The sequence below is a fragment of the Saccopteryx leptura genome, chromosome 2 (genome assembly GCF_036850995.1).
Source record: "Saccopteryx leptura isolate mSacLep1 chromosome 2, mSacLep1_pri_phased_curated, whole genome shotgun sequence".
Classification (NCBI taxonomy): domain Eukaryota; kingdom Metazoa; phylum Chordata; class Mammalia; order Chiroptera; family Emballonuridae; genus Saccopteryx; species Saccopteryx leptura.
Genome location: NC_089504.1, coordinates 358647311 through 358933731, shown reverse-complemented (window position 1 = coordinate 358933731; position 286421 = coordinate 358647311). Strand labels below are relative to the sequence as shown.

At 46.6% G+C, this 286421-nt stretch overlaps 4 protein-coding genes, 1 non-coding gene and 3 pseudogenes across 15 annotated transcripts; 6 read left to right on the top strand and 2 right to left on the bottom strand.

The window, feature by feature from the left end:
• The first annotated feature begins 70214 nt into the window (after positions 1-70214).
• Positions 70215-190111, top strand: MYH10 (myosin heavy chain 10). Of its 5 annotated transcripts, none has more exons than XM_066364851.1 (42): positions 70215-70361; positions 78906-79281; positions 94556-94712; positions 102543-102570; positions 106087-106189; positions 106805-106834; positions 110684-110776; positions 119669-119732; positions 121828-121926; positions 124630-124773; positions 125011-125106; positions 128241-128359; positions 130115-130267; positions 131451-131624; positions 138847-139020; positions 139259-139373; positions 151960-152153; positions 152249-152370; positions 153845-153914; positions 154001-154161; positions 154629-154737; positions 154823-154954; positions 155474-155680; positions 158585-158722; positions 159241-159364; positions 160280-160451; positions 161946-162158; positions 163512-163656; positions 164798-165004; positions 169852-169956; positions 171326-171478; positions 172200-172448; positions 172736-172948; positions 174489-174701; positions 175687-175848; positions 179714-179842; positions 182770-182858; positions 183617-183740; positions 183850-184058; positions 186108-186216; positions 187505-187677; positions 188515-190111. In XM_066364851.1, the coding sequence occupies exons 2-42, from the start codon at positions 78937-78939 to the stop codon at positions 188657-188659; spliced, it is 5961 nt and encodes a 1986-aa protein (XP_066220948.1). In that variant the 5' UTR covers positions 70215-70361; positions 78906-78936; the 3' UTR covers positions 188660-190111. The 5 variants fall into 5 exon arrangements, with proteins under 5 accessions (XP_066220948.1, XP_066220944.1, XP_066220945.1 ...); XM_066364847.1 differs by lacking the exon at positions 70215-70361 and adding an exon at positions 70432-70837; XM_066364849.1 differs by lacking the exon at positions 70215-70361 and adding an exon at positions 70936-71103.
• Positions 73238-73335, top strand: LOC136396343 (small nucleolar RNA U3; annotated as a pseudogene).
• LOC136396150 (small nucleolar RNA SNORA48) lies at positions 77305-77448 on the bottom strand (annotated as a pseudogene).
• On the top strand, positions 123432-123535 carry LOC136396195 (small nucleolar RNA U13). The gene has a single exon (XR_010749594.1). It is a non-coding gene; the product is annotated as a small nucleolar RNA U13 (small nucleolar RNA).
• A 4899-nt stretch (positions 190112-195010) lies between the features above and the next one.
• Positions 195011-225096, bottom strand: NDEL1 (nudE neurodevelopment protein 1 like 1). 2 transcript variants are annotated; one of them, XM_066364855.1, is made up of 10 exons: positions 224936-225096; positions 216228-216325; positions 214431-214584; positions 213215-213363; positions 211394-211530; positions 207622-207789; positions 206551-206642; positions 203953-204104; positions 199399-199433; positions 195011-196088 (listed from the first exon to the last, which is right to left on the bottom strand). In XM_066364855.1, exons 2-10 carry the CDS (start codon positions 216311-216313, stop codon positions 196081-196083), a joined length of 981 nt encoding a protein of 326 aa, XP_066220952.1. In that variant the 5' UTR covers positions 216314-216325; positions 224936-225096; the 3' UTR covers positions 195011-196080. The 2 variants fall into 2 exon arrangements, with proteins under 2 accessions (XP_066220952.1, XP_066220951.1); XM_066364854.1 differs by lacking the exon at positions 199399-199433 and having other exon boundaries at positions 224936-225095.
• Positions 220750-224395, top strand: LOC136392385 (bifunctional methylenetetrahydrofolate dehydrogenase/cyclohydrolase, mitochondrial pseudogene; annotated as a pseudogene).
• A 25881-nt stretch (positions 225097-250977) lies between the features above and the next one.
• Positions 250978-259422, top strand: RNF222 (ring finger protein 222). Of its 5 annotated transcripts, none has more exons than XM_066364844.1 (4): positions 250985-251095; positions 252012-252174; positions 256074-256243; positions 256881-259422. In XM_066364844.1, exons 3-4 carry the CDS (start codon positions 256240-256242, stop codon positions 257540-257542), a joined length of 666 nt encoding a protein of 221 aa, XP_066220941.1. In that variant the 5' UTR covers positions 250985-251095; positions 252012-252174; positions 256074-256239; the 3' UTR covers positions 257543-259422. The 5 variants fall into 5 exon arrangements, with proteins under 5 accessions (XP_066220938.1, XP_066220941.1, XP_066220940.1 ...); XM_066364843.1 differs by lacking the exon at positions 252012-252174 and adding an exon at positions 251425-251558; XM_066364845.1 differs by lacking the exon at positions 252012-252174 and adding an exon at positions 251425-251558 and having other exon boundaries at positions 256039-256243.
• Positions 259423-264324: 4902 nt separating this feature from the next.
• Positions 264325-269765, top strand: RPL26 (ribosomal protein L26). Of its 2 annotated transcripts, none has more exons than XM_066364840.1 (4): positions 264325-264413; positions 265222-265394; positions 266357-266497; positions 269598-269765. In XM_066364840.1, exons 2-4 carry the CDS (start codon positions 265227-265229, stop codon positions 269724-269726), a joined length of 438 nt encoding a protein of 145 aa, XP_066220937.1. In that variant the 5' UTR covers positions 264325-264413; positions 265222-265226; the 3' UTR covers positions 269727-269765. The 2 variants fall into 2 exon arrangements, with proteins under 2 accessions (XP_066220937.1, XP_066220936.1); XM_066364839.1 differs by lacking the exon at positions 264325-264413 and adding an exon at positions 264506-264530.
• Positions 269766-286421: the final 16656 nt, after the last annotated feature.

Genomic DNA, 286421 nt, shown 5'->3' with positions numbered 1-286421 from the left:
TGAGGGTCAGAAACTCCATTGCGCGTTTCTAAATCCTCAGTGGCAAAAGTCAGGTCGGAGATGGACAGAGGAAGCAGCATTCACTGAACGTACATTTTGTGTCCATCATCCCGGGGAAAGCTCCGTGGGGCTCCGCTGTCCCTATCTTTCCTAACAGGCTACTTGCCCAAGGGCACAGGGACAGATGACAGGGTGGGGATTCGCCTTGGGTTCGCGTGCCCTGAACCTGGGCTCCCTCAGCCAGGCTGCTGTCCCCTGCAGAAGAGGCTGAGAAGTGGGCCTGAACAAGGCTCCCTGTTTGCCCCCTAACCCTGTTATCCCAGAGGGCTTGGGGGTCCCTGTTACCTCCAGGCAGCGCTGCAGCCCCGCCTTCTGGGCGTGCAGCCCCGCCTTCTGGGATCCTTTGTATGCGCCACCATTCAGCAATGGTTCTCAGGTCAGCTCTCGGACCAGCAGCAGCATCATTTGGAAATGTATTAGAAACTCAAATTCTCAGGCGCCACCCCAGACCTGGGAATCAGAAAGTCTGGGTGGGCCGCACCCATCGGGGCTGTAACAAGCCCTCCGGGTCAGACAGACGCATGCTCACGTTTGAGACCCACCACTTTATAGGGAAGCAGACCCTTTCCAGGACCTGGCTCCTTTCCTCTCCACCATGTGCAGTAATAACCTGTATCAGTTGGCTGGCTTGAGCTTGGGATCATCAACATGCTCCCATGGTTGCTAGCTTGAGCCCAAAGGTTGCTGGCTTGAGTCCAAGGTCGCTGGCTTGAGCCCAAGGTCGCTGGCTTGAGCAAGGAGTCACTGGTATGGCTTGAGCTCCTCCCCCTTTGTCAAGGCACATATGAGAAACAATCAGTGAACAGCTAACATGACTCAACTATGAGTTGATGCTTCTCATCTCTCTCCTTTCCCTCCCTTCTTTCTCTCTCTCTCTCTTAAAAAAAAAGGTGTTGTGAAGAGTCACGCTTATAATTCCTGTGGTAACACACAAGCTTATCTTAAGGCACATATGTTTACAAACGTATAACGCATTCTGATATTACTGCATTTTTCAGGTTTAAAAAAGGAGCCCAGACCTGGGACAGAAAAAATTCTGCGGATCAAGGCAGATTTCTTGATTACAAGCAAAGGCACACATCCACAAACTCATTCCCCAGCCCACAGAAGAGAGCAGAGCAACCCCAGAAGGTCCAGGGCTGTTTATAAGCCTGGGAGAGAGAGCTTCCCGTCGGGAGTGGGGGCGGACAGCAGTCACAGACAGACCCTCACTCTCCCCAGTCCCTCAGCATGTCCACCCTGCGTCCTGAGCCCACAGAAAGAGAAGCCCAAGGCTGCCCAGACGAGAGACGTAGGCTCCAGACACATGAGATCACGTTCCAATAACAGAATAGATTAAGAGCGGATTGGACTTTTCCCAGCGAGAAAAGACACCCGCTCATTAAAGCAGAAATAACTGATTGGTTCCAGAAACGAATGGTTCTTATCAGCGAAGGCAGGAAGCAGGACCCTGAGTGTTTTATGGGTAGAAGGGGGCAAGACCTTCAGGAACTCACTCCCGATGCTAGAACACTCTATCCCCCCACAGACCTGTTAGCTCTTCCTGATAGAAAGAAGGAAAGGAAAAGAGAGGAAGACAGCCCCGAGGTGTGAAAAAGCTCAGCCTGCAAGCAGCCAGATGACAGACATTTTCGTGTCTGGCACACCCGCCATGTCAGAGACACAGCCCCCGAACAGCAGCTGATGTCCCAAAGCGGCTGGTGAGAACGGGATTGGAACAAAATGTTGAAAGCTTTTCAGAGTGACCTCTGTCACTCTGCAGTAGCTAAGTGGCCCATGCTTCTGAGAAAGGATCAGACTCCTTTCTCTCTCATGACTTGACCCTCATAGCCTCCTTCCCAGACTGCAGGCTGGGGTCCCACATCGTATAGACAAGGTTTTCAGCCAGCTGGAGGGACTCTGGAATCTTCCTCTTCTCATTTCAAGCCATCTCAGGGTTGCTCATTCATGCACGTGAGCAAGCTGCCTCTCCGTGGGACTTTCAATGCAGAAATATCTGGGAGAAGCGCGTGCGTGCGTGCGTGCGCGCGCGTAGCACGTGCTCAGCACCAGCGCCCCCTGGCCCCGCCCCAAGCAGCTTCTCTGCCCCTGGGAGGGGAGAACCCACTGAGAGTTGACGTTCTACAAAGGAGACTACTAACCAGAGTTCAGAGCTGAACGTCATCTGCACTGGGAGGGACACGGATGAAGTGCTATGGGGTCAGGGGAGGGAGAGTAACCGCCCTCTGGCTGAAGGTAATCAGAGGTCTCAATGACGGAGAGGACAGTTGACATTCAACTGTGTTTCCTGGGTACCTACCACATGCCAGGCACTGTTGGGGAAGGGGACTAAGGATGGGTAAGAAAAAAGACTTAAAGTGATTTCCGGTTATAAGGATCTAATATTTACTGAGGGCTTATATTATAACATGCTGGCACTGTTCTAAGCGCTTTACATAGATTGACGTGTTTAATCCTCCCAGCCCTTCTGCGAGGCGGGAGACCACGGAGCTGCCCATGCTGTAGATGAGGAGACCTTGTCGTTTATCTACTGCTGCATAGAAATCCACCTCACCGTGAGCGGTTTAAAACATCAGTGACTTCCTTTGGTTACAGTCGGTGGGCCGACTTCAGGTCGAGCTCAGCAGGGACAGCTCCTCTCTGTTCCACAGGGTCAGCTGGGCTTTTGGCCGGAGCTTAAGGATCAAGATGGCCTTGCACATGACTGGGTCCTTGGGGCTGGTTACCCGCTGGGCACTTGGGCTCTCCTTTCTGTGACCTTTCTCTCTCCTCTTCGGCAGGAGAACTGGGACTTCTCTACACAGCAGCTGGCTTCCCAGAGAGCAAACACGGAAGCTACAAGTGACAGCATCAAGTGCACCACATTCAACTGGTCGATGAATGTCATCTGGCCAGCCCTGACGTTGACACGGGAGGGGGGCAAAGTCACATGGCAAAGGAGACGCGCAGAATGAAAGCAACTGCCGCCCTGGCCAGTTGGCTCAGCGGTAGAGCATCGGCCTGGCGTGCAAGGGGTCCCGGGTTCGATTCCCGGCCAGGGCACATAGGAGAAGCGCCCATTTGCTTCTCCACCCCCCCCCCCTCCTCTCTGTCTCTCTCATCCCCTCCTGCAGCCAAGGCTCCATTGGAGCAAAGATGGCCCGGGCGCTGGGGATGGCTCCTTGGCCTCTGCCCCAGGCGCTAGAGTGGCTCTGGTCGCGTCAGAGCGATGCCCCGGAGGGGCAGAGCATTGCCCCCTGGTGGGCAGAGCGTCGCCCCTGGTGGGCGTGCCGAGTGGATCCCGGTCGGGCGCATGCGGGAGTCTGTCTCTCCCCGTTTCCAGCTTCAGAAAAAAAAAAAAAGAAAGAAAGCAACTGCCGTGGCCATCTTTGGAAGCAGTCTCAGTCGGACGTGGGGTTTGAATCATTTGCTCAAAGTCATACAGTTAATAATTAGGCTTTGGGCAGGGGGTCAGCAGGGTAAAGGTCAGACATGCAGAAAGGTGGAGAAGGGCATTTCAGATAAAACGACACCTGTGAGTGAGGGCCCAGAGACACGGCTCCTGGAGGGTAATCGTTCACTTTGCTGCAGAAGTAGGTCTACGAGAATGAGGCAATCCAGGGTAGGCAGGGGCCACTTCTAGTCACAGGTGGATGACCTGGAACACCGAGCTAAACGATTTGGACTTGATTCCGCAGGCGATGGGAAGCCACGGGAAGGTTTGGAGCAGGAGAGTGACTTGATCGGGTTGGTTAAGGGACCCTGCTTGCCCTGGCTGAGTGGAGGCAGCCCAGCAAACGAGGAGACTCCTTCAGACTGCTGAAGACCCGGCCTAGACAGCAGATGCGGGAACAGCGGGGTGGGTCTGAATGCAAGAACCACTTCAAGGGTGGATCTGACACAACTTGGTATTTGCCAGACGGGGAGATGAGGGTTCCGAGAGGTACCCGCTCCGGATCTCTTAGCAAAGCAGATGCCAGAGGCCGAGGGCACGAGGTCAGTGGGCAAGAGAATAGGTGGAGGGTGGAGCCCACAAGCCCAGGCCCTGGGAACCGTCATTCTTCAAGTACAAGGGGAGCACTAATGGGGGGAGACGGAAGAGTCGGCTCCGATGGCTGTTCTGGGGGCACGCTGGCATCAGCTTGGCATGGGGCTCGTGTCCATTCAATCCCGTGACTTGTCAGGGAGAGATGCTTGAGCTCTGGGGGAGCCCTGCACTCTGGAGGCTTGAATGTTGCACCCTCCACATGCATCCTGAGTTGCTCTGAGGATCTTTCGGAGTAATAATCTTTTTGAAGCAGCAGGGGAGAGAAAAGAGGGGATGTGATATGCAGTTCTTTCAAAGCTCTTAGTTTGAAAAGACACTGAGTTGTTTGGGTTTGTTTGGGTTTTTGTTTTTAAATAAGAGCCTGGTTGAGCTCATTCTTAGCATCTCTGGCTGAAAGGGCCTCCCCTCTGAGCCCTGGTACTAGCTGCCCTGTGGGATTTGTATCTTCCATTCTTCTGACACACTTCATGCAGGGAGGGCTCCTTCTGGCTCCCACAAAAAAATTGGACTCTAAATTTAGAACTGGCCTCAAAACTTCTGATCTTTGAGCTCAACTTGTCTGGCTTGGCCCAGCCTGCAACAAACAGCCACCGCTTATCGCCGTGAACGTTGTTCCTATTTGGTTCTTCAGTTGTCTTAGAAACATGAATCGGTATGATTGATTACAGGCAAAAAAATGTAAGCCACAGTCCACCAGTCTCCCCAGCCCTTCGCTTGCAGATAATGTTCTCTCGGAGCAGAATATGTTTCCCCTCCTTTTCTAAGAGCTGGACCCCTTGGGCCCATTCCAAATTCCTCTGGTCTCCCTTCCATCTGTTGCAAGTTCCTTCCCTGCTGTCTCATCCCTGGAATCACCAGGAAGGGGAAGAAGCTGTGCTTGGTGTCTGCCTCGGCCCAGCTGCTGGCCATCTGGACTCAGGCCTGTTAACCCCTGACCTGCGGCCATGATCCTTCCCCTCGCCTCCTTCCACATGACCTCTGTCACGGGAAGGAGCAGGGAGCCAAGGGGCCTGCCAGTCCCCACCGGGTGGTTCTTGACATACCAAGGAGACATCAGCTCCCTCAGAGCCCAGCATCAACCACCCCATGTGCAGCCAACAGCCGGTTCTGAGTCAGGGGCCCCGCCCCTCCCCTCACTTCTGCATGTCTCTGGATAAGTCACCTGACTTTCTATTGAATAGCTGGGCCTGTTTTCCCATCTGTAAAATGAATTGTGGATTGGCTCAGTGGTAGAGCGTCGGCCTAGCGTGCGGAGGACCCGGGTTCGATTCCTGGCCAGGGCACACAGGAGAAGCGCCCATTTGCTTCTCCACCCCTCCGCTGCGCTTTCCTCTCTGTCTCTCTCTTCCCCTCCCACAGCCAAGGCTCCATTGGAGCAAAGATGGCCCGGGCGCTGGGGATGGCTCTGTGGCCTCTGCCTCAGGCGCTAGAGTGGCTCTGGTCGCAACATGGCGACGCCCAGGATGGGCAGAGCATCGCCCCCTGGTGGGCGCGCCGGGTGGATCCCGGTCGGGCGCATGCGGGAGTCTGTCTGACTGTCTCTCCCTGTTTCCAGCTTCAGAAAAATGAAAGAAAAAAAAAAATGAATTGTGGAATGAGCGAACACCTAACCTTAGGGTCCACCCCACTTAAAACATTCCAGGCCTCTATGACCATGCCTCATTTTTGCTAGAGAAGGGGTCCTCTCAGCAATAAAGAGAGGAGCATCACACAAGCTATGCACAACAGCCCTGAAGAACGGCAGTCATGGGGCGCCTTAGAGAGCTCCGGCGCCCCTCGGTGAAGTCCAGAGACACAACCCCCAAACTCAAATCAGAACGACCTCACAGAAGGCCAAGGCCACCTGGATCTCATCTGCGATCTTTTTAAAGGTCCACGGTACTCTAAGAAGCTAAAATCTTAGAGCAGTGTTTTCAGAATTGCTTTCTATAGAACCTCACGATCCCATGTGTGCCTGGGCTTTGCTAACCTGTTGTCCAGTAAGTTGAGGAAAGCTGGGATTCTTTTTTGTTGTTGTTGTTTCTTTTTTCTTTATTATTTAGCGAGGGACAGACAGGAAGGGAGAGAGATGAGAAGCATCAACTCATCGTTGTGGCACTCTAGTTGTTCATTGATTGCTTTCTCCTACGTGCCTTGACCAGGGGGCTACGGCCAAGCCAGCGACCTTGGGCTCCAAGCCAGGGACCTTCGGGCTCAAGCCAGCAACCATGGGGTCATGTCTATGATCCCACGCTCCAGCCAGCAGCACCCTGCACTCAAGCCAGAGAACAAAGTTGGGTTCCTTTACTGCACGATTTCTCAGAGCCTTTAACAGCCTAATTTGTCTTGAACTTGGAACCATTACTGCAGACACTCTGCTTGCTCTTCACCACCGCCTTTGTTTTTGCCATTTTGCTATTTCCATTTTACAAATGAAAAAGTGAGTCTCAGAGAGGTGAAGGGACTTGCCCCGAGTCCTGCAGTTTGGAAGTCACGCGGCTGTGATTGGAATCTAGAGCCCATATTCCGAAGGCTCTGTTTTCATCCCCCGTTGGAAATGGCCTGAGAGGCCGCCTCTGTGCCAGCTGCAGCACCTCTGGGGAGGAAGGAAATCTGCAGCGGCGTGGCTGGTCCTGCGGCTGCTTCCCTTCGGGCTCCCACTCTAGTCCTGGGCCTTCTGTATCCTTACAGCAACTCCCTTTTTCTAGAAAGCCTTTCATTCATTTAACAAGTATTTATGGAGCATCTGCTATGTGCCAAGCCCGGTCCTGAGCACTGCATAGAGCATGACAGAGACCATCCTTGTCCTCAGAATGTATTCCTTCATCCAAAGAAGCCGAGTAGCCCAACCTCTTTGGCAGAGCAGGTGCCTTCAATTTGGGCTGATTTATTGAATAGCAACAAACAGACACAACAGACACGGGCATCAGAGCAAAGTGGACTTCCCAAGAGAGGAAGGAGCTGTTGGACAGGGTGTGTCACCCAGAAGGCCTTAGGGACTTTGGGAGGGGTGTCCAGATATGTCTCTGGGGCAACTCGATGCAGAGGATCGGAGGGCAACTCCGTGACTTGAGGATATGGTGATGTGCCCATGGTTGTGGCTGGCACTATACATGTGTGAAGAAGGAGAAATAGAGCAACAAAGTGACACCTCCTTAGGAAGTATGCCCATTCTGGTTTTTCATTGATTTTGTTCTTGAGGTTTTTATGTTTGTTTGTTTACTCTTTTTTGTAGAAATTTGAAAGCATATAAAAACGAATAGAAAAGTACAGTGAACCTCCATGGCCCATTATTCTCACTTCTACTGACTCTTCCTCCTCCAAACACCTCTAACTTGTCCATGCCTCCCATTGGGCAATTACTTATGGACTTTCTCATGAAATTTCAATTTCAGCTACTCTTAAAACCAGCACTATTCCCAGGCTTTTCTGTTATGTGAAAATAAATTCCTTTCTACCCTTCAATTTGAAGTGAATTTGATAATGGGGGGGGGGATATAGAGACATAAAGAATCTCTCTAATAAAGAGAATATAGAGTTAAGTCCTGCCCAACATTATCTGCCTGTCACTCTGAGCCCAAGTCTCCCTTCAAGGGCATCCACACTGTTATTTTTGGCGGCATAACCCAAAATTTAGTAACTATGGTAACCAGCCTCCAAGATGGCCCTTGTAGGTCTCCACCTCCTGCTTTCCATGCCCAGTGAAGTCTCCTACTTGTCTTACTCTGTGAGACAAACAGAACATGCTGGAGGTGATGATGTGTGGCTTTCAGGCTAGGTCAGAAGAGACTTTACACTTTGTCCCTTGCATTCTGCTGTCCAGGGGAGCCCTGGAGGGTACCTCGCTTGCTCTGGGGAGCCATGGAGGCCTCCCGGTGGAAGCAATGACTAAACTGAGTCCTTAAATCTGCTCTTCCCTCTGAATGCTCAGTAGACCCAGGTCTCTGAAGGCACGGTCACTGATGACACTCCACCTCTTTTGGGACAGGTTCTCAGGCTTCCAAGATGTCAAGGGACACATCTGGTCAATAAAGGCACTCTGCTGGGGAGAAAGCCCAAGAAGACCCTGGACTCTATTTCTCTGCTGGACCACACCAGAGAGTATTCTCAGGGACCTCCTGCAGCCAGTGCCCCAGCCTCTGTGCTGAGCTCAGAGGAGTGGACCTAAAGGGGCCACAATTCCCACAGGCGAGGAGGAAGGTGTCAGGGGCGTTGACCCCTCCCCCCAGCAAAGACACAGCACACCCTGAGCTGAACTGTCAGTGGGGGGAGGCTGGGCCCCGTCCCACCCCACTTCTGCTGACTAATTGTCTTCATTCCTGTCGTTCCTTCCCCAAAAAGGGAGCCCAGAACACGCTAGAATGTCCCTCCGTTTCCGACAACGCCTCCTGGCTCCCCCTCCCACTCACTTTCCACTCCCACAGCCCATCCCTTCCCGGCAGGGTGCCTTCCCCAGTCTACCTTCTCTCCCTGGTGCTCATCCATACTTCATCGTTCCTCCTTTCTTTTACTAAATGTCCTCGCTTATGTGGTGTGACAACGGGTGGACGTGAATAGGCATCTCTGCCCACATTCCTGTGTGTGTGTGTGTGTGTGTGTGTGTGTGTGTGTGTGTGTGTGTGTCTGGGTACATCACAGGGTACTGGGGTGTGTCCCAGACCTGGCACACCCTCTGGGGTCGTGGGCTCGGGCGTGACAGAGACTGGGGACATAGGCAGAGGTGCAGACCCTTCAGCACCTCCTGGAAAAGGCACGGCTGCTCTGGCCCCTGCCCCACGTCTCTGCACACCGCCACGGAAATAACCCACTCTCTCCTCAGCCTGGACTTTCTGTTCCTAACCTCCAACCATTATTAGGCAAACTCCTGCTGGTCCTTTAAACTTGGCTCCAGTGCCGCCTCCTCCCAGAAGCCACCTGGAGCCCCTGTGTCTGGGCTGGACACCCCCTCCAGCAATGGCCACGGCCCTTTCCCTCCCCCAGGCAGGGCCAGCCGCACAAGGACCACGATCTTGCCCACGCCAGTCACCTTCCCCCGGCTTCCAGCACAGTGCCTGTCCCAGAGTGGGGACTCTCTGAAGGGGGTCAGTGCAGCCATGGGGTCTGGCAGCTGGGCGCAGGGCAGAGGAGAAGAAAGACAAAATTGGAGAGGGGCTAACCCTAATCATATATCTCCCCCACCGTAGCTAAGCAACCTAAACTGCATCTTTCTCCTAGGAGGTTAAGGTCCCGGGGAATGGCAGGTATGTTGGGGAACGTGGGTTCACGTTATCCTTGGAAACGCAGCGGCCTGTGCCGCTACCCCGCTATCCACATATGTACTGACACTCCACCAGGCTGCTTTCTGGAAAGAATATGTTGTCATTCTCATCAGCTTTCTGGTTGAAAGCCACATTCAAACACACTCGCAGCTCTGACCCTCGCTGATCATTTCCCCACCCCAAACAAACCTTAATCAGTCCGGACTCAGAGCTCCCGGGGAGACTTTGAAGGGGGGAGGCCCCGCCCCTGCTCCCCCAGCCAATCGCTAAGCACCTTTGGTTTCGGAGCAAAGGTGGGGGAGGGGCGGGAGGAAGAGAGTAGGACTTGGAGGGGTTTCGACCCAGGTTGGCTGCATGCTCTGGGGGCTGATGCAACTGGAGAATTTGGCTTCTTTTGATCACATATATCATTTTGCCATATATGGTCACTGAGAGCTACTGGCAGCGAGGCTCCGGCCCAGATGGTGAGCTCCCGAAGTGCAGCGAACTACATACCAGCCCAGAACAAACAGACCATCGCTCACTGGGCTTGGACAGGTGGGTGGGCCAAGAGAGGGTTATATATAGTTCTGGTCACATTCCTTCACTAATGCATGTTGGCCCCCAGATGCACAAACAATCTCCCTATCTGGCTCCTTTTACTGAATTTGCTAATTGTTGTTCTTCTATAACCAAGGGAATGAGAACAATTCCAGGAGGAATGTGGGGGAAGAGATCTGCTGGCTGTCATTGCCCTGCCTTGGTTCCCCACCCCCACTCCCACCCCCACCCCTTCCCTAGTTGCCCCTGAAGTCTTCCCGATGCTGGCCGCCTCCAAGGACCTCCTCTCTGACTCTCCTCTGTCCTCCCCTTGCCCAGGTCCCCTTCTTCCCTGCACACCTCCAGCCCAAGCGCAGCTGGCCAGGTGCCGATGACCGCTGAAGTCGGCCAGGATTCAGAGAGGTGCGGAGGCACAGTAGATAAGGCCCCCAGCTCCCAGAACCTGTCTTTGCAAATGTTGGAGCCTGCCCCTCCCCACCTGGCCTCAGCAAACTAAAGGCGCTTCCCCAGGCTGCCCAGGGGCCTGAAGGCTGCAAACCTAGCAGCGCAGGAGACCGATGCAGAGATTCCAAGAGACTTGAATACATATTGATGACCCCCCAAAGCCACTGTCGGAACCTCACTTTCTACCCCAGCCTGAGGCAGTCAAGGTTTCCAAGACTTATCACCTGCCAAATCAAGTAGCCCTGAACGTGGATGACTCCAGAGCATCAGGCTATGCCTGGCTGTGTCACTGGTAGTCAAAAATGTAGTATATCTATGCACTGGAATATTACTCAGCCACGAGAAAGGGATGACAGGGGTAGACCTTGAGTTCATTGTGTTAACGTGAAAGAAGTCAGACAGAGAAAGACAAGTATTGTATGATATCACTTATATGTGGAATCTAAGTAAAACAAACATATATATATATAAAAACCAGAATAAAATGGTGGTTACCAGTAGATGGGAGTGGGGATAAGATCGATGTCATTTAAGGGGTAGTAGTAAATAAGCCATAGAGATCTAATGCACAGGAAAATGAATAGAGACAATATTGAACTACAATGATATAATGTGATGGAGGTGTAAGTATCACTATAATAGCAATATTACAATGTATAACTGTATCAAGTTAACACATACACCTTGTATTTACACAATGTTATAATGTCAAATATATTTTATAAATAAAATAATGAAGGACTGTGGTGTGATCAAGAAAAGAAAAGCGGGTCTCCTAGGTTTACACCTCCAGTTCAGTTCTTCTCCTGAACCCCAGATCCACAGGTCAAAGGGGGCACTGTTTAAGCCTGGGTGGTGGTGCCAGCCTAAAGCAAAGACAGATGGGGCAGTGTTAGACCGACTCTTGAGTGGTGGGCACAAGCTTGGGCATGTTCACAGGGGCAGGTGAACGTGTGACGTCCAAGGCAGGGAAGGCGGCCAGCCTCTCACCAAGGTAGTCTAGAAGCTGTCCTTAGAGAAAGGACAACGGACAACATGTGTCTTTGGTTGTCCCCGTCTTCTAATCTGCCCCAAATAACAGGGACTGGTTCATCCAGCGTGGTACTCTCTGTACCTGTGGCTGAACCTTGAGCACCTTCTGCTTAATGACAGACTCCGGGGAAGCTCAACCCTGCTACACGTGCAAAACAGGAATGGCTTTCCAGACTGCTGGTGTCCGTGCCCGGTACATTCTGATGTGATGATCTGAGATAAGTCTCAGGCATGTGATGCGATGTGTATCTCTTCCCCCATGCTCCCCAGGTGACCTGACGTGTGCACAGCTGCAGATCAGGTGAGGTCTTTCTGGGGAATCTGACCCACCGGCTCCTGATTCCTCAGCCTGGGGGCAACCTCGCCCCCCCCCCCCCAACTAAAGCCACTGAGGAGGAGGCTGCGAGCTCTAGCTGGCTGGTAGGGATAAGCCCGGACCTGGGAGCAGAATCTTGGCTCCTACCTGGCTCTGCCTTGACTTACCAAAGCCCCCTACTTAAAGCTCCCAATTGCTTCAAATCCCAGTATCTTCAAACACAAAATCAGAAGTTAAAGAAGGTTCATGAAGATCACTGAGATTGTTTCTGTAGCAAGATTAGGTACCCCCTCTTCTTGCTGCTGCTCTGTCTGCTGCAGCGATGGCGGGGTTGCTGGAGGGGGCAAGGTAGGCCAGGTGTGAGGGTCAAAGAGGGAAGCCAGTCTCTCACACTCTGATGACGAGAGCCCTTGCTCCAGCACGAACATGGGCTTCACTCCGTCAGAGAGGAGGTGAACCCTCAGCAGCCAAATGCCCCTCTGGCTTTAGTTACCCACTTCCTCTGAGGGGAAGAAGCTGGTAAGGGAACCACAGGAAAAGCTTGTAGACAGCTTCTCGACCCTGTCAAGTACACCCCAGAGGAGACGAGACCACCAAGGGAGGTGCGGACCAGGCTGGGGTGGAGCTGGGCTCTTCAGTTCCTTACAGGGAGCGTCAGTCTCTTTCCTTTCTTTTTTTCTTTCTTTCGTTTTTCCTTTCTTTCTTTTAAGATTTTATTTATTGATTTTAGAGAGAGGATACACAGACAGACAGACAGAGAGGAGGACCAGGAAGCTCAAACTCATAGTTGGTTCCAGTAAGTGTCTTGACCAGGAAAGCCCAGGGTTTTCTATTCCTCTCCTTCTCCTTCTCCTTCTCCTTCTCCTTCTCCTTCTCCTTCTTCCTCTTCCTCTTCTTCCTCCTCTTCTTCTTCTTCTTCTTCTTCTTCTTCTTCTTCTTCTTCTTCTTTTTCTTCTTCTTTTTCTTCTTCTAAGACTTTATTAATTTTAGAGAGGAGAGAGAGAGAGAGAGAGAGAGAGAAGGGGGAGGAGCAGGAAGCATCAACTCCCATATGTGCCTTGGCAGGGCAAGCACAGGGTTTTGAACTGGCGACCTCAGTGTTTCAAGTTGATGCTTTATCCACTGCGCCACCACAGGCCAGGCAATCTTCTTTTTTTTTTCAGTGAGAGGAGGGGAGGCAGAGTCAGACTCCCTCATACACCCCAACTGGGATCCACCAGGCAAGCCCACTAGGGGGTGATGCTCTGCCCACTGGGGCCCTTGTTTCGTTGCAACTGGAGTCATTCTTTAGCGCTGGAGGCCATGGAGTCATCCTCAGCACCTGGGGCCAACTCGCTCTAATTGAGCTATGGGTGCAGGATGGGGGGGTGGATAAGTGAGAGGAGGAGGAGTGGAGCTTCTTCTGTGTGCCCTGATCGGGAATTGAACTAGGAATTCCACACGCCAGGCTGAGGCTCTACCATTGAGCCAACCGACCAGGGCCAAGCCTGGGGTTTTCAAGCCTGCAATCTCAGCATTCCAGGTTGATGCTCCATCCACTGTGCCTCCACAGGCCAGACGTTCTTTAAAATATGTCTTCCTTATTGAAATTTTCAAACATGCAAAAGCAGAGAAAATAATACAAAGAACCCCTTGCACCTATCACCCAGTCCCAATGCCTAACAACACTCTGCCATTCCTGCTTCATTTTTTTCTGCCCACGTTCCCCCCCCACCAGAAATATTGAAAAGCAAATTTCAGGTATATTATTTCCCCTTTAAACAAGTTAGTATTTATCTCTAATGCTAAGGACTAAAGATAAAGGTAAAGACTTTCTTTTTCTTTTTTTCTTTTTTTTTATTTTTATTTTTATTTTTCTGAAGTTGGAAACGGGGAGGCAGTGAGACAGACTCCCGCATGCGCCCGACCGGGATCTGCCCGGCATGCCCACCAGGGGGCGATGCTCTGCCCATGGGGCATTGCTCTGTTGCAACCAGAGCCATTCTAGCACCTGAGGCAGAGGCCATGGAGCCATCCTCAGCGCCTGGGCCAACTTTGCTCCAGTGGAGCCTTGGCTGCGGGAGGTGAAGAGAGAGACAGAGAGGAAGGAGAGGGGGAAGGGTGGAGAAGCAGATGGGCACTTCTCCTGTGTGCCCTGGCCGGGAATTGAACCCGGGACTCCTGCACGCCAGGCCGACGCTCCACCACTGAGCCAACCAGCCAGGGCCAGGACTTTCTTTTTCTGACACAACCATCACACCAATATCATAAAAGGATTTAAAATAAGGCTCCCTAAAATGTGCTACTTTGGTATATGAGTAATTTTGAGCTGAAGGCAATTAGATCCTGAGGGCTCAGAGAAACTTTGCCTCCCACTTAAAGAATTTAAATTAGGGACCTTGCCCATAAAAAGAGTTATCACCAGAAATAACTCTTATGACCTATCCTATAGGGCAGGGCAAACATCTAATTACTGAACATCTGCTCTTCTTATCATCCTGCAAATGACCTTCCTATCCTTCCTCCTAATGTGCCTAACTTCATCCTAAACTCAAAATGTCATACACACCTCAGTTTAACTCTCAGTCTCTGAGCCTCCTGTGTACGTGGGATTCCCAAACATACCTATGTAATTAAATTTGGTTATTTTTCTCTTGTTGATCTATCTCATATTGATTTGGGTATTAGGCCACCTGGAAAAACCGAGTTGGGTAAAGGAAAGTCCCTTCCTCTTCCCTAATTGCATCCAACAAAATTGATAATCACCCTTAATATAAAATAATCTGTATTCAGCTTTCTCTAATTGCCTCAAAATGCCTATTTTTAGTTTGTTTAAATCAGGACCCTAATAGTCTACACATTGCATCTGTTTGACATGCTTTGAGTCTTTTCATGTACATTTTCTACTCTCCTGCTGTTTGTCATGACTTTTTTTTTTTTTTTTTGGCAAGAGAGGGAGAAACAAGAAGGGAAAGTAATGGGAAGCATCAACTCGTAGTTGTATCACTAGTTTTCACTGCTTGTTTTTCATATGTGCCTTGACCAGGGGGCTCAAGCTGAGCCAATGACCCCTTGCTCAAGCCAGCAACCTTGGGCTTGAGCCAGTAACCATGAGATCATGTTAATGATCCCACGCTCAAGCTGATAAGCCTGCGCTCAAGCTGACAAACTCGGGTCTTTGAACCTGGGACCTCAATATCCCAGGTCAATGCTCTTTCCACTTCTCCACCACTGGTCAGGCTCATGACATTTATTTGTTGAAGAAATTGGGTCATTTGTCCTAAGAATTCATGACATTGGCTGACTGTATCTTTATTGGATGGTTTAACTGTTCCTCAAGGATGACACTATACGTTAAATATTAAGACCTGGGTGTTCTCAACCCAGTCTGCACATCAATATCACCGGGGGAAGTTTTTAAACATGTCAGACTCCCTGCCCTGACTGGGTATCTCAGTTGGTTAAAGCATCATCCCAATACATCAAAGTTGAGGGTTCAACCCCGGTCAGGATACATACAAAAATCAGCCAATGAGTGCATAGATAAGTACAACAAATAGATGTTTCTCTTTCTTTCTCGTTCTCTAAAATCAGTAAATATTTATAAATAAAACATTTTTAAAAAAAAAGAACCCTTGGTGATTCCGATTCAACAAATCTAGAGTAGAATCCAGGAGTCTATTTTTTAAAGCTGCCCAAATGGTTCTGATGTGTGTCTTTCAGTTGAGAACCACTCACCCTGCTGGTTGGCGTTTTTTCAAAAAGGCTGCTTATTATCCAGAAGGAAGAGGACAGAGACAGAGGAGAAGAAAGGGGGAAGAGAAATCGACAAATACAGAGCACCAAGCATGATTTAGAGGGCATGGCACTGCTGAGAGAGAAATAGAAGAGGTTTAATTTACTAGTTTAAAAGCTTAGACCCAGGATTGACCAATGTCACCCCAGTAAGTTTAATTTCTTAAAAAAAGGGGCTGTGACCAGGGAACCAAATCTCTAACTATAAAAATGCAACGAACATCAAGTCCAAGACCTAGTCCATATTTTTACTCTCTGTCCCCCCACGAAGCAAACATAGTTGGGCAATAACAGGTTAGGGTGGGAATGAAGGAAGGAAGTGATGGGAAAGAAGGAAGTGGTAGAAATCAGACCCTGCACCGGAATGGGAGCCTGTCTTCCTCCAGGCCCCTGTGGGCACCCATCTTTTTCTGTATTCTAGAAACCCAACCTTGAAGCTGACTTTCACTTAGTACTACAGCTCATTTTCATCCCTTGTGGGTCTACTGTGAATAAGAAAAATCCTGAAATAAAATTTAATGTCAATAAGTTAAAATGTTTTGCATGAAATGCAGTGCATGGAATCAATGCCTTCTTTGGCACATAACAGAACCATAGTCCACTAAAATATTTAAAATAGCTTTTTTTCTGTCCTCTTAAATAAAAGTTTAACAAATATTTAAAAAATAAGAGTCTAGCAAAAATTTTAAGAATATCAATTTGAGCCTGACCAGGCAGTACACAGTGGATAGAGCATTGAACTGGGATGTGGAAGACCCAGGTACGAGACCTCGAGGTCTCCAGCTTGAGTGTGGGCTCATCTGATGTGAGCAAAAAGCTCACCAGCTTGGACCCAAGGTCACTGACTTGAGCAAGGGTTACTCGGTCTCCTGAAGGCCCAAGGTCAAGGCACATGTGAGAAAGCAATCAATGAACAACTAAGATGTCGCAACGAAAAACTAATGATTGATGTTTCTCATCTCTCTCCATTCCTGTCTGTCTGTCTCTATCTATCCCTCTCTCTGACTCTCGCTTTGTCTCTGTAAAAAAAAAACAACAAAAAATGAATATCAATTTGAGCCCTGGCAGGTTGGCTCAGTGGATAGAGTGTTGGCCTGGTGTATGGATGTCCTGGGTTCGATTCCCGATCGGGCACACAAAAGAAGCAACCATCACTTCTCTCTCCCTCCCCCACCCCCTTTCTCTCCCCATTCTCTTCCTCTTCCCCTCTATAGCCAGTGGCCCAGGCACTGAGGATAGCTTGGTTGGTCTGAGCACATCAGCTTCAGGCACTAAAAATAGCTCAGTTGATTCAAGCATTGGCCCTAGACAGGAGTTGCTGAGTGGATCCCAGTTGGAGCGCATGAAGGAGTCTGTCTCACTATCTCCTCTCCTCTCATTTTTTTTTTTTTAAAAAAAGACTATCAATTTGAAAGGGTACTACTCTTTATGATTAAGCATAATCAATTTCTCCTTACTCACAGAGATGAGTCAATAAATATTAAAGATTCAAATTGAATAAAGCATAAAAGAATAAGTTCGATTCATTAAAATATAACATATTTGGCCTGGCCTGTGGTGGCGCAGTGGATAGAGCATCAACCTGGAATGCTGAGGTCTCCGGTTGGAAACCCTGGGCTTGCCCGGTCAAAGCACATACCACAACTGATCAATGAACATAGTTGTTCATTGATCAACTATGAGTTGATACTTCTTGGTCCTCCAGCCTCTCTTTCTCCTCTCTCTGTAAAATGAATAAATAGCATCTTTAAAAATATATTTCATGCAAACTAGAATGATACCATAAAGTTAAGTCAAAATCAACACGTTAGGAGAAATCACAGCCACATATTTAACACTTTTTTTCAAAGTAAATAAATATCTTCTACAAATAAATAAGAAAAATACAGGTAACTAGGTAGGCAATGGGACAAAGAATAAAAAGAAGTAATACACAAATAAGGACCTCCACATGGCCAGAAAACAAAATATGGTCAGACTGCAACAGTCAGCAAAAAACTGCAGATTAGAAAAGCAGTAAGAGACATTTTTCTTCATAAATTGGATCAAAAGTTGTTTGTTAGTGGTGGATTTTGGCAAGAGTGTGAAGAAGTGCATTCCCTTGTATTGCTTGTGAAGTGTAAATTGGTCGGACTGGAGGTCAGTTTGACTGCATCTATTGAAATTTCAAATTGCCTGCACCTTTTGACTGACAGCTCTCCTTCTAGGCCCCTAAATCTGAAGAAACGATAGCGTGTGCATCCGAAGAGCCATTTACAGAGATGATGTTTCATGCATCCATGTACTTAGTGAATATTTATCGAGTGGTTGCTGAGTACCAGCTGCAGTGTTAGGCACAGTAGGAGCAGGGCAGCAAAGATTTCTCTTCGAGGAAGTTGAAGTTCTAGTGCTGGCAGACAGAGAAATAAACAAATGAACAGTCTAACAAACAAAGATCAAAATAGGATAAAGCCAGACGGTAATACGTGCTATAAAAAATATTTAATACAGCATAATAATGAAGAAAATTTGTAACCCACTTAAATGTCCCTCAACTGGGAAATAGTTTTAAATAAATATAGCCATACTATGGACTATTATGTAGCATTTAAAAAGGATGAGCTAGTTCTGTATGTACTGACATGGTGAGTTCTCCAAGACATAAATTAGCTAAGTAAAACCAAATCAAAGCAAAAATACACAAAATCTTGCAATTCAGTATGAAGAATTTAATCCCATTCATGTAAAAAAGAAAAGTAGCAAATTATATATATGCACATGTATGTATGGGAATGAAAAGGTCTAGAAGAATACACAGGAAATGGACAATACGGTCTTTTCTAGGCAGGGGGTTAGAATTTGAAGAGAGAGGCAAGTGGAATATTTGCTTTTTCTGTATGGTTTGAATTTTTTACAATAAGAATGTTTTTATAAATGCCTCACAGGTGAAAAGGGATAAAATAACAGTTATAAGATATAGGAAAAGATGGAATGCTTCACAATTCAATTTACAAAACTAGCATAGATCTGATATCAAAACCTGACCAGGCGGTGGCGCAGTGGATACAGCATCAGACTGGGATGCGGAGGACCCAGGTTCGAGACCCCGAGGTCACCAGCTTGAGTGAAGGCTCATCTGGTTTGAGCAAAGCTCACCAGTTTGGACCCAAGGTCGCTAGCTTGAGCAAGGGGTTACTCGGTCTGCTGAAGGCCCACGGTCAAGGCACATATGAGAAAGCAATCAATGAACAACTAAGGTGTTGCAACGAAAAACTAATGATTGATGTTTCTCATCTCTCTCCATTCCTGTCTGTCTGTCCCTATCTATTCCTCTCTCTGACTCTCTCTCTCTCTGTCTCTGTAAAAAAAAAAAAGAAAACTTGATGTTAGCCCAGGTAAAGAAGATCAGAGGTGAATAATGTTGCTTAGGCATATGAATGGAAAATTCCAGTGCAGAACATTAGCAAATGGAATCCCGCAGTATATAAAAAACCATGACTAAGCAGGGCTTATTCCAGAATCACAAGGATGAATGAATATCAGGAAGTCAATTACTACAATTTATCAGGACAATCAGTACTGCCCTGGGCCTGCACAACAGGGCCCCTCACCCTGGCCCCCTTCCAGGCCCGCTTTCTCCCAGAGGGTAAAGAATTCCTTTGGACCAAGATGACTTCTCTTGTGTTCCTCCTCCATATGGGACCACATTTTTTTGCTACCAGGACTCCAGAATTGCCTTCCCAGATGGCCTCAGCCCATTTCCAAGAGCTACGTTGGCCTCTTCCCTGGTTCCATCCCCTCCAGGGTCAACCTTACCACCAGAGGCCTGAACGATGGCAAAGGCAGAGCTGTTTGCGGGGGACAGCAAGGTAGGAGGGTGAAGCCCGGATCTGGGGCCTGGGGTGCCCACAGCTGGGTATATGAGACGTCTCCTTGTGCGAGACGGGAGAAAGATGGCGGGGATGCTGGGGTGGGGATGGGAACATGGAACGACGCCATGTTCCAAGGAGCGTGAGAATTGCAAACTTGGCCTCCCAGGCTGTTATGAAGGTAAATGTCAAGGTAAGAAACAAGAACATATTTTACTTAACACTTTGACATTTTGGGTTGCGATTCCTAAATATTTAGAAATATAACAGGCCAGGCCTCCATTTGTACTTTTGGCCCCAGCCCCACAATTGTTAAGAGCAGCCCAACAATAATAGAACACAGGAGGGGGAAAAAAGCGTGATACTAAAAATAATAAAGGCATTGGAAAGACGAATTGAGAGGAAGAAAAGACAGTGAGAGAGAAGATGGAAATGGAACCATAAAATTCAATTCACTTTGTCCTTAACATATGCTTGTCAACACCTTCCCTCTGCTAGGTGGGGTGAGGGACATCAGCATGAGGAGGGGTAGAGAGGAGACCCATGAGTTTTGAAACTTTGAAGGGGTGAAAGTGGGGTCTGTAATTTAAAGGTTGGGAATAAATTTCTATCACTATGCATAGTAGGAGTTTTCAACTTATCTTTAAGGACAACTGTGTCTTATCCTGTCTGTTTTGGAAAAAGACTAAGCTTGACTCTTTATTGAACAAACACACACACACACACACACACACACACATTTTAGTGAGAGAAAGAGAGAGACAGGAAGAGAGAGAGATGAGAATCATCAACTCATAGTTGTGGCACTTTAATTTTTTTTTAATTTATTCATTTTAGATAGGAGAGAGAGTGAGAGAGAGAGACAGAGAGAGAGAAGGGGGGAGGATCAGGAAGCATCAACTCCCATATGTGCCTTGACCAGACAAGTGCAGGGTTTCGAACCGGCGACCTCAAGTGTTCCAGGTCGATGCTTTATCCACTGCGCCACCACAGGTCAGGCAGTTGAGGCACTTTAATTGTTCATTGATTGCTTCTCATATGTGCCTTGACAGGGGGCTCCAGACAAGCCAGTGACTCCTTTCTCAAGCCAGTGACCCTGGGCTCAAGCCAGCCACCTTGGGCTTCAAACCAATGATCTTTGGGCTCAAGCCAGCAACCATGGGATCATGTTGATGATCCTACACTCAAGCCAGTGACCCGTGCTCAAGCTGGTGAGCCTGCACTCAAGATGGATGAGACCGCACTCAAGCTAGCCACCTCAGGGTTCAAACCTGGGACCTCAGCATCCCAAGTAGGTCCACTGTGCCACCACCAGTCAGGCTTTATTGAACAAATATAAGGCAGCTTCCGATCTCTGCTTCTTAAACAAACTGTGAAGCCAACATAACCTGAATGCATTTGTTAATTGTGGTTTTCTAAGTGTGTGTTGAATCAGAGTATATAAGAATGTGCCACTATTCTGACTTTTTTTATGGGGAGGTGGTTTGCATTTTTTTTAAGGGAGACTGATTTCTGGAGATGAGAATCCAAGAAACAAAACACAAGAGAAGGCACTCTGGGATTTATAAATGGTCTTCTATATTTAACCTTGCCCTGCCTCGCAAAATGATCTTATCTTTAAGTGGCTTTATTAAGGCATAATTAACATATCATAAAATTCACCTCTTGTAAAGGTACAGTTACAAAAGTTTAAGCATTGGCCTGGCATGCTAGTGTCCCAGTTTAATTCGGGTCAGGGCACATAGAAGAAGCAACCTTCTGCTTCTCCCCTCATCCCTCCTACCCTTCTCTCCCTCTTTTCCTCTCACAGCCAGTGGCTTGATTGGTCAAGCATCAGCTTCAGGAGCTAAAAATAGCTTGGTATCCAATCATCAGCCCCAGATGGGGTTGCCAGCTGGATCCCTGCTGGGGCACATGCGAGAGTCTGCCTCACTATCTCCCCTCCTCTCACCTAAAAAAAAAAATTTTTTAAATAAAAGTTTGAGCAATTTATACAGTTGTGCAACCATCACCAGAATCCAGTTTTAGAATATTCCCATCACCTCCAAGATTTCCCTGTGCCTATTTGCAGTCAATCTTTGCTCCCACCCCAACCCCCAGGTAACCACTGATTTGCTTTCTGTCTCTAATTTTGTCTTCTCTAGAAATTTCTTACAAATATAATCGTATAATATGCAGTCTTTTGTAGTCCAGCTTCTTTCACTTAGCACAATATCTTTGAGGTTGATCCATGCTGTAGAATGTATCAGTACTTGACACTGATACCTATTCAAACTGCTACTGTGTAGTATACATTGCATGGATATACCACATTTGTTTATCCATTCATCAGTTGATGGACCCTTTAGTTGTTTCCAGTTTTTGGCCCTTGTGAAAAAATGTTCCTTTGGGCATTTGCAACAAGTTTTTAAATGGACATATGTTTTATGTTAAGTGTATATACCTGAGTGGAATTGCTGAGTCACGTGACAAGTTTAGGTTAAAATTTTTAAAAAGTTGCCTGACCAGGCAGTGGCACAGTGGATAGACCGTTGGCCTGGGATGCCAAGGACTCAGGTTCAAGACCCCGAGGTCACCAGCTTGAGCGCAGGCTCATCTGGTTTGAGCAAAAGCTCACCAGCTTGGACCTAAGGTCGCTGGCTCGAGCAAGAGGTTACTCGGTCTGCTGAAGGCCCACAGTCAAGGCACATATGAGAAAGCAATCAATGAACAAGTAAGGTGTCGCAATGCACAACAAAAACTAATGATTGATGCTTCTCATCTCTCTGTTCCTGTCTGTCTATCCCTCTTTTTGACTCTCTCTTTATCTCTGTAAAAAAAAAAAAAAAAAATTTAAGTTGCATCATTTAAATTCCCACCAGCACTGACAGAGGGATCCAGCCTCTTCATCCTTGACTCCATTTGAGGTTGTCAGTTTTTTTTACTATTGCCATTCTAGTGGGTTTTTTATTTTTATGCAAATTTGTTTTTTCTCATACCTGGTGGTGTTGAGCATCCTTTCATGTGGTTATTTGCCATACAAATAACTTCTTCAGGAAGTGTCTATTTAAATCTTTTGCTCACTTTAGAATTTCTCTTGTATTAAGAATGACCTATTAGCCTGACCAGGCAGTTGCACAGTGGATAGAACATTGGACTGGGATACAGAGGACCCAGGTTCAAAATCCCAAGGTCACCAGCTTGAGCACAGGCTCATCTGGTTTGAGCAAGGTTCACCAGCTTGAGCTTAAGGTCACTGACTTGAGCAAGGGGTCACTCGGTCTGCTGAACCCCCCGGTCAAGGCACATATGAGAAAACAATCAATGAGAAACTAAGGTGCCGCAATGAAGAATTGAGGCTTCTCATCTCTCTCCCTTCTGGTCTATCTATCCCTATCTGTCCCTCTCTCTGTCTTTGTCTCTGTCTCTGTCTCAAAAAATAAAAAGAAGAAGAAGAAGAACGACCTGTTACAAACATACACTGGGTCAGCTCACCTGCTTTGTTGAAGACCTTTGAATGATGCCACATTTACTGCCACCTCCTCTTCTCTAGGTGAACCCCATGTTAGTTAGCCTTCCCTGGCTCAGGTGTCCCTTCTTCAGACTAAGTCAGGAACCTCTGGTATAAGATACTTCCTCACAGCACCCTGGACATTTACTTCACGACATTTGCTACCATGTAATTAAACATTTAAACATACAATTTGAATCTTTGTCTCCCACACCCTTCAACAAGTTCCATGAAAGGAGAACAGACATGGATGTCATCTCGTTGTCCCCAAGCACCCTCAGCATTTAGCCGGGCACAAAGAGGGTATCCCGAACACATCTGTTGAATAAATAATTGAACGAAAGAAGCCATGCCTCCCTAAGGAGTGAGTCCCAGAGGGGCCAGATTCATTCCGAGCCAGGAGATGACAGCAGCGTGAACAGACAGAGTCGGCCAGAGGGTGGTCGGAGCCAGAGGCTGATCAGAGCCACAAGGAGGAGCCGTGCACTAAAAATAACATGATGTCTTTGGGAGGAACTTTTGGCACGGGAAGTGCTTCCCCTGGGTTGGTGGCCTTGGGTAGATGAGCTCTTTGATCAGGAAAACCTTTTATTTCTGCAGAGCCTCTGATGAGAATACGAGTCCCCGACCGGAATAAGGTCAGCTGTGAGCCAGGTGCTCCACACCCCCAGACTGGAAAGCCCCAAGAGCTAGGAGAGGAGGGGCCGAGCACTGAGAGCTGTGTCTTGCACCTCGGTGCAGTCTCAGGAGCCTTGAGATTGTGATTCAGAGACCTTGTATTAAAGAGTGCCTCTTAAATTGTGACACAGGCTTATTCTTACATATACATTAGAAAGAAAACCTCTAAAGAATACATTAGGATATATGGTTATTTATTATTGGAGATGGGGGGTCAGGAATCAGAGGCAAAATTTTTCTTAGATAACATAAAACAACTGATTTTAAAAACAACTGCAAAGTTACATGAAAGCTGCAACTGATTACCTTTTTTTCTGAACTGCTTGAGAGTAAGTTGCTGACATGATGTCACCCCTGAGGACTTCAGTGTGGATTTCTTACAACAGAGACCTTCCTGGGCATAACCACAATTGTAAACATAGAAACAGTCACATCGATATCGTTCCATCATTCAAGTTTCACCAAACGTCCCAATAACATCCTTTATGAAAACAAAGAGGGCCCGTTTACGATCACTTGTCGCCTTTCGTTGTCATGTGGTTAGACTCCTCCAGCCTGGACTCGTTCCTGAGGCCTTCCTCGGCCTCACGAGCATCTTACTGAACGTCCTTCACTTTGGATTTGCCGGGTGTTTCCTCATGATTAGCTCAGGTTCTGAACCTTGGGCCGGAATATCACAGACATGATACATGACCTCACTGGGTTCTGTCCAGGAGCACATGATTTTGATTTGTCCCATTGCTGTCGACATTAATATTAATCACCTGGGCCCTGGCCGGTTGGCTCAGTGGTAGAGCGTCGGCCTGGCGTGCAGAGGTCCCGGGTTCGATTCCCAGCCAGGGCACACAGGAGAGGCACCCATCTGCTTCTCCACCCCTCCCCCTCTCCTTCCTCTCTGTCTCTCTCTTCCCCTCCCGCAGCCAAAGCTCCATTGGAGCAGGGATGGCCCGGGCGCTGGGGATGGCTCCTTGGCCTCTGCCCCAGGCACTAGAGTGGCTCTGGTCGCAGCATAGCGACGCCCCAGAGGGGCAGAGCATCGCCCCCTGGTGGGCGTGCCGGGTGGATCCCGGTCAGGCACATGCGGAAGTCTGTCTGACTGTCTCTCCCCGTTTCCAGCTTCAGAAAAATACAAAAAAAAAAAAAAATACATATATATATATATATATTAATCACCTGGTAACAAATGCCAGGATTCTCCCTTTAAAGTTACATTTTTCCTCCTTTGTAATGAATGAGAGTATTTTGTGGCGAGCTATTCTGAGACTATGCAAATGTCCTGTGCCTGCTCAAAGTTTCAATTTATTCATTTTTTTTTAATTTACAAACACACAGGTTCATATTTTATTACTATTTAGCTTCTTAGACTTTACCTCTTTTGGAACCCTGTGAATGGATTAACTATCTTAAACACCTAATTTATTTAAAGAAAGGTCTAAAGTCTAAAACCTCCAGAGGTCATAAGCCTTCGCTGAATTCATCCTCATCCTTCGGCCAGGTTTAGGGCCTGTACCACCCGAGGTGCCTGGGTATGTGTGTATGGTGAGGGTTAGGGGATTATCGACCGCAGGGGAACTCAGGACTGAGGGTGGAGAGGGGCAGTCCCCCACCTGGAAACGGTGGCTGCTACCAAAAACAAAGAGAATGACGCTGGCCATCAAAGATAAGAGTGGATACAAACACCACAAAGCACAGGAAAAGGGTGAGGACCGGAGGGCAAGGGGCGTCCAGCCTTGGGAAATAAGGGACACACTGGAATGGAAATAGCGCTAACAAGTAAAGAAACCAACCCGGGGCCAGAAAGGGCTCCTGGGTGGTGAGGCCCTGCGCCCTGACCTTTCACCTTGAACGCCAAGCCACTGTCCATGAAGTTGGGTGCCAACGGGAGATAGTTGGTACAATCTATCAGAGGGGGCCAGTTGGAGGCAGAGAATTGGCTCATAGGGAGGCCTGACAACATCTCCACAAGAATTAGATGCGTCTTGAGAGAAGACTCTGGATGAAAGAACAACCCGGGAATCTTCTAGTCCGCTTCCCAGAGGCGGCCCTCAGCCCAGCACTTGGCCTTTGGCTCCGAGGCTGGTGTGGAGAAAGTCGTAGGCAGTGGCTGAACTTTTGTACATTCCACTTTTTTAAACACAGGAAGTGTCTGCTACATTACATGACTTATGCCTAATGCCACTCATTCTGCGCCTTTTCCCCAGGCTTTCCTCTCTCCACCTCTCCGTCACGGAGTCCGTTTATCATTCCTGCGCGCAGGGGATATTTTAGGAAACTGTTTGGACGTTGGCAGCTGTCCCTGACCTGACCAGAGCGCACCTCCGCAGACAGACACATTCTGCGGATTTCTAACAAAGCGAGTATGTTGGTTTTGGCCCGGGTGTAGCCCCAACTTATCAGACTATATTGCTTGGTTGACTAGGAGAAAATATCTAGGGAAAACACATTTTATTATTTTAATTGTTATTCTAGGTGCTCTCAAAAACTAAGGCTGTGACCTGCAATATATTTCGGTGGAAGAACTCACATCTGGTTCCGATTAGCTCTGGAGTCTGTTGGCTGGCTTAGCACGGGAACCTTTTCTGGAAGTCAGTGCTGCGTCTCAGGGATTCTGTTTTCACCCAGAGAGGCACAGTGGAGACCTTGTTCTAGCACAAAGGCATGAACTGTTAGTGTGACCCCTCGCCAATATGGCAGTGCTAACCAAAGACTTCCGAGCACCAGATCGTGTCCTGGAGGACTGACAGGCAAGTCCGAGGACAAGGGCAGAATGGATGGAGAGAGTTCCGGAACAGACCCGGCTTCGGGCCGCACCATGTTGACCTCCATTCACAAGGAGGACTCGATAGGAGCTTGGGCAAAGACAATGGTGCCTCCCGCCCTCATTCTGGAGAAGATGACAGAATCACATATAAACACCAGGCTGTGTTCACTTTCATTGTGAGTAAGATAATAAAATCTGTAACAGACATCCTGGAATAGTTCACTTTTTTCCTCTAAAAATGGTAAGAGCTATAATAAACACACTGGCACATGTTTCTTTATGGGCAAGATGTTAGGATTAATGGTCAAACTGGATGAGATAAAAGCAACACAGCTAATACTTGCACTGGGCCATAGACTCCAAAGATTCCACAAAGCAATGTCCAGGAAAAGATGCCCTTGACCTGAACTTTGTTTGTTGGTTTGTTTGCTTGTTTGTTTGTTAAAGTGTGTGTGTGTGTGTGTGTGTGTGTGAGAGAGAGAGAGAGAGAGAGAGAGAGAGAGAGAGAGAGAGAGAAAAGAAGAGAAATGAGAAGCATCAACTCATAGTTGCATTATCTTGGTTGTTCACTGATCACTTCTCATACATGCCTTGCCTGGGGTCTCAAGCTGAACCAGTGACCTCTTGCTCAAGCCAGGGACCTTGGGCTTCAAGCCAGAGACCTTTGGACTCAATCCAGTGGCCATAAGATCATGTCAATGATCCCACAGTCAAGCTGGTGAACCCACACTGAAGCCAGTGAGCCTACACTCAAGCTAGTGAACCCACGCTCAAGCCGGTGACCTCAGGGTTTCAAACATGGGTCCTCAGTGTACCAGGTCGGCGCTCTATCCACTGCGCCACCACTGGTCAGGCATAACTTGAACTCTTATGACTTAAAAATCTGCTGACAGAAGTAGCTTCTGGCTAACAGGCATATCATAACCCCTCACATACCCTTCTCTGGAGGTAGAAGAAACAAGCTAGCTTCAGCCTCCATTTCCTCCTTCTCAACTCACATTCTCCCTACAGACAATGGGAGCCATGTGGAAAAATGGCATCCTGTCCTGCTTTGGGGACATGAGTGGGTCTCACTGAGGGTGCCTTTCCTCCCTCTCCACGTGCACAGCCCTTTCTCCAGAGCCTCAATTGCACTTTACATACGTTTGCTTAGCTGATCTACCTTACCTCTCGAAGGAGACACAGAGATCAATCTTTACTTGATAGGTAAAGGCTAGCTTCTTTCCCAACTGCATATATACATCTATGTATATAGATTTTAGCCTTCAAAAAACCTTCGACGAATTGCCCCACATAAGGCTCCATGAGTCATGGGACAAATGACTGGTCACTTTTTGTCACAAGTTGGGAGCTACCTTAGGTGCAGAGATAAATGGGTGCTTCTCTGGATGGAAGTGTATGAATAATAATTTTTAGAATAGCCAACAATTACTGAGAACTTCCTATGTGCAAGGCATTGCCTAAGCATGTCCCAAGTATAAACGCACCAAAGCCCTCTGAGGGAGGCACCGTGTCAATATCGATTTTACAGATGCAAAGAGGTCAAGTGGCTTGGCTGAGGTAACTCAGCTAGTCCTAGAACAATTGTAGCTGTCATTAGAATGATTCGTTTAGATTTTTATAATAAAATCTCATTGTAACGTTTGTAAACAACACAACACATTTACAGGTATTGATAATTCCATGAGAGTGGATTGTGGAAAGAGCCTGTTAGGCTGCTGTTCCGAGACTTGGCTCTGTTGGCCCTTAGTGTCCTGAACAAGTCTAACCCTGCGTCATCCCCCAACAATGTCCCCTCCTTTCTAAACCGCTGCTACCAGCCTTATTCAGGCCTTTACTCTGTCTGCCTTGAACTCTTTTAATGGCCCCTTAACGAGTGTCCTGCCTTTCTTTCTGTTGTTTCACCACTCCAACTCAGTTATTGCATCACTGCCAGATTAAATGAACACAGAACAGCTCTGTCCGGGCCCTGGCCAGCCCAGAGCCCACTGACATCCATGGTCAAGGCCTTTCGTGGCCTGCCTCAGCCAATGTTTCCAGCATTGCCTGCATTACGCTCTTTGACTCATTACATTTTTATTGAGTGATGACCTCTATCCAAGGACTATGGCAGGTTATGGAAATTCAAATTTGAAAGATCATAGTCCTCATCCTTAAATTGTTTTTCACAATGAGAAGAGAGATTTGTAAACAAGTGCAAGATCCTAAGTTAACTGTTTCAACATGGATTCCACAAAAGACCGCAGGAGAGAAAGCACCTACATCAGCCCAGGAGCATCAGAAAGGGCTTCAAGAGGACCTGGCTGGTTGGATCGGTGGTAGAGCATCAACCAGGCATGTGGAAGTCCTGAGTTCAATTCCTAGTCAGGGCACACAAGAGAAACAATCATCTGCTTCTCTTCTCTTCCCCTCCCCCTCTCCCTTCTCTCTCTCTCCCTCTTCCCCTCCTGCAACCATGGCTCGATTGATTCAAGCATGTTGGCCCCAGGCACTGAGGATGGCTCCCTGGAACCTCCACCTCAGGTGCTAAAAATAGCTCAGTTGCAAGCATCAGCCCCAGATGGGCAGAGTATTGGCTCCAGACAGGGGTTGCTGGTTGGATCCCGGTCAGGGCGCATGCAGGAGTCTATCTCACTATCTCCCCTCCTCTCACTTAAAAAAGAAATAAAGGGCTTCGGGAGAGAGAAAGCTTTGAGCTGAGAGAAAGAGCCAGTGGACCAAGAGAGTGAGTTTCTAGAGGAGGACGCAGGGCACTGTGACACTGGAAAGGCAAGTGGCTGAGTCTGGGGAAGCCTAGTGGCTGATGGGAAATGGAGGAAGTTGAGACAACAGGGACCTCATAAAGGCCCTTCATAAGTTGAGCTGTTGTGAGGGTATAAATCCAGACTGTGAAATGAATTTAAAGTTTGTCTGTAAAAATAAGTATGATTAATTGCCAAGAAGTTTTTAAAAAGAATGATGAGGAAAGAAACAATACTGCTCTACTAAATATTCAAATGTGTTATAAGATCATAATGGTTAGAATTGTGCAGTCCTGGTGAAAATTAGAAAGATAGACAAGGAATAGAATAGAAAGAACAGATGCATGTCGAAGTATGTAACGCTAGACTTACAAGTACACATGTGGCATCTCGAATCAGGATAAATCAGTAGATTATTCAAAAGATATTGTTGGAACAACTACATAAACTATTTTGAAAAAAAAATGTCAGATTCCCTATCCTTCCCCATCATTCACAAAATGAATTTTAGATCAGTGTTATCCAATAGAGTTTTCTGTGATGATGGAAATGTTCTATACCTGTGCCCTGCAATATGGTAGTCACTGGCCACATGTGGTCAATGGGGTCGGTGCACCGAACAACTGAAGTTTTTATTTTAATTGATTGAAATTTTAATAGCCATCTGTGGCTGGTGGCTACCATGTTGAACTGCACAGTTCTGGTAGGGAATACGAACGTACTAGAATAAAATGGAAGTAAAAATATAACCTTGGAGTAAAGAAGATCTTCTCTGGTGTTTTATCAAAAGGAGAAATCATAAAAGAAAAGAGGGTTTTGACTCAGATACAGAGAGCAGACCGACAGCTGTCGGAGGGAGCGGAGTTGGGGGGTTGGGTGAAAAAGATGAAGGGATTAAGGGAAAATAACCAAAAAACGCAGAGACACGGACACCAGTAAGATGATTACGAGAGGGAAAGAGGGGTGAGAGAGGTAGCGGAGGGTAAATGGGGATAAATGGTGATGGAAGGAGACTTGACTCGGGGTGGTGAACACGCAGTGCCGTGTACAGGTGAGGTGTTACAGAATTGTACACCTGAAACCTGTGTAATTTTATTAACCACTGCCACCCCAATGCATTCAATAAAAACAAAAAGATGGTTTTGACTACGTAAAAATGTTTAAGTTTAGAATACATATAATACAATAAAATAAATTAAAATACAAAGTCAGACAAAATTTACCTCATAGATGACAGATGAAGGATTTATATTTTTGATATATGATTATAAATTTTAAACTATAAATCAATTGTAAATTAAAATTGTAATTTAATAAAAAAAAAATGAAGAAGACTTAGAAAAATAAGTAAAGGCCATAAAATAGAAAATCACAAAAGAAGAGATACAGATAGCCAACAAATAGAATAAGGTTCACCTTCACCAATAATCACAGATTGACCAATCAGAATGAGTTAACTTATCCAACTGACCATGTCTTTAAAAGACATTGCTGTAGACATTGTTGAGGAGGGGGTTAGGGAAGCAGGCACTTTCTTACCTTGTAAGTGCAGGTGTAAATTAGTGCAACCTTTCCAGAAGACAATTTAGCAATATAGATCAAATTGCACATTCTTCTACCCCCTGTGTTTTCTGTGAAAACCCACACATGAAGACACTCCCAGGCCTGACCTGTGGTGGCGCAGTGGATAAAGCATCGACCTGGAATGCTGAGGTTGCCGGTTCAAAACCCTGGGCTTGTCCAGTCAAGGCACATATGGCAGTTGAAGCTTTCTGCTCCTCCCCCCTTCTCTCTCTCTCTCTCTCTCTCTCTCTCTCAATCTCTGTCTCTCTCCTCTAAAATGAGTAAATAAATAAATAAATAAATAAATAAAAGACACCCCCAGATGGCCATTACTACCATGAGTGTGTGTCTGTGTATGTGTGTGCGTAATAAATTTGTATTTAATTGAGTCAGATATTCCTGGATAGCCAGTATTTAGACTCTATGATGGCCTCCATCCCGGTCCCACCTGGTTGGACTTGGTGGCATTCCCTGTGGCAAAGGGGAGCCATGGGAAGGTGAAACGGTGTCCTGTGATCTCAGGAAATAATAGGCACTGCCACCCACTGAGCATGTATGTGAGCCCCACGCCCTGGACACACAGCGTGTGATCTCATTTCCACCGCAGCCCCGTGAAGAAGATGCTATTATCCCACTTTATAGGTACAGACAGAGCCCCGACAGGCTTAGTGTTACCCTCACTCATCAAAAAGCCAGGATGTGAAGCCGGTCTGTGACTCTGAGCCATGCGCCTGTTGCTGGCTAGGAAGGACTCCAGGGCCCCCTGCAGCATTGAGGGTCCCTGGGAGAGGACCTGTGGCCGGTAAGACCCTGCAAAGGGAGAAACTTCAACGCCGGGCCCTGGGGCTCAGGAGCCGCAGCCTCAGCAGTGAAGGCAGGCAGACAGCTCCCTGCGCCACACGCGCCGCTGATCTGCCAGTCTCTCAGCCACCCCCGCCTGGGGCCAGCAGGGAAGAAATCTGGTGTGTGCGTGGGTGGGGAGGAGCTGGGTCTCACTCCTTAGAAAAGACGAGCTTGTCCAGGCTGAGATGGGGTAGGGCTCGCAGCAAAGGAATCTGGGGAATTGAGTGTCCTCAGACTTTTCCATCTGCTCTTTGACAAGGCTCTGCCCGGTGACGCCGGAATGCTGTGTGCGCGCCCAGCCTCGTCTCCGCGGGTCATCCATCTCCCTCGTTGGGCCGGAGACCCCGGTTCCGCAGCCAGTAGGTGGGGGCGAGCCCCTGGCAGAGGGCAGACTCGGAGGCTGCCCGCTCCTTCTCGCAGCATAGTTAGAGCCTGAGATAGATTCGTGCTCGGAAGGAAATGGGGCGGGCCAGCCAAGCCAAACGCCATTTGGTCCCCGTCAAGGCTCGCAAAACAATGTGGGTCAACAACACTGCCGTTCAAGTTCAGTGTGTAGCAGGGACATGGCAACTGGGACATTTGTCCGGGTGGCTGGACCTGCCCGAAGAACAGGAGCAGGGCAGGGGTCCGGGGGAACCTGGAGAAGGATGGTCCCCACCGGGCAGGGAGGGTTAGAGCAGGGTAGGGTTTGCTGGGATGAATAGAGGGGAGAAACAGACCACTGTTTTACAACTAACAGACCCACATCTTTCCCGGAGGAAAGGAGTGTTTGAGTTTGTATCTGTCTTCAAGGCGGTTAGAAAAAGTAGCAAGGTGAATTTCAACCGTCACTTCAGCTCCGTTGAGCCTCAGCCTTGGTGTCGTGGTTTGGGGAACTAAACCAGAGGGTGTTCTGTAAGGGTCCCTTCTAGTGTAAGGTCAAGGCTACTCAAACTTCCTCCAAAATGAGATGATCTAGGACACTTGTTTAAAACATTTCTAAGCTCTGCCCCAGACCTACTCAGTCAGAACCTCTGGGGGGAGGGACCGGAGAACCTGTCGTCTATTTTCACTTGACTGTTTTATAGATGAGGATACTGAAGCACAGTTTATTTACTTAGTTATTTTTATGGTTTTGCTACTATATAATTGACATGCCACACTGTATGTTTAAGTTGCACAAGGTAATGACTTGACTTACCTATATGCTGCAGAATGATTGCCACAGTAAGTTCAGTAAATGTCCATCATCTTACAAAATCTTTCTTTCCCTTGTGGCGAGAACTTTTAGGACCAGCTCTCCTAACAACTTTAAAATAGACTATATAGTCTTGCGAACTATAGGCATCCTGCTGTGCGTTACATCCCCTGGACTTTACTGATCTTATAACTGGAAGTTTGTACTTTCGACTCGCCTCACCCATTTCCCCCACCCCCACCCCCTGTCTCTGGCAACTACCAATCTGTTCTCTGTTTCCGTGAGTCCCTTCCTGTTAGATTCCACATATAAGTGAGATCATCCAGTATTTGTCTTTCTCTGCCTGACTTATTTGACTAGAATCTGTGTTTTAACCAGCATCCCAGATGATCCTCACATCAGGAAATCTCAGAAACTGCGGTAGGGGATGGCGCATCTCTAAACTCCCCCGGCCCTACTTTGGAGAAAGGAAAAGAAAATGAAGAGGCTGGGGGCATGGCCTGTAAGAACTCAGACAGCAGGAACCAGAGCCTGCATTCCCTGAGCCCTGTCACCTCTGGTGCCCTGGCTTGCTGTTCAGCAGCCCTGGGACTCTGAGGGTCTTCACTGAGCTTGCTCACGCATCTAGGCTCCCAGAAGGGGCAGCAGGAGATAACACAGGGGTTGAGGGACACATTCTAAACCAGGGTTCAGGGCACGGGGATTCCGTCTGTCTCTGCACTGATCACGGCTGAGTAGCTTTGGGTGGTGTGGAGCCAACGCTTCGCTTCTCTGGGCTCCGGCTTCTTCGTCAGTAAACTAGAACAATTAATAAAGCTCACTGATTATTCAATAGTCCATACATATAACTGAGGTCCCACTTGCAGGGACTGTCTTTGAGGCTTGCGGGCAGCATCCAGTCAAGTATTGATAGAGTACTTTGAGCAGGATGAAGCCCTTTATCCGCATTTCCAGAAGTGTACACCACAGACATGGGCTATTAATAGTGTCCCATGAAAATAAAAAGGGTCTGTATTCAGTTGAGGAAATGCTTGATTTAATCGAATTAAACAGTCTTTGATTTAGGACTTCTCTGAGCCTGTTCCTGAATGTGGACTGTGACTGACCAGGGCTGAAGCTGTGTGTGAGGGGTTTGTACTCAGACCTCCTGAGCCTGGTCTGCTTCTGAATGTGGACTGTGACTGACCAGGGCTGAGCTGTACTCAGAGGGGTTTGTACTCAGACCTCCTGAGCCTGTTCCTGAATGTGGACTGTGACTGACCAGGGCTGAAGCTGTGTGTGAGGGGTGGAGGGGTTTGTACTCAGACCTCCTGAGCCTGGTCCTGAATGTGGACTGTGACTGACCAGGGCTGAGCTGTACTCAGAGGGGTTTGTACTCAGACCTCCTGAGCCTGTTCCTGAATGTGGACTGTGACTGACCAGGGCTGAAGCTGTACTCAGAGGGGTTTGTACTCAGACCTCCTGAGCCTGGTCCTGAATGTGGACTGTGACTGACCAGGGCTGAGCTGTACTCAGAGGGGTTTGTACTCAGACCTCCTGAGCCTGTTACTGAATGTGGACTGTGACTGACCAGGGCTGAGCTGTACTCAGAGGGGTTTGTACTCAGACCTCCTGAGCCTGGTCTGCTTCTGAATGTGGACTGTGACTGACCAGGGCTGAGCTGTACTCAGAGGGGTTTGTACTCAGACCTCCTGAGCCTGGTCTGCTTCTGAATGTGGACTGTGACTGACCAGGGCTGAGCTGTACTCAGAGGGGTTTGTACTCAGACCTCCTGAGCCTGGTCTGCTTGGTGACATTGCTAATTAGTGGAGCATCTCGTGTGTGTGTGTGAGTGTGAGTGTGTGTGTGTGAGAGAGAGAGAGAGAGAGAGAGAGAGAGAGAGAGATTTGGGCAAAAGGAGGTTTACAGTTGTCCGTTTGGAGAATAATACAATAATTACTAAATAATCATATAAGAATAAACTATGTTTTGTGTATTCACAACTGTAAACCTCCTTTTGCCCCACCCGTATAACGAACACAGAATTTACCACTTAATCACGTTAATACATTCACATTGTTACTTAACAATCCCTACCCTCCATCATCAGAAATTTCTTTGTCTCCCTAAACTGAAACCTTACCCATTAAATGATAACTCCCCATTTCTCCCTCCCTCAGTCCTTAGCAACCACCTCCTACTTCCTGTCTCTATAAATATGACCATTCCAGGTACCTCATGTAAGTGGAATCATATAAGCTCTTGGCCTTTTGTCACTGGCTTAGTTCACTTAACATAAGGTCCTAGGGTTCATCCATGTTATAGCCTGTGTCGGAATTTTACCTCCTTTTAAGGCCGAATAGTAAACATTCCATTGGGTGTAGAGATCCCATTTTGTTCATCCGTTCATCCATCCATGGACACTGGCATTGTTCCACCTTTGGGCAATGGTGAATAATGCCAGGAACATGGGCATACAGACGTCTGTCTGAGTCCCTGCTGTCAATTAGTGTAGGTATATACCCGGAAGTGGGCTTGCTGGAGCATCTCTTGGGCTAGTGTTCTGGGAACACAGTTCAGAAACACTGTTCTTAGTAGCTCTGAGGGAGCACAAGACGTGGGAAAATTCCTGAGTTTCCCAGCGATCTTCTTGCCTTAATCGGCGCAGTGAGAAAACATCCTGGGTTAGGAGTTAGAACTAACATTTCTATCTGATGAGGATCTCTGTGGACCTTCATGTCCGCAGCAGTTCATTAAGTATGACAACTAGAGGACCCGATATGATCCCCTCCCCCATGATGGGACATCAGGATGAAGAGTGAAAAGTGAGGGTTGGGGCAGGGGGGTGGGGCATACTGGCATGCAACTAGGGACCATGTAATGTCTCTGTCCTTCAATCTCAACATTCACAATTGTTTAACCTATTTTCTTGTGTAGAGGAAAACAAGTTCGCTCTTTCCTCACCTTCACGTTTCAGGATCCAAACACTTCCTGGCTAGTTCTCTCTATCTCAGAGTTGACCTTCAGGTCCCCAGAGCTGCTGTCAACTTCCTCTGCTCTTTTGGTCTCTCCCACCTTAATCAGCCAAGAGCTAGAGGAGAAGTGAGGGCTGCTTGTGTTTCCTCTTCCATTTTCCTGGTGAAAAACAGGCTTTCCTTCTCCTCCGCCCTCAGAAGCAGCAAAGAAAGAGAAGTCACATAACTTTGTCCCCAGGTCACACAGATCACTCTCAGGAGCTACCCTTTCTCAAAAGAGAAGTAATTTTCCACTTTCCTCTTCAAAAGCAGGCACTTTCTCTCCCATCAGGAATCTCTGGTGGCTACTTGAATTTTAAATATAATAACCAGGTTTATACATTTAAGCAAGCTTTGCCTGGTTCCCTTAGCAACAGCTCTAACTTTTATAGCTTGCAGGGAGCTCGCTCTAAGGAACTTGGAGATTTCATGATAATGACATCGCAGTAATCCAGAAGGGGAAAAAAAAATCTTAACCTTTCCGAATGATGGAAATCTCAAATTAAGCCACAAAGCAAAACAAAACCCTTTGAGCCTCTGGAATAACCCTCACAGGGTCCCACACTGAAAACAGGAGCTTTATTTTTGAGAAAGTCTTTAGATCCAGAAATTCCACTGACTCTTCTTTAACACATCCTTCTCAACTGTGAGTGAAAAAACACGGAGGGGCTGTTACAGACAGACAAGTTAGCAGCCATGTTAAACCATCTGGTAGCCTGAGAACACAGGAGACAGAGAACTAAAAATATTGAAAAGCAGATGTAGCTATGACATTTTTGATGGATTCCAACCAAAATGGCTAAACTAAAGCTTCAGTTATATGGAAAACTCATTGGCTTTGGAAGAATTTGGTGTCAGCAGAGCTACATAATTGATACATCACTGTGTTTTGACTAAATAAAGCTGGCTCTGGCCGGTTTGGCTCAGTGGTAGAGCATCAGTCCTGAGTGTAGTTGTCCCAGGTTCGATTCCTGGTCAGGGCACACAGGAGAAGTTCCTATCTGCTTCTCCACTCCTCCCCTTCTCCCCCCTCTCTCTCTCTTCCCCTTCTGCAGCCATGGCTCAGTTGGAGCAAGTTGATTACAGGCGCTAAGGATGGCTCCATGGCCTCCACCTCAGGCTCTAAGAAGAGCTCGGTTGCTGAGCAACAGAGCAATGCCCCAGATGGGCACAGCATCACCCCCTAGAGCAGGGGTCCCCAAACTTTTTACACAGAGAGCCAGTTCACTGTCCCTCAGACCATTGGAGGGCCGCCACATACAGTGCTCCTCTCACTGACCACCAATGAAAAAGGTGCCCCTTCCGGAAGTGTGGTGGGGGGGGGGGGGGTCGGATAAATGGCCTCGGGGCCGCATGCGGCCCGCGGGCCGTAGTTTGGGGACGCCTGCAGAGGGTTTGCCAGATGGATCCCAGTCAGGGTGCATGCAGGAATCTGTCTCTGCCTCCCCTCCTCTCATTAAATTAAAAAAAAAAAAAGAATAAATAAAGCTAGTGAGGCATTCAAAGATTTAAAATCTATCAATTGGATAAATCACTAGTGGTATGTACAATGGAGGAGAATGAGGGAGGTCTTGGCTGAGACTGAACCCCTAGATTTTTGGAAGTTTGATGGTTCTGAGTAAGAAACATGACCTTCTTAAATGCAGAGGCAGTTCTTTCAATTAGGTAGAAGTGGGGATGTTAGCCACTTCTATCAGGACAGCTTAAAGTTTGATTTAGGGAAAATCCTTTAATAGGCCTTTGGTTTGTAAAGGTAAACATGCTGCCCTGTTACAAAAACGCGGTGGTTCACTTCTCTGTATGATAATGTAAACTAGTGTCTTTCTTGTGGGCAGGGCTACATCTTGTTCCTTTCTAAAATTATGGTTTCGCCTGACCAGTGATGGCGCAGTGGATAGAGCGACAACCTGGAATGCTGGCGTCCCAGGTTCGAAACCCCAAGGTCTCTGGCTTGCGAGAGGGCTCTCCAGCTTGAGTGTGGACTCATCAGGTGGAGCCCCCCCCCCCCCGCCCTAAAGGCACATACGGGAAGCAATCAATGAACAACTAAAGTGAAGCAACACTAAGTTAATGCTTCTCACTCTTGCTACTCCCCTCTTCTCTTTTTCTCTCCCCCTCTTCCTGTCTGTTTGTCTGTTTGTCTCTCTCTTTCTCAAAAGTCAATTTTAAAAATTCTAAAAAAAAAAAAACTGAAATGATAGTTTCTTCTGGGCAGATATATGATATGGTCTTGGCCAAGAGAGAGCAGTCACCTGAAGGTTCAGGAGAGATGCCGGCACTGTATCTTCACTGGGGGCTGACCGAGATCCCCCAGAGACAGCCTGACTGGAGCGGCCTGGGGCGGCCTGGCCCCCACCGACATCCCCGCGGGCCGGCTGATTCTAGAACAACTGTGCAGCCTAGACTTTGGGAAATGTGTGAGAATATTATCCTGAGGCCTTTGGGGGCTACGACCACATTATTCTGGGTCTGAGTGGGGTTGCCTGAAAGGAATGTTCCCAAGATCAGTCATCCTGGGGCCCCGAAACAGGGACTGGGAAGGAGCTTCCGGCTCTTCGAGGGGAAGAGCTGCTTCTCGTTCTCAGAGTCCTGAGGAGAAGGGAGGGGTTCTCGGGGAGACTTCCACATGGGAAAGCAAGCTGGATTCCACAGTGGGGGCCGCGCCAAGCAAGGGCCACAGAAAGACACTACAAAGGGTAGGGCTGCCAGATAAAACGCTGGCGCCCAATTAAATTTGAATCTCAGATAAACAGCACATAATATTTTAACGTAAGTGTATCTCAAATAATGTTTTGTTTCTACTATTGCACAGAACATGCTTACATCTCAAAAATTATTTGTTGTTCTTCTGAAATTCTAATTTAACTAGGCTTCCTTTATTTTTATTTGCTAAATCTGGCAACCCTAAGAAGGGAGCCCCTGGGAAGCCTTCTGTTACCTCCGAGTGTTTGGTATTAAATACGAAATAAGGCTGGCTCGGCCTCGCGGTCTGTGTCATGCTTGGGGCGAAGCCATCTTGCTGGGAGGGGTAGCCGTGGCCAGAGGAGTCAGATGCTGCACTGAGGAGGGGTCCCTGGGGAGAAGAGAGGCACGGAGTGGTCTGGAATCCCAGGGCTGAGTGGGGTAGAAGTGGAGGTCAGGGCAGATTTTTAGCTCTTGTGAACATTTCTCCTGAAGTCCTAGAAATCTTGCATAAGGAGATTCTGGGCAAGAAGACTGGGGCCCTGGGTTGATGTGCTCTGGAAGTTAAAGGGCAGCGTGACCTCATAAGCTGACGAAGCCTGAGATACTTGGGTTACAAGTCCAACTTGAGGCATCAGGGTTAAGGACTGGGATGTTGTGATTCATAATAGAATGTATATTCGGTCTTCAACTCCATTTCTGGCTTAGAGCTCCTAAAACACTTGGAATATCCCAGGTGAGGAGAGCCATCAAGATGTGTTTTTCTTTTATGTCAATGAGGTAAATCTTGACCTTATTATCATGGGGCCGGTGGCCAAGAGAATCAATCTTGCTATTAGAGAATTGGAACTTGCCGCCCCCCTTACCTGACTTCCAGAAAGGGGAGAGAGGCTGGAGGCTGAATCAATCACCAGTGGCCAATGGTTTAATTAATTACGACTAAGTAATGAAGCCTCCACAAAAACCCAAAAGCAGGAGTGCAGAGAGCTTCCCGGTTGGTGGACACCTGGACATTTGGGGACAGGGGCGAGCTCTCAGGGGACAGCGAAGCTCTGCGTCCTTTCCCTATATCACACTCTATCCATCTCTTTCATCTGGCTATTCCTGAGTGACATCCTTTTATAATAAGCTAGTAATCTAGGAAATAAAATGTTTCTGAGCTCTGTGGGCTGCTCTAGCAAACTAATCAAACCCGGGCTCGGGTTACTGGACCTCCGAACGGTAGCTGCCTCCGAACGGTAGCTGCTCAAGCAGAAGCATGGAAGTGACCGGGCTTGTGACTGGTGTTTGGGGGAGAGGCGGGAGTCTTGTGGGACTGAGCCCTTAACCTGTGGAACCTGAAGCTACTGAGACCTCTGAGTACAGAGTGGCAGAATTGAGCTGAATTGTAGGCCACTCAGCTGGTTTCAGGGTGTGCTTGGTGGTGTGGGGAGCTTCTTGTTCCTCCCCATCCCGCGTACACACTCGTGTTGGATTTGGGTGCAGAACCCTTAGAGGGACATTTCTACACAGGAGCGTCTTTTAACTTCCAAGTTAGGATCTAGATTATTAGCATGCAACTTTTCCTGTTGTCTCTGTTTCCCCTGAGAACATAGTATATGAGATACCGACGTATTCTAAAGAAAGACTCCAGACTATCTACGCAGACAGAACTCAGTGAAGCGATCCAAAGAACCCATGTGGGGACTCTCGTGGCATCAGCCCCTGGAGACAGGGCAGAGGCAGCTGAAGCATCCACGTGGAGACTGAAAAGGGAAGATACACCCCAAGTCATCCGGATGGGGTGCGAAGGACTGGAGGGGGTGCCTGCCGTTCCCTGCCTTGGGGCAAGGGCAACAGACCTTCAGGTGCTCAGAGATCCTGGCCTGTGTCCCCTGGGGCGTTCCTGTCCTGGAGCCTGCCACGCCCGAAAACCAGAGGTGGGCCAGTTGGGGCCGCGGACTGAGCACAGGCTGCACTTGCATTGTGAGACAAGACGCGGCCGAGTGGACTTTCCCACGGGTCCTGTGCACCCATGGAAGGCGGCCAGGCTTCGGTTCTCTTGAAAAGTGACTCCATGATGAACCAGTCAAGAATTAGGTCGAAGGAAAGAAGCCTCATAAAGAAAGAATGCATACCATGTGACATCATTTACATAAAATTCTGGAGAATGCACAGTTACCTAGAGTTGCCTGGGGGTGGGGGAAGAACAGGGGGGAGAGGAATCTCATAAGAGCCAGAAGGAAACTTTTGGGAATGATGGAATGTTTATTATCTTGATTCTGGTTCATTGGGCCCCTTGAAAAGTCAAAACTTGTCAAGTAGTACACTTTAAATATGAACAGCATATAGCGTGCCAACTATTCTCAATATATTATAGCTGCTTCACCAAAAAAGGACTTCACGTAAGAGGGCCTTGTGCTGGGAGCCAGGTTACCACGGAAGAAAGAGGCTAGAGGCAGAAGCTAGTGAGGAGAAGGGTTCTGGCCCAGGTGGTTAGCCAGGTGGTACATTACCGGGGCCAGAAAGTGGCATTGTGCAGTGTACCCATTAAGAAACTCTAGGAATTCTGCCCTTTCATGTCCATAAAAGAGGCCCTTGTCACAAAGAGCCAGCATTGACCACCTGCCACAGCCAGAGGACACTAAAGCCAAGTAGGACTTCTCCTGCTTCTTATCCTTCTAGCCACCGGGCGGTATGGTGAGGGAGGGGGGCGTGGAAGAGGAAAATCAGGAGGAAGCTACTGTGACCCTCAATTGCAGATTTCCAAACCAGGGGCAGGAGAGGAGCTTTCAAATGGTTGAGGAATTGGAATTCTGAGAGCAAATTTGATTTCTGTTTTTAAATCTCTAATGATAAAACTGTGTTAATTCCTGAAAGACTGTGGTATGGCAAAAATTAAGTTGTTAACGGCTTTGCATACCAGTGAGGCCGGCTTACTCAACACCCAGTGACGTTTTAGTACATAGAGTCTATCTACCTCGTGTATTCTACCTACTGAGGATCAAATAATCTGCTGATTATTCTCAATTGCCATTTCCATGGGAAATGAAGAAAAACAGAGCAGACGTGGGAATCTTGCCAGACAAAGGAGTTTGGAAACGAAAAAACATAGACATTTTTGAAGGCAGTATAGGCTGCATTTGCATCCTGATTGTGTGACCTCCGTCAAGTGGCACAATCTCTGTGTGCCTTTATTGCCTCATTTGTGAAATGGGGAGGATGATAATAGTCAGCTTAAGCTAAGCTAAGCTGCAATAACAAACAGCTCCAGAAACTTAGTGGCTAACAACAACACAGGTTTGTTTCTTGTGCATATCACGTGTTCATTACAGGTTGGCTTTGGCTCTTCCCCCTGGAACCAAACCAAAGGAGCAGCCCGTATCTGGAACATCACTGGTGTTAGAGAAGCAGGAAAAGAACAGTTGACTGTAGGGCTCTGGCCGGTTGGCTCAGTGGCAGAGTGTTGGCCCAGTGTGTGGATGTCCCAGGTTCAATTCTCAGTCAGGGCACACAGAAGTGACCATCTGCTTCTCCCCCACTCCTACCCTGTTGGGCAGATAAAATATATTATGCTCACTTTGTTAAAGATAGCGCTACCCACGTGGAAGCCTGTCACCCAGGTGATGATATTAGTTGCCCTTCTTACTTGGGATGGGCGTGATTGTATTAATGTGTGTTGGGGGAGGGCTTTCACGCCAAAAGGTTTTAAAAGGAAGAGAGATCACGTTGTTCCGGGAGAAGAGTGATTACGTTCTAGGAGAAGTCCAGGTTAGGGGAGAGCAGAGTAAGGCCACATGGAGGAGGCCAGGAGAAGCAGCCAAGATGGCGGAGTGTTGAAGGATAAGCCAGTTTGTGCAGAGAGAAGGAGATGGGGAACAGAAGTGAATAAGGCTAGTGAGCTAGAAACCTTTGATTCTAGGAAACTCGGATAAGTCAGTAGCTTTGTGAGCACTGAATGAGTGGGTTTTGGAGCCCAGTGTGTGTTTTTACTTGCTTGCTGGGTACAAGCTAGGATTAAAGGTAATGGTCCACCAGTTTTTGGCTCCATTGTTTCATTACCATCTGTCTGAATCAAATGAGAACCTGCACGGGCCAGGTGGCTGTGATGGTGGCCATGGCTACTGGCTTTACACCCCCCGCCACCACCCCTCCTGCTCCTGCAGCCATGGCTCCATGGTTCAGGCAAGTTGGCCCCAGTTGTTGAGGATGGCTCCTGTGGCCTCCAGCTTCAGGCACTAAAACATAGCTTCGTTGGTGAGCAATGACCCAGATGGGCAGAACATTGCCCTTAGGGAGCTTGTGGGGCACATGCAGGAGTCCTCTCTGCCTCCCCTCCTCTCTCTTAATAAAAAAAAGAAAGAAAGAAGAAAGAAAGGAAGGAAGGAAGGAAGGAAGGAAGGAAGGAAGGAAGGAAGGAAGAAAGAAAGAAAGAAAGAAAGAAAGAAAGAAAGAAAGAAAGAAAGAAAGAAAGAAAGAAAGAAAGAAGTGGTTGACTGTAGATCCATATAGGGGCTCTTAAGGTTTGTTCTTTAAAATGACATGTGTCACTTCTGTGTCAATTTCCTTGGCTAAGCTTAATGTAAACATTGTGGGGCAGAAATAATTCTCCCATAAGGAGGGGCAGAGAATATTTGGGACAATAATACAGTCTATTGCCCTATCTAACTATGTAAAGTGCTTAAAACGGGTCTTGATAAGGCCGTGTAAGTGCTATATAAGGACTGGTTTTAATACTTCCTTTTCCTCTTGAATTTTTGGCAGTTTTCCTAAGGAGGCCAGTTATTCTCAGACCCTGATTTGGAAACAGTCTGGGTTTCCCAAATGCCCAAAATGCAGCAAGAGCTATTAAAACACCTGAGAGGAACCCTAACTAAGGGGTTGCTGGACCCTGGGCCCCAGAGCCTGATTTGAGGTCTAACTGACACACTCTAACGAAGAGGAATAAACAGAGCTGTGCTTTTCTGTGCCGTCCTCTGAAAGCCTCTCCCTGAGAGACAGGCGTCGAGGTGCTGGGCAAAGGTTTCTCAGCTATTTCAGGGTGACTAGTGCTGCAGCGTTATTCTCGTCTTCTCAAAGCAGACTGCAATTGCCCCCATCCTGTCAAATGCATAGACCACAGAGCGAGGGGGCCGGGGCTCGGGGCCAGCCACACTGCTTACTTTTAGTGCTGGGATCCGCATTATCTGGGCCCAGACACTGGCCGGCAACTTTCCGCAAAGCGCCACGGGGGCCCAGACTGACTCGTCCCGTGGGGGAGGGCACAGACGGATCTTCCCAGCGCGTGTTTGGTTGGGGGTCCTCGACTGGCAGTCTGAGCCTGGGGCTGGAGGCCATCACGGAATCGCAGGGAGGGGAGACTTCTCAATGTCAAGGCTTGAAGCCAGTGCAGCCACTGCCCCCGGGCCATGCTTGGTCTCCGGGACTCTCTGGGCCCTCACAGCATTTCAAAGCCCTCCCATCTAGAGGAGGCAAGAGACCCAGACTGTTGCAAGTGGGGAACTGTGGAGGCTGAGCTGAGGAAGAGGGGTAGACAAACCACTGTCACCTTTCGGTTCCTATCAAGACAGCTTTAATCTTATTCTCTGTCTTCTAAGGGCTTAAAAGCCCTTCCAGCAAGTGCTGTACGCCTACTCATTGTATCGCTTTTCTCCTCAGCAGTTTAATTCAAAATGACAAACACAGATTATTTTCTGACTAGTAAGACAGGTCCTGACCCCGGGATCTAGACCTATACAGACAATGTTTGACTCCTAGTCCTGTTGTTCACGAGTCTAAGTTCAACAGTGTCTACACTGCAGGGCCAAACGTGATGAGCCCACGACAAGGTCAGGAGCACTAGACATTCCTGCCATCAGCGGGTGACGAGGGTTTCTTGCAGGAAGTAGGACTTGAGCTGTACATTTGAAGGAATGACATTCCCCCAAATGATGTATTCAAGCTCTAACCCCCAATACCCATTTGAAAATTGGGTCTTTGCAGATGTGGTCAAGTTAAGATCTGGGGTCATGCTGAATTAGGGTGGTCCCCATCCAGGGACTGGTGTCTTTATAAAAGAGAAATCTGAACACAGACACAGATGCAAGGAGAATGCCGTGTGACAACAGAGGCAGGGATTGGAGTGATGTGTCCACAAACCAGCGAATGCCAGAGACTACCAGCAGCCAAAGAGAGGCAAGAAAGGATCCTCTGCTAGAGCCTCCAGAGAAACATGGCGCTGCGGACACCTTGATTTCAGGTGTACAGCCTCCAGAACCTTGAGAGAATAAACTTCTGTCAGCTAAAGCAGCCTGGCTTGTGGCCATTTACTATGACAACTCTAGGAACCCAATAGAGACGGGTAGGACTTGGAGACAGAAGAAAGGACTATGTGTCCGCGGAGCTACTATGAGTGAGTGCAATAACTTTTGAAAGCACATGGTGTCCTCGGGGAATAACCAGTATTTTGGTGTGGCGGAGCAAAGGAGATGGGAGGAAAGGGGCCAAGTATAGTGGGCGATGATGGAAACGTAGGCTGGGGCCTCCAGTGCCAGGCTAAGAAGTTTGGCCTTCGTCTTTTTTTTTTACAGAGACAGAGAGATGGATAGTCAGGGACAGACAGACAGGAACGGAGAGATGAGAAGCATCAATCATTAGTTTTTCGTTGCGCATTGAGAAACGAAATTAGTTGTTCATTGATTGCTTTCTCATATGTGCCTTGACTGTGGACCTTCAGCAGACCAAGTAACCCTTGCTCGAGCCAGCAACCTTGGGTCCAAGCTCGTGAGCTTTTTTTTTTTTTTGCTCAAACCAGATGAGCCCGCACTCAAGCTGGCGACCTCGGGGTCTTGAACCTGGGTCCTCGGCATCCCAGTCCAACGCTCTATCCACTGCGCCACCGCCTGGTCAGGCTTGACCTTCATCTTTTATGGGATGGAAAGTCATTAGTGTTTTTGATTGGCATCTGAATTGTGCTTGAGATAAATCACTTTCATTAATCAGGGGTGTGAAATTGCCTTCCTTGGGTTTCTTCTCATCCTTCTCACTGGTTTGAGGGTTTGGGCCCCAATGATGTTAGATGATGCTGGACTTTGTGCCACAGGATGGGCAACTCAAAGGTAAGGACAGGGTTTCATTTGTCTTTGTATCCTAAGCATGTAGACTAGGTACCATGTTGTATTATTAAAGGACTTCAGCTAAAAGAAATAATTTTGCTTAAGCAACCAGGGAATTCATTGGCTCACAAAACGAGGGGGTGGGGGATGAGAGAGTGTCTTAGTTTCCTAAGGCTGCTGTGATATTGTGATTTATAATAAGAAATATATATTTAGTCTTTGTCCTAGTTCCTGGCGCACAGAGCTCCTAAAACCCTTGGAATTTCCTGAGTGATGGGAGCCAGAAAAGGTGTCTTGTTACATTAATGAGGTGACTTTTGGAAAGCCCCCTAGGTTACTTAGGATGGGGCGTGGTTGCCAGGGGGACCAACCACTTCCAAGGAGGGGAGAGGGGCTAGAGATTGATTTCAAACATGAATTATTGATGACTCCATCAGTCATGCCTATGGAATGAAACCCCCATAAAAACCCGAAAAGACAGGGTTCGGAGAGCTTCGGACCGGTTAACAGGCAGAGGTTCTGGGAGAACGGCGTGCCCGAGAGGGCGTGGGAGCTCCGTGCCCTTTCCCCACACCTTGCCCCACGCAACTCTTCCATCTCTCTGTTCCTGAGTTAAATCTTTTTATAGTAAACTGACAATCTGGTAAGTAGAATGTTTCTCTGGGTTTTGTAAGCCACTCCAGCAAATTAAACCCCAGAAGGGGCCTGACCGGGTGGTGGCGCAGTAGAGAGAGCATCGGACTGGGATGCGGAGGACCCAGGTTCAAGACCCCAAGGTCGCCAGCTTGAGCGCGGGCTCATCTGGTTTGAGCAAAGCTCACCAGCTTGAACCCAAGGTTGCTGGCTCAAGCAAGGGGTTACTCGGTCTGCTGAAGGCCCGTGGTAAAGGCACATATGAGAAAGCAATCAATGAACAACTAAGGTGCCACAACAAAAAACTGATGATTGATGCTTCTCATCTCTCTCCATTCCTGTCTATCTCTCTCTCTGACTCTCTCTCTGTCTCTATAAAAAAAAAAAAAGAAAGAAAGAAAGAAAGAAAACAACCCAGGAGGGTGTCATGTCGTTGGAACCTCCACTCTGCAGCAGGTCCTGGATTCGTGATTGGCCCTGATGTGGCAGGAGGGACAGTCTTGTAGGACGGGGCCCATAACCTGTGGAACCTGAAGCTAGCTCCAGGTAAAGAGTGTTGAAATCAAGTTGAGTTGTAAGATATCAGCTGGTGTCAAAGAACTGCTTAGTGTGCGAAAACCTCACACATCTGGTATCAGAAGTGTGAGTTTAATAGGAGATCGAGAGTAAAGGAGAGACAGAAGTAGAGTAGGTTTCCTTCGCAGCTGTCCTAACAAATTGGGTGGCATAAAACAACAGAGACTTATTCTCTCACAGTTCTGGAAGCTGGAAGTCTGAAGTCAAGGTGTCAGCAAGGTTGCTTCCTTCTGGAAGGTCTCCTCTCTTTTCCTCTCCGTCTCCTTCACCCTCACCCTCTCTTCTCCCCCACCCCCACTCTAGAAGAGATTCTGTTTGATGCTTTCCTCAGCTTCTGGTGTTACAAGAAATCCTTGGCTTGTAGGCACATCCCTCCAATTGTTTCTATGTCTCTTGTCTCTTGTCTTTTTCTGTAAGGACTGGTGTCTGTTTGTTTGTTTATTTATTTATTTTACAGAGCCAGAGAGAGAGCCAGAGAGAGGGATAGACAGAGACAGACAGATAGGAATGGAGAGATGAGAAGCATGCGTGTTGCAACACCTTAGTTGTTCATTGATTGCTTTCTCATATGTGCCTTGACTGCAGGTCTTCAGCAAACCGAGTAACCCCTTGCTCGAGCCAGCGACCTTGGGTCCAAGTTGGTGAGCTTTTTTTTTTTTTGCTCAAACCAGATGAGCTCGCGCTCAAGCTGGCGACCTCGGGGGTCTCGAACCTGGGTCCTCTGCATCCCAGTCTGATGCTCTATCCACTGCGCCACTGCCTGGTCAGGCAAGGACTGGTGTCTTTTTAGAAGGACACCCATATAACTCCATCTTCACTTAATGACATCTGCAAAGACCTTGTGTCTAAATAAAATCACATTCACAGGTACCAGGGGTTGGGGCTTCAAGATATCTTTTGGAGGACACAATTCCACCTACAACAGAAGGAGATCTGGCTTCAGGTATGGCTGGCCTCAGGAGCTCAAGCAATATTGTCAGGTGTCTGTCTTTACTCTTCAGATAGGCCCTTTGCCCGGTGGCTGCTAGAAGCTGAGGGATGTACGTGCATGGGGATGGTCCATGAGGATGGGGCAGGGGACTGGCAGCGCAAAGCCCTGTGTTTCATGCTTAGGGAAACTAAGAGGGATAGTGGGCCAGGAAATGTGAGAGCAAGATGTGATTGGTGAAGAAGAGCAAATCAGAGGCAAGTTGAAAACAGTTTGGGTAAGGGACAGTGACAGGGGCAGACAGTGCCAGGGGAGTGGAGCCATCATGGTCCCTGGACACCTCACCCTGTTACCTGGTTGAGACAGTTCTTTTTAAAGGGTCCAGTACAGAACAGGCAGGTGTGTCCTCCAGCACCAGTCTTCAGGAAGAGCAGTTGTTTTATGCAGAGCTTGGTGTCTTGTTCCAGGATGGGTAGGATGGAATCTGTTGTTTTCCTATCCAAGTTCCACTCCGCATTCCTTTGGGAACAGTGCCATCATTTTCCTTCAGGCTAATTCCTGCTACCGCCACCTCCAGCTCCAGCCCCTGGGGTCTCCTGAAAACCCAGAGCTGGGCAATCAATACAAGCTAGCCCCTTGGCCACAGAGAAAGGCCTTCTGTCTGTCTAGTGACGCCTACTTCCTACACTCCTTTTGAAACTACTGGGAAAGAAAAATGCTCTCTACCACAGGGGTTGCTAAACTGGTAGGACATTCAGTGTGAAGCAGCGACGGACCATCTGTGCCACCACCTGGGGAAGCTTGTCTCTGAAAGAAAACAAGGCAGATGAAAACAGAGCTGAGGAATGGAGAGAGAGAACCTGAGGCCAGGAAGCATGGTGCAAGCAAACGTGTCTGGCAGGGCCATATTGAGGAAACCAAATGGTACTTTATAAAGATGCGCAAGTGTAATGTTATTACTGCTGACCTCTGACAACAAAGGCGTGAGACTGGGCCCCCTTCATTCATTTATCCACCTGTTGGTCCAATAAATACTTGGTAATGAGTTTAAAATACTAAGATGTGAACTCTGCCTTCAAGGACCCCTTGGTCTACGAGGAATGGTAAAGACATCTTCCCAAATCATAATGTTAGAAAAGTAGGAAAGGGTAAAAAAAAATTTTTTTGAAAGGTCCAAATAAAACGCTTTGGAAATTCAGAAGAGAGAAATTATTTCCAGGAGTTGGCTTGACATTCCCGGAAATGTTTGGAAGGCAAGTGGGATGCGGACCTACCTAGATGAAGTAGAGGGCCTTCCTTCCAAGAGGAGGAGCTACGTGATCAAAATCACGGCGCGTCAAGGCGATAGGCCAAACGTTGAATTTGGCTGGAACGTAAGAAATGTGAGGGAAGAAGAGGGGAGCTTGGAAAGTTGAATTCAGACACAGACCTTGGAAGGCGAATGGGGATTATACTCTAGTCTGTTGACAGTTACTTTAAAAAATAAAATAAAAACCAGGAGCCCCACATAGTTTCTTCATGAAAACAAACTGGACAGCGTAGAGCACGGTTGGAATGTCAGGAAACTAAATGTACCAATCAGTTTTCCAGGTAAGAAGTTATAAGGTCCTGTTTGAGCCCAAAGGTCGCCAGCTTGAGCCCAAAGGTCACTGGCTTGAGCAAGGGGTCACTATGCTATAACCCCCCCAGTCAAGGCACCTATGAAAAAGCAATCAGTGAGCAACTAAGGTGTCACAACTATGAGTTGATGCTTTTCATCATGTTTTGTCTTTGTCTACCCCTGTCTGTCCCCCCCACCTCTCTCTCTTGCAAAAAGAAGAAGAAGAAGAAGAAGAAGAAGAAGAAGAAGAAGAAGAAGAAGAAGAACAAAAGGAGGAGGAGGAGGAGGAGGAAGAGAAGGGGAAGGAGGAGGAGGAGGGGGAAGAGGAGGGGGAGGAGGAGGAGGAAGAAGAAATTAAAAGCTCCTGAGTATGGTAATGTTCTGGCATTAACAAACAACCCCCCAAAACTTAATGACAACAGTTTTATCACATCTTACCACTGTGTAGCTCAGGAATTTGGGCTCAGCTACAATCGTGTAGATCAGCCCAGAGCTCAGCTGAATGGTTCTTCTGTCCCACATGACACCCAGCTGGAGTTGCTCAGTGGCACTCAGCTGGCAGGCTGAGGTAGTCAGGAGGGTCCAAGATAGCTCCACTCTTATGTCTGGCTCCTTGGCAGAAACGGCCGGAAGGCTAGTCTCAGGGCTTATCCTGCAGCCCATGTCCCTAAGAGTGAGAGTTTCAAGAGACAAGGAGTAGAAACAGCCAAGCTCTTAAATCCTCAGCCTGCAGACATCATTTCTACTGTATTCTATTGGTCAAAGAGGTAGAGTCCACCCCCATTCAAGAGTCAGGGACATACACACTGCATCACTGTGGGAGCACTATCAAAAAATCATGGTCATCTCTCTTCCACCATAGGTGATAACAGTGAGAATGAGAGGCTGACAGGTCAACGATAAAACATAGAGGGGAAAAGTCACAGGTAAGACAACTGTTACTTGACAACTGTTTAGATTCAGTCATTCATAAAATATTTATTGAGCATCTACTATGTGTCAGGCAATGTGACAGACACTGTAAACCAACAGATAAAGATCTCTGTCCCCATGGAGTGCCCGTGCTGGTGGATGGGAGAGGGGAAGACGCATGAAGGTCAGCAGCGTGCATCCCGCGCCATGGCGGTGCCGTTTTCAGAGTAGGGAGCCCAGGGGGCCAATGTGAACTCGGGTTTGATAACATAACCAAGAAACTAAGTGCTCAGTTTTCCTTCAGCTGTTATCATAACCACAGTTAACAGCCCCCTAATGATGAGCTGTTGAAGAAATCTAGGATTTCACTTTCAACCGGAGGCAGTGCCTGCAACGTTACAAAGAGAAAGGCGGGAACTTTCACATCCTCACAGACTTCCTGCCTTCCTTAAGCAGGAAAAGCCCGTGGAATCACACAAAAACCCACCGGTCACTGCCAATTATACTCCACTTACGAGGAAGGCTCTGGTGTTGGAATTCACACGCTGACACTGAGCTCACTTCCTACATGAGTTTTTTCTGGAGAACCTCACCATTGACCCCTATTTAAAAAAAAAAACAAAAAACAAAAAAAACAGGCATTCTGGCTTTAAGAAACTACTTTGGTGCCTTTGGAAACTCTGATTGGTTTTGTTTCAAAGTCAGCTCAAATGCACACAATACATTATTAAGTTTTAAAAAATAGCAAATTGAAGAGTAGCATGTAGAACATTTGTGGGGGAAAACTGTTTATAGATGCACAGCAGAAGGTATAGAAGGGTATTGTATCAGCCCTGGCTGGTTGGCTCAGCGGCAGAACGTTGGCCCAGTGTGTGGAAGTCCCAGGTTTGATTCCTGGTCAGGGCACACAGGAGAAGTGACCATCTACTTCTCCACCCTTCTCCCATCTCTCTCTCTCTCTCTCTCTCTCTCTCTCTCTCTCTCTTCCACTCCTACAGCCATAGCTTGAATGGTTCCAGCAAAATTGGCCCTGGATGCTGAGGATGGCTCTGTGGCCTCAGCCTCAGGCACTACAATAGCTCAGTTGCCAAGCAATGGAGCTGCAGCCCAGCAAGGTGGATCCTGGTTGGAGCTCATGCAGGAGTCTGTCTCTGCCTCCCCACCTCTTACTTAATTAAAAAGGGGGTGTATTGTATCAATCAGGATGGGTACGTTTATGTCCCAGTGGTAAACAGCTCATAAATCTCAGTGTGCACCACAATAAGAGTTTATTAGTCATATACACTAGCAGATAATCAGCTGGTTGTGGCTCTGTTGTCTTCACTCCAGGATCCAATTTTCTGAAACATCATAACAGAGAAAAGGAAGAGTTTCCTCAGAACTGGCTATTTCCTCAGAACTGGCTCTAATCACTTCTGCTTGTAGTTTTTTGGTCAAACAAGTCACGTGGCTAAGCCGGAGAGCGAGCAGCATCATGACAATGTCTGAGCAGGAATGTAAAATATCCCCACAGAATCTACTGAACCTTCTGCAGTAATTACTATGGGTGGGGTGGGGTGGGGGCGGGTAGAGGAGATTCTACCTCTCACTTTCTGCACTTCTGTATTATTTTAATGTTTTTCAAAAGGCATGCACTATTTTTATAACTACAAATACCTTTTAGATATTATTTATTTTTAACTTTTTAGTATGGAAAATTCAAACGTAAGCGAAAGAGAGGATATTTTGATAACCCCCACACACAACCTGTCACCCAGCTTCCAACAATTCTTAACTCATAGAGAATTTTGTTTCAACAATAACTCTATCTATCCCTCCCAGATTATTTTGAGTAAGTACCAACATCATATTATTTTGTCTTAAATACATCAGTATGCATCTCCAGATAGGAATTCTTTTGAAAAATAACCAAAATAAAACTATCACAAAAAAATCCCAATAATTTCTTAATATTATCAAATGTGCAGTGTTCAAATTTTCAAATTATTATATATATACACACATCTATATTTATATAGATTTTCTTGAGAGAGAGTGAGAGAGAAGGTAAAGAAAGAGAAAGAGAGAAGCCTCAACTTGTCCCACTTAGTTGTGCATTGATTGTTTCTTGTATATGCCTTGAACTGCAGTTGGACTAGTGAGCTCAGGCTTATCCTGGTGATCTTGGGACCTTGTCAGCCACCCCATGATCAAAGAGGCAACACTGAGCTGAAGCTGGGACCTCGGGTTTCGAACCAGCGACCTTGGTGGTCCATGTCAACACTCTATCCACTGCACCACCACTGGTCAGACAAGGTATATATATTTTACCAGTTTGTTTGAATAAAGTTCCAGATAAGGTTCATACATTATGTTTGCTGATAAGTATTTTGTCCCTTGATCTTGATCTATACAGGTCTCTTATCTCTCTTTTCCCCTTTCTTTGAAATGTCCTTGCAATCTATTGTTAAGAAAGCAGGTTATCTGTCCTATAAAACTTCTCACAGTATGAATTTTTCAGGTTGCTTTCTTATAGTGAAGTTTAATGTGTTCTCTGTCTTGTTTTTCTGGTCAGTTGATAGTGAGGTATAAGGGCTCAATCAGATTTAGGTTTGACTTTTTTTTTTTTTTTGACAAGAATAGCTCAGAGGTTGGATATGTATAAGGTCTACCGGAAAGTTCTGTCTGTTTTTGGAATAAAACAAAATACAAAATTTTCTTACCATCTATAAACTTTATTAAATAATATAATTGTCATTATTATTAATGATTTCTTGCCAGCATGAGGGCAATTTGTATATCCCATTTTTGAAAAATGTTTTACCTTTTGATGCAAAAAATTGAACCAGTGCTTGTTTGATATCTTCTTCATTTTTGAATTTTTTGCTTTTCAAAAAATTTTGTAAGGACAAAAACAAGTGATAGTCGGAGGATGCTAAATCTGGGGAATATGGTGGATGCGGCAGACATGCTTCTGTAGCATTTCTTCCTTGTTGAAACTCGTAAAAATTACAGTGGTGTAAATAAACTTTATCAGTAGTCATGGGTACACTATCGCTTCACACATAAGACTAACGTGAATCAACTTTGTTTTAGTTAATTTGCTACGTCAGTATGTATACATTAAGTGATAAAAATAGAGAGGCACACATGTGCTTACTTGTCGAAACTTGTTGTGATAGAAACGGACAGAACTTTCCGGTAGACCTTATACTTCCACCAGGAGACACATGTCAGGTTAGTTTACTTTTTGTGATGCTAGCATCTATGAATCAGTATTGCCTAACTCAGTATTTTCAGGGGTTGTGAAATGATGACATCTCAATTCTACCATTCTTTTGTCATTTGGTAACTGCAATCCTACTATAAAGAGAAAATTTTTCCTTTATCAATTATTTGGCTATTATAATGTACAGTTTGTATAGAAAAAGCAAAATAGATGCTTGATTTATTTTATTACCTCTATTTACTTGTTTTCAAAATCATGAGATTGTTCTCTTGCCCACTTCAAAGTTAACTAATAAATTCACATTTTCATTTTAATCATTATGATCTCATGCTTTAAAATATATTTAACATGTTTCAATTCATTGTCATTCTTTTTTTGTTTGTTTGTTATTTTGTATTTTTCCAAAGCTGGAAACGGGAAGGCAGTCAGACAGACTCCCACATGCGCCTGACTGGGATCCACCCGGCATGCCCACCAGGGGGCGATGCTCTGCTCATCTGGGGCGTTGCTCTGCTGCAACCAGAGCCATTCTAGTGCCTGAGGCAGAGGCCACGGAGCCAACCTCAGCGCCCGGGCCATCTTTGCTCCAATGGAGCCTTGGCTGCGGGAGGGGAAGAGAGAGGCAGAGAGGAAGGAGAGGGGAAGGGGTGGAGAAGCAGATGGGCGCCTCTCCTGTGTGCCCTGACCAGGAATTGAACCTGGGACTCCTGCACCCCAGGCCGACGCTCTACCACTGAGCCAGGGCCTCATTGCCATTCTTATCGTTATGATAGTCACGTTGTGCCTCCCATCTTTGGCCAGAAGGAGCCTCTTCAGGTTAGTTACCGAGTTCTTTTGTCACAACTTAGCAGTTCTTGATATACAGGCCGTAAAGTCATGGTGCACTTTTGACCGGTCACAGGAAAGCAACAAAAGACAACAGAAATGTGAAATCTGCACCAAATAAAAGGAAAACCCTCCCAGTTTCTGTAGGATGATGTGGCAGCATGTGCGCATGCGCAGATGATGACGTAACTCCGTGTATACAGCGGAGCAGCCCACGGCTATGCCAGTCGAGATGTGAACGGTACAGAGGAAAGTTCAGTGTGTTCTGTGGCTCTCTAAATTCGAATCCGTGATCAAAGTGCAACGTGAATATCGGCACGTTTATAACGAAGCGCCACCACATAAGAATAACATTACTCGGTGGGATAAGCAGTTGAAGGAAACCAGCAGTTTGGTGGAGAAACCCCGTTCTGGTAGGCCATCAGTCAGTGACGAGTCTGTAGAGGCTATACGGGATAGCTACCTAAGGAGCCCTAAAAAATCTGTGTGTGAGCCCACATCGAACTGCACTGAATAGGTATGAAACTGGGAGAGTTTTCCTTTTATTTGGTGCAGATTTCACATTTCTATCGCCTTTTGTTGCTTTCCTGTGACCGGTCAAATGTGCACCATGACTTTATGGACACACTGTAGTGTTTCCCTTGCTTTCTGTTTTGACAAGATATTCTAAGTTCATCTTGTATATTTCCTGCCTCAGACCTGGACTCAGCAGTTTCTCCAGAGAACCCTGGTTTCATTAGTGGGAAATGGTTATTTGTAGACAATAATTTTTTCTTTTGTCTTTTTCCTATCCCAACAGTTCTTTTTGCTCTTAGGGTGTCTCCCACTAGACATATACACTCTACTTCCCATGCTTTACAGACACGGAGAACAGTTTTTCTCTGTACGGTTATGCCTCAAATTGGATAAAGAGTTAAGCTCATTTTTTAAATTTACTTTAGACTTTTAGTGATGACTCTTAAAAAAACTTCAATTTTGGCCCTGGCTGGTTGGCTCAGCGGTAGAGCGTCGGCCTAGCGTGCGGAGGACCCGGGTTCGATTCCCAGCCAGGGCACACAGGAGAAGCGCCCATCTGCTTCTCCACCCCTCCGCCACGCTTTCCTCTCTGTCTCTCTCTTCCCCTCCCGCAGCCAAGGCTCCATTGGAGCAAAGATGGCCCGGGCGCTGGGGATGGCTCTGTGGCCTCTGCCTCAGGCGCTAGACTGGCTCTGGTCGCAACATAGCGACGCCCAGGATGGGCAGAGCATCGCCCCCTGGTGGGCAGAGCGTTGCCCCATGGTGGGCGTGCCGGGTGGATCCCAGTTGGGCGCATGCGGGAGTCTGTCTGACTGTCTCTCCCTGTTTCCAGCTTCAGAAAAATGAAAAAAAAAAAAACTTCGATTTTGTATGGCTTATAAAACATTATCGTGGTTCCAAAGTCACATCTGAACAACAAGATATATTCCAAGAAGTCCATTCTCTATCCTTGTCTCTCTACCCTATTCCTTCTTACTCTCTCTCTCTCTCTCTCTCTCTCTCGCTCTCTCTTAATTTTTATTTATTTATTTTAGTGAGAGAGGAAAGGTGAGAGAAAGAGAGACAGGAACACAGATCTGTTCCTGTATGCGCCCTGACTGGGGATCAAACCAACAACCTCTGCACTTCGGGATGACGCTCTAACCAACTGAGCTATCTGAGAAGAGCCCTTCTTATTCTCTTACAGATACTTTTAAAAATAATGTATGGCTTACCTTTTGTGGAATAAAAGAAAGATACATCCTTTCTTATTGTTCCATACGTCCTTTTCTTCACCTTGCTCTTTTCACTGGAGCTGACATGAAAGCAGAACTTCCCTTTGAACTTGGCAAAGGGTCACCCTGGGTCCCCGCTCTGGACCCTGCACGTTAGAGACCTCACATCTCACAAACACAACAGTGCACTTACTAAAGTGTAAATATGGGCGCCTTGGACACCAAGTCGCCAGCACGAAGCACTGGCACAGCGGGATGCAAGGCCCCAAACTCCCTCTCTCATAAATAACACCATTCAGGGAAATATTTCTCGTCTCTCATCGTATAGCCTTGAACGTCAAATGCCATGAAGGTGTGGATTGTGCTGCTGCCAACACTGGAGATGGACACAGCTTCGAGGTAGGGGAGGATTCGAGCCAGGAAAGTGCCCAGGTTAGAGCTAAGACAAACTGCTGTGTCACATCCTTCCTCCCAGCACAAATGCGATAGATTCCTGCATGAGAGCTGTAGTCTCCAGCAACACCGCGTGTGCCAGGAGTGTCTCCACCGCCTTGCCAGGAGTGTGCTGGAAAACTTTTGGGTTTGGGTCAATCAGATTGGTTAGAAACAGTATCTGTGTAGGTTTAATTTTTGCTGTTCTTACTATGAGCAAGTTTGAGCATTTTTTCATATGACTAAGGACCATTTTCGTTCACCTTTTCTGTGAATTATCTATTCATATCTTTAGCCCATTTTTCTGTGGGGCTGCTGGTTATTTTCTTCTCCATTTTTAGAAGCTCCTCACATACGAGGGACATGAACCTTTTGTCTGTGAATACCTGCAATCCTTCTCTCTACTAGACTCTGGATTAGATTTGCTGAGTTCTATAAGGCATCATCCATGCCCTAAAGAAGCTGAATACTTAAATAACGACAAGAGATATATGTAACTTTTATGAAACAACAAGGAAATATGTCAAAGGGATTCAGAGAAAGGGAATGATCAGGTTCTGGTGCCCAAAAGGCCTTAGTTGGGTAGAAGTTGGATCTTCAGGAGCAAACTGGAAGCACAGAAGAGAAAATTAGAAGGTGAGAATCCATCTCCCAGTGGGAAGAGTCTTGAAAACCAGGTCCGGGAGGGTGGCAGTCTTGGGTAAGCGGTAGGAGAGAGAATGACACGGGCTAAGATAGCAAATGAGAAAATACGGGACATTGTCCCAGAGGCCAGAGTTTATCACGCCAGAAAGTCAAAAATGTCCCCTCAACCACAAGATGGAGTGAGCTCCGCACCCTCCACACACTGCAACACCGAGAGAGAGAGAGAGAGAGAGAGAGAGAGAGAGAGAGAGAGAGATTGAGCGCAACAAGGTGGAGGGGCTGTCTGAGAGACTGAGCATTATCTAAAAGGACTATTAAGTAATGAGACAACAGTTTCAATTGGATTAGCCACTTAGTTCATTCCACTCCCATCACATGTGAGCGGAGGGGCCAGGGGACTCAGAAAAGAGGCCTGATTGGCTACAGACGCAATGACACATTGACATTTTCTCTGCACATCTCCGTTGCAGTTGAGCTAACATTTTTGACCCTGCTGTATTATAATCCCTGTCTCACAGGGCTGTGGGAAGGATGGCATGAGATAGCCCATAGAAGACGCTCAGCGCATAATACTACACCAGGGTGAACGATTATTACCAGGTGATCACAAAACAGTTGCTGATGGAGTGAGTAAATAATGGGATCAGAGGATGAATGGCTGACCAATTGGCAGTAGTCTTTGGTGGCAACAATAAATGCCGCGAGGGTCAGACAAGCCAGTGCCCTGTGCTATCCCACGGAAAGCCATGTGCATCTCCTGCCTGAACCCACACTTTCCCTGGCAGGAACCGGTGCTGGTCTGGCACACAGATTGCTTGGCTGTGTTTCTTTGACAATTATAGCTGAGAAATTCAGCTTATTTTGGGTGAAATCCCTGGAAGTCCAAGTTCAGATCTCAGTCTGGGCGATGCAACCACATTTTCCAATGAGTAACTCCCTCCAATATAACTCCTGGCAAACGACCCTATCAGTCGCTGAGAGAAGGTGCCGTCATGCGTGGCAAATAGTAAGACCTCTGTGTGGGGCTTGACTCATCTGTCAGAAAAGGAGTATTTTGAAACCTTGACCTCATTTGCAAACATGTGTCCGCACATACCTCTTGTCAGATGCAAATTTTCCATTCCCAGTATAGCTCTTCCAAATTCTCCCCGAAATGAAAGATGCGGCCACGAGGAAAGAGAAACTTTTAATAGTTCTTGACTCCAGGTATGTTCCGGGGAATCTCATCTGTCCTTAGGCCAACTTCTTATTGACTCGGGAGCAAGGACTACAAATGGAGACAGAGGAGAAAAGTACCAGAGTGATCACAGCTATCGTTACTGAGGATTTACTGGTGTGCCATGCACGGCGCTGACCACTTTATGTACAGTGGCTCCTAAACCCACATGGTGACCCTGAGCATGTAGGAAGGAAATTGGAGACCCAGAGAGGTTCGGTGACTAGTCCTAAGTCAAGTCACTACTGAGCTGGAATTTGAACTCGGGCCGCCTAGCTCCAAAGACTACCTGCTTATATAGCACAAGCCAAGAGTCTCTGACCATCCAGTCGGGGGCCTGGAAAAAGTTTTAGGCATTTTCACAGGCTTTCAAGCATTGTGGGGGAGAGAAGGTAACTGGAGGCTTCTGAGATTTGTATATAAACACTTTGGGGAAGAGTGAGCATCCTTCTACTTAAATCTTCCTCTGGCTTCTAGATCGAGCACCCCATCATCTTGGTGCCCTATGCCTGCCCTCCACACTCGGTCCGAGCTGAGCACAAGCCCCGTTTCCACGAGTCCTGTCTCATCCCTCCCCAACCCTTCACCTGAACATGCTGGCATCTTCGGAATTCTAGTGACTCCTCCTGAGACGATCTGTGCTATCTTTCTCTACAAACAGTAGGGGCTCTGCCCGCAGTAGGAGCACCACAGAGTTGCCGTGGCTGACGATGATGGCGCACAGCAAACCTTGGGTGGAGAGTGGGCAGGTGATTTAGGGCTGAGTTCGAGCTCTGCACTGATTGGCTGTGTGCTCGCAGGCAAGTGTCCGACTTGGAACCTCGCCTAGTGGCTCCCCAGCCTCTCTGTCTGTCTGTGGGGGGTCTGGATTCTGTGATTCCCCCAATGCCCATATGAAGGGCAGGCACGGAGTCTAGACTCTGTCGAGACAGCTGAGTTCCTGGGCGGGCCTCCGTGTCTCCCTTCTGCAAGCCGAGCTGGGTGTGCCTGGGTATGGGAAGTAGGGTCACTATCAGTGGGCTCACAGTCATCAATGTTTTCAATAGGAGAACATTAGGAGATTTTTTTTTTTTTAGCACATCTAAGGACAGAGCAAGAATTACCATTTTCTAATGTGTTCCCCAAAATACTGTACAGCTAACCAGAAAACTTGAGTTTCTCAGGTTGAGGGGCGTACAGAGGGGTTTCCTGCCGCAGCCCGGCCAGCGGTCCCTTTGGTGGCTCTCAACCACCTGTGGCCAGACTCCTTCCAAGAAAAGAGTTAGGCAACTTGACTGGAATATTCATGCTCATATACAAATTACATTCTGGGGAGAATCACCGTCTCACTCTCAGGGGACATGTGCATCGTATGGAGACACTGTATTGCCATGGTCCATGCCAGAAGAGGCCTCTGGATAGTGGGAAGTTTGGGACAGATAGATGGGCGGCACCGTGGCATTCTCATAGGGAAGGGTTTCCAAGAAAGTAGAGCCTTCCAATGGCCCCTGAGCCCCATGATGGAAGAGGTCACATGCTTTGCCAAGACAACAGACCCATTCTCATATGAAATACTGTGGGGAGCCCAGCCAGCATTCCAGAGTGAGGTCTGGCAGGTCTAATGTTTGCTGCACTGTTGGGTCAAGAGGAGTGAGGGCTGGAGAATATCAAGGACTTATCCCAGTCTAATAAAAAAAAATAAAATCCAAGTGGTGTTCCAGCCTTTGCCGCAGATGCCTCACAATTACCCGAAGATTTTCGGCAACTGCACGAATCTGAAAACCACCGTTCGATTCTGTTCTTTGGCCAGGCCACAGTTTAAGTTCCCAGTAGAAAAGAAGAAACAAATCAGAAAGCTAACATAAGCCAGAACAGCGATTAGAACGCATGTGGTTGATTTATTATATGATTATTAAACAGGAATCCACAACCATCGTCTAATCAGTCAAGCTTGACTCTGCATCAAATGTTTTCCAGGAACCTATAGAGCGGACAACATCATCTGCAGGTGCCGTGAGGGATACAAGTTAAGCAAGGCATGGTTTTTCCTTTTTAAGATCCTCGTAAGTCTAGAAGAAAAACATGTCTTGTTTACAAACCATGTGAGCACCAGAAAGATATGATTGGTGTTAAATGTTGGAAACTGCAAGCTGACAGGGTCCTTGCGGTTTAGATTTTTGGGGACAGAGGTGTGGGAGACTGGCAGTAAGCTGACAGTCTGCCCAACGCCCCACCTCACCTTGCTTGGTTAAGTTTTAAGGGCTAAGTTCTTCCCCACGCCTCCATGTTAGCTGTGATGCTGGAGTGTTTTACTCGTCCTGTCCCCCATGTCCCTCGGAGAAACTGGAGGCAATTTTCTCTTTATCCTTTGTTTTGTGAAGTTAAGATGTTATGCAGAGTGGAGGGTTTTCTGCACTTGGGAGAATTCTTGGGTTGCCTGGGAAATGTGACTTTGTACCACAGATCTCTTTGATTTGCTAATGACTTCGCTCTGCCCTATAAATAAGGTGGTTTGGGGGTGGAGACTCGCTCTTGCAGGCTGTGGGCGTTGCAGAGACCTTCTGCTCCCATCCTTTTTCTCTCTGAGTTTATTTCTTCATTCTGCTCCGTTCTCATTCAGGACCTGGACAATTACCAGCCGTGCTGGTCTGTGGCAGTTATAAAAAAGGGACCCCAGCCCTGGCCGGTTGGCTCAGTGGTAGAGCGTCGACCTGGCGTGCAGGAGTCCCGGGTTCGATTCCCGACCAGGGCACACAGGAGAGGCGCCCATCTGCTTCTCCACCCCTCCCCCTCTCCTTCCTCTCTGTCTCTCTCTTCCCCTCCCACAGCCAAGGCTCCATTGGAGCAAAGTTGGCCCGGGCGCTGAGGATGGCTCTGTGGCCTCTGCCTCAGGTGCTAGAGTGGCTCTGGATGCAACAAAGCAACGCCCCAGAGGAGCAGAACATTGCTCCCTGGTGAGCGTGCCAGGTGGATCCCGGTCGGGCGCATGCGGGAGTCTGTCTGACTGCCTCCCCATTTCCAACTTCAGAAAAATACAAAAAAAAAGGGACCCGGGCAGGAAGATAACCTGGGTCCATAAGCCTCCGCCACAAAATCAACTGTGCCGTGTGTGTTCCTATGGGGAGGGGAGAGACCATCCGTAATCCACAGCTTCTGCGAGATTCTCAAAGTGGTCAGAGATTTTTCTTGCCAAAACTGTGTTTGAATTTAAACCCCCTGTTTAAGAACTTACAGGAAGAAAAGAATTCCATTTGGTTGGGCTGGAGGTGAGATGGGGGGTGGTGTAGGGATGAGGCCTTTTGGAGGAAGAGGCACACAAGCTAAGTCTCTAAGAGTGGGTCGAGTTTCAGGAAGTGGAGACCTCGGGAAGCACCTGGCAGGTGGATTAGGGATCACAAACTGAACCAATATTTCCTATTGATTAGATATTTGTTAGGTGCCTGCCTTAGGGCTGAATGATCCTTTATATTTTCATTCAGAGGGGAAAGTATGCACAGGCAGGAAACAAAGCCATTTTACGTATAGCAGGAATTTACAGAAATTTTGGCTACAGTGTTCAGAGAAGCTTCAGGGAGGTGACCTTGGAGCTCAGTCCTGACAGGTGGCGAGGACTTGGCCAAGTGAATTTGTGAAGAAAGGACCTTCTAACCAGAAATAGCACGGACTAAGGGAGGAAGGTGGCCAGAAAGACACAGGCAGAGGGAGAAGACAGAGGAGAGAGGACTGTGAGAAACGGGTGTGTGGAAGAGGCAGGAAACAGGAATTTGAGCAGGTGGGTTGAGAACAGATGATGCAGGACTGTGAGAATCAAGATGAGGAATTTCTTATTTTCTCTTTGATCTCATTTTCTTTTTCCTAGAATCCAGCGCTCCCACCAGAGATCATTCTCAACAAAAACAATTTTTAAATTTTCTGTCATACAGAATTTCAAATATGCAAAAGTGGAGAGAATAGTGATGCCATGGAACGACTGTTCCTGTCCTCCCAGATTTATGCTGAGCCTCTGGGGGGGTGATGATGTGATGAGGGTGGAGACCGCGTGAATGGGATTGGTGTCTTTATAAAGGAGACCCCAAAGAGCTTCCTTCCTCCTCAGGTGATGATGCAATTTGCCTTTGCAAACATTGTTTTATTTAATTCTTAAAACAATCCCATTCGGTGTGGGCTATGATCTTCACCATTTTATAGATGAAAAAACTTGGTCAAGGTCACAACGCTGTAAGCGGTAGAGCCAATTTAACTGATTGCCAAGTCCAGACATTTACTGACCGTATCATTCTACCTACTGCAGAGGGCTCTGTAGGTAGACAGGGTGCATTGTGAATATTGGGCTTTCCCCTCTGCCCTTCACGTTTCTCTTGCTTAGATATAGAAAGAAATTCTCCTAAGTTCACAGAGGTATCTCTGTGTCTTTCAGAGTGGACCTTTCTACGAAGAGTTATTTTGTGCAATTTCACCTGTATATAACTTCCAGTTGGAGATGTTTTTCTATCTTATACTTCTCTTTACTTTTATAAGAACTTTGATGGCCGTAGGTGATTTCTCCTACTGGTTAGGTGTTTTTCACTTATCATTTAAAACCTTGAACCAGGAACAACACTCTTATTAATATATAGCTATAGAAAATAATAGAAAAGCACTATAAATTTTCTGTGAAAGACTATGTAGAAGTCCTTTTTTTTTTAATTCATTGAGAGGAGGGGAGGCATAGACAGATGGGGATCCACCCAGCAAGCCTCCTAGGGGACGATGCTCTGCCCATCTGGGGCATTGCTCCATTGCCCAGCAACTGAGCTCTACTTAGTGCCTGAGGCGTAGAGGCCATGTAGCCATCCTCAGCACCCAAGGGCCTACTTGCTCCAATGGAGGTATGGCTATGGGAGGGAAGAGAGAGGGAGAGGGAGAGAGAGAGAGAGAGAGAGAGAGAGAGAGAGAGAAGCAAGAGGAGAAGCAGATGGACATTTCTCCTGTGTGCCCTGACTGGGAATCAAACCCAGAACATCCATATGCCAGGCCAGTGCTCTACCACGAAGCCAACCAGCCAGGACCTATAAGTCCTTTTTAAAAGGTGATGATAAAAATTTAAAAAAGAACCCAAGAACTCAGTGAAGAAACTCATTCACACCAGTTGTCAGCCTTCCTGGAAAACTGCCCCACCCACACGTCAGCAGGGCTTCTGTGTGCTCCTTTAGACTGTTCAAGTGATATATGTTTTAACAATGTCACCATCATCTCACATAAGCAGCGTGTCCCTTAACGTGTTCATGTGTCCTTACAGTTACTGCTACCGAGAATGAGGAAGAACCATCGATTTCGGAAAAATGGATATTTGCTTATATTTATTCTTATATATATATACATATATATAAAGAAAAGGTAATGAGACCGATGATTAATATAAATTAATAAATTAATAAAAAAAATAAAGAGTAACACATACTTACTGTTAACTTGTGTTATTGTTATTCCTGTTTTGAACACAATTCAATTAAGGCTCAGAGAGGTTAAGGACTTGCTCAATGTCATGCAGGATGTTTTAAACTAGAAGAGCCTTTGATAAAAAATGTCTTTCAAGAATAAAGTAATTTGGATTTTCAAAACAGTGAGATGCCTGGCCTGTGGTGGCGCAGTGGACAGAGCACCCATCCGGAACGCTGAGGTCACTCACTGGTTCGAAACCCTGAAATTGCCGGGTCAAGGCACATACAAGGAACAACTACGAATTGATGCTTCTGGTCCCCCACCCCCCACATTTCTCTCTCTCTCTCTTTCCTCCCTCTAAAATCAATAAATAAAATCTTTAAAAAAGAAAAAACACCAAACCAATGAGATGCCTACACACTTTTTTGCCTGATGAGTTATATTTATTTTCAGCAAATCTAGAGCAATTTCTTGATTTTTCTCTCCATCTGGTAAGTAGGACTAATGGGAAGAAAAGCAAACCAGCCACGATTCCTTCTAGACCGAGTGGCAACAGTGCTGTGCCCTGTGACAACAGTCATGCTTGATCTGAAACTCGGGCCCTCTACGACAAAACATGGCTCTCCGCGCCGCCACCAGCCTTAATCTACCAGGGCCCTGCAGACATTCTGAGACAGACAATCTGTTTTCACTTCCAACCCCTGACCAGACTTCAGACTTCTCTGACTGTTTGCCGCCAGTAACCTGTTCCTCTCCATCGGCCACCGCGAGGATGACACCCCGGACTCTCGGATCCACTTTCCTGTCGCTTGTGATTCGCCAACATTACCACCAGCGCTCGTTACCCACTTTGCTAACCTTTTCCTCCCTTTGTGTAACCCTTCTCCCTCTTCTGTTACCGCTTCCTCTCCTCTTCTCTTTTCACTTGCTTTCTAAATATTTGCTGATGGAAATTATACCAGGAGCTTTGGAATCCTCAGATGAATCATAGGGTTTGGTGTTCGTTTAGGAACCTCCAGGGTCATATCCCACCTTCGTGTCCACAGCATGGAATCCGTACTTGAACCGAACGCTATGACTTCCCTCTATTTCCTGGTAACCCTTTTTCCTTGCCTTTGCCCCTGACTTGGTCCCTGGCAGCCCACCAGCCTCTCTCATCAGCTGGGTTGTAATCGTGCTCACTTTTCAGGCTCAGCTAAAACGATACCTGGAAATCTGGAAGGAAATCTCCATTCCAGCCACCCATCCATCCACCTTTCCATCTGACAAACATTTAGTGAGCAGCTGCTCCGTATCAGGCACTGAGATAGTTCCTCTGGATACCAGGTGAGCACACCGGCCTTGCCTGGAAGGAGCTTCCAGTCTAGAGCTGTGCTGTCCTACATGGTGGCCACCGGCTACACAGACTTGTTGAGCACTTAAAATGGGGCCAGTCTCAATGCGATGGGCCATCGGTCTAATAATACACACTTTTGCTCTTTAACACTTAGCATAAGAAAAAGAATGTGGAACATCCCAATCGTGATTTTTAAGTGGTGACATGTTGAAATGTAATATTCTTTTTATATTGAGTTAACATGTTTCTAAAATGAATTTGAATTCTTTTTCTTTACTTTTTACAGGTAGCTCCTAGAAGACTATACTTTCAGGGATCATTTCTATAGTTTGTTAAAGGTAGCTCCTGGGAAGTTGAAACTGACATAACGTGGCTTGCTTTGGTAGGTCACCTTCTCCTTCTATTGGATAGCAATCGTCTGAAAGGAGGTAAGAAAAGAGTGAAAAAATAAAGTGGAGTCACTTCAGTCAAACTGCTGAGTTACTAAAATCAAGGAGCCTGAGGCATGGGCAAATGAGTCCACTCCTGTATTAACAAGCCTTGGAACTTAAGCTTTTGAACTCTCCAGTCATGCCTGAAGATGTACACACACACACACACACACACACACAAATCCTAGGGATAACCCTCCGGTTACCCCCTGAAGGACTTAGTGAAAAATGTCTGTGTATCCAGACCACCTGACGTCCATTATCCTGAACATCAGAGATCTGGAAGATTATCACCTTAGACAAATCCAGAAGTTAAAAACGCCCGCCGGATTCTTCTCAAGAACGAACTTTTTTACTATAAGAACTCTTAACTTTTCTTCCTCTTCAGAACACTCTGGGTATTGCCCAGTTGTGTTTTTGGTTTGAAAATCAAGAGCCCTGAATAAATCTTTATCATTCAATTCTGGTCAAAGCCTCCTGATTTGTTTGCGCTCAGCTGACTAGGATACAGAGATGGATTTGAAAATGTGCAAGGAATTTTTTATAGCTGCTTTTATAGAAGTATGTACAGGACACAGTGAGGACTTGTTTTTAATTCAGAAGGCCGTGAGAAGAAGGAGGAAGGGGATCGATTTGTAATGTGTCAAGCACTGTGCCAGGCATTATAAACGCCCTTCTGCGCTCTGCGAGGCACTTCCCTATCTTCATGCATTGGCTTGGTATCTTATTTTATTTATTGATTTTTAGAGAGGGGAAAGAGAGAGAGAGAGAGAGAAGGGGGAGGAGCAGGAAGCATCAACTCCCATATGTGCCTTGACCAGGCAAGCCCAAGGTTTCAAACCGGCAACCTCAGTGTTCCAGGTCGACACTTTATCCCACTGCGCCACCACAGGTCAGGCTTGGCTCGGTATCTTAAATCCTCCCTCAATCTTTGCAACAGCACTCACCACAATCTGACCGTGCCTTTCCATGACTGTGCTATCCCCTTCTCAGACGACGTCACCATCATCTCTCACCTGAACTGCTTGCTACAGCAGCCTGACATATCTCTCCTGACCCCACTTCAATCCACTCTCTACCTTGTGATTCTTCTAAAACACAAACCTCATCATGTTACTCTTCAAATTGAAACTCTTCCATAGTTCCTCATTGCCCTCTGGATAGAATCTAGATTCTGCCTCGGGGCTTATACACAGAGTCCGTCCTCCCTCTGTCCGCAGCCCCGATCTCCATGCTTGCTCTCTGATCTGGCTACTCCGAACTCCTTTCTGAGCTCTGAAAGGCCCTCACTCTCCCCTCCATGTGCCGCTTTTCCTGAAAGATGTTTTTCCTCCTGTTTGACTGGTTACTGTCTTACTCTTCACATTATATTTTCAACATAACTTTTTCTAGGAAGACTTTCCAGGACTTCCCTCCACTCCTGCCACATTTAGGGCTGTGTCCCTCTTATATGTCCCTGGACCTTACTGTACTTCCCATAATGTAGTACTTACCATACCATATTGCATTCTCTTAACCTTTTTGGATCAGAGGTCTCTATGAGAATCTGCTAAAAGCTGTAGATCTTCCAGAGAAAAAGAACACACGATAAATTCTACATACAATTTCAGATGTTTTATAGAACCCATAGAAGCCTTTAGGATTCCATAGACTCCACATTTAAACCCCCTGCTTTGTTATAATTATCTGCCTATTTGCTTATATTTCCCTTTATTCTATCTGCATTTTGAGGGTAGGGACCATGCCTCTGTCGATATAGGTATTTACTCAGCACTTGGCATGACCCCTAGACATAAAGCACTCAGTAAGCATTTGCCACGGGTATGACTTGCTCTCAGACATTAGGACGCAAAGACTATGTTGGTCAAATAAGTTTGTAAATGTGATATATATGTTTGCTCGCTTGTGACTTATATTGGGTGTGGGGGACAGGCTATAGGCAGGCCAGGTCGTTGTAGCCTAAGGTTTGGTTTTGGGACTGAGCTTTTCCCCACACCCTTGACTGATTGTATGATCTGGGTGGTGCACTCTCATGAGGAATCCAATTATGCCTCAGATAAGTGACTTTGTATCGGAGACTTCCTTGTTTGTATATTGGATTAAGGGATTTTGGTTTTCTACACTATAAAGTGGGACAGACCAGGAGCTTGGACACACAGTTCCTGCTATCACAATTGCAGGGGCTTCCCTGATCCCTTGCCCTTCATGGGAAGAGCTGGTTTTCTGCTTTTCCCTTGTCTTCTTTTGTGGTTTGCCTGTCTTGGTGAGACACCAATAAATAGGATGGCCCCCCGTCGTCTGACTTCGCCATTTCTTTATCGTCTGCCCAAATCCAATGGGAACCTGCATGTGAATGGCCACGATGGCGGCTCCTGGCCTTACAGACTATCACACCTTAAAATTTCTAAATCAAATTAAATCTGATTTAGCCTTATCCTACATGGTTGGTAAGAGGTCTTAAATTCAGAAATTTCTTCTCATGGTTTTTTTTCCCTAGAACTCCAGAGCTTAAGGGGCCCAAGAAAATTCTGGAAGGTCCCATCTTTTTCAACTCATTGGAGACTGTTTTTATTATTACTCCTTCTATATTAAGATGCCACAAATGAGCACAATTAGTCACATAGGTCAGGTGCGCTGTGAGCTGGTTATCATAGTCTGTGTCCCGAGATCCTACCACATCCAGGAATCAAGTTGAAAGGAGGGGCCCTGTCTGAACTTCTTTCTCAAGGACACTCCAAACCTCCTACTCTTTCACCACTATCAGGGGAACAGCCCTTCAACTCAGAAATACCACCTTCTTATCTCTTTGGAATAATCTGACATGAAATCTTTCAGCAGGCATGATAGGGACTGAAAAAAACAACAAATGCCTAAAAAGACTAGGCAAGGAATGTTAATGAATAAAGCAATCAGCTTTAAGAGACAACAGGGAGCAGTGGTGACTGAGGCATGCTGGAGAACACATGCTTCATTTCAAAAGGAGCAGCTTTTAGCGGTATCACACTATGGTACTGATGTGCATTTCCCTACTGGCTAATGATTATGGATGGATCTTGATTTTTAAATATTGCAATTCATTCAAATTTTAAAAAAATGCTGCATATCGGCCCTGTACAGATGGAACAAAACTGTTGAGAACAAAACAGGTTCACGGGCAGGACCTGCCCTAACAGAATGCGTTTGGACTTCTGACCTAACTCTGAAAAGCAACGGTCTGTGAATTTTTCCTTGTGAGGGTCAGAGCAGCCTAGAATGTCAGCAAAAAATTATTATGAAGATAGGGAAAATTTTTCTCACTCTTCTGTAACAATCTTGTAGACCAGACAAAAAAGACAATTCTCAATCTATAGATTCATAAGGCAAATTGTCCCCCAGTAAATCATCCTATTTTTTTTAAAATGAGTCCTTTACATATATATATTTGTATCCTCCTTGTTAGAGATGAGGTTAAGAAATTTTTCAATGGTCAAAGATTTAATAAGTGGCAGAGATGGATTAAAGCCAGGTCTGTCTGGTTTTAAATCTTGTTTTTCCTCATCAGAATGACAACAGATTCTGGGAAGTAGCTACACGAGGTGAGGCTGGAGTTAGAAGAGCCAGGTGGGACCGATGATAGGGGTGGAGGGAGACATCGGATGTAGGAGCAAGAGAGAGGAAGGAATCAAGGAAGTTTCAAGACTGGTTCCAAGACAAAGGAAGTTGGGAAGAAAAAGTTTTGGGGTGGTGGGATGAAGTGGAAGCAAGAAGAAACTAGGTTTGGGGCTTACTGCTCTTGTAGGTTCCCTCCCGTCTAGGTAGAGATGTCGAGTAGACAGTTGAATGTAGCGGCCCAAGCACTGGAGACGTGCCAGGGCTAGTGAGACATTTGGGGACATTCTCTTGCTTACTGATTTCTCATCAAGACTAATATCTTTGTGATGTTTATTCTGATGAGTTTCCTGCTCTCCTCTTCTGATGGTCCACTGAGTTTGTTTCAAAAATTATTAGAAACCACAGACTTGGTGGTTAATAGGACTATTTGTAGGTGGATGCTCTAAGTATGGAACACTACGTTCAGAAATGATGTTGGTGATTTACCAAGCTGAGAGACAGGCCTTAGAGATGGAGTCTTTGATCTTCTCTAAGAAATGTTTTAAAATTCAGAACAGGAACACCATGCTCATATTTGGTACAGCCCACTTCTATTCCATGTGCAGGCTGCATTAAGAGGGTAGACCTCTTTTTAGAACCGAGTAGCAAGACACCTGGACAAGGGGCAGCTTACCCAGCAGGCAGTTGGGGGGTAGGGGACCAAATTCACTAGGACAAAGGACAATACAGGACTTGACGTAGACTTCCCCAGGAAGGACTCTGCACCTGGCTGCCTTGGAACCTTCTATGAATTCCACCAACCCTTCCTTATTATTTCCTGCCTTGTTTTGTTTTGGGGTTGTTTTTTTTTTTTTTTTGCTTTATTCTTTTTAATTTTTTTTTAGCAAACTGGAAGTTTTCTAGGCTTAACCATTTACATATCACACATATCCAACATGAAGTAACTATATCTTGCTGTAAATGTTTATGAAAGAATTTTGATAATTTTAGTAATAGCTTTTGTAAAAATAAATCGCCCACTTTATTCTTCCGACTTAAATTTTATTATATTTATATACAATTATTTGAGTTGTGTTGCAGTTGACTAGGTTCTGCAGACATTCCATTAAATAGTTATTAACTTTGATTTTTTTTCAGTTTCCTTATTTTGGAGCCTTCCCCCCCCCCCCCCCCCCCCCAGGTCTCAAATGTTTCTAAGGCTTTTTGAAAAGCTATCGTCTTTAAGGGGATATGACAGCTCAGCAGAACCTTCTTATAGCCCCTCTCACGCAGGGTACTCTATTTGATCAATGAACGAATGAATGAACGAACGAATGAGGGAGGTGAATGGAGTCTTCTTCCTAAGTGTTCTCTTCAAGGCCGGTTGGTTTCATATTCTTCTGGAATCCAAGCCTAGCCTGGGAGGCTGGGTAGGAAGGCCCCTCCCCTCGCGAACACTGGAACCGCCGCAGCGGAGGAAGCTGTCCCGCGTCCGGCGCTCAGCAGATCTGGGAAGGGTGTACCCGGGATCCCAGGCTGGCGACAGTGGCCGGAGCGCGGAACGCAGTGGGACCCACCTCAGAGCCGGTGCGCCAGGGCAGAGCGGCACCCGGAGCCCTGCCTCCCCTCCCCCACTGCAGGTGAGCCGCGGTCCCCACCCCCCGCAGCCCCGGGGTGACGTAAGGCCTCTGGACCGCGCTCCCGCCCGGCCCCTGCCGGCAGCGCTAGAGGCTCGCGATTCCACGGTGGAAGCCCGTCCCGCTGCGGGACACGCGGACTGCGGCAAGCAGAGCCGGCGGCAAGGCGCTTAGGGTGGGCCGCCGCGGGGGCCCGACGCCAAGGCGAGGCGCGTCCAGGCGGAGCTGCGTGCCCCGGCCGCGGCACACCTGCCCCTCTGTCTACACTGCGGCGGCCCCAGCAGAGTCAGCACCCGCTGCCCCGCGGATCGCCTGGCGCCCAGCCAGCCTCAGCTGTCCATCTCTGCCCGAGCCAGCCAATCGCCCGCGACCGCTCCGGCCGCACCTCCCGGAATCTATGACGGGCTTGCAGAGCAGCCTATGATATTGGGATCTCGGCGGTCAGGGCTGGGAGCGGGAGCCAATGAGCATCATTTCAGGTGGGTGGAGGGAGCGGACTTGGGAAGGTAGCTTCGTTCGGGTTGCTAACGTCTTCCCTTGGAGATGGGCGCGCAAACGGGCCAGTGGGTCTGGGGGCGGCGGTGACGGGCGTAGAGCTGGCCCAATGAGGGAGGGGGTGGGTGGGGCAGCCCCAAGCAGCAGTGCTAAGCGAGCCCGGCGGAGGCAGCGGTGGGTTTGGGACTGAGGCGCCGTATCTGCGGTCGCGGCTCGGAACGTGCGCCGACGCCACCATCTTCGGCTGAAGGTGAGAGGTGCGCCTGTCCCGGTCCGAGTGCGGCGGCCGAGCGCCGAGGGACGGTTAGTGGAGGAGGGAAGGATCCCGGGCCGGTGGACCCGTTGGCTCTGGAGGGCAGGAACGAAGCCGAAACTGGAGCAGGGACGAAGCTAAACGGGCTCTGGGCAGAGGATTTGTGCTGCGGGGGCCCTGGACTCATCCGGGGAAGGTCCTGGGGAGTGGGGCACGGGCCCCGTGGGTGGGGAGACCCCTGGGAGGGCGGGTACTGCGGTCCTGGAGACCGAGACCGCTGCGGGGATCAGGGCCTGGGTGTGCGAGAGGACGGCCCCTGGGGGGCTGGGGATGGAGATCCGGGGCGAGAGTGTGGAAGGCTGGTACTCGGTGTGTGGGGTCCGAGCGCCCCAGAGTTGGGGGGCCTGGTGCCCTGGTGCGGGTCCCGCGGGGTCCCGCCAGTCTGTGTCTGCCTCCCAGGAGGGGAGGGGGTCCTGGACCGGCTGGAAAGCGCGACTCTGATTGGGGGTGGGGAGACGCTGGACAGGAAGGCGTCCGGTGGGGTCCTGGGGCTTAGGCCGGGTCGGGCCCCCCGTGTCCGGTAAGGGGCTCACCGAGGGGTCGGAAGGCAGGCGTCGCGCCCGGGCCCCGTGGCCTGGAGGGACCAGAGGGAAGGGGCTCCGCAGTGCCGGGAAGGCGCGCGCGGGTGAGGGTCCAAACAGCCGGCCGGCGGCGTGAGGGCAGGTCGGGCTGCGCGGGTTCCCGGGAGGGGCGTCCCGGAACGCGCCCCGTGGCCCGCAGCGACCGGCGTGGGCGCCCGGCGAGGCCCCGCGGGGTCGGGGGCGAGGCGGGAAATGTGGCGGGGGCGCGCTGCGGCAGGGCGGCCGGGGGGAGGGTCCGCGCTCGCTTCGGGATCCCTTTATTGTGTGAGTGATCTGGGAATGGCTCGCCGCAGTCTTCCTGGCCTTCTGCAGCTGGGGTCACACCCGGATCCCAGAAAAGCAAACTGCAACGGGGTCGGAGGGAAGTTGAAGCCGCGGAGTCCTGGCGTGTGCGGGGCTTTGTGGGCCTGCGGTGGGCGGATGCGGCCCGGGGACCCGGGAGGCCCCCAGCCTGGCCTGCCGGGGAGCCAGGGCCTTGGGCAGGAGCTTGGCGACTCGGTGGGTCTGAGCTCAGCCGGGGAGGTTTGAGTAACGTGGCCTCTGCCTATGACCGTTATCTGTTTCTTAGGGCCTCTGCAGCTCCCTTCAAGATCTCTGCGGTCGGTGGAAGGGGGTGGGGTGGGGTGGGGTAGGGGAAAGCGGGCGGGGTAGATCCAGACTGCAAATGAAACAAAGACTGCTGTTTTCGCTGAATAATATAATACTAAATATAATACTTTGCTTTTGCTGAGATTTTTGTTTTTTAACATGGAAACTGAGGATTCTTTGAGTCAGGCTTAATTATTCCTGATAGTATCTCACTCTGGAAAACTTTAATCTATTTATTGTTTTATTTCCTTCAGCGATCTGTTCTTGTTAATTATTCTTTTAGTCCCGTGCTTTCTGGTGTTTACGTCTGCCCTGTCTGTCTCAGATTCTGGAAAAGTGGCCATTTTATGCATCTCCATACTTCAGCATCTTAAATTCCGTTTTCCCCCCTTCTTATCTGGAGAAAGCATATGGTGTAATTGTGCGATACAGCACGAGCTTTTGCAGCAAAGGGATGTGACCCGAAAGCCTGGCTCTTTATTTGGGCTCCTTGGGGAGATCATTGCCGTGAAGACAAGCTGGATGGGAGGTGAGATGGAGGAAATTTTGAAGGGCACGTTGTAGGGTGAAAGACTATGAGGCTGCGGTTTATGGACTTTCTCATGTATGAATTAAAATTCCCCGTGCTGGGTTCCCATTTCAGAAATATGGAATACAAGTATTCACTGAGAGGTGGTGCAGGCCATGAGTAGCCGTACTGCCCTTTCTCATTTGGTTCGTGTTTGTGTTCATTTGATTAAGCAGAATATTAATAAATGCACAGACTTGCTCGTCTCTAGTGCAGGTGACCTCAGCGGTAGCAGTACACAAATTGGGACAACTCTGGTTTAGTGTGTCTTATTAGGGATGCTGTATCATGGAAAATTTATCCATCATTTTTGTTTGGCTTTTTATGCAAGATAAAGACTATACTTTCAGGGATCATTTTTATAGTTTGTTACTTTTATGCAAGATATTCATAAAATTGAGTTGTTTCCCTATATCCATACCTAGCAGTGGGTGCTGGGAGGCAGTTGAGAAATTTTCTGGGTGGCATTTCATGGGAAGTCAAATAATGGTCTAGCAGGAGGGAGCCCAGGAGCGTGTGCCCCTAAAAACTAGTGAAAGGGCAGGGCATGAGGCCTTGACTCTGTAGGGGCTGATTCATACACAGATAAATGACTTAACTATCATTAGGCAGTTATTTCAAATGATACCAAGATACTTTGGGTTATCTTTATGTCTCCAGCAAAGAGGTTCCTATTTATTCTCTGCCCCCACCCCCGAAGTATAGGTTGTTTTTTCTAGAAAATAGAAAGCATTTCCCCAAGGATGCAGGTATGTTCATTGGCTGAGCCTGTACTCCTGAAGCCATAGTCAGTAGGGTTTTTATTTAGTAGAGAGGCAGGATGCAGTGTGCATCGCGCCCTTCAGAATTTCCTCCCTCTCACCGTCCATTGTCATTGAATGAACTCAGGAGCTGAACCCAGAGTTGAATCCCAGCCCTGCCACTTGCTAGCTCTGTGACCTTGCGCTGGCTTTTGGCTTTCACTGTTACCTCGGGTTCCTCATCTGTAGAATGAAGATATAAATAGTTCCCACCTCATGGGGCTGTTGTGAGGATTAAGAGTTGATCTATGTAAACTGCTTAGAATAGTGTCTAGCCATCATTAGTGATATATAACAACACTTATTTGCTATTTTAAAAATTGTGGTGTTATCCTTTCCACAAGGCAGAGAGAGCATTTGGGAGTGGTTCACTGTTAAATACCAGTATTATCAAGATTGGGTCCCAAATGTACAAAGGAATGGGAAAAAAAAATACAATGTATTTGGCAATCACAAGTGAAGAGTTAAAATGAACAAAAAAATCTGATTGGCCTCATCAACACTATCAGTTAAACAATTTGAACGCCCACTACCTGCTCAGCACTCTGGGATAATGCAAGGCAGGGAAGTAAAAATGCCGGAAGAGCAGCACATAATGTTAAGAGAAGGATAAGGATTAAATTGCCAGATTGACCTGAAAAGAACTTCTGAAAGGGCGTCATTTGGGTCAGGATTGGAAGGAATGGTAGGGTTTTGGTTGTGGAGGAGAGCTTACTATGAGGGTAGAGACCACTCGTAATATTTGATCAGTGGGTATAGGTCCATCCCTCCTTGGACCAGGGACTAGGCTGAGTGCTAACCAGATAGCAAGGTACAGGAAAGCATCCTCACAGTGTTTAATTAGTTGTATAAAACTCTGGGAGAGTGAAGACCTTTTGAATATTTATTCCTTTTTTTTAAGTGTGTATATGTAATTTCCATTCGCAAAACTGGGAACATTTTGTAATTACGCTTTTGAGATCTGTTGGATTCATAAGCATTTCCCCACCAAAAACGTACTAATAAAATTTAAAACATACTGCCTGGCCGGATAGTTCAGTTGGTTAGACTAGAGCATCATCCCGAAGCGCAGAGGTTGACAGTTTGATACCTGGTCAGGGCACATACAGGAACAGATCTATGTTTTTCTCTCTCTCCCTCTCTTCCCCTTTCTCTCCCTAAAATCAATAAATAAAATTTTTTTAATTGTAAGGAAATTTTTAAATGTACTGATTTGATAAAATAATTTTAAAATACATAACTTATTTTTTTTTTTTTTCCCTGAAGCTGGAAACAGGGAGAGACAGTCAGACAGACTCCCACGTGCACCCGACCGGGATCCACCCGGCACGCCCACCATGGGGCGACGCTCTGCCCACCAGTGGGCGATGCTCTGCCCATCCTGGGCGTCGCCATGTTGCGACCAGAGCCACTCTAGAGCCTGGGGCAGAGGCCACAGAGCCATCCCCAGCGCCCGGGCCATCTTTGCTCCAATGGAGCCTTGGCTGCGGGAGGGGAAGAGAGAGACAGAGAGGAAAGCGCGGCGGGAGGGGGTGGAGAAGCAAATGGGTGCTTCTCCTGTGTGCCCTGGCCAGGAATCGAACCCGGGTCCTCCGCACGCTAGGCCGACGCTCTACCACTGAGCCAACCAGCCAGGGCCACTTATTTTTTTTTAAAAGGCCTTCTCTAGAAATGACCTATGTTATTCTAATTTATAGTCACCTACTAAATTTAAGCACACCCAACGTAAAATTAAAGAAATGTGTGTGTGCCTCCTGGCAGCAGGACAATCTCCTGTCGTGTGGGATCTACAGCTAATAACAGGTTACTCTTATTATATTAGCTATTATATTTTGTTATAGTTGGATATTTCCACTTCTGATAGACTGTCCTTTGGGCAATGTGTGTGTCTGATTGTCTCCGAATTCAGCTAGTTTAAGTCCTACTTCAAAGCCATGCATCCTCCTTAGTATTTAGTGTATAAGTTCAAAAGACAGAAAACTTGTTAATAATATTATAGAGTAGTCCCTAGAAGTAATGGGGGTTTGAAACAATTTTTTAGACTGTATATGTGTCCATGAATATTTTCTGTAAGAAGGCAAATGCAAGTTTAGTTTTTAAAAAAACATATTAGCAATTTTATTTGTAGAACTCATGTTACATGTTTTGTGATTTTTGTTTTATCCAAATCTGTTATCCTTAAAACATTGGCATAGTCTTTAAATCTTGGTGTGAATTAGTCTAGAACATTGATTTTTAACCTCTCTTTCGACCTCAAATACCAGTTAGTAACAGTGGCTCACCACGGCAGCCAGAGAACTAGGGAGCAGTGGTTCTCAAAGTGTGGTCCCAGGATCTGCAGCATTGGCCTCATCTGGGAATTTGTTAGAAATGCCAATTACTGGGCTCCACTCAGCTTTAGCTAAATCAGAAACTCCGGGGATGGGGCCCCTGCAGCCCGTATTTTTTGTTTTTTAAGTGAGCAGAGAGGAGATAGACATACTCCCGCGTGCACCCGACTGAGGCCAATGCTCAGACCAACCCAGCTATCTTTAGTACCCAGGGCTGATTGAACCAGTTGAGCCAATGGCTGTTAGAGGGGAACAGAGAGGAGGGGGAGAAGGAGGGGCAGAGAAGCAGATGGTCACTTCTCATGTGTGCCGTGACTGGGGCTCGAACCTGGGACTTTCACACATTGGTCTGACGCTCTATCCACTAAGCCAGTGGTTGGTAAACTCATTAGTCAACAGAGCCAAATATCAACAGTACAATGATTGAAATTTCTTTTGAGAGCCAAATTTTTTAAACTTAAACTATACAGGTAGATACGTTCCTTATCAAGGTTGCGCTGTACGTGGTATTTTGTGGAAGAGCCACACTCAAGGAGCCAAAGAGCCGCATGTGGCTTGCAAGCTGCAGTTTGCCGACCACTGCACTAAGCCAACTGACCAGGGCCCACAGTCTGTATTTTAATTAACCCATAGGTAGGTGCTGCTAAAGCCCATGCTAAAGTTTGTGTTCTAGAACAAGGACGTTTGTAATGCATTACATTGTAACAGTTTCTGAAGAATCTTAGCTATTTGCCTCCAGTACATAAATTCTTACTAGCAGTGAAACGGGTTCTATGGGCTACCCCACTATCAGTGATTAATTCTTTGTGACACAGATAGACCCCTTTAAAAATCTAAAGAAAGTTGGCCCTGGCTGGTTAGCTCAGTGGTAGAGTGTCAGCCTGGCGTGCGGGAGTCCCGGGTTTGATTCCCGGGCCAGGGCACGCAAGAGAAGCGCCCATCTGCTTCTCCACCCCTCCCCCTCTCCTTCTCTGTCTCTCTCTTCCCCTCCCGCAGCCAAGGCTCCATTGGAGCAAAGTTGGCCCAGGCGCTGAGGATGGCTCTGTGACCTCTGCCTCAGGCACTAGAATGGCTCTGATTGCAGCAGAGCAACACCCATCTGGGGCAGAGCATCACCCCCTGGTGGGCATGCCAGGTGGATCCTGGTCGGGTGCATGCGGGAGTCTGACTGCCCCCCACCCCCCCACCCCCGTTTCCAACTTCAGGGGGAAAAAAAAATCTAAAGAAAGTTGTTAGTGTTCCCCTTTTAATTTTTTATTTATTTATTTATTTTATGTGCCTTAGGCATGAAACAGCTCTGGCCACCAATACAGGCATCAAGCTAGGATGAACTAGGGCTGAACATCTGCTTTGCCCCTGACTGATATAAGAACAGCACCACCAATCAGGTGCCTCCTTGCCCATTGCCAGGGGCTCTAGTGCTCCCCTTTTAGAAGTACACACATGTATAAAGTAAGTGTACACCATTTTTATACCACTTCAGCTTGAAATTTATCTATGGGCTCAAGGTTAACTACCTCTTCACAACTTTGGACTACTTTATGGTTAACCCTGCAGCCTTCTATCTTGCCTACAAAGACTCCCCATCATTTTGGGGGGACAGGAGACATTGGGAGGATTTGATAGAGCAAGAGTAGGTACTCAGTTGGCTTCTTGCATTGATTTGGATGAAGTCATGAATGGAATCCATGCTTATGAAATTTGTAATAACTTGGAATTTGGAGTAATAACAGAAGTGTTTAATGGTGTTATTGGATTCCAATAAGATGTTGTCAAACAGGAATGGTGAGTCACAACAGAAAGGTGAATGATGAATGTAACATCTTGTCATTTGATCCCAAAGCCAATCGCACAAGTATAAGAGGGGAGGCAGCCCAGCAGGCGTCTGGAGCTTTGGCTGACGGCTCGTTATGAGCCAACAGTGACCGAGGGCCACTGCACCAGTCAGGTCTTGAGATATATTAATTGTAAAAGTCACTGAAATAGCTTTGCCTAGTGTGGCACTATGGTTGTTAACGGTTGTTTTTTCTTCTGTACCAGTAAGACTATATCCGGAATATCACGTTTGGTTCTGGGTCTCACACAAGGGGCATCAGCACATAGAGTCTGTTTAGAGGCAAGAGCTCCGGGCAGTGGAATGAGTCTTGGTGAATGATGGAATGTCAAAGGGAAGACAGAGGGAGTAGGAGCAGCTGCCGGAATGGGAGTCGGGACCTGAGCAGATACCATTACATTCTTGAAAGACTGTCTGTCACGTGAAGCCCAGTTACGCTTGTCCTCTGGCATTATTTGATCACATTAAGACCACATTGGCCATAGATAAGCTACAGGGGGATTGGCTTGGGGTATTTGTCAGGGTGAACTTTGAGTCTGTTGTCTGAGGGTAGAATGGGATGTTCGTTTCAGATCTGATGCTTTGTGCTTCTGTTTTGTGGCTTTCTCCTGGTAGTCAAACTCAGGCTGGCACCGCTCCACAGGCCTTTGGTGATGAATTTTTGTTTTCACTTTCTTCATTCTCCTTTCCCTTCTTAACTCTTATTTAATTTGTAGTGAGGCTGAAAGAGGAGATGGAGAAGGGAAAAAGTCAAATTGGAACTTCGCTTTTTCCTCTGCTTGTTTTTCAGCCCTCATTAACTGAGGACATGTCTTGAGTGGTCTTCAGGCAACCAGCGTCATAATTTGTGATCACCCCTGAAATTTACCTTGGAAACTTGGTTCATAGGGCTGTAAAGAGGAATACCTCAGCTCATTAACTCAAAGTTGATGCTTTCTGTTTACCAAAGGTTTTGTTTTAAGTTCCTTAGAAGAGTAAAATTTGTAAATCATTTTATATTTGTAGGTATCTAACTTTCTCACCCTCCTCTTTTCCTAGGGGCAGTTGCTCTTGGATCCTTCTGTTTACAATGGCGCAGAGAAGTGGACTTGAAGATCCGGAGAGGTATCTCTTTGTGGACAGGGCTGTCATCTACAACCCTGCCACCCAGGCTGATTGGACGGCTAAAAAGCTCGTGTGGATTCCATCAGAACGCCATGGCTTTGAGGCAGCTAGCATCAAAGAAGAGCGGGGAGATGAAGTTATGGTGGAGTTGGCAGAGAACGGAAAGAAAGCCATGGTCAACAAAGACGACATTCAGAAGATGAACCCACCTAAGTTTTCCAAGGTGGAGGATATGGCAGAATTGACGTGCTTGAACGAAGCTTCCGTTTTACATAATCTGAAGGACCGCTACTATTCAGGACTTATCTATGTAAGTATTCCCTCTAAATAATCCTGTAAAGTGTGATGACTGGGAGTTAATTTAAATGATACGCACTGTCATAAGCAAATAAGAATGTGGACTACCTACCCTCGCTGTTTAACATTATTACTTCTATTCAAGATAGCCTCTTGCCTACCCCAAATCTGGCTTTGCTTTCAATTTTAACACATAATTTAAAATACTCCGGTCTGAAATTAAATACTCCGAATGGTATGGTAAGACTTGCGGTTGTGCTCCGGAGTATCATGGGATGAGGGACAGCGTATGGCAGAAAGACCGGAAGTGTAATGTGGGCCCAAGAGCTGCATGAACAGTAGGGCAGAGAGAGCAGACTGTAGGAAATGCAGTGTGTCCGGAAGTGCAGAGTGCAGGGGCTGCGAGCCTAGAGATTTCAGTGACGCTCTCTGGGTGCAGGGGAGTGGGAAAGATGAGACTGAGGTCTTTAAGAAGGAACAAGTTCAGGGTGAGATTGAGGCTGAGGTCCTGTGGTCAACAGGTGACACATGCGTGTGTTGTAGTCACTGACAGTGTCGCCAACCGTATAAAAGTTATTAAAAATAATAAGGGATAACACAAGCCAGATACCAAAAAAAATCTAGAATAACAAAACAGGTTTGAGGAGATGGTAGATGCAGTTGGCAAAGATTTAGAGAAGGCGGTATAGCTGGAGCTTAGATTTAGAATGAAGAGAGACATTGACTTTGTAGTGGTCTGAATTTGGAAAAGAATTTTATGAAGCTCATGCATGATTCAAAACGTCAAGTCAGAACTAGCTTTATCATAAGATTAGTTTATTTAGTGACCGTTTACCAAGCGCCTGCTACTGGGACAGTGGCGGACAGGTCGGGTCCCTGCCTTCATAGTGTACCCTGTGAGGAAATGAACGGGGTCGAGTAAGTAGGGGAACGACTTTTCTCAGCAGGTCAGAGAAGGGCTCTTGAAGAAGGTAGCATCTGAGCTGGAATCTGACTGATAGGACAGAGCCGGCCGTGGGAAAATCTGAGAAATGAATAGTTCATTCATGACCTTTGCCAGAGAAGTTTCATTCAAGCCCCATGGTCTTGTTTGTTTGTTAGTTTGTTTGTTTGGTTTTCCTGCTGTGAGGTGGGATGTAAACTAAGAGAGTCAGAGGCACCAGGTTGGGGAGGTGGCTGGGGGAGAAGGGGAAAGGTTTGGAAAGGAAGAAAAGCTAAAGATCAGAAAACGATGGGAGAGTCGGTTGAGCATCCAGCTGGCTGAACAACAGAGTGGGTGGAGTGGCCCCGTTTCTGTCTGGCTGTGTGGTTTTGCTAGATTTGTAGGCTCACTGCAGGTCCGTGCGGGCAGGGAACCCGTCCACTGTTGGGTCTCCACTGCCAGCCTGGGACCTTTCCCTTCTGTCCCCTGTCAAACAAGTTGGAGGGGTCTAGAGCGAGGGGGGTGGGAAGGAAGGCGTGAGAAAACTGGGAAATTAAGAGATGGCGGTCAGCCTGACCAGGCGCTAGCGCAGTGGATAGAGCGTCGGACTGGGATGCAGAGGACCCAGGTTCGAGACCCCCGAGGTCGCCTGCATGCTGGCTCATCTGGTTTGAGCAAAGCTCACCAGCTTGAACCCAAGGTCGCTGGCTCCAGCAAGGGGTTACTTGGTCTGCTGAAGGCCCGCAGTCAAAGCACATATGAGAAAGCAATCAATGAACAACTAAGGTGTGGCAACGCGCAATGAAAAACTAATGATTGATGCTTCTCATCTCTCTCCGTTCCTGTCTGTCTATCCCTGCCTATCCCTCTCTCTGACTCACTCTCTGTCTCTGTAAAATTAATTAATTAATTAATTAATTAAAAATTTAAAAAATTAAAAAAAAAGAGAGAGAGATGGCGGTCAGGTCGTAATGTTGACGGCAAAGATTTGAGCTGCCAGGCAGTTTTGGATGCCGCCGGTGCGGTGTGACTTGGGAGAAGCTGGGAGATGTGATGACACAGCCCAGCAGTGGAGGAGACCTGGACGGTGGGGACGCTCAGGCGCTCTCTCTGCCCGAGTCTTCGCTTTGTCCCCACTCTGTTGTCTCCACTCTGGCCCCTGGAGGTTCCTGCAACCGGAAGAGAGAAGGCAAACAGGAAGTGGAGACTGTGGATTAAAGAGGGGTGAAAGAGAATTCATTTTACTTGTAGCCATTCTTCGTGAAACTTTTTCCGCTTAGCAAGTGTCGTTTGTTGAGTTTGTGTTTTTCCAAGTTCACTCACGTACAACCCCAGTGAATTTCTGAGTTTCCTTTCAAAGCACGGCTCCCTTTGGTCGTTGGTTGGTTCCCTGAGGAAAAGCATGTAGTTATTTAAGTTGCAAACAAAATTTGTTACTTTTTAAATAGAATGCCATTTTAATTTTATATAATAACTGATTGATAAACTATGGTTACTTACACTGCAGTATTTAGCACTCATTTTCTTGAAAATAAAGTGAGCCTGTCACATCAAAGAAAACAACTGACGGTCCGTGATAGAATTTGAGATTTCACATGAAAATTAAAATTTGGAGAAACTTGTATCTGCCACCATGAACTTGATATCAATAATGAAAAACCTTTCTAATGTGCTAGATGAATGTGATTATGACATACAGTGCATTGTCACCATTTGGAAGGCTTGCAAAAATCACTAAACCAATGTATTCCAAGTGATGTGTATAGATGTTACAGAATCATACACGGGTAAAAGGTTTCATCCAACATGCAAGATTAGACAGTTTGTTTTGAACATAGTGTGAAAAATTCATTGATAAGGTTTCAGAAGCTACATTGCCTCTGGTCTTTAAGAAATGATTACTTACTGAGTTTTGGTGTACTATCAGAGAATATCCACAATTACTTGAAAAGACTGTTAAACTGCTTCCCTCTTTCTAGCTATATATCTGTGTAAGTCTGATTTTCTTCAGATGGTTCAACCAAAACAAAATATCATAACAGTGTGAATGTAGAAACATGAAAATTGTGCTGTTTTCCAGATAGTAAAAATTTGCAAAAAATATATAACAGTGCTACTCTTCTTACTTTTGTTTTAGAAATGCTACTTATGTTAACTTGTATTTGTTATTATTTAAAATAATACATATACATTTTTTTTAATTAATTTATTTATTTTTTACAGAGTCAGAGAGAGGGATAGACAGGGACAGAGAGATGAGAAGCATCAATCATTAGTTTTTCGTTGCGCATTGTGACACCTTAGTTGTTCATTGATTGCCTTCTCATATGTGCCTTGACCACAGGCCTTCAGCAGACTGAGTAACCCCTTGCTCAAGTCAGCAACCTTGGCTCCAAGCTGGTGAGCTTTCTGCTCAAACCAGATGAGCCCGCACTCAAGCTGGCGACCTCGTAGTCCCAAACCTGGGTCCTTGGCATCCCAGTCTGACGCTCTATCCACTGCTCCACCGCCTGGTCAGGCCATATACATTTTTAAAGCTCAGTTATATAAAACAAGAGGTCTTTGGAGTCTTTTTCTAAGAGTGCAAAAGGCCCTTAAAATAAACAAGCTTGAGTATTTTGTTCATTTTTGTTTGAACATAATATTACATTATAAGATTTTTAACTCATTTTTTTATTCAAATGTTTTTGTACACTGTTTTTTCCCGTTTGGAAACTGGAACGTTATGAATGTTGATTGCTTTGTTGAACAGCATTGGACGTACCTTGTGCGTGTAAGCATGCCTTTCTGTAAGGTGTAGAGCTAGGGCTGGAATTCCTGGATGAGAAAATTTGCATATTTTTAACTCATCTTAAGCTTTTTTAGATAATATTGATTTAGTCAGAGTCTAGCAGGAAACAGAAGGCTCTCAAACTAGGTATTTTGAGAGCTTACTAAGAGGACGATTTACAAACGTGGGTTTAGAAAACAAATGCTAGTTGTCCAGTGTCCAGCACTAGTAAGGGCTGAGAGGCCTTGATGTGATTTGGTCTTTAAAGGAGCCATGAGAGGACCGCTGTGTGGAAGGACTTCCTGATAGCAGTGTGGCCTCTACAGAGGGCTGCCCACAGCCGGGACAGCTGGCAGGGAGGACCCTAGGGAGTAACTACCCTGACGTTGTCTCCTCCCATCCCCAGCCTTCTGCACATGGCCTCCATTGGTTGAGCTCAGTTTGAAGCCAGAAGAGAAGGGGATTTGATGACATATTTTTTAAGTCAGCCTCAGTTTCATTTGGAATTGAATTTTGTGTAGAGCATAAGATTAATTTCTTTCCTAAGTTGCTCTCCAGTTTGACCCTGTGCTGTTTACTGCAACAGTCCTATTTCCACTGCCCTGAAATGCCACTGTTACTATGCACCAAGTGTTCGTAGATCTGTTGACTCCGTAGGGTGTCTTATGGGCTGTGTGCCTGTCTTTGGGCCAGTAGACCTCTTACTGATTATAGCTTTGAGCGTGTGTACACACACACACACACACACACACACACACACACACACCCCTCTCAAAAACCTTATTGGAAATTTCATTGGGATTTTGTTGATTCTATAGATCAGTTTGGGGGAGAAATAAGATCTTTACAATATTTGGTCTTGTAGTTTATGGGTATATCCATTTATTCTTAATTTTTCTCAATGTGTTTTATGGTTTCCTTTGTAGAGACCAGGAACATCTTTTGTTGAATTTATTTTGGGGTGTTTGATTTTTGGATGCTATTTTAAAAATTGTGTTCTAAATACTGCTTTTTAATTGTTACCATTATGTACAAATACAGTTTCTATGTTTTGTACAATTTTTGTATATTGACTTTGTATTCACTGACTTTACTAAGTTTAGTTATTGATTATAATAGATCAACTGGATAATTCTTTTGGATTTTCTATGAATATAGTCAGTTTCTGCAAATAATGAGTTTCATTTTCAATTCTTACATGTTTCTTTTGTTGATAAAAATAAGTCCAAACGTATAGATGAAATTTTTTGAGAGTTTGATCCAAGAAACAGGACAGACCTAGAAGCAGAATCTTAGAGGATTGAGAAAGTGCTCTGGAAAAATGGCACTTTGCAGTTCCTTTTTTATACATTTAGAGTCAAAAGAGAATGTTACATGAAATCTATTAGCGGTAGATTAAGGAGGCGGGAGAAAGCAAAGGGGTTTGTCTGTAAGATTGGATAAAAAGCAAAATGGAGAGGCCCTGGCCAGTTGGTGGCTGGTTGGCTCAGTGGTAGAGCATCAGCCCAGCGTGTGGAAGTCCCGGGTTCTGTTCCTGGCCAGGGCACACAGGAGAAGCGCCCATCTGCTTCTCCATCCTTCCCCCTCTCCTTCCTCTCTGTCTCTCTCTTCCCTTCTCACAGCCAAGGCCCCTTTGGAGCAAAGTTGACCCGAATGCTGAGGATGGCTCCATGGCCTCCACCTCAAGCGCTAGAATGGCTCTGATTGCAACTGAGCAACATCCCAGATGGGCAGAACGTCGCCCTCTGGTGGGCATGCCGGGTGGATCCCGGTCGGGCGCATGCGGGAGTCTGTCTCTGCCTCCCCACTTCTCACTTCAGAAAAATAATAATTAAAAAAAAGGCAAAATGGAGAGATACATACTTGTACATTGGTGGATAGAGGATAGTTAACATTAACTTTTACAGTTAATAGAGATGGGATAGGGCAACAGAAGATGAGTTTTGAAGTTGTCCTGCAAAGGTAGGTAGTTATGGCTTCGGGAGGTCTGGAAAAGCTGCTGACAGTCCAAGAGCATGTTATCTTAGAGGCACAGAAGCAGTGGATGGGGCTCCTTTATGGCAAGTACTGAGCTTGTATTAAGGAATCGATATGGCCACATGACTGTGCCCATGACCTGCCCAGCTGGGAAATTTACGATCAGATTATCCTGTGTGATTCCATGGTCACTGAGCTTGTCAGCCTTGCTCCAAAGCCTCTTTTTCACTCACACTTGAACTTGCTGTATTGCCCCACCAGGACCTTCAGTAAAATGTATCTTGAATAGAAGTAGAACAGTCAGTTACCGCATGGTATTTTGATCAGTGATGGACTGTGTACATATATATATGACAGTGGTCTCATAAGATTGTAATGGAACTGAGAAAGTCCTATCACCTAGTGAGGTGGTAATGTCATAGCACAATGTATTTATTGCACGGATACTTACCATGGCGTTACCATTACCTGTGGTATTCAGTACAGGCTGCACAGGTTTGTGGCCTAGGAGCTTATAAGGGAACAGAATTTGTCTCCCCAAATATGTCTGGCTTAAGGATTATTTTAGGCTAGTTAATTTGAAGAAACAGCAGACATGGGAGAAGCTCTGAAAACCAAACAGAAGTTACTCTTTGTAAAAGGTAACTTAAATTTATAAGGGAAATCTCGCTTTGTAAGGGCGCCTCCCTCCTGCACCTGGAAGAGGGGAATGGCCTTATTTCTAGAAACTCTTATCAATGCGGAAAATTTCTGTCTGCATAACGGCCTTACGCTGTTTACTGCACTTTTCCTGGTAAACTCCCATAACTGACCCTCCCCTACCCCCAACATCTTTTGTCTTCAGTGGGAAGGTGATCTTCAAGATAGTGGCTTCAGCTATTTTGACAACTTACTTAGTTTTCCTGAGTCTCTCCTATGTATGCCGGAGGTATACTTATTATTACATTACACGTTTATATGTTTTTCTCCTGTTGATCTTTTTTTAATTTTTTTTTTTTTCAGTTCGCTTTTACTTTTTTTTTTTTTTTTTTTTTTTAATTTTTCTGAAGCTGGAAACAGGGAGAGACAGTCAGACAGACTCCCGCATGCGCCCGACCGGGATCCATCCGGCACGCCCACCAGGGGGCGATGCTCTGCCCACCAGGGGGCGATGCTCTGCCCATCCTGGGCGTTGCCGTGTTGCGACCAGAGCCACTCTAGCGCCTGAGGCAGAGGCCACAGAGCCATCCCCAGCACCCGGGCCATCTTTGCTCCAATGGAGCCTTGGCTGCGGGAGGGGAAGAGAGAGACAGAGAGGAAAGCGTGGCGGAGGGGTGGAGAAGCAAATGGGCGCTTCTCCTGTGTGCCCTGGCCGGAATCGAACCCGGGTCCTCCGCACGCTAGGCCGACGCTCTACCGCTGAGCCAACCGGCCAGGGCCTGTTGATCTTTTTTCACAGGGAGTCTCAGCCAGGCACCCAGTAAAAGGGAAGTTATTTTTCCTCCTGTACAGAGCAGTGGGCTATACCATCAAGCCTGGGTGTGTAGTAGGTGTGCTCTACCCTCTAGGTTTGTGTAATTACACTCTGTGATGTTTGCACAAGGATGCGATCGCCTGACAACACATTTCTCAGCTGTGTCCTTCTTGTTATGTGACCATGACTGTTCTGTTAACCTAAAAATAAAAGGTCAAAGTCAGAGACAATAAGCATTTATTTTGAGATGAAAAAAGAATAGCTATTTGGAAAGCACTGGTTCAAGCAGAAGGCCAAAAACAGTATTCCCGTTAGGAGACAAAGGCAAGGGGCGTTTATGAGAAAGGGAAGGGGACAGTTGCATCAGTAGACATTTGTATAGGGGCAGATAAGCTAACAGAGTGCCTCTAATTCTGAACAATGGTTTCTAATTTTCAGTCTTGTAGTCATTAGTCTAGTAGTCATAATACCCGATTTCTTGTTATCTTTGCAAACAGTTGAGATACAGAGCTGGTTTAGGTCCTGTCTAAAAGTCATTTTGCCCTGCTTGACCAGGTGGCACAGTAGATAGAGTATCAGCCTGGGATGCTGAAAACCCAGGTTCGAAGCCCTGACGTCTCTGTATTGAGGCTTGGATCATAGACATGACCCCAAGGTTGCTGGCTTGAAGCCAGAGGTCGCTGGCTTGAAGCCCAAGGTCATTGGCTTGAGCCCAAAGTCACTGGGTTGAGCAAGGGGTCACTGGCTCAGCTAGAGCCCCTGGGTCCAGGCACATATGAGAAAGCAATCAATGAACAACTAAGGTGCCCCAACTATGAATTAATGTTTCTCATCTCTGTCCCTGTCTGTCTCTCTCTTTCTCTCTTTCTGTCTCTCTTGCTAAAAAAAAAAAAAAAATATAAATAAGTCATTTTGCTCTGTTTTAACATTTAGAAGGTTTGAGGCATAAGATCTGCAAGGCAGCCCCTCTGGGGTGCAGCTCCGACCCCCACTTTGCAGTGGCTCTGTTTCTATTACTTTTTACAATACTGTCTAGGGATTTAACTTGTTCTCGCTCTAATTTTTGAGATGGATATTTACATCACTGAATTTTTTTCAGCTAATCGTTTCCTAACGTGTGTTTTAAAGGCTATACATTTCATTTTAAGTAATAAGCTTCAGCGGTATTCTACAAATTTTAATATGTTGTGTTTTAATTGCCATTCACTTCGGAGTAATGAGGATATCTTCATTGCTTCCACAGGTTATTTAGAAGCAAATTGCTTCATTTCCAAACATATGGGGGTTTGGGGGTTTATTTTGTTATTTCTAATGTAATCCCCCCTTGGTCAGAGAACATACCCTGAATGATTTTAGTCCTTTGAAGTTTGTTAGACTTGCTTTATGGTCAGTTTGGATAAGAGGCCGTTGCCCACTGGAAAACCACATCCACTACTGTTACGAATGCAGCGTCTCCAGTGCAGCCCTGTTCAATCTTACATGTTCTTACAGGTCTTTCTATTTATCTGCTTGTTCCATCAGTTACCGTGAAAATATTTCTCTTTTTAGTTCTGTCGACTTTTGTCTTAGGATGTTGCTGTCAGCGTCCCACCTGCGAGCCCAAGGTGTGTGCCTCCCTGCTGAGTGGCCCACCTTCCTGATGTTCTCCTAGCCTTGCCTTCTGTTGAGAGCTCTGCTCGGCCTCTTGCTGGGATTTGTGACTATTGTCCGCCTAAAAAAGGAAGAACAACACTTAGGTATCATCAAAGATTCAGTCATTTTTCAGAGTTTTCTTCTATCTCATAAACGTGGATTGCAGTCGATCCATTCCATTCAGGATTCAGACAGGGACAGTGTATTGTAATTGGTGGTTGTGTCTCTTCTAATCTCTGTTTCTCTTCTTTTTTTTTTTTTTTATTTGAAGGCACAGTCAGTTGTGCTGTAGCATTTCCCATATTAGGGGTTCTGTTGATGGCACCCCTGAGGTGCTTCCTGTAAGGTGGTCATTAGTGGCAGAGGCTCGAGCAGGCTCAGACCCGGGAGGCACAGGTGCCAGGCGGCCTTTCACTGTCATCCAGATGGTGACAGCCTAGCGCCATGACTCCTTCTGCGCTTATTGGCTGGTGAATTCTTTTTAACTCAATCTCCCCCCTTCCACACGCGCATTAAGTTTTCGAGGTTTTGTTTGAGTTTTTTTGGGGGGAGGGTTGGTTATACTTACAGAGTTTTAGCCTCCTCCCCCCACAAAGCAACAGTAATAATTATTATTTTAGTTATCGTTTCTCTTCTCTCCATATTCATCTGTCCCAAGTATTTTTTATTGGTTTTACCTATATACCTCTTTTTATTATTTTATATTTGTTCTGTTTTTCTTTAAGAAGGATGCTCTCTCACTTGACCAGGTGGTGGCACAGTGGATAGAGCATCAACCTAGGACGCAGATAACCTAGGTTTGAAACCCCAAGGTTGCCAGCTTGAGCAAGGGCTCATCCGGCTCAAGGCACGTATGAGAAGCAATCAGTAAACAGCTAAAGTGCTGCAACTATGAGTTGATGCTTCTCATCTCTCTCCCTTCCTGTCTCTTTCTCTCTCTCTCTCAAAAAAGAAGAAGAAGAAGAAGAAGAAGGGTGCTCTCTCAAAATGTGTCCATTCTGTCATTTGATTTCCTGATATCCGTTCGGCCCTTTTTCCTCCATTGTGGATTTCAGATTATTCCTTACAGTCTTTCCTTCCCTTAGTTACTTCTTTTTTCCTTATGCATTGCTGCTCTAATATGTAGAATCCATATTATATTAAATTCTGTTGGTAGCTATAAATCTATTTCCTAAAGTTTTCTTTTAGCTTATTTTTATATATAATTCCCACAGGTAATTTCTTTTTTAAAATTTGTAAGTTTCTTGTACAAATTTTTTTTTTTTAAGCACAAGAGACAGACAGGAAGGGAAAGAGATGAGAAGCATCAGCTCATAATTGCATCACTTTAGCTGTTCAGTGATTGCTTCTCTGAACAATAAGTGCCTTGACCCAGGGGTTCCAGCTGAGCCAGTGACCCCTTACTCAAGCCAGTGACCATGGGATCATGTCTACGATTCATCATTCAAACTGGCGACCTTGGTGTTTCGAACCTGGGACCTATGTATCCCAAGTCGACGCTCTATCCACTACACCACCACCAGTCAGGCTGCACAAATATTTTTGTATTTCTCTTATGTATATAATGTTACTCAGTGTCTTAAAGGCTACGCAGTGTATCTCTCCAGCCTTTGCATTCCTTCAGATTTTTCTCATGGCTTTAGCCATTCAGTATTCCAGCTGCTCACTAGGCATTCTACTAGCCTCACCTATTATAACAAAACCCCATTTAACATCCTGCAATCCCAAAATGTTAAAAGGGATTCATTGTTTTCCCCACAAAGCAAGTTATTTTTCTTGTCCAACAGTAGCTTTTCCAGTCTCTACTGCTTGCAAACCTTAGAGACTTGAACTCGTATCTTCAGTGGCTTTCCTCTGCTCAGAGTACTGAGGCTGCTCAGTCCCGTCCCGCTCTCTCCAGGACTCACGCCTTCTCCGTCCTGCGTTGCCGTTCCCCGCCGTTCCCCGCCTTTCCCCACGTCCAGGCTGGCCCTGTGCCGGGGCTGCCTGCTGTCTCCATTTCCTGCTTCTCACCTCTTGCCCCCCACTCTATTTCCACATGGCTGCCAGATTTCTACTCTTTCAGAAATGCTTCTTTCTTTCCACCACCCTTCTTCTGAACCTCTAACACCTAATCGCCTCTGGAGGACAACGTCGAAGGTGCTCAGTGTGACCCTGTGGGCTAATACCTCACAGTCCACAGTACAGACCATTCAGCTGACGGGACTTCTCACTCTGCCTTGGATACACCCTGCCTCCGAGCTTCATGCTCTTACTGGTTTAATAGGGACTCCTTTATCCCTCCTTTTGACCTAATAGTCTTTAAAAAGAACCTCAAAAGCCATCTAGGTCTGAAGTTTTGTACCTAGTCTTACAAAATTTCTGACAAGATGACCATGACTTTCAGTGCCTGGGGCTTGTGAGTTCTGCTTCAGTAGAGTTTCATACTATTTGTAATTTCTTTTTTCTTTTTTCTGTGACAGAGACAGAGAGACAGACAGACAGAGAGAGGGACAGACAGGCAGGAAGACAGAGAGAGATGAGAAGCATCAGTTCTTCGTTGCAGCTCCTTAGTTGTTCATTGATTTCTTTCTCATATGTGCCTTGACTGGGGCTACAGCAGAGCGAGTGACCCCTTGCTCAAGCCAGCTACCTTGGGGTCATGTCTATGATCCCGCACTCAAGCTGGTGAGCATGTGCTCAAGCCGGATGAGCCTGCGCTCAAGCTGGCAACCTTGAGTTTTCAAACTTGGGTCCTCTGCGTCCCAGTCTGACGCTCTATCCACTGTGCCACCGCCTGGTCAGGCTGTTTGTAATTTCTATAAATCTTTCTCTCTCTCTTTTTGTACTACTCTCTTTTTGGTGCCATATATTGAGTCTCATGTATTATTTGTATGTTTATTGTCTTCATGTCTAGAGTGTATGTTTCTTCAAGGTGCTTAATACCTTGTGAATGTATTTAAATACTTCAATGGAGTTTAATTTGAACTTTAAAGTCTTAAATTATTTTCACCAACTGTGGTCCTACCATGTGCCTTGGGGAAGGACCAACAGGATACAGTATCAGTTTAGTTACCAGTTATGCAGGAGCCCAACATTTGAGCTAATTGTTTTAGATAAAAGTTACCTCTTTAAGCACTGAAATTTAATATTTCCACTTAGACATTTATTATTGCCCCTCTTTGACAAGCACAAGATACCGATGATTATTTAACCTTGTTTTTTGATGACTTATTTATATTCGTGAGAGTTTACTCATTTTTGTAATCCTAGTCCTCAGAGTACCCAACATGTGGTAGACATATGTTGGAATTATTTCTGATAAAAAGTGTCATTGTTATGATTTGTTACCGTGTCATACATATAGGATGTATGTTTCTGGGAGCTTTCTTTCTTTTCTTTTTTTGGCACTAGTCTGTAATTGGGTCTCTGTAATTATTTGTCTCTTGTAAAAGTACAGAATCTGTAACTTCATGATAGACTGTAATCTAATTTTTGAATGAAAAAGTGAGGTGATATATATAAAAATTCATTAAGATATATAGTTATGATTCTTTGACTTTAATGTATATAAATAAAACTCAATAATAAATTAAAATATTCAGATTGCCTCTCCTCAGCTTTCTCACCCTTAATACAATCTTTGTTTTTATCTCTGAATGCTCTTTTGTCATATGGATAGCAGAGAGAGGGTAGATTAGTTAGATGAGAGACTTGATTGGGGAGGAAGAGCCAAGTCGGTGGTGTGAGAAGCCCAAGAGTTAGCCAGGGTTGTCTGAGCTGGTGCTTTGCTCAGAAAGCCAGCAGCCTGAAGACCTATGTGGTCAGCATGGGAGGGGCCAGTCATTACTCTGGCCCAGGCAGATGGGGACCATCTGGTCAGCGCAGATCTAAGGCAGACAGCCCAAATCAGTGACCTCAGGGCAGGGGCCCTTTGCCTCTGTCCTTTCCATAGCTCTGTCTAGGTAAGGAAGAGCAGCTCACGTTAGAGCCTGCAATTGAGCGTTACGGAAGGACGGAGAACGGCTGCAGAGATGGTTTGGAGCACTTAACAACCTTTATTGGCAGCCTTTCATTCTCTTGTTTTAGCATTAGTAACTGCAGTATTCAAAATAAGTGGTCTCTAGAGTGCCTTCTGGTGGCAACTGCCAAGGGTTTCAGCTCTCGCAAGCACAGCTGTTGGTTAGAAGCCCCCTTAGTGCTCCCTGGGGAGCCAGGCTGTGGGCTGAAATGTCAGCCCTCAGCCTTGTTTAGTGTCCACTTGCCCTTAGGTCTGGCACGTCCCCTTGCCTTAAATAAAAGGTCTGCATTATAATATGACGGAGTGTCCTTTCCAAATACCATCAGTTCCTCCGAGGACTGGAGCAGTCCTAGCTGCTCCTGTTTTTCTGGAATCCCCGGGGTCAGTTTTGTAGATTGCTCTCAGAAATCATTCCATGTGAGTTTAAAACCCCACAAGTCAGAAGTGTTCATAGCATCAGTTCCGAATGCTGGTTACTGCACTGATCAGGAAAAGTTTGTATCTTCTAGTCTAGTGGCTCTTAAAAATGATTGAGGACCCCAAAGAGCTGTTGTTTATGTAAGCTATGTTTATGGGTATTTACAGTATTAGAAATTAAAGCAAAATTTTAAAATATTTATCAATTCATTTAAAAATAATAAACCATTTATTTAAATGAATTCACTTAAACATATAAGGTAAATTATTTGTTATGAAAAAGACTGTTTTCCAAAAAAGAAAAATTAGAAGAGTGAAAAGTTCACATTTTTATATCTCTTTAATAATTACTTTTTCAGATAACTGTGGATATTCTTCTTTGATAGTATACCCAAACTTAAATGGTGTTTTCTTAAGGATTAGTTGCAATATGGAATCTGAAACTACATTAATGAACTTTTCATACCTTCTACTCTTGGGAAAGAATGACTGAAGAGACAAATAACTTTTTTTTTTTTTATGTGTTGATATAGTTTAATGTATTTTTTTTTCCATCACAGTCAATAATTTTAATGCAGTGACATTGATAAATCAGGGTACATATGTTCAGAGAAAACATCTCCAGATTATTTTGACATTTGATTATGTTGCATACCCCTCACCCAAAATCAAATTGTCTTGTCACCTTCTATCTGGTTTTCTTTGTGCCCCTCCCCTCCCCCATCCCCCCTCTCTCCCTCCTCGCCCCCTTCCCACCCCTCCACCTCCACCCCCCGTTACCATCACATTCTTGTCCATGTCTCTGAGTCTCATTTTTATATACTATCTACGTATGGATTCATATAGTTCTTAGATTTTTTCTGATTTACTTATTTCACTCTGTATAATGTTATCAAGGTCCATCCATGTTATTGTAAATGATCCGATGTCATCATTTCTTATGGCTGAGTAGTATTCCATAGTATATATGTACCAAAGCTTTTTAATCCACTTGTCCACTGATGGACACTTGGGCTGTATTTAGATCTTCACTATTGTGAACAATGCTGCCATAAACATGGGGGTGCATTTCTCCTTTTGGAATAGTTCTATGGTGTTCTTAGGGTATATTCCTAAAAGTGGGATAGCTGGGTCAAAAGGCAGTTCAATTTTTAATTTTTTGAGGAATCTCCATACTGTTTTCCACAGTGGCTGCACCAGTCTGCATTCCCACCAGCAGAGCAGGAGGGTTCCCTTTTCTCCACATCCTCGCCCAGCACTTAATCTGTGTTGTTGACAAATAACGTTTGACCTTTATAGTAATCCTGTGAAGTCATGAAGCATATATTATTATTTTATAGCAGATGTTGTTATTTTATAAGTATGTATTATTATTTTCTCTTTTTAAAATTTTTTTATTTATTGATTTCAGTGAGAGAGAGAGAGAGACAGGAACTTCGATCTGCTCCTGTATGTGCCCTGACTGGGGATCTAACAGGCAATCTCTGGGCTTTGGGATGATGCTCTAACCTAGTGGTAGTCAACCTGGTAGTCAACCCTACTGCCCACTAGTGGGCGTTCCAGCTTTCATGGTAGGCGGTAGTGGAGCAACCAAAATATAAATAAAAAGATAGATTTAACTATAGTAAGTTGTTTTATGAAGATTTATTCTGCCAAACTTAGTGAAAATCTGACATAAAGTACTTGGTAAGTAATTATTATTATATACTTTAACTTGCTATAACTCTGCTTTATAAATTTTATAAAGTAAAGTTACTTCCCTACTTTATTAATCACCATTACTGTGGAACTGGTGGGCAGTTAGAAAATTTTACTACTAACAGATACAAAAGTGGGCGGTAGGTATAAAGGTTGACTACCTCTGCTCTAACCAATCAAGCTATCCAGCCAGGGAATGATTTTTATTTTACAGATGAAGGGATTGAATCTCGGAGAGAGCCACTTAGGAATCTCTGTGACAGAATTGCTTGTGGTTTGGAATTGTCTATCGTGAGAGCTAGATTAATATTGGGAATAGATTAATTATCCAAAGAATAAAGTCCCTCTGTTCAAATTACTGTGTGATTTGTCTGATATATGCATTTTTAAAAAACACTGTATTTTATTTTTATTCTAGACTTATTCTGGACTCTTCTGTGTAGTCATAAATCCTTACAAGAATCTTCCGATTTACTCTGAGAATATCATTGAGATGTACAGAGGGAAGAAACGTCACGAGATGCCTCCACACATCTATGCTATCTCTGAATCTGCTTATAGATGCATGCTTCAAGGTAACTGGAAACATTAGAATACTCACTACTTACAATTTTTTAAATGGATTAGGTATTTTATTAGATGCTACAATCTTTTCAAAAAGTATTAGAAATTTAAGACTTTTTTTGTAATTAAAAATTAAATTAATAAATGTTTATTGTAAAAAACTTACTAATTCTTGCCTGACCAGTGGTGGCGCAGTGGATAAAGTATCCACCTGGGAAGCTGGGGTCACTGGCTCATAGTGCAGGCTCATCAACATGGGATCACTGGCTTCAGCAGGGGAATTGTCCACACAGTCTCAAAGCTTGCCAGCTTGAGCCCAAAGGTCGCTTGCATGAGAAGCCCAAGGTCACTGGCTTGAGCAAGGGGACAAGGCATGCACTGGAAGCTCAGTGTACAACTAAAGTGAAAGCAACTCTGAGTTGGTGCTTCTATTCCTCTCTTTTTTCCTGTCTTTCTCTCTACCTTTCTTTCTTTCTCTTTCTAAAAAAAGATATGAATTCTTAAGATTAGAATGGGAAAAATAGCTGTCGTGTTTTTTTTTATAGGAGGATGGCATGTTTGTTGCTTCATAAATACTCCATGTCACTCTTTATGTTAAAAAGCATCTAGTTTTTATATGGATTTGATCTCCACAAGCCAGTATAATCAGAACTCTGTTATGTTACGGGTTTTGTTGGTTTGTTTTTTATTTTGTTTTTTAATTTTTCCGCTGATTTGAGGGATGGGGGAAGGGAGAAAGTAAGAAGCATCAACTCATTGTTCTACTTATTTTGTGCACCCACTGATTGCTTTTTGTATGTGCCTGACTTGGGATCAAACCCATGACCTCAGTGTACTGGGATGACTCTGTCCACTGAGCCACTCGGCCAGGGCCTGCATTAGGTTTAAAACCAACAGGAATAGCCAACATGAAGAATAGTAGAAAAAGTGAATGCTTCGTTGGGGAAAGGAAGATTATAAAATATTTCTGATTTAATGCATGTAAAAGAGACAACAAAATTAAAAAATATTTGTTGAAGTGGTTGATTTTGATTGTTTTCTTTTGGATTCAGAATGAAATATTAATTTGAAAACTCATTTATTTGAATCATAGCTTTAGACACGATGGTTTATGGAGGGACATGTTTTTTAAAACCCAAAATGTAGCAGTTTTAATACATTTAACACTGCTCGAAAATACTACATTATATATGGGACTTCCTAGTGCTATGTGAAGTCGCCTATAATAACTCCTCTATCTCTTTTTATTTTTTAAAATATAACTTCTGTAAGGTATATTAAAATCTATGCACTTCTTATAAAGTAGTGCCATGATCATAAGAAAACAGGATATACTGTATCCACCTATCATCAAATTTTATAAGTCATGACAAGGTTGTCTTGGTGACTAGGTCTGAAGGGTGGTGTGAGGGAGTTAATAAAGTACAATACCGTTTCCTCCTTCAAGCTGTATTTGGATACTTTTATATACCAGGTCCTCTGAGGCAAATAGAAAGTACTTCAAGACTAGAATAGTGTCATAGATTGGTAAGGACAGGTTCAGTATCCAAAATCAACTTAGGCTTAACAAAAGACTGTATTTAATAACAGTTCTTAAGTTCAGAACCAGAGAAGACTAAGGATGACTATGGCAATGATAAGTTGCTGTTAGATAGTGGAGAAAGAAGAATTGTCAACTTCTTTGTTTTTGGTTTTGTGTCTCTGTTAAAAATAATCTTTATGTGCAGAAAACATTTGTATGAATGAGCAAACTTGGCCTTATATGGGAGAAGAAATTGGAGAAAATGCAGTCCTTCTGTAATTGAATCCATAGTTTCTCATCTAAACAATGGAGATTGCTGACTCTCTGGTCTTTGAAGTTTATAGAAGGGAGTTTCGGAAGGCTGGGATTGGCTCACTTATATAAGGTCTACAGGAAAGTTCTGTCCGTTTCTATCACAAGTTTCAACACGTAAGCACATATTTATTTGGCGCATGTGTGCCTCTCTGTTTTTATCACTTAATGTATACATACTGATGTAGCAAATTAACTAAAACAAAGTTGATTCACGTTAGTCTTATGTGTGAAGCGATAGTGTACCCATGGCTACTGATAAAGTTCATTTACGCCACTGTATTGTATACGAATTTCAACAAGGAAGAAATGCTACAGAAGTATGTAGAAATTTATTGAAAGTGTTTGGTAAAGGTACAGTTTCTGATAGGACATGCAGAAGATGGTTCGAAAAATTCGAAACAGGTGATTTCAACCCTTTCTGATAAGCCACGTTCTGGGCTACCATCTTTGATCGATGACGATGTTGTTAGACCATGTTGGAGCAAGATCCTTTTCTGACAACATCAGAGATCGCAGAAAGGCTTAATTCAGCTCAGCAAACCATTTTGGACCATATTCAGAAGATAGGATTGGTGTGGAAATATATTATTTAATAAAGTTTATTGATGGTAAGAAAAATTTGTATTTTGTTTTATTCCAAAAACAAACAGAACTTTCTGGTAGACCTTAAATAATTCCAATTTTTAAAATGGAAGAAGCTCCAGACTGCTGAGCTTAATGTATGTGCCAGGAAAGTTTCTAGAATCTATTGTTAACAGTCTAAAAACAAAATGAAAATTCGCGACATCATTTTAGCTTAGTAGGAAGGGAAATACAGAAGGCAACATAAACAGAGAATTAGGACTTCTGCATGGCATTCCCTAGTCTGCTAGGGTGTCCTTGTGGCTGTGTGCTAAAAAGTTGCACTTGAAGTGCTGTTAATGATTGAGGTTGGCCAGGTTTGTCAAGGTGTGTGCAGGGGACTGGTACCCTTTCCAAAATCTTTATCAATATACTTCAAGATGTGGGGAGCATGCCCATAAAACTTTTAGGTGACATAAAACTGGGAGGAAAAGAAATACAGTTGATGAAAATAAACAAAATTTTAAAATATCTTGTCAGTTTGAATGGGGAATTAGATCTAACAAAATAGTTAACAGGGGTAACTGTTAGTGTTCCAATACGGAATGAACAAGATGTGGTTGTGCCTGACCAGGCAGTGGCACAGTGGATAGAGCGTTGGACTGGGATGCAGAGGACCCAGGTTCAAAACCCCGAGGTCGCCGACTTGAGCATGGGCTCATCCAGCTTGAGTGTGGGGTTGCTGGTTTGAGCACAGGGTCACTGGCTTGAGCCCAGAGGTCTCTGGCTGAGCACAGGCTCATCCGGCTTGAGTGTGGGGTCACTGGTTTGAGCACAGGGTCACTGGCTTGAGCATGGGATCATAGACATGACCCCCATTGATTTGAGCCCAGAGGTTGCTGGCTTGAGCCAGGGGTCACTCACTCTTCTGTAGACCCCAGGTCAAGGCACATGTGAGAAAGCAATCAATGAACAACTAAGGAGCCACAGTGAAGAAGTTCCGCTTCTCATCTCACCCTTCCTGTCTATCTGTCTCTCTCTTGAACTCTCTGTCTCTGTAAAAAAAAAAAAAAAAAAAAAAAAAGGAAAAAAGAAAAAATGTGTCTGTCTGTCTGCAGGATGCCCAGAAACGCCAAGTCAGAAGGCCAGGATCCTGGGGGCGGGGGGACTCGGCTGTACTCATCTTTCAATACAGCTGTTGGTGTAAAAAACAAAAATGAGGAAGATGTGGCTTATACTACTATTAATACCATTGTTAATACGAGAATGAACACTTATTGACTATTACTGTGTGTCAGGCACTGGCTAATTGCTTTATGTGTATTATTTAATCCCCAACAATCCTATAAAGTAAATAGGATCACTTCTCCCTATTTTATGAGGCACAAAAATGTTTAACACTTGACAAAGAACATGTAAATAGAAGTATGAGCTAGGATTCAAAATCAAGGCAATGTGACATATTCCTACCCACAAATATAAACTTACATGTGAAAGTTTCAAAGAATTATAGTAATTGATAGTTTTGATTACATAATAATTATAAATTGATACAGAAAATTTAAAAAGTCCACATACCTGGCAGTTGTGTGGTATGTGGTATCCCATTCTATAAGCAGGGGCTACCTGCTGATGTACTGTACACACAGCACAACTGGGCTGGGACATCTGCCAGGGTGGCCAGTTGCACGTGCAGTGGCTGAGGAAGCTCACAGTGTCTTCCAGTGCTGACCAATCCAGGTTTTCAATTACAAATGTAAGCAAGTAGCTAAATATAACTGGGCCTATCAGGAGGACATGGAGCTAGCGAGGGTGCCATGCAGAGGATTCGCGGCATGTGGTCCCGCCGAACAGCTTGTTCAGTGCAAAAACAGAAGAGAGCTTAATTCTTTTCTTGAGTTTGGATTCCAGGGGATATTGCATCAATAAAATGCTCAAAAAATAATTTGTTGAAGTAAAGTTCTTAGACATAAACTTTATGGCAAAAACTACAAATTTAGTTTTTGTTATATTTATTATACCTATATATGTATTATATACCTTAATAATAATAGCTAAGCATTTCATGTTTTAGTACTAAGTGGGACTTAAATTTTTAATTTCCAGTTGTTCACTGTTAATGTATAGAAATACTCTTTTTAAAATGTACAGTATATTGACATTGTATTTTGTGACCTTGCAAAACTCACTTATTCTGGAAGGTTTTTTGTAGACGGTTTGGATTTTTTTTTTTTTTCTTTTTTAAGAGGAAGGGAACAGAGAGGGAGAGAGGGAGACAGAGACAGGGAGGGAAAGTGAAGAGGAGCATCAACTCACAGTTGTGACACTCTAGTTGTTCATTGATTGCTTCTCAACATGCCTTGACTGGGGGATTCCAGCCGAGCCCGCAATCCCACGCTCAAGCCTGATAAGCCTGAGCTCAAGCCAGTGACCTGGGGGTTTTGAACCTGGGACCTAAGCGTCCCAGTTCAATGATCTATCCACTGCGCCAACACTGGTCAGGCTGTTGGGGATTTTCTGTATAGACAATCATGTCCTCTGTAAATAGAGACATTGTTATTTCTTCCTTTCCAATTCTGTGCTTTATTTTCTTGCCTTGTGATGTTGAATAGGTATGGTGAGAACAGACATCCTTGCCTGTTCCTGATCTGTTCACATTGAGGATGATGTCAACAAAGTGTTTTTTGTAGACACCTTTTATGAGGTCAATGAAATTCCCTGTATTCCTAGTTTGCTGAGGTGTTTTTCTGTTTGCTTAATCGTGAATGAATGTTGAGTTTTCTCAAATGCTTTTTTCTGCATCTATTCAAGTGATTATATGGTTTTACTCTTAGTCTGTTGATATGGAGAATTAGATTGTTTGCCTTTTGCTTGTTGAGCTAACCTTGAATTTCCAGGATAAACACCACTTGCTCATCATCTGCATTATCCTTTTTATACATTGTTGGATTTGATTTGCCAACATCTTGTTAAGAATTTTTGTGTCCTTGTTTATAAGAGATATTTGTGTGTCATTTTCAGAGACTGTCATTTTAGAATGGGTTGGGAAATGTTTCTTCCTCTTCCGTTTTTCTGAAGAGTTTATATAGAATTGGTATTATTCTTTTTTTTTCTTAAATCTTTTGTAGAATTTACAAGTGAAACTATGTTTTCTTGGTAGGAAGGTTTTAATTACAAATTTAATTTTTTTATTGAGGTATAATTGACATAATATCATTAGTTTTACAAATTCATTTTCTTTCATGTATATAAGGCTATTTGGATTATTCCTTCTTTTTTTTTTTTTTCCAGTGAGGCAAACAATTTGCCCAAAATTTTATTTCTAATTGATAATGGGATCAGATTTTTTTTTTGATTATTCCTTCTTGAGTGAGCTGTAATAGTTTATGTCTTTCAAGAAATTGTTCCTTTCATCTTAGCTGTCAAATTTTTTGACATAAAATGGTTTATAATATTTTCTTATTATCCTTTTAGTATCTGTAATAGTGTTGCCTTTTATATTGCAGATATTGGTAATTTATGTCTTTTTCCTGATCAGTTTGGCTAGAAGTTTATTAATTTCATTGACTCTTCTCAAAGAACCAGCATTTGCTTTCACTGGTTTTTGTTTTGCTTTGCTTTTTCCCCTTCTTTCTGTTTCCTATTTCATTGATTTCTTTCTTCTATTTTTTGTGGGTTGTGTTTGCTCTTGTCTAGTTTTTTTAAAGTAGGAGCTAAAGTCATTGATTTGAAACTGTTGAAAATAAGAATTTGTCATGGATTCATTGAGTATCTCCATAAATGCTATGTGATCTGGAAGAGGTGCTTTGGAAAATAGTTATCAGATGAGTCTTCAAAACGCTAGTTGCATTTTTGAAATTAAATGATTTCCCTTAAATATCAAAATGAGGCTGGGTCTGGTCACATTTGTAGGTTGTTAAGGTCATAGTGTAAACTGCTGGAGCGCTGCATTTGTCCTTGAAAATGTAGAGGATGGAATGAAGCAGAAAGGAGGCGCGGGAGTGGTCCATCCATAGCTGGAGAGAATCTTGGAGGTTATGAAGCCTGTGCCCTATTGTGCTGTTGGTGACACTGAGGCCCAAAGGCAGTACAAGGCCAGGCAGACATTTAAGGAGAATAGACAAGTCTCATTAGGAGAAAGTTGTTTGTTCTGTTTTGGGTTGGGTGGGAGAGTAAGAAGCATGGGGGATGTGGAGCAGATTCGAGGGCCTGATTTTGGTTGTGTAGGTCTCAAATTTCAGACAGTGATACCAGCATGTACAGCAACAGAGAGAAAGCCATTCTAAATGAATTAAGAGATAAATTAATTTTTGTTAATTCTTTTGTATTTCAGTTTCTTTAGAACTGTAAACCAGTTCACAAAAGCAAGAAAAAAGAAAAAAGAAAAGAAAACTTGGTGTAGTGGAGTTTTGTAGAAATTGCCCTGACCAGAAGAGTTTTGGGATCTGATGGTTCTTATTTAGAATGAATAAGCAGAGACTTGTTAAAACCTAGTTTTGTAGGTAAAGAAGTTGAAATCAGCAAGGAAGCAAAGCCTCATTTGTAGATACATCCGTCAGTTTACTGCCGAGCTGGAACGAGAACAAAAGATTCCAGTTCCTACGATTTTGCCAGAGCCCAGCGTGGTACCTTGCACTGAATCAGCAGACCAAAGGCCAATTGTTAATTCTAGGAATAAAGAAATAAGACAGTTTCTGACCTCGGGTAATACATTCCACTGGGCAGGCAATGGTGGTGGTGTTGGTCTGACTCCAAAATGCGGTTCAGAGGAGGAACCAGTAGTTGGAGGGAAAGGGTTTGGGAAGGTGTGCTGGAGGAGATTCCGCTGGGCTGAGCAGGAAGGGACACGTGGAGATATTCACATAGCTGGACCTGGGAGGAACGGGTCAAAGAGAGGGTGTGATCTGACCTCGGGGCCGCAAACGAACAGAGGAGGCAGACATCAGCTGCGGCCAGTGAGGGCTGCGGGGACCAGAAGGAACGATAACACTGAATAGGAGCCACATGCATGCTTGGTTTTGTTGTGCTTCAAATAATGTTGCATTTTTTTAAAGATTGAAACAAGAACCTCCACTAGCAAAGAAGATTACAGCTTGCTTAATTGCAACACTCACTTTTGTGTGGTAGTCTGGGACCAAACCACAGTCTCTCCAAGGAGTGCCTGTATTAGGAATTAAATTAGGCTTGAGCGGCCGGTCAGTAATATAACTCAGTTTATACATAGAATATATGAATGATTGGCTTACTTTACTAATGTTACATGAACAGAGCATGACACAGTGAGAGAACTGGATTTAGGACTATAATAGGGTTGGGGAAGAGTTCACCTGACCTGAGAGGTGTAGAGTTTCTAATATTTTATAGGCTATTACTGTAATGTCATTATATCAGATCTTTTAAAAATTGGAAAAAATGGTCATCTTCTTTTTGTTTTGTTTTGTAGATCGTGAGGACCAGTCAATTCTTTGCACGTAAGTAAATGTTGACTTTTTAGGTTTGTTCTTGATTCCGTTGGCAAGTGAAGGAATTTTTTTGTATGGAGAAAGGGTAAAGTAGAGCAATAACTTTAAGAGTTTGATGTAAACATTGTAGTTTTCATTTTGAGACTAAGATTATATAAGTTGCTTAAATTTGGTATTACAGTTTGGTCGTCAAACTGGGATTTTCACACATTTCATAATGTTCATCTGTGAAATTTACATCTTTAGTTTGTATGTCCAAATGTTGACCTACTAGAAGTTTCAGTAATTTATTCATGTTACCTAATAGCCATTATTATTATGTGCCTCGGGTACTGTGTGCTGAGTACTCGAGACTTAAGATTGAATAAAACAATATCCAAAGGAAAGATGATTAGATTTGCACCTTAGAAAGACCACTCTGGTTGTAGTATGAAAAATGGATTGGAGAAAAGGTTAAAGTGGGAAAACCAGTAAGGAGCTGGCTGCCTGCTATCTAGGCAAGAGTTGGTAACAACTTCAGTTAGAGCAGTGGCCTGGAACCTAGAGAAGAGTGGCTGAATTTAAGCGGGGTGCAGTTTGGGAGACGGACCCACCAGGACTTGGTGATTGATATGCCGAGGAAAGAGGAGCAGAGAGAGAAGGTGGAGTTACGGTGATGTCAGGGTGTTTCCTGATGTGTAAAGGTGGGGAGGAGAGCAGATTTGGAGTAGAGGATAAGGAGTTTGGGTGCTGACACCTTGACTTTGAGGTGCCCATGGCTAATCTGAGTGGAGCTGTCCCCCGGGCTCTTGGACATGTGGACGTGGGGCCCAGGAGAAGGAGAGCTGTGCCAGAAGGCTTGTCTGGTGCATCACCAGCCGGACGGTAATGGAAGCCGTGCCAGGGCTGAGGTTGCCTCAGAAGACGTGTTGAGACAGAAGGCAGGGTGTGCAGTCCTGGGGAAAGGTGACATTTAAGGGTCCAGCTGAGGAGGCTACAGAGCCCTTGCACCCAGTAGATAGCTTCAGTCCGTGCTGTATTACAGCCCTACCACCTGCATCAGTGACACACTCACGGGGCCGACCCAGTGAGCCCCGAAGCCCACGGTGGCCAGTCCTGCTCTGTAGGGTCAACTCCTGCACAGCCGCTCCTCCACTGTAGTCACACTGATCCTTGAAGCTGATAGCCTGGGGGTCAGTCCGTCCCAGTAACACCATCAGCAATCCAGGCTCGAGTACAACAGGACAGTGCACAAGCCCACACGGGGCGCACCTGGAGCGCCCCATTCAGGTGGCTAGGGCGGCCGTACTCCTGGGCCCTACAGGACACCTACTGCATAAGGCCACTCGACTAAATCGGGGTGGCAGTCTACCCAATATATAGAAACAAACATAGGGAAGCAGCCAAAACATGGGGACAGAGAAACATGTCTGAAATAAACGAACAGGAGAACTCTCCAGAACTGAATGAAATGGAGGCAAGCAAACTATGAGATACAGGGTCCAAAACAATGGTTATAAGGATTCTCAAGGAACTTAGTGAAGACAGAAACCATGAAAAAGAACCAGTCAGAAATGAAAGATACACTAACTGAAATGAAGAGTAATTGACAGAGAATCAACAGTAGAGTAGATGAAGCTGAAAATCAGATCAGTGATTTGGAATATAAGGAAACAAAGAACACCAATTAGAGCAACAAAAAGAAAAAAAGAATCCAAAAAACAAAGATAGTGTAAGGAGCCTCTGGGACAACTTCAAACATACCAACATTCACATCATGGGGGTGCCAGAAGGAAAAGAGAGAGAGCAAGAAATTTAAAACCTATGTGAAAAAATGACAGACAACTTCCCCAACCTGGTGAAGGAAATAGACATCAAAGTCCAGTTAGTCCAGAGGGTCTCAAAAAAGGTGAACCCAAAGAGGCCCACACCAAGACACATCAGAATTAAAATGCAAAAGGTTAAAGACAAAGAGAAAAATCTTAAAAGTAGTATGTTGTTTTTCAAATTGAGGTTATCTAAAGCAAGAACTTCAAGCAAAGGGTGTTTTTGAAGCTAGGCTGAACTTGATGTTACAAGTAGCCAGAAAGAATAAAAACAAAAGTAACTAAGATCCAAGAAAAAGGTTTCTTGTTGGGAAAACACCTACGGTCCAGAAATACTCAGAGGAAGATCCCAGAATTGATCACTTATTAATGATCTGCCTTACTGCTTCTGACCACTTGTTTTTTATTGGATTGTACATCCCTTTGAGAAGCTAGTAAAAGCCGTAGAAGCCATAGACCTCTTTAGAAAACACAAATGCCTTCAGATTAGAAACTCCTGATCTTTTATGTCGGGAAGTGTTGCAACAGACACAGGGCACCCCACCCAGCTGGCTCCTTGCTTTGTTGAGCGGTTAACCTTGCCCTTGCAGCGTGGAGAACAGCGGTGAGACAAGCAGCCGCTCAGTCTAGAACGCCTGGATCAGTAGATTGTGTGTTGTTGGTGGAAATGAGGACAGATTCCCTTTGTCCTCCTGCTCTCTGAGATCTTGTCCTGTTCTAATTTTTTTCAAGAGAAGTCTGCTGAGCTCTTTTTTTGGTTCCCTTTCCCTGTTACTTTTGTTCAAACTGCTTTATTTTCTTCACTTCCATCTGGGACAGATGTGCCCTTGCCTTTTTAAAAAAATCTTTTTCTAAGAATTTTATTCCTTTGATCCTGCCACCTCTTACTGACACCTTTTGTTGTTGTTGTTATTCAGTGAGAGGAGAGGAGGCAGAGACAGATTTCTGCATGTGCCCCAACCAGGATCCACCTGGCAAGCCCCCTACTAGGAGATGCTCTGCCCATTTGGGGCACTGCTCTGTTGCTCAGCAACTGAGCTATTTTAGTGTCTGAGATGGAGGCCATGGTACCATCATTAGCACCCGGGGCCAACTTGCTCCAATTGAGCCATGGCTGCAGGAGAACGAGGGGGGGCGGAGGGAAGGAGAAGCAAATGGGCGCTTCTCCTATGTGCCCTGACCAGGAATCAAACCCGGGACATCCACACGCCGGGTCAACACTCTACTACTGAGCCAACCAGCCAAGGCACTCTTACTGACATCTACCAAAAAAATATTTGGGTTAATTTAATACCATTTAAAAATAACAATTTTCTAATGACTGCTGATAGTTTGTTTTTCTTATTTTCTTTTTATTTTCTACTACCATATTTCCTCATGTATAAGATGCTCCCATGTATAAAACACACCTTAACTTTGGGGACTGAAATTTGAAAAAAAGTGTATTGCATAAGATTATTGCACTCAAGTGTTATTCATCATAAAAATTCATACAACTCCTCATCCGTGTGAAAAGGCGGGAAATGCAAGTAAAAAAATCTACACCCACTGTATAAGATGCACTCAGTTTTTAGACCCCCAATTTTTCGAAAACATATGCATCTTATACGTGGGGAAATATGGTAATTCTTGTTTCAACTCAGTTTTATTTTGTCAAGTATCGTTTTGGACTGTGTGCACTACACTTCTTGAAGGTGGCCTGTGTTGATATTTCCTGCAGGGGTGAATCAGGTGCTGGGAAGACAGAAAATACGAAGAAGGTCATTCAGTACCTTGCTCATGTTGCTTCCTCACATAAAGGACGAAAGGACCATAATATTCCTGTAAGTTTTTGTCCTTTTAAATCTTCGATTTATACCTTTATAATTTCAGAAACAAGGAAGCAGATCTCCCCAGTGTGCTGCTGTGATTGACAGCTCCCTTGTCTCTACTGCTCCCTGCTCTTTTTTCACTTAAAAGAGAGGACGTTGATCAGGAAAATTGCCATCAACTAGTTATTCTAACAGGGAAAACTGGAATTGTGGTGTGGCTTGAAGCCTAATTTCTTGCAAAGATCTGGTAAGACTGGTTAAAATTTGATGAGCAGTGCCTGTGAAGACTATTTTTCATCAAAAGAAGATCTTCAAATATTTTTAGCAGTTCTTCCTGAACTTTGCAGAACAGCCTGTTGCTACTGCCCATAGCAGCTTGCAGGAGGGTAGAAATTTGGGGAGAATTGAAGATAAAAAGAGGCTAAGAATATAAATGTCACTTATCCTTAATTTGTAGATGTGCAGAAGCATTAGCTCATATGGCCTGAAAGAAGGCCAACCCCCCCCCCCCCCCCCAGCTCTCCCAGGTCTAAACTGGGCAGCGACTGGGGCGTTGAATGTGGCTCTCTGCTAGGGAAAGACCCAGTCTTGCTAATAACTCCGCATTTATCTGTTTGTAACAAACAGCAGGAATCGCCTAAACCAGTAAAACACCAGGCAAGTGCTTTTCTTTCTGCTTCTTAGTCTTGAGTGTTTGCACTAATTTTTGTCTTTCAATTGAATTTCTACTACAAACAAATACTGTTAGTTCTGAGCAAGATTTATTATGAAAACAATTTTCATTTTGAACATTTGTTGCTTTAGAGGCTTATTCTTTCTGTGAGAAGCAGCATGCCGTTTGCTTTGAATTTGTTTTCTAGATGAATTTTAATAATTATGTACCCTTTTATCATGACATTGAATTGCATGGTTATGAAGCCTACAAATTCAAGTTTTCATATGCCAAATCCTAGGTGGAATTGTTTTAATACTTCTTAATCACTTGGAAGCCTGGCCTTGTGCCTTATATTAAATTTTGAATTTGGGGCTGCAGTTTTAAAGGTGGTATCTTTTGTATTAACACATTTCTAATCTGTTACAGTTTAATGGCCATGTGTGTTTTCACCTAATGGTTTCAGTGTATTTGATAAAGTTAGAATTTTTTATCCACAGCAAGCAGTAGAGGAATGCTGCTCTTCCTGATTAGTGGTACCCACCTTTTTAGCTCTGCAGAGCAGAGCAGTGAGCCCACCACAGACTGGAGCGCTCACTGCTGCCCGGGAGGAGAGGGAGGACAGCGGAGCCAGTGCCTCAGGCAGAAGGGGACGTCTGTACTCGGACTCAACCCTTTCCCAGCATTGGACTAGCCTTGGTTTGTCTTCCCAAACATAACCGTCCAAAGCTAACATTAAGCATGAAAGGATGTTGGGTTATGGAAATAATGTCTTACTGTAAAGAAACTACCATAAGTTTCTATTCTGAATAGAAATAGTCACAGATACTAAAATTTTTCAGTATCTTTCTTAAAACTGTAAGACATTCTCAGATCGTAAAGCTGTACTGTGCCTCTGAAGGCCTGTGGTGTTCTGCTCGTTTAGCTGCAGACCCGGCCATTCGTGCAGACGGACTAGAAGGGTTAATGAGATCAGCATTATCCCCTAGGGTATTGGAAGGCTTCTGTGCCCCTTGAAGAAGGAATGCTAGGCCCTGGCCGGTTGGCTCAGTGGTAGAGCGTCGGCCTGGTGTGCAGGAGTCCCGGGTTCGATTCCCGGCCAGGGCACACAGGAGAAGTGCCCATCTGCTTCTCCACCCCTCCCCCTCTCCTTCCTCTCTGTCTCTCTCTTCCCCTCCCACAGCCAAGGCTCCACTGGAGCCAAGCTGGACTGGGCACTGAGGATGGCTCTATGGCCTCTGCCTCGGGTGCTAGAATGGCTCTGGTTGCAACAGAGCAACGCCCCAGATGGGCGGAGCATCGCCCCCTGGTGGGCATGCCGGGTGGATCCCGGTCGGGCATATGCAGGAGTCTGACTGCCTCCCCATTTCCAACTTCAGACAAATTAAAAAAAAGAAATTAAAAAAAAAAAAAAAAAAAAGAAGGAATGCTAGGCCAGAAAGCAGCTTTCCTTCATGCTTCCCAGGTACATGCTCCATGACCTGTGACTATGTCACTTGAGTCAAGTACAGATTTAGGTTTTCCAGTCCTCTGTGGAGTACATTATTGTTAATATTTGGTTTCGATGTCATTTTAAACTGCTGTGTGTGTGTGGATCCCTGTTGAACGTGTGTAGCATGCCAACCCCTAGATTTCACTTTGGGTCACATCCATTCCTCGGTAGCAAGTTCTCTCAAAGAAGGCAACACCTTTGCTGGCCGCGCGTCACTGTCCTTGTTATTTGCATGTCTTACTGCATGTGTTTCCTGTGCACAGAATTGTCAGTGCTGCTCTTCCCATGTTTATGTTAATGACAGTCTTGTCGAGGCGGAGCTATGCTTGTGTTTTTAGAAACATAAGAACAGTGATTCTCAATTAATTTTCTTCCCCAGCACACTTAAGGAACATGAGATATTCATGAGTAGCAAAAAGTGGATACACCCTGGAGAGAGGGTCCTATCAAGAAATTATATACTTCCTTCTCCCTCCTGGGGTGCCTCTCTTCATGACTACCATACCCCAATTTGAGGATGACTACCAGAGTAGTAATTATAATGTTGAAAGTGTATACTTTGCAGGTCTGTGGGGTTTGGCTTGATACCACCAGTTTGTGAATTTACATTGAACTTCCTATAAAACTTCCTCAGGTTCCCATAAAATGAACTCCTAGCATTTTATCATTAGACTATAGTATGAATTATAAAAATAATAAGAAAGTCTCCTGATTTGGGGTCTTTTATTTACTTATTTGTCTATTTGCTTAGTCTTAAAATTGAGCTTTATTTATTGAGGTGTAATTCGTGTACAGTAAAATTCACTCATTTAAAGTATACAGTTCAGAAGATATTCAGTGCTGTAAAGGGAATGCCCCCCTTACCTGAAGCTGGTGTTCTCTGACAGCTTTCACATTCTGATTATGTATTCTGAGGGAGCCAGTCCATCAAGGGCTTTTGCATGAGGTGAAACATAGACTCACTGATGGAAATCCTCTATCACAAAATAATACCTAACATTGTTAATGATGACCCTCAGTTATTAAAATTGGTTTGGGAGACTATGTGTAAGAAATTTTGGTAGCATATAATATTTTGAAAGATTTACATCAGAAATAATTGGGTGGTTTTGAAGTTAGTAAATTGAAGATCCACTGGACAGGGAGCATATCATCTAATGCCAGGAAAGTGATTCAGTACTTTGTCGTGTGAGAGTCATGACTGGTCTCAACAGAACACAGTGGTCGGCTGGAAGGGAGACCTGTGGGAGTCTGGGCAGCCCGATCAGTGCATGGAGGAGACGTGTAGGGGGCAGGTCTCACCGTGTCGTGTGCTGCAGGGCTCTTGCTTACCTTTCAGCTGAATGCAGGAGTCCGAACCAGGGACGGATGCCGACAGGACACATATGGCATATATTTGTTTCTGTTTTTGCATTTGATTATAGTATCAGTAATCACATAGCAACTGAATTATGTGAGGTTCTTTAACTTCTTTTATTCCCTAGAGAATCACATTTGTTGGTGATTTTTATTCCTTTCTTTTGTTAGGTATAGACTACTGTGGTGTTTTAAAATATAGGGGTAAGATTTGTGTTCGGAAAAACCGCTTTACTGAAATCCTACAATGTAATTCTGAAATTACATTCCAGGAACACAGCATTACTTTCTAGTGCTTTTATGGCCAGAGATGACATCATGCTTTCTCCTACAGCTTTCTGTTTTGGTTCATAAAGTGCATATTAATAGATTCATATCTTTTTTGTAAAATCTGTTGTATAGCCTAATTTGCATACATGAGACAGTGAGTAAAACTTATATCAAATACTCTATACTTAACCTTTTAAATTTGAGCAAGAAGTCAGTAGTGTTGCCATCTTTGTCATCTCGAATCATGGAGATGGATGAGGACATTGCTTGGACTACATTATTAAGATACTATGTGGAACCCTGGGGGAAAGGCAAGCTTTATACCAATAATTATAGCATGGAAGTCGTAATAGGTTCTAAATTGAAGTGTCATGCCAAATTTCATTTCGTGAAAGCCTGTTTCTTTGTTTGATTTTTCAGAACTCTGCCTAATTTATGTGCCCTGTGCTTAAATTTATCTTCTTTGATCAATGTGACATTTTCTTCTTGTGACCACTTTGTCGACGCTAACTTTTTCCTTCAGCAGAGCCTCTTATGACCAAGAATAAGAAGCCAACGAAGGGTACTGGGTGGCAGCCAGAGGAAAGAACTGGGAGGAGAGGGCAGTTTTTTGTTTTATTTTTGATTTTTTTCCTCTGAGGGCTGGAGTAAAAACATTGCATTAACATGTGCGTGTGTATGTGTGTGTGTGTGTGTGTGTGTGTGTGTGTGTGTGTGTGTGTGTGATGTCTTTTAGGGGGAACTTGAACGGCAGCTTTTGCAAGCCAATCCAATTCTGGAATCATTTGGAAATGCGAAGACTGTGAAAAATGATAACTCATCTCGTTTCGTAAGTTGAAAAGTATCAGAAACTTTTAGTTCCTCGATTCTAAGTCATGTCTACTGTGATTAATTAAATACGGTACTTCCTAGATTTTCAGAAGAGGCTCATCAATGTAGTATAGGACTGTACTATTGAGTAGAAATATAATGCCATTATCTATCATTTAAAACTTTCTAGTAGGCACATTTTAAAAAAGAAAAGAAAAATGTGGAAGTAATTGTAATCATATATTCATTCTACATAAATATATAATTATATATTGTATGGATATATAATTACATAACCTCTGAACTTACTTTTATCTTTGAGGATGATCTGTAACGCCTGTTGGGTTGGTGTGGAGCATAAAGCTGCATGTTTGCTAGGTACCAGAGCACTGAACGTAAATGCTCAACCAGCAAGGTTGGTCTTCAAGGTAGTACATTGTTCTTTTCATGCCTTGCTGTTTCTATGGCATGTGGACTTCAGAATAGCCTTACTGTTACTTCTCTTTAAAAACACTCTGTTCAACTGTCTTAATTCATTGAGAGCTTTATTCTCTCAATTTGATCAACCATAACAGTTTGCCTGAGGATATTAACCTAAGTGATAGCTGAGTTAGTAGGAGAGTACTCTGCCTGCCCCCCACTCCACCTGCTCAGCATCCACACTTTAATGGCAAATAGTCTCTAAACCCGTAGTCAACAAAGTAGGCATTGCTTCATTAAATCTTTCATAGTCCTCAATATTCAGTGACCCTTTCCACGGTCATTTTGGATAGGGTCTTCTATTTCAGTCCTTTCTACTTCTGTTGTTTGAGTTGTTTTGTTGGGGTTTTTTCTCCCTCTTTTGATATTAGAAGTATTGGTAAAAGTCAGGAAGGCCCGAATAAGAGGCTTCAGTTCAGTGGCTAAATCTGGGGAGTCTAAACTCATTGTCTCATACTTTTTTCTTCTGGGAATATAAGGTCATAGTCTGCATGTTTACCTTCTTGTGACATGGTCTCTGCAATCAATGGAAGTGACCAAATCTGGGATCACAGAGGACCTGGTAAACACAAAGGTAGCCAGATGACCCTTGGAGTTTGTGGGGCTGCCATGTTTGAGTACCCCAGACTGGGGGGCTTTAACCACAGAAATTAATTTTCACACAGTTGGAGGCTAGAAGTCTAAGACTAAGGTGTTGGCAGGGCTGGTTTCTTCTGTGGCCTCTCTTCCTTGGCTTGTAGATGGCTCTACTCCCTGTGTCTTCACATGGTCTTCCCTCGGTGTGCCTCTGTGGCCTGTTTTCCTCTTACAAGGACACCATCCTCCCTAGTGATGCCACTTTAACTTAATTACCTCTGTAAAGACCCAGTCTCCAAATATTGTCATGTTCTGAGGTGCTGGGGTTAGGACTTCAGCATATGGATTTGAGGCCGGGCATAGCTTAGCCCATAACACCATCAGAGACCGTTTAGTGCAAGAGGCTTTCCAAGTGGTGTCATAAATAGCAATCTATTTGTTAGAATATTGTTTATTCCTAGTAGATAAAATGTGAAGATTCACTTAATCCACATTCATTTAGAAGTTATTTTCTTTATGCACAAAGTGGGAAAACAAACGTGCCGGTGGCAAGAGGAAGCCTGGCTGTGACTTTTGGATTGACAATACATCTGGGGAAGCAACCTTTGTAGAGTTTCTGTCATTCCACAGATCGTAACCACGAGCCTGAGTCCCAGCTGAATCTCAGAGTTTCTGTCATTCCACAGATCATAGCCACGAGCCTGAGTCCCAGCTGAATCTTAGAGTTTCTGTCATTCCACAGATCATTCCACCGAGCCTGAGTCCCAGCTGAATCTCAGAGTTTCTGTCATTCCACAGATCATAACCACGAGCCTGAGTCCCAGCTGAATCTCAGAGTTTCTGTCATCCCACAGATCGTAACCCCCGAGCCTGAGTCCCAGCTGAATCTCAGAGTTTCTGTCATTCCACAGATCATTCCACCGAGCCTGAGTCCCAGCTGAATCTCAGAGTTTCTGTCATTCCACAGATCATAACCACGAGCCTGAGTCCCAGCTGAATCTCAGAGTTTCTGTCATTCCACAGATCCTAACCACGAGCTTGAGTCCCAGCTGAATCTCAGAGTTTCTGTCATTCCACAGATCATAGCCACGAGCCTGAGTCCCAGCTGAATCTCAGAGTTTCTGTCATTCCACAGATCGTAACCCCCAAGCCTGAGTCCCAGCTGAATCTCAGAGTTTCTGTCATTCCACAGATCCTAACCCCCGGGCCTGAGTCCCAGCTGAATCTCAGAGTTTCTGTCATTCCACAGATCATAGCCACGAGCCTGAGTCCCAGCTGAATCTCAGAGTTTCTGTCATTCCACAGATCATTCCACCGAGCCTGAGTCCCAGCTGAATCTCAGAGTTTCTGTCATTCCACAGATCCTAACCACGAGCCTGAGTCCCAGCTGAATCTCAGCGTTTCTGTCATTCCACAGATCGTAACCCCCGAGCCTGAGTCCCAGCTGAATCTCAGAGTTTCTGTCATTCCACAGATCCTAACCACGAGCCTGAGTCCCAGCTGAAGCTTAGAGTTTCTGTCATCCCACAGATCATTCCACCGAGCCTGAGTCCCAGCTGAATCTCAGATTCTGCCGTGGAAAGCCCTGTGTTTAGTGGCTGCATCGTGGGCTAGAAGACACAGTGAGCTACCAGCTTCGATATGCGAGTCTTCGTGGAGATTTTCAAGGATGTCTTGGTGGAAAATCTTTCATTTGACCACATAAATCAAGTTACCAGCCTGTTTTGATTTTCTCCCCTTAAAACCACGCTTTAAATTCAGGAGAAACGGTTTTGAGCTCATTTGTCTCATTGTTGCCCAGAAAAGATAAATTGCTACTAATCAGTCATTTTTGTCTTTGATAATGTAGTGATTCTGTTACTAAGTGATAAGGGTTCATATACTGGCCAGAGTTTTTGTGGTTGAGACAGACAGAAGTACAGTTCTGCGTTAGTGACCTGCTGTGTAACACATTGCCCTGAGACCTAGGGACTTGAAGCAGTTTTATTTCGGAGTTTCTGTGTTGTGGGCAGTCCTGGCTCAGAACCTCGCTTGAGGCTCTCTGGGATGTTGTTGCAGCCCTCCGAAGACCTGATGAGGCTAGAGGCTCTTCCAAGCTTACGGAGGTGGCTTTTGGCAAGAGGCCTGGGTTCCTCACCTGTAAGGCCTCACCTTACAGGTGCTTTCTCCTGACATGGCAGCTGGCATCCCCTCGAGCAAATGATCCAAGAAAGAGCATGACAGAAGCCACACAGTGTTTTTCGTGACCCCACTTTGGAAGTCACATATCATCCTTTTGATGTATTTTATTGGTCACACAGTCCAATCCTGATACAGTGGGGGAGGGACACCATAATGACGTGAGTGTCAGAAGGTGGATGAATTTATCTTGGAAATGAGCTATTACAAATCATTAGCAAGCTTTATATATTGATACATGTAGGTTATAATCTGTAATTTGCATTATTTTAGATCAGTGCTTCTTAATTGGGGGACCTCCCCCCCCAGGGGACACTTGGTAGTGTCTGGAGACAGTTTTGCTTGTTCAGTTTGGCAATGGGTAGAGGTGTGCACCTGGCAGAGGCCAGGGAGGCTGTTGAACATCCTGCAGTGTATAGGACAGGCCCCATGGCAAGGAGCTGTCCAGCCCAAAATGTCAGTTATATCACGGTTCAGAAACCCTGATCTAGCCTTGTTCCTTCAAGTTATAGTATACATTAAGATAGTTACTTTTTGAAATTTATTGGCAAAGTAATTACTATATATGAGTCTTCTTGATGCTTGTTATTTACACATCCTAGTTCAGTGATGAATAATTCTGGTAGGTACTTGTATGTTCTGCTGGTAGGAAGAATCCCTTGGATTGTTTTCTAGCCAGGATCCCTCACCTGATCTAAATTCTCAGCAAACCCTGTTCCAGCTAATGTTCCACCTACCAAAGTGCTGTGCTCTGTATAATACTCTTTATGTATGGTCCGTCTAATACACTAGAAGCTAATCGTTTTAGAAAAATATAGTTTTGAGTAGCAATGTTCTTAGACACAGCTCTTCATTCCACCAGGAAACAAAGGTGTCTTTAAGTTGTTGATTTAAATTGAAGCCTTGGCCGAGTAACTCGGGCACATGTGGGAATCAACCCATGCACGTATGGATGAGGTGAATAACAAATTGATATTTCGCCTCTCAAAATGAATGAATTAAAAAAAAAATTTTTTTTTCTTTTTAAAATTTTTAAGGTACAATTTTAAAAAAGAATAAAAAATAAATTGTTGACTTTGGGCTTTAATTTTTAGAAAGTCAACTTTCCATTGATAGGTGTGGTTTAGTAGCTAGCTGCTATTATTGTAAGGCATTAACTACACAAGATTATAAGTAGATTTTAGTGATTCCATAAAAAATAACAAAAGTTATTAGTTCCACTGACTAAATATTCAGTTAAAACATCCCTTAGGCAATTGTCTGGGGGTGTTGCCAACAGTTTGGTTCTCAGGGGTTTAGCGAGTAGCCAGTATTGGCTGATTTTTAAGTTAAATTTTATATAATTTATATATTTTTTTGTTGTGCAGTTTAGTTCATTATTAAGCACCTATTCTTTGCCAAGTCTATGCTGCTTGTTATCTCCATTTGGATGTCTTAATTGATTTCTCCAATTTAATATATTCCAGATGGAACTTGATTTTTTCTGTTCAAAATTTGTTTCTTGTCTTATGTCAATATATGTGCCATCAGATCACCCAGTTGCTTAAGCATAATATAAAAACAACAAAAACCTAGAAAAACAATCCTAACTGAGAATCACCCTTGATATAGCTTTTTTCTTAGGGCCCCTGTCCAGGCCAGGAGTAAACCCTATCCAACGTGTATGTCAGATCTGTCCACATTTCTGCTTCTCTCTCTCTCCAACACCTAGTTTAAAACCCTGTCTGAGGAATTTCCTCTGTTCTCTATCACAGTGTCTTACTGATTTCCCTCCGAGCCCTTAACCACAACCTGTAGTTACTTGCTCTGCTTATATATGGTCTCTCCTGCTAGAATGTAAGGTCTCTGGCAGGAAGGACCTCGTCTGTCTTGTTCTCCAGACCCTTAGGCCCTGCTCTGCCGCTCACATGGAAGTACATAGTAGCTGGGGAATTCGTTGAAAGGCAGTTGCCTACTAAGTGCTAGACACTCTTCTAAGCCCTGGGAATAGATCAGTGGGCAAAACTGAAGTCCCTAGCCTCATAGAGCTCACCTTCACTTGGGTTTTAACTTTACTATATGAGGAGTCCTCGGGTTTTGACACAGTTCTGTTCCTACAACAGTGACGTAACCCGAATTTTGGTGGAAGTCGAAACATACCCTAGCCTAAGTCACTTACCTATCCTAACACAGTTGTGAAATCATAATCTAGAATATAAAACACAACTAAGCCACAGAAAAAGGAAAAGGACAATGTACTGTACACTGTACTATGTATTCTTCCACCGTGCGCAAACATACTAGTTCGCCCACGTGGTCCGTAAGTACAATGCTAACGGCTTATGCCGGAACACTCGCGTCTCAATTTTTTTTAAGTTTTTATGGGACTGAGTGTCATAAACTCAAAACGTCGTATGTCAAGACTGTCGTAACTCAAGGACACCCCCCACACACACATACTTTCAATGACGTGCCATAATGTACAGTTGAGCTCAGGTGATGTATGGACATGTGCTAGATCCTTTGAGAGTGCGCATGCCCCAGTATTTAAAGGATGAGAAGAAGATTGTGGGAGGCAGTGGCTCCTTGAACAGGCCAGGCCATGGGTTGGGATTGGTGTTATACCTCAGACTGGAAGAGTAATGTGATACTAAAAAAAAATGAGTTGGGTGAACAGTGGAATTTCATGTAGTCAGTATTTACAAACCACATGCTTGCAGTGAAGAATATTTGAAACTGTAAACTCCGTAAGCTTTCGAATCCATTTGTTTCCATTCCTTTGATCTGAAATAGACAAGTAATTTCCTGAAGAATATCTTGTCTTTCAAAGATGCTGACATATGGTGTGTATTAAAGGGGATTCTTTAGGAGAGCATTCCCCTTATGAAAATAACCATTCACAGTTAACTCCAGCTCTCTGTTTATGGAGAAGTAAAATGCATTCCAGATGGAGGAAATTTTATGTAAAATGAATCTCTTGTAATGAACCTTTAAAAACAGGGATTTCAATTTTGAAATGATTCTATCAGCAGCTACATCTTCCCTCAGAGAGTTTTAGTAGGAATCACTTTATATCTTCGCGCAAAATTTTGTTTTTGTTTTGTTTTTTGTCCAAATTTACTTAAGCTAGTTTGGCGATTTCCAAGTTTATATACCTTTTGGTAATTAGCCTCCAATAGTTATAGATGAAGGCTTTAGGTATATTCCCTACTGCTTGGCTGCCAGATTACAGTGACCGCAAGCCAGAATTCTATACCCTCACACATATTTTTTAGCAAGCCGACACTAAAAACAGTTTCGGTTTGTTTCCATTGAGTTCTATTAAGAATAAAGGGGCTATGAACATTCATGTGCAAGTTTTTGTATGGACACATGCTTTTGTTTCTCTTAGGTGACTACCTAAGAGTGGAATTGCTGAGTCATGGTAACTTTATAAGAAACTAACAATCTGTCTTCCAAAGTGGCTGTACCAGTTTTGCATTCTTACAAGTGTTGTATGAGAGTTCAAGTTGTTCTATATCCTTGCTGGTCTTTCTTAAAAATTTTAGCCATACATATCTTTGAAATATCTGTTTAAATCTTTTATCTAGTTTTTTAAAATTGGGTTGTTTGTCTTATTAATGATTTGTAAGACTTCTTTATATATTCTGGGACAAGTCCTTTATCAGATAATTTGTTTTGTAATTATTCTCTGCTAGTTTGAAGTTTCTGTTTATTTCTTTACAGTGTCTTTTGGAGCAAAGAAGGTTTATATTCTGATAAAATGTAGCAATGTTTAATTCTATAGTTCCTACTTTTTGCATTCTATTTAAGAAATCTTGGTCTAACTTAAAGTCGTAAAGATTTTTTCCTGGTTATTTATAGAAGCTTTATGGTTTTAGCCCATACATGTAAGTCTATGATCTACTTTGAATTAATTTTTGTATATAATGTGAGGTAAGGGTCTAGGTCCTTTTTTTCCATTTTACATATTTTTTAAGCCCCATTTGTTGAAAAGATAGGTTCTTTCACTGTTAAATTACCCTGGCACCTTTGCTGAGGATGAGTTGTCCGTGTGTGGTCTGTATCTTGACTCAGTTCTGCTCCAGTGTAGCTCCATTCTCACACCAACACCACACTGTCTCAGTATAAATATATAGTATTTTGGAATTGAGTTGTTTGAGTCCTTGAGCTCTGGTTCTTGTTCTCTTTCTCAAAATTGTTGTGACTATTCCATTTTCCTATAAATTTTAGAATCAGTTTGTTCATTTCTTAAAGTCTTCCAATCTCTTAATTATTCATATGATGAATAATAGTACATTTACTAGTGTCGGTCCTTAGCTATTGTGGAAAAACCATTCTTGATCATTGTTGTTTCTTTGTTTTGAAAGTGTTTAATTTGGCCTTTCATATCTATATTTATAAGTAAGATGTTCACCTCTTGGTTCCTGAGATTATCATTAGAGGAGAGAGCAGAGAGGAGAGCAGAGAAAGGCCACATGGAGGAGGCCAGGAGAAGCAGCCAAGATGGCGGAGTGCTGAGGGAGAAGCCAGTTTGTGCAGAGTTTGTGCAGGGAGAAGGAAGGAGATGGGGAACAGAAGTGAATAAATCTGGTGAGCTAGAAACCTTTGATTCTAGGAAACTCGGATAAGTCCATGGCTTTGTGAGCACTGAATGAGTGCGTTCTGGAGCCCAGTGTGTGTTTTACTTGCCCGCCGGGTGCAAGCTAGGATTAAAGGTAATGGGCCACCAAAAAATAAAAATAAAAACTAAGTAAGATATTCATTTAGTGATGTCTTTACCTGTTTGGGTATTTGATGTTATGATAATTTTATAAAATGAATTATGAAATAATCATTGTTTTGTTTCCATAAAAAGGTTATGTACTAAGGCAATTAAATATTCCTTAGGAATTTGCTAAACTATTTTGCTTTTATGGTTATGGTCTGTTCAAGTTTTCTCTTGGTTTTTTGTTTTGTTTTTTTCCCTTGAATAGATTTCTGTTTTTATAGGAAATTATCTCTATTACTCAGTTTTTCAAAGCATTATAGGGCTGGATATATTGTTTCTTTTACACTTTTAAAATTTGTCTTATCTCAGATTATTTAGAAGAGCTTTTTAAAAGTTCTAAATGATTAGTGTTTCATTTTTATAGTCCAGGGAGTAGCCTGTCCTATTGTTCCTGTTTCAGAATTTGTTCCCGCTTGTTATCTTTGTTTCTTTTTATTTGAAACAATATTTAAGATCCATTTTTGTAATGAATTCATAGATACTTGGCAGAGTGTGTTAGCTTATTATTTTTTTTTATTTTTTTATTTTTTTACAGGGACAGAGAGAGTCAGAGAGAGGGATAGATAGGGACAGACAGGAACGGAGAGAGATGAGAAGCATCAATCATTAGTTTTTCGTTGCAACACCTTAGTTGTTCATTGATTGCTTTCTCATATGTGCCTTGACTGCGGGCCTTCAGCAGACAGAGTAACCCCTTGCTCAAGCCAACGACCTTGGGTCCAAGCTGGCGAGCTTTTTGCTCAAGCCAGATGAGCCTGTGCTCAAACTGTCACCCTTGGGGTCTCAAACCTGGATCCTCCGCATCCCAGTCTGACGCTCTATCCACTGCTCCACTGCCTGGTCAGGCAAGCTTATTATTTTATAATAGTGTTCAGATCCTCAATGTCATTATTCATTTTCAGTTTCCTCTTTGTAATTTATTTTCAGGGCAAGTTTATTCGGATCAACTTTGATGTAACTGGCTATATCGTTGGGGCCAACATTGAAACATGTATCCTTTTCCAGAATAATATCCAAAATAATCATTTTAATCTTCCTAAGGCCTCAAAGCAACCCTTTATGATATTATCCCCATTATCAAGATGATAAAACTTAAGCCTAGAGAGATAGTGAATTGGTCAAATACTTTTAACTACCAAATATTAACTCCAAAGTGGTGTGTTTTGTTATTGTTGTTTGTTTTTAAGACCAGGTCATAGCATAATCACATAGCTGGGGAGGTGGAGAGTTCCTCTGTGGTGAGGATTACCTGTATGTCATCAACCCAGAATGCTTGTGTGGTATAAGGACTTTTGGGTGAATAGAGTTCTATTGAACTACTCTTCACTTATTATCGTGTTGGCTTATTTTTTGCCATCTGCTCTGACATTCCTAGAATGGGCATGTACCCATTGAAACAGGTCTTATGAAAGTACAGAATTAAAGCAATTTCAGTTAGTGTTACACAAAATAAAATTGGAGGGAAAAAATGTCAAATACATAGAATAGTCCAAAGAAATGATAAGTCTGTATAGAATTAATCTGAGTAAAGAGATAATAAAATAGAAATGATTCTGAATTGGTAGTGTGCCAGTTAGGAAGGCTACAAATGACAGTTCTCTGGCACTTGGTGGAATCATCTCTAGGGATAGAAGTATCGATACATTGTTTCTATCCCTCAGTTAAAGGGCAGATGAAAGTTTTATTGTAAATTGAGAACTATAGTTCATGTCTCTAAATACACTCGGCCAGAAAGCACTTGACAATGACAGGGGAATAGGCCTAGAGCAGAGGTCGGGAACCTTTTTGGCTGAGAGAGCCATGAACACCACATATTTTAAAATGTAATTTCGTGAGAGCTATACAACGACCCGGGTATGTTACGCAGTATTCAATAAAAATTTGGTGTTGTCCCAGAGGACAGCTGTGATTGGCTCCAGCCACCCGCAACCATGAACATGAGCGGTAGGAAATGAATGGATTGTAATACGTGAGAATGTTTTATATTTTTAACGTTTTTTTTTTTTTTTTTTGAAAGATTTGTCTGTGAGCCAGATGCAGCCATCAAAAGAGCCACATCTGGCTCGCAAGCCATAGGTTCCCGACCCCTGACCTAGAGCTTCTTCACAGGGGTCTGCTATGGCATTGTTCCTATGAATATGTTTTTTACCAAATGTGGAGGACGTGTTTGACATAGTGTGATTTACAGTTCAGGCTGGATGGCCCTGCAGAATTGGTGCAGGTGGGGAGCCCAGGGCAGGTTCGCTTCAGCAGTGGCAGTCGTCTTCCAAAGCAGTGAAGTTGGGGTATTCTGCGAGCCCAGTGTGACTGTGGACCCGGAGACACGCCGGAGCAGCAAGACACAGTGTAGGGAAAACCCAACCAGGTCTCGGATCTGTGCGTGGAATACACAGGCAGGGGTGCGGTGCTCTGAATGGAGGAGCCGGCTGGGGCCTGGGCTGCTTGCACGTGGGAAGCCAGGCAGAGCAGGTAGCAGTGTTTCTCTCGTCGTAGATACCTCAAGGCATTATTTACAGAATTCACTGAGGTGATGGATGCCAAGTGGCTTTCATATTTTTATATGAGGCTTTCATTTAAAGGGGGTTCTCACGGGTAGCATAGTAGCTAAGCACATATGTTTTGTTGGAGTCCAGTCAAGTTTTGACTCTTAGCCCTACCACTTACTTACTAGCTTTGTTACTTTAAGTAATTTCTTTGTCGCTTGGTTTCCTTATTTGTAAAATGTGATCATTCTGATATTATAAGGCTTTTCCTGCCTTAAATAACTCAAAACCGTTTTTTATAGGTCTTACAATTCCTTGCATGGTGCTGTGTTCTCTGAGTAAGGTCAAGGTAAGCGTAGGGTGGTGTGGAGTGGAGTCAGGAAGCACTCTGAGCATTACTTCCTGCCAGTCCAGTGGACCTGGGAGAATCGTAAGAAACAGAAGTCACATGTGTTTTCGTTTTTCACTCACAAAGTTTAACCGTTTCGCATGGTTAATTGCAGGATAGTTGACATATATCAGATGAACTAATTCATTATAAATTAAGTAGACATGGGAAGAGGACCACCTTTTCAATTTTAATCCTTAACCGACTTTGCTCAGACCTTTTGGAAAAATCTCGTGCTGTTCGTCAAGCAAAAGATGAACGTACTTTTCATATCTTTTACCAGCTGTTATCTGGAGCGGGAGAGCACCTGAAGTGTAAGTTACAAAGTATCTTACTATTTCACAATCATCTGAATATCTATTAATAATAATATATATACATATATTTTTTTTTATTTTTATTTTTTTTACAGAGACAGAGAGAGTCAGAGAGAGGGATAGATAGGGACAGACAGACAGGAACGGAGAGAGATGAGAAGCATCAATTATTAGTTTTTCGTTGCAACACCTTAGTTGTTCATTGATTGCTTTCTCACATGTGCCTTGACCTTGGGCCTTCAGCAGACCGAGTAACCCCTTGTTCAAGCCAGCGACCTTGGGTCCAAGCTGGTGAGCTTTGCTCAAACCGGATGAGCCGGCGCTCAAGCTGGCGACCTCGGGGTCTCAAACCTGGGTTCTCTGCATCCCAGTCCGACACTCTATCTACTGTGCTACCGCTTGGTCAGGCAATATATTATTTTTTGAGAGAGAGAAAGAGTCATTTGGGGAAACAAATGTCTCTCTCAGAATTCTAGCTGGTTAGATTATGAAATTGAATTTTCATGCCATGGGATAAATACTTTTTAAGTGGCAGATATATGGGTATGATTATATTATCTCTTATCCTTTTATTTCTTTCTTAAAAATTTTAAATTAGACGACAAATGATGCATTTTTAGAAAAAGTAAATTTACTTAACAAAATTAAGCTAAATAAGCATTTTTATTCCTAGAAAAACAACTAAATACATATGTTACACTTCCACTAGTACTAGGAGGAGCCTGTGTTGGATATTTTTTTCTTTGTGTTGTGAATCAAAGGACTGGAAGCCGGGACTGTCCAGGGTCAGAAACTCGCGGGGTGTCTGGGGAGAAGATGCGTACCCTCCAGTTTCTCCTGAGTCTCAGTTTGCTACTTCTCTGTGACTGTTACACATACTATCTAGAGCTCACAGCCAGACGCATGTGCAGCAACACTGTTCTCATTGGAGGGACAGGCTTTTGCAATGAAATGCTTTTGCTGTCAAAGCGTTGACCTGAGAAATTTTTTTTATTAAAGGATTTTATTATTTTTATTTATTTTTAGATTTTATTTATTAATTTTAGAGAGAGGAGACAGAGAGAGAGAGAGAAGGGAGGCAGGAGCAGAAAGCATCAACTCCCACATGTGCCTTGACCAAGAAAGTCCAGGGTTTCGAACCGGTGACCTCAGTGTTCCAGGTCGATGCTTTTATCCACTGTGCCACCACAGGTCAGGCGACCTGAGAAATTGATTAGAAAATGGCATGCAAGGAAAAAAATAAGCAACAAATACATCAACAAGATATTAAAAAATTCAAGATTATACATCCAGTGTGTGCTGAAGAGAAGAAAACCTTTAGGCTTTCAGACTGGTGAGATAACTGCAATAGTAAGGGTCAAAGACATAAGCTCAGAGTGTGAAGGGTTAGGAAAAGAAAGAAATCAGTACCCAGGAGAAGTGAAGTGTGATGTAGATGAGAATGAAGGGGTAGGAGTGATCAGAAATTCTCTGCAGGCAAGCGTTGTAGAGAAAGCTGGGAGATCCTTTTTTGGTTCATAAGTATGGTGATTGGGTGTTCACGCTCCTGTGTGACATGTGCCTCTCTCAAACCTAGTAACAATGTCGGCACATTACCCGTCTGACATGAAAAAGAAAAAAAGAAAGCTGGGAGCATGTGATCACATCCATTAGAGGGATAAATAGCCCTATTTTGATCCCTCCTGCGACACATCCGTCTACTCTCAAGGGACATGTATATCCAAAGAGAAGTTAAGTTCTCTGTAACTCATGGCCCCTAAAGTACAAATAGGCAGTGGGGTATCTATTATAATATCGTCATAATATGAGTTGCACATTGCTCTCAAAAGCAAATTTACCACTAAACAGATTGGCTTGGAGAAAGGGTTTCAGGGCATTGGCTGGGCTGAGGGTGTGCCTGGTCTACCTTCTGCGCCTGGGTGTTAATGTCCACGTAATATTTTTTTTTCAGAGACAGAGTCAGAGAGAGGGATAGATAGAGACAGACAGACAGGAACAGAGAAAGATGAGAAGCATCAATCAACAGTTTTTCGTTGCAACACCTTAGTTGTTCATTGATTGCTTTCTCAGATGTGCCTTGACCGTGGGCCTTCAGCAGACCGAGTAACTCCTTGCTCGAGCCAGCGACCTTGGGCTCAAGCTGGTGAGCTTTGCTCAAACCAGATGAGCCCGCGCTCAAGCTGGCGACCTCAGGGTCTCAAACCTGGGTCCTTCCACATCCCAGTCCGACGCTCTATCCACTGCGCCACTGCCTGGTCAGGCATGTCCACGTAATCTTTATATTGACCCCACAGTATTTGCTCTAAACACTTGCTAAAATAGGAATATAGAATAGGGGTTTAAAAGCTTTCTAAAATATTTAAATCTGAAAACAATAAGATCTTAGTTCTCCGGAAGAGTTATATCATTTTCCCACAATCCGATTTCAAATATAATATTATATAAACCACTGTCTCCCAAGCTTCAGTTGAGAATTTTGCAGTTTACATGATCATTTTCCTTCCTTGATGCAGATGGTGGAAAACTCTGTGTTTATGTATTTAACAAGAATAGACAAAGAAAGTATGAGGGTGTAAAGTATGTGGATGACAGTTGGGTGGTGAGCCACTGTTCTCCTGGTTTTCAGTACCATCTGAATGTGGGCACGCATCAGTCTGTTGCTGAGTGTTTACTTAATTCCATTCTTTTTTACTTTTTTAGCTGATTTGCTTCTTGAAGGATTTAATAACTACAGATTCCTCTCCAATGGTTACATTCCCATCCCGGGACAGCAAGACAAAGATAACTTTCAGGAGACGATGGAAGCAATGCATATAATGGGCTTCTCTCATGAAGAGATTCTGTGTACGTGGTATTTCTCTAAGATTTTGACACTCATTCAATAAGGCATAAATGGGAGGGGCGGCACCCCCTAAACTAGGGAATGATTGAGGAGTTAGAACTGCCTGTAATTTTATGAAATCCTGAGACACATCTTACTGAAAAATTTTGTACAGCTAATTTTTAGTCAAAATAAATTAGAATGTGTTTCTGCCATATATTGACACAATATTTCTATTAATTTTTTTCTTTTCAATAAAGCAATGCTTAAAGTAGTGTCTTCAGTGCTTCAGTTTGGAAATATTTCTTTCAAGAAGGAGCGAAACACTGACCAAGCTTCCATGCCGGAAAATACAGGTACGCTGACGAGCGCGAGTTTTATTTCCGTGTGGATGGTTTGTCGTCGTGTCCCCAAGAGCGCGTTTCAGTGCAAACGTGGAAAGCGCTCCTGAAGCCTTCCCAGGGACTCAGGAGTAGAGTGGCAGCTGTCCTTGCCTGCGCAAGGCCAATCCGATGTCATAAATGAGGGCAGAGAAGGCGTGTGGGACAAAAGGTGGCGCTGGAGACTGCCGGAGCCCTGGGTGGCATTCGGGACTGGGGGCGTGAGGAGACACAGGCTGCAGGGAGCACATAGCTCAGCCAAGAGGGAGCTGCAGCCCCTGAGTTCCAGCCAGCGCTGGCCTTCCCAGGAGTACTGGCCCAGTCTTTGTCCTGTGTGGCCTTGACACTTAAAGAAAACTGGCCCGTTATATTGGAGAATAGCCCTCTGTTTGGGTTTGCTGATGTTCCTGGTTACAACAGGTTATGCGTTTTTGGTAAGAATATCACAGAAGCGATGTTGTGTCCGTCTTGGTACATTGTATGAGGAGGTTTATTGTGTGAATTTGTCTCATTATTGGTGACGCTTTGACCCTTTGGTTAAGGTAGTGTCTGCCCGGTTTCTCCACTGTCGGATTACTGTTTTCCCTTTATAATCAGTGTTTGGGAGAGGTGGGGCTAGAGAGGGAGATATTTTAAGGAAATAATTTCAGTTTCTCATCGGACTCTCTGACCAACTAGTTTTAGCATCCATATATGATTCTTACCTGAAACAGGTATTACTTGTGGTATATGTCCAGTGCTGACTTTCTATTGACATCATTCTTTTATACTTATTCCCTGGAATTCTGCTGTAGGGAAGAGCTTTTTCACTTTCTCATTCAATTATTTATATCAGTATAGACACATGGATTCTTTTTTAAATAATTCTATGGGTTTATAATCCAGTCTGTAATTATTTTATTCATTCTTGTTCTTGATTTGGCCGTTAAGAGTTGGAGCCCCTTCTGGTTATCTCTAACTTAGGTTATTTTGACATGACTGTCACTTTTTTTAAAGCAATTTCTTATTTATAGCACCACAAAATGTTCCAGGCTCATTTTGTATTTTTCTGGCCCCAGCCCAGGGATTGACATTTCTCTAGTTTCTTCATATTGGAGAATGGTGGTTAGCTACTGATATCTGGGTGCTGGTTCTGAGGTCTCATTGGTTTCTAACTTCTCTCAGAGGACAGAAGGGAAAAACACACACTCATATTCTCACGCCTATTTTCATTTCTGTGTATAGCTATTAAAAACCATAGATTTGCGCCGATACCTCCAATTTTGACCCAACACTACAAGGTTTATTCTAGCCATCTCCTATATTTGAAACTTTTTTCCCAGACAGTAAGAAATCTGGCTTTTCTACAGTATATTGGCTTATTTATTCGATCCTAGAATATCCACAGAATAGCTTCAGAACTACTAATCTGCTACTTAGTGTATAGTATCTGTGAACATCTCTTTAGCCTTAGAGTACATAGTCAAATACTGTGTTACTCTTCCTCTCCGCTGCCTTTGCGTGGCTCTGTCCTCACTTGTAATGTCGGCAGCTTCATTCATTTCTCTGTGCATTGCGTTTTTGCCATCCCTTTTCACTTAATTTTTTAGTATGTATACCGTATATACATCTAAAAGTCAGAACTATAGAAATATATGTACTTCTCTATGATTTTGTCCCCACCTACCCCCCCTCTTCCTCTCTGTTCCCTGCCCCCATTGTTTCTGCCCCATTTCCACCTGCCCTGTTTCCACCGTCGGAAACGGAAGTCATTCTTGCTTGTCTCTGACTTACTCTCCCGTGAGCAGTGTTTCCAGCCCTACTGTGAGTGTTGAGCCTCCCAGGTCCCAGCTCTCCATAAGATGAGTAAGTGCGATGTGTCAGTTTAAACATTTGGCCACATTCCTCTGTCATAACACCCTGAAGCCACAGGGGCGCATGCCCTGGCCAGGTGACCAGCGAGGTTCCTGTTTCCTAGGCTTTAAGTAATTGTGGTTCCTTTTACTTCTGGAACGCTTTTTTACTAAGCTTGGCTCTTCGAAGTAGGTGGTCTCAGGAAGTAGAGTAGAGGCAGACAGGCAAGCACGCATCATGCAGGAAGATGCAGACCGCAGCATTTTATTGGCAAAACGGAAAACTACCTTAAAATATCCACTGGAATGAAGTAAAACAAGATATAACCGCACCGGGAAGTGTATTTTTAGCGGCTAAAATGATACCTCGATATGAAGCAAAGGAATGCGGGCAGTGTGCCTTTTGAACTTCTTTGTGTTTATTAACTTCCTGTCCAGTACACACACAAATGCATTCACACATTAACTGGAAGGAGCCAAGGCCTGGCAGCTGAGGCGGAGCACTTGGTAAAGCCTGTGAGAAGAGTCCTGGAGCGCAGGAAGTCCTCCCAGAGGACTGCCCTGCCCAGACAGGGCTCCGGACGGGGTGCCAGCAGTTAGCCTGGGGCAGGGCGTGGCCTGCAGGTCTTTGAGATAACTGGGGTAGGTTATACTTGCAATATAATTCAAGATGGGCTTACCCTTAGAGAATTTTATCCTTATTTTAACACTTAATTTAGAATTGATTGTAGTAATTTGTACACTTGTTGGACCTCGCAGAGGGATATTAGACAGTGAACTCTGGTGAGTAGGCACCCTGATGCTGATGAGAAGCAACAATAACAAAGTAGCAGCTGTGTACTGAGTGCTTCATGTTAGCCACTTAATTAAATAATGACTTTTTAGAAACTTGGATTTTTTTGCCTACTATAATATCACTAGGATCATTATAGGAGCACGACCAGTTCTCTTGGTAACATGATGATATAAATAATTGTAAACACCATTTTTCTCATTCTGTGTTGTCCATGGGTCTAAGTCTCAGTGCCTGCATTATTAGCTATAACAAGTAATTGCTGGCTAACCATCTCTTACAGCCTAAGGATGATGAGTATTAGTAATTTGAAAGGATGAAGGTATTTTTTATCAGCTCTAGAACTTGTCTAACTCGGAGACATTTATTTCATCTATTTCTTAATATAATTTAATGATTGCTAAGGTTTCTCAGGTGCTTGTTGACTAGATTACGACGGGATAGTGAGCAGAAGTCCAGGATTTAGGCGATTCTTCCCATTGCAGTTGCACAGAAACTCTGCCATCTCCTGGGGATGAACGTGATGGAGTTCACGCGGGCTATCCTCACCCCCCGGATCAAGGTCGGCCGGGACTACGTGCAGAAAGCCCAGACCAAAGAGCAGGTGCGCTCACCGTGAATTACTGTGCGTTTGTCTGAATGGTAAATCGTGCTCACGAGACCTTCTGACTGGCATATGACACACTGAATGTAGCAAAGCTATGATATGGATGTTTCTTGGTACCAACCGAGTTTTTTTTTTCTCTTGTGTAGTTTTTTATTTTTTAAGAAAAATTCTAAAGGTAACTCTTTTAAGAAAGCAAATTTGAAATATCACCTTTAGTCTTCCTAAGGTAGACAGATTATCCAGGAGGACAAAGCTGTATACTTGTAGTGTCCACCCACCAAGAATATAGGACAGGCGTGGCCAACAGTTTTTGCCTCGGGGCCAGATTAAAAAGAAAACTTTTTTTCACGGGCCGGCTGAAATATTAAAATTAAAAAATGTTAAATACAAAAACGATTCATTTAAGTAAACAAATTTTATTATGTAATTTATGAATAAATGTGAGTGAAAAAATCTAATATACAATATTATTTTAATAAAAATATAATTACATACCATATAAATATCCAAACTATCGCAATCAATCAAAATATTTAATTAATAGAATGAGCTTGGCCTGACCAGGTGGTGGTGCAGTGGATAGAGCATCGGACTGGGATGCGGAAGGACCCAGGTTCGAGACTCCAGGATAGCCAGCTTGAGCGCGGGCTCATCTGGTTGAGCAAAAAAGCTCACTAGCATGGACCCAAGGTCACTGGCTCGAGCGAGGGGTTACTCAGTCTGCTGAAGGCCCGCGGTCATGGCACATATGAGAAAGCAATCAATGAACAACTACGGTGTCGCAATGAAAAACTGATGATTGATGCTTCTCATCTCTCTCTGTTCCTGTCTGTCTGCCCCTATCTATCCCTCTCTCTGACTCTCTCTCTGTCCCTGTAAAAAATAAAAATAAAAAATAAATTTTTTAGAATGAGCTTGAAGGGGTTATATCACAAATAAAACAATTATTTCGTTTTACAAACAGCCTGGACACATTTTCAGTTATCAACTGCAGCTGTTGTCTATGCTACAATGCCACTTGATTCAACACACTTAACCACAAAAATAACGAATTGTTTGACCTTGGGTGCGCACTGGCAAACTCCGCCTAAAAGAATGTGGGTTTCACATCGCCACTGAATGTCAAAGAATTCATATCGAGTGCAGACGAGTACAAAAGTTGTAAATCTTTATAATGGAATTTTTTTAAAAAATAAAGAAGTATCACGAATCCATTTGACCAATTATTGGAAGTTAACCCTAGATTAGTCACACGTGGAATTCTTTTCCATGTATCACTATCTTCTTAAATATCTCGATTTCCAATCATCAGAGACGCTTCCATTTCTGAGTAGCTGAGATTTTAAAGTAGCAGAGAATATTAAAAATTTAATCGCAGGCCGCATACACTCATTACGGGGGCCACATCTGGCCCACGGGCCATATGTTGGCCATGCCTGATATAGGAGCTAGTCACCCATTTCATGGTGGGCTCATTTAAGACTCCAAGCAGATATGCTACACAGAACCCCAGGGACATAGGGAGGGGTTTATTTTTACTAGGCACTTCGTCCTTCCCTTACATTGATTATCTCTAGTTTACATTTATTGTGCTAACACCTTTTGTTGATGTGTAAAATGGAAACATGATTCAGCAGTAAATGCTACTTAAGGTTCTTTGAGCGCTGAAGAACACTAAACTTCACGTAACAGCCATTTAGTGCTTAGTTGAGGCCATTTCCGGAGTGAGAGGATGGTGTTGTGTGATTACAGGCAGACTTCGCAGTCGAAGCATTGGCAAAAGCTACCTACGAGCGGCTCTTCCGCTGGCTGGTTCACCGCATCAATAAGGCTCTGGATAGGACCAAACGTCAGGGAGCGTCTTTCATTGGAATCCTGGATATTGCTGGATTTGAAATTTTTGAGGTATGTCTCTCCCTCCTGCTCTTCCTTTGGCTTGTTAACTGGGATCTATCTACCCAGCAAGCCCCTTATGGGGCGATGCTCTGCCCATCTGACACCATTGCTCTGTTGCTTGGCAACTAAACTATTTTAGTGCCTGAGCCAAGGCCATGGAGCCATCCTCAGTGCCTGGGACCAACTTGCTCCAATGTAGCCATGGCTGCAGGAGGAAGAGAAATAGAGAAAGGACAGGGGGAGGGGTGGAGAAGCAGATGGCAACTTCTCCCGTGTGCCCTGCTTAGGAATTGAACCCGGGACTTCCATATGCCGGGCTGGCGCTCTACCTCTGGGCCAACCAGCCAGGGACATGAATTGTCTTTTTTTTAAATGAACCACTTTAAAATTATAAGTATTTTCATAAAATCTGAACTACAACTGCTACAATATGAATTGACTTTAATGTGATTAATTTGAAAATAGCTTGAGAAATGAAAGGTGGGGGGGCAGGGGGTGGTATGGGCAAGTTCACAGAGAATGAAACAGAAAAGCTGCTGTTAGCTTTATGAGAGCCATGCAGTCTCCCTTGTGACGCTGGCAAAGGTCAAACACGTGACTGGAGAAGGGAAGCGTCGAGAAGCAGCATGGAGCCGCACTCCTAGTTGAGTGCGATTTGTCAGGCCTGCCTGGGATCTCAACAACAGCCCTGTGAGCCCGCGTTACTTTTCCTTCACTCACTCGGGACTGAGAGCCTAAGTAAGGGGACTAAGGACAGCGCCACCTCTGGCCTCTGGCCCCTCTCCGCTGCCAGAGGGGCGCTTGCTGTGCTTTGCCTCTGGCCTTCCCAAGTCTCTTTGTTTTTCTCACTTTATTTATTTCTCAATTCCTGTTTATTAACCATTCACTAAAAGAACTTTTATTTGTAGATTATTTAGTTAGCATACTGAGTTTATTATTTCCTCACTTTAGCAGTTCAGTAATGTGATATGGCCGTATATATATATATATATATATATATGGTGTGTGTATGTGTGTGTGTGTGTGATGGAGAGATTGAGAGAGGGTCCCCCCACCCCTGGTTCAGTCACGGTCATTAGATAGAAGCAATAATGTAGTTGATATCTAATTAAATTTTAATGAATTTTTTGCGAAACTATTTTTGTTCTTCCTTCTCCCCACGTGTGGAAAATGACTCCTTCAACATACACAGCTGAACTCCTTTGAGCAGCTGTGCATCAACTACACCAACGAGAAGCTGCAGCAGCTGTTCAACCACACCATGTTCGTCCTGGAGCAGGAGGAGTACCAGCGCGAGGGCATCGAGTGGAACTTCATCGACTTCGGCCTCGACCTGCAGCCCTGCATCGACCTCATCGAGAGGCCCGTAAGACCGCTCACCTGCCCTCTGCCTTTCAGTTGATATGCAGGCAGAGCCTTGAGCATTTTCTTGGCGTAATCTGAGACAAATGATCCTGTCTAGTTAGTGTTAATTTTCTAATCTAAATTTTCTAGGAAGGTGATAGTTTGATAAAATACCTGTTTAAAAAGTAAGCAGCATGCCAACAGGACCCTTCTTTGGCTCTCATCTCACATCTTATTCCTGTGCCTGCATGTGTGACTGTTGGCCCAGGTCCCTGGTTCTTCACAGACTGCACAGACCACGATGGTCGCAGCAGTCACATCTGCCGCCACCGTCACACCTGTCAGAGAGCAGGGCTCCCCTGACTCAGCTCCTAGGCAATGTAGGGATACTTCCTTTAGCTAAAACGAAGACACGGCATGTACATCCATTTTTCAGATAACCAAAGCTTATCCTTGTAGGTGCAGAGATGTTTTTATTTTGGCAGATTTTCTTATTTTATTTAAAAACACTGTTTTTAAGGTTGATGCCAATATGTTTTATAAGAATCATAGCAAGCATCAGAGATTATTTTCTTTTGGTTCAGTGTCATGTAGAAATACACGGAACGTGTGTAATATTCGCTCATGAAACGAAATGAGCTCCACAAATACTGAGGCGTTGGCTTTGTACTCCCTGGCCGCAGGTAACTTCTGTTCAACAAGATAGTGGCTGGGCTTATTTTATTTTGTTAACTACGGAAATACAGGAAAACTGAAACATAATCAAGCTCTGGTACTGGTAATTTACATGAGTAGGCAAGTGGTCACAGTGTCTCCGTGAGGTGCTCCCCGCTTGGATGCAGTTCTGTTGTGTGCTGTTCGGTCTCTGTCACCTGTGCTCCCCACGTGCGAAGGGGTTGGGGGGCTGATGCCTACAGCCTGGGCAGTACAGGACCTGACGTCAGAATGGGGGGAGCTGAGCCTAGAGGACATCCACCCTGTTAGGGACATAGTTGTAGCCATTAGAGAGTGTAGTTTAAGGGAAGTAACATAATTTTTATTTGGCTTATGCGTAAGCGATCATTTTACCATTCAAGGCACTGTGGCCACTTGTTCAGAGCAGAGCCCTCAAAGGAGGAGTCTGCTTCTGCGAACCCTGCGGCATTATTTAGAAGGAAACTTCCAGTGAACGCTCACGCATGCACAAATATGTGGACGTGTTTTCTTGCTGCTTTGTTGCTCAAAAAAGTTGTTTGGGAATTTATGTAAATAAGAGGAAGGAATAGCCTGACCTGTGGTGGCGCAGCGGATAGAGCATCGACCTGGAATGCTGAGGTCGCTGGTTCAAAACCCTGGGCTTGCCCAGTCAAAGCACATAGGAGAAGCCAAGTTGATGCTTCCTGCTTCTTCCTGCATTCCCCAACAACCCCCGCCTTTCTCACTCTTCTTTCTCTAAAATCAATAAATGAAATCTTTAAAAAAAATAAGGGGAAGGAATATTTGATATTAGTGTTATCAATGATCATATGATCTGTTTGAGATACTCACATTTATCTATATAACGCTTGGAATCTATATTTTAAGAAAGTTTTACTGTGTGTCTGCACTTCTAATTTAGGATGGAAGAGACCTCATAAGAGTTGCTAAATCCATCTCTTTGCTGGAATAATTGTACCAAAACTCTTCCAAATGGAAAAATATCAACCCTATTTTTAAAAATATTTTAGAGGGTTTTAAAATGTGATGGTTTGTGAGCTTTAAATGATTCTTAGGAAGATGTTTTCTTGATGTTGCCCAACTGCATTTCTTTTGCTTTATTGTCTAGGACAGGGGTCAGGAACCTCTGGCTTGCGAGCCAGATGTGGCTCTTTTGATGGCTGCATCTGGCTTGCAGACAAATCTTTAATAAAAAATAATAATAACGTTAAAAATATAAAACATTCTCATGTATTACAATCCATTAGTTTCCTACCGCTCATGTTCATGGTTGCTGGAGCCAATCACAGCTGTCCTCCGGGACAACACCAAATTTTTATTGGATAATGCGTAAGGTACACGGGTCGTTGTATGGCTCTCACAGAATTACATTTTAAAATATGTGGCGTTCATGGCTCTCTCAGCCAAAAAGTTTCTCGACCCCTGCTCTAGGACAAAATACTTTATATTACTGTTTCTCTTCACTCTGACATGATACTTTTATTCTAAAAGTAAGATCAATAGGGGAGAGTAAACATTTCAACTTGAATGATTAGCTCACAAGGAAATAGATGAGGCCGAAAGGGTTTGATGGTCACATTTTTTATTGTTTTGTTGGATTTCAGTTGTTTTGTTGGATATTGTTGGAGTAGGACAAGATCAAGACAGCAAAAATATATTAAATCTTTAGTTACGCCTGGAGGCACCGTGGGGATGTGGGGAGTAGATAGCATGGCCCTGGTCCATAGGGACCTGACCTTGAAGCCAGAGAACAGAACAAACATGAGGTCAGTTCATTGGTCCGTGGTCCCGGATCTAAATGATGTTCTGAGCTTGGTGAATAAAGGCCACAGTTGGCTGGCGGAATCACAGGGCGTTTCACATGTAGATGTCGCTAAAGCAGTAGGAAAGCATTCCAGAGCTACATTCCAGGAGTCCGCAGGTGAGCAATACATGGAGAGTGGGGTTTTAGGGAAAGAATTCAGTCAAGGTGTTCAGAAAGTATTGGGATGGGGAGGACATGCCAGCTGGGTCTAGATACCAAGGACAGTGAGCAGAAGGAGCTCCATGCTGCTCTTTCTCCCTCCCTCCCTTTCTCCCTTTCACCCTCCCTCCTCCTTCCCTCTCTTATTCCTATACTTCTTGTATTGGCACTTCTAGGCTTTCCCCAAGAACTTGAGAATGTATGCTTTGATTTCTTGCCTGAGTAGTCCTAACTTAGAGGCTAGATGCTCAGAAAGGGGGAGAGGGAATTCAGACTGTAATGCTGACTCACCCTTCAAGTCAGTTGTCCTTTAGGATTCTGCTTAGCCATAGTAACAGAGTTTATAATAGGAGGAAATTTAACTAGAGCATATAAATTGACCTGGGATAATGATTCTGGGTGGAGAGAGAACATTTTCCAGAAGGAAACTAAATACCTAAAAAGCTACTTGCTGGTCTTTAAAATAAATTTTATATATATATATATAATTTATTATTTTTTATTACTGATTTTAGAAAGAGAGAGAAAGGGGTGGGAGGAACGGGAAGCATCAACCTGTAGTAGTTGCTCCTCGTGTGTACCTTAACCAGGCAAGCCCAGGGTTTTGAACCAGTGACCTCAGCATTCCAGGTTGAGGCTCTATCCACTGCACCACCACAGGTCAGGTGCTACTTGCCAGGCTTAACCTCCTCTGTCACAAACCTAGGCCCTGCCTGGCTTAGGGAGGGTAGGCCTCTAAGCTCAGAACGCTGCTTACCAAACCCTTAATGGTGCCTCTGGCCATGGACAGAAAATAGTCTCTCGTGTTTTTAGCTCTTTTAGAATCCCCCAGTTACAGGAAGTGTTAACAGTGAGCTTGACATTGAAGGATGAAGCAGGGAAAATAAAAAGAAACAGTAGTGGATATTCATAATTATGCTGTCACTGAGTCATTTAGAACAGATTAAATTATATTCAGGATCCTATTTCAGAAGTTAGAAATATTTTCATTCAAGGAAATTAAAAATGTAAAAATTATGGTAGAAAGGTGGACGTTTCACTTATCTTCATATTAACAGGGTACTTCATTCCCCAGCTTGTCAGATGAGTGCGGCATGTTGAGTTATCAGCCACTCTTAGCCTTTGTTTTTCTAGCGTTTCCTAACCAAAGCCCCGTTGCCCTTGATGATAGTATTCCAGCTGTTCTGAGCCCCGCAGTCTGGGGAATGGAGCCACAGCTAAGTGGCCGTGGAGGACGGGGCTCGTTGCTGGGGCTCAGTGCACAAGGCTGCTCAGCTTCTGCCTGCTGGCACGTGGTCTTGCCACCTTCCTCTGACCATATTATCACATCATTTCATTTGTATTTAACTGTAACCTCCGGTTGCTTTTTAAGCAGTATTTGTATAGAGCCTTCTCTTCCCCGGTAAATATAAAGACCTTGTGAATTGAAGAAAACTGATCCTGGATATTTATTCAAAACACTCAATAGGCCCTAAAATTGGTACGCTCGATCTTATATCACAAATCGCCATATTTGCAGCATGGTGGTGAACCATGAGCCAGAAGCACTAATTCTACATTCTCGTCGCCCCAGAAGACACTTGACCCCTTAGCAGGTGCTCCCTGCTCTGCTTCCCGCCACCCAGTCCCTGGCTGTCCTCAGCCACTTCATGTCCCTAGGTCGTTTTCCAGGGAGGGGGTTGAGTGAAATAGAACGGTCTCCCATGTGCTTGTTGAAACAGATCTATAAAGTAACTGATGAATTATCAATATTTCATCACCTTCCATATATTCTACTTAGTAATAGTTTAAAGTATTTCACTACATGTGAAGCACTACATTTTATTTCATTGTTACTTAACCAGAAACTTAAATTGATTAGGATATAAAATGTCGGAAGCATTCTACCTAGTGGAGGTTTTTCAGTAACACTGGGGAACAATTTTTTTTCATTTTCTGTTGCATGAGGTTTTAGAACTGTTTCTATATATTTCTGCATCACTGATTCCAAATCAGAAATCTGTTTTTTTGGTGCATGCTCTAGTTCTTATGCAATTTTAATTTCTTTTTGTTACAGTTAATGGCATACATTGGTTTTAAATTGGAGTTAAAGGGCAACGACTCTTGGATTGAACATAACCACAAGGCAATTAATGTTTTACAAACATCACTTTTACATAATTGTAGTTGTTTTAAAATGTAAAAAATTATTATCTGATAAAAACACCCTCTTATTTTGTTTTAAGATTGAATCATGGCTTCTTCGAGTAGGCGTAAATGTAAGAATAGTCCTGACACCTTCTGTTATATATGTGGCTGTTAACATCCTTTAACGTCAAAAGCGCAATATTTTATCATTTGTGATACGAGCATATATTGCCTATTTTCAAGTTCCCCTTGGCGATCAAGACAAGAATTGGGCTCCTCATATTGTGTGTCATAATTGTGAGGAAATGCTTTGTGACTAGACAGAAGGAAAATGCAAAGGAATGCCTTTTGGGATTCCCATGGTTTGGTGTGACCCTAAGAACCACAGCAGTGACTGTTATTTCTGTCTGATCCATACAAAGGGCATCGGCAAGAGAAAACGGCATATGATCGCATATCCTAATATTCCTTCAGCAATACGACCTATCCCACACTCTGAGACACTCCTGATTCCAGTTTTCAATGGTTTTATTTCTCCTAAGGACCAAGAAAGTGAACATGGTGATCAAGTATATTTTGATAAGATGCATGAGGAAATGGTTGTAGAATCTGAAGGGTCTTCTTCTGATGCCAACCAGTCATTAACCCCTCAGCAGTTTAGCCAACCCGAATTGAATGACTTAGTAAGAGACTTGGGCCTATCAAAGAAAGCAGCTGAGTTATTAGCCTCCAGGCTTCAAGAAAAGAATGTACTTCACCGGTCAACTAAAGTATCCCATTTCAGGAAGTGTGGACAAATTTTTGTGGAATTTTTTTCTGAAGAAAAACACTTTACTGTCATGATATCAGTAGTCTTCTCAGCCAGCTAGGTGTTACCACTTACAGTCCAACAGAATGGCAGCTATTTCTTGACAGCTCTAAACGGAGTCTGAAATGTGTTCTCCTACACAACGGTAATATTTATGCAGCGGTTCCAATTGGTTATTCAACTCATCTGTGAGAAGATTATAATGACATAAAAATTGTCCTCGACTTTCTGAAGTATGAGGAGCATAACTGGATCATTTGTATGGATCTTAAAATGGTAAATTTCCTGCTAGGACAACAGAGAGGTTTCACAAAGTATCCTTGCTTTCTGTGTTGGTGGGACAGCCGAGCTAGGGAGAAACACTGGACACAGAAGGAGTGGCCGAAACGTGAAGCTCTGGGAGTAGGGATGCAAAATACTGTGAATGAACCTGCAGTTAATCGAGATAGGATCATTTTCCCCCCACTTCACATCAAACTTGGCTTAATGAAGCAGTCTGTTCAGGCTTTGAATAGAGAAAGTGAATGCTTTCACCATATTTCTGCTTTTCCTGCCTTGTCTTTTGAGAAGATAAAAGCAGGTGTATTCGATGGACCTCAAATTCGAACCCTCATATGTGACGAAGCATTTGCCAGGAAGATAAATAAGAAGGAGAAAGCAGCGTGGCAGTCTTTTGTGGCAGTTACAGAGAACTTTCTTGGCAACAAAAAAGCAGAAAACTATGAACTTCTGGTTCAAAAGATGCTGCTGGCTTTTCGTGACACTAGATGTAACATGAGCGTTAAGATTCACTTCCTGAATGGTCACTTTGATAAGTTTCCCAAAAATCTTGGAACTGTTAGTAATGAGGAGACTACTGCTGGAGCATCAAACGAGATTGTCCTCAACAAGTACACAAACGCAAGAGCTACAAACGCAAATTTTTTGCCTGAATAGAATTTAAATAAGTTTTGCACAAATTTTATGATTAAAATAAGTGTTTTAATATGTTCTATTTCGAAATTATAGACAAATTCTGATGCAATCATATCTTTTAGTGTATTAGTGTATTTACTGCATTATATAAATTATTATATTTTCACAAAGATGATGCCCAAGAAGACATTCTACTTCATTATGTTAAACTAAATGTTGAAAATTTTACAATAAGATGAAAACCTAAAATCTTGAATTGCAAAAAAACTGTAGCTTACAGAGAAAAACTAATGTCAGATTTGAGATCAGCACACTCGAATTAGGTAAGAACAAGTGTTTTTTGTGGATGCAACAAAAATTGTGTTCCCCAGTGTAATTTATCCATCTAATCACTGAATATAAATACTTGGTTTCATCTCTCTACCACCTAGTTCCTTTGCGGTGTCTTGTTTGCTGCATATTTGGGACCATCTACTTAGAATTAGTTTACCTACCATTTACATACGTGTGTTTCTGAGATAAGTTGCTCATCTGTTATCTCAACAGTTCTTACTTAGCAGGTGGACACCTCAGAGTTTGGATGATCAATGTGGTTTGGACGTTAGGCTCTGTCTTAGTGTTTTGTTTCCCGTAGCCCGTCACAAAACTCTGTGTTGGGAAGTTAAAGAGCCAAACCCAATGGGTGTTTAAAGTGACGTGCACAGCTTGTCGGTTCTTGTTGCCTCTCGTTGCCAGGCGAACCCTCCCGGTGTCCTTGCCCTTCTGGATGAGGAGTGCTGGTTCCCTAAAGCCACAGATAAAACCTTCGTTGAAAAACTAGTTCAAGAGCAAGGCTCCCACTCCAAGTTCCAGAAACCTCGGCAGCTGAAAGACAAAGCTGACTTTTGCATTATACATTATGCGGGGAAGGTAAGAGTTGAATAACTTCATTAAAAGTGTATTGTGACATTTGATGAAGTTTGTAAGAAATGCGCTGATGAACACTTGTCACTCCTTAAGTATAGTGTACGTTACAAACGCCATGCCTTTGAGACAACTCACTGTTTCGGCTGCTCGGTGAACATTTGTGGGTCAGGTGTTGAGTGTTCCTGCTGTTCCTGTTTGTTCGTTTTTTCTATGTCGCCACGTGTGGCCCGGGTGTGGTCAGGTGGACTACAAGGCGGACGAGTGGCTGATGAAGAACATGGACCCTCTGAACGACAACGTGGCCACGCTCCTGCACCAGTCATCAGACAGATTCGTTGCAGAGCTTTGGAAGGATGGTAAGAATGTGCTTACGTTTGTAATTAATATTGGCCAGAATTATTTACAATGAAGGATTATATATTGGTTCTCTTACATAGATACGTGCGTATATATAGTTGTTTTACTTTAAAACTGTCCCTAGAGCAGGGCTGCCGTTATATCGGAATCTACCCACTCTAAGAATAGTTGGGTACGAAGACATCTGCTTTCTTGGTCAGATGCTGTGGGGAGCGTGGGAACGTTCTAGGCTCAGAGCCGTAGAGAACTACAGGTATGCCCCCGGCCACCCTGGTCCCAGTTGGGTTCCAGTCCAAGGGTGTTGAGACATAAGACCTGAGAAGGCCTGTGCGTTTTCTCTGTGTCACGTGCCGGCCAGCTGAGCTATGTCTGTAACAACGGCAGCCTTCCACGAACACACACAAAGTGCAAGTGACCACACTCAGATACACTGCATGTCGATCAGTTTTTATTCTCATCAGTTCTCAGAAGTCTTCTGTTTACACGAACCTCAGTGGGTTAGGATTACCCACGAACATGGCGATGTTTTATCAGCAACTAGAAAGTCTTACTAGTGCCCAGAAAAACGGCCTCTCTGAGTCTGAGACACATGCTCAGTGGGAAGCAGAAGCATTCAGGGCTCAGCTGTCCCTACTGCGTTTCATCCTGATTGCGTCCTGCCTCTGCGCTTGGCCTCAGCCCGAGGCCAGGCCTGTTCAGTAACCTAGCTCACTTCTACTTTGTCTGTAACACATCAAAAGCTTATAATCTAGCTGTCTTCTCAGGTAGAAAAAAAAGACAGAAAAGAAGGGTTTAGGCATTTGGGGCAAAAAGGAGCTAGAAAGCGAAGAATGAACGCAGAGAAATGAGTAGGGGAAAGGTAGCCCTACCAGATGACCCAGTCAGGAATGATGTACATCAGCTGGCGGAAGTGTCAGGGAGCCTGCACAGCGGGTGCACTGCACAGGCGTGCCCGTGTCCTGAGGAGCGACCGTGTGCCCGGGCTGCGTAAAGAGGTTTGGGAGCCAGGCGTCAGCAAGTGAAACGGAAGTCTGCCGTCTTTGTGCCTTTGGAGGAAAGTCTTCAGCCGATGTTGTGTTCACTGTTACTTGCAGTGACCCAGTCGGTCCGGGGCTGCTGGCTGAGGACTGAGGAGAGAGGCTGTACCCTAACGGGGCATTTGCAGTGTCTTCATTGCTGAAGGACTCTAGCACTGTTGTAGAAATGTTCGGGTGGAGCACGAGAAACTGGAACCAGAGCAGAAAACCACTGGTGCTCCAGTTGCCATGAAGCCTCTGCAGGGGCTGGAACCCCGGCACTGGGGCGTCAGAAGCGCACGTGGGAACTGTCACAGACGAGGAGAGGAGCCATGCTGCCCTCGTGAGACTGGCTTTCCAGTAGGAGTCAGTTCCACTGGGACTGTGTGGGCACGGAGTGAGTTAGGGTGCCCCGGTGCCCGCCCCGGCCCCCGCTAGGCTCTCAGTGCACAGGACAGGGACTGAGACGTGTGGACCGAGGTTTGAGCACCGAAGCTGTCTGGTGGATGCTGTGCGAATGGTACGGAATGGGCTGGTGGCCATGTACAGCAGGGAGGGACTGCCTCTCTCTTAAGGTGCCAAGGTCAAAGGGCATGAAGGAGGAGGTCGTTTTCCTTGTCCTTGCAGGACAGTGGTGTGTTAAATAAATAAGGAAAACTGACATTTACTGATATTTAGTAAGTCCTAGGTAGTTTCCAGCACTAATTTCAGGCCATGCCTGAAACGTTGATGAGGAGGAGGCTAGCGTGAGCTACCTCGTCCCGGGATGAGGAGCATTTTAGAAGTGGGGCTGGCGTGGGAGAAGGAGGGGTTGAGCAGATGGAGTGAGGGATCACAGTGTGGAAGGGGGAAGTCACAGCTCAGGATAAGTGTTCCCTTTGGACCAATAAAAGAAAGTGGGCCCTGAGCTTACATACTGGTTCTGAGGTTGTGAACCACTTTGACTCATAATTCTTTAATTTCTTAACCAAAAATGACATTGTGGGACATGCCCATTGAGTACCTGACCCGTTCCTGTACCGTTACATGTGTGACCACGTGCACCGTGGTTGTACTGTGAGCTCTACCTGGGGTGGAGGAGGGCATGGCCCTGCCCTCCGAGAGCCTGTAATCAGTTGACAGCCCAGGGTGTGCACAGCGCAGTCACGGGCAGGGGGCTTCCGCCTTCCGCTCTCCTCCTCGCTCTTCGTGTCTTGCTTCCCCAGCTGTGGGAGAGCCTTTGCTGCAGTGGGTCAGAAGGTTCTAGAATAGAAGGTTTGGCCGGCGAGGGTGGAGGTAGGGGCAGGGAGCATGCCGCAGATGTGCCGTGCAGGCGGGACTGTGCTGGAGAAGACCCCCTGCCCTTCTGTGCTCGCCGCAGCTGCGGAGAGGCACACGTCTGATTACAGAAACACTGAGAGGACGCTTTTGCAGCCTTGCTGAGCTTTGGTCCTGGCCCGAGCTCTGTCCTTCCATGTTTAGTCCCAGCTCGGACCCCACAGACGGCACAGCCCTGTTGTCACCCTTGCCTTTCTACAGATGGGCGATGGGGACCGTGTTTGGCCACTTTTGTCCAAGTAGGCTGATAGAAATCTTAACTTACCCCAAGTTTGATTTGTCCGCTCTCCTGATAATGCTACTGATGGAAGGCCTGTTGCTCACCAGCTTAGGTGGACAGTTGTTTGGTATCATCAGCGACGGGATCTCAGAGGTCGTTCACTCTCGGGGAGGCAGGCAGAGCAGCCGAGGGGTTTGTCCAGTTTTGAGGACTGGGTTTCAGACACACAGTCGGGTGGGCACAGGGAGTAAGGAGGGTGCTGAGGCAGGGAGCTCGTCACTGCGCACCCCGCACGTGGACAGCTCTTGGGGTAAAGGGTAGCTTTTTCTCCAGGAAAAGAAAACAGCCCTGGAAAAACATGTTGTTATTTTTCTATTTTTATAACCACATAAATGCAGAACCAGAAAACAATGAGTGGACCGTGAAAATGAATATATAATGAATGAGCTTGTTTGCCTATGAAGGTGCAGAACCTCAAATATAAAACATTGTGAGTTGAAATGGACTTTGTGTTAGGGCTTCATAGGGTTCTCTCAAGGCCGAACCAGGAGAAATAAGATTTTTTGGTGGCAGCCCTGCCCTAGAGATTCATAGTGCCTTACTTTTTGCTAAAATATGTTTGGGGATCTCTCTACCAGCTGCACAGGACTTATTGCCACTTCTTGTGGCTTATATACAGAAAAACCTAGATTGCATTTTTCGTGTTAATATGCCTCAGGATGTTTTCAGGAGTGATGTGTGATCGAATATCATCTTACTCATGATTTGAAGTTATTTTAACATTTTGCTATAACAGAACTTGAATTTTGTTTTCCTTAATGCTAGTTACCTGTTAATTTGTATTTGAAGTAAATTTTATTTCCAAAATCTGTACTGGAAGTAAAATTACATAGCAATGTAAATTTCTGACAGTCAGAGCTGCTAACATATACATTAGCAGAGTGCCGTGACCTACTGCAACCTTGTCCTAACTTGCTAATTGCAAGATAATTTTATGAAGGACAACTCAGTACCTTATTACTCTTAAAAAGTTCATCCTGCATTTACATGGGGGTAATCATTTAACGTGATGGAATGCACACATCTGGAATTGGTAATATGCATTCTTTATTCAGGTTATTTTATTTTATAAAGAACTTTGTTCACATATGCAAATTCTGTAAATAGTAGTAATGTTTGCATGTGGTCCTCCCTGGACTAGCTCCTTTCGTAGCCCGATTTCTAAGTATACTGTGATGTTGAATGTCTCTCACACTAACCCGAGTGTTTGTATATTTGCTCTTCTGTCCTGTTTCCGCTGTTTCTCTGCTTTAGAGATTCAGAATATTCAGAGAGCTTCTTTCTATGACAGTGTTTCTGGTCTTCATGAGCCACCAGGTGAATGTATAAAGCCTGTAGGTCTTCCGACACAGAAGGGTTTTCAGCCCGCAGGAAGAACTCGGGGGGCTGGCAGGAGGGCCGGGGGGCTGGGCAGAGCGGGTGGGGCTGGTTTCTGGGTTTCTGTTTGTTTTGCTCATAGACCTGCATGACCTTTCATTTCACGCTCAGTTTTGTTCAAGGCAACTGTTTGAGTGCATACATGATGTGATTGCTACCGCCTACACATTGCTTCTTTCTCTACGCACAGCACTCACAGCACTGCATAGTAAAAGGTATGTCGCTACCTTTTCCAGTAGTGCCGTTCAGATACAGTCCTCGGAGGGGGTTATTAGGGACCGATCTACTAAGTAATGTCTCCTTTATCTTTGAATTAACTTTTAAATTGTCAACTCGAAGAAATCCCAAAGAGGAGTTTTTTACTTTGAGTCATGAACATTTTGTGAACAAATAGTACATATTTACCTCACACGTGTTCTTCTCATCGTTATACCTTTTGTTTGGAATTCATGGCCATATCTAGCTACTTGACTTTTTCTTTTGAACTGGAGATAATTAAACTGTTGACAAGGCTTCATATTTGCAAGAGAGACTAAGATAGAATGGATTGCTGTTAGCATTTATACATTGAACGTGAAATTGTGCTCCAAACATGTGGGCCATAGCTCTGTTTTAAAATATAGCCTAACCATGACCAGAGCTCCCCCAGAAACCCAATATAAAATGAATATCACCTAGCCTTCCAGTTAATTAGTTAAGTTATATAGTGAAAATCAAAAATATAGTCAAATCCATCTTATGAAATTTCCTTTATAATTTTTGGAACATGATAATACTGAGGTCTGTGTACATCTCAAAAAAAATTTCTTTTTAAATATGTCGAAGTAATGTGCCCACTTTCATTTAAGTCAAGTACCTCCCATTAATTCTAGTTCACAGACTGTGAACAAAGTAGATTGTAAGCGTTGGGGTGGGGAGAGAGATTGCTCGATAAGCTGGGAACGACGTGCAGCAGAAGAACTCCGCAGGGAGAAATCTTCCCGGGGCATCTGTGGCCTGGGGGGGGGGGGGTACCGACAGAGTGGGGGAAGTCTGACGGAAGAGAGAACTAGAGTGCTCTCTTTAAGTTAATTCCTTTTCACACTTGGATTTCTGATTTTTAAGAGAATTCCAGGTTGTGAGCTCTTTGAGAGCTGGGGCAGCACCCGTTTTTGCTCCCCCTCATTTCCTAAGCAGCTGGCACAAAGTGGGCACGCCACGAATAAGTTGTCGAGTGAGGGGATTGGCGTGTGGGTGGGTATTTCACGTCCACTTTTGACACGCAGCTTTGCCTGCCATGCCCCTGGGGCCTTCCCCTCCTACAGCATAGGTGCTTTCTTGTGGGACCATGATCTTCGGGGAGTGTGGCCCAGGTGTTTTCTGTGCCAACAGGATCAAGGACAGAGCTACTCTGAGACGGCAGGATTTTGGCAGGGAAGAAGCTCATTCACCTCGCCATATTCTCCCTGGACTAAAATGTGCTTGGTTCTGTCGGCGAGGTGTCCTTTGGTTGAATTACTCAGCTGAACTCTTAAGTATCGGGGGTCTCCATTTCTCCTTCTGCTTAGGAGGCCTTCCATCCATCATGGCTAAATGTGGTCTTCGAAGTTGTATATAGGGTTTCCACAGCAAAATGTTTTTCTCCTGGAGATGTGTTTACTGACTCAAACGCCTTTAGTGTTTTCAGTGATTCCTCAGAAGACTGGTTGCAGGAGTCCCCAGGTGTCCGCGTCGGCGTTGCCTTGGCCCTGATAACATGAGCACCCCTCTAAAGGGGAACACAGAGCTGGTACGGACCCTGCGCTTCTAAGTACATTCATAATGGTAGGAAAATGGCATTATGAAGATGGGGAAGGCCTTTAAGGATAAAAATGAGACTAGGATCAAGAGAGATTTCCGAAAGCATCAAAGGACTAGTGCCGAAGAGAAAGAATTAAAATTCCTAGCGGAAGATAAGGAGGGCATGCAGGTTTGTGTTACACACCGAAGGGGACTCTTTTCTTCCAAATATAAGACATTTTGAAAATCAGGACTTCAGAGATAGCTAATGATGGAAGATGCCAGCACAGTGAACCAGAAGAGAGAGATTGTGACTTCAAAGTTATAGGCAGGGTTTTTAGATTCACAGGGTCTGTGACAGGGCTGTCTAGCTTTAGTTCTGACCCAGACCGTGTCGGAGGAACAGTAGGTACAGTCTGCCCCAACGCTAATTTATGCCTGCAGTCTCCTTCACGGAGTAGTGCCTCCTGAGGTTTTCTGCGCCTCCACGAGTGCTGGATGGCTCCTGGCATCCGAAATGGTACCACCAGAGAAAGCATGAGAAGTACATGAAGCAAAATTTATTGACAGCAAAGTCCTGCACCCCAGTACTTGAAATAGGGTAGCAGCAATTAACTGGAGCCTGAGAATTACCACAAGAGGCTGGTTACTGCTCTAGCAGGGCTTCCCCAGTTGTCACAGCTCTTTTGGGCCTTCCTTTATCTTCTAATATCCACTGTATCCTTTTTTCTTTTTTTGGTGTTTTTCTGAAGTGAGAAGCGGGGAGGCAGAGAGACAGACTCCCGCATGCACCTGACCAGGATCCACCCGGCATGCCCACCAGGGGGCGATGCTCTGCCCATCTGGGGAGTTGCTCTGTTGCAACCGGAGCCATTCTAGTGCCTGAGACAGAGGTCATAAAGCCATCTTCAGCGCCCGGGCCAACTTTGCTCCAATGGAGCCTTGGCTGCGGGAGGGGAAGAGAGAGACAGAGAGGAAGGAGAGGGGGAGGGGTGGAGAAGCAGACAGGTGCTTCTTCTGTGTGCCCTGGCTGGGAATTGAACCCAGGATTTCCACACACCTGGCCAATGCTCTACCACTGAGCCACCCGTCCAAGGCCTCCCCTGAATTCTTGCCTACCTCCTTATTATAATTTAGGGGAAAGCCTTTACCTTACCCGTGCTTCAAACTAAAAAATGACAATGTTCTGACTTCTAAGACTTTGAACCAGTCTTTTTGTCCTGGTGAGTCATTAAAGGAAGTTGTTGGATTCAAGCAGCATGACTGATAAAGTGGTATCATTTCCTCTCTTTGTAGATTATTATGTCAATTGGTCCTGAGCCTCAGTCGTTAGTGCCGCTCTGGGATCTGTGGTTTGGGTCTGATAGTGCACGTGCTAGGTTCACTTGTCATTATTTTCAGAGGATGAAGGTTTTTGTTGTTGTTTCAATGTAGTCTGTTTCTTCATATTTTATTTGGACTCTTAATAGGCATTGGAAGCTCCAGGAGAAGCAGCTTTTGGGTCCTGGACTGGAGTTCATGAGCTTGGACAGGGACACTTAGTTCTCGGGGTTCCTGTCCACCCCGCACGTGGGCAGTGCTCAGGCCATGGCGTCCGGCGTTGCCCGTGCCGCGGCCTCTGCAGCCGCTGCCGGTGCACCCCTGCTGCTGCTGCAGTCGGCGCTGTGGAAACAGCACATTAATGAATGTTTCTCTCTGTGGCTGCCATTTAGTGCAAGTCCACTTCTATTCAGAGAGCCCTGAGGCCAGGCTGGTCAGCAGTCATGCTGCGCTGTCCTGTGCCAGTATGACCTATGTGCTGGGGACCTGCCAATGGGAGACGACGACAGTGGAGCGAGGCAGAAACTGGGGACGCACGGGGCTCCCTGCCTGCCCAGAGCCTGGGCTTCTGCGGGTGGGAAAGTGAAGGTGAGGGCAGTGAAGGAGACATTCAGGCTCAGCCTGCGCCAGTGCCCCGGAGAAGGACTGTTGCCGTCAGCCTCTGGGCCTCCTGCATACAGTTTTTCTAAAAATGTCCAGATACCGCAGAACAGTTAATAGTTATATAAACACTATAAATGTGTTATTACTGTGTAATAGGGATATTGTGGAGATAGACTATTTGATATTAAGATTGTTTCTGAGAATCATAGCAGTTAAATGTTTGTTTATGAATGTTTTTAACAGTAACATTTTAGTGTGCATTAGAGTAGCAGCATTGTCTTGATTCCCTGAGATGAGTATTGAGAACACGCCCGTGCCTCACGCAGGGCCAGGCCCAGAAGTGGAGCTCTTCCTCACCATCTGACCATTGAAACGAACACTAAATAAGTGTCTCCCCCCTTTTTTAGCTTTTAGCTATGTTAACCACAGTGAGTTTCAGAAGAGCTGGCTTAAATACATCAAGTTAAACCTAGTAGCACTGGTGTTTGGGCTCGTGCGTAGATTTGAAAAACATGAAAATCTCCTGTGCCTCTCGTCTCCGGAGGCTGTCCCCCTAAGCACTCTGGCTCTAGACCAGAGGTCTCAAACTCAACTCAGCATGTGGGCCGCAGAGCAAGAACACAGCCGTTCGGCGGGCCGCACTAGGTCTACAAAAGGCAACTGTTACGCAACACTTTTCTCACTGCAGTTGAAAACAAAAAAAAATCAGTACAACAAGCACAATCGTACATGCAGTTTACTCAGTGTCACAAAACGACCAGAAACTGTAGTTCGCATCACAACTGCGTTAACTAAGCTAATATCTAGCTAGGATGCTAGAGAAATGAAAAATACAAGGAGGCCCCTAGGCTTACTTAATTTTATCCAAAATATTTTGAACTTCGTGGATTAGTCTGCGGGCCGCACAAAATTGTTCGGCGGGCCGCGAGTTTGAGACCCCTGCTCTAGACAGTATCGTTCCTTATTTTAAAAAAACTTATTGACAACAGTTTTATAGGATAGATGATTGCAAATTGCTTTTTTCTTAAACTATAAATATGTCCTTACACATTGCAGGTCTGTGGAGCTCATCTAATTTCTTCCTGTCCAAACAAGTTTTTATAGATTAATAAATTGTTTGTGTAAAATACTTTGAAATCCTGTCAGGCTACTGGGCGACCAGATAATGAAGTACAGTGCCCACCGGCAGCCCGAACCAGGCCCTCTGGACATGGACACGGACACGTTAGGTGGAAGAGTTTGTAGCAGGAGGATCAGCAGAGCGATTGTTTGCCCAGAAACCGTGGGCTGTAGAAGACACTTGAAGGGCTTAGTAGCAGCTTGAGGTCTTAGAAGCATGATGCTCATTTCGAGGAGCTGCTGGAGCTCCATCTTAGCCTTTCTCTGCCTCCTGCTGTAACCTCTTTTGGCAAAAAAATGTTTTTTGTAAAATAGAGGTTGGTTTGTCTAGGTCTTGATGTTTTAGTGAAATCATATGTTATTAGTGTGGGCCAAATCATTTAATGCAGTTCCCAAAGTGTCCCTCTTTTACCCACAAGATAGTTTTGCTCGTTGGCAGCAGCTAACCCTGAGTTTAAATTTTTGAATTAAAAAATTTTCAGGCCCTGGCCGGTTGGCTCAGTGGTAGAGCATCGGCCTGGCGTGCAGAAGTCCCGGGTTCGATTCCTGGCCAGGGCACACAGGAGAAGCGCCCATCTGCTTCTCCACCCCTCCCCCTCTCCTTCCTCTCTGTCTCTCTCTTCCCCTCCCGCAGCCAAGGCTCCATTGGAGCAACGATGGCCCAGGCACTTAGAGTGGCTCTGGTCGCAACAGAGCAACGCCCTGGAGGGGCAGAGCATTGCCCCCTGGTGGGCAGAGCGTCGCCCCCTGGTGGATATGCTGGGTGGATCCCGGTCGGGCGCATGCGGGAGTGTGTCTGACTGTCTCTCCCCGTTTCCAGCTTCAGAAAAATACAAAAAAAAAAAAAAAAAAATTCAAAGCATGCCAAATGCTTAGCTTTGGATTGCCTTTATTAAAAGTAAATTTGAAAATCAGGTTCATTATGATGATTTTTTTTTTTTTGTATTTTTCCGAAGCTGGAAACGGGGAGGCAGTCAGACAGACTCCCGCATGCGCCCTACTGGGATCCACCCAGCATGCCCACCAGGGGGCGATGTTCTGCCCCTCTGGGGCATCGCTCTGCTGCGACCAGAGCCATTCTAGTGCCTGAGGCAGAGGCCATGGAGCCATCCTCAGCACCTGGGCCAACTTTGCTCCAGTGGAGCCTCAGCTACGGGAGGGGAAGAGAGAGACAGAGAGGAAGGAGAGGGGGAGGGGTGGAGAAGCAGATGGGCGCTTCTCCTGTGTGCCCTGGCCGGGAATCGAACCTGGGACTCCCACATGCCAGGCCGACGCTCTACCACTGAGCAAACCAGCCAGGGCTATGATGATATTTTTGTTACTATTTTTTTTATTGTTGTGAAAGCAGTTCCTGCTGGGGACCGCATTGTGTGACCACTGTCACCTGTGTGCACAGCAGTTTATAGAACTGCAGCAGGGCACGGACCTTTCCCTCTCTCTCCGTCTCCTCCAGAGCCTCACTAGTTCCAGCTGCTGTCATCTCTCAGAAGCGGGGCTGCCACAGTGGCCACCTGCCTGGCCTCCCCGACCGCTTCCCCAGCCCGTTCCGTGTGCAGGAGCCAGAGAGGGTGTCCCTCATAGTGCTTCGCTGCCCCCGGTCTTCCTGCCCCTGGCCCTTCTCACATGTTGTTCTCACCATCTGGAATATTCTCTCTGCTGGCTCATTTTTTCCTGTTGGGCATTAAGTGTAGTTTCTCCAGAGAGGTCTCTAACCACCCATCCCTCTCTGAGCATCCTGTTCCCCTCCATATATTCCTCACTTTGTAATTTTCAGTGTATTTTATTTACCCACTAACGTCTATGTATCAATATCGGACATGTTGGTGCGAGGGGCACAGTGATGAGTAAAAGTGGACATAGTAGGCCCTTAACAAGAACCTGTGGAAGGCAGAGGTACCTCTGTGACGGCTGAGTGGAGGGGAGGATATAGGTGTTGGTGACAGGTGCTGGGGAGTCATGTATATCTAATGAAAGTCACAAATGAGGTCACGCAGGATGAGCCTGTGCCTGCGAAGAGCAGGTCAGACAGCGTGTGCCTGTACTTGCACCTTGCCTTCTTCTAGAAAGGACTTCAGCTGAGTTGGGTGTGGACCCCTGGGAGTGCTGTCATGTGCAGGAAAAGCAGAAGAGAAGCCATCACGGAGACTGGAGTCACTAGGGAGGTGGATGGAGGTCAAGGGAAGATGGAGATCGTAAAGGAAGCCAGGAGTGGAGAGAGGTGTTAGAACGCGCTGCTGGTCAGCAGGTAGATATGCCGAGGCCAAGTGAAATAAACGCTGAAAGCCTGCTGTTAGCAATGGACCCGCCCTCCCTGAGTAGCAGCCGCTAGGGAGGGCGGGCTAGAAGCCAGTTAGCAGTAGTGGGAAGTTAGTGGCGAGGACGAGGAGGAGCCCACATGTGACCTGCTTGAGGAAGAAGCCGGGCTCTGAGGAGTCAGAAAGGAGGCAGGCTCAGGTCAGAGGACGCGCATGGTTTCGTGGCATCTGCGTGGTCGGGTTTGGCGCTGTTTTTGCCAGAGCAAGTGAAGAGGGACAGGTTGAAGGCACAGGAAGGACAGGCTATCTCCGAGGGGTGGCAAACGGCTCCAGAGCACAGGCCGGAGGACGAGCTCTGACCTACACCCCGAGTCCGGTGGCTTCGCACAGGAGAAATGGCGTGATAATGTGGTGCATGGGCCTGGAAACCGATTCGGTGTTCTCCCCATCTCGCAGCTTCCGTTTAAGACCTGCATAAGCTGAAGTGACCTTACCTCTGGGTCATGGTTTTCTCGTCTCAAAACCTCATTGGAAATCAAGACTCAAGTGAGGTGTTGATCATAGAGCTCGGCACAGAGTACCAGGTGCCCGGATACTTTCAGTTCTGGGGAACAGATGGAAAAAACAGCGGTGGCTGTTTAGATTGAAAAGGGTGTTGACAGGGTAGTTCAGTCATATTTTGATTAAAAGATTTCCATAGTGCGTTTTATTCATTTAACAATTTTTTTAAAACAAGAGCATATCGTGCACCGTGCTCTGCTCGTGGCCGGTGCACGGTGAGGACCTCTGTTTATGTCCTGTCCACAGCAGCGTGGGGTCTGCATGACGCGCTGTCGGCTGCTCTCATCATAGCGCCGCATCTGAGAAGTTTGCGCACCCTTGAACTTAGCTTAGGTACTGATGCTTTTTAGGAGGCTCCTTCCTATTTTGTGTTCTTGCCCTTTACTAAGCATTATTCATGCTTTAAGGAGAGTGCTGAAGTTGACTCATTCCTAAAAAGCAGAACTGCTGGAATCTAGCCTTCCTGCAACTTGAATGACTTTTTTTTTTTACTGAAATTCTACTGACTAGTAAGAGATGACTGACCCCTGATCCCTGAGCTGTATTTAGTAAGTGGATTTGCTCTGTGCACATTTTTATGTATATCTGTATACGCCATTTCCTACTTTGAGGCTTGTCACAGTGTCAGTTCGTGAATCAGTAACACCAGCCAGTGACCTCTCATTTACCGAAGAGTTGTGTATGTGACACGCAGAGCGTCACTGGAGGGAGACAGGGGCTCCTGAAAGGGGCGCAGCGGCAGGCGTCTACTGGTCTATGCGGTGCGCGGCTGCCCGGGCGCTGCGGCGTCCTGCCCTGGACGCGTGTGGCTGTCGGTCCCACGGCTTGCACGGTGTCTCAGTACGCTGACCGCCCTACCCACACGGCACCCTGTCATTTGTTCCACAAGCTTGTGCTGCTGCACCCTCGCTGTGTCTTTGCTTGTGCTGCTCAAGAGTTAGGTTTGATGTCTTGTCCTTGTCCTTTTCATTTTAACCAGTGGACCGCATCGTGGGTCTGGATCAAGTTACTGGTATGACTGAGACAGCTTTCGGCTCTGCGTACAAAACCAAAAAGGGCATGTTTCGTACCGTGGGACAGCTCTACAAGGAGTCCCTCACCAAGCTGATGGCCACACTCCGCAACACCAACCCTAACTTCGTTCGCTGCATCATCCCGAACCATGAGAAGCGGGTGTGTGTTGAGCGACGTGTGCTGGTACTTGGAAGCGAACGGCTCTGAGTCAGGTTATCACGATCACAGTGTAAAACCCTCCTTTGCTTGATCAGGCTGGGAAACTGGACCCACACCTCGTGCTGGACCAGCTCCGCTGCAACGGGGTCCTGGAGGGGATCCGGATCTGTCGCCAGGGCTTCCCCAACCGCATCGTCTTCCAGGAGTTCAGACAGAGGTACTGCTGACGAGACCTTTCTTCGTAGGTATCCGAGCTTATCTCATATGCATCAAATCGGTGAGCGGAGGACATTGTTTTCCTGTTCCCCGGGTAGGTTCAGTTTTCTGTTCATACAGGGAAGGATCTGTCGTCAGTGGTGTAGGGCTGTATAAGTAATGCAGGTTCCCTTTAGGAATATTTGAAAATACAAGAAAGGTAAAAAGTAAATAAAACCATTCAGGAGTGACTCTTGAGACCATTGTGGGATATTTCTTTCCATCTTTCAATGACTACGTCTGTGTTGATATGCAAATGTATATTTTTTCTGCAGTGTGTGCACACACATGTGCGTATATGCACATGTATATATAGTAGTCCTTCTAATACAGAGTGGAGAACGGGATAGATTAGAAGTATGAAGACAAAAACAGAAGGGAAAAGATCGGTAGAAATGCATGCAGTAGAAAGGGATGAAAACATGATGGGAAATTTTATCCTTTTTATGTATTGTATACTTTTCTTTAATATTTAGTAGTTTCCTTTTTTAACCTTTTCCTCCTGGAAATCAGATTTTCAGTTATGACAGCATTTGTTCCATAAAATAAACAAGGTTGTGCATCAGAGAATGGCCCTTTCCCCACCGTCCCAGACGGAATGCAGTTGAGAAATGACCGCAGTCCTTCTGGGCTCTGGGGAAGCCCGGGTTGCGGCCTCAGTGTATGATAAACAGTCTGGTGGGTTCTCACTTCTGTGGCCAGGAGGAAAAGACTCCTAAGTGGCACCTCAAGTGCAGAGTTGATTGACGTATTCAGGATTCATCCTTTAATACAGCCGACTATCTACTCACTCTACTTTATTTTTATTGAGGTGTTATCTACAAAAGTGCACAAATTTATTTCCCAATTACATTTTACATTCAATATTTGTATCAGTTTCAGGTGTTGAGCATAGTGATTAGGTAATCGTATGCTTTACAAAGTGTTCCCCCAGTATTTCCAGTACCCACCACACCATGCATCATTAGCATAGAGAGAGTAAACCTTAATTGTGCAGCTTAGTGAATCCACACCCAAACCAGTGCTATCCTGACTCTCACCCTGGTGCTTTTTATTATTCCAAATGGAGGCCTCTGAGCATTGCTGTCACAACCTTTTCTGTTATCTCATAAATGCCTACAAGTCAGTGCACAACCAGCCAGAATCTCCTTGCATCTTAAGGATGTGAATATTTGGGGGGAAGTAAAAAAACAAAGTTTTTTTTAAACACCATGCTTTTATTCTTCTCTGCCACAATTTTTGTACCTAGTCTTCAACATGGGAGAATTAGCCTCATAATCATTTTGTTTCTTATTTTAAGAAATAGAAAATTCTGATTATCGCCTGGTCACTTCTTTACTCTTAATGATTACCTATCATAAGAGAAAGCAGAATTCACAGTAAGTAAGCATTTTCACAGATTTTTACAAAAAATGTTTTGGCTGCTTTTCTTACAGATATGAGATCCTGACTCCAAATGCTATTCCTAAAGGCTTCATGGATGGCAAACAGGCTTGTGAAAGAATGGTAAGCTTTTCTTGATTTTTCTGGGTTGAGGACTATTGATAAAATCTTGTCCTGTAGCAATAAATTTAACGAACTTTCTCTTTTAGATCCGGGCGTTAGAATTGGACCCAAACTTGTACAGAATTGGACAGAGCAAGATATTTTTCCGCGCTGGAGTTTTGGCACATTTAGAGGAAGAAAGAGATTTGAAAATTACTGATATCATTATCTTCTTCCAGGCTGTTTGCAGAGGTTACCTAGCCAGAAAGTAAGTGGGGAATCATAAAGGGGGTGGGTTCTTCTATGATGGACGAAAGGAAAAAGAACAAAGCTAATAAAGGAGAAAGAAAGAATACCAGCACAGGGAATGTGAGGAGCCTTCTGTCACTGTCTTGATTGCCTCGGAAGGAAAGGAATTTACTTGTACCCAAGAGCACGCACACGTGTGCGCCTGTGGGTGATGACAGCAACTCCTAGGGCGGCTTCTGTGAGCGGAGTGGAGGGTGTGAGTGACACAGCACGGGCTTGCGGACGGCTGGGCTGGGCAGGCTCAGGAACCGACGTGGGCTGAGCACTGGGCTGTCCCATTTCCGGTGCATGTCACCTGCAGACGTGATCCATGTACCCACACCCCGTCTTAGCCAGATGATAACGTTTACCTTTAGGAAGGGGTCTGGTGACAACAGCTAAGACACATTTTTCTCTCCATACTAAGTTTTTCTTGCCGGTCCCCAGGGCCTTTGCCAAGAAGCAGCAGCAGCTGAGCGCTCTGAAGGTCCTGCAGCGGAACTGCGCCGCCTACCTGAAGCTGCGGCACTGGCAGTGGTGGCGCGTCTTCACGAAGGTGGGCCCTCGCCCTTCCCCAGCGCACCTGCGTGGTGAGGCCCGGCGGGAGGGCACTTGGGGATGAACCGCTTATGTTGCCGTAGGTTAAACCGCTTCTGCAAGTTACTCGCCAAGAGGAAGAACTTCAGGCCAAAGATGAGGAGCTGCTGAAGGTGAAAGAGAAGCAGACGAAGGTGGAGGGGGAGCTGGAGGAGATGGAGCGGAAGCACCAGCAGGTCCGTGCACGGACTCCCAGCCCCACGCTCGCTCCATGGCGAATAGCTGGGCCTCCCTAATCCTCTCATTGTGTGTGGATTTCTCACCCCTTTCTGAAGCACAGACACTCGAGAACAGAGCAACAGACACATTATGCCGCGTATTTGATTTTATATAAACCAAAATCAACTTTACTTCTTGCATTTTTCCCAAAAACATCCTTTGATAGCAAACAGCCTGAGTAGTCCCCGTGAGCATTATTGCACGCCAACATTTTCCCTCTCCTGATTTCTGTCCCTCCGTAAATTCAGCATAAATTTACTATGTATTAGGGTAACTAGAGACAACAGAAACAAACAAGGTGTTTGCACCTACCTTATTTTGCTACAGCCAAAGACATGTTTGAAAGTCTGCCGGTGATGTTACTGTATCTTTAACTTCCAGTGTCTTTGGTGAGATGCGTTGACTGCTGAAGTCATAGTGACTGTGTCTTGTGTGTGCGGGGTAGTCACAGTCCGGACACTTCGTTGTGATTGCAGCTCTTAGAAGAGAAGAACATCCTTGCAGAGCAGCTCCAAGCGGAGACCGAGCTCTTTGCTGAGGCAGAGGAGATGAGAGCAAGACTAGCCGCTAAAAAGCAGGAATTGGAAGAGATTCTACACGACTTGGAGTCCAGGGTCGAAGAGGAAGAAGAGAGAAACCAAATCCTCCAAAATGAAAAGAAAAAAATGCAAGCACATATTCAGGTAATGATCGTTTTTATTTGGAATTATATTTGGGGTTTTCCAAGTGGATCTATTGAATGAATAGAAGCTATAGTTTTAGATTCCTAGTGTGCATGTAGAGACAAAAGGAGGCTAGGTTATAAGTGCCTACTCTTAAAAGATGACCATTGGCCCTGGCCACGTTGTCCATTGGATAGAGCATCATCCCTGCGCGCTGAGGTCACGGTTCAATCCCTGGTCAGGCACGTATAAGAAGCGATCTGCAAGTGCACAACTAAATAGAACGGTTAAGTGAACAAGTTGACCTCTCCCTCAAAATCAGTGAAAACGTTTTTTAAAAATGACCACCTTTCAAAGCACACAAGTAATAGATTTTCTTCAAACATAGATTTGTTATTTTGAATAGGAATCTTTTTTATGATCTGACGTGGCATCTTACGCACACAAAGCAACTCAAAGTTGACACTTCCCAGGTCTGTAGCCTTTTGTAGGGAACCTCATTTGGTCTTTGTGTTGTGACTCTAATTCTGCTGCTCACTTCACTCATTACGTAGCATCTAGTAGGTCGTTTGGTTCGTAAGAAATGCTCAGCACTGATGTCGGAGGTGGCCAGCAATCAGCATAGGATGCTCAGCCCTTCCTGGTAGTTACTCTCTTATGGAGCTGCAAACTGTGCTCACAGGCAGCACAGCTACCTCTGTGGTTGAAGGCCCAGATGAAGGATACGGTATTATCCCCCGCACCCTGGACACACCCCTCTTCTTGTCTCTGTCTGCCTCCTCAGCCTGTCTGTGTGCTCTTGAGTGTCAGGGCATCTGTGTCTCCCACCAGTGCTTCAAACTAACTTTCACCCTTCCATGTCTCCCTTAATTTTTTCTTACCCAATTAACTTATTGCAAAACACAGACAATTCAGATGTCTGTCAAAACCACAAAGGTTGTATTATTTCCTTGGCATGCAAATACCTCATATAGTGAATCATCTGGACCTTTTCCATTCTTCTACATAAATGGATTTCAAATATCCTATAAGAAGTTAGCAGAATATCACTAAAACTGTAAAAATGTATAACCTTTAATCCAGAAATTCTAATTCTAGACTTTATACTTAAAAGAATAAATCTATGGAAGCCATCTAATTATCTAACATTAACATTGGGGGATTATTAAACCATGGTAATGCTATAGTGTTACAAAGTTGTTTATTTTCCTGGGCATTTATAATGTCTTGATAGAGATATTTGCAAAAGAGTATACACTGTCAGATCTAATTTAAGATATTTATATTACTTACAAATTTATATGTATGATTTTCTAGGGGAGTGTACAGAAGATCTAGAATAATAACCACCAACAACAGTGAATTTTCCCTGGTGGCATTACTGACAGTTCGGATTCTCTCTTCTCTTTGTTTAAGAACATGTGTTCATTTCAGGAATGTGTTTTACTCACATAGGGGAAGGACACCCAAAATCATCTCTAATCTCCCCAAGCTATTTTTTATATAAACCCTAAATATTAACAACTTCAAATGAAATACTTGCATTTCTCTACTCTGTTTAGAAAACAAGTGTGTCCTGTAGAAACAGTGTATATTTATTTTGGTTTGGTTTTTTAAGGCTTTTTATCTTCACATTCTTTACCAGACTCTCTTATATTTCTAGTTTTTTGCACTGTTATCTTAATTTATTATCCCTCTTTGTGACATTTAAATTCAAACATTCTAAAAATATTTATGGTGATATTGTCAGTATTAAATACTGATTTTTTTGCTTATGAGGTTTGGTCACGATGTGTGCACCTTATTTGGATTTCGGGTCAAGCAAGCAAACGTATGTTTAGGTGGTCTTTATCTTTTAGAGATATTGCCGGCTGGCTTTACAGATGAAATATGTTTGGGATTTGTTTCAAATGATGCTAGGGAAAAGGGAGAAGGCAGAGATGGAGAGGAAATGAGGTCAGCCATGAGCTGGTGCGTGTCAGGGTTGGGCTGATGTATCTGTGTGGGGCTTTGTGTGCCACTGTGTACCGGGTATAAGTGTTAGAAGTTTGCACAGTAAAAAGGTCATCTTTTGCAAGTGTTTCATTTCGGAATCAGCCTTGAGTAAATTATTTAAGCCAGAGCTATCCTTGAAAGTTTCTTAAATTGATTTGTATTACAACCCTGTTTAATAATGTACATATTATTGTATACAATAATATTACAGTGGAAATAAAGAGAAGTATGTTAAAATAAAATATTATGTGTAGAGAAGCAATCAATGGCACAACTAAGTGGAACACACAACTTGATGCTTCTCTCTCTCTCTCTCTCTCTTTCTAATAAGTGTAGACACTGGGATCCCACCCACTTTGGTGGCATCTCATGTTGTGAAAGGAACCCTGAAACTGAGACAGCTGTTTCTCAGTGACCTCTACCCTTTCAATTGTGATCTTTGGGCTGAACATGTATAGGAGAATACAGATAAATTAAGTATGTGTTTGATGTAGTCCTACTATATTATTCATATTTCCTGTGTCACTGATTATCCCCAGATGTGAATTTTAATTACTATATGTTTCCCCATTTTATAAATATGCCAACTTTTAATTACCAAAACTTTTATGTAGCATGTTCATAGTTCCTCAATATTATATGTATTTCACCTTTTTTACATGAATCACATCTGTGACTGTTTCGTGGAATTGCTGGCTTAAAGCAGTGCTCGTTTTCAAAGCTTGCTGCACTTTCTCATACTGGCTTCCAGAAGGGCTGACCCAGCTAGTATTTTAACCTATAGTTCGTACGAATGTGTTTCACATAACTGCATTTCATGTCCTTGCTATTCCGAAAATCACAAATGGGCATTTCAGTATGCATTCCTTTGGTCAGTAATGTGCGGCAGAATTCTGTGGAGAAGGGGGAGACTGACTGTGTCCCCCACAGGACCTGGAGGAGCAGCTGGACGAGGAGGAAGGGGCTCGGCAGAAGCTACAGCTGGAAAAGGTGACTGCCGAGGCCAAGATCAAGAAGATGGAGGAGGAGATTCTGCTTCTCGAGGACCAGAATTCCAAGTTTATCAAAGTAAGGCAATATCGCCATTAACACGCTGGTTTTAGAATATGGGAATACCGCCCGGCCCGTCGCCGTGGCTAGAGTGCCGAGCTGGAACGCCACGGCCACTGGTTCGAAGCCCCGGGCTTGCCTGGTTAAGGCACATATGGCAAGCAGTCAGCGAACAACTCAGTCTACTGTACAGATTTCTGAAGACACTGTAACAATTTAATTTTTTAAATCCACTAAATATCCTTATAACCCTTTAGACTTTTAACTTGCACAGTTTGTGCACGTTGATCATTCAGTGATGACTTGTTCCCATCTGTCCAAGCATTAAGTAATTCAGCACTGGCTGTGGGATTCTGAAGACCGGCAGCTGGGACAAACGTTAGGGGTCAAGACCAAGATGAGAGCGAGCCCTCCTGCCTTTCAGAGCGTGGGACCGTGGGGGGGGGGGGGGGGGCGGAGCCCTGTACCTGTTTCTAAGTGGCATGGAACCCTCCTTGTTACCTGAATGGCTTTTCTGAAGCACTTGTCCTGTCCAGGAAAAGAAACTCGTGGAGGACCGCATTGCCGAGTGCTCCTCTCAGCTGGCCGAAGAGGAAGAGAAGGCCAAGAACCTGGCCAAAATCAGGAATAAGCAAGAAGTGATGATCTCCGACTTAGAAGGTTAGTGTGTGGGGCTGGGCACGTGAGTGTTTACATTTTACTTGAGTCAGACACAGAAAGCGTGCATGCTGATTCCCATTAATAAGAGCCTGCGGTTTGAGTGCAGTGAACAAACTAGCCGTAGTCACCATGTATTTGTGAGAGAAAGCAATAAGTTATTTTTTAAACGTTTAGTTTTTCAAGTTCGGTCCTGTGGTAAAATGCATTGCCCTTTGTGGATCTAGTTTAATCTAGAAAGTGTATCTAGACTGTGCTTCATAATAGGACTGCTTCCCACATAAAACCTGGCAGAGTCAGGAGACACTGCTGAGGGTAGAGTGCCCCACCCCGCAGTGGCAACAGTGATGTCAGGAAGCTCTAGGAATGTCTGCAGAATCAGTCATTGATTTTGCAAAAGAAAGAGGAAGGAGAGTGGGCGTTGGAAAGGGCACAGAAGCCTTCCCTTTTGATTGGCGGCAGCAGAGGGCACGCCCCCGGGGGAGGAAGGCACACTAAGGCAGGTGGCTAACGGCCTGCGTGGGGACCCTGCGTGGGGACCCTGCGTGGGGGCCTGCAGGCCCTGGTCACTGTCTCCAAGGCAGTGCTTTTGTAGTGGGAGATAGTGAGTTTGGCTTTTCAAAAAATATTTACGGTTTTGCTGCTCTGGTTGTGTGGGCTCACTGCCCATGGAAGGACATCCTTAGACTCCATCCCATTTCTTCTCAAAATACCCTCCTCCCACCAGTTTACCTTTCCTGCAGCTCAGTCTTAATGGGTTTTTAATGACTTGAGTTATTGGTACAGTGTTACCAGGGCAGTGGCATGCTTTTGAATAAAATGGCCTCTTTTCAACTTGAATCAGTTTACATTTGGAGCTTGTTCATATGGTGTGTCATTTAGTATATTGAAGATCTCGTGTCTTGCCTTAAATTAAAGAACGCTTGAAAAAGGAAGAGAAAACTCGTCAGGAACTGGAAAAGGCCAAAAGGAAGCTGGATGGTGAAACCACTGACCTGCAGGACCAGATTGCTGAGCTCCAGGCCCAGATCGACGAGCTCAAGCTGCAGCTGGCCAAGAAGGAGGAGGAGCTGCAGGGGGCCCTGGCCAGGTCCGCGCGGGCGCGGGGCGGTGTGCCTGTGGGCTCGGCTCTCGGAAGGCTGTCCTTGGCCAGGTCCGCTGCGGGCGCGGGGCGGTGTGCCTGTGGGCTCGGCTCTCGGAAGGCTGTCCCGGGTCTGGGTGCAGGCCAGAGCCCTGGGAGGTGACACGTCATTTCCTGGTTGTCGGTGTCACGTAAGATCCCAAAAAACCCAAGGGCACATAGTTTCTATCAGGGCAGCAAGAGAAGCTCATAGCCCGTTCTCAGTATTGACACTTACAGAACATAATCCATACAGTGAAATCTTTGGAAATTCACAACATGAAAAATTATTTTGCTACATTAAATGTTTTAGTTTCTGTACATTTCAGATGAAAGTATGTTTTAGGAGTTTAGAGGAAATCACTTTTCAGAAGTGATATCCACCCCCAACATCTAAAGCATTGTTTGCTCTTCTCCACCATTCAATTTTAGAATGGCAATAATACGTAGTAAATATGTTAATATCTAATATTTTCATTTCTTTATAAAGAATAACTGCTTGGCTACATGGTCATAGGACTTAGAGTTTATCATTGATTACAATTGAAATCTTATAACAGAAAATTTTCTGTCCTTGATCACTGTTAGTTACTCTGTTGCCAGATTTTTGCTTTTCCCCTTAACAGAGGTGAGAGCTAGAATCTGAAATGAAAGTTCTCCACCACGCACTGTCGTGTCGGTCTCCTTCTCCTCCTCATCGCAAACACTCCGACTGTTCCCCGTTAGAAACCCGACCAGCCTGCACCCACACACTAGTGAAGAGATGTGCTATAGGGAAGATAGTGGAAGGTAGCAGGTTAGAGGCTGGTGTGTCTGTTTCTTCTACTGTGTGTTCTAAGAACGTCTTTGAATTTGCTGATTCATTGTAGGATGGTACCAGTTTGACAGACCAGACTGCCGCCTTGGGCAGTGGTCTAGTTATAATAACAGTTTACTTGAGAGGGAATTTCTTTTATGTTCTAATCCAGTGGTCGGCAAACTGTGGCTCATGAGCCACATGCGGCTCTTTGGCCCCTTGACTGTGGCTCTTCCAGAAACTACCACGTGCGGGCGCAACCTCGATAATGTACCTACCTATATAGTTTAAGTTTAAAAAGTTTGGCTCTCAAAAGAAATTTCAGTCGTTGTACTGTTGATATTTGACTCTGTTGACTAATCAGTTTGCCTACTACTATTTCTAGTCAATAAAGTAAGATTGTCCTACCTTTTAATGGAGATATTGGGCCTTTGGCAAGGGGGCTGGGCTCGACTGGAGCTTTGCCAACCAGCTTCCTGGCCTTCGAGTCACTGCCTGTGTGCCTCCACGCCCACCTGGCAGACCCTGTGCTGCCACGCCCACCTCGGTCCACGGGCAGAGGGTGTGTGACCAGTGTTCTTGTGGAGAGGTGCCCACAGGCTGGGTCACTGCGAAGCAGTCCGTCCACGCCGGCTCTGAGCGCTCCCCGTGCCCGTGTGTTTGAACAGGGGTGATGACGAAACTCTCCACAAGAACAACGCGCTAAAAGTCGTGCGGGAGCTGCAGGCACAGATTGCGGAGCTGCAGGAGGACTTCGAGTCCGAGAAGGCTTCCCGGAACAAGGCGGAGAAGCAGAAGCGGGACCTGAGCGAGGAGCTGGAGGCCCTGAAGACGGAGCTGGAGGACACCCTGGACACCACCGCCGCACAGCAGGAGCTCCGGTGAGTGAGGGCGCCGCTCTGCTCGGCTTCCCGAGCGTCTCTCATGATGGGTATGGGGGTACAGCCCTGAGCAAGTCAGACACTCACTGGTCAGCTCGTTAGCACTTGACCATGAGGATGACGAGTGAGGAGGACAGGGTGGGCCAGGCCCGTGCGCCGGCTTCCCCTTCAGTAGGCGGGGCTGAGCGGGGTGGGGCGGGGCCTCAGAGAACCCTTGCTGACTCCTCTGGTCGGTGACATGTGACCCCGGAGCTCGCAGCTCCCAGGCCCTTCTCCATTGGCACCTCCAGACCTCACCACTCCACTAGTGAAGACAGGAGATTGCATCCACACAGGGGTCACTGTTCTAACTGGCTGCTGGTTAAAGGACAGAGTTAAATGGTTTTAAAAGATAGAGCAGGTTTGCCAGAGTTGTGCTTCAGGATCATTGTAAAGTTCCAGCTGTTTAAGTTCTTGATGTTAATCTAGCTCTTAGCAGGAGTGCTCCTCACCTTACCGGTTCCAGTCTTTGTCAAGCTGTATACTTAAAGACGGTGCTTGGATGGCCAGATCTACAGGGGTGCAGTCTCTTCTAGTTAGTGAAATAAGTTTGGTTTAAGTTACCTTATATGTGTTATAACAAGTTTTAAAAGTTTAGACAGCCAGGTAAAGTCATCTGATGCCAAAATGATCTTCATGCCCTAAGTGCGGGTTAGATAAGACCTCAGTTTATCTCAGGACGTTGGAAGTATATGGTCTTGTACCTGCTGTGCTCTCATATCAAATTCTAGAGACCCTTTCTGAACCAGGCATGCAACCCTTCAGCCTGCCTCCTAGCTTTCCTGTCCCTCCTCCCCACCGCCAGTCATCTTCTGGCCGAGTTTTGGGAGGCTGTTAGTACCTACAGCGGTTTCCATGATGGTAAGAGGGACTCGTGCTTTTGGTCAGGGCGCAGCGTCCTGACTGATTGGGCCTCTCTGACCGCCCCTCCCCCCAACCTCTGAATCCCTGGTTTTATTGAGATGTCTCTGAGCTATAGCAAGCAGTTTGGCATCTGCATTAGCCAAATCCCTGACCTGTAAATGCAACAACACTGCCCAGAAGAGTCCAAAGTCCCTTAGGGATGTTACGCTGTGTCTCAGTTGTAAGTCAGCTGTGGCGTGGGAGTTACGCTGGTTCTGGTTCTGGTTCTGGCTCTGGAGGGATTCCCAGCTACCACAGTAATGGACGCACCAGCCTATTGGGAAATAGCACAGCAAATGAATTGATGTACTATTTTTTTTAAAGCAACACTTTTTAAAAAAAATGTGTTTTGTTTTGTTTTTATTTAATCAACTAATTCTGAGCTGCTTTTTTAAAAATATGGTTCTCTAGTACAAAGCGTGAGCAAGAAGTGGCAGAGCTAAAGAAGGCTCTCGAGGAAGAAACCAAGAATCACGAGGCTCAGATCCAGGACATGAGACAGAGACACGGCACTGCGCTGGAGGAGCTGTCGGAGCAGCTGGAGCAGGCCAAGCGGGTGAGCACGGCCCGGCCTCGGCCGGCCAGAGGCCCCACGGCGGTCAGACCTCCGCCCCCTCGGGCTGCGGGAGAGCCAGCGCTCGGGGCTGCTCCGGAGAGCGCCCTGCTGTCTCCAGGAGCTGGAGGGGTCCGCTGCCATCGCAAACCACGTACCCCACATGTCTCCCTCCACCAGTCCCATCCTTCTGACGCCTCGGCTCAGACACCCCGCACAGAGTGAGGCCCTTGTCTCCCTCATCGGCCGCCAGCAGGTCCCAAGTCCCAGCACTACTTCTAGTCTTCCTTGTCCTCCTCTCTCCCCGTCCCTCCCTGCCCCGACCCAAGCCACCGTACACGTTGCTGCCACTCATTTCACTGTCCCTCTCTGCGCCCCAGTGAGGGCTTTCTACCAGATGACACTGGGTGTCACTCATCCTCTAACGCAGCCGTCCTGGGTGGACTGGCGTCTGTCGCCCCAGTTCCCAGGCACCCCTGCCGTCATGCCCTTTGCCCCTGCTCGGGCCTCCCGTCTCTCATCTCTGCCCGTGCACGTGCCTCCTCTTAGTTTCTACAACAGGAACATTTATTGAACATTTACACTCGTATGTGTCAGTCACTGCAGAGTACTGTCTCACTTCACATCTGTCGCATGAGTTGCCTTCTTTAACGTTACAGTCCTATAGGTTAGTCTCTGTTGTTGTCATGTAAATGGTGAGGACACCGAGGCCGTCAACGAGGAAATTAGGGCAGGATCACACAGCTACTAAGCGGAGAGGCAGCCTGAAGCCAGGCAGGTGGCTGCAGAGCCCCGCGTCACCCCCGAGCTGGCTCCTGCGGGCCCCCAGCCTCCTGTAGTCACCTCAAACGGACAAAGCACATTTCAGACCAGGGTGACGTGCATGAATGTTTCTCTCCCGACAGGACGTGCCCGGTGTGCCGTCCCAGCCTGCAGGTACGCAGAACGGTGGCCCCCAGTCCCTGTCTGCTACCCTCGCAGCCTGCAGTGTGGCCCTTCTGTAGACACCGTCCCACACAGGACACAGATGTTCCCATTCATTCAGCACAGTGGACGGCGGGCTCGCCGTGTGTCAGGCACAGTCCCACAGAGGAGCAGTGCCTCTCGCGGAGCGGCCCAGAAACACTGTTCCCTTCCCTCCTAGTTCAAGGCCAACCTGGAGAAGAACAAGCAGGGCCTGGAGACGGACAACAAGGAGCTGGCGTGCGAGGTGAAGGCGCTGCAGCAGGTCAAGGCCGAGTCCGAGCACAAGAGGAAGAAGCTCGACGCCCAGGTCCAGGAGCTGCACGCCAAGGTCTCGGAAGGAGACAGGCTCCGGGTGGAGCTGGCCGAGAGAGCCAGTAAACTGCAGGTGAGCCGGGCCGCCGGCACTCTGGACGTGGCCCTCTGCGGCCTACGAGGCCCACAGCTCGTGGCTGTTAAGTGGCTGACAGTTGCCGTCACCGCCGGCACTCAGGACGTGGCCCTCTGCGGCCTACGAGGCCCACGGCTCGTGGCTGTTAAGTGGCTGACAATTGCCGTCTCAAGTCAGTATGTTCAGTCTTAGGTCCCTAGTGTATGTCACTACGGCTAAGTTGAATAATACTTAAGAATAAGGAAGCATCGATTGGCCTTAAATAAACCTAGTAAGTTCCACAGTGAATTGTAGCGATAGCTTTTTGAATGGTTTTAAGTACAACTTCAACCTCTCCATCAATCTAGTCATAAGAGAACAGGAACAATAAGCAAAAATGTTAGACCTAGTATCGGTGAAGACTTGTGAGAGCTGGGTTTTCATACACTGTGGTAAAGGGTAAGTTAACACAAACTTTCTAGAGACAGTTGGGCAGTCCTGGTGTCATAGACCTAAAAATATGAATGTTCATGGACCCAGTAAGTTCATGTCTAGTGGTTAATCCTAGGGATAGAAATGAGGATGTGCACTCTGTTTCAGCTTTAAGAATGTTCACTGCAGCCTGACGGGGCGGTGGCACAGTGGATAGAGCGTCAGCTTGGGATGCGGAGGACCCAGGTTCGAGACCCTGAGGTTGCCAGCTTGAGCGCAGGCTCATCTGGCCTGAGCAAAGTTCACCAGCTTGAGCCCAAGGTCGCTGGCTCAAGCAAGGAGTCACTCAGTCTGCTGTAGCCCCCCAGTCAAGGCACATATGAGAAAGCAATCAATGAACAACTAGGTGTCACAACGAAAAACTGATGATTGATGCTTCTCATTTCTCTGTGTTCCTGTCTGTCTATCCCTATCTATCCCTCTCTCTGACTCTCACTGTCTCTGAAAAAAAAAAAAAGAATGTTCACTCCAGAAGTGCATATAAAAGAACAGAATTAGAGATAATGTCTAAGAATGCACTTCTGCACACAGTAAAAACAATAGAGTAGGTGGTATTGGTTGGTGAGAAGAGACACATTAGGCACTGCTACCCTGAGCAAAGACGATGGCACTCTTGTGCCAGGGCCCAGGACTCGGCGTGCAGTCCTGCTTGCAGCAAGGGCACAGATAAGGGAAAGGGTACCAGCGAGGCCCTGGGAGACCAGCAGAAGCTTCCAGCAGTGCCCCCTACCCAGAGCAGGCACAAAGCCACACTGGGTCCCCTCTGCAGTGAGCTGTGACAGCGGCCATTACCAGGGAAGCTCAGAGCCTCAGGCCCCAGGGTTGTGGGTCCCGTGGGTCTCTGCCTGACCCAGACGAAGGTTCCAGGACCCAGAAGGAGAGCAGGTATTGGACATACACCAGTGTTCACACAGACGCGTTAGGTGGGAGAGCCAGGACCACCTCGTGATCCAGTGATGCGCTGGGAAAACCTCCAGGACTCAGCATGCGCACCTGCTCCTGGGTTAGGCACAGTGAAAAATCTTATTCCAGGGATGGGAGGCGCCCTCCCAAAACCGAAGCTCCCTGACGCCAGCGCAGGGCCAGCAGGCCTTTCTGAGGAGAACCCGGCCTCCTCTGCGAACTCTTTCCTTAGTGAACTAGTGTGTGTGCAGGTGCTCACAAGTCCCCACGGTTTTCCTGAAAGAGAAGGTGTTAGAAACAGCATCGTGACTACATTAAGTTATCTCTAATGGTGGGGGGGCAAGGCGAGGGGCGTGCCAGGCGTGCATGGTGGGGGGGGTGAGGCGAGGGGCGCTCTCGGGCACCAGAGCTGTGCCAGGTGTGCAGGGGGCATCACACTCACGGGCACCAGAGCTGTGCCAGGCGTGCATAGTGGGGGGGTGAGGCGAGGGGCGCTCACAGGCACCAGAGCTGTGCCAGGCGTGCATGGGGGGGGCGAGGGGCGCTCTCGGGCACCAGAGCTGTGCCAGGCGTGCATGGTGGGGGGGGCGAGGGACGCTCTCGGGCACCAGAGCTGTGCCAGGCGTGCATGGTGGGGGAGGGCGAGGGGCGCTCTCAGGCACCAGAGCTGTGCCAGGCGTGCATGGTGGGGGGGGGGCGAGGGGCGCTCACGGGCACCAGAGCTGTGCCAGGCGTGCATGGTGGGGGGGTGAGGCGAGGGGCGCTCTCGGGCACCAGAGCTGTGCCAGGTGTGCAGGGGGCATCACGCTCACGGGCACCAGAGCTGTGCCAGGCGTGCATAGTGGGGGGGTGAGGCGAGGGGCGCTCACGGGCACCAGAGCTGTGCCAGGCGTGCATGGGGGGGGGCGAGGGGCGCTCTCGGGCACCAGAGCTGTGCCAGGCGTGCATGGGGGGGGCGAGGGGCGCTCTCGGGCACCAGAGCTGTGCCAGGCGTGCATGGTGGGGGGGGCGAGGGACGCTCTCAGGCACCAGAGCTGTGCCAGGCGTGCATGGTGGGGGGGGGGGCGAGGGGCGCTCTCAGGCACCAGAGCTGTGCCAGGCGTGCATGGTGGGGGGGGGCGAGGGGCGCTCTCAGGCACCAGAGCTGTGCCAGGCATGCATGGTGGGGGGGGTGAGGCGAGGGGCGCTCTCGGGCACCAGAGCTGTGCCAGACGTGCATGGGGGGGGGCGAGGGACGCTCTCAGGCACCAGAGCTGTGCCAGGCGTGCATGGTGGGGGGGGCGAGGGACGCTCTCAGGCACCAGAGCTGTGCCAGGCGTGCATGGTGGGGGGGGGCGAGGGGCGCTCTCAGGCACCAGAGCTGTGCCAGGCGTGCATGGTGGGGGGGGCGAGGGGCGCTCACGGGCACCAGAGCTGTGCCAGGCGTGCATGGGGCATCACGCTCATGGGCACCAGAGCTGTGCCAGGCGTGCATGGTGGGGGGGTGAGGCGAGGGGCGCTCTCGGGCACCAGAGCTGTGCCAGACGTGCAGGGGGCATCACGCTCATGGGCACCAGAGCTGTGCCAGGCGTGCATGGTGGGGAGGTGAGGCGAGGGGCGCTCACGGACACCACAGCTATGCCAGGCGTGCATGGTGGGAGGGGTGAGGCGAGGGGCGCTCTCGGGCACCAGAGCTGTGCCAGGCGTGCAGGGGGCATCACGCTCATGGGCACCAGAGCTGTGCCAGGCGTGCATGGTGGGGGGGTGAGGCGAGGGGCGCTCTCGGGCACCAGAGCTGTGCCAGACGTGCAGGGGGCATCACGCTCATGGGCACCAGAGCTGTGCCAGGCGTGCATGGTGGGGAGGTGAGGCGAGGGGCGCTCACGGACACCACAGCTATGCCAGGCGTGCATGGTGGGAGGGGTGAGGCGAGGGGCGCTCACGGACACCACAGCTATGCCAGGCGTGCATGGTGGGAGGGGTGAGGCGAGGGGCATTCTCGGGCACCAGAGCTGTGCCAGGCGTGCATGGTGGGGGGGTGAGGCGAGGGGCGCTCACGGACACCACAGCTATGCCAGGCGTGCATGGTGGGAGGGGTGAGGCGAGGGGCATTCTCGGGCACCAGAGCTGTGCCAGGCGTGCATAGTGGGGGGGTGAGGCGAGGGGCGCTCACGGGCACCAGAGCTGTGCCAGGCGTGCAGGGGGCATCACGCTCATGGGCACCACAGCTGTGCCAGGCGTGCATGGTGGGTGGCGGGGCGAGGGGCACTCACAGGCACCACAGCTGTGCCAGGCGTGCAGGAGGCATCACATTCATGGACACCAGAGCTGTGCCAGGCGTGCAGAGGGCATCACACTCACAGGCACCAGAGCTGTGCCAGGCATGCAGGAGGCATCACACTCACAGGCACCAGAGCTGTGCCAGGTGTGCAGGGGGCATCATGCTCATGGGCCCCAGAGCTGTACCAGGCGTGCATGATGGGGAGGCGAGGCGAGGGGCACTCACGGGCACCACAGCTGTGCCAGGCGTGCAGGGGGCACCTGTGTCCTTCCGACTGAATCCTCACATGGCTCCCAGGTGAGCCTGGTAGAGGGGGAGGTGAGGCCCAGAGGAGCTATGGAGCCCACCCCCTCTGGGGATGCCCCTCGCAGTGTACGGGGCTGAGGGTGAAGGCAGGCGCTGTGATGAGACCAGAGCCCTCCTCCACCACACTGTTGCCAGGATTGACGAAGTGTGAGCTCTCTGAAGGATGTGGCTGAAATGAGTAAAAATAGAAATGTCATTAACTTGAGTAACGTGTTTAGATCTGTCCTCTACGCCTTCCCTTTGCTAATGTGACCAGAGGACAAGCAAGAGCAAAAGGGCCCTCCTCTCCCTCTGAGCCCCTCTGATTTTTTCTTATGCCCACTGTAAGCTCTGGCCAGTTGGGTCAGTGCATAGTGTGTTGGGTCAGCCCAGCATGCGAATGTCCTGGGTTCAATCCCCAGCCGGGGCACACATGAGAAGTGACCATCTGCTTCTCTTTTCCTCCCCCTCCTCTTTCTCTCTCTTCCTCTCCCACAGCCAGTGACTCGAATGGTTTGAGTGTCGGCCTCAGGCACTGAGGATAGCTCTGTTGATTCAAGCATCAGCCCCAGGCAGGGGTTGCCAGGTGGATTCCAGTCTAGGCACATGCAGGAGTCTATCACCCCTCCTCTCACTTTAAAAAAACAAAAACTTCCAGATGTGGTCTCTACAGTTTTCAACTCACGGTCATTTCAGTGGGTAGGCTAGTTCATCATCTGGCCGCCAGTACAGGCCTGCTCACTGGGCACTACTGGGCAGTGACAGGCTCAGTGATGCAAGTCTTCCTCAAAATCGAGTTGGGCAGTTTCAAGTCCATGCTGTCCTTGTCCCAGTACTGCTTTTATGTCCATTTAAGAGTGGTGATTCTGAACCCTTTCTATCTGCTTACTGGTTAATTGAATTTAATCTTTTACTACTCTTGCAGAATGAACTGGATAATGTGTCAGCTCTTCTGGAAGAAGCAGAGAAGAAGGGTATTAAATTTGCTAAGGATGCAGCCAGTCTGGAGTCTCAACTACAGGACACACAGGTATTCCAGGGGCGTGAAAGGCCTTTCCTAGGGACGCAGCCATTTCCGTGACCGGCGTGTCGGACCCGCCTTCTTAGCGCCCCTTTCTGGTTTTGTGGTGTACTTTCATTTGGAGCCTTGCACTCCGAACAGCCATGATGCTTAGGAGATCTCAGAGCTCAGCGTCTCCGTGTGGCCCTGGGCCCCGTGTCTCGGGTGTGTGGGTCTCGGGTGGCGCCTGCCCGGGATGTGGTTCGCCCGGCAGGGGTCCCACGGCACACACGTGCACTGCTGGCCGTCGTAAAAAATACCGTTCTATTACAGTTGAAATTTCCTTATGCTGACCTGGGAGAAACAGTCCATTTTATAGAGGGGTGGGTTGAAGCTTACTTATCATACTTTTTTAAGATCAATTCTTTGTTAGGGCTGTTTTTAAATAGGGTGGAAGTTAGGTTAATGACTGTGATAATATGAAAATAATGTAGCAGCTTTCTTAGAGTTATACATCTTATTTTTAGTAAATTTGTAAACTTTATATGAGTGTGTATTTGCCAGGTTCTAGGCCAGTGCTGGGGTTAAAATCTCAGACAAACAGGAAATGGAGTAAGTAGGTACCTGGGGACAAGTTCAAGGCCCATCGTGTTCAGTGAGAATAAAGGAGACTAAGGACTCGATCTCGGAACGCTCTCCATGTGCCTTTGGAAATCCCAGTCTGAATGGCATGGGAAAGACATGTTTGCATTGCCTTTTAGAGAAGTCACTCTGGCAGGAAGTCTATAAAGGAGAAACGGAGGTGGTCTTGAGCGCAGAGGGCCTGGGCTGGGGACGGGTGCAGGCCGCAGCCATTCTAGACGTGAGGGCTGCAGGAAGTCTGTATAAAGGAGAGACGGAGGTGGTCTTGAGCGCTGAGGGCCTGGACTGGGGACGGGTGCAGGCCGCAGCCATTCTAGACGTGAGGGCTGCAGGAAGTCTGTATAAAGGAGAGACGGAGGTGGTCTTGAGCGCTGAGGGCCTGGGCTGGGGGACGGGTGCAGCCACAGCCATTCTAGACGTGAGGGCTGCAGGAAGTCTGTATAAAGGAGAGATGGAGGTGGTCTTGAGCGCAGAGGGCCTGGGCTGGGGGACGGGTGCAGCCGCAGCCATTCTAGACGAGAGGGCTGCAGGAAGTCGGCGCTGCCGGTCCTCCCGAGGGCGTGGCAGCAGGATTTGTGTTAAGAGTGTTTATAACATCATCGTGTGCTTGCAAACCATTTCTGTTAATTACTGCCCTCGGGTGTGTTTCTCTTACACTGAGGTCCTCTGTCCTTTATGACATGGAGCGTTCTTAGTAGCGGTGTTTCCTTTCGGGGATGACCGTACCGAAGGGCTGACCTATTGTAAACACGCACAGGAGCTTCTGCAGGAGGAGACACGGCAGAAGCTGAACCTTAGCAGCCGCATCCGGCAGCTGGAGGAGGAGAGGAACAGCCTGCAGGAGCAGCAGGAGGAGGAGGAGGAGGCCAGGAGGAACCTGGAGAAGCAGGTGCTGGCCCTGCAGTCCCAGGTGGGTGTCCCCTCGCCACGTGCTGGCCCGTGGGCTGGGCCGCTGCAGCTCAATCTGGGACAGTCAATTAGGTCGTGCTAAATCGGGTCCACCGAGTGATTCTCTGTGACCCACCCCACGGTCCTCGGCCGGCTCCACTGTGGGAAGCACTTAAGACCAAGCGCAGAACTGTGTCAACTGTGCCGGCTCTCAATCCAGTCAGAAACTAGGTTACAGGTAAATCCAATCATTATTTTGATTATTAGCTAAGAAATTAAGTTACAGGCTAAGATTAATTTGCTCAATCACATAGTACTGAGTAATGTTAATTCTTCTCACAAAATATTGAAGTTTTTTTCCTTTTTCTTCAAATACAAAAACCAGTTGATTTCTTTACTATTGATTTTTTTTAAGTGAGAGGAGGGGCAGAAACACTCTCTCATGCACCTGACAGGATCCACCCAGCAAGCCCACTAGGGGGTGGTGGTCTGTGCATTTGGGGTGCTTGCTCCATTATAACTGGGGCCTACTCACTCCAGTGAGCCATGGCTGTGGGAGGAGAGGAGAGGGGAGAGAGAGAGAGAGAGAGAAGGGGGAGGGGGAGGATGGAGAAGCAGGTGGGCGCTTCTCCTATGTGCCCTGGCCGGTAATCAAACCCGGACATCCACGCGCTGGGCCGATGCTCTACCACTGAGCCAACCAGCCAGGGGCAATCGTTTTTGTTCTTTACATAAACACCTAGCTGAGCGACACGAAGAAGAGAGTCGATGACGACCTGGGCGCGATCGAGGGTCTGGAGGAAGCCAAGAAGAAGCTCCTGAAAGACGCGGAGGTGCTGGGCCAGCGGCTGGAGGAGAAGGCCCTGGCCTTCGACAAGCTGGAGAAGACCAAGAACCGGCTGCAGCAGGAGCTGGACGACCTGATGGTGGACCTGGACCACCAGCGCCAGATCGTCTCCAACCTGGAGAAGAAGCAGAAGAAGTTCGACCAGGTGGGCTCTCCACCTGCGATCCTGTCTCCCAGCTTCCAGGGTCGGGCCGCACGTCCTGTCCTCCCGAGCAGCGCGAGCGGTTTTTAGTTTAAAATAATATTTTCATACTTATTTTAAAGCAACGCACATTTATAGCAGAATTGGCAAATGTAGAAAAGCGAAAGGAGCTAAGAGAGCCCCATAAGCTCGTAGTGGTACGCTTAGCAGTAAGCCCGACACGGGATGCAGGGAGGGGTCCGGGTTGCTTTCCCAACGGCCCCGCGTCTCTCCCGATGCCGTCCGCACAGCTGCTGGCGGAGGAGAAGAACGTCTCCGCTCGCTACGCCGAAGAGCGAGACCGCGCCGAGGCAGAGGCCCGGGAGAAGGAAACCAAAGCCCTGTCGCTGGCCCGGGCCCTGGAGGAGGCCCTGGAGGCCAAGGAGGAGTTCGAGCGACAGAACAAGCAGCTGCGGGCGGACATGGAGGACCTGATGAGCTCCAAGGACGATGTGGGGAAGAACGTGAGTACCCCGGGCTCCGGCCCCTTCGGCAGGGCCGGCCGCTCCGCAGGAGTGCCTCAGGACCTGGGGGCGCCTCTGGGAGAGCTGGCTTGTGTGTGGGGTGGGTTTGAGTTTTCCGGAACAAGCCGGCAGAGGCTCCGAGGTCTGTTCTCAGGACGGCACTCCCACAGCAGGGCCGACACACGGAGAAACTGCTCCTCCTTGTCCCTGCACAGGCCCCTGCCCCGCCCTGCACGCTGGCAGGCGACAGGGACCCAACCCCAGGGCCCAGAGGGCCCCTCCGAGACAGGGCAGCATCTGGCTCCAGCAGGAGGGGCCCGGGAGGAGTGACCCCCGCGGCTCACACGGACCTGGGGCTTCCCAGTCGGTCCCTGGTCTTCTCTGAAGACCTCTGTGGGGATGTTTATCGGCCTGCACCCCGTCCTCAGTGTACAGTGTGTTGAGGGGGGTGGGCCGAGCCCAGGCCTAGGAATCGGAACAGGCTCAGGCCTTGGCTTTTTTGTTCCGACCAGGAGCCACTTAACCCCTCTAAGCCCGAGTTCCCTCGTCTGTCAAGTGCACGTTACACTTGCCCGACTTCCTGAAACGGCGGCCGACGTGCTTAGGAAGCATAGTCCTCAGCGAAGGGAAACCTCGTGGGATGTGGGCTCTCTGGCCACGCGCGGGGGTGGGGAGACTGTCCTACCTTTCTCCTGTGTCTCCCTACACCTAGTAATGCCCAGGGGCACAGCCGTGGACAAGCACAGGCCACCCGAGGAGAAGTGCTGTGACTACACAGTAGAATGCAGCAGGAACTCACAGTTGACTATTCCTTGTTTCCTAACAGCTTGCTCTAGAATAACTCACGGTCAGTCATCCGTTTATCCCACCAGCACTTCTTTTGTGCCTATGAAGTGCCAGACACAGCCGAGAGACAGGGGCCCCCTCAGTCCTGGTTCTGCCCACCCGAGAGCGGAAGTCACGGCCCTAGAGGGGGTGCCCCGCAGCTTCCACGCCTGCCGGTCCCATGGTGTCTGGGCGCCAGGGCACGTGCGCAGACGGGCACGGAGAGCTAGGTGCATGTTGACGGCGGGCATCCCTGTCCAGACGAGCTGGGCCTCTTTGTAACCATGCCGTTTCACAGGCCAAGCACCCCCTAATGTGTAAGTTTGCACACATGCATCTGCAGTACAAGCACCTTTTCCGCAGCGAGAAAGGGTGAACGGTAGTCCCTGTCACAGACAGCAGGCCAGTGGCCAGTCAGCAGGCAAGGTCCTCTGGCACCATACTCCTTTCCAAAGACCTCTCAGCGTCAAGGTGAGACTTGTGTGCTGATTACAGAACACCTGTGAATACAGAGGTCGGTACTGTCCTTGGAGCGACATGCCCCAATAGGAGGACGCGCGGCTGTGGAGGGACAGGAAGGTGTGAGGGGCCTGTCAGGCCGCGGGCCCGCAGGCCAGCAGCGCCCATGCTGTGTGGGGGCCGTAAAGTCGGGAACACCTGCTGTCCTCACTGTGCCTGTGCTGACGGTCCCCTCTGGGCGCTTCCTGTGCTGCAGGTTCATGAACTGGAAAAATCCAAGCGGGCCCTAGAGCAGCAGGTGGAAGAAATGAGGACCCAGCTGGAGGAGCTGGAGGATGAGCTCCAGGCGACAGAGGACGCCAAGCTCCGCCTGGAGGTCAACATGCAGGCCATGAAGGCGCAGTTCGAGAGGGACTTGCAGACCAGGGACGAGCAGAACGAAGAGAAAAAGAGGCTGCTGATTAAGCAGGTAGGTGAAGGAGGCGTGGCCCCGGGCAGGACCGGGCAGTGCCCGTTCATTCACGTTAGATCTCAGGAGCTGAGTAAAATTAATGTATCTGGTCCCTTGATGGTTTTTATTCTTTACAATTTAGTGTTATTGGTTTGATAATTATTTCTCAGATGGTATTGCTGCTGCTTACACGCCAGGTCACTTGTCATCAGTTGAAAGCCCTTAGTGAGGTCTGCAGAGAGTATGCAGTTCGACTCCGGCTCTGAGAGCCTTAGCGGGGGAGGGGGGGGGCAGAGCAGGCGACGGTGACTCAGCATTTCTGGAGTTTAGCTCCTGTGTGCTCACGAAGCCACTCTTTACAGGAGAAAAAAACAGATACTTGCATTTCTTTATCTTAAAAAGTTACCAGGCACTTAACCACTTGTATTCTCCTCGCAATGTGTGTTAAACTTCTAAAAGTGGCAATTGTGATACTCCCTTGGAGTTCATAGTATTATCAAAACTTAGATTATTTACATTTCTTAATTATTCTACTAATTTTTAATCACTTATTGTTAAATAATGAATTACCTCAAGGTTAGTGACTGAAAATAAACACTGACCCGCAGCCCCTGCAAAGCAGGAGTTCCGAGGGGCCCGGCAGGTGCGTGTCCCGAAGGCCTGGCGGGGGGGACGCTCATCCTGCGGCTGGCCCACGGGCGCCCCCCGCGGTGCTGGCCAAGGCCTCCCCGCAGGCTGCCTGGGTGTCCGGGGACTCCCCGAGGAGCCGCTGCCCTGCAGTGTGGCTGCATCACGTCTCCGTAGGAGCTGCCTCTTAGGGGCCGCACAGTGTCGGTGGAGATGGTGCGCCCAGCTGTTGTTTTTTGAGGATCTCTCTGAACAGAAGTCAGCTCCTCTGGTTTTGTGTTAACGACTGCTTAGCAGCAGAGTGCCTCTGCAGGGCAGCTGCCGTGTGTGCCCCGAGGGGGACTGGGTCTGACCCCATAACCCCACGGCCTCTTAGGTGCGGGAGCTCGAGGCGGAGCTCGAGGACGAGCGGAAGCAGCGGGCGCTGGCCGTAGCTTCAAAGAAGAAGATGGAGATAGACTTGAAGGACCTCGAAGCCCAGATTGAGGCTGCAAACAAAGCCAGGGATGAAGTGATTAAGCAGCTTCGTAAGCTTCAGGTACGGACCGCTGAGCGTCGGCCTTCGCTGTCCTCTGGCTCCGCAGAGGTCAGACACGGCGCAGCCCGTGAGGCTGGGGGGAGAGCCTGCGGCACCCTGCTGCGGTGGTGGCAGCAGCCACAAAGATGGCACGCCGCACTTAGTGAGACGGACAGAGCCGGGGGTGGGGCAGGCAGAGCGCCCACCAGCAGGGACGTGCTCTCGGGCTCTGGACAGCTTCTGATGACGCTGATCTACACAGCGTGTCCACCCCTCCTGGTGCTGTGGGCGTCAGCAATCTTCACAGTCCGGTTTAACCATCGCTCTGCTACTCAGATGCCATGCTGTCCCTCTCAGTGATAAAAATAATTTCTGCAGCAACACAGCACTGGCAGGATGTCATGGGCCCTCGTGAATAGGCCCAACCTCTCAGGGGGATATTTGTCAGTTGTGACAAATCTTTGGAAAACTTCCATCCCTTTGGCTTCGGTGAGTCCACATCTTGAGAATTTATTCTAACGAAATATAAAGATAAGAAGAAATATTTACCAAGATGACCGAGCAGATATGGAAGCAACCTCAATGTAAGTGGACTGACGGCCATTTAAATGCTAGGCTACGTGTGCAATGAGCGCGGGGCTCACGGGAGCAAAGGAAGGGACAGCGTGGGGCAGTTTAGAGATTGTATTTGTTGATTTTAGAGGGGAGGGCAGGAAGCATCAGCTTGCAGGAGGTGGTGCTTGTACGTGCCTTGACCAGGCAAGCCCAGGGTTTCAAACCAGCAACCTCAGCATCCCAGATCCACACTTTATCCACTGCACCACCACAGGTCAGGCAGGGCAATTTAGTTTATAATCCTGCACACGCATGTGCATAGTTTTTTGCATACAGACATGTAGATATACATACTTAGAAAAATGTTTAGAAGGAAGAGTCATCCCTGGATAATAGGTTTATATGTAACTTATTTGCTTCCTTGTGGTTTTTTTAAAAAGCTAAATACAAAGGTTATTTTTCCTAGCTAATTACAAAGGTCATTAGGCTCATTACAAAGACTGTCAATACAGATTCAGTTCCCGGCCAGGGCACACAGGAGAAGTGCCCATCTACTTCTCTACGCTTTCCCCTCTCCTTTCTTTCTGTCTCTCTTCTCTTCGGGCAGCCAAGGCTCCATTGGAGCAAAAGTTGGCCCAGGTGCTGAGGATGGCTCCACAGCCTCTGCCTCAGGTGCTAGAATGGCTCTGGTTGCAACAGAGCAACAGCCCCAGATGGGCAGAGCATCGCCCCCTGGTGGGCATGCCCGTGAGTCCCATCTGGAGCATGTGGGAATCTGTTTGCCTCCCTGCTTCTCACTTCAGAAAAATACAAAAAAACCCAACAGACTACCAATAACATTATGATTTCATTTATTTAATAGCTCTGTTGAGATATAGTCATTCATGTACCTTACAGTTTAGCTATTTAAAATGTTTTAATTTTTTTAGTAAATTCATAGTGCTGGGCAACCATCACCACTATCTAATTTTGAACATTTTGGTCCCCTCATTTGGGCCTATGCTGGGCATTTGACAAAAGTGGAATCATACAATACGAAGCTTTTTGTGACTAGTGTCTTTCACTTAGCATGTTTTCAAGGTTCATCCTTGTTCTAGCATTAGTAAGTGCTTCCTGCCTTTTTACTACCAACTATTCCATTGTATAGTTACTCGTACCACATTTTATTTATCCACTCATCAGTTGATGGACATTTGGGTTGCTTCAACTTTTGGCTGCCGTGATAATGCTGCTATGAGCGTTCACAAATATTTGTGTACACTGTGCTTCAGTTTTCTTAGGTATATCCCTAGGAGCGGAATTGCTAAGTTATATGGTAACTTTAATTTTTTTTTTTTTTTTTTGTATTTTTCTGAAGCTGGAAACGGGGAGAGACAGTCAGACAGACTCCCGCATGCGCCCGTCCGGGATCCACCCGGCACGCCCACCAGGGGGCGGCGCTCTGCCCACCAGGGGGCAATGCTCTGCCCCTCCGGGGCGTCGCTCTGTTGCGACCAGAGCCACTCTAGCGCCTGGGGCAGAGGCCAAGGAGCCATCCCCAGCGCCCGGGCCATCTTTGCTCCAATGGAGCCTCGGCTGCGGGAGGGGAAGAGAGAGACAGAGAAGAAGGAGAGGGGGAGGAGTGAAGAAGCTAATGGGCGCTTCTCCTGTGTGCCCTGGCCGGGAATCGAACCCGGGACTTCTGCACGCCAGGCCGACGCTCTACCTCTGAGCCAACCGGCCAGGGCCATATGATAACTTTAATATTAAGGAACCACCAAACCTTTCCACAGTGACTATACCATTTTACATTCCTGCCAGCTGTGTATGAGGGCTGCTATTTCTCTACATCTTCACCACCACCTACTATTGTCAATCTTCTAATTACCGCCATCCCAGCGGGTGGGAAGTGGTTCCTCGTGGTGGTTTTGATTTGCATTTCCTTAATAACTCATGATGCTGACCATCTTTTCATGTACTTACTGCCCATTATCTTATTTGGAAAATGTTTTTCAGTCTTTGACCCTCATCTCTGAGTGGTCTTTAATAATTGAGTTGTAACATTTCTATCTGTATTCTGACTTCCGAATATCTTCTTCCATTGTCTGGATTGTCTATTCACTCACTCTGTGGTATTATTTATAGCACAAAAGTTTTTAATTTTGATGGAGTCCATTTTATTTTTCTTTTGTTCCTTATGCTTTCTTAAATTATATTTATGAAATCACTGCCTAATCCAAGGTCATGAAGATTTATTGCTATTTTCTCCTAAGAGTTTTATACTTTACACTTCTAAACTTTATTGAGTTAATATTTGTTATATGGTTTTATATATAAACTCAACCTTATTTTTTTCAGTATGGATTGCCCATTGTCCCAGAACCAGTTGTTAAAAAGACTATTCTTTTCCTCATTAAAGTAATTCTGTTCCATTGATTTGTAAGTCTGTCCTTATACAAATATCACAGTCTTGATTACTATAGCTTTGTAAATTTTAAAATTGGGAACTGTAACTTCTCCAACTTTGTTCTTTTTCAAGATTGTTTAGGTATACAGATTCTTTGCAATTCCATATGAATTTTAGGATCAACTTGTCAATTTCTGCAAAAAAAAAAAAAAAATAGGAAGACGGGCCAGCTCGGGTTTTGCTAGTTAACCCCCGCTAGTTTGACCTGGAGTGCTGCCGTCTTACCAGGACTGTCTCCGGGCCGTGAGCAGGGCCTCTTCTCGTTTATTTAGCTATTCTTTTCATTTTTCTAATGATGTTCTATAGTTTTTAGTGTACAAGTCTTATACTTCTTTAGCTAAACTGATACTTTAGTATTTTACTCTTTCTGCTGCTATTTTAAATACAATTGCTTTCTTAATTTTTAGACGTTTATAATTAGTGTACAATAATACAGATGGTTCTTGGATATTGCTCTGCTATTCTGCAGCCTCCCTGAGCTCATTTATTCATTCTGGTGGGGGGTTTGAATTAATTCCCTAAGATTTTTCATAGTCAAGATCATGTCATCTACAGGTTGAGCTAGTTTTATTTCTTCCTTTCCGTTCTGGATGCCTTTTGTGTCTTTCTCTTGGCCTGGCTGCTTTGGATGGTGGGATATAGTGGTGTATGAATGTGCATGGTGTATAGTGTCTTATATGGTGATGGGTTCAGTTTGCTACTGGTTTCTTGAAGATTTCTGTGGATATATTCATAAGGGATACTGGTCTGAATGTTTTCTTGTGATATGTCACTTCTGTATACTTTTATATTCATAATGAATGTATATTACTTTTACAATCTGGGAGAAATATGTGTAAAAGCTAAGAATGAAAACTACCTCAAAGCCTTCCCGTTACCCTTTAGGCTCAGATGAAGGATTACCAGCGTGAATTGGAGGAAGCGCGTGCATCCCGGGATGAGATTTTTGCTCAATCCAAAGAGAGTGAAAAGAAGTTGAAGAGCCTGGAAGCAGAAATCCTTCAATTGCAGGAGGTTGGTCTGCTTGTTCATCCATTTGTTCAGCAAATATTCACCCTTGCCAGTTCTCCAAGACCAGATAAATGTGTCTTAATATATCTATAGCCTTGTGTAATCTCACTACCGATTTTTAGTATGTTACTGGGCCGCCTTATTGCTTAAGTTTGGCGAAGTGATCACACTTGGATACAGCTCATATACACTCCTCTACCTGGCTGAGGGCAGAGGAGCTGATCAGTGACTTTTCCATTCTCCAGGCTTGTTCCACGTTTAAGAAAAAGGAGTGATGTTTGTGTATTTAGTGTTGGCAACGTCACGATCACTTAACTCTGAACTCTGGCCTAAGTGACAGAAGATCCTTGTTTTATAGGAGCACTATGTGTGATACTTAAAAAGGGAGAGAAGTTACATTTCACTGAAATTCTAAGCTACTCATCTGTACTCTAAGAATTCTCGCGTTTCTCTTTTGTAAGTTTTCATGGAGAGGGACCGGTGAAGGGTTACATGCAGTGTGGGACTGAGTATGTCATTGCTAGGCACACAGGAAAACATTTTAAAGCTTACTAAGGCATAAATGACACACAAAGCGCTGTACATGTTTAATGTGTATATAAACTTCCCTATGAATGAAGAACCAAATGTATTCAAACCTAGAAAGACAAGAGCAGCTTAAATTGAAATGTTGTCAGTTAATATGAAAAAACTCCCAACACAGACACCTAGAAACACCAGATGACGTGTCACCAAAGACGAGTAAGTGCAGAGTTGCGCCTGCAAAAAAGAAAGGGGGCTCCCCCGGTGTCGGCTGTAGCGGGAGCGGGAACCCGGTGAGCAACGCCAGCGATGCTGAGGTTACCCTGACAGCCAGCTTTGGGGTTTTATTCCTCTTTTTTATTTTATTAATTTTTGCTTGTGCCTTGATTTCCTCCGGATTTTTTCTGTTTCTGACTTTATTGAGTTGGACACTCATTAATTTTCAAGCTTCCTTCTTCTAATCTCTGTGATAGTTTCTTTATCCCATGAATAATTTAAAAGTGTGGTTTAAACCTCCAAATGTGTGGTATGCATTTATTTTTCCTTAGTTGATTTCTAGTTCTGTTGCTCGTGGTTAGAGAATGTTGAGAGTCGAGCAGCTCTAGGGCCTGGCACACAGTCAGTCTTTAACAATATTCCTGTGTGCTTGAAGAGAGCGTGCATTCGTCAGTGAAGGAGGACCTCAAGATCTGTGTACGTCACCACGCAGTTGATCAGTGGTGTCCCCACAGGGGCGGGGCTCCAGGAGCCTGTCCCCTGGAGCCAAAGGCACTAGGCATCCTCGCCCGCAGCCAGCCCTGTCTTTGCAGACAACGCGGGTACTTATTTTGGACCTTCAGACAAGGGATCGCTGCACTGGGGAGAAGAGACCGACCAGAAGCTGCCCTGCCCTCCGTCTGTGTCTGTTCTTCCTCACCTCAGACAGACACCTTCATTTCTCTGCGTTATAGGCCCTGAGGTGCTCTCCTTTCTCCCGTGGCTCCCTCGGCCTTGCTGGGCCCAGAACTGGGACACCAGAGGCCAGATGGTAGGGTCAGCACTTACACAGCGTGTGCATCAGGCCTGGGGCCGGCCCCGCGCACTCTGCCTGCTGTCAGCACATCCCGGACTCGCGCCCGGCCCCACGGGAGGGTTCTGTGTGCCAGCACTCTGGCCCGCGGGAGGGCCCGCCTCCTGTGCGTGCACATGACAGGCAGGTGCGCATGCCGAGCGGGAGGGCCCGCCTCCTGTGCGTGCACATGACAGGCAGGTGCGCATGCCGAGCAGGAGGGCCCGCCTCCTGTGCGTGCACATGACAGGCAGGTGCGCATGCCGAGCGGGAGGGCCCGCCTCCTATGCGTGCACATGACAGGCAGGTGCGCATGCCGAGCAGGAGGGCCCGCCTCCTATGCGTGCACATGACAGGCAGGTGCGCATGCCGAGCAGGAGGGCCCGCCTCCTGTGCGTGCACATGACAGGCAGGTGCGCATGCCGAGCACCCAGTGCCGCCTGTGCTGTCCTGCTCCACGGGCCTCCTGAGATGTGCTCTTGCCCAGTACGGCACCTTTGGGAAGAGACAGCTGGTGGCAAGAGGCTCTGGACAGGGGGGGAGTCAGAACCCTGAGTTTCTGCCATCGACCAACCTTGAGACTTGATGCGGGTCCCTCCATCTAGGTGGGCCTCAGTTTCATACAGAAAATAAGGGCAATGGTGCAGCTCTCAAATTCTATATACGGTCTTGGTCTTGACCCAGTCGAGGTGAGAACTGCACCCTGATATCTGCCTGCGGAAAATCCTCTAAAGAGATTCGTGGGGAGGCAGCCATCAGCCAGCTGTTCCTCCCGACGGCCGTCAGCACAGGCTGGTCCTGCCCTGCCCCGCAAGGCCCTGCTCACGGCAGAGGCTCTGCTCCGAGCCTGAGGTCACATGCCACCCACCTTCTCCCTGTGGGAGCTGTGACCCTCGCTGTACCGCATGAGCACCTTACTTTCTGGTGCCCTGAGAGTCACTGATCTGGTTAGTGCACTTGATCTCCACATTGTATCACTTGTCTATGTGACAGATTGCTTCAGGACCATGACTTGGTCTAGTTCTGGGTTTGCATAGTTTGTGCGCAGCTCATGATTGAGAAACACCAGCTTTCTAGGGAGAGCAGGAACCTCTTACGCTGGGACAGCCCAGCCCCCACACAGACTAGGACCTGCCCTGTGGACAGTTTTGTATGAGGATGTCACAGCACATCACCCCGCTGGCCTGCACCCTAACAGTCCCTTCTCTTCAGCAAATTGCCAATCTGGCTTCTCAAAGCTGACAGCAGTGTGAGGCACACAGCCCCCGGAAGAAGGCGGCTGCAGCCGCGGGGCTCTGCCGGATCTCACACCTGGGGACTGTCACAGCCAGAGCCTAACTCCTGGTCTGAACCCATTCAGGAACTTGCGTCCTCGGAGCGAGCCCGCCGGCATGCTGAGCAGGAGAGAGATGAGCTGGCGGATGAGATTGCCAACAGCGCCTCCGGCAAGTGAGTTCCCCGGGCAGGTGGGAGGAGCGGCGCCTGGGACCTGCGTGCTGGCCCGTCCCTGCGGCTGGCCCGCACGCTGAGAAGGCCAGGGTGTGCTGCGGCGCACAGGAGACAGCGGTTGGTTTGCTCCTCTGTCCCAACTCTGGGAAGATGCGCACACGCTGCCGCGCCTCCAGACTGCCTCCGCTGCCCGCTCCCGCAGCTCGCCCCTCTGTGCCAGCCGTGCCCACAGTAGGTGTGAGAAGTATTCAGAACTACCTGGTCCCGCAGACTGCACAGCCTCACGGTGCACGTCTTCACTCGCAAATTCGTTAGGCTTGGCAGGTAGACCCCTTTGACTTACCTTTCCCCAAATGATTTTTCATTAAAAGACATCTTTCCCATTAGCAAGCTGCCTCCTCTATTCCATTAGCAGCTGAGGGCTCCTCACGGCCGCTTGCTAACCCGTGATGAGGAGTCGGCATCACCTCAGTGCCCTGGAAACCAGTTGGGTTTAAAAGGGATGCCCGGGTCAGCGCGCACTACAGGGAGCTGACGCTGCTGGCTGGAGGCAGCGGGGGCGCCGCAGGGAGGCTCCTGCAGAGGCCAGGGGCAGTGATGGGCCCAGACCAGGGGGGGCGTGCGTTTGGAAGAGCGATCCGTGTGACTGCACAGACTGGGGTGCGTGCTGGAGAGACAGACCAGGGAGGCGCTGAGTCTCCAGCAGCAGGGGCCCCGCACTGCGGCGCCGGCGCTGAGCGGCCTCCCTGCGCCACCAGGTCCGCACTGCTGGACGAGAAGCGGCGTTTGGAGGCCCGGATCGCGCAGCTGGAGGAGGAGCTCGAGGAGGAGCAGAGCAACATGGAGCTGCTCAACGACCGCTTCCGCAAGACCACGCTGCAGGTGCGCAGCTGCGGCGCACCGCGTCCTAGGGACGTTTGTGTGTGTGGGGGGGGGGGGGGGGAGGGCTGAGCAGTTTCCTGGCGCAGGACTGAGCCGGCTTCCTCTCCAGGTGGACACACTGAACGCGGAGCTGGCAGCCGAGCGCAGTGCCGCCCAGAAGAGCGACAACGCGCGCCAGCAGCTGGAGCGGCAGAACAAGGAGCTGAAGGCCAAGCTGCAGGAGCTAGAGGGCGCTGTCAAGTCCAAGTTCAAGGCCACCATCTCGGCCCTGGAAGCCAAGATCGGGCAGCTGGAGGAGCAGCTTGAGCAGGAAGCCAAGTAAGAGGCTTTTCATACAGTAAACCCACTCGCTGTCTGCCAGAAACCAGGTCCAGGGGCAGCCTGGGAGCCCGAGACAAAGCAGACATTCCCTGTGGGGGCTCCTGTGGCAGGGAGAGGTGACAAGGACACGGAACCAGAGAGAGACGGGGTGGGCCTTCCAGGAAGGCCGGCCCCACCCACGCGCTCCTCCAGGCCTCAGCTGATCAGGCGCCCCTGGTGTGATTGTCTAGGGGCCACAGTTCACATCTCTACCCAAACTTGACTTTCCAAGTTGGTGGCATCACATGAAATGCTGTAATTTGTTGGCAGAAAAGTAAAAGCTTTTCTTGACCCATAGGGACTGCTTGACAGTTTCTGGGTGGTCGTGAATCATTCTGCAATTTATGAGGACCTGCCCAGTAGCCTTTGGCAGGCTTTGCGAAGCTGTCAGCCCCTCAGACCAAAGCCCAGCATCGCCCCAGCCAGCACCCCCCTCCCACTCCACTCTTCCCGCCCCACTGAGCTCAGATCACACAGCGCAGGGTTTATGTCTGCAGTAATTAGCATGACTCCCCTTTCAGCTAAGTCCATCACTGTCCATTTCTGCATAACAGTTGTCAAGGAACAAAAGGACTTTTTCTGTTTTCAGTGAAGTTCACCAAATAGGTTCCTTCATAAGGAACAGTGTTGGCCTGCTGGAAACCTGGTGATTTGACTCCTAAGTGAAGAGTGAGTGTGGGAGGTGCCCTCCGTGTTAGCTGTGGAGCCCCTAGCATCATAATGGGTCTTTCCTTTTCCAGGCTAACAAGTAGATGATTAGAGTAACCAACTAAGGTTTTTGTTTTCAAAAAAGTCTGCACCCGGTATAAGTGACAGGTTGCTTGTATATAACATTTGATCTTTAGAAAATCACTAAAGAGATTAATATCTGCGTGTGAAGGAATACACTGTTTTTGCCTGTCACCATGAGAATACAGTAAAGGCCATTCATATTGTGACCAGAGGGGAAAATTTCTGGGCTTTTTGGTTGGTTGGTTGGCTGGTTCATTGGGTATTTTTGTTTTAGAGAGAGAAAGAAAAGAGAGAGAGACAGGAACGAAAAGACATGAGAAGCTCATACTTGCAGCACTTTAGTTGTTCATTGTTTCTCATGTGCATTGACGGGGGCGCTCAAGCTGAGCCAGTGACCCCTTGCTCAAGCCAGAGACCTTGGGATCATGTCAGAAATCTCACACTCAAGCCAGCAGCCTTGGGGTTTCAAACCTGGGACCTCTGTGCCCCAGGTCAATGCTCTGTCCACTGTGCCACCACAGGTCTCTGGGCTGTTATTAATAGTGATACTATTCTGGTCAGAGAGGTCCTGGAAAGTGCTCCAGTACATGTCATCTTCCAGAGAAATAGGACTTTTAAGAAATGTTTCCCTGTTTGGCCTATGGTGGTGCAGGGCACAGAGCATTGACCTGGAATGCTGAGGTCTCTGCTTTGAAACCCTGGGCTTGCCCTGTCAAGGCGCCTATGAGCAACTAGTGAAAAGTGAGAATGAAGCAATACCTCTCATTCCCCTGTCTCTGTAAAATCAATAAATAAAGTCTTTTTTTTTTTTAACAGAGACACAGAGAGAGAGAGTCAGCGAGAGGGATAGACAATGACAGACAGACAGGAACGGAGAGATGAGAAGCATCAATCATCAGTTTTTTGTTGCAACACCTTAGTTGTTCATTGATTGCTTTCTCATTTGTGCCTTGACCGCAGGCCTTCAGCAGACCGAGTAACCCCTTGCTTGAGCCAGCGACCTTGGGTCCAAGCTGGTGAGCTTTGCTCAAACCAGATGAGCCCGCGCTCAAGCTGGCGACCTCGGGATCTCGGACCTGGGTCCTCCGCATCCCAGTCCGACGCTCTATCCTCTGCGCCACCACCTGGTCAGGCAGTAAATACACATGATCTTAGCCAAAAGGCCAAGAAGTGATGGTCAGGCAGTAAATAAAGTCTTTAAAAATATTTTTTTTCCCCATTCAGACTATCATTTCCATTACAAAGACTAATTAATGGGGTTGATCCTCTTCATAGGGAGCGAGCAGCAGCCAACAAACTGGTCCGCCGCACCGAGAAGAAACTGAAAGAGATCTTCATGCAGGTTGAAGACGAGCGTCGCCATGCTGATCAGTATAAAGAGCAGGTAGGGGAAGTGGGCCGGCCACCACAGTGCCACCTCAGAGACACTTCCCGGGGGAGCGGCCGAGCCAGCTATCGCGTGCGCCTGGCTAAGTTAAGAAGGTGCTCTGGGACTTCACAGAGAGCAGAGGGGAAACAGGTGCACTGACGGGGACCGCGCTTTCCCTTGTCTGCATCGGCCCGTGTTTACATATGGAGAATGTTCCTCTAGGACTAGGGGCTGCCCGTCTCCACATGGCTCGTGGTGGTCTGTGGTCACATCAGGTCCTCTGGAGGGGCTTCGTCCTTCCATCAGAATCTAACCTGTCAAACACCATGTTGAAAGGAGGCATAAAAATGAATGTGCCCGCCTGACCAGGCGGTGGCGCAGTGGATAGAGTGTCGGACTGGGATGCAGAGGATCCAGGTTCGAGACCCCGAGGTCGCCAGCTTGAGCGCGGGCTCATCTGGTTTGAGTGAAGCTCAGTAGCTTGGACCCAAGGTCACTGGCTCGAGCAAGGGGTTACTCGGTCTGCTGAAGGCCCGCGGTCAAGGCACATATGAGAAAGCAATCAATGAACAACTAAGGTGTCACAATGCGCAACGAAAAACTAATGATTAATGCTTCTCATCTCTCTCTGTTCCTGTCTGTCTGTCCCTGTCTATCCCTCTCTCTGACTCTCTGTCTCTGTAAAAAAAATAATAAATGTGCCCATGTCCTGGGGCTGGGGACTGTCACACTGCCTGCCCTTCTGGATGTGCAGGAATAACAGTCCCTCTCACTGCCTAGAGGTCACTCATGTGAAGATACAAAACTCTTTTGCTGTAAAAAAACAAACTCAAGGGTGAAAATAGGGTTGTTTTTTTAAACATCCTTTAGTGTAGTTTGCGCCATCGACGCTGGCGTGGCCAAGAAGGGCGGGCCAGTCAAGCCTGCGAGCCGCCCGTCTTTTTTCTGAGACGGAAGGGGGTGGGGAGGAGAGAGATGAGAGGCATCGACCTGTAGTGGCTTCGCTTTAGTTTTATTGATTGCTTCTCACACCGCATGCCTTGAAGGGAGAGGGAAGGGGCGCTCAAGTCGAGCCAGTGACCTTGGGCTGAGCCAGCGACCTTTGCGCTCTAACCATAGACCTACCCCACACTCCAGCCGGCGACCTCAGGGCTTTGAGCCCAGGCCCTCTTGTAAGTGCACACACGTGGATATAGGCATGCGCACACGTGGCCGCAGGGGCAGGAAGCTGTGCTCACACCCAGAATGTGGTGACTCTTCGGGGTGCCCAGTTCAGTTTGACTGAAGCCGTGTGCCCCCCCAGATGGAGAAGGCCAACGCCAGGATGAAGCAGCTGAAACGGCAGCTGGAGGAGGCGGAAGAGGAAGCGACACGTGCCAATGCGTCTCGGCGCAAACTGCAGCGGGAGCTGGACGACGCCACCGAGGCCAACGAGGGCCTGAGCCGGGAGGTCAGCACCCTGAAGAACCGGCTACGGTGAGCGGCCTGGGCCCCCGGGGCAGGCTGGGCCCGGGCTTCGCAGCAGTAGCCAAACCTGAGGCTCAGGGGTTCCCTGAAGGGGTGTTCTTAGACTTTTACAGTTCCTCGTCTTTGCTCTTAAATCACTTCCCATGTACCCCTTCAAGCTTTGCCCTTCCATAGTCCCACTTGTTTTGTTAAGTTGCCATTTACCAGCAGGCCACACGAAGACACAAGACACAGCTCGAGGCCAGGTCAGGTGTCCCTCCGCATTCCAGCATCCACCGTGAGGGGAGGTCCTGGGCTCCTGAGAGAGCAGGCGCCAGAGCCTGCCGGCCCTGGGCTGGGCAGCCACGCCGGCCTCACCACCACACTGGGCCTGGTGGGCACCAGGAGAGGCAGGACACGGAGCCAAACTCCTTCCTCCCTCCCAGAGCACCACTTAGGAGTTGACAGAGCTATGAAAACAAAATTAGCAAGAATGTGCAACAGAACTCTTATGTGGCCCAAAAGCCTAAGTCAGTCATTCCTCTCCATCCTTCATAGAAGCACTGGCCCTTGGCCAGAGGTAGAGCTTGGCCTCCGGCCATGGACGCCCACACTGCCTCTGTCACAGACCATGTAGGTGATCGAGCCATCCCGTGCTCAGGACCTGCTTGGTGTCCGCGGCGTGTGGGCCACAGTGAATTTGCACAGGCGTGGCTGTACGAGAGGCGACAGCCTGACCGTGCCCACGCACCCCACGCCCTGCGTCCTGCAGAGGAGGCGGAGGTGTGAGTCACCAGGTGACTGGATGCCCCGACGGGCCACGCGTTCTCGTGTTGACCCACGGTGTCTGCTCTCCGTCCCCTCCAGGCGAGGCGGCCCCATCAGCTTCTCCTCCAGCCGGTCTGGCCGGCGCCCGCTGCACATCGAAGGGGCTTCCCTGGAGCTGTCGGACGACGACACCGAGAGTAAGACCAGTGATGTCAACGAGACGCAGCCGCCCCAGGCTGAGTAGAGCCTCCTGGAGCCAGTGGAGGCGGCCCAGCGGGTCACGCAGGAGCGCCGGCCCGCCCTGGCCGCTGACGGTCCAGTGTTAGTGAGCTGTGGGACTCCTGACTGAAAGGTCAACTGTGTCTTAAGGCTTCCCGGCCTCCACATACTGTGTCCTGCTTCGGAACTAGGTGTCACCGCTCCCTTTTTATATATATACTCCACAGAACCTGCACATGTTAACCAGATCGTCTCCTCATTGTATCTATTTTCCATATAGCCATCAAGAGACCGTTTTATAATACGTGTTAAGGAGAGAACCCTTTCAGACAAACTCCAGACCTCCGTGGCCAGCCGCCGGGCCCGGGGCCGCCCGTGGTGACTGGGCGGTCGCTCTGCATGCGCGGTCGTACAGACGGTAACGTAGCTGTGTCCCGTGGCCCCGACTCCTCCGCCACAGCCAGTCTCCTAGAACCTTGTGGAAGCTAAACTGCACTTGTGTTTCTCATTTCCTCCAGACACTGATCAACACGATTTCAGTGAGCAAACTGTGAAAGGGACTGTGGAAAGATTAGGAGGGTGGGTTGGGTTGGGGGAAGCAGCGTTCATTTGGGGTTACCACGCCCATCTCCCTCGAGTTGGGGGTGTCCCCACATCTTTTATGTTAACTGTCCTCGGCCAGGGCTGGTCTGTGCATAGGAAGGATAGTGGCCACGGGGCAGCTGAAGCCCCAGTGACAGCCGTCATGGTGACTTGCGGTTGGCCTGCTTAAGCCTGGCCCGGCCAGCGTGCTGACCCTCGCGTCCGCGGGCCCCCAGCAGGAGCTGGTGGGAGGATCCCCTGCCGGCCAGGCTCTCATGCTGACCTGACAGATCCAGCCGCTGCTTTGAGCCCAAAATGGGAATGTTGGTTTTGTGTCTGAGACTCGTTCCAAGCATCGATGAGGTTGATAGGACCTTGGGGACAGATGCCCCTGCCTGAGTGTTGCCCTGCCAGTGGGTGTGAACTGTCCATGCTCCTCGCCCCGCCCTCGGACAGTGTTACAGTGAACATTGAGCATTCTGGTTTTGGTTGATAGTTCAGCAAACTGACATTACAGAAAGTGCCTTAGACACTACAGTACTAAGACAATGTTAAATATATTATTTGCCTCTGTAACAATTTAATGTATTAAGTTTGCTTCATATCATGTACCTCTCTAGTCAAAGTGGTATAACAAACATTCAGTGACAATGAATCAGTGTTAATTATAAATCCCTGATCCTCTGCAACGTGCTTGAAAACACAAACCTTTTGGGTTAAAAGCTTTAACATCTGTTAGGAAGAATTTGTCACGTGGGTTTGGAATCTTTGATTTTACCCCTTTATGAATTGTACTGGCTGTTGACCACCAGACACCTGACTGCAAATATCTTTCTTGTATTTCCATATTTCTAGACAATGATTTTTGTAAGACAATAAATTTATTCATTATAGATATTTACGCCTGCTCTATTTACTTGGAGGAAAAAGCACCCGTTGAGAATAAAGAGACCTCAATAAACAAGAATAATCATGTGAACTTGGAATCTGTTTTCTCACCTCTGTTCTCGGTTTCCCCTCTACGATCTGAAGCTGGGAGTCCCACAGACGACATGCTGACGGCCAGACCCACTGTCCTGAGGGCGCTGCGCTCCCCGAGCGTAGGGTAACGGGCCAGTCCTCTGCACAGGCGTGGCTGCGAGTCTCACCCTGGCCAGAGGCCTCTGCACGGATGCACTGGGAAGGGAAGGACCACTGGAGCTCGAAACCCCACTGTTCAGAGTCAAGGCGGCAACCGAAGGCTGCAGGGTGGAGCCTTTAGGAGGCTTCAGCCGACCAAGAAACGACTTCCTGGCTTAGTGTTCTGAGAGATCCGAGAGGTTCCAGGCTGCATGACCAGGCGGCATACACCCTGAACACGCTTTGGGGAGCGTAATGCCGGTGGCCCCGGCCAGGCAGATCCACATGGGGTTCAGGCAGACCAGAGGAACTGCAGAGCCGGAAGCATGGGGCCATTCCCGTTGAACAGTCTCGCAAGGGTGCAGGACGAGCACACAGGCAGAGGAAGCTGCTTCTCAGGCAAAGAAACAGCAAAATGACCCCTCACGGTGCGGACAAGGCATCACCATCTCCCGGAGAGGAGCGCAAGCACCCTTAGCCTTACGTAGGCGGCTACGCACACTTGGCGCTAACCAGGCAAAGTGCTTGCAGCCGGGAAACCAGCGAGCAAGCCCAACACAGCTGTGTTCCCGGCAGGGAGGATCGGTTGTAAAAGCTCCAGGGACAGCCTCGCCAGGGTGGGCCGGTTAGGACGTGCTGGAGAAAAGTAACTAAGGGAATGCATTTTTCTTCCCCAGTATCCTTAGGTTAGGCTGGGCCTGCTGGTGTGAGGTGTGTATAGATCCAGGCTTCTCGGCTGTGATGAGAATGGAAAAAATGGGCAGAGTTCTTCTCCTGTGTCACTGCCAGGGGAGGAATCAAGGGCGAGTTGCCGTTTCCATGTTTCATGTGTCCTCACCGTGCATGCGGTATCTTCATCCAGGTGTCTGCGGAATTCAGTGCCTGGTCTTTCTCAGAAAGTAAGGATGCTTCCCCTCGGCTGGCTTAACTGGTGTTAGAGTCACTGTTTCCCAACCACTCAGCCTATCAGGAGAAACACAGTCTACGTGGACCGGTGCCAGTTCCAGATTCCAGAAATGCCGGCTTCACTAAAACAAACACCGCTTCACGGTCCAAGGGAGAGGTCATGTACGAGCCTCGGCTGGGCCTTTCAAGCACAAGGAGGACACGCTGGCCAGCTTCCGGCCAGCGAGCATGGTGCCCCGTGAGCAGGCAGCCCGACACAACTCAGGAAGCCCTAGCTTTTGTTGAGATGAAGTTTGGATGAGACGGGCTCTGACGTGGAGCTGTCGTGCTAACGGACACTGTTCATTACATACTCCGACCATGAAACCCGGGGTCTGACAAGCAGAGCACTGCCTCCTTCCAGGTGCCGCACTGCATAGGTTCTGAGACACCCACGTTCTCACCCGTGTAAACTCGTGCAGCACAACTGCCGCCAGCAGGTGGCGGCTGTGATGTGGTTGTCAAGGGTGAGGTCAGGAAAGCCCAGCCTCAGAGCTTGCAGAATGGGAATCAGCAGCTTGGAAGAAAATTCTGGAGCCATCAACAGAATATGCTTCTCGGCAATGCTGTGTCACCAACGCTCCCCGTGGCACAGAGGACAACGCTGCTTGGGAAAACACGGGCACATACAACAATGGGTCAAACGTGCAGAGTGTCGGAATCAATGTCGAGTTTCAGGAGAGTCTCACGTTTTCCTTTTTCTATGTGAATTACAAGTGATATCAAATGTCTAAAAGAGCTCTTTCAATAAAAACATAGTTGTTTTCTTATTTGCCTTTTCACATGCTGTCTTATAAAGGAAGTCTGTTAAATTAATACTTACTCGAGATTGTTTTTCCTTAACATTAAAAAAAAAAAGCTACTGTATTCCCATAGGTTGTGTGTTTGGTAATCACAGGATCAGTTTTCAGATAAGATGCTTTAAGTCGGTGGTTCTCAACCTGTGGGTCGCGACCCTGGCGGGGGTCGAACGACCAAAACATGGGTCGCCTAAAGCCATCGGGAAATACATATTTAAAAATGTATGATAAATATGTATTTTCTGATGGCTTTAGGCGACCCCTGTGTTTTGGTCGTGCGACCCCTGTGTTTTGGTCGTTCGACCCCCGCCGGGGTCGCGACCCACAGGTTGAGAACTGCTGCTTTAAGTTATAGGAAGGCTATTTACAAAGATGCCTCCTCCCTGCTCCCATTTTTACAATAGAAAAGAATCAAGTAGCATCTAAATTTTAAAGGCCAAGCTACTGTTCTCAATTTGTTTCAACCCTTGGAGCAAATATAGAGAAAGGCAATCCTTGAAGTAAACCCTGGAATGAGGAAAAAGCTGACCTTAGTATCTTCCAGGCAAACAAGACCGACCTGACTGCTTGGGCCCATCCCCCTCTGGCCTTCTTCCCACAGCGGCCAGCCTGGCTGTTCTCACGCAGGACAGATCCAGCTGTAATAAGATGCTCTCTAAAGCTGGGCTCCCCTCCCCTTCCCCAGCGGTACCAGCTTCCACAGCTTGGCTCTCAGGAGATGCTCCTGGCACCACTGAGAGAAGCAGTCGACGCTCCCAAACGCAGGCAGGATCGGAAGGGGGTGGACGATCCCACGCCCCCCTGCTGCAAGGCTCTGCCCGCCCCACGGCTCGTGTTCCAGAGTTCAGAATCAGCTCGCCTGCAGCACACCGCGTTGTCCAGGCCCACAAGGCCCCCAGTTTGGAAAGGCAGAGCACATGGCAGGAAAGGGTACTGAGCTCACTGCTGACCCTGGCTTTTCCGTGCACTGGCTTTGTGAGCTCAGACCCGTTGCTTCAGCCCTGGGCCCACCTTCCCTCCCAGACACTGAGGACAAACCAGATCGTCCTGCCCCTCCCTTCCCCCCCTCCCTCCCTCTCTTTCTCTCTTTCTCTCTCTCTCTCTCTCTCTCTCTCTCTCTCTCTCTCTCTCGGGTTACCTGTGTCTAATCTCCCTAAGGCCTCACTTGTGAGTCAGCATCCCAACTTCCGCTTCTGGGTCTTACTGGAGTGGGTTGGGGAGTTTCTACCCCTGTGGGCTAGAAGGAAGTGGAGCGCTGACTCCCGGTCCCCTGTGTTTCGGGGGCGAGGGGCGGGACCGGGTGGTGAGATAAACATACCTGAAGGCAGGAGGACTCAGCACCTAGAAGACAGCCCCTGCCACCGAGGGGGACCACCATGTGGACCCAGCTCAGGGGAGGGGTCATTCCTGACATTTCAGTGAGAGCCAGGCACACCTGGGCATGGGCAGCCCTGGCGAGAGGACCCCCTCGGGCAATCTCTAGCCAGATGGACAAACCCTGCAGTGGCTTTCATGCCAGAGCAAACACTCTAGCTGAGCAAGGACAAAGAAGTGTCTCGAACCAAATCATCCAAACAGCTGAATATGAGGCCAAGCAAATCAACCAGCTTCCTCCTGGGGTCCTATGCCAAGGGCAGCTGTAGCTACAAAAAAACGCCACAAAAATGTGGGGGTCTTCTCCTGCAGGGACTAGACACAGCCCAGCGGCATAGCACGCTTCGGCCCTTCCATGGACCTGGTCGTGCCCTCCTGGACCCAAAGCAGTGGCGATGTCTGGTGAATGACATGCCCCCGCAGCCAGTCCCCCCCACCCCCCACCCTCAGCTGCCTGAACAACTGACAGGACCGTCCAGATGAGACGACCCCAGGGACGGTCAGCCAGGAAGGAGCTGGGAAACCACGGGGGAACCAGGAACAAGGGCTTGGGGCTCCGGCACACATCTGGGCTTTACCTAGAGCAGCCCTGCCCGTGTTGTCCCGGATCCGGGGTCCCTGCGCAAACGGGTCTGTTCCTGGATCAACCTGGTCTAGACGCCGGACGCTGCTGCCGGCCGGGAGGAGCCCGAGGTTCCCTGCCAGCTGCCCGGCCGGCACCACAGGCACACACGGCGCTGCAGCCTCAGCAGGCCGGCTCCCAGGCTCCCACACTCCAGAACAGCTATTGGGAGGTGCTCCCGCCGCATTTTAACAGACAGAAGAAAATTTTTAACTGTCTCATGCTTCAAGTTCCTTACTCACTTGGGAACTAGACCCACTGACTTTCCATTCACTTAGTCTGGAAACTGCACACTATATACTGTTTCTGCCCTTTGCTATCAGCAACGTTCAGACTCTGAAACAGTCGTACAGCCTCACGGTGCAGCCCTAAGCCCAGTCACCTGATGCCCCGCTACCCCACACCTGGCCCCTTCTCTCCCCTGCCCACACCAACCTGAGGAAGGAGGAGAGAAGCCCAGACCCGAGTGACCTCTATCCCAGAACCCCGACCCCGGCCAGGAGAGGCAGCGCCGCTGCAGGCTCGGCCCAGATCAGCACGGCCGCCCCGTGGCCTAGCACGTGCCCCGCCGGTGCCGGCCCTTCCTCCCAGCGGCTCAGGAGGGCCTGGCCATTACCAGGCTGCTCCAGACCCCGCTCCAGACCCTACCCCAGACCCTGCCCCGCAGCTCAGGCTCAAGAGAAGCCAGGGAGACCCAGCCTGAGACCGACAGCCCGCTTGGGGGTCAGACATCTCGAGGCCGCCTGAGCTGTCCCCTACAGCCGCTGTCCACCATGTGTCCTACCTCCCATGTCAGGGCGGAAGTGACATCAGAACCTAGCTTTGGAACTCTTCTCTCACAGGACAGCAGGGACCCAATAAAGCAACCTCAGCATATTTTTTGTGTGTGAAATTTATTGTTTCGACATTAAAAGATTTTTTGAGGGGAAGTATCTTTTTAACCACATGATGATCCTATACAGCTGCCCAGAGAGGGGCACCATCAGAAGTCATTAACATGCCGCATGAGTTCTGAATAAATTAAAGCTACAAAGCCCAAGTTATATACAAATACCTCAGGCATTCATGTTTACAAACCTATGTACAATAAAACAAATGTAAACAGTAGATGCAGCATGAGAGTATTCACGGGTGCACAGGGACAACCACGGGCAGCCAGCCTGCCCCCTGGAGCCGGCGCGGGCAGCGCGTGGCCCCGGCCCCTCCATCCGCCCGACAGCTGCAGACGCCCTCTGGAGACAAAGGGAAGAAGCTGGGACGCTGTCATTCAACTGAAGGACCAGAAAGCTGGCAAGGAGGCTGCACGTCTCCACCCCAGTCTGAGGCACACGGAGGGGAGAACGCAGAGGCCTGGTCCCGCCTGTACCAGCCCGAGGCCCCCGTCCGGGCAGCACGCTGACTGCTAAGGTGAAGCCGGAAGTGCGGAAACACCCCCGACAGTGGCCATCCTGACTCCGCCGGCTGCAGGCCCGGACTGTGGGGCGGGCTGGGACACATGATCATGAGCACTAGAGACACCTGGGGGGGCTCAGGAGGGCACACGTTGACCTGATTTGGGAGAGAACTTCTAGAAGATTTGCACTGTCCTAAATACAACTAAGTCCTACCAGCAGAGCAGGGTGGGGCCGTGAGGCAGGTGTGATGAATGGGGACTTCTGCGTCCAGTGACCGAACACTACACGTCTGTATCACTCCGTGACCCACAAAGTGCAATCATGTGAAGCCAAGGGCACTACGGCGAGGGAGGGGGGGGCCGCCACTGACGCCGCCCACGCAGGGTCCTGGGGCCGGCGGGCCGCGGCCCCGCCGCATGCAGCCTGCCCTCCGCGGCGCCCGCTGGGCCCAGGCACCAACGGGCAGGGCGAGGCGTGGGCGTCCTGGGGGCCGGGGCAGGAGGGCGCCCCACCTGCAGGCTGGGCACTCACACACTGAGAGGCAGCATTCCAGGTGCGGAAGAGGGGCGCGAGGAGCCCAGCCCAGGAGGAGGCGCGGGGTCAAAGCCGTTCACTGCCCTGCGGGGGACGGGGGTGGAGAAAGAGAGACTGTCATTTAAAATCATTCCACACAGAGCAAGAAAGTCATCTGCTCTCTCAAACTGCCCCTCGCCCTGGCTGGCTCACAAGAGAGCCTGCTGCCCGCTGGAGAGAGGCCGCCACCACAGCGCCCCTCCAGAGCCGGTCTGCAGGGGTCCTGGAGTCACCAGGCTAGGGGCTCCCTTCTCGGCAAAGTCACCACACCAGCCACAGCAGCCACAGCCCTATTCCCACAGAACAAGTCCAAATGTCTGCCAACAGGAAGCTGGCTACATAAATAATGGTACAACTAAATGATAAAATAGTATTATAGCCATTAAAACATTCCAGAGTTCTTTAATAATAAATCTTTCGCCTTTTACTAAAGATTTCCAGAGTTCTTTAATAGCATGGAAAGTATTCAGAATGCAATTAATAGTAAGTAGAAAAAGGTTACCAAACTGTATACGTTCAATGAAAAAAAAAAGTATATAGTCTTCTAGATACTATGGACTACAGCCCCTTATATAGACAGGCATGTAGCTAAACCTAGAATGTGTGGGGATACTCACACATACACACACCTGTATATATGGACATAAAATCACATACACTGTAGAAGGAAAACTTTAAAATAGTTACTTTTCTTCCCTCTGGGTTAGGGGCAAATTTTGTTTACTACTTTATACTTTTTTGTTTTCTAAATCCCCTATAATACACATGACTATCTTACTGAAGGGGAAAAAGTAACTTTTTCCAATCATTAAGCAAGCAGCCAGGTAGGTAGGTTTCCCTGCAGACCCATGAACTCCAGCCCAGCACAGGTGCTGACAAGGACCCCGCCCCAGCATCATCCAAGGGCCCCGTCCCCCGCCCCACCCACCTGGCGCTGCAGCTGAAGCACCCCGCCCTGCCCTGCCCCGCCCACCCGGCCTGGCAGCGGCAGCGTGGGAAGCAGTGCGGGAGTGAGTGCAAGGCCTGGAATCTCTCTCAGGAAGCCACTTCTGCCCTTCCGTCCTGAAACACTTCCTAGGAAAATCTGACCCTTTAGCCGCTTGGGAGATGCAGACAATTGCGAGGACCCACCTTGCCCATCACTGTCCCCCCTCCACGCTTTAGGGGCCAGGGGAGTTGAAATAGACTCATGGAGAGAGGTTCTCTTATAAAAAAAAATGCCCACGCACACACATTCCCCGCAGGGAAGCCTCCCGCACACTGAGGAGGTGGTGACTCTCAGAGAAGCAGCCACACAGAGATCGAATGACCCTGCAGACAGTTAACGCCGAGGAAACTGAGTCCAGCTGTCGAGTGTGACAGCAAGCTCCCGACCCACAGGCAGGAGCAGCAGAGGGGCTCTGACACGGACCCCTCCCTGCTGTGCATTTCCCACCTCCGCGATGAACGGCCAGGATTCTTCCCTTTCAGGGGCCAAGGGCAGTCTGACCTTTGAGTCTCACCACATTTGAGGACTTTCAACCACTTATTCCCACTCTCAAGGAGGCCTGCGCCTCCCCTGGGGGCAGCCCACCCTCTACGCCACTGCAGCCCTGACAGGAGCCCATCTGTCATCTGACCAGCCCAGAGCCCCGGGGCCTGCTTTCCCTAAACTCCGCAGAGGACGTGGCAGGCCTCACAGACCTCAGCTTCGGACACGTGACCCACACATGGGGCCCACTGTATCCCATACCCCGGAGCTCAGCAGGAAGGTGGCGCTGCTGGGTGCCAAGAGGCTGGCACCTGCCCACAGGGGTGGGTACAAAAGCAGCACTATTTTCCAGTTAGATGGATCTTTAAAGAACATAAAGTTCATCCCCAGTGTTGTGCTAAGAAAACCAAAGCAGAAGAATGTTCAGCCATTTTCCTGAGAACCCATCAGTGGGGAAGCCGGGCTCATAACCTGCCGCCAGATGTCCCGGCATGAGCCCTGCCCAGCATCCTCCTGGCCAGAGAGCACCTGAGCAACCACTCCGTGTCTGTGTGACCTGCTCCCAACGCAGGTCAGCTCGGATGGGAAAAAGCTGCAGTGCAATCGAAATACAAAGGTAAGCCGTTTCTCTGCGTGAAGGGATGGAGTTCTGATTTGCAGGTTGGGTGGAACAGAAGGAATAACAATCTGCTGAGGCCTCACCTGGCACTTCTTCCCTAAGTTGAGAAGTGGGAAGTAAAACCCCAAAGGGAGGAGAAGGCTGACCTCAGGGGACGGACTGTCAGCCTGTGAGGCACCTTCAGGGACTGCAAGTGGGGAAACAGGAAAGGTCCCGAGAGAAGCAGCACCTGCCTGCTCAGCACATCTGCCTCCAGGGAGCAAAGAGCAGAAGGGAAAAATCCCGGCAGACGGACAGGAACAGATGGACAGAGAGCAGGCAGGAATGGAGACACAGAGCGGGGACTCATCTACGTAAGAAAGGTTACAGAAGCTACAAAATGTCATGGTCTTATTACCAAAACCCACTTAAAAGAATCTGAAAAATAGCCCAGCTGAGAAAAGGAACTAAGGCCAACTGGAAAATGGCAACAGAAGTGTACCTGGAGGAACCCAGGTACATTCAGAAGCTAGCCTGGAGGGGAATGAACCCAGGTACATTCAGAAGCTAGCCTGGAGGGGAATGAACCGAGCCCAGCAGAGATCGAGGACGGACACTAGGTCCGTGAAAGCAGCAGGGCCCAGAGCACCCGAGAGGGCAGTGGACGGCACGCGTGTCCTGGAGCTATCCCAGGGACGCAGACGGACAGGCCATACCCCCGGCTCTCCAGCCTGATGGGGAAGTGGAACCAGCTAGAATCCTCGCCCAGGCTCTACAAACTGTGACAGGCCTTCCCGAAAACTGAGAAGCAAGGCAGACCGTACACATGCCCCCAGCCCCCAGCCCCACGCACTCGGGAGACCAGAGTGAGTGCAGAGGGGGCGTCCCCACACAGCAAGGCTCCGAGGTCATCAGTACCTGCTCGGAAAACACACCGGGTAATAGGAAGAAGCCCAGACCTGGAAGACTGTCGAATGTGGGCGCAGGGCCACCACCCCCAGGCCCCTAGCACCCTCACAACAGCAGTGGCCCACACGGCACGAGCGCCACCAGGCCTGCGAGTCACCACTGCCTGGAGCACTACATTCGCTCTGTTCGGCACCACTGGGCCAATAATAGTGGCACATGGTCAAGTCAGACAGGAACTTGAAAGCTCACTCATGGGCTGTAAGTTGGTTAAAGCAGTCAGCCCCATGCAGTTAGTAAACCAATTTGTTAATATGTCTTCCACCGCACACCGTGATTGAAAAAAAATGAACAAGAGCACAGCAAACAAGTTCAGTTACCCATGAACAACGTGGGAAATATGACCTTTTCTTGCCTAATAAAAAAAAGGAAAAAAAAAACATTAAACAGCAATACAAATAGTATTTTCACACTGTCCCCTAAAATTAGCATATGCCCACCTACCTACACACAGCCCATAAGAAATGACTGGCTTACACAATTAGGGTCAGTGACTGACATAGAAGCTAAATAAAAGATATGGGGAAAAAAATAATGTTTTAGAGAAATAATGTTTTAGAGAAATAATGTTTTAGAGAAAACTCAAGTGACAACACAAGAATTGGTACCGCCTCAGATGAGTGACATTAAGGGCTGGTCATGGTTGGAAGAAACACCTGGGAAGTAGGTCCAGCAAATTTAGGAACTCACAGAGGTGACCCATGGACTAAATAATATCCTGACTCCAAAAAGCCCTCAAATAACCAGAATGGACAGAATATCTTCAAATCCCATAAAGTACTATATGCTAACAAGGTCTACTGCTTTATGTAGTCAGGCCTCACTGCACGTGGAGGTTCTGAGGAAGGGGGGACAGGGTGTGTACACACACGCACAAGCACAGACCACTCTGACTGACCTTGCCCCAAACAATGCCCCTCCGGGTCTCTACAAGCGCCAGTAAAACCAGTGACAGGCCATAGGCACACCCTCAGGGTGACACACAGGGCAGGCCCAGTCTAGAGCCACAGATGCTCAAATGCAGTTTTTTCTCACACTGAATCTATAAAAACCGGCCCGTCTTTTAACCAGACAGACTTAACAATGGAGTTGGAATTTGGGAAACTGCCCTTCCTTCTGCAGCTGTAAGTTCCACCATGGTTTTTATCTCGTCACTAGGTCTGCAGGAAGACCAGAGGCAGAAAGCCAGGTAGGCCAGAGGGGAGCCCGAGTCAAGTCAAGCAGCAAGAACACTGCAAACCCCACAAGGGAGCCACCCTAGGAGCAGGGCTGCCAGACAGATACAGCTCCAGCAACGGGTCAGTACTGAGTGCAGACAATCCACTTATCACATCAACTAAACACTGGAGGAAAGACCACCCCCAAAAGTGTATTTAATTCTTAAGAGAAACAATACAATTAAAATTTTGTACTGTTTAAACCAGGGGTCCCCAAACTTTTTACACAGGGGGCCAGTTCACTGTCCCTCAGACCATTGGAGGGCCAGACTATAAAAAAAATATGAACAAATCCCTGTGCACATTGCACATATCTTATTTTAAAGTAAAAAAACAAAACGGGAACAAATACAATATTTAAAATAAAGAACGAGTAAATTTAAATCAACAAACTGACCAGTATTTCAATGGGAACTATGCTCCTCTCACTGACCACCAATGAAAGAGGTGCCCCTTCTGGAAGTGCGGTGGGGACCGGATAAATGGCCTCAGGGGTCGCATGCAGCCCGCGGGTGTAGTTTGGGGACCCCTGGTTTAAACCAAAACTAAGTACCATCTGTAACTTTCTATGGGGAAGTACAGTGCGGGTGCAGTTCAGGAAACAAGGCTCCGCCTGCACCACCGCGGCTTCACAAGGGGCGGGGGCCGGGCTCCGGGACAGCCCCACTCCTACTCCCAGGTCATCTGGAGTCCTCCGCGTCTGCCTGACACTGGGGCCCCGGCTCAGGGGACAAGTGCAAGCCAGGGTCCAATGGAAACAGGAGCAGTGGGCCTGACTGACGGCACTAGGCCTTCATCGGGACTGTCCTCAGGACTTCCGCACACAAAGCCAGTCTGTCTGACCAGCCCGCTTCTGGTTCGTGTCTGTTCCCACAACCTAAGGCGCCCACGGCAAAATATGGGTCTAGAGAGGGCTCGTGGCTACTTTGCTGGAGGGAATTACAGCTGCAGGAAATAGAACTTGGCAGTTTCCAACACTCAGGAAAATGACCCCTAAACTTTGCCTGTATTGTTTGGTGTTTGTGGCAATTTTTTTTTTTTTTTCTTTTTTCATTTTTCTGAAGCTTGGAAACAGGGAGAGACAGTCAGACAGACTCCCGCATGCGCCCGACCGGGATCCACCCGGCACGCCCACCAGGGGCGATGCTCTGCCCACCAGGGGGCGATGCTCTGCCCATCCTAGGCGTCGCCGTGTTGCGACCAGAGCCACTCTAGCGCCTGAGGCAGAGGCCACAGAGCCATCCCCAGCGCCCGGGCCATCTTTGCTCCAATGGAGCCTTGGCTGCGGGAGGGGAAGAGAGAGACAGAGAGGAAAGTGCGGCGGAGGGGTGGAGAAGCAAATGGGCGCTTCTCCTGTGTGCCCTGGCCGGGAATCGAACCCGGGTCCTCCGCACGCTAGGCCGACGCTCTACCGCTGAGCCAACCGGCCAGGGCGTTTGTGGCAATTTTAATGTCAAATACCTATTTATTCCATTTCCATTAGATCAGGGGTCTCAAACTCGCGGCCCGCCGAACAATTTTGTGCGGCCCGCAGACTAATCCACGAAGTTCAAAATATTTTGGATAAAATTAAGTAAGCCTAGGGGCCTCCTTGTATTTTTCATTTCTCTAGCATCCTAGCTAGATATTAGCTTAGTTAACAGCAATTGTGATGCGAACTACAGTTTCTGGTCGTTTTGTGACACTGAGTAAACTGCATGTACGATTGTGCTTGTTGTACTGATTTTTTTTTGTTTTCAACTGCAGTGAGAAAAGTGTTGCGTAACAGTTGCCTTTTGTAGACCTAGTGCGGCCCGCCGAACGGCTGTGTTCTTGCTCTGCGGCCCACATGCTGAGTTGAGTTTGAGACCCCTGCATTAGAGCATAAAAATGAGCATTCCTCAAGGTTGCCTGACACTCCTAAACCTGAGGAAAGTTAATTTTATATTCACTCCCCCTGAGGAACGCAATGATTAGAATAAAGCTCTGATTTATCTACTGATATTTTAGAATGTGCTCCTTAATGAAATATCTGCACCTCAATGTAAAAGTCTCCAAAGAAAAAGAGAGAAAGCAGAACACTCCACTCCGCCAGGTGGACACAGGGAGCTCTGCAAAGCGGACTGGGCACCGAGGCGGGTCCCCCGTAAGGATGCCGGGCACGGAGGAAAGCAAGACATGGCTACTTTCAGAACCAGAACTTCCGGAGTTGGATCTGCACTGCCCTCACAGAACAAGAATAAGCAGCCTCTACGGCTCCAAACAGGGTCTCGCCTGCTGTTATAGTAATGGCTGCTGTAGGTAACAGGGCCAGCACCCCAAAACACAGGTCTCGGAACTGGTTATCCAAATTAAGGCAGACCGGTAAGAGAGAATAACTACGCAATGTTTTATTTATTTATTTTTTTTTCCTGAAGCTGGAAACGGGAAGAGACAGTCAGACAGACTTCCGCATACGCCCGACTGGGATCCACCCGGCACACCCACCAGGGGCAACGCTCTGCCCACCAGGGGGCGATGCTCTGCCCCTCCCGGGCGTCGCTCTGCCGCGATCAGAGCCACTCTAGCGCCTGGGGCAGAGGCCGAGGAGCCATCCCCAGCGCCCGGGCCATCTTTGCTCCAATGGAGCCTTGGCTGCGGGAGGGGAAGAGAGAGACAGAGAGGAAGGAGGGGTGGGGGTGGAGAAGCAAATGGGCGCTTCTCCTATGTGCCCTGGCCGGGAATTGAACCTGGGTCCCCCGCACGCCAGGCCGACGCTCTACCGCTGAGCCAACTGGCCAGGGCCCAATGTTTTATTTTTTAAAATTGAGGTACAACAGTATCTACTGACATGAAATGACACTGGCAATATAAATCATGACAGTCCTGTTGCAGATTTGATAATCCCATAAAGTTTTAAAAGCATACAGAAGATACACAGAAATATGATTTTACATGCCTAGACATAATCAGAAGGATGCAGAAACAGCATGAGAACAAAAAGTATTTACTTTTTATTTTATGTACTGCTGTACCAACTCAAATTTCTTTGCATAAAAGATGGATCACTGCTTCAATCTTAAAACAATTTCTTTAATTCTCAACTCCCCAAAAACCATCTTCACATTACACAGAAGTTGTATCTCCTAAATTATATCTGAACCAGTGGTTTAGTATTTTTCTAAAACCTTCAGACAGAAGGTATACTGCAGAGTTTGCATATATATGTGACTACAGTGCTCTTTTCTACCCTTAACACAGACAAGTGGGGCAAAAGTAGACCTCTAGTTGTGAGCACATGAAACACAGGGCTTATTCTTGTATTACTTATTACTGTATTATTTTCCATACAAATAACTGTAAACCTCCTTTTGCCCACCCTGCGTTTGCTAGGAAAGGTGACTAGCCGGGAAGCTCCTTGAGAACAAGGACTAGATCACCGACACCTTTAATTCCAGAGCCCAGCACTGCTGCCTGTCAAGAGTCTGCTTCCCAGGACAGAAGCTTCAGAGTCGTGGTTCCCAGGGCAACAGTCTCCATGGGGACTAGAAGACAACAGGTTTCATGTCCCCTGAGATTTGAATGTTAACAGGGTTCAGGTAAGTTTATCAAAGTTTACCTTTTCAAAGCTTGAACAAGCTCCCTTAACAATGTGTAACTTTACTACTCAAAAAATCATTTAAAATGTCGAAGACTTACCCTTTGTCGAAGAAAGATGTGTGCCCTGATCTAGAGAACTTTGTGCCGTTGCTATTCATCACCCCACAGTTAACATTCCCTGAAATATAGGATTTTCGTGACGCTTGGTCCTTTGCAAAGTTCCTGCAAGCTGCTAACTTGGACTCTAAAGCCTACAAAAGAAGAAAGGAATGATTTGGTTGTCAAAACAGCAGCTGCACATAGAAATCTGCATTCAAACCATTTCTAGTTCAAGATTCACATCTCTTTCAGCTGATAGCAGTGGCTTACTGGAGCCAGAATCACTCACCTTTCTAGTACACAAAGAAAATGTTTACACTGGCTCCCTTTCCAGTGAGCTCAGAATAGCTGGCTTGTTCCTCTCAGTGTTACTGAGGAACACAAATATAGTCGTCACACAGAAAACCGTGCCCACGCAGACGGTCCCGGGACCCCATCCTCCATGTCTTTCTGAGTGGTGGACTGTTTTGTCTGTTGATTAGTTAGAGGTGGGTGTGGGTTAGCGTGTGTGGAGGAGGGCTGTTTTGGAAGCAAACTCTCTAAAGTTTAAACTCTATAAAATCACTGGAGAATTTTTTAAAGCAGCCAATTCTTTCCACAGCATTTCAGCTGAGTTCATTCTAATGCATCTAAATGGAAAAGAGCATTTACAACACCTCATATGAAGTTAAAGACTATTCTATTTCCCAGAACAGTGTAAATGCCTGATGCCCTTTGTAATTAAATAATTCACTTGAAAATGACACCAGGCCTTCAGCATGTGCCTCTAAACTGGGCCCTCCTTAAGCACCTGTCACAACACCTGGCCAGGGCCAGGCTCTACAGATGACATGAAGAGAACAGGAGAGCCTTGTCTATTTCTATCACATACACGTATCACCAATTCCTTCTTTCCCATAAACTCTCGGACCAACTCCAACCACTCTACACAGCCAAAAAAAGAAAAAAAGGCAAAAACCGGTCCATTCCTATTATCCATGACACTAAGGGATTAGGAACGCATAAATGAAATCCAGATAACATATGCATTCTGAAAATCCTCCCCCTATAATTTCAATACAATCTGTTAAGAAACAGCAGTGAAAACAGACACGCTTCTTTCCCTTCTCATTTCCTACAGCAAAAGTTCAACGACCTCATAAAATGACAGACAGAAGGGAGGTAATGACCTTGCCAGAAAAGCTTTGAATAAGCATTGCAACTTGTTAAATGTACACACACATAGTAAAAACTGAGAGCCATTAATTTCATTATGTTCAAGACATTCATTCATTCAAATATGTGCTGAGCATCTATCACATAGTGGGCAGAAGTAGTGTCTGTGACATCAGTGAGACATCCGAAGGCCAGAACTGGGAATGAAGTGGTCTAGAAACCACGACTTAGAAGATACCTATACCAGGTAGTAGACAAAATCATAGTTGTGAATCAAGATCAGGAAATTAAGGACACAGCTCCAAATAAAGCCCGCAGTGAAAGGGTGAGCAGTTTAGACCCAACAGAGGACAAAGAGGAATGGGCAGGAAGACAGGAAGCAGACACGACACAGCATCGGAGCAGAGGAAAGAACGCGTTCTTAAAAAAAAGGCTGCTGGTGAATGCTGCAAGCAAAATGATAGCAAAACAGCACCCACTGTGTTTGACAGCACTGAAATCATCAATGAACAATGTCAATGGAGTGACCAGGGACAGAGACCAGACCAGACTGTCAAGGCAACCATGTATGCAGTCAAAAATGCTAATAATATATGAAGACATACTTTCAAAAAGCTTGGCTACAAAGGGAAGAAAATAGGATGATGGCTAACAAAAGATGAAGGATAAAAGAAAATAGCTTTTATTTTTGCTTTCTAAGATTAAAAAAGTACGTATATAATATGTAATATATAAATATTACACACAAATATTAAGATACACAGAGTCAAGGTCTGAGACACAGGAGACACAAAGATGAGAAGGCGGGAAGGGACGGGACCCAAAGCAGGAGGGACAAAATTAGCCGTGGCAGGAATATGATACCTTTATCACTGAAACAGATAAAAGACTAGCTACAAATAGAATAAAGAGAGAATACTAAAAGAAGGAAAGGGACAAAACATTAAATCAGATGGCCTTGACTTCTCAGTGGAAGAGGACACAAGAGCGGGGACGAGGCTTCCAAGTAGCTCTAGTCGGCGGACAGAGTCACGCAAAGAAGTAGGAAACAAAGTATTCATAAAAGCACGCAGGAGATGGCAGATAAGCAGACCAGAGTTTGATGACGTCCTGGGAGACAGACTGCCAGCTAAATAAGTAGACCACGCAAGGACTCCAAATTCAACTTTCATGCACCATTTCTGAATAACTGACTTATGTACTAAAGAAAACGTATAAAGAGCAAAGAAATGACAACTTGGGGTCCAGGAACAAGGCAGCACTCGTCCAAGAGTACATAAGGAAGAGAAATCCGAGGGGGGCAGGGGGGCAGCACCCTACAACGTGCTTAGTTATAGCCCTTACCACAGGAAGGGACCCCTTTTTCTTTCCTCGTTCCTAATTAAGAAATAATTCAGTACCTTGGCAACTGAAACACCTAGTGATAAATGATTGAATGCTTACCCCTACTTTCCGTAAGAGATCCCCCACAATGTTTAGTGCTGATATCCTAGCTGAAGGAGTTAGTGGACTGGTTCCAAAACCGTTTGGTATCACTAGAGAAAAATTAAACAGGAGTAATTATACATGCATTTTGGGTTTTCCTGTTATTACAAAGCATATACACGCAATGTGAAAAAAAAATCAATATAGTTAGTATTCTAAACTACAGATAAAGTATAAAGTGGAGGTACCATAAATATGCTGAACCATTCTCCAATTGGTGGATATTTAGATTATATCCAATTTTGCATCATTACAAATAATGCTAAAAGGACATATATCCTTAAAACATCCAGAGGAGCATTTCTGAAGAACAGATTCCTATAAATAGAACTGCTGGGTCAGAGGATATGATATGCCCCTTTTTTTCACCTTAACAGATACTGACCACCAAAATGCTCTCTAAAAAAGGTTATGTCAATATCAGCAACTTATATGGTGGAATCCTCAGTAATACTAGACTTTTTTTTCTTTGTCAGTTTGATAGTCACTGTGTTTATTCTCCTTAATAACTATTCATTTGAATCTCCTCTAGAAATTATGTTTATCCTATGCACTTTTTTCTACTGGGTTGTCTTCCCTTTCATCAACTCGCAAGGGCACAATACAGTATAGATGTTCACCCTTTCTCTTATATATGTTGTACTTCTCCGCGTGACATTTATCTTATAATCTTTGTTTGGGGAGGAAGCCAAAGGCTCCCTTCCCTCAGAATTATTAAAAATGGTTCCCATATTTTTTCCTAATGGTTTCCTTAAAATTTTTTTACACTGCTATAATAAAAATAAACTTTTCTTAAAAACCTTCAATTTTGTAAAACCTTTGTAAGCTGCTCGTGTCTTACATGCAGCCATCATTCTCACTGTTTCCTGTGTGTGTGTGGCCTAGGAGCGCGATTCCTCCTTCACACTGCTAGATTTAACCAGCTTCTAAACTGAAATTATTGCTTAAATCTTAGCAATGCCTGCTTCATCAGCAAACCCTCTTACATTGGTAATCTACCATAGGTTCAAAGAGAAAAGACATACAAACCTTTTGGAAAACTATTCTCTGTTCCTTTGCCAACAGGAGTGGCAGGCAAAGAAAGCGAGGCTTGGACAGCAGAATCCATCTTTTCACAGTCCAGCGTGGGGGAACTGGGAGCCGACTTCCTGGTGACTTCCTGTTGTCTTTCCCGAACTGCTAGTTCTTGTCTTAAATCTGTAAAATGTTGCAAAGGTAGTAATTACTCACTAGAGGAAGCAAATACATAAAGCAAAGTCACATCTAAAATGCCATAAAGACAGTCTTTCTAAATTACTATTTCTTAAATATTAACAATATTTTTATTTCTAGGGGAGTAAACGAGAACCCAACTGTCTAAATGATCTTCTAGAATTTAAAAATGCTATAAACTAAGAGAACCGTTATCTACGCCCATATGCAAAAAGAAACAGAGCAGAGTCCAGAGTGAGCATGTACGACACAAAAGTATTCTTTACCAACTCATTTGCTTTTATTTGAAATGATGTAGTTTGGGGATCGCTGCAAACCAATAAAGCGCATTTTTATCATTTTAAATGGGTTAGGGTTTTTTAAATTGATTGTCTCTATGAAATATTTTGCTTCAGAAAGTCAGAATAGTTATAAATTTTTTCTTACTTTCAAAGTTGAATTTTCAACCCAAAAATTACATCTTCTTTTCCAGTTATGCAAATGACCTATAGAATATTTGCTTATTTTTAAAAATGGATACAAAGTTATCCCACTTCTGGGTATATAGCTAAGAGAACTCAAAGATCTCAGATATCTGCTCATCCATGTTCAGTGCAGCATTATTCACAACAGCCAAGAGGTGGAAGCAACCCACGTGTTCATCCACAGATAAATGAATCAAAATATATGGTCAAGATATACAAGGGAATATTACTCAGCCTTATAATGGAAGGAAGTTCTGTCACATACCACAATAAGGATGAACCTTTAGGATATTATGCTAAGTGAAATAAGCAAGTCACAAAAAAGATAAACACTGTATGATTTCACTTATATGAAGTATCTATAGTCACACTCATAGCAACAGAAAGAATTGTGGTTGCCAGGGCTGAGGAAAGGGGGGAGTGGGGAGTCGTTCAACGGGTATGGTTTCAATTTTTCAATATATAATTCTAGAGATGTTCCATAACAATGTGAATATAGTTAACACTACTGAACTGTATACTTAAAAATGGTTAAGATGGTAAATTCTGTGCTTTGACCACAATTGTAAATAAATGAATAAATAAAATACAGAAATAATATTTTATACATTATATAAATGATAAGAAGTTCTTCAGATGAAGTTCTTTTAAAAAAAAGGTGTGGGCCCTGGCCGGTTGGCTCAGTGGTAGAGCGTCAGCCTGGCGTGCAGAAGTCCCGGGTTCGATTCCCGGCCAGGGCACACAGGGAGGCGCCCATCTGCTTCTCCACCCCTCCCCCTCTCCTTCCTCTCTGTCTCTCTCTTCCCCTCCCGCAGCCGAGGCTCCATTGGAGCAAAAGATGGCCCGGGCGCTGGGGATGGCTCCTTGGCCTCTGCCCCAGGCACTAGAGTGGCTCTGGTCACGACAGAGCGATGCCCTGGATGGGCAGAGCATCGCCCCCTGGTGGGCGTGCCCGGTGGATCCCGGTCAGGCGCATGTGGGAGTCTGTCTGACTGCCTCCCCGTTTCCAGCTTCAGAAAAATGCAAAAGAAAAAAAGAAAAACTGATGATTGATGCTTCTCATCTCTCTCCGTCCCTGTCTATCCTTCTCTCTGAGTCTCTCTCTGTCTCTGTAAAAAAATAAAAATTAAAAAATTAATAGAAAAAATTAAAAAAAAAAAAAGGCGTGAATGGCCCTGGCCGGTTGGCTCAGTGGTAGAGCGTCAGCCTGGTGTGCAGGAGTCCCGGGTTCGATTCCCGGCCAGGGCATACAGGAGAAGCACCCATCTGCTTCTCCATCCCACCCCCTCTCCTTCCTCTCTGTCTCTCTCTTCCCCTTCCGCAGCCAAGGCTCCACTGGAGCAAAGTTTGCCCGGGCGCTGAGGATGGCTCTGTGGCCTCTGCCTCAGGCACTAGAATGGCTCTGATTGCAGCAGAGCGACGCCCCAAGATGGGCAGAGCATCGCCCCCTGGTGGGCATGCCGGGTGGATCCCGGTCAGGCGCATGTGGGAGTCTGTCTGACTGCCTCCCCGTTTCCAGCTTCGGAAAAATACAAAAAAAAAAAAAAAAAGAATAAAAAAAGGCGTGAAAATAATATTTTTAAACACTGGACTGAAAGTTTTACAAGCAGTAATCAAAGAACTACAAGTTTTTAAAAAATGAGATACCAACTTTCAAATGGATTTTTTATTTTTGTTTTAATGAGAGACAGAAACAGGAAGAGAGAGAGAAAAGCTGCAGCAACTCACAGTTGTGGCACTTTAGTTGTTCATTGATTGTTTCTTATACATGCCTTGACTGGGAGGCTCCAACTGAGCCAGTGACCCCTTGCTCAAGCCAGCAACAATGGGATCACATCCATAATCCCACACTCAAGCTGGCAATCACGTGCTCAAGCCGGATGAGCCACTCAAGCCGGAGACCTTGGGGTTTTGAATCTGGAACCTCAGCGTCTCAGGTCAGTCAGGCTCAAATGGATTTTTAAATAATTTTTACATCTATCTTTATTATTCACAATGCTTAATTCATAGTGTAAGGAGGATATTCTCAATCATTGCCACAGGGAGTGTAAATATATCAATTTATCAAAAAAGTAATTTATCAGTGTCTTTTATGACCCTTAAAAACATTCATATCCTTTGCCACTTCTAAGAATCTATTCTAAAGAAATTATCAAAGGAATTCCTATATATTAAGTACAAGAATCCTATTCATAGCACTATTGATAGCAAAAAATTAGCCACCAACAATAAAGGACTTATCAAATAAATATATATATAATAAATATTATACAAAATTTTTAAAACCCCATTTTAAAAGATTTTAATGACATGAACTACAATCACTATATTAAGAAGTAAAAAAAGGGAGGACACAAAAGATATATATGTGTACACAGAGTGTGGTCCCAACTATATATACATATACAAATATCCAGGTGTGTATTCTCATGGGAAAAACTGGAAAGAAACACACCAAATTTAGTGTATTTTCTCAAGATAAAGGAATTGGCATTGATTTTTATTTTCTTCTTTGTAATATTCTATATTCTACCATTTATTTTTCAAAAAGAGGAAAGGAGAATTATAAAGAAAAGTGTGAGGAGGACATTCTCAATTGTCACAGGGAGTGTAAATATACCAACTTATCAAAAAAGTAATTTATCAGTGTCTTTTATGACCCTTAAAAACATTCATATCCTTTGCCACTTCTAAGAATCTATTCACTATATGCATTCACTAGATGTATAATATGTAGACAGCATATGTGCACATATATTATTATGTGCATAACAAAATTATTCTGGTAGAAGCAAAAAGGAAACCCAAATTAAGCAAGCAGTATATGCACAGTGATAGCAGTAAGGCTTTGGAAAACAGGCCAGGACTTAAATCCCAACTGCCAAGCTGTAAGACTTTGGACAAAATGCAAATTCTCTGTGCCTCAGATTATGACCTAGAAAATAGGGATAATAATACCTACCGTCTTAGAATTGATGATGTAGGTAGTAAATTGACAGAATAAAAGCACTTAGAATAGAATCTGACAAAGTATAGAAATGCATAACTTGAACAAACTGACCCTGAAGCTAGCTTAGAACTCTGGCTTAGGGACAGGAAGGTTTAGCGTAGGTTATAACTTTTACCTCTTGCTTCATCCTTTAACCTCTGTACAGAGACCAACAAAGATTCCTTTTCATCAAGTTCACTTTCTAAAAATGCATTTCGTTCAATGGCCTGATTTAGCCTTTGTTCAAAGTCTTCCAGTGAAACTATTGTTGCCCTAAAAAATAAATTAGAATCCATGAATTAAATACTGTGCAAATAGATAATACAGAAGGAAAGTGTCAGTTTATCTCATCATTTTCTGACCTAGAAAGCCTGGCCCAGTTGAAAGAGAATGATCTCACTCCCTCTGATCTCTGGTGGCTTTTAGTGTCGCTCCTATCATGTAGGGCCACTAAATATATTCTTTTCTCTTAAATTCCCATCTAAATTCTTTCAAGTTCCTTAAAGAAAGGCCACTTATTGTACAATGTATATCTATCTCCCCACTGGACTTTAAACACAATACAATCAAGTTTACATATCTTCAGGATAACTTTTCAGTAGTTTTAGAGCATGTAAAAATTAACTAAGAATTTGTTTAAAACACAAAGGCCCAGGTCCCACTTTATTTACTTTCTTGCTACCAACCCTTTTCTTCTCTCTGCATTTCTTATCTTACTCCTTTATTCAACAAACATCACAATGTACTTGCTAGATGCTATCGGCTACAGGTAGGAAATTCCCCAACCCCAAGTCAGGGCTTGTCATGCCAGGTCCAGTATTACCAAGCCCTGTCAACTGTCTAAACGCCTCTCGATTCCATTTGCTCTCCTTCAATCTTCCGTCGTGGCTCAATTCTCCACCCATCACCTGGATTATCCCAAATGGTCTTTAATATCTCTTCCTCTCTATTCCAATTCTTCGGTATTATGTTCTCAAATCACAATCTGATATTACTCCTTTGTTTAAAATAGTTCTTAGGCCCCCACTGCCTATGGACTATCAAACACTGCACACAAGGCTGTTCACAACCTGGCCTTCACCAGGTTCCAGTCTCATCTAGTTCAGCCAGGTAGCTGTATATCGCAGTCAACGTGCAGTATTACGACCTCACACCCTTTCCCGCCTCTATACCGCTGCATCTCTCTTCACCTGGTCAACTTCAATTGCTCCTGGTAGGTTAGGCTTCCTCAATCCTCCCAGGGTACTTTAGCCGCTCCCTGCTCTGCGCCCTGGAGCAACGTGTACATTCTTTTCACTAAAGTATTTATCATATGGAATGTCCATACCTGTCACACCCAAGGGCAATAACCTGTTTATCTTTGTATCCTCAAGTCTAGCATCATGGCAGACATTTAAGAGTCACTCAAATATTAATGAAAGAACTACCAGATAATTAAGCAATAGAAATAAAGTAAGAGGAATTAAACTTGGAATGGTTAAGAAACAGCTAAGTTATAGATATATGAAAGTTTGGCAATAGTAATAGCCAGCCCAAATCAGTAATATTCAGCCAAGTCATAATGAAAGCAACAATTTTGAGAAAATTCGTCAGTACTAAAACAAAAGAGAATAAAAGGAGTGAAACGTTGACAGGTTAGCTAGGAGATAAGAGAATCCAGGTAGAAGATGCGAGGACCTACCGAAAGCGTGGGCACCGGGGACAGAGAGGGAAGGACAGAGGTGAGTGTGTTAGAAAAGCCGACAGAAACAGCCCCGGTCCGTGAAAGGAGGGTTTAATGGAAAGAAAAGCTTGGAAAGGGCATTACAGAGGGAGGTAAGGGTTTTGGTTCATTTCAATATAATAAGCCCCAAAAGGAAGGGTCCTAGGACTGCAATCTAGGTGGCAGGCTGAATGGAGAGACACACACTTCAACCACCGACCGCCCAAGGGTCCTGTGACGGACGTCAGCAGTCACCTCTTGGCCCGCTCCAGGTCGTCGTTGGCCTGCTCCAGCTCCCTCACATACTTGTGCAGCTGCTCCTTAATGGCCCGCGTCTGACTCAGGTCGTCTTCCAACACAGAGACCTGCTTGTAGCTCTGTGCATACTGATGTTCCAGTTTCTCCTGAAGGCGCGGGGACAGAGGAAAAGATCGTCATTGACATAGATGTCTCTATAATTTAAGAAATTAAGAGTTTTCTTTAATAAAAGATGCAACCCAAGGTAGGGTTGGAAAAATCTAAGGAAGTCACTCACAGTCCAAGTTGATGGTACCCTTCTCCTTTTTACAGAATTTAAAAACAATTACACATTCATTCCAAGTGCCTTCACTCATATAAAGTTTAAATGGTCAACCATACTCCTCTCAGAAAACTAGTAATAATCTCTCAGAAAAGAAGTAAAATAATGAAACCGTTGCCTCAAAAGCCCCAAGCGTGGCAGGAGAACCTCTGGGTTCTCGGGCTGAGGCAGCTCCGGGTGGGCACAAGGAAGGAGACCGACAGTTCCGAGTCCCGCCCCTTCCTGGCCCACCCCACCTTCCCCAAACCCAACTGCTGAAGTCTCAAAGCATTTGGCTAAGCAGGGGTTAAGAGCAGCAAAACAGCTAATCCTTTTACTCCTGAAAATGTCTTTTTATTTTTATTTATTGATTTTAGCGAGAGAGGAAGGTGGAGAGAGAGGAACATCGATATGCTCCGTATGTGCCCTACCAGGAATTGAACCGCAACCCCTGCGCTTGGAGACGATGCTCTACCGAGCTATCTGACCAAGGCTAAAATATGAGAAGGCAATTTTAAAATCCAAACTAAACTCCAAAACTAAAGGGACTATGAACAATAATAAAATAAATGTGTATATTTCATATAGATATAATTTTAAAGTGCCACAGAATGAAGCAATGTGTCAAAACAAGTAATCAGGCAGCTTCTGAAAATTATAGGAACTACAAAATTATAGCTAGAAACATGTTAGTTAAAAACTGACAGCTACAGAATTGCTAAGTGAACTCCTAAACTCTAAATTACCTCTCCCTCTGTTCCAGGAAAGAAAAGTTTGTCAAAAATAGACTTTAAGACTCTTTTTACATTATTTTGCTAGCTGCTGCTCTTAAGCTCCTCTTAAAGAAAATACATTTCTCATTTCAGTGAGACCCAGTTCATTAGACAGCAGAGCTACCACCGCCACAATTACCTTTAATGCCTCCACCTCATACTTTAGTCTTTGGTTATCAGCTTGCAAGTCTCTATTCCTTTGTTCAGCTTGTACTAATTGTGCTTCCAACTCGGCTTCTAATTCTCTGCTTCCCTCCTGAAATTCAACTAGCTCATCCCGAGCCTCCTGGAAGCTGATCAGAAACAAAGTGGGAAAAAGGAGTTGTAGTAGCAACCATAAGGATCATCTTGGCGATCGTTCTATAGCAATTCAAGAATTTCTGCCGAGATGCTATGTTATAATAAGATACGCTGAACAGTAACGACCATCTGTTTTACATCTCTTACTCTGTATTCGAACCTCAAGGAGAATGAGTTACACCCACAACACAATCAACAGTTCAAATGCTATAGAAATATTTACCTGAAGCCCTGGCCGGTTGGTTCAGCGGTAGAGCGTCAGCCTGGCATGCGGGGGACCCGGGTTCGATTCCCGGCCAGGGCACTTAGGAGAAGCGACCATTTGCTTCTCTACCCCCACCCCTCCTTCCTCTCTGTCTCTCTCTTCCCCTCCCGCAGCCAGGGCTCCATTGGAGCAAAGATGGCCCGGGCGCTGGGGATGGCTCCTTGGCCTCTGCCCCAGGCGCTAGAGTGGCTCTGGTTGCGGCAGAGCCACGCCCCAGAGGGGCAGAGCATCGCCCCTGGTGGGCAGAGCTTCGCCCCTGGTGGGCGTGCTGGGTAGATCCCGCCGGTTGGGCGCATGTGGGGGTCTGTCTGACTGTCTCTCCCCGTTTCCAGCTTCAGAAAAATACCAAAAAAAAAAAAAAAGAAATATTTACCTGAAACCTATGTACTCTTAGTGATCAATGCCACCGCATTACATTTAAATTTCTATATAAAGTTTAAAAATTAGAAAACAAAAAATGACAGATCCAAAAAAATAAATAAATGATTCTAGGCCCCAAAAAGACGCATATTTTATACATGCATGCCGGCTCTTCCTCATTTAATGTGTTAATAAAGAAGCACGTACTACTCTACCATACATTAGTTTAATATGTAGATAAGTTTTTCAATATAATTGGTGTCCTTTGCAATTCTATTATTTAATTCTACACATTTAAAAGCATTATTCTGAGAAGGGGCTGTCGGCCTCCCCAGCCTACTCAGGCATCTATGGAAATACAAGGAGGAACCTCTCAGACACAAACCTTCTATAACCGGCTTCCATAATAACAATGAACCAGCAATAAAAGACTTAGAAAACTGTTAACCAAAGCAGGAAAATGTATATATATTTTAGAAAAATTCCATTAAAAGAAATTTAAGACAAGTTTTGGTGCTCAAAGATAATGTAAAAGTTCCCCTGCTAATTAAGATCATTGAGGTTTTGTCAAATGCTCTTCCCTTCCCCTCTTCCTCAACACTTTCTTGCTCCAGACATGGGAACGCTTGCCTGAGGAGAATCCCCGTCTGCGGACAGAAAGCCCCAGACAGCCTATCGGGACCTTCGCAAGGCCGAGGGGCTGAGGCAGGACCGGCGCACACGCAGCAGGCCAAGGACGGCCAATGGAGCGACACGCGTAAGAGGAGGTAGGCTACCAGGGGGAAAATCACAAATGACACTACGTTTCCTTACTACTTTAATAATTTCAGTAATATGAGGATTTATAGCATTTTTGTACTATTTAAATACAAGCAATATTATGACTATTTCTAAAATCCCTATCCAAAAACTGAAACTCTAATTTTAGCTTTATGTTAAAAATAAATGCACATGCTAGAAAAGGTGTATGCCAAATCCCTCCCCTATGTTTAGAATGCTGTTCAATGTTACCTTTGTTTATACTTTAAGGACAGTTCCTTCCAATAAGCAGTTTCCTCCTTCAAATTTGAAAAATCTGGTATATCTTCACCATCCATGATTAAGAAAGCCTGTAAAATATTAAAAACAAACATAAATTATCAGAGAACATGGGAATCTAAGTATAAAATCTGGGATAACACCAACCTGCAACATTTTGGCAGGAGTTAAATGTGAAAGCTTCTAAGAGTGGTTAACTCTTTATCGTAACTGAGGCACATGAATCACGTCCCTGCACCACTCCTGGGGACCACCAATATCATGGATGAGGTCATGATAGGTGATCAACAAAGTTCTCTGGTATAAAGCACTTTTGGTCACAGCCCTAGGTTCTGGTGAATTGGCCCTATAGAATCATCCTGCACACAGGGTTCCAGCCTGATTCTGGGAATCAGTTGACAGAAATAAACTTATTGTCAGAGCTGATGCTACTTCATGCCCTTCTCTGTTGTATAACTGCTTCAAAATACCTGCTTGAAAACTCATGTCAAGTGATCATACTGGGACATCAGAACCACATTCCCAATAATTTACTATTACTACATTTCTAAAACCTTCCTGTTAATTATCTTTCTAGTCCAAAGCTTCCACCATTAAATCCACTAATCCTCCAACACCAGAGCCTTTCTCCTTGGTTCATCTCCCACAGCGTTCAGAGAGGGGAGAAAAAAATACTTATTGAATTAACCTTGCATTTGGACTGACTCCCTAAAACTCACAATTGATTGTCAAGGACAAATGAAATACCAAAGACATTGAGCTCCCTCTAGATTCATGCTTAACTTCAAGAAACAAAGTTCTGTAGGAGTCTTACCTTCTACAACCCCCTCCACAGGCTATATTATTCAAAATTGTCTTAATACACCATTCTGGTTCAGTTCTAAATGTTTTCTCTACCTGGAATGACTCTCCCTTCCTTGTACATTTATTTGTAAAGGTCCTACTTATACTTTAAAACATAGCTGCCATCTGTTCCAGAAAGCCTTTTCCGCCCTCAGGAAACAGAGAAAAATGAAAGGTTAAGTCTCTCCAGCTAGTTCTTGGAGGGCAAGAACTTATTTATAAATGCATCACTAGAAACATGGAACACACCAGAAATCCAACAAATATTTGAACTGACTTATAATCTTTCATTATTCCCTCTTTACTTTCAAAATATCACTTTACTTCATTAACATTTAGATCAGCTATTCTCAACCTGTGGGCGACCCACAGGTTGAGAACAGCTGATCTAAATGCTTATTTCAGGATGAAGTAAGCAAAAAGGTTTGTGAGTAGTTTTTTCTACTTCACAATGTACCACTATGTATTAAATCAGGATTATAAAACATCGTTCTCAGCTAGACAAAACTATCAGCCTGATGTATACCAAGCCATATTCACAGTTACTTATAAAGTTCAGTATAGGTTCCACAACAAAGACTAGAGAGCTGACGGGACTTGCTGGGGAGAGCCTTGGAGATATTACAGCACATTTGCTACCTAACATTTCAATCTTAAATATGGACAACTAAGAACCATCAGACAAATGAGAAAACCCAGTAGTACGAATAAGAAAGTCCTAGGACCACCTGACCAAGCAGTAGTACAGTGGATAGTGTTGACCTGGGAAGCTGAGGACCCAGGTTTGAAACCCCAAAGTCACCAGCTTGAGCATGGGATCACAGACACAACCCCATGGTCACTGGCTTGAAGCCCAAGGTCACTGGCTAGAGACCAAGGTGACAGGCTTGAGCAAGTGGCCACTAGCTAGGCTGGAGCTCCCAGGTCAAAGCAATATGTGAAAGCAATCAATGAACAACTAAAAGTGCCACAACTATGAATTGATACTTCTCATCTCTCCCTCCCTATCTGTCTGTCTATCCCACTAAAAAAAGAAAACAAAAGAAGAAAATCCTAGGACCTACTGAACAGAGAGGACAGATAATTCAGGAAATGAATTTTTTTTCTCATATAAGAACTCAGGAGAGTTACCTCCTAAACACTTCCTGAGACAGTTACAAAAAAAGAGAAAACCAAGACCAGGACAGCACAGAGTACAAGAAATAATGGCTCCAACCCAGGACTGCAAAGAAGAAAGGTCCCAATGATGAAGCCTCGTTCAGCAGACCCAGAGTAACTCAGCCAGACGGATGGCTCCAGGAAAAATGAGGAATCCCACATAATATGCAGATGATAGCATGACTGGGAACCAGATAAATCTGAGGTTGTGGAAAAGTACATCACTCTTGTGTCAATAAGTAAAACAGCAGCAGAAGCAGAGAAATCAAAGTGCAGTAGAATAAAATCCTGACCTTTATGTTAAACAGGACAAGGGTCTCAAGGTCTAGGCAGTTCTAAATGTTACTTCTTGTTAAATGCTAAAATAAAGCATAGTATTTTGCAGTTGCAGCTGTAAACAGGATAAATCTGATGGGAATCCAACCTGATAGGTGGGGCCAACTGCAAAGAAGAAATCAACATGTCACTGACCATACAGTGTACATATATAAGCAATGGCTAAGCCACTTTTCTGGGGGGACAGGGAGACAGAGCTTTGGCTGTGAGTCTCATCTCCTTCACTTGCTGCAAGTAAATAAAACTACCTTGTGAGGACCACATCTCATTCTTGAATAAAGCACCCACACAGGGAATCCCTTGAGTTCAGTAATACTTACATAAACGTGTGTGTGTGTGTGTGTGTGTGTGTGTGTGTGTGTGTGTGTGTGTGGCAGAGACAGAGAGAGTTAGAGAGAGGGACAGACAGGGACAGACAGACAGGAAGGGAGAGAGATGAGAAACATCAATTCTGTGTTGCAGCTCCTTAGTTGTTCATTGATTGATTTCTCACATGTGCCTTGACGGGGGCAGGGGGGATTACAGCAGATGGAGTGACCCCTTGCTCAAGCCAGCGACCTTGGACTCAAGCTGGTGAGCCTTGCTCAAACCAGATGGGCCTGTGCTCAAGCTGGCGGCCTTGGGGTCTCGAACCTGGGTCCTCCACATCCCAGTCTGAAGCTCTACCCACTGCGCCACAGCCTGGTCAGGCTATAAACCATTTTTTAAATTACTGATTTTATATTATTGAATGCAACTGAGGTAAGTTCCATGTTACAGCCATCAGTGAATATCCTACTTTTGGTTTAAATATACCATAAGTTTTGTGTGTTGCTGCCCTGTAAGGGTCTAGGATTTTTGAACAAGCTGTATTCTTTTTTATGCCTTTCTAATTTTGTAGACTCTGATGATAATACTGCTCAGCCTTGATCTTCTTAAAGTGCATATGTATCTTTTTAGCTTATATTCACTTAGCAGCCATCTCAGTCCCTTCAATATTTTCACAATCATGCTTTGGACCTGCTCTAGATTACATATGTACCTTTCTGGAGTTGAGTGGTGATATGTCAGTATTTAAACATTTTATTTATGGGTAGGGGACTTTTCCTCTTAGGTTTTCAGTACCCTCCTGTTATTATTAGTGAGTGTGTGGTTCGTAGGCCAGTGTCCTTATGGAAGGCCATAATGACTACTTAGATCCCTTTGTGGCATTTAACATTTATTTGAATATATTTCAATATGGAGTCAATCTTTCTACAAATAGAGTTAGGGTTGTTTTTATCTATAAATGTTATCATTCTCATGCCCAGTTTGAAACGTTTCTGTGTGAGGCTGATTTCTGCTGTTGTTATTGATCCATTATTACAGTATCAGAGGACCAACCAGCAGATATTACTCTGAAGAGAGTTTAGCTAAGTATTGTTCCCTGAGGAATCTCATTGTTCACACGTCTTGCTGTACTATAAAGTATCCATTTGTCCCTGATTTCTGGTTCTTAAATAGGGCCATATTCTTAATACCACTACCAACTTTTCCATCAGAGTGCCCTAGTGACTCAGATTTTAAATATCCTTTTATGTACGAATCCAGTTCTATTTCTTGTATCCTCTTTATTAACTATTTACTGCAGTGTCAAACTCTAGCTAAATTATTTAAATGTTTTTTTCATACACACTTCTCTTATTTTCTTGCCAAATCTTATGTGGACGAAATGTTGACAGTTTTTCTAGTTAGCAGGCTCCTTTTACAACTTGCTTACTGGTCCCTGAAACAGTATTATAACCTACGCCAGAAACCTTTCACTAAAATGACCATCCTCTTTTCCAGAATAAACAAATTAAAAACATTTAATCAGGGAACAAGTGGTAGGAGCAGCACAACACAGTGGTTAAGAACCAGGACCCTTAAGCCCAACGGCCTGGGCTCGACTCGGCGTGACTGCCCTCCTCACTACTTAACCTTGGGCACGTTACTTAACCACTCAGTGCCCTCCCTGCTCACCTGTACAATGAGGCTAGTAACTAAAATAGGGTGGCTATGAAGATTTAAGTAAGTTAATATTTGTAAAGTACTCACTCAGTACAGGGCTTGGCACATAGTACAAGCAGATAAACTTCATTAAATCATAAAAAACTGGCAGTTCAGTAGTGGACCTTTCATATCTGAACCCAAAATCAACATGCTTTGGGCTCTCCCAGCGCCAGCATCAGCGTGGCCAAGGACTGCTGCCTCCCTCGTGTCCACGCCGGCCACCTACTTGCCCAGGCCTGCACAGAACTGCCACCTCCACCACCATCCCTTCCACTCTCAGCAATTCGAAATGAAGTCGCTGTCACTCTGGAAGGAGACTTGCCAAGCAGATCAAGCTGGAAATGTGGCAGGAGGTGGAAGAGGGGGTGGCATCAGGCAACAAACAGCCACGCCTGAGCACAGTGCTGCTGGGTGAGCATCCTTCAAGTCCCTCCTACATCCTCTCCAGAAGCACGGCCGCTGCTGACGTGGGAATCAACAGGGAGACCCCTGTGAAAGCAGCTTCAATCGCAGAGTAACATAACCACTGCTGAATTTGATCAATAAACAGTGATGATGATAATGTAGACGGCCTCCTGGTTCAGCGGCTGCTTCCGGAGCACACCGATGGAAAATCTTCCCTGCTGCTTAGCTAGACAAGGAGGTGGCTGGCGTTCATGGAATTAAGGCAGGGCGAATGCGTCTGGCCCAGTACTTATTCCGTGCTACCAGCTACCCGAGGGGTATGTGGGAAATTAAGAGAACTAGCGTGCCAACCCTAGGGAAGAATGCAGTTGTAGTTAGAAGGTCAAAAAATGTTGGAATGCCGGTTGCGATGTTACTGCATATGAATGAGGCAGAGGGAATGTCCTGGTATCATTGTTTCAATATGTCCACACACTCCCAAAGAGCAGCTGAAGAAACACAATTCTTACAGATATTGTGGTCTCCAATGAAGGCATTCCAAATCTGGCCACTGCAGAAATGATCAAGGAAGGAGCAATCATCCTTGATGTGGGAATAAAAAGTCAAGATCCCGTCACTGCTAAACTGAAGTTGGTCAGAGACATGGATTTTGACAGAGTCCAGAAGAAAGCTGGTTACATCACTCCAGTCCCTGGCGGCGTTGATCCCATGACAGCGGTGATGATAATGAAGAATCCCATTACTGCTGCCGCAAAGGTGCTGAGGCTTGAAGATGGGGAATACGGAATTCTAAGGAGCTCGTAGTGGCACCTAATTAACGATTAGGTTTTCTGTGTCACGAACAGTACTCCAAGCCAGTTCGAGGCAAAACAGGCCAACAGAAATGCAGTATTTTTCATTTATTCTGCTGACATGGTTTTAAACGATGCTTTGTAATTACTGAACGTTTAAATGGTGGATGTTTGCATACCCAGGTCTGCAGTACCTCACCAGAGAACGTGCACTATCATGCTGGGTCCTGTAATCTAGCCATTAGAGAAGCCATTAACCTAGTTATTAACATGGGGGACACTGTCACATTGAGAATGGCTGCTTACTTTGACAGATCAATTCAGTTATAATTTTGCCTTTTCTAGGCTTGCATTCAAGTGCTATTCCAATAAGAGTTCATACTCACTTTAGGGTCCAAACCTTTTGGGGTTATTTTTTAATAAAACACTTCTAAGAGGAAAAAAACATTTCGAATTTTATAACATATAAATAATCCCTTAAAATCAATCACTTCCAGAAATTATATGCATATTCCAGTGATACCACCATTGCTGAAAACACTTCTCAACCTTTTTTGGAAGTCTTGAACAGCCAGATTAAAAACTAAGGAAAAAGTTATGCGGTCCCACCTCATTTTTAGGGCTTCTTTAACTGACAGTATTCAGCTTTATTACTCCAATTTTATTTACCAGACTTACATTTTCTAAAAATTTAATTTTTTACAAATGACAAAAGTTTGCTACAGCTGTGGATATTCAAAAGACCTTTTCAGGGGCTGCAAAGACAGTCTGTTCAGTTTGCTTCAAGTTACAGTGTGTGAACACTGTGTTATTCGAAACCATGTAACTAGAGCCCTTAAGGCTATAAAAGTTAATCAAGTGGAAAACTAGACTGCTTTAAAAAAAGTTTTCATGATACATCCGTAATCTTCTGTAGCTGAAACGAAGGCAGGTAATTACGTTCTCCCCTCTGCTACCCAGAACCTCCCTCAGTACCATTTCTCATATGGATAGAGTTATGAATCTCTAAAGTATAATAACTTTTACATGGGGCATTATCATACTGTATATGACCTTCAGGTATCTAGCAACTGACAGATCAACTCATTTGGGTATAAAATGGCCTGTCCAAAATACTGTATTTACAAGAAACTTCTCTTTGTGCAATGGTAAGAAAATCCATTTTATATGATATTGTCTTGTTAATAGTTGTAGAATTCACTAATGAAGTTGTAAATTCTTTTGGACCTCACTGTAGGTCAGCAATTTTCAACCTTTTTCATCTCATGGCATACATAAACTGTTTACTAAAATTCTACAGCACCAGAAAATACACTTTTTGCCTATTTGACAAAATAAAATAGGTATTTTGATTCATTCATACCAATAGCTATGGTTGTGTTGACTGCTGTCATTTTTTTATTTGACACTCTAAAGGAAAAGAGGTCAGTGCCGCTTACTAAATAGTCAGGTATTGCATGTTTTAAAAATTCTTGTAGCACACGGGTTAAAAATCGCTGCTGTAGGTAATACATGCCTTTTTACCAAAATTCTTCCACTTCTCCCAAAGGTGACATTTACAGAATGTTTAACTTTACAGAGTCAATCATAAATAAGAACTCTCATTTGGTCCTGGCTATCAAACTTCTTCTGTCTGCCTTATGAAGTGCTCAGAAATGTATATCAGAAGTAATTTTAAGCTTTAAGTAACCAAATTTACCTCAACATAGTTTAAAATGAAAATAAAAGTTTTACGGATGTCATGAAAGCAAGCTCTAAGTTTCCACTGAGGTTTCTACATATTTTAAGTCTTCTTTATCCAACTTCAATTTAAGAGTCAAAACAAAATTTTTTTAAAACAGCTTTGTTCGATTTAGCAACTTCTGTCTGGACGAGGTCAACCTCTAACCAGGGCTAGCCAAGTTTTCTCTGGTCCTTATGCTCTCCAATTTTAAGTACAGTACTAATAACAATTCAGTAGCGATATCTTATTCGGTTCCCCTTTACTTCTTCTCTTTAACCCATGATTTAATATGATACCAACAAGTTCACGATTCAGTAGAGTCATTACCCTATTTCGTAATGGATTAAGAACACAATTTGTCATCAATTAACCAGCAACCAGTAAACATGTTTCAGAGAAGGATCCTTCTTGGAACTAAGTAGCATTTCTTATCCTTGGTGTGTCTGCTGAAATACATATATTTGAATAAGTCTTCTACTAGCTTCTGGTATATTTTTGGCAAGTCAAATTTTCTCCTTTGCTTTGTAGCTAAGAAGAGTATAAAAATCCCACCCCCAAAAATCCCCTAACTCCGAGCCTAGAGACATAAATTCTGACCCAAGCGAACCCAATCACAAGTTGGTAGAATCCATAGTATAAATCCCTCAATAACTTCCACCCCACCCAGGCTCAATTTCCCGATCCGTCACATGGCGATAACGATCGGGAACAGCCACCAGAGGATGAGGTTCAGAAGAGACAAGTATTCTAAAACGTGGGAAGAGGCTGTCGTGAAAGGACCGTCCTTCTTTCCTTGCTTCGCAGAACTTAAAGGTTACTTCGCTGCTTGCTAGTAAAAAAAAAAAAAAAAAAAAAGAGGCGAGCACAAGCAACCCAAACCCGTCTGGTGACACTTCTCTGAAGTCCAGAAGGGGTGACCGCTTCCGATCTAGCCTCCACGGGTGAAGCGAAGCGAGCTCCAATGCAAGCCGGCGCCGAGCAGCCCCTCCAGCCGCAGGGCTTTCAGGGGGAAGGGGCGGGGAGAAGGTCGGCACGCTCGGTCGGGCTGCCACTCCAAAAGAGCCAGTCCTTGCGCCACCAGCGCCCAGGCCCACGGTGCCACGTCCCGGCCTCCATCCACGCCACCCCTCACCCCACCCCCGACCGCGGGCACATCTTCCGAAGGCCACCGGGCTCGCTCCCGTGCAGGCGGCCCTAGTGGACCACACCTCGGACCAGGGCGGCCAGCGGGAGGGGGGACAGTTAGAACGGTTGGAACAGTTGCCCCGAGGCTGACCGCCCCAGAACCCGGCCCAGGTTCGGCCCGGGGGCCCGCAGACAGCTCCAGGGCCCCGCAGCCTCCCCAGGGGCAGGCCTCGGTGGGCGCTGCCGGCCCGGCCCGGCCCCCTCTGAGCGGCCCGGCACCGCACGCTCACCTCCAATGTCTCAAAAGCGCATGTTCGCCACCACCCGACCGACGTCTCCACTCCGCCGGCCTGACCAGCCCGCCCTACAGCTCGGCTCCGGTCCCCTCCGCAGCCTTGAGCTCCACTCCGCGTCCCTCCGCGCTCGGCTCCTCCCCGACACGTCAGGGACCGCCCAGGTGTCCGAGGCCATTCTGTGACGCACGGGGACAGGGCTCCGCGCATGCGCGCGCGCCGGCGTGCGGGCCGCCGGGGCGGGACTGTGGGAAGGATAGCGTCACAGGGGACCGGGCGGGCCGACGTACTGACGTCAGCCTGGCGGCGAGCCCCCGACACCGTGGTGTGCGAGGATTCGGCATTCGGTGTCCCCGCTAAAACGCTCTGCTGTTCGGGGAATGTCGCCACCATGGGTGAGAAACAGCCTCCCAGTTTTTCAGCCACCAGGGTCCTTAAAGTGTCTACTGTTCCCGTTTATACAGTGAATATTGGCTCAGATCTCACCTCCCAGGCCGCCCCGACCACGGAGTAGAAACCAGGGGTATTCTGGTCCCCCCTCATCACTCTCACCGAGACCGACGTTGTTTTTAGGGCACTTCCTGTGGCTGAAATCTCATATTTCTTCTTGTGTTCCTCAATTAAGATTAAGTTTCATGAGAGTTAGAACCTCTTAATGCTTATCCAAACATACCTTGGTCCGGAAAAAAAGTGGGCAGTCAGCTATTTGTCGAATGAATGGATTCCTTGAGAGCACAATGGGAATATAAATATATATATATATGTATATACTTTTTACACATTTATAAGCGAATATTTATTTATATGTTTTTTATTTAATTTTATCTTTTTACAGAGACAGAGAGAGAGTCAGTGAGGGATAGACAGGGACAGACAGACGGAACGGAGAGATGAGAAGCATCAATCATTAGTTTTTCATTGCACACTGCGACACCTTAGTTGTTCATTGTTTGCTTTTTCATATGTGCCTTGACTGACTATGGGCCTTCAGCAGACCGAGTAACCCCTTGCTTGAGCCAGTGACCTTGGGTCCAAGCTGGTGAGCTTTGTTCAAACCAGATGAGCCCGCGCTCAAGCTGGCGACCTTGGGGTCTCGAACCTGGGTCTTCCGTATCCCAGTCTGACACTGTCCACTGTGCCACCGCCTGGTCAGGCTATTTATTTATATAAATGTGTGTTTGTTCAGCCCCCTGGAGCCCTCAAGGACTGAAATCTATTTGATATACTATACATATTCCTCCTGCGGGGCTTATAGAAAGAAAAGGGGTTGGGTAGCTCAGAAAGGGAAGTGGAAACTGGAAGTAATAGAGCTGTTTTTAAAACATTTTTAGCAACTTTTGCCGTGTAATGTGCAATGCACTTCTCTGATGTCAGTTCTCTTGCGATTGGATTTGTGGCGTTTTTGGACACGATGATGATGTCTAAGACAGGCCTCAGGGTGAGAGCAAGGTAAGTCTGGGAGGTCCAGTTGTCTTTTTGAAGACATGGTCATAAACAGAAATGAGGCAAAATGGATTGTAAGAGATAATCCAAATCAATGGAGATCAGAGAAGTCATTAATGGGGTTTGTGGGCAGGGTGGCACCTTGAGCTAGACTCTGAAGGATATAGGGTTGAAAAGATCACGATAAGAATAATGAGTGGTTCACTTTTGTTGTGTCATCTGTATGTACTGGCAATTGTGCTAAATGCTTGGTTTGCATAATTTCGTCCTCACAGTGACCCTGTGAGATAGGTCCTGTTATTATTCCCATTTTATAAATGAGGAAACTTTATCAACAAGATAAAGTTGCCCAGGGTCACTCAACGAGGAAAAAAAAGAGGACCCAAGATTCAAACTTACCTAGTCTGGACTGTCTAACGCCAGAAGACACACTATTAATCACTACTTTACTGCTGCTCAAGAAGGAGGACTATTAATAATAACGAGCAATTACCTGGATAGAGCATAGTACTAAGTGCTTTATATAAGTTACCTCCCCCAATCTCACAAGCGACTTGTGAGGCTGAAATTATCTTCTTCATTTTTTTTATGTTGAAAAACTGAGGAGGTGGGGTTTTAAACCCCAAGCAAGGTCATAGACCAAGCCTGGTGACCTGGGACATCATGGATGCTCTTTGAGGTTCCAGGGCTCTGCTTCCCATACTGAAGCTGTGTTCTGGCTCATGAGATCACAGGCAGAGAGGTAATTAGGCAGGGAGGCCTTTCTGCGGGCCTAGTGCCAAGACAGGACAGTCCCATCCCAAGAGGAAGAAAATAAAGGCTGCACCTCTTGTTGCTGCCTCCTGGCTGAAGTCCTGGGAAACAGACTGAGTCATCTACAGGCAGGCCAAGTGTTGCAGAAAATGTTAGCATCATCTTCCAGTCTGCCATCCTTCCCAGCAGCGCTCTGCGACATATCAAAGCCCCATCCTTCCTCTGCATTGGTTGAGCTTTCTCAGCACTCTTTGCCCCACCCCCTGCTTCCGGTACATCCACCCAGGGAAGATAAAATGGAAGGGAAGACTGAAGGCAGCCTCTAAGGCAGGGGTCGGGAACCTTTTTGGCTGAGAGAGTCATGAACACCACATATTTTAAAATGTAATTCCGTGAGAGCCATACAATATGTTTAACACTAAATACAAGTAAATGTGTGCATTTTATGTAAGCCCAACACTTCTAAAGTACAGTAAGTCTCTGAATTCTTTTTAATAACATTGTTATGCTGTTGTTAACCAATGATGAATAAAGTACTTCTTACCATTAATGCAACTTCTAGTGCTGCAGGGTTGTTGTTATTTTTGTTTTGGGGGTTTTTTTTCGTACTTTTCTGAAGTTGGAAATGGGGAGGCAGTCAGGCTCCCGCATGCGCCCGACCGGGATCCACCCAGCACGCCCACCAGGGGGCGATGCTCTGCCCATCTGGGGCATTGCTCTGTTGCAACCAGAGCCATTCTAGCGCCTGAGGCAGAGGCCACAGAGCCATCCTCAGCACCTGGGCCAACTTTGCTCCAATGGAGCCTTGGCTACGGGAGGGGAAGAGAGAGACAGAGAGGAAGAAGAGGGGGAGGGGTGGAGAAGCAGATGGACACTTCTCCTGTGTGCCCTGGCCGGGAATCGAACCCAGGACTCCTGCACGCCAGGCTGACGCTCTACCACTGAGCCAACCGGCCAGGGCCACTGCAGGGTTTTGCTGATGGCTTTGTAGTCTGGTTGATACGTGGTGAGGTTAAGCTTCATGCAGGCGTTGAGACTTCCATCCATTAAACGTGATCGTAGGTTGGTCTTATCGTTCTTTAGATATGAGAAAGCCTGCTCACATGCATACATAGAGCCAAACATTGTCAGTACAGCAATACTCACACGCTGCAGTATGTGACGGGGAAGCGCGTTCCAAGTTTTGACAATCAGCTGGTCCACGGGTTGAAGTTTTTTCATTTCTCCCCACTTGTGTTTGCTCGCCAACTCTGCTTGCTGTCGTGCAGGTCTTTCCAAATCTTCATTCAGTGACTTGAACTTATTCACCCACATGTCTGAGGCCTTGGGTCAGCAGCTTGTAGCTCAAAATCTCTGATGGAGACACCGGGGTGTAACTCAGGTTGGCGCTGTCCACTGCACACTCGTGGATGGGTGATGAACTTAAAAAGACGAGTGCACTAACGAAATTCTCCAAAGCGCGCTTTGAATGACTGCAGGAGATTAGATGTGAAGCCCGCTAGCTGCTGGAGATCAAGATGTTGGGCAGGGTCACTTGCTGTGCATGCATCTTTAAACTCTCCCAGTTTTTCGAAGTGTAGTAAACGACCTGTTTCAATGTCGGTGATGAAGAGTTCCAGCTTGTTTTCAAATACAAACACTGCTTGTTGAAGGGATAAGACTGTATTTCCAACGCCTTGCATTTTCACATTGACCAAGTTCAGATGTTCAGTCATGTCCACGAGATAGTAGAACTTCAGAGGAGCCACTCAGTGTTCACTTAACTCAGGATGCTCAACGTTTTCCATTTCAAGAAAAGTCCAGATTTTGCTCAGACAAGCCGCAAAACGGCTGAGCACCTTCTCTCTTTATAACCAACGCACATTGCTGTGCAGAAGCAGACCAGGATAATTATTCCCAACTTCATCCAGCAGTGTTTTAAACTGGCAATCATTTAAAGCTCAGGCAACAATAAAGTTGACCACCTGAACGACCAGCGACATCACCTCACCAAGCTGCTCACCACACATTTGAGTACAAAGCGCCTCCTGATGTAGGATGCAGTGAAAACTTAGGATGGGTCTCTTTTCATGTTCACAAAGAAACGCTACAGCCTGACCAGGCGGTGGCACAGTAGATAGAGCATCGGACTGGGATGCAGAAGACCCAGGTTTGAGACCCCGAGCTCGCCAGCTTGAGCGTGGGCTTATCTGGTTTGAGCAAAAATTCACCAGCTTGGACCCAAGGTCGCTGGCTCAAGCAAGGGGTTACTCAGTCTGCTGAAGGCCCATGGTCAAGGCACATATGAGAAAGCAATCAATGAACTAAGGTGTCGCAATGCCAACGAAAAACTAATGATTGAGGCTTCTCATCTCTCCGTTCCTGTCTGTCTGTCCCTGTCTATCCTCACTCTGACTTTCTCTCTGCCTCTGTAAAAAAAAAAAAATAAAATAAAAATTTTAAAAGTATGAAAAAACTAATTAAAAAAAAATCGCTACGAATCCTCTGTTTTTCCCCACCATGCACGGAGCACCATCAGTACACACTGAAATAAGTTTATCCATCAGTAGATTTTTTTCTTTAGCAAACTCAGTGAAAGACTTGAATAAATCCTCCCCACTTGTTGTCTCTTTCATAGGCAAAACAGCAAGACTTTCCTCATGTAGTGTGTCACCGACAGCATACCTTGCAATTACACTGAACTGGGATAAATGGCTTACGTCTGTTGACTCATCCAAAGCGAGAAAAAAGAATGATGCTGCATTTATGCCCTTCACTTGTGTTGCCTCAATTTGATTTGCCATCATGACGGTACGATCGTGAACAGTTCCTGCTGACAAAGGCATGTCTTTTTTTTTTTTTTTGTATTTTTCTGAAGCTGGAAACGGGGAGAGACAGTCAGACAGACTCCCGCATGCGCCCGACCGGGATCCACCCGGCACGCCCACCAGGGGCCACGCTCTGCCCACCAGGGGGCGATGCTCTGCCCCTCCGGGGCATCGCTCTGCCACGAACGGAGCCACTCTAGCGCCTGGGGCAGAGGCCAAGGAGCCATCCCCAGCGCCTGGGCCATCTTTGCTCCAATGGAGCCTTGGCTGCGGGAGGGGAAGAGAGAGACAGAGAGGAAGGAGGGGTGGGAGTGGAGAAGCAAATGGGCGCTTCTCCTATGTGCCCTGGCCGGGAATCGAACCCGGGTCCCCCGCACGCCAGGCCGACGCTCTACCGCTGAGCCAACCGGCCAGGGCCGGCATGTCTTTTATTCGTTTGATTATCTTGTCTTTATCCGAAAAGTCATCAAAGTTCATTGGCAACATCAAGCATGAATTTTTGGCATACTCTCCATCTGTGAATGGCGTTCCGTTTCTCACAATTGCTAAAGCACCAGCAAAGCTAGCCAAATTCCATTCCCCTTGTTGGGTCCAAACACGGAGTTGCTGCTGACTAGCTTGCACTCTGCACAGTAGCTCTTGACATGCTTTCTTCCTGCTGTCTCCCGCTAGATATTTCGATGCAAATGTAGTATGGCGTGTGTCGAAGTGCCACTTTATATTTGACCGTTTCATCGATGCAATTTTATCATTGCATATTAGACACACTGCAGAACCTGCTCTCTCCACAAAGGCGAATTCCTCTGTCCATTCCTGCTGAAAAGTACGATACTCCTCATCTTTTTTTCTTTTAGCCATCTTCTTCGTCAAAAGGGTTTCTGCAATTAGCTAGCTGACTACTTGATTAAAAGGAGGGAAGTTTACTTCCTGACCTCACAACGACCCATGTACCTTAGGTATTATCCAATAAAAATTTGGTGTTTTCCCGGAGGACAGCTGTGATTGGCTCCAGCCACCTGCAGCCATGAACATGAGTGGTAGAAAATGAATGGACTGTAATACATGAGAATGTTTTATATTTTTAACGTTATTATTTTTTTTATTAAAGATTTGTCTGCAGCCATCAAAAGAGCCACATCTGGCTCGCGAGCCATAGGTTCCTGACCCCTGCTCTAAGGGGAACAGGGGTTACAAAATCAGTTTCATGAAGGTAGAAAAGGTGAATGATGATTGTCCCACCCTCTGCCTTCATAAACCATTAGGAAGGGGTTTGCTGAGTCCCAGTATTGAGTCTTTCTTGGATAGAGCCAAGAGGTCAGCGTCACAGTCCCTGAGAGCACACACAACTATTCCTGTCACAAACTGAGACTTGAGAAACAGAGGCCAGGTTCCACCACTGGGGGAGGTGGGGGTTAACCAGCTGCCTAATGAGGAAGCTGGACTCCAGCCACATTGTGTACTCACAAAAGGTGATGCAGTGCACACAGGCCTGCCATGAACACCCTGAGAAATGGGGCATATGTCATTCTATTGAACCAGATGAGCATACACCTTGAAATCAAACATTTAGTTCAATCTAATCTCTCCATATTTTTTTGGCCAGTATTTTCTGCTAAGCTTTAGGAGCATAGATCAGGCAGGGCAAGGGACTCCCAATCGCTGGTTGGTTGCTAATGGCCTTCTGGTGTGTCCACCAGATGTCCCACCACCACTCCAGCTCTTCATGTCTAACCCCCCAAACCGATGCTCATTTTTCTCCAGTTGGAATTTCCAAACAATTTTTATGTTTCTGCAAATAGCATTATCACTCCCCTCATCACAAAGGCATGAAATCACCATAATTATCCCCTTCCCCAGCTAACGTTTCACTCACGTGATCATCAAACCCAAGACTTTCCCTTCATAAATGTTCTCAAATAAACCCGTTTCCCAGTACTTTCCCCCTATTCCTCCCAGTTCAAAGTCTCCTATCTGTTCCTCCCTTCCCAAACACATCTTCCTCAAATTTTTGTTCCATCCCAGCAGTCCACAGAGCCATCAAAGTAATCTTTCTGACACCCCACTGTACAGAGCCTCACTGGCCCTAAGACTTGTTTTGGCATGCTGTTGCCTTTGTGGTCAAGTAAAACCACAGAGTCTGGCATTCAAGGCCTGCTCAAAGCAACTCCAAGCCACTTCTATAGTCTCCTTCTTATAGTTCACCCATCTGGGTCTGAACAGAGCCTCCACCACCTGCCCCAAATAGACAGTCCCCTTCCTCTCTGGGCCTTTTACTGACTTCCAATGTCTTGTGCACTACAGTTGCTCCCTAAGTTTGGTCAACCTGCCTTTCTCCCTGCCTTTTGAAGTCCCATTCATATGCTACCTCCTCCAGGAAGCCTTCCCTGATACCTAAAGTAAGTGCTCCTTCCTCTGAGCTCAGTAGAGCTCTGCATAGTTCACAGGAGACTCACCGAGCACAGCCTTTTGGTCACGGAGGTGCCTGAGCTCCCCCAAGGAACCAAAGCTTGTTGAATGCAGAGACGATGTTGATTGTCTTAATATCCCCCAGCAAGAGGGACTTACTAAACACTTTTTTTTGTAATATGCTTCAATAAAAATGAAAGAATGAATCAGTGATCTCGTGGCTATAACTCCAAATGCAAGACTGACAGCACTTTCTGGCACTCCCCAAATTCTGAGAAAAATTACCATAGAGAAATAAGATTTTCACTGGTATTAAAAGCTGAACTTAGGTAAGGCCAGGTGACAGAGGAACTGGGATTTTGGTTGTGGGAAATTGTGACTTTTTTCTAGTCCAAATTTTAAACTAGTTTATAGCTCCTCCAATCCCCAAAGCAATATCTTTTACTTTTGTAATAAAAAAAATAGTAATATTAGACCCTGGCCTGTTTGCTCAGTGGTAGAGTATTGACCCAGCATGTGGATGTCCCAGGTTTGATTCCTAGTCAGGCACAGTGGAGAAGCGACCATCTACTTCCCCACCCCTCCCCCTCCCCTTCTCTCTCTCTCTCTCTCTCTCTCTCTCTATCTCTCTTCTTCTCCCACAGCCATGTCTCCATTGGTTCGAGCACATCGGCCTTGGGCACTGAGGATGGCTCCAAGGAACCTCTACCTCAGGCACTAAAAGTAGCTCAGTTGCAAGCATAGCCCCAGAAGGACAGAAAATCGGCCCCAGACAGGGGTTGCCAGCTGGATTCCAGTCAGAGCGCATGCGGAAGTCTGTCTCTCTATCTCCCCTCTTCACTTGGAAAAGAAGAAAAAAACATTAATAATAGGGTTTTTATTTTTAAAAAGTATACACTGAGACCTAGAAATGATAAGTGGTTTTACAAAGTGAGAAGAGTCTTATTCATCAGCTATGAGTTTAATGTTGCTCTGTTCTAGGCCTTCCGGATTCAATCACATAACTATAAAAGGCATACCCCACCCCGGCCCCTTTCCAGTGGAGCTTATACTGTAATGGGGAAGACAGACAACAAGCAAATAGACCCATCAGGTCTTACCAGGTCATAACAAGTGCTATAAAGAAATACAACCAAGTTAACAGGATCAGGTGTGGCAGGGACTGCTCCCTGAGTAAAAATGAAGCTTCGTGTTCATGGCATTCCTTTCCTCCATAAAATTGTTCAGGCTCTTAAAATACAGGTACACTGCATTTCACTGTGCTTTGCTCTGTTGACCTCACAGGTGTTGCATTACCTACCAATCAAAGGCTAGACCCTCCACCAGCAAAAACACTGACATGTTTTATTGCGATGGTTGGAAACTGAACCCACACTCTCTCTGAGGTATGCCCATGCAGGGCTGCTCTAGAAATACATCGGAGATGTGAAATTAAGAATGTAAAAATGTGTGCAGGTGCCTTAAATGGAGAAGTTCACCATACTCTCCATCATGGTGCCTGGCACACAGTGGGCACTCAATATTGAGTGAGTGACTTGCTAGGTGGCTTACAGAATGCCACAGCCTTCACCCAAATGGTCAGTTTCTCCTGCAGAATAAGGAATGGTAACCAATTCCTGTTAGATACAGAAATGCTCACTTCTGGTTGGTCCCTGACTCTGGCCCAGCCAGCCATGAACTGCCCAGCGTAGGGTATCCCTGCCCCCCTTGAAAGGAAGAGAAAGTTCCATTTGTTTTCTTTATCGCATCCTCAGTTGCTCCTCGGATAAACAGTGCTCACCAATTACTCAAAGCAACTCAGACTCCCAACCTCAGCTCTTCTGTCAGAACTTGTGCCCTAAATTTTAGACTCCAGTGGCTATAAGCCAACAGAAAGGCAAGGATTGGGTATGACGGATTTGCGGCGAGGAATGTTAGGTTCCAAACCTCCTTGCTGTTCCTTCCCATCCCCACTGTGTCAGAGTGCAGCCTGCCCCTGGCCCTAGCACCACCTTTGAGCAGGATGCTTCCCTCACTCCTGTCGCCAGGTGTGGCTTTCTATAAAGTGGCTCTTGCAAGTGAGAAAAGTGAGGACACTTTAGATTAAGGCTTTTAACAGACCTCCCCAGTTAGGGCCGTGCCCTGGTTGCTGGTACATGGAAAGAAAAGTCCCTCCTCCTCATGCAGGGGGGTAAACTGAGGCTTTGAGAGTCTCTGCTTAGCCATCTGCTCCCTCCCGATGGAGCAGGATACCCTGCCTTGCTCCTGTGCAGCTCTTGAGGCTGCCCCAGTTCCATCCCCAGCAGCCTACCTGAACTGTGGACGTCCTGCTCGGGAAGTGTCCGCACGCCGCGGGAGGTCTTCCTGGCTTCCGGGCCTCCACTCCCCCAAACTTCAGTCTCCACTGTCAGCCCCAGCCCCTTGACAGTCACTACCCACCCCGCAGAGTGACAGCTACCTCCACAAAAAAGGATGGCACCACACTCTTAATTGCTAATTTGGTTCACACCTGGCAACCCCACGGGCTGTTGACATCACACCTACATAAACAGTGCGACTATCTCTGAACAAAAGCAGTATCTGCTCACTACCTTTACGCAGACAAGGTGGCACCAGTTTTAGCTACTCCCAAACCACTTGAATGAAATGACAGGGCTTCACGGACATGGAATGTTTCTCACCAACCTGAGCTGATTGTATCAGGCAGTTTCAGCCCAATTCCCACCACCAGGTAAGCCAATGAGTCAAAGTTACCAGGACTGAAAGGCCATGTATTCAACCATTCAGCAAATATGACTGAGTGTCTTACACTGTTCTCAGCCACAGAGATAGAACTGTTAACGAAATAAGCTTACAGAAAAGAGAGGAAATAAAAGGGAAACAGAAAATATAGAAACATTAGTATTTTGGCCAACAAGTATATACATGGTTTCATTGCTCCCCTTGGCTGCTGCTGCTTTTTCTTTCCTGCATCGAAGCCCAGCCATGGAGAAACCAGCACGGTCCTATAATGGCACCAAGGGGTTGGCACGAGGTGTGAGTTTTCCTGATAGTTTAGCTGCGCAAACTCACACCCTGAACATGCGCAGCCCCTGTGACTCAGCCTCCCCGAGGAATTTACCTGAAGAAACAGGAATGCACCCAAATTGAACAAAACAAGATGATTTCCTCAAAATTTTTTGCAAAGTACTTTCTGTGGCTTTTGGATCTTTTTGAAATGCAGGCTTTCAGCCAAGTGTCGCTCCAGAAGGCACAGGGGTGACATGAACACTCAGCCAAGTGTCACTCCAGAAGGCACAGGGGTGACACGGACACTCTGGTTATCAGTGAGCTTCGACGGGAGGGTTCCCAGTTCCGTGGAATTAATTCCTTATGTGTTCACTCCCTAATTAGCCCAATCTGATGCTATGTCCTCCTATAAACATATACAGGGTGGAACAAAAATAAGTCTACAGTTGTTCATATGGAAACTAATACAAAAATGAATAAATAAGAATACAAACGTAGACTCTGTGTTTCAGGTACTCACAACTATAAACCTACGTTTGCCCCACCCTGTATGTGCTAGTTCCACAGGTGTGACATTTCCACCCTGCCGTTTTCTCAACTTCACACCCTCTAAATACCTGTTAACTGACAATGGAAGGCTATTTGAGACTTTGGTAGAGCTACCTGGAATATCAACTATAGGTAACCTGGAATGGAAGGATTGCTTCTCTGGGAGGTGACTTATCTGGTGACCATTGTCTCTAGGGGAACAATACTATGACCATCTATAATTACATCCTAATATGGTAAAGAACAGTCCATAGGATCTCAGAGGAAGCGTCATTCTAGTTGTTATCAATTTCTGCATAAGCCCAATCAGATGGTGGTGCAGTTGATAGAGCGTTGGATTGGGATGTGGAGGACCCAGGTTCAAAACCCCAAGGTCACCGGCTTGAGCGTGGGCTCATCCGGCCTGAGTACGGGGTCACCAGCTTGAGTGTGGGGTCACTGCTTTGGGTGTGGGATCACAGACATGACCCCATGGTCACTGGCTTGAGCCCAAGGTCGCTGGCTTAAGCAAGGGGTCATAAGCTCTGCTGTAGTCCCCCCGCTCGTCAAGGCACATATGAGAAAGCAATCAATGAACAACTAAGGTGCCGCAAAGAATCAATGCTTCTCATCTTTCTCCCTTCCTGTCTGTCTGTCCTTATCTGTCCCTCTCTGTCTCTCTCTATGTCCCTGTCAAAAATATATAAATAAATAAATAAATTCCTGTATAACAAAACACAGGTCTTGAGGTCCACTACAAAAAAATCACAACAAGGAGATCTTGTGGCCTTTATATGGAAAATGTTTTCTGCTTAAAATCTGGAGATTGGGCTTTAGTCAGGAGTGCCCATCCCACAGAGGCCAATTCTGATTCATAAAGGCTGAAATGCAGGAATGAAACATCTGGGTTCCCTGATAATCTCAGAAGAAACGTCCCTTCTGTGAAAAGAAAATGTGTGTGTGTGTGTCCCTTCGGAGAGCAGGCCAGGCGGTAGAGAAGACCACTCAAGTGCTGAAGTCAGGATAGGGGGGCAGCGAGGGTCCCTTCCTCCACGCAGGTTGCCGTTTCAACAGTTTTCCAAAGCCAAGTGTGATCAGGCCGGTTATTATGGCCCTGATACGAGATATTAGAGGAAGCAGTGTGAAAGCGAGAGACACAGAGAAGGTAATCAAAGGCTGGCAAGACCTGCCCTTCGCCCCAGCAGAGGTTCAGGCCCCGCCCCTCCGCAGGGCGCCCCGCCCCAGTGTGAGAACCCCCTCCTGCCTGTGCCTGCTCCTCCTCCTCCCACCACCTTAGGAACTCAGCTGTTTATTGTTCCGGGCCAAGTCAGCCCTGACGCACAGGCGATTTTGTTCATTACTTCCCTTCTCTGAGCCTCAGTTTCTTCAACTGTAAAATGAGCGGGTTGAACCAGTTCCCATCAGTCAGGACCCATGCTGTCATCTAGATGCCAAGCACCCTGGGGGCCCTAAAGGCTGTGCCTCGCCTAGGCCAGTTTGCTCAAGGACGCGATGGCGGCTGGGTCAGCCCTCTCCTAGATAGGTGGGGGGTAGGTGACCAAGGACAGTCTTATTCATGCCAGGGTTCCTTCCCTGTGCCCTGGGGATTTGCTGAATACGCTGCATGCACCAACTTCGAGTGCCTCTAGCGTCGGGTGCATTCATTTCCCGTGGCTGCCATCACACCTCGCCACAAGCTCAGTGTCAGATGTCCACAACGAGACAGGGCGAACGTCAAGGTGTTAGCTGTTCACATCTGGAAGCTCGTAGGAAGCCTGCCTATTCCTTGCCGTTTCCAGACTCTGCAGTCTGTGCTGTTCCTTCGCTCGTGGCTGCATCACTCCAATAACTGCTTCTGTTACCACACTGCCTTCTCTGACTCGGGTTCTCCTGCCCTCTCATATAAAGACCCTCTTGATTACACTGGGCCCACCCAGATAATCCAGCCCTGCAGGCTACAATAAATAGGTTTATTCTCTGGAAAAACTAAACCAGAGAAGCTCTAGACCTGGGGACACTGGGCACAAGGAAGGGCAAGACTAAGTCACTACATTACAAAGAGAAGCAGGGTAGAGGGAGGGGGAATTCTTCAAAGGCCACATATTAAATGATGAGACACCAGCCTGACCTGTGGTGGTGCAGTGGATAAAGCATCAACCTGGAATGATGAGGTCGCCAGTTCAAAACCCTGGGCTGGCCCGGTTAAGACACATACGAGAGGCAACTACTATGAATCGATGCTTCTCGCTCCTCCCCTGCTTTCTCTCGCTCTCTCTTCTTGCTCTAAAATCAATAAATCTTTTAAAAAAAAACTTAAATAAATAAATGATGAAACACCAGCTTCCTCTCCCTGATGGCCTCCCCAAATGCCTACAGCCTGGCTTGTGCCGTCTAGGCAGGAGGTCAGAGTTTTTTCTCAACAGAGTAATCTCCCCATATCAAAATCCTTAGGACATGGACCTTTGGGGGGGGGGGCTGTTACTCTGCCTACTGTAAGGTCGCTGGATAATGGGAAAGGTCAGGCCCGTGAACTTTGGCTAGGACCACCCACAACCAAGCGCGCCAAAAGAGGCTTCGCAGGAACCCTTTGGGAAAAAGCTACCATCTGCCAGCCAGTGAGATTTCACCATGTCATATTAGCTCAACCACCCTAGGGACCCTTTAAATATCCCCCACGGGGGTCACCACTTGCGACTTCCTTGGCCTCCATCTTACCTCTGGGCCAGGGAACCTCACAGGACGGGGCTGGATGCTCTGTACTCAGTAAAGCCTTTTGTTATTCCACACTTTGTGGCTCCAGCCCCTTCCTTCCTTCTTGGTGGGGAAAAATACCTTACACCTACCACATCTGATGTTCCAACTTACTACCTTCACAGTATTTGCCATTTCTGCATACCATCTTTATTTTACTTGAATTTACTCACTTCTTCAAAAATGAACTAAATCTTACACCAGCCTTATTATCCTCAACAATCATATTTATGAAATCATGAAAGTGATTGCTAGTCATTTTCCCTAATACTCCATACGTCAAATACATGACCATTAAAATGTCAAATGTTGCCTGACCAGGTGGTGGTGCAGTGGATAGAGCGTCGGACTAGGATGCCGAAGACCCAGGTTTGAGACCCCGAGCTCGCCAGCTTGAGCGTGGGCTCATCTGGTTTGAGCAAAAATTCACCAGCTTGGACCCAAGGTCGCTGGCTCAAGCAAGGGGTTACTCGGTCTGCTGAAGGCCCACGGTCAAGGCACATATGAGAAAGCAATCAATGAACAACCAAGGTGTTGCAATGCTCAACGAAAAACTAATGATTGATGCTTCTCATCTCTCCATTTCTGTTTGTCTGTCCCTGTCTATCCCTCACTCTGACTCTCTCTCTGTCTCTGTAAAAAAATAAAATTAAATTGCCTGACCTGTGGTGGCACAGTGGATAAAGCATTGACCTGGAACACTGAGGTCACTGGTTCAAAACCCTGGGCTTGCCTGGTCAAGGCATATATGGGAGTTGATGCTTCCTGCTCCTCCCCCCTTTCTCTCTCTCTCTCTCTCATTCTAACTCTCTCTCCTCTCTAAAATGAATAAATAAATAAATAAATTTTTAAAATTAAAATAATAAAATAAAATTAAAATGTCAAATGTTTATCCCTGCACCACATAAGATCACTTTCCATTCCACCAGTAGTACACAGACCACCTGTGGGAAGCAAAACTAGAATTCAGCCTCCTGATTTTACAGAAAAGGGCAATTTGTCCAAGAATACACTGCAGCAAAGAGCAAAATTTCAGCTACCCCCACAACAACTTCCTCCCATCGCCATGCTCAACCTCAAAGTACGTCAGCTTTTCCTTTTCTTAACATCATCCCTACGTGGTGATTCATATCATTGGAGGCTCAGTGCCTCTTATGTTACACTCGCAGATACTTTATATTTGAAAAGCGGGTTTCCCATTGCTTCCCCTGTTGATCAAAACTCAGGCATCCTCCTGATCCCTGTTAAACAGTTGTCTGTTTACTTGACCTACATCTGGACAGCGTCCAAGCCCTGGGGAAGGATGAACTGAGAAGGGAGGTGAGGTCCTTGGCTAATGGTAACTTTGTACCATGCCCTTGGCTTCTTTCCCACCTGCAAAGTGACCTTTGAAAACCACTGTGAGGAGACAGAGTTCCCGCACAGAGTGTGGGATGACATCATCGTTCTCTTACATAACAATTGGCATGCAATTAAAAAAATAGCTTTCATTCCTTGGACACATAGTATGAGACAAGCCCTGTGACAAGTGCTTTCCACATTGCCAATCACAACAACCTCATGAAGTGGCTGCGAGTGCTCCCGCTTTACAAACAAGAAAGCAAAGTCTCTGAGAGTTAAGCAACTTGTCCAGGATCACACGGCTGGTGTGACAATGTCTGTATTCATAGAACCTCAGAAGATTCGAGAGAATTAGAAATCCACTTAACGATGAGGAAGGACAATGACAACCAGAGAGGCTGAGCAACCTGCCCAACGACATATTTAGTGGCAGGCTCAGGGACAGAATTCAGACATTCAATGCTTAGACCAGTTCACTCTTTCAGATTTACTCTCTTTTAAGCTATAATTTCTTGGATAATTTTTTCAGATGCCTGCCTGACCTGCTTCTTTTTCCTTCTTTCTTTCTTTATTAATTTTTAAGTGAAAGGAGGGGAAACAGAGCCATAAACTCCTGCATGCATCCTGACCAAGATCCACTTGGCAACCTCTGTCTGGGGCTGATGTTTGAATCACCTGAGCTATCCTCAGCACCTGAGGCCGATGCTCTAACCAACTGAGCCACTGGCTACGAGAGAAGGGGGAGAGAGAGAGGGGAAGAGAAGCAAATAGTCACTTTTCATGTGTGCCCTGACTGGGGATCAAGCCCAAGACTTCCACATGCAGGGCCAATGCTCTATCCACTGAGCCAACTGGCCAGGGCCTTCATTTTCTCATCATTCCATATATGACTCCTCACTGGTGCTTTTGCCCTCATCACGTTCACTCTAATCAAAATCTGTAGAGGAATTTAATGAGAATCTCAGAATGACCCTTCTCCCTCTTTCCCTCTGACCCACAGGAAAAAAAAAAGACAAAGTGCTAGAAAAATCTCCATGAGTCTGTATTCATTAATTTGAAATTGGTAATAATTTAACCAGAAAGGCATTAAAGTTTACCTTGATCCTTTCCTCCTAAAAAAAAAAAAAAGATTGCTAAGCAGATACATGGTGGAAACAAGATTAGATGGGTTCATGATCAAAAGAAACTTGTAAATTAAAATTTTAGCCCATTAAGAACCTAAATGCCATGCCTGGCCAGTGGCTCAGTGGATAGATGTTTATAAATTAACATGAGCTGATACACAAAAGATATTATTAAATGAAAAAGGTTACAGGGTAGAAAGTAGAGTTTGACATAAAAATGTTTTAAAAGTCTAGACATCTGGTTAATTTCCAAAATATGTAAAGAACTCATGGCAAACTGAACAACAAAAAAAGGGGTTTGGCCCTGGCCGGTTGGCTCAATGGTAGAGCGTCGGCCTGGCGTACAGAAGTCCCGGGTTCGATTTCCGGCCAGGGCACACAGGAGAAGTGCCCATCTGCTTCTCCACCCCTCCCCCTCTCCTTTCTCTCTGTCTCTCTCTTCCCCTCCCGCAGCCAAGGCTCCATTGGAGCAAAGATGGCCCAGGCGCTGGGGATGGCTCCTTGGCCTCTGCCCCAGGCGCTAGAGTGGCTCTGGTCGCGACAGAGCAATGCCCCAGATGGGCAGAGCATCGCCCCCTGGTGGGCGTGCCGGGGGGCGGGGGGATCCCGGTCGGGCGCATGCGGGAGTCTGTCTGACTGTCTCTCCCGGTTTCCAGCTTCAGAAAAAAAAAAGGGGGGGGGGGTAAAAAAGAGGCAAAGGACTACAATGAAAATTTTGCCAAAGAATTATACAAATGGCTAACAAGCACATGAAAAGATGCTCCACATCTCTCATCATTAGGGAAATGCAAACCAAAACTACAATGAGATACCACTGCATAACTATTACAATGGCTACAATTAAAAAGCAATAACAGCAGAAAGTAACAAGTGTTGGCAAGGATGTGGAGCAGTTGGAACCTTTGTGCAGTGCTGGTAAGAATGTAAAATGGTACGATATGAAGGTTCCTCAAAAAACTAAACATATAATTACCATATGACCCAGCAAACCCACTTGTGAGTGTATACACAAAATAATTCAAAAAACTCAAACAGATATTTGCACACTCATGTTCATAGCAGCATTATTCACAATAGTCAAAAGGTAGAAATAACCCAAATGTCTGTCAACAAATTAATGGATGAACAGAATATTGTATACACATACAATGGGATATTATTCAGCCATAAAAAGAAAGAAAACTCTAACACACACTACAACAGAGATAAACCTTAAAGACATTATGCTAAGTGAAATAAGCAGTCACAAAAAGACAAATACTGTATGATTCCACTTAAACGAGGTATCTAGAGAGGTCAAATATAGAGACGGAAAAAAGACTGTAGTCCCCAGGGTCTGGCAGAGAGGGCAAGGGGCGTTATTGTTTAAATGGCAGTGTTTCTGTTTGGCCCTAACTTGCTCAGCTCCGCACATTTCAAGCATCACACCAACTACAATATGTCTCAGTCCGTCTCTGATAAACCTGTCTGAACCCCAGGAACTCTCTCCGCAGCCCCGAACCACGCTACCTGGGCAGCCCAGGAAATAGAAACCACATCAAGGTGATGAGATCTTGGGGGAATGAGGACAATGTGATTTTTAGGAAGCCACCAAAGCAAACCCCCGGTGTCACCCCCACAGGAGCATAACCAACTTCACAAATGAACCTTAGCCTTTGACAGTCCCCACCTCACGGACAGAGAGGGTCCTCAGGCCACCAGGAGCCCCTCCACTCTGGTGTGTCCCAGGTGGGTCCTCACTTGTCCCAGATCTTCTCCCAGAAGACCCCACCCCCACCACCATTTCAATGTACCTGGTGCCGTGTCCCGGCCTCGCTGATCAGATCAACAGCAGCACACCACACGGGGCCAGCTGAAACAAAGTAGAAGTCAACAGGAAGCAGGAGAAGACCTTCCGACAAAAAGAGGTACAAGGACAGGAAGTGGGTTCGGGCCAGGAAGACGGGGGCTTGCCTTCTAAGACGTGAGGCAACCCTGCCAGCCTCGCTGCTCAGCTGGGCTTGAGCAAGACCTCCATGTTGGGGAAGGGAGGAAAGAAATCCAAATCCCAGCTCTTTAGCCGGCCTCCCAGCGTCCCCATTTCCACGGCAGGAGAGGACACCTCTGAGCCTGTACTTGGAGGGGGGGAAGGGTGAGAGAAAGAGCTCTCCTACAGGGGAGGAGAGGCTCAGACCCTGGCATAGCGCGTACTTGAGAGAATAAACCAAGTCAGATAGACTCCACCTGCCACTTTTAGCTGTGAGACCCTGGAGGAACTGCTTGCAATCTGCGTCTCCTCAGCTCTGAAATGGAGGTGAGGCCGGTACTGCCTTCAGAGCGTTGTTTAGGCTTGAATAAGATACTGTGTGTAACTAACTGGCTTCGTACGGTCCAATATGTCCATTTACTAATTGGCAATGTCCCTTCCTGTCTGCCTCTCCGAATCTGACCCATTTCTTCAAACTTGATCACCCTGGTCTGAAGCATCACCCTGATTATCTGTTGCCACCACCGTGGCTACAGGTGTCCTGTATTATTTAGTCTCACCATATAGGAGAAGCACCCCTGTAAAGAACTGCTACTGAGGCCCTTTGTGGATTATTCCTTTCCCGTGGTGATGTGGTATCTCCCCAAGGTCACCGAGTGAAGGTAGGGGGCTGCGTGGATTTGTCCCTGTCCCCAGGAGCACTCCGCAGAACAGTGGAAGTTAGTCTATAAATGAGGACCTTCGAGATGCTGTGGAAACAGGACCATCTATACAGCACAGAGGCAAACTTAGGTACCTGGGCTGAGGACGCCACAGCAGGGGCGCTGAGGTACAGGCTGCGGCAAAGCCTTGCACGCGGGCAGGGCTGGGGGGATCCTTGGCTCCTCTGAGCTCCTCCCACGATCCCCTAAGACCTCTAAAGATGTGAAATGGGGAAGTCCTGCTCCCACCCACTCTATCCATTTCCAGAAGCAAGCCTGCCTAGCCTGCAGCATGCTTAAATCTCCCTGAAAAGCAACCCTTAAGTTCGCCACCTCATCAGGTGACCTACCCTCCTCCTGGCTCTCTGTCCTCACCTCCCTAAGGTCCTTCTTTTCAGATGATGGCTCCTTCTTAAGATGGTCCCTCACCTCACCTCCTCCAGTTTACCACGCCACCAGGACTACCGCCTCGCTCCACACTCTCTTAGTGTGCCCCAAGCCTTGTTGAGGCTTAGTATGTGCCAGGCACTGAGTGCTTTGCATACAATATCCTGCTTTAACCTTCAAATAACTTTACAAGGTAGAGGCTGTTACTATCCCCATTTTACAGATGAGGAAACAAAGACCCAAAGAGGTCATCCAGCTTGCCTGAGATCTCACAGTAAGTGGATTCACACTCTAACTTGTATTACAAACGTTACAGTGGGATTTTCCTCTAGGGAGCTGTAAACTCTCTGAGGGCAGAGCCCAGGTCTGCTTACCCACCTCCCATGCTGCACAGAGACGGGGGACCTTGTAGGCAGCGTGTTATCAATGTTAGAATGACTGAGTGGAAGTCATCAGCCAGGGAGCGTGTTATACACGCAGAACCTCAGGCCCCACCTCAGTCCTAATGAATCATCACTTACATTTTCCCAAGAGAATCGGGTGATTGATTTGCTCATCAAAGTCTGGGCCACACTGGTCTAAATTGAATGAAAGGATGTTGCTATAAAGGCACTCATGGGCAAAGCACGCATGGAAAAATAAAGAACACACAGAGCTCTTTTTAAAATTGATTTTAGAGAGACAGAGAGAGGAAGAGAGAGAGAAAAAGAGAGAAGCATTCATCTGTTGCTCCACTTAATTATACATTCATTGGTCGCTTCCCATTTGTGCCCTGACTGGGCTGGAACCCTCAATGCTTAACTGAGCTAACCGGCAGGGCCACAGGGCTCTTGATCTTTGGGATTTTACCTCTGGAGGAAGCACAGAGCCAAAACGTTAGGGTTCACACTCTCCCCAGGCCTCCATCAGTTTCCACTTCCTCAGTGGTCAAGTTTGGCTCAGGCAGTCTGAATAGCAATGGGACGCTTTTAGAGCGCCACCTGCTGGTCGTGATTAGGTATGCATCACACTTTTCTGCCTTTGGCATCCCCACCCGGAGCGGCAACGCTGAACTTGATCTCGGGGATTCCTATGGTCCTTCGCAGCCCGGTTTATTTCTGCTCCTTTTTTGGCCTTAAAACATTCACAATTAGTTGGGAAACTCCTTATTTTCTAAATGACAATAATGTAGCATCCCGAGTTTGCTTACCAGCATGTTGACCTTCTCAGTTCAGTTTAATTAGGAATTTGTTTAACTCCCACGGCTTGCAAAACATAAGACTCAGCGGACTTCTCACTACGTCTAAGCAAGGCCCTTAGTGGTCAAACCAGGCCCTTAATGTTCTAACCAAGACATAAAGATTTAAAATTGATTCTTGCAAGAAAATATTTGCAACATTCACATGGATATCTTTCTTTTCATTTATTTATTTATATTTGGGCAGGCGGGGGTGGGGATGTCACAATTTAAACACACATCTCTTTTCTGAAAATGCCTTGTTCAGAATGGAACTTGTAAACATATTGCCTGATTGCCGTCACTGGTGGAAATGAACCTGCCCCCCCCCCCCCCCATCCCCGGGTTCCTGTCTCATCTCCATCTATCCCGCCCCGGAAAAAAGTCCAGCCTGGCCTTCATCGGGCCCAATACAAAGTGTCTAGGTATTCCGTGCCATGATTCAATCCTTATCAAAGCTCAGTCCAGTCCAGCTGTTGTCCTTGTCCGGTTAGCAGAGTCTGTGTTCCTTCTCCAATCGGATCCTTTTCCCCAGTTAGACAGACAAGTCGGTATGGCCGCCATTTTGGTTCCTCCTGGCAGGCCTCGAAGTCCAAGTCTTGCCTTCTGCTGCACATGCGCCCAGAAGAGGAATTTCTTCTGCTGTGGTTATTCCTTTCCTGGTGATGACCCAGTAATGGACCCATAAAGGTTTTGCCCACTTGGGGGGATTCGGTGCTGATGCAGCAAATGATGACGTGGGGAGTGTGCAAGGTTATACCTTCCTAGTAAAGCGAGCAGACTTTTTCATGTCTGATTCCCTTTGCTCCTCTCTCTTATTAATATCTAGCCACCTACACTAACAGAAGTGGTGTAGAGCTTATGTTTTTGTTTTTATGAATTTTCCATGTTTGTTCAACAGTAGCACTATTTTTATATCAGAAACAATATGAACATTTTTCACTCCTAACTCTTACCTATTTCAAGCATTGAGGATTCAGCATTCAGAGAGGTTTTGGGTTTTGGGATGAAGGTGAAGACTTGGTAATTCCATCAAAGACTTATTTCAAGCATTGTTTATCCTGTGGCTACCACTACCCATAGGAAGAGGGAGAGGTTTCCCTTCCACATACCACCCTGAGAACAAATCTCCCTGCTCTCTTCTGTACCATCCTTTCCCCTACCTGTCTCAGAGCCTCTGTGGACCTGGCATTGGCGATTTTAAAGGTGTGTTTTACGACATTGAGAGGGAATAAGATCTGGGACTGAGCAGACCAGTTGAGTTGCAGGGACACAGCCCCACGTTGGCTCGTAAAGGCTTGGGGTGTGACTCAGAGCCTTCCTGTTTGCCTGGTGCCACACCCCTCTCTCCTCCCAGAGCCCAAGCCTTCACCTCCGGGTCACCGTCACTATCTGTCCCTGCCAGTTTCATCCTCAAGTCTGAGCTATTTGTCTCCTTCTGTCGGACTCTTGTGGTTGATCCCACTCTGTGACTTGCTATCCTCGGGGCTCCGAAGCATGTATACCCAGCCTTGGGCTCAGCCGGGAACATCCCACGGTGCCCCATCCTGGCTCTGAGACCCCACGCTTCCAGACATCCGCTCCCCCCGCCGTCACCCTTTGGACGGGCCAGTCAGAGTGTGCTAAGGTCTCTAAGCATGACTTCAGGTGGTACACAGGTGAACCTTTTATTTTTAACTTAACAGTATGTATTAATTTCTCTGTTTACTAAAAATATAAGTAGAACATCAGACTAGTGATTTCACAGGTATGGATACTTTGAGATGAGACTAAATACAACAGTTGTTCAAATGGAAAATGATACAGTAAAAATAATACAATAAATAATAATTCAAGAATAAACTCTGCTTTTTGCGTACTCACAGCTGTAAGCCTACTTTTGCCTCACCCTGTATTTAAGTTTAAACTGCAGCTCAATTTTTAAAAATCAAGTAAATAATTGTACATGTAATACCATGATATAGTAAAAATTACCAAGACAAACTACTAGAATAAGTTTTTTGTGTGTTTTCTTTTAAGTGAGAGGAGGGGGGAGAGAGAGACAGACTCCTGCATGTGTCCCGACTGGGATCCTCCCAACAACCCCTGTCTGGGTCCGATGCTCAAATTAACTGAGCTATCCTTATCACCTGGGGCCAATGCCAAGCCACTGGCTGTGGGAGGGAAAGAGAGAGAGAGAAGGGGGAGAGGGAGGGGAAGAGAAGCAGATAGTCACTTCTCATGTGTGCCCTGAATGGGGATCAAACCTGGGACATCACACACTGGGCTGGCGCTCTATCCATTGAGCCAACCAAGCTGTGGAGTCCTTCACAAGTCCCTCACTCTTTCTCAGCCCATCTTCCCTCCCCTTCCCAGACTCCTCTCCGGGAGAACCTGCCCAACACCGTGTTTTCTCAAAACCAACATCGGCCTCCAGCAGCTCAAGCTAGGCTCTAACCCAGGTGGGCTCGTTCTCCTGTCTCCAGCCAGACCAGAGGTTTCAGTCTATTGCGACTTTGATTGGGGATTTGGGGTTGGAGTCTGAAAGAATCAGAACAGAAAGTAGAATGGCTGTGTTCCCCCAACTTCTCTTGCACACCACCCCTCCCCCCAGGCTCCCCACACTGGAGCTGGGCTGGCGTAAGCAGATTTATTCATTTAACAAGTATTGATTTATTGAGCTCTGATCATTCCAGGTCTAATGTGCTGGAGTCTACAGAGATAAGTTAGGACCCCTTCCTTCCAGATCCTAAAAGATAAAGATGCTAGGGGGGAGGTGACCAGGTAAAAAGGCATTCCAGCCAGAAAAATAGAAGTAAAAAATAAAAGGAAGCATGAAGAAAATTTTCAAAGCCCCAAGAATTGAAGGCCTCGACAGATCTGAACCACAAGCCACCGCTGTGGCCATGATGTGTCACAAGAACAGCCGAGGGGCAGGGGACATCCGCAACAAGCCCTGGAAAGGCAGCGAGGGCCTCGTGCCCTGGCTGAGCGTGGGCTCTGTCCTGAGGGCCTCGTGCACCGGCTGAGCGTGGGCTCTGTGCTGAGGGCCTCGTGCCCCGGCTGAGCGTGGGCTCTGTCCTGAGGGCCTCGTGCACCGGCTGAGCGTGGGCTCTGTGCTGAGGGCCTCGTGCCCCGGCTGAGCGTGGGCTCTGTGCTGAGGGCCTCGTGCCCCGGCTGAGCGTGGGCTCTGTGCTGAGGGCCTCGTGCACCGGCTGAGCGTGGGCTCTGTCCTGAGGGCCTCGTGCCCCGGCTGAGCGTGGGCTCTGTGCTGAGGGCCTCGTGCACCGGCTGAGCATGGGCTCTGTCCTGAGGGCCTCGTGCCCTGGCTGAGCGTGGGCTCTGTCCTGAGGGCCATAGGGGACCATGGGAGCCTGGGGGGGGGGGGGGGTCTGTGAAGATTCTTACGGCTTCTGGGTTCTGAGGGGGCTGGTGGCCGAGGGACAGCAAGCTGGGAACAAGGAGCCCTATTGCACCTCCCAAGCCATGTGCCCTGGCGGGGCCTGCGTCTATCTGGAAGACAGCCTCTTTGTTTTCTGTTCAGAGGCTCTGGCTCTTTGCCTGTACTGCCGGCAGCCTCAGACTAGGTAAAATGGGGGGAATCCCAGGGAATGGGACCAAGGGGACAGGCCAGACGGAGAGAGACGGGAACAGTAGGACAGAGAGACACTTCAGAGGCTTGTACAGCCTTGGGGTGAGGCGGCAAATCTGAACAATTCCCAGGGGCGTGAGAGAGCCAACAGCCTACAGCAGGCCTCTGGGCTGGCGAGAACCAAGCCAGGGCCGTAAGGCTGCAAACCGGTGGGGAGATGGCCAGGATCGCACCCAACTCAGGGGAGACTCGGGAGGACTCCCCGGCCTCACCTGGGGGGCCTAACCGACTGGACCGTGCTGGCTGGCTGTTGGCAGAGGTGAGCAGGGCAGCTGGAGGACTCATTGAAGCTCAGCCTATGTGTGGGCTTCTCTGGGGACCAGAAGATTCTCCACTCCACATTTTGGGGTCCCTCTGCCCTAACCGGTTAGACCCTCCCATCTGCCCACATTCCTCAGGTCAATCAAGACACTGAGGAGTAGATGGGGGGGCAGGGGTCACACATACACACTTGTGGCAGGGAGACGCCCACCTCCCGTCCCATGGACATCTTTCATTGCAACCACCAGGAGTGCCCACAGGGGCACAGTCAGCTTGCCTCCCCAACCTCCCTCCCTGACTGCCTCGCCCGACTCATCCTGAGCCAGGACTGACTGAGCCTCCACTGGCCGAATATGCGCAGTCAGCACAACGGCTTCCTGTCTTCAGACCACACACAGCGCTTAGCGTCCTTGCTTGGGCGGGGTCAGCGACCCAGGCCTCGCGCAGGAGCACGGGCAGGTGGGAAGACCACCGCCATGTCTTCGCAGACAGCAGCGACACAGAGGGACCGGGAGCCCCTGTCCTGGCGCAGGTTGGCATTAACCTGTCACCACATTCTCTCTCCCTTCCGGCCTCTGCTGCCCTCCACTGCCCCGGGCCCAGCCTGCAGTTTCTGCTCCACACGCAGTTCCCTGGCCTTCGGATATTTGGGTAACTCCCTTTACCATTATTAAAGTGTTGGCCCTGGAGTAAGCTGTATGTGCCCTGACCGGGGACTGAACCCAAGGGATGATAGTCTAACCAACCGAGCTATCTGCCAGGCCTCCTTTTTTTTTTTCTTTTTAGAAGAAAACCAATTCCCCCCCCCCTTTTTTAGTTAATTTTTAAAATGAACTTTACTGGGTAACATTGATTAACATAATTACCCCGGTTTCAGTTGCCCAATTTTATAACACATCTCTGTACTCTGTATTGTAAAACCAATTCCTGATGACTTGGCCTCCAGTCCTCAGAGGACTGGGAGAGAATCCCCCAAAATGGTTTCTATTCCTCCTGGCTTTGCTCCTGCCTTATACGTGATTATTCTTTTCTAATTATGAGAAAACACACATTCAGGGCAAAATTTCAAATATCACAGGAACGTTTAAGTTAGAACATCATTGATAGAGATTACTGATAGAGATAACTGCTATCAGGTTTAATGTGCCTTCTTCCAGATTTTTCTCTATAAAAATGATCGTGTTATGGTCATTTCTATAAATAGCATCTTATTGCACAGACCATTGGGAAACCTGCATCCATTTCACAGGAGAGCAGGGACATCTCGCCCTGCGGGTGTGTGTTTCTAACTCATCGATTTTACGCTGCTCATTCTTCATCCCAGTGGTGTTTGGTCCTTTGGAGCACTGAGCCCCTTTGAGTGTTTGAATGACGAATACACATAGGCACAGCACCCAAACATCTGTGTACGGCTCTGGGTGTCGCAGGCTTCCTGAGGTTGATCTGACCCCTTCACCCCGGGCACGGCAGGGGAGCAGGGGTGGGGGCGGCGTCAGGAGAGTGGGAGGTTGGGAACATGACTTGCTCCCTGTTGGATGGGAAGACCCATCCCTGGACTCTTCAGGCTAGGGGCGCTCTCTCAGCAGCCTCGTCCAGACCACATGACTCCAGCAGCTGCCAAACCCCTGGGCAATGCCAAGAGCCTCCTGGCCTCAAACGGGTTGGGTGACATTCACTTCCTGGCGCTGTCCTCCCAACCTGCTCAGTCATTAGGAAATGCCTCAGCGGCAGCTGTCACAGCAATAGCAGCAGCAGGACAAGCTACATGCCCAGCCCCTCGGGGTGGCTCTGCTCTGCCCCAAGAGGCCCCGGTGCCTGTGCCGGTGGATACTGCTCTTCCTGGCCTCGGCCCGAGTGAGTCTGGGGGCCCAGCTGGGGGTGGCAAGGAGCGGGACTCCGGTGGAGGCTGGCCAGGTTCTGGACCACAGCTGGAGGGATGCAGGGCAGAGGGATTGCGTGCGCGGTGTCCTGGGGAGGGGAAGCAGTCCCAGCCGAAACCCCGGGGCCTCTGCCTCACAGGCTCGCTGGCCCACAATGCGGAGGAGGGGGCCCTGGGTAGGTGACAGCCCTAGCCGGTTTTCACAGGGCTGTGGCTGTGGGTGAAACCAGCGCCGAGGTTTCCTGCGGTCAGCTCCCTTGGTCCGGCTCTCACGGGGCCAGGACCGTCCTCCCTGGCCCCACAGGTGGCTGGACGGGTGGCTGTGTTTAGTCATTCCGAGAAGGAAGTTCGGGTATACACTGATGCTTCTTCATCTCGTCCTTTCTTTAAAAACACTTTACGGGTGAGATCTGCAGACACACAAAGAACTGTACATAGGTAATGTATACAACTGGATTCTGGGGCTCTTATGAGGTAACTGCTATCCATGCATATCTGTTAAACCAGTGTATCTGTAGAAGTCTGAGGGCTGGGACATCCTATTCTGCCATCTTGCTCTCGAGTCTTCCACTGCTCCCTGGACCAAGGTCTGGGATGCCCTCCAGGGAGGCACATCTATCTGCACTCGTGAAGGCAGACGTACGTAGCATGAGCTGCCTGCCCTGTGTCCACCCTGTACTGTCAGTGTGACTTCGAATAAATTACTTAACCTAAGCCCCGAGCCTCAGTTCCCTCAGCTGTAAAATGGAGATAATCCCTACCTCCCAGAGTTGTCAGGACTAAGTGAGGAAGGAATGACACAATGCCAAGCACATAATTAGTGTTCAATAAATAGTCGCTGCTGTAATTATTTATTATTAGCTCGACACTGGTCCCACCTCTCCTAGGAAGACGGTCCAGCCCTCCTCTCCTCAGAGTTTCCTAAAGCGCCAATGGGAAGGCATCGTGGCACAGAAGTCTCACATTGTTATTTAGCTGGTTTGTGCCCAAAGCAGAACACGCCCCTCGCAATTCTTCGGCTGCCTTCTGCCCCATACCCAAGACAGAGTTGCCGGTAAGAGGAACTCAGGGATAAAGAACGAAACGGAATGAAGAGAAAGGGAGGGACACACAGAGGGAGTGGTCAGGGAAAGACTGAGAAAGGGAGGTAAGAATGTGGGGAAGGAGGGTGCCATTGTCTGGGAATGAATGACAGCCTCTTCTGAAGCACAGGAAGGAGAAAGGACCACCCACAGAGGTCATCAGTGGGAGCTGGGGTGTCTTTTGAATTCTTGAGTCCTTTTACATTTGCACAAACTCACATGAAAAGATAAAGTCCCTTCTCCCTCTCCTGCTCGTCCCAAGGAGGATAGTGCCTCCTGGCTTGGGAATAAGCTATTCACCCAATCTATTCATTGATTCTAATAACATTCTCTATACCATCTATGGAACTTCCTTTCTCTCTCTCTCTCTCTCTCTCTCTTTCTTTTTTTTCTCTCTCTCTTCTCTTCTCTAACATCTCCCTCCCCATCACCTTTCCAGGTGACCTCAGACAAATCACTGTCCCCTCTCTGGACCTGAGTCTGCTCACCTCTAAAACTAGATTTAACTAAATGACCTCAAAAGTCCTTTCTTCCCCTACCATTCTCTTATCTATCTGCTTTAATTCTCTTGCCTGTCTTGATAGCTTCCTTTCCATTTTTAAAAAAAGATTTTATTTATCAATAGAGAGGAAGAGAAATTGTAATTGCTTCACTTTAGTTGTTCATTGATTGCTTCTTGTATGTGCCTTGACCAGGCAAGCCCAGGATTTGAACTGGTGACCAACAGCGTTCCAGGTCAGCACTCTATCCACTGCGCCACCACAGGTCAGGCTATGCCTTCCTTTCGGTTAACCAAATAATCTGGGATATTAATCATCATTCCTCCTTTTTTTAAAAAAAAAAATCATTTTCAAGAAAATGTATAAATGTCCACTAGGCTCTACAGCAGGGGGTCCCCAAACTTTTTACACAGGGGGCCAGTTCACTGTCCCTCAGACTGTTGGAGGGCCGGACTATAAAAAAAACTATGAACAAATCCCTATGCACACTGCACATATCTTATTTTAAAGTAAAAAAACAAAATGGGAACAAATACAATATTTAAAATAAAGAATAGCCTGACCTGTGGTGGCGCAGTGGATAAAGCATTGACCTGGAAATGCTGAGGTCGCCGGTTCGAAACCTGGGCTTGCCTGGTCAAGGCACATATGGGAGTTGATGCTTCCAGCTCCTCCCCCCTTCTCTCTCCTCTCTCTCCCTTTCTGCTCTCTCTCTCTCTCCTCTCTAAAAATGAGTAAATAAAATAAAAATTAAATTAAAATAAAGAACAAGTAAATTTAAATCAACAAACTGACCAGTATTTCAATGGGAACTATGCTCCTCTCACTGACCACCAATGAAAGAGGTGCCCCTTCTGGAAGTGCAGTGGGGGCCGGATAAATGGCCTCAGGGGGCCGCATGCGGCCCGCGGGCCGTAGTTTGGGGACCCCTGATCTACAGTTTCACAGAGGATTTTCTCAGAGGATCACTGCTCATCTCCAATGTCTAGCTCAATACCTAGCATGCTGCAAGCACTCATGTCTGTAGAATAACTGGATGGATGAATGGATGGATGGACAGATGAATAGATGGACAGATGGAAGGAAGGAAGGAAGGAAGGAAGGAAGGAAGGAAGGAAGGAAGAAGGAAGGAAGGAAGGAAAAGGAAAGGAGGGAGGGAGGGAGGGGGGGAAGAAGGAAGGAAGGAAAGGAGGGAAGAAGGAAGGAAGGAAGGAAGGAAGGAAGGGAGGGAGGGAGGGAGGGAGGAAAGTAGAGAGGGAGGGAGGAGAGGAGGGAGGGAGGAGAGGAGGGAGGGAGGGAGGGAAGAAGGAAGGAAGGGAAGGAGGGAGGGAGGAAGGCATTGCCACCATATGCCTGTGAGGAGTTATGAAATGCAGGAGGACATGTTAGCATTTGGTTGACTTAAGAAAATCATGGTTAGCCTGACCAGGCGATGGTGCAATGGATAGAGCATTGGACTAGGACATGGAGGTTCAAGACCCCGAGGTCACTGGCTTAAGCATAGGCTCATCAGGTTGAGCACAGGGTCGCTGGCTTGAGCGTGGGATCATAGACATGACCCCATAGTCAATGGCTTGAGCCTAAGGTCGCTGGCTTGAGCAAGGGGTCACTCACTCTCCTGTAGCCCCCCCCCCCATCAAGGCACATAAGAGAAAGCAATCAATGAACTAAGGTGCTGCAAGGAAGGAAAGTAGGGAGGGAAGGAGGGAGGGAGGAGGGGAGAAGGAAGGAAGGAAAAAAAAAGAAAGAAAGAAAATCATGGTTATTCTGAGAAGAGCTCCAGTTTAGCGTAGACATTTACAAACATTATTAAACAAAAGTGACTGAGAAACACTGGCATCACCATCTTCATTTTTATCTGTTGTCCATCACCTACCTCATCTGTTGCCGTCCTGTTCAGTTATTCGGACTTGAGGGGAGCTGCCCTCTGGCAGGACTGTGGAGCTCTTTTAGTCAATTACAGAAGGAAGATGTAGGGAGAAGAGGGAAGGAAGGGAAGGCAGATGCTAGGAGGGAAGAGGATTTGGTATGCCTTAACAGAGTGCTTACAGCGTGCCAGACTCCTCACTCATCTCAGCTCACTTAATACTCTGAACAACTGAGAGGAAGTAGTACCATTATTATCAACCCCATCTTACAGATGGAAAACTGAGGCTCAGCTCGATTAAACAACTTGCCTGAGGTTTTATAGACAGTAATCGGTATATCAAGGCTTTGAACCCAGCTCCCCAGTCTTGAGCAGTTACAACCCCCAACCCCCGCCCGGGGTTCACACTGACAACCTCAGAAACTGAAGCTTGCCAACCACTGCAAAGGTTTTGGGGCTGCTTGCAGGGTCCCAGGCCCTCTATCCAAAATTTCATGTTCTTATTTTGTTGGGGGTTTTGGGGTTTTTTTGTTTTTTTTTGTATTTTTCTGAAGTTGGAAACGGGAAGGCAGTCAGACTCCCACATGTGCCCAACCGGGATCCACCCAGCATGCCCACCAGGGGGCGATGCTCTGCCCATTTGGGGCATCGCTCTGTTGCAACCAGAGCCATTCTAGCGCCTGAGGCAGAGGCCATGGAGCCATCCTCAGCGCCCGGGCCAACTTTGCTCCAATGGAGCCTCGGCTGCATTGGAAGGGAAGAGAGAGACAGAGAGGAAGGAGAGGGGGAGGAGTGGAGAAGCAGATGGGCGCTTCTCCTGTGTGCCCTGGCCGGGAATCAAACCCAGGACTCCTGCATGCCAGGCCGACCACTGAGCCAACTGGCCAGGGACTGTTGGAGGTTTTTTTTGAGAAATTACCTTTACATATTTTTTTGCTCCTTTTTAGTTATGGGATATTTTCAACTTGGGAAAAATGGATTTGAAACCATACCAAGAGAAGGGAAAGATTCCAAAAGATTTGTGCTTTGTCAAATTATAGTTGTCCTCCTATTAACTAATCCTGTTCCCATTATATCATCTCTCAGTTCTGTTTGTTCCCAGACCAGTGTATCCAAGGGGCTTTGATGAAACAATATATCAGGGAACTATAACAGGCAGTCAAGGTTCCCTCTCAAGAGGTTGTTCTAAATGAGATTAGACCACATTCTTTTGATACTGGAGACTTTTAAACGAGGACACCGAGGCCTCACCACATACCCAAATGGGTGTTTCCCTTCGAGGTCATCATCTCGGGAAGTTGTGTACTTAATCCAACAGTTCCACCATTGAAGCGAACATTTTTGGAGCCTCTCCTTTGCTCTCAGTATTTAAAACCTACATGGTAACTTCATGGTGACTCCATATCTTTAAATGTTTAAACTCCATTTAAAACAATACTGTGCCACTTGAGCGCGCAATTCCCCACCAGGCTTGGCTCCCAGTGACTTTCAGCCGTTTTCACAGTACCAGGCATATCCTCAAAGGATGAAAATCTGCCCTTACCGGGATTAATCAGAAGGTTCTCGAGCAGCACTCTAAGGAGAATCTGAAGAATGACTGAGCTGTCACAGGTGGAGAATGAGCCTACAGCTCCCTGATGTGACTATGCAGAGGGCCAGCCGGCAGCTGGATGTGTAAGTTCCGTACTTTATTTTCAAAGCAGTCCTATTGCTTTCTAGCCACACATAGCACAGAGGAATGCAACCAGGGGCGGGATACAAACCAATGGATCAGGCAATCCCTGAGTGGGGAGACGGAGAGACAGCAGAGGCTTTTTTGAAAAATAGCCACTCTGGGCACAGGCCCACATGGGGGCCAGGACAGAGGCTAGAGAGCATCTACTCAGCCTCCCGCTTCCCCTGGGAGCTGGGTCTTCCTGCCTTCACTTCCAGCAAGGAACCTGGCAGAGGTGAGGCGGTGAGCTCACCAAGTGTGTGTGTGATGGTTGAAGTGAGGTATCAGGGAGGCCGCACCTTCACCACACTCCAAGGACTCCTTCCAAGGTCCAGTGTGGCTGGGCTGGGATCTCTCATTATCTGTCTCCCCATGCCCCCTTCCGGAAGCACCCCTTCACCTCCTCCTAGGGGTCTTCGGCTCTGGGTCTGAGTTGAATTCAGGCCCCTGAAGAGGAGCCGCAGAAGAGGAAAGGGGAGGAGGGGAAAACAGAGGACCGGAGAGGAGGAGAAAGGGAAGGAGGCGGTGGACGCAGGGATGTGGAAGGGAGTTAAGGAGGAAAGCAACACTGATGGTCACAGCTCTTCCCACCCACAGCTGAGGCCCTGCCCTCCCCAGCGGCCATGTCCGAAGGAGAGAGCAAGGACAGCTCGGGCAGCGAGTGCCCCGTCTGCTACGAGAAGTTCCGTGATCTGGAGGGCGCCAGCCGGACGCTGAGCTGCGGCCACGTGTTCTGCCATGACTGTCTGGTCAAGTACCTGCTCTCCACCCGCGTGGACGGGCAGGTCCAGAGGACCATCGTCTGCCCCATCTGCCGCTACGTCACCTTCCTCAGCAGGAAGAGCTCGCGCTGGCCCTCCATGCTGGACAAGAGCTCCCAGACCCTGGCTGTGCCCATGGGCCTGCCGTCCGCGACACCATCCAGCACCCTGGGCCACACAAACCCCTTGGCCATCTCCCAGCCCGTCTGGAGAGCATCCCCAGGTCAGAGCAGCCAGCTCCCCTTGGACCTACTGCCCAGCCTGCCCCGGGAGCCTCAGATCTTCATCATCAGCCGCCACGGGATGCCCCTGGGGGAGCAGGACAGCGTCCTGCCGCGGCGCGGCCTGACAGAGCTCTCCGAGGCATCCCCAGCGCCCAGCTCCAGCCGCTCTTTCTGCTGCCGCTCGCGGGCCCTGCTGCTCATCACCCTCATCGCCGTGGTGGCCGTGGTGGCCGCCATCTTGCCCTGGGTGCTGCTGGTGAGGAAGCAGGCGTGAGGGGCGGCCCCTGCGGGGCCCCCGGCGAGGCCCGGCCCCTCTGCGCCCTATGGGGCGGGCCGAGGGCAGACGTGGGGCAGAGGCCCCCTCTAGGATGCGGCCACCTGCAGGGGCGGTGCGTTTCCAGGCCCCCAGCTCCTGGCTCCCAGCAGGCAAGACGGGGCAGCTGGGGGCCGTGGTCTCCGAGGCCAGCGCCGAGCTGAGCACCTGAGCTCCGGACTGAAATGGAAACCCCAGGTTCTAGGCCAGGGTCAAAAAACGCGATCGAAGCCTCTCCTCGGAAGAGCTGTGCCCACCCCCCATCCCCGTGTAGGCTCCGCAGACGCCTCCCCTTCCTCTCGGCTAGAGCTGAGCTAGGTGGGAGGATGCGTGGCGGCCCCTTCCTGAGCGCTGCCGGCCCTCAGGTGTGGTCCTTACCTGCCACGCGACCTGCCTGAAGTCAGGTGGGGCTCCTCTGTGGGGACAAGGAATTCTGGGTGGGGGCCCAATGGCAGGACCCCTCCAGGTCGGAATACCCACCGGGTTCTCTAGTTTGTTCTCACAAACAGACGGGAAGGGGAGGCACTGCCGGAAACCTCAGGCGCTCCCCAGAATCTCAGCGCTCATTCACGACCCTCGCGGCTGCGCCACTGGGCACCGTCCCACCCCCACATCCTCCCTGCCCCCAGATCTCGAGTCTGGAAGCTGTACTTCCCCAAGGAAGCAGCTGATCTCAAGGCTGTGGCCCTCGGTTTCCGGGGGAAGTAACAGAAAAGCATCTTCCTGGGAAGCTGAGGCCAAACCAGGACACGGGTCTGTTGATAGAGGCTGAAGCCAACAGTATGGCCCATAGACACAGCCCGAGTTCTCCCCAAGCCTCGCAAGCCCAAGGAATGGCCCAAATTTTGAGACTTGAGTGGTCAAGGATGGGCCGGAAGCTGGAGAGTGCAGAAGGCTGATAGCCAAGACTTGAATCAGCTGAGAACTATGTGAGCAAATTAACCCCTGGGGGCTCCCACCTCTCTCCCAGCCCAAGTCCTCCTCCTCCTCCTCATCCTCCTCTTCCTCCTCTTCATGACCCAACCCCTCATTAGAGGCCACACCAGCCCAGCCAGTTTCTGAGGTGTATTCCCAGGCTGGGCTGGGTAAGGAAGGGTGGGGAGGAAAACAGCTGTGCTTGTCAGGGACACGACAGTCTCAACAAATCCTGAAAGAGGCCGTCAGCCACTGGGCAAGGCCTCTTCACCTGGTGCCCCCACCCTGGACTGTGCCGGGGTCCCTTGAGGAGGACCCCTAGGGAGCAAGTGAGGTGGGAGTAACTATTTTCTGTTGCGTAAGGCCCATAAATCACTGGACCTTTTATTTTACATTAATTTTAGGGTTACAAACAACAAAAACTTTTCCAGCTGTTCTCTCCAGTAGGTAGGTGGCGATCTGCAGTCCAGGTGTGCCGACAGCCGAGCCCTCCACAGTCTGTACCTCTGAGCAGTTTGCTGTCTGTGGGAAAGAAATAGCACTCTGCCTCTGAGCGAGTTCCCAGGTTCCGCTACAGAGACTACTCGGGACAGGGAAGGTTGATTTAAAGCACGTATGGATTTCCTTATGCTCTTTTCAAGACTAGAGAAGAGCCGTCGGTGCTATTTGGGGGATAGTTGGATTCACGGGGTACATATTTACTATAGGAATAAAAATGTCAAATTTACAAAGACTCTAATGAGTCTGTTTTAACCTCAGCCAGACTACTTTACACAGTGTCATGAATTTCTGGGGACCTGATTTTCGTCTCTTCAGATTCTGTTGTTTGCCAAAAATTAACTTCAAAATACCTGCAGTGTTTTCATATTGTTCAGCAGTGACTTGTAAATGGTGCTTCTTTTATTTTCATAGAATGTCAAAAGCTTATTTTTTAAATAAACGTATATATTTTCTCAAAGACTCCAGCGACGTTGCAAACCCAAGAGGGGGAGATGACCCAAGCTAGGACTTTTAAGATAATTCATGTGAGACAGAAGTGACAATTTGAAAGTACAAACACAAAGAGCTCTTAAACATTTATTCAGCCATACTTGCGAAGGAAATGCAAATTAAAATTCTACTGGCATGCCACTTTTCACCTCGTAGTTTGTCAAACCCTGAAAGTTTCAAAACCTACTCTACTAAGGGGAAGCCGGTGAGGTGGTGGGACTGTGTATTGGCAAAGCCCCTAGGAAGAGAAATGTGACATTACCTATTAAAATGTCCACTTTGAGCCAGCAATTCCTGCTCTAGAAATGTCTCCTACAGATACACTTGCCTAGATGAGCAATGACATATCACATGTACAATACGGCGTACTTGCAGCATTGTTCACAATAACAATGGATTGGGGTAACCCGACATGCCAAACAATGGGGACTGGTTATAAAACTTAAGGTGCAGGGACTATTACACAGCTATAAAAAGAACAAAGGAGAAGTCTATGAGCTGACATGGAAAGTCTTCAGGATTCAATGGCCGATGGAAAAAGGCAAGGTGTAGAACGCTGGTATCAGAAACTGCAAACTGTGTAGAAAGTAAAGAAATAAGAATTTACATTCTTACCTGACCAGGGGGTGGATCGGTAGATAGAGTGTCGACCTGGGACGCAAAGGACCCAGGCTCGAAACCCCGAGGTCGCCAGCTTGAACGTGAGATCATAGACATTGCCCCATGGGCTGCAGCCTACCATCACCCCCCTACACACCCCTGCCCCCCAGTCAAGGCACATATGAGAAAGTAATCAATGAACAACTAAGGAGACACGACAAAGAATTGATGCTTCTCATCTCTCTCCCTTCCTGCCTATCTGTCCCTATCTGTCCCTCTCTCAGTCTCTCTCGCTTTAAAAAAAAGAATTTACATTCCTATCTGCTTATTGATGCATAAAGAAATTGGGAAAATACACCAAAATCTAATTACAGTGATTAATGATGGAAGGGAATGAGAAAATAAGAGGGGGAATAGGAGGAATTTTCCCTTACCTTTAATACTTTCTCAATTTTTGAACCAAGTAAACATATCACTTATTCAAAAATTAAACTGAAAAATTGTATTAGAAGGTAGAGATATCTTCAGTGTACACGCCCATCGCCTGGTGAGGAGCTGGCCCCAAGAACACTTGAAAGCTGCCAGACTGCTTGTCCTTTGGCCCTAGAGTGTCAGCTACTGGCTCCGTAGGGCTGGTTTATCTAGCTAGGGGTGTGACATCTTATGCTTAACAGGCACCCCAGGAAGGACGGTGACAAGTTCAGTATTCTCAGTGTTCCTAAGTCCCTATGGCTTTCTTTGGGCCTTACCATTTAATGTGCTTGTTTTGATTCTTCTCTACCCTTCCTCCCCTTTCTCAAATAAAATCTTTTGCTTTAAGCAACCACTCTGGGGTCAGGGTACAATAGGAAAATATAGATAGGTGATAGATAGATAAATAGATAGATAGATGATAAACAGACCCTATAGCCAGGTTACCAATAATCTTAATCTGCATCTGTGTGTACAATTTGTACCCCAGCAATCCTCACTGTATGAGGTGGTTCTGATGAACAAACGGTGAGCTGAAGGGTAATGGTGATGACTTAGTGTTGGATGAAGGGAGAGAGGGAAGGAAGTGTGAGAGGAAAGGGCGACTGCAGAAATGATGGGGACGCCAAAGAAACATGGAGGGCCCTTGTGAGAAGAGAGGAAGATGGGGAGACCTAAGAAGACAGGGTTAAGGAAACTAATAAGGACAATAAGAAGGGGGGGGGGAGCAGCAAGTGGATACAGCATCGGACTGGGACACGGAGGACCCAGGTTCGAGACCCCGCGGTCACCAGCTTGAGCACGGGCTCATCTGGTTTGAGCAAAAGCTCACCAGCTTGGACCCAAGGTCACTGGCTTGAACAAGGGGTTACTTGGACCGCTGTAGCCCCCCGACTATAGCATCCACCGGGTCAAGAACAAATGTCGGAGACTTTCAGGAGTATAGATGTAACTTTATTGGCCAGTTTTACCTGCGCAGGGGCAAATTCCGGAGGTGTCCAGAGACACCGTGCTCACAAGGAGCTACAGATGGGAATCGCACCTAGCGCTCACAGCTAAAGCTTTTTATAAGCTAAGCAAGCAAGCCTCATACAGAAGCAGATGTGGCGGTAACCTATTTGCTAAGGGGGCTGCACATAGCATAGCAATAGGGGCTGGGGTCTAGCTCATTGGCGAATTCCAAACCTAAACTTCTGATAAGGGTCTTTTAACCAATAGAATGCAAACGTTTGTCTCTTTTTCCTTTTTTTTTTTCTTCTCTCTCAGCTTCCCAGAGTCCCTATCTGTCTCTGCTTCTTGAACGACCTTGGGCATGTTACTCCTAACAGAACAGGAGCAGGACCTGCCTGTAACCCTTAAGTTCCCTGTTCCATTAGTGCCTTGCTTATTTTCTGATCTTCTCTTGGTCCTTACACCGACCAAGGCACATATGAGAAAGCAATCAATGAACAACTAAGGTGCCACATTCTCATCTCTCTCCCTTCCTATCTGTCTGTCCCTATCTGTTTCCCTCTCTGTGTCTGTCGCAGTAAATAAATAAGAAGAGAGGGGGTAAGACTATGAAAACCAGAAAGGAAGCCAAGGTAGAAAGGCAGGAACCTTCATCGGCTCTCGATGGTTCGTAGCATCCAAATCAAACTCAGCCAGACCCTGAGTCCTGTGGCTTTTCCCTGGATGCCTCTCACTCCAGCCATAAGGAGTGGCCCCTGGAGACAATGTAGCATGTTGTTCACACCTCCATACCTTCCCTCAAGCTACTCCCACTGCCTCATGGAGCTCATTTTACATTCTTCAAAACTTAGTCAAGGATGACCTCACCCAGAAGTCTTCCCTGACCCCAGAGCTCTCTGCTGTTCCCAAACACAAGCACAGAAGCACCTAAGGGCACCTGGGCTCAGCCAACTGTTTTCCTGGGATCCTGGGATTGTTGATTTCATCGTTTTTCTCTCATCTTAGACAATGAGCTTCCTACAGGCAGAAACATCTACTAATTTCATTATGTAGCTTGTTCCAGGCTAATCCATGAAAGATAGATGCTCCATAAACATTTGTTGAAACAAATTGCAGAGGAATTCTCACTGAATTTTTGAATTAAAAAAATAAAATCTGCCCTGGCTGGTTGGCTCAGTGGTAGAGCATCAGCCTGGCGTGCAGCAGTTCCGGGTTCGATTCCCGGCCAGGGTACACAGGAGAAGCGACCATCTGCTTCTCCACCCCTCCCCCTCTCCTTCCTCTCTGTTTCTCTCTTCTCCTCCTGCAGCCAAGGCTCCATTGGAGCAAAGTTGGCCCGGGCGCTGAGGATGGCTCTATGGCCTCTGCCTCAGGTGCTAGAATGGCTGTGGTTGCAACAGAGCGATGCCCCAGATGGGCAGAGCATCGCCCCCTGGTGGGCATGCTGGGTGGATCCTGGTCGGGCGCATGCGGGAGTCTCTCTGACTGCCTCCCCGTTTCCAACTTCAGAAAAATAAAATAAAATAATAAAATAAATAAAATAAAATTTGCGACTATTTTAAATCATGAAAACACATGTTCTGTACTGACTCTCCTCGGGGCCCTCAAGGGTATGGTTTCTCACTCTTTGACTTGACCTCATGGGTTCCCATAAACTGGAACCATACACAGTTACCAGATGGGGCTAGGAAGCCAGCCTGCAATGGTTTACCTATACCAGATGGATTCTGTATAACCTTGAAAAGGTTTCTCTCACTTTTCCGTGGCTCAGTGTCCCCATCTGTAAAATGGGGAAAAACCCAGCATCACAAGGCTATTTAGTGGATTAAAGGATCTAAAAAATGTAAAGTGAGTAGAAGAATGTCTCTAGCACTCAGCAAGTTCCTTACGCTCTTATGTAATATGAAATCTGTCTTCCCTCCGTGTGACACCTGTATTATTCATTGAACAGAATCAGAGCCCCTACCAGGCGGGCACCGGGGCACGCTTTTGAAGGTCCCTGCGCCCTGCGATCCATTTGCTTCTAGGAGCGCGCCCCCCGCGCCCCGCCCTTGCCCTGCCTCCTGCAGACCCTGAACTGAAGGACAGCAGGCGGTAAACTGCAGAAAGGGGAACAGCTCTCCGCACGAAAGTCTTCCTCACCCCAGGCTCCTTCAAAGTGTGGTCTATCTAGACCAGCACCTTCGACCATCACCTGGGACCTTGTTAGAAACGCTGGCTCTGACCTACTTGAGCCGAGTGGGGGTGCCGATCTGGGGCCCCCGTCCTCAGAAGGGCACCTGCCGGCCGGGGAGAAAACTCACGCGGGATGTGAAGTCACATCCAGCACGTGCCGCGGCGAGTGAGCAGCGGCCAGCGCCCGCACGGGGCTGGTTAGGACCAGCACGCTCGACACGCCCACGCCATTGGCTGGGGCGGGGATGGCGGTGAACAGGTAACCGGGATGACCGACCTGCTAGAGTCCCAGCGTCACCTGGCGGTCAAATATAGACCCTGCCCTTTCTAGAATCATGGCGTGTCCGCTGCCCGGACGCTTAAGAGTTAAGAGGCAGGGATCCCCCTGGGGCCGCTTGCTTTCTTAGCAGCCACCAGGGCAGTCAGACCCTGAGCAGTGCCCGCCACTCGCCCGGGAACGACCCTTCGCAGAGGACGCAGCTGCGGAACCCAGAGCTCCGAAGAAAGCAACCACGAACTGAAAAAGGGGTTTTGCAGTTCTTCGCAGTTCCCCTCCTAGCCGTAAGGTGGCACTAGTCATCAATTTCTTTCCCAGTTTCTTCTTCCCGTTCAAACTTCGCGCCTCTCTCGCTCGAGACGTCGGTCTCGCGAGAGCTCTCGTGAACGTACAGGACCGGAAGTAGCGTGTGGGTCTCTTTCCCCTCTGCGGCCATCGTAGGAGCGGCAGCGGGTGAGGATTTGTTGGGAAGGCGCGTGTAATCCGCAGCCATCGGCTCACGGGCTAGGATGCTCTCGACCTCCCGGTCCCCGATCCTCTTTCAGCGGCCGGCTAACAGCCAGGGGAAGGGTCCGAGATGGTCTCGACCCGTTTTCCCACTAGTTCAAGGGCCGTCGGGCTAGGGGAAGGAAGAGAAAGGAGGATCTGGGGACTCGGAAACGGGAGCTGGCGGGGAGGGGGCCTGTGAATATGGAGTCAGGTCTGGGCGGTGTCATTCTCAAAGGATGCTCTCGACGTAACTGTTGTTAAAGCCACGGTACCTCCAAGCCGCGCTCGCCCATTGGAATGTTTTGTTTGGACCTGAGATCTCTGCAACCTTAATCAGGTTCGGGGTGGGTGGCCTGATTCATTTTGAACGGGGCCAGATGTGTGCACACTCCGCTTCGCAGAAGGTTGACGTTGGTTGGTCTCTCAAACGTGATATAGGTGAAGAGTTAGTTTTGAAGAACTGAGTTGTTGGTCAGTTATGCCCTAATTCATTAGTGTTTTCCTCACTGTTGTGGGACTTACGGACTTTGGAGAGTGTAAACAAAAAGTTTCATAACTAAAATAATTGTGTTGCTAATGGGAAGCATTTTATTGCATAAGTGAATATTTACATGCTTCAGTTGATAGACTATTGAGGACAAGTAGTCTTTGATAGAGTTAAAGAACGTGACAGTTTCCGTGGGCATTCTGAGCTCAGGATGAAACTGTTTTGACTGGTTTGGAACGTGAATGAGATTTTGGTCGTTTATTCCCTTTTCAACTTTTTATTTAGTCAAGATGAAGTTCAATCCCTTTGTGACTTCTGACCGGAGCAAGAACCGCAAAAGGCATTTCAATGCCCCTTCCCACGTTCGCAGGAAGATTATGTCTTCTCCTCTTTCCAAAGAGCTGAGACAGAAGTACAACGTTCGGTCCATGCCCATCCGAAAGGATGATGAGGTCCAGGTATGCACTGTGTTCTGGACGTCTTGGTAAATACCCTGCACTCGTGGCATAGAAAGGGATTGCATTCTGAGAGTCATGTATCTGAGAGCGTGGCTTCCAGAAGGAGTTGAGCCAGGGACTAGAAAACAAAAAAAAAAAGTGCTGCTTTTCAGTTTTTACTTCACTTTTTTATTCTCTGGTGAAAATCAGTTGTCCCAAGCATTATTATTTAGATGCAGCCGTAATTAAACAAAAACAGGAAAGATCGTTCAGAGCCAGAATACTCTCTTGGGTTTATCTGCTTCTGTATGTTTGGTCATTGAAGAGGTATTTGAAGACTAGTAAGCTGTCTGAATCAAAATCCAGAACGTGTCACTCCAATAAATGAAGTGAGTGAAGCCAGTTCCCAGAGAGGGGTGCGGATTAGAACAGCCGTGGGCTGCTGCTCTCTTGGTGCTAAAATTGCCAGTAGATTTCGGAGGCAGTCTTTTCTGCTTTCAGGATCTCTTACTGTAAGACAGAGGCTGCAAGTGGAAAGAACCATCAGTCCAGAAGTACTCTGGGTGCCTCCTCAGGCTGGGGGCCGCTGGGATTTCTGGGTGGAAAACGACGCTGGTTAACCTTTGGGAAAGAAGTGGTGTGTTCATGTTCGCTACTGTCCACTTTTTGTTTGGCTCAAGGGTGAACACTTGAATTGGTTGTGAGGTAAATACTTGTGGCCTGTTGCCACAATTCCTTGTTTTCTACTTGCTGCAAAAAGCCCACCGCTGTCTATTGTAGAGTTCTGTGGGGCCATGGTTTATTTGTTTGCAAGTTAAAGCCCGAGATAGAATTATTGGCCCATTTCCATTAACAGCTAAATCAAAATTGAGCAGTCCTGTAATCAGTGAGGTTTACAAGATTTACAGTTTTTCTGATTTACAAGGTTAATCTTTTTCTTTTTCTAATCGACATTTTTCTGTGATTTTTAAATTTGCGTTTAGGTTGTGCGAGGACATTACAAGGGGCAGCAAATTGGCAAAGTAGTCCAGGTCTACAGGAAGAAATACGTCATCTACATCGAACGAGTGCAGCGGGAGAAAGCGAACGGCACGACCGTCCACGTGGGCATTCACCCCAGCAAGGCAGGTGTTTCCGAGAACGCGGGAGGGGGGGTGAGACTAAAGCAGTTGCAGGCAAATGGGATTGCTTGTTTGCAGAACAGTCCCATAGAGATAGATTTTAGATGTGTTACAGGCCAGTCTCTAAGCAAATACTGCAAATGAGTATTTTAATAACACTTCAAATTTGTATGAAATCAAGGTGTCTTTAACAGTCATTCTCTGTGAATCAAGTACTTTTTCCTCTAAAGCTACTGAGCAGGCAGTAATCTCACAATGAACTGATCTTAAAATTGAGAGAATGGAGTAATTCTTAGATGACATGGAGCTCATACCTTGTTTGCTTTTACGTATTAAACAGAAGTGAGCCATAAGGTAGCTTTACAACCCTGAGAAGTAGGTGTTAAGCCCTTTACTAATGGGGGGACCCTGAGGTTCAGAGGCTAGATCCCATTAATAATGAGTGATATCTTAGCCATGATAGAAAATCTGATTTGATTCCCATAGCAAGTTCCTGTCCTGGGTGTGACTGAATTTTCCAACGTTGCTGTCTAATTTCTCCCAATTTTTAAAAATTACATTTAATATATATTGTGACAGAAAATGACCTGACTTTGGGTGATAGGCACACAACGCAATCAACAATTCAAATACTATAGATATGTTTACTTGGAGCCTATGTACTCTTTTTCTTTTTTTTACAGAGACAGAGAGAGGGATAGACAGGGACAGACAGGCAGGAACGGAGAGAGATGAGAAGCATCAATCATCAGGTTTTCATTGCGACACCTTAGTTATTCATTGATTGCTTTCTCATATGTGCCTTGACCGTGGGCCTTCAGCAGACCGAGTAACCCCTTGCCCGAGCCAGCAACCTTGGGTCCAAGCTGGTGAACTTTGCTCAAACCAAATGAGCCTACACCCAAGCTGGCGACCTCGGGATCTCAAAACCTGGTCCGCCACATCCCAGTCCAACTCTATCCACTGCGCCACCGCCTGGTCAGGCAAGCCTATGTACTCTTACTGATTAGTTTCACCCATTTTTTTTTTATTATTTATATATTTTTTTGTATTTTTCTGAAGCTTGAAACGGGGAGAGACAGTCAGACAGACTCCCGCCTGCGCCCGACCGGGATCCACCTGGCACGCCCACCAGGGGGCGATGCTCTGCCCCTCCGGGGCGTCGCTCTGTTGCGACCAGAGCCACTCCAGCGCCTGGGGCAGAGGCCAAGGAGCCATCCCCAGCACCCAGGCCATCTTTGCTCTAATGGAGCCTCGGCTGCGGGAGGGGAAGAGAGGGACAGAGAGGAAGGAGAGGGGAAGGGGTGGAGAAGCAGATGGGCGCTTCTCCTGTGTGCCTTGGCCGGGAATCGAACCTGGGACTTCTGCGCGCCAGGCCGACGCTCTACCCCTGAGCCAACCGGCCAGGGCCCACCCATTAATTTTTTTTTATTTTTATTTTTTATTTATTTATTTTTTTTAAAGATTTTATTTATTCATTATAGAGAGGAGAGAGAGAGAGAGAGAGAGAGAAAGGAGCAGGAAGCATCAACTCCCATATGTGCCTTGACCAGGCAAGCCCAGGGTTTTGAACCGGCAACCTCAGTATTTCCAGGTTGATGCTTTATCCATTGCGCCACCACAGGTCAGGCCCATTAATTTTTTAAATAAAAAAATTTTAATTACATTTAATATAAAGGTAATGGCATAATGAATGATTTTTAAGATTTTAAGTTGGCACTACAAATCTAATTTCATACTATGGAAAAGTCGAAGGACTAGTGCGATAAAACACCTGCACATCTTTCACCTACAATTCACCACGTATTTTTTACCCGTGGATTAGATTACAACTATCATGATACTTGGCCTCAGTTTGTGGCTTAGTCATCATTTTTTGTTTCAGTCTTAGGGCTTGCAGATCTAGAAGCAGATGGCTCCAACTTAGACCTCCAATCCAGTCGTCTGTTTTTGACTTGGATATCTAATTCTTAACACAAACCTGACATATTCAAAGTCCTGATTTTTATCCTTGAAACCTGTCACAGTTTGCCACCATCATGGTAAATAGCAGCTCTCTGCTTATGATTAGATCAGAATGTCATCATTATATGCCCGACATCAGTCAGTAAGACCTGTTGACTCCTGCCTTGTTATATACGGAATTCTGGCTGCTTGTAAACTATCAGAGTGGCCTGTCTCTTCATGTTATTGTCTTCCCTCTCCATGTGTCTCCTGGCCTCCTTGCTGTTCCTACAGCCATGTTTGTTCGGAAACATCCACTGGTCCACTGGTTAGCAGGGTGACCTGGCAAACAATAGAATTGCAAATTCTGTTCCCAGTTCCACCACACTCAAGTTTGAGAAACACACGCCTATAAAACTTAAGCTTTCCTGCCTCTGGACCTTTGTATTCTCTTAGGGATGCTTCTACCCAGGTGACTACTTTTTCCCCTTGTACAGATGTCTTGTTCAAATGTAGCCCTATCAGTGGTGTCTCACTCAGTTACCCTACATGATAGAGCTCTTGTTCCCCTTCCTTCCACCTCCCCATACCAGAATAGGAACCCCATTATGGTGGAGATTTTCTCTGACACCATGTTCTATTTCCAGAACTAGTTCGGTGTTCTTCCTCTTACTTCACCTTTCTTCATAAGACTGAAAGTTAGTGTAGTGTAGATGTCTTGAGCATTATTAACGTAAGGTCTGTACTGTGACTTCATAAAAGGTTTTGCAAGTTGAAGCATGAGTAGAGGCTTTCCAATCTTATGATTCTAAAGTTAGTATAGAAACAAAAATATATGACTTGCTTAGCTTGTAAAACTAGGAAGAGAGGAGTGGAGTGGCTTGTGTATTTTACAACAGAAAAAGAAGGCAATTTTTCTAGAAGAAATCTACAGAAGAGGATATGAGAAAAACCACTGGCATCTCATTGCCCCGTTGTTGGAATAGCATTAGTGAACGTTGACTGGATTTGATTTGGGAGCTAAAGAATCATTTCTTCCTGTTTGAGCTAACGGTTTCATGTTTAGGTGTTTATCACCTCAGTTTGATAAGTAGATTGAATGTTGGACCTTCCTGCGTGTTCTATATTGTTAATTGTTAGAAGTGTTTGTTTTCTGCAGGTGGTTATCACAAGGCTAAAGCTGGACAAAGACCGCAAAAAGATCCTCGAACGCAAAGCCAAATCTCGCCAAGTAGGAAAGGAAAAGGGCAAATACAAGGAAGAGACCATTGAGAAGATGCAGGAATAGTCATCTTACGTACACCTTTCATTAAAAATGTTCAGTGGAGAGCATGTTTTATGTGTGGTGATTTGGGTTATTACTTAGTTCCCAGTGGGTTGGTTTTCAGGTAAGTTCAGGTGACATTTGCTGACTGGACAGGCCACCCTACTTTGCGACCTTCTAACAGTTTTCTGAACTCAAGATAGTGATATTTTTACAGCAGTCAGAAAACACTTAGAAGTGCATCGTGACTCATTAAGGAGAACTCCCAGATGGAACACTGGTTGGGATCACTGCCCCTCCAACCTGTCCTAATTTGAACATAGCATATTAAAAGAAGTTTTGCATAAAAGTTTTGATATTGCCATTGTATCGAAAGCTTTAGAGGCTGCTATGACTTCCCAGGAGCACCCAGACCGAATTGTTCTCCATCCAGAGAAGCCCCGCCCCGTGGAGTACGCGAGGGCCCCTTACTGTCTCATTCTGTGACTGGTGCTGGGCAGGCGCCACTAGGCTGGGACTTCAAACAAATCTTAGCAACGTTTGTCTGAAATGCGGGCTATCGAAGGATGGAGTAAAATGGTGTCCTTTGTTGACAACACGTGCCCCTGCCCTTAACTCTAAATTGAGAATCTAAACAGATTGAAGTATGCAGCTTTTTCCAGGCTGGAGGCATGTACTACAAAGGCTTTGCAACCACACGGGGAAATAGGTCACCAGTTCTCACCGGCCCCTGCATCCCTAACAGCTTCTGCAAAGCATGGGAGCTGCCTACCTGCCGAGCAGAACCCTGGTAAATGCGGGTAGTGACTCGGGTGGCGCCAGGCTGGCTGTTCGCCTTGGCTGACCTGTGGGTGGACGGGGCTCCCGACTGGCCCCTGGCGCCTCCCATTCTGCTTCGGAACCTCCTCCCCCTGCGCACCCGCTCCTTCAGCCCCTAGTGGGTGGCCCCGTGGGAGCCGGACGAAGGCAGCACTCAGGTGATGCCCGAACCAGGTCTTCAGGAATAAGCGGGAGTTTGTGTGATGTGGGGAGTGTGGGAACAACGCTACATGCTCGATCTGCATTCTCACGAGTCGGTGTTACCGCCCTCGTGTGCCCATTTTGTAGTCGGAGCGAGGGAAGCCCGCAGTCTCAGTCAATGCTAGAACCAAGTGAATTCCCAGCACTGCACTGCCAAGTATTTGACAAATGCCCTTTGGACGTATTTTGCCTCCAGTCGATACTCCTGCCCTCTGAGGGGACACGCGGGGCAGAAGGCTCAGCCCTGCCTTCCAGGTAATGCACACTTGAACCAGTCTGCTGAAGCCTCAAACCCAAGTGCTCCAGGAGCTGTGCTGTTCGGAGCCAGCAGAAGTGGCCATCAGCGGGGGCTGCTGAATGCACTAGGAAGGAGAGTGAGCCACGTGTGGTTTCAAAGATCAGTGTGGTTTCGAAGATCAGCGGGAACACGTGTGTGGCTGGGCACAGCCACAGCAGAGAATCCCAGGTGGGGAGGAAGCGAGATGTCCCCAGTTTTCTCCAAGCTCAGTTATCAATTACCCCACCAGCACAGGTCACGCCAGGAAGCCGCCGTGCTGCTCTAGAACAGGCATTCAGATACCTACAGGGGTGGGCAGGGGAGGTGAATATGACAGTAGGTGGCTTGGGGACTGGGAAACCGTGTGGTCCCTATTGAAAGGGTGCTACTACCTCTACTCCAGCCAGGCAGCAGAGCTCCCAGTGTGGCCAGATCTTCCCATTTTTCAAGGAAGTCCGAAATCTAGATTTTTAAGTGAAATCTCCAGATCTATAAATCTAGATAAACCATTCCATTTTTTCTAAAACCACTGGATGGACCAAACAAAATAGGCCTATTAGCCAAATGTGGCTCTTGGACCGTGCTTCAGGATTTCATGGTAGATCCTAACTTAAAAGACTGAGAGTATGCATCTTTTGCTTATAAATTATTTCTAGCCTGTCTTCTAAATTCTGTTGTAGGATAGAGGTGAGGCTTTTACTTCCTCTGCAGTGTGGGCCAGTGCAGCACTCATTTCTGAGAAATGCTAGTTTTAATGAGGACTCTGGGAGGTGCTTTCCTGGATCCTATTGAATACATTGTGGTTTCACATCTCTTGACCACTGGGACTGTGAGATGATAATAGATAGTTCTTCAGAAACAAGGTCCCCTGTCAGTGATTAAATGGCACTTGTGGATGAAACACTTTTCTGGATTTTGGGGGGCTTGGGTTTGGGGTTTTTTCACTGCAGGACTTCTTAGAGCAGGGGTCCCCAAACTACAGCCCCCTGAGGCCATTTATCCGGCCCTTGCCGCACTTCTGGAAGGGGCACCTCTTTCATTGGTGGTCAGTGAGAGGAGCACAAAATGCATCTGCATCCTGCGCTCCTGTATGTGGTGGCGCCGCAAAGCACAGTGTCACTCACGTACAGGACTACTTCCGGTGACACAGGACGCTCACGGCTCCGGAAGCACGTCATATCACTTGTTATGGCTAGCAGTGACAAATAAGGAACTGGACATTGACCATCTCAGCCAAAAGCAGGCCCATAGTTCCCATTGAAATACTGGTCAGTTTGTTGATTTAAATTTACTTGTTCTTTATTTTAAATATTGTATTTGTTCCCGTTTTGTTTTTTTACTTTAAAATAAGATATGTACAGTGTGCATAGGGATTTGTTCATAGTTTTTTTATAGTCCAGCCCTCCAACGCCCTGTGTAAAAAGTTTGGGGACCCCTGTCTTAGAGCCTGTAAAGTGTCAGTTTGCACTAAAGACCTTGAGCTCAGGTTTAGAATAAAGTACCTTGTGCAAGTATTATTTCTTCAGTTATGACATGTATGTATTTTTCACATATTAAAATTTGGATGTTAATCTAGGTTTGTTTGTTTTTTCTCTCAAAAGAATGTTGTCATTAAGTTAGTGGTTTTACAAGTAATAATGTCAGGATCAGGAACGTCCCATGATTAACAGGGAATTAGAAGGGTTTTTACTGGGGAACCTTCAGGACCTTGGAAACAGGCTCAGTTTAACTAGTATTCCTGCTTACATCTTTGAAACATTTCTGTCTTTCTCTGTTTCTCAAGATTCTGCCCTGCCCCTCAGCTCTGCGTGGGATCCCAGGGATCTGTTTTCCTGAGATTGTTGGGATCCTGTGATCAGCATACAAACTGTCCCCCCTGTCTCATCATCATCCCATATCTGGTTGTTGTTCTTCTAAGGAGTCTCGGTTTAGACACCTGAGTATGAAGTTCTCTCTCTGAGGAATTCTTCAATTTTCGTAGAGTGCGGACTCCATTTGAGCTCTCTCTTTTTTTGGCATGGTGACCTGACTGACCTCTATTCCTTCCCTCACTTATTTCTGCTCCTCAGACACATGCCCCAACGGAAGGGGGCATCAAAGGAGAAGATGTAGGTGGACAAGTCTTGAGAAGAAAGGAGGTTGAACACCACACCCTAGAGAGGGGCCACCTCTGTTGCTCAGTTCTATTTCCTGCTTCAAGAGAAACTGGACATGCCATCTCTGCCCTCAGGAATGATGTGACCAGCCTGAAACATGTTGAAAGTAGATCAGAACTGAGACATGGCTGGGAGTTGGTCTGAGTCTACCCACTTGTCTATGCCTTGGACGTAGAAAAGCAGGTTGTCGTCCTGGAATGGATTGGTGCATTCCAGAAAGTGACCAATAGGCAGGCAAACCACTAAGGACTCTGGAGCAAAATGCAAAAGTTGACCTGAGGTCACTGCTCCAACCAGAGAATAGAGCAAAGCCCAGTCTGGGTCATGGTTCAGAGTAAGGGTAACTGACTCAGCCAAAGGATCTGTGTACTGCTATAATCCCAAGGCCTAGAAGAATGCCTTGCCCATCGGAGGTTGTCAGTACGAATCTTGACAGATTCGTTGAATGAATAAATGATTCTGCAGAAATGTACACGGGACAGGAGAAGGGAGCTGCAGTTCTTCATTCTTTTCATGGATCGTAACTGCATATCCCAGAGTGATCTAAAAGCCACTCTAATTGCCCCTTAGTGCCAGCTTCCTCCTCCCTGTGCCTAACTCAGGGTTGTCGTGTGATCGTGTCTGTGAAGGGGCTTTCTCCATAAACGCTGAGTTCTGCCGGGTGAGTTGTCCTTGCTTGAAGCAGATCCTGACTTCCCTGTGAGGATTGGATTCTTCTGTCCGTTGCCGTTAAGCAGGGTTAAGCTGGGCGTCCAGGGAAGCTGTATTATTAGAAGGGAGATGACATCACTGTCCAGCTTGTTTTAGAGAGCCAGAATCTTGCTTAATCTTTGGCCAGCACCTCACTTTCCATTCCTCCTTTGTCACTCAGCCGTGCTGCGTCTGGGAGGCCAAACTTAGCTAATGCTGCCCTCCCTTCCCCAGGGCTGACCTACTACCTCCCAGTGGCGGTGGCGGTGGCGTGGCGGGCAAGCCGGGAACAACAGCCTCAGCTCACGTGGGTGAGGTGAAATGAGGTACAACCTATTGTCTCTCAGGGGATGGCTACAAATAACCTTGGTTTCCGGAGCTGCTACATCACTCTTCCTCTCTTCTTAATGTTGACAGTAAAAGAAAGTTGGAGGTGAACTCCTAGGTCCAGTCTGGTCTTACGCTGCATTATCACATTTCAGCATCTGGAACAGAGGTCACCAAGCGGTGTGCCACAGGCTGCTTTCAGCATGCAAATATATTCTGTCTGTCATTTTTTATATTTAAAAAATTGCCAGCCCTTCTAAAATCATAGATTTCATATAAAAATCTGGATGTCTAGTAACTTCTAAAGACTTGAAAGACCTGGCCACACGCAGCCCACATTTCTGCATGGCTGCAAATGACTAGAATTAACTGGATCCCCCCAGAAGGCAGCCCACGCTTACATTCTTTAGTCGACCACCATCTGGGCCACTTAAAATATATGCATATGTGTTTCTGTGACCCATTGCTAAACAAAGACAAGTGAAGTCAGAATGTGAATAAAGGCCAGAAACAGACCCAAAAGTCTGGGGATTTAACCTGACCTGTGGTGGCGCAGTGGATAAAAGTGTTGGCCTGGAACGCTGAGGTTGCCGGTTCGAAACCCTGGGCTTGCCCGGTCAAGGCACATATGGGAGTTGATGCTTCCTGCTCCTCCCCCCTTTCTCTCTCTCTCTATCTCTTTCTCTTCTCTCTCTAAAATGAATAAATAAAATTTAAAAGTCTGGGGATTAAAAAATAAATAAATAAAAATAAAAAGTCTGGGGATTTATGATAAAAGTAGCATTTCACATCAGTGGGAGGGTTATAGTAAATTAATGCTGCTGGGTCAATTAGCTGTCCATCTGGAAAAAAAATGAAGTCTGATCCCTAAACTTAAGAAACAAGAATATGCCTGACCAGGCAGTGGCGCAGTGGATAGAACATCGGACTGGGATGCGGAAGGACCCAGGTTCGAGACCCTGAGGTCGCCAGCTTGAGTGCGGGCTCATCTGGTTTGAGCAAAGCTCACCAGCTTGGACCCAAGGTCGCTGGCTCGAGCAAGGGGTTACTGGGTCTGCTGAAGGCCCACGGTCAAGGCACATATGAGAAAGCAATCAGTGAACAACTAAAGTGCCACAATGAAAAACTAATGATTGATGCTTCTCATCTCTCTTCGTTCCTGTCTGTCTGTCCCTGTCTATCCCTCTCTCTGACTCTCTCTCTGTCTCTGTAAAATAAAATAAAATAAAACAAAACCTTAAGAAAAAAATAAAATATAAAAAAAAGAAACAAGAATATAAAAATATTGGGGAAAGAAAATAGATTTTTACAATCTTTGAAGTAATACATAAAATTCAAATTTATATATTTAGTTAACATTAAAATGTAAAGTATCTGGAAAACAATACCTCTAAAAAAGTGGAAGATAAATGACAGATTGGGAGAAAATATTTGCAGCATCTAAAACGTGAGGTAACTGGGTTTCTCTCTCTCTCTTTTTCAGAGACAGAGAGAGAGTCAGAGAGAGGGATAGATAGGGACAGAGACAGGAATGGAGAGAGATGAGAAGCATCAATCATTGGTTTTTCATTGTGACACCTTAGTGGTTCATTGATTGCTTTCTCATATGTGCCTTGACCATGGGCCTCCAGCAGACCGAGTAACCCCTTGCTTGAGCCAGCGACCTTGGGTCCAAGCTGGTGAGCTTTGCTCAAACCAGATGAGTCCGCACTCAAGCTGGGGACCTCGAGGTCTCGAACCTGGGTCCTCTGCATCTCAATCCGATGCTCTATCCACTGTGCCACCGCCTGGTCAGGCTCTCTTTTTTAATTAAATGAGAGGTGATGAGGCAGAGAGACAGACTCCTGCATGCACCCCGACCGGGATCCACCCAGCAAGCCCCCTACCAGGCAATGCTTTGCCCATCTGGGGCCACTGCTCTGTTGCTTGGCAACCAAGCTATTTTAGCACCTGAGGCAAGCCCATGGAGCCATCCTCAGCGCCCAGAGTCAACTTGCTTGAACCATTTGAGCCATGGCTACAGGAGGAGAAGAGAGAGATAGATAGAGAGAGAGAGAGAGAGAGAGAGAGACGGGAGGGGGGTGGAGAAGCAGATGGTCACTTCTGTGTGCCTTGACTGGGAATCAAACCCAGGACTTTGACATACCAAGGTGGCCAGGGTGAGGTAACTGACTTTAAAAAACAGCACTTAAAAATTAATAATGAGAAGGGTGACCAGCAGAAAACAAGCAAAGAATAACCAGAAAGAAAAATGAATGGACAGTCATGCTTGGTGTTGTGCTCATGTGCAGCTGTCGTGTGTGGAACAGCATTGGACTTGTAATCAGATCAGGGCTATCAATGTAAATGAAACAGACTCAAGTTACTTGAGAGTATTTTTTCTGTCCTGCATGTGGGAGAAAAGTGCACAGTGATCTTCTGTCTTGATTTAACAGATCATACTGAGAAGGAGATGTTGTGATTGCTACGTTATTTTCAGGGCAGCTGTGTTAGCTTTTCTAGGGCTGCCATAACGAACTGGGTGGTTTAAGCAACAGAAATTTGTCTCAGTTCTGGAGGCCAGAAGTCTGAGTTCAGGGTGTCTGTCAGCAGGGTGGCTTCCTTCTGCGGGCTAGGAAGGAGGGTCTGTCTCATGCCTCTCTCTCGCTTCTGTAGCCTCAGGTGCTCCTTGGCTTGTCGGTGACATTCTCTTTGTGTATTCACATTGTCTACCCTCTGTGCATGTCTGTCCTATATCCAAATGTCCCCTCTTATAAGGACCCCATCGTATTGGATTAGGGCCCACCCTGATGGCGTCATTTTAATTTGATCATCCACAAAGACCCTTTTTTCAAATAAGGTAACATTCACAGGTACTGGGAGTTAGGACTTCAATAAGTTTGGGTCTTTGTAGATGATCAAGTTAAAATGAGTTCAACTCATAGCAGGTCAGGTGGGGGATGGCGATCTAAACTTCATAGAGTTGTGAGGAGATTTACTAGAGGGTGGTTAGGGGCAGGGAGGGAGGTTTTCACAGCTGAGGGAGCTTTCACAGAGTTCAGTCTCTACCTAGAACACAAGCTGAGCTCAGCCAGCCCTTTCCTCTAGAAAATAAAAGTCCTACCCAGGCCCGTGCTGGCCTGGCTCCTGCCGTGGGCACGGAGCTCCGTGCAATACCCTTGGGCCGCAGTCCTCTGCCTGTTCACATGCGCAGCCGCATTCCAGCCCTGGAGCCTGTGCGGGTGCATGCTGTGCCCTTCAGGGCTGAGGGCACCGCGGAAGTCCCCTTCTCCCTCTGTTCCTGGGGCTCAGGAGCGCGGTGGGAAAAGCTTCTCTGGTCTTCAAATACATTTCTACATATTTTTTCTTTTAAACTGTGATAAGAACACTTCACATGAGAACCACCTTCTTTTTTTTATTTTTATTTTTAATTTTTTTTTATTTATTCATTTTAGAGAGGAGAGAGAAAGAGAGAGAGAGGAGAGACAGAGAGAGAGAAGGGGGGAGGAGCTGGAAGCATTAACTCCCATATATGCCTTGACCAGGCAAGCCCAGGGTTTCGAACTGGCGACCTCAGCATTTCCAGGTTGACACTTTATCCACTGCGCCACCACAGGTCAGGCCTTTTTTTTTTTTTTTTTAAGAGAGATAGAGAGGGACAGACAGGAAGGGAGAGAGATGAGAAGCATCAGTTCTTTGTTGCAGCACCTTAGTTATTCATTGATTGCTTTCTGCTGCGTGCCTTGATGGGGAGGGGATGCTCCAGGTGCAGCCAGTGACCCCTTACTCAAGCCAGCGACCTCAGGACTTTGAACCTGGGTCCCTGACCAATGTTCTATCCACTGCGCCACCACCTGGTCAGGCCCCAGTGGTTTTTGAGGCTAAGCATTGGAATGTCATTAGTTAGCACCAAGAGGGGAGGGCGTGGCGAGGAAGCACCTGAGAAGCTCAGACTTACACTCCTGCTTCCAAAGTATTTTGCTTGCTTTCTGGGCATTGGTGCAACAGACCATTGAATCATGATTTGCCAAGGTTGGTTTTTAAATATGTGATTTACACAGCTTTCCATTTATTTTGTGAAAGTTTTACAGAAATTAATTTTAAATAGAAAGAGCAAGGACCCTCCTGTTTAGAAAGTTAACCAATGGCAGAATAAGGTTTGCCCCAGAATTATCTGAATTTTGTCCAGAATTTTAGTCCTTTGAATTTATGAAAACTTGGTTTCTTTTTCAGTTCCTGGTTACTATTTATTATTGTTATTTTGGTGCTAATCTTTGTTTACCCAGATTCTGACATTTATACCCCAGAATTAATAACTCCAGATGGTCTTCTCTACTGTGTTTTCCAAGCAAACAAAGTGGACAGGAAAATAGAGCTTCCTGAGCAAACTGGCTTTCCGTTTTAATGAGACTGCCTTTTAGAAAGTTGTTTATCTTCTGTCTACTTTCTTATTTCCAGTTGATTAAAGATTGATTTGTACAGTTTGAATCTAATTAGATTTTACCATTCCCCCTTTAAAATTTGGTCCCGGTGTTTTGCCTTCCGCTCCCCCAAGTCTTCTTTGTAGGACCTACTGTTCTGTGTAATTTGAGCTGCTCCCTCCTTTCTGTGGACTAGCTCCTTGCCCAAAATAACTTTTCCACACTTGGAACTTTGGCCTAAGATTTCTTTTCACTTTTAGGTACTTCCCCTCATATTATCATGTGTGTGGTTAGCAGATGAGCTCTTGTGAGCCTTTCTTCTTTGGATTTTGCACAGTCAAGCTCCTAACTTTGATGAGTCATTCCGTGACCAGATATTTGTTTCTCTCCTCCCCACACTCCACCTCAGTATTGTGCTGTTCTTTGAAGGACATCGCCTCTCTTTATGCCTTTCTCCTGGGAGATGGCTCCCTTAAATATAGGAACCACAAGGATCTTGCCGAAACACATAACCCAGATCACCGGTAATAACCCAACTTCTCTCCAGTCCTAAAGTACTACTGCCTCTCTGCCGGATGTAGGGTGGGACCCGTCCAAACACCTGGAAGCAGCTATCCTTCTTCCTTAGATGCAGGTACTGTCTGTATCAGGAAGAGGGACTCCTTTCTGAGAAATCTGTTGTCAATCTTGGCTTTTCTCTTCCATCTCTCCTCACCCATCCACTTCTCTAGCCTATCACTGTCATTCATTCATTCAACATTTATAAACCCCAACTATGTGCCAGGCATGGTACTTTTTCTTGGAAGTACCAGCAAGTGAAATGCTGAAATACACACAAGCAAAGACTTCTGAGTCTGTAAGTGGGTGCTCAGTGAGAACACCACACAGAAGTCACTTCAGTTTACTGGTGAACATTCTCCAGTCTGCCTCCTTTGTATTAGAGGACTTCTTGCAAGGGAAATAGACTTGGCAGAACCCTCGGGAGAAAAACCTGTCAGACACCACCTTCACCCAGTGATCAAATTAATATCCCTGGTATTGGTGCCTCCTGGTATGATGCACTAAGAACACACATTTTTGTGATATTTCTTTTTAAAAATGCATTACCTGCATCTAATTATGAAGAAACAAGAGGCAAACCCAGATTAAGATGAATCCTATAAACCAGGGGTCACAAACCTATGGCTTGCAAGCCAGATGTGGCTCTTTTGATGGCTGCATCTGGCTCGCAGACAAATCTTTAATAAAAATAATAATAACATTAAAAATATAAAACGAGCCCTGGCCAGTTGCCTCAGTGGTAGAGCATCAGCCTAGCATGCAGGAGTCCCGGGTTTGATTCCCGGCCAGGGCACACAGGAGAAGCGCCCATCTGCTTCTCCACCCTTCCCCCTCTCCTTCCTCTCTGTCTCTCTCTTCCCCTCCCACAGCCAAGGCTCCATTGTAGCAAAGTTGGCCCGGGCACTGAGGATGGCTCCATGGCCTCTGCCTCAGGCACTAGAATGGCCCTGGTTGCAACAGAGCAACGCCCCAGATGGGCAGAGCATTGCCCCCTGGTGGGCATGCTGGGTAGATCCCGGTCAGGTTTATGCGGGAGTCTGTCTGACTGCCTCCCTGTTTCCAACTTCAGAAAAATACAAAAAATAAAAGATAAATAAATAAATAAATAAAATAAAACATTGTCATGTATTACAATCCATTCATTTCCTACCGCTCATGTTCATGGTTGTGGGACAACACAACATTTTTATTGGATAATGCGTAAAGCACACGGGTCATTGTATGGCTCTCACAGAATTACATTTTAAAATATGTGGTGTTCATGGCTCTCTCAGCCAAAAAAATTTCCCGATCCCTACTATAAATTAATTATCTTATTCTTCAAAAAGTCAATGTTAGTCCTGGCTAGAGAGCTCAGTTGGTTTTAGCATTGTCCCAAAACACAGAGGTTGCCAGTTCGATCCCCAGTCAGGGCACATCCAAGAACAGATAGATATCCCTCTCTCCCTCTCTCTCTTTCTTTCTCTCTCTCTCTCCCTAAAATCAATCAATCAATCAATCAATAAAGAAATTTAAGTCAATGTTATAAAAGCCAAGAAAGACTGAGAAACGGTTCTAGTTAAAGTAGGCTAAAGATGGGCCCTGGCCGGTTGGCTCAGTGGTAGAGCTTCGGCCTGGTGTGCAGAAGTCCCGGGTTCGATTCCCGGCCAGGGCACACAGGAGAAGCGCCCATCTGCTTCAGAAAAATACAAAAAAAAAAAAAAAAAAAGTAGGCTAAAGAGACATGGCCACTGAATGCGATGCATGATCCAAGATTTTCTTTTGTACAATATAATGGGCATCATTGGGACATTTGTAAATACCTGAATATTGTCTGAAGATTATAGTTTTTATTAATGTTACTTGCCTGATCTTGAGAATTATACTGTGGTTAAGAAAATGTCCTTGTTTTTAGAGAATACATGTTGAAGTTTTGGAGGGTAAAGGGGTTTCATGTCTGCAACTTATTCTCAAATGGTAGGGGAAAAGTGTGTGTGTGCAGAGAGAGAGAGAAAAAAAAAGGGAGGAAAAGATATAAAGCAAATGTAGTAATGTTAACATTTGGGGAAATCTGTGTTAAGACTATAAAGGAATTCTTTTGTACTGTTCTTGGTAACGTTCCGTAAGTATGAAATTATGTCAAAAAAGAAAGAAAAGCCTAACCAGGCGGTGGTGCAGTGGATAGAGGGTGCAGGGGATAGAGCGTCAGACTGGGATGTAGAGGACCCAGGTTCAAGACCCCAAGGTCGCCAGCTTGAGCGCAGGCTCATCTAGTTTGAGCAAAAGCTCACCAGCTTGGACCCAAGGTCGCTGGCTTGAGCAAGGGGTCACTCGGTCTGCTGAAGGCCCTCGGTCAAGGCACATATGAGAAAGCAATCAATGAACAACTAAGGTGTCACAAGGAAAAACTAATGATTGATGCTTCTCATCTCTCCTCGTTCCTGTCTGTCTGTCCCTGTCTATCCCTCTCTCTGACTCTCTCTCTGTCTCTGTAAAAAAGAAAGAAAGAAAGAAAAAAAGAATTGGCAGAGTCCCACCAAAGAGGACAGATGTCTTTGCCTTCTTGTGACCCGTCCGTCCCTTTGGCCTGGGAACCTGTGAGCACAGGAATGCAGGCAGCAACTTGCAGTTTGCTCTTGAACCTACAGAGGCAGGATTCCATGCAATCCAGGATCACCCTGTCTCCAAGTCCCAGCATTCTCCATGTTGCGGATTTCCAAGGTGCTGAAAGTCCGCCAGTCCTTTTTACCTTTCTGTACACAGGAATATGCCAGGAACTCAATGGAATATAGTGTCTGACAAGTCCCTGCTTAGTTAAAGATATACAGAGCCCTAATTTCTCATAAATACCAAAGATAGTCCGAAGATAGGTTTTATCCCACTGACCGGCTTCACCCCAAACAGTGGTCCCATACTGAGAATTATTCTTCCTTCCCTCGGCAACACTCCTCACTGCAAAACAGGGATTCTTAGCCTGTTACTTGTCTAATGCTCTGTGAAGGCAGAAAATTACAAGCTTTGTGTGTTCTCCATTGTAAAAAAGTAAACTCCAGTCTCTTTCTTGGCCCTTGTTTTTTTTTAATAAATGGAATTTGTTTTTGAGAGCAGTTGTAGGCTCACAGCAAAATTGAGCACAAAGTATGGAAGTTGTACATTCCCCACCCACCCCACTATACGCACACACAGCCAACCCCACCATCCACATCTGGCACCACTTCTTACAGTCAGTGAACCAACAGAGACACATCACTGTCACCCAAAGTCCAAAGTATTCATTGGGGTTAACTCTTGGTGTTGTACATTTTATGTGTTTGACAAATGTAAAGTGACAGGTATCCATCGTTATAATATCATACAGGATAATTGATATTCTTCTCTAAAAATCCCCTCTGCTCCACCTATGTATGCATCCCTCCCCCTACTCCCAAATGCCTAGCATCCACTGATCATTTTACCATCTTCGTAGTTTTTTCCTTTCCAGAATGCTCTATGTTTGGAATATGTCTTTTCAGATTGGCTTCTTTCACTTAGCGATATGCATTTAAGTTTCTTTCATGTCTTTTTGTGGCTTGTGATAGCTCACTCCTTTTTATCACTGAATAATATTTTATTATATGGATTAACCACCTTTTATCCATTCATCTGTTGAAGAACTTTTAAGTTGCTTTCAATTTTTACAATTATCAATAAAACTGCTATAATTATGTGCAGTCCTTTGTGTGGGTATAACTTTTGTTTTGTTTTAGTGAGAGAGAGAAAGAGAGAAAAAGGGACAGACAGTAAGGGAGAGAGATGAGAAGTATTAACTCATAGTTGCAGCAGTGTAGTTGTTCATTGATTCCTTTCTCATATGTTCCTTGACCAGGGGGCTCCAGCTGAGCCAGTGACCCCTTGCTCAACCCAGTGACCTTGGGCTCAAGCCAGCAACCTTGGGCTTCAAGCCAGTGACCTTTTGGCTGAAGCCAGAGACCATGGGGTCATGTCTATGATACCATGCTCAAGTCAGCAAACCCTTAACTCAAGTTGGTGAGCCCACGCTCAAGCCGGTGAACCTGGGACCTCAGTGTCCCAGGTCGACACTCTATCCACCGTGATACCACCTGGTCAGACTAATTATAGCATTTTTAAAATATATATATATTTTATTATTATTATTATTATTTTTTGTATTTTTCTGAAGCTAGAAGTGGGAGGCAGTCAGACAGACTCCCGCATGCCCCTGACTGGGATCCACCCGGCATGCCCACTAGAGGGTGATGCTCTGCCCACCTGGGGCATTGCTCCGCTACACTGGAGCCATCCTCAGTGCCTGGGCCGACTTTGCTCCAATGGAGCCTTGGAGCCTTGGCTGCAGGAGGGGAAGAGAGAGAGAGAGAAAGGAGAGGGGAAAGGATGGAGAAGCAGATGGGCACTTCTCCTGTGTGCCCGGACCAGGAACCGAACCCGGGACTTCCACACACCGGGCCAACGCTCTACCGCTGAGCCAACCAGCCAAAGCCATATACCCTTTTTTTTTTCTTTTTACAGAGACAGAGTCAGAGAGAGACAGGACAGACCGGAACGGAGAGATGAGAAGCATCAATTATTAGTTTTTCATTGCATGTTGCAACACCTTAGTTGTTCATTGATTGCTCCCTCATACGTGCCTTGACCACGGGCGTTCAGCAGACCTAGTAACCCCTTGCTGGAGTCAGCGACCTTGGGTCCAAGCTGGTGAGCTCTGCTCAACCAGATGAGCCCGCGCTCAAGCTGGCGACCTCGAGTCTCGAACCTGGGTCCTCTGCATCCAGTCCAACGCTCTATCCACTGCACCACCGCCTGGTCAGGCCCATATTCCTTTTTTAAAGAGAAAGAAAATGATACATGGAGACTCACTCACTCTTGGACAAACATCAGATGGAGTCCTCGTGAAGGAAATTTCAGCATTTTCCCAGCTAGATTTGAGAATTGCTATGAACAGTGACTCCTGTGAGCCTCTCAGTTTTCCCTTTTTTAAACAGTGATGGCTAATGGCAGTGGATAAAGTGTCGACCTGGAATGCTGAGGTCACCAGTTTGAAACCCCGAGCTTGCCTGGTCAAGGCACATATGGGAGTTGATGCTTCCTGCTCCTCCTCCTTTCTCTTTCTCTATTTTCTCTCTAAAATGAATAAATTAAAAAAAATTTAAATAGTGATGTCTATATTGGTTATCTTTTGTTGGTCCCACTACTGTATTGATAGGCGGGGATGATAACTTGTCTCTTTAGTCCACAGGTATTCAGATGAGAGAATCTGTACTTAAGAAATTACATTCAGGCCTGACCTGTGGTGGTGCAGTGGATAAAGCATCCACCTGGAAATGCTGAGGTCGCCGGTTCGAAACCCTGGGCTTGCCTGGTGAAGGCACATATGGGGGTTGATGCTTCCAGCTCCTCCCTCCCTTCTCTCTCTCTGTCTCTGTCTCTCTGTCTCTGTCTCTGTCTCTCTCTCTCTCTCTCTCTCTCTCTCTCTGTGTGTGTGTGTGTGTCTCTCCCTCTCCTTTCTAAAATGAATAAATAAATAAATTTTAAAAATTTAAAAAAAAAGAAAGAAATTACATTCAGTGAATCTGCACCTAAACCCAGTTTAGATGGCATATTAGTTTGCTCTAGCTGCCAGCAAAAATATCACAGCCTGGGTGGTTTAAGCAGCGGAAATCGATTTTCTCACAGTTCTGCAGGCTAGAAGTCCAAGATCAAGGTGTAGAGAGGTTCAGTTTCTCCGAGACCTCTCTACTGGGTTTGCTGATGGCCTTTTCACTGTGTCCTCACACGGTCCTCCCTCTGTGCACACAAATCCCTGATGTCTTTTTGTATTCCTCATAAACTCCTCTTGTAAGGACAGCGGTCAGATCGGAGTAGAGCCCACCCAGAGGACCTCGTTTTCACTTAATCACCAGATTCTGGGGTACCGGACGTTAGGGCTTCAACATATGAATTTGGGTGGGGCAGACACAATTCAGCCCCTAACAGCTCGCAAGTGCATTGTGTATTATTTAAACTTCATATTTTCCAGATGCTTCAACATCCCCAAACAGGCTGTGAACACACCCCCCGCCAAGGTGACCAGGGGCACCAGTGTGATGAGACTGGTTCCTGCCACGGGTTTCCCTAGTGACATTCAAGTACACTAGTAAAATTCCCTCCTGCCTTTCACCCCGGGTGTGCTCCACCCTAACCCAAATAAAATCACTTTCACGTGGGTCCTCACTCTCTCCCGACTCCCCGCCGGCCTGGCTGAGCTTGCCCCCTCGGCACTCCTCCCTTGTGAGCCCCTGCATCTCAGACTTCCCTCTCCTAGGACCTGTGAATAAACCCTCTAATGTCATATGCCTCTTTGAGTATAATTTCTACAGTCTTGTTGGAATTAATCCTAAAGATCCCAGTCAACAGGGGGACTCACTCCCCTATTGACATCGCAGCAAGATTCTGAACTTTCAGCTGTAATGGGATAAACCTGGGGGCCCTGGGAGAGATGAGTATACTTTTCATGTGGGAGGAAATAAATACTTATGACCAGAGGCAGAATATGATAGTTCTTGGTATATTATTCCCCTCCAGAGGTGAAGAAGCTTAATGCCCCTCCCCTTAAGCAGGGTATGGACTTAGCATCTTGCTTCCAACAAATAAAAGATGGTGGACGTGGCAGTGTATTTCTTCCAAGACTACATCATAAAAGGCACTGGAGCATCCTCGTTATCACTTAGATCGCTCACTTTAGGGCAAGCTGGCTCTGAACACTCAAGCAGCCCATGAAAAGGCCCTGTGGCAAGAAACGGGCTTCCTGCCAACAGCCCCATGAGGGAATCATACTGGAAGTAGGTCTTCCAGACTCATCCCCAGCTGACATCTCTACTAAAAGCTCATGAGAGACCCTGAGCCAGAACCATTCTGTTAAACTGCTCCCAGATTCCTGACCCTAGAAACGATGTGACATAATAAGTATTTATTATTTTAAGCTGCTAAATTTCAGGCAGTGTGTTATCCAAAAATAGATGATATACTATGCTTTAGCAAAAGTGTTAAATTATAGCCTGACCAGGCGGTGGCGCAGTGTCGATAGAGCGTCGGACTGGGATGCAGAGGACCCAGGTTCGAGACCCCGAGGTCGCCAGCTTGAGCGCGGGCTCATCTGGTTTGAGCAAAGCTCAGTAGCTTGGACCCAAGGTCACTGGCTCGAGCAAGGGGTTACTCGGTCAGCTGTAGCCCCACGGTCAAGGCACGTATGAGAAAGCAATCAATGAACAACTAAGGTGTCACAAAGTGCAACGAAAAACTAATGATTGATGCC

Coding starts and splice junctions, on each gene's coding strand:
- MYH10 (XM_066364847.1), top strand. CDS start 70,779: ATGATATTGGGATCTCGGCGGTCAGGGCTGGGAGCGGGAGCCAATGAG. Junction 172,449..172,735: donor AGCAGAAGAAGTTCGACCAG/GTGGGCTCTCCA, acceptor CCGTCCGCACAG/CTGCTGGCGGAGGAGAAGAA. Junction 182,859..183,616: donor GCCAACAGCGCCTCCGGCAA/GTGAGTTCCCCG, acceptor CTGCGCCACCAG/GTCCGCACTGCTGGACGAGA.
- NDEL1 (XM_066364854.1), bottom strand. CDS start 216,313: ATGGATGGTGAAGATATACCAGATTTTTCAAATTTGAAGGAGGAAACT. Junction 211,531..213,214: donor GACCTGGAGCGGGCCAAGAG/GTGACTGCTGAC, acceptor TTTATTTTTTAG/GGCAACAATAGTTTCACTGG. Junction 204,105..206,550: donor ATCTCTTACGGAAAGTAGGG/GTAAGCATTCAA, acceptor CTTCTTTTGTAG/GCTTTAGAGTCCAAGTTAGC.
- RPL26 (XM_066364840.1), top strand. CDS start 265,227: ATGAAGTTCAATCCCTTTGTGACTTCTGACCGGAGCAAGAACCGCAAA. Junction 265,395..266,356: donor GAAAGGATGATGAGGTCCAG/GTATGCACTGTG, acceptor ATTTGCGTTTAG/GTTGTGCGAGGACATTACAA. Junction 266,498..269,597: donor TGGGCATTCACCCCAGCAAG/GCAGGTGTTTCC, acceptor TGTTTTCTGCAG/GTGGTTATCACAAGGCTAAA.